At 37.5% G+C, this 288,358-nt stretch overlaps 1 protein-coding gene across 1 annotated transcript; it reads right to left on the reverse strand.

Annotated features, from left to right (window-relative positions):
- Positions 1-23,033: 23,033 nt before the first annotated feature.
- Positions 23,034-229,937, reverse strand: LOC122811874 (cobalamin binding intrinsic factor-like). The gene is made up of 9 exons (XM_044084009.1): positions 229,786-229,937; positions 218,329-218,517; positions 215,974-216,120; positions 182,370-182,522; positions 169,824-169,993; positions 163,330-163,516; positions 116,350-116,542; positions 91,136-91,254; positions 23,034-23,412 (listed from the first exon to the last, which is right to left on the reverse strand). Exons 1-9 carry the CDS (start codon positions 229,850-229,852, stop codon positions 23,351-23,353), a joined length of 1,287 nt encoding a protein of 428 aa, XP_043939944.1. The 5' UTR covers positions 229,853-229,937; the 3' UTR covers positions 23,034-23,350.
- Positions 229,938-288,358: the final 58,421 nt, after the last annotated feature.

A 288,358-nucleotide genomic window follows, 5' to 3' on the forward strand; every position in this document is an offset into this window, starting at 1 on the left:
TTTTATAGTTTCCCAAAAGAAACAGAATAGCTTTAATACATCATATCAGACCATGGAAAAAGAGAGGATTAAACTTTCCTGATATAGAAACATATATAAAAGCATCAATATCTAAAACAATCTCAGACTGGATAACTCCAAATTATTCTGCAAATTGGAAAGAATTACTAAATGTAATATCAATAAATGGATTTGATTTACAAAAAAAAAAAAATAATAATAAAATAACAGATAAAAACTATTTGCCATGGCACATATATATTAGTATGCAATATAACATAACTAAGCCCACTAAAACTCATATGATTAATTATTTCATTGACTCATTTAGGAAAATTATTAATGCAAATATAGATTTAAAAATCTGTTTTGATCTTTTGACACCATTCATAGTTAAAAAGAGCTATCAACATAAAATATACAAAGAAATAATTAATTCCTGGGAACAGAAAGGATTTGTTTGTTGGTTTCAATGTATCAAAGAACTAAAAGTTCAACAACATACAAAATCCCACAACAAGATTGGCAAACTCTGCAAAGCATTCTGACATATTTGCAAGATTTATGCAGAATAATTAGTAATTCTTCATTTAAAGTAATAGCTAAACTTATGAAATACCTATATGAAATCATATATAATGATTATGATATGGAAAATAGTATTTCAAAATTTTACAAGATATTGATAAATTATAAAACAACACCCAAATCCTCATATTGGAATTATACAACAAAAGGACACTCATTGCAGCTAACTGATGAAATTAAATAAAATATTTTATTATCAATAAAACATACATCCTTTACACAATACTGGAAAGTTTTTAATTGGAAATGCTTGCACAGAGCATTTTTAACTCCAGATAGAATTACTAAAGTTAATTCTTCCACAAAGGGAATATGTTGGAGGTGTGAGCAAATACACATTGCAGATTGGAATCACATTTTTTGACTGTGTTAAAATTAAGCCATTTTGGAATGGTATTAAAAACTTTTTACAAGCTTTATTGAATGAATTGTTTAACTTATCTAAAGCTCTAGTATTATTAAATGTGTACGAAGGTCCTCATTTGAATGAGTCAAATATGTATCTAGTTTGGACAATACTTGCAATCTCAAGGAAGTGTTTAACAAGAAGATGGAATACAAACACAATTCCGACTTTGGAAGACTTCTACAGCCTACTGAAGACCACAGCATTGTTGGAAATTAAAATTAAAGCATTAAGGATTCATCCTAAGCCATTTATTAACAATCAATTGAAAAAAGTCTCATCATTAATTGACACTTTACAATAACTGAACAGATACACTCTGATAACTGGATTGTTATACCTATAAAGTAATTGTATATATTGAGCTCTGTTATAGTGTCAGGCTGATGTAAATACTGTACATAGTTATTTAAGATGTTATATACAAATACTATGGAATTTATTCAACAGCATTTGAAAAATAAAACATATTTGAGAAAAAAAAAACTTTGAAGGTTTGATGCCCTAACTACTGACTTCATACCATTTTCCTCAAGCTGTACAGAGGTTAGGGTAGATGAATAGCGCCCTTAACTCACTAAAGACTATAACAACATTGTTATATATTTCTAAATCACACCCATACCCCCTTATAGCATCCAGACCTTTTGTGGGCCTGGCTTATTTAATCAAGAGACTTATCAGCTAATAACAGGCAGTATTAGAAAGTAGAAAGACGTATTACTAAAATGATAATAAGATTGTTAATCTAGGATATCCTATAGTACAGAAATGGATCAGTTTGTCATTTATTATTTATATTTTCATATTTGTGTTCATTTTTTCATAACCGAAGGCCCTACCTGTTATTGAGGGGAATAGTGTGAAATGTCTTGATGGGAGACAGGAAAATACAATTATACACACTATACCTGAGATATTGCTAGTGTGTTAGCAATTATGAAAATAAACAATATTTCTGTATGTACTTAATACTTCAGAAATGAAGTGACTTACAGACTGTTGCATGACATCAGGTGAAACCCTAGGTATTATTAAAGGGAATTGTCTTTGATATTTGCACTGCAAATTACACATCTTTATTTACATTCAGTGTTATTTATATATTGCTAATTTTACAATTAAGCATATGTTTTTATATTTTTATAAATATTTCAATAAAAACGCACTCATAGAGGAATTTCTGGTTGTCATGTGAAAGCTTATGTCTGGTTAACAAAACTGCTCTAATACTATATGTCTGGGAAGTCCAGTTTCTAAGATATGACAATTTGTGAAAGTTTAACAAATTATATGATTTGGGGTTTGTTTACATTATAATATAGTATTTATGGAAGGATTATGAATACACTGACTATTATCACTGCAAATAATGCTTCTTACTTGTAACATTGCTATTCGTACAGTTGCAATAGTGTTTATTGTTCACAAAATATTTATACGTGTTTATTTTTCAGAAAATGGTCTTGCATGCAAGATGTGTGAAGGCTGCTAAAGGTGTGACATTCTACACCACATAGGTGTTGCTGGCCAGTTGTAAAATCCTTGTCAGGATATAAAGCAGCTATTGTAAGCTGTTGTAACAGTGAATTTATTCAAACATTGACTGTTATGGTAGGATTACATACACAACTGTACTTTATTCTCATATGTAACTGTTTTTATACTGTGATGAACTTAATACAGAATACTTGTATCTGCTGTATGCCAGCATCATCTACCACCAAAAGCACACCCCCACAGCAGGCGTGCAATGTCTTGCAAACTAAAGTAAATGCAAAAAAATACATAAACAATGAAGAAAAGAATTTGGGATGGCTTATACTCTGGATTTACCAGATCCTGTTTGGAAAATTAAAGAAGAGAACGCAGAATTTTAAAGTTCACAGCACAGCCTGCCAGCAGTGGTCATACCTTTGTGATCAGTGATTCCATAATATGTAGATCAGATAATTATATCACCAGGGTTTGAGAGGAAAATGTTTCTGTGACCTGCTTACTGTGGACTAAAAAGTGGGATGACTTCCTTTCAAAAGTACAAGGGCCCATACCAAGAGTCGAAGCACATTGAAAATTCAGTTGTACTAATCAAAAAAAAAAACAATGTATTTCAAAACTCATAATTCAGAGGATATGAGTTACAGATCTTGGAATTTCAATATTTATCCTGATCAAATATAGTGCAGCAACTGGATTAAAAGATTGCAGGATCCCACTGAGAAGTATGAAGTAGTTATTGACAATAATCTTAAGACACTAACAACTACATAAGATGTAACCAAACATGTTGGATCTTTCACAAGAACCAACCACAAATGAAACCAGCTATGTATTAAGTAGGGTACTTTATTCACCTCAGATGGATGCTTAATTTTATCACAGAATTGTTCTGAGTATTTAATGACTGGCTCAGAAGATGATGCCATAGACAAGAAATTTCTTGTTTGATCACCTTGATGGTGATGTGAGTCTTCCTTTCCAAACCAGAGGTCATTTTCCATTGCTATTTAGTCTTTTATATACAGAATTCAAATTGCTGTAGACCTGAGACAATTGGTAATGAGGGCAATCAAACTTAGGTGAGGGTAGCAGCTCCAAAAGGTAGAAGTCAAAATAATAAACTAAGTAACTTTAAAGAATTCTTATTCTTGAAGAACAATGACCACTGACATTTGTATTTTTGATAAAAAACATGCTTAAGGGCATCTTTACTATTCCCCTGGCTGTGACATATAGTGCTTAATATTTCTGCAGACCTTGCCGTGGGAGTGTAAGTTGGTGAAGTCTGTCTCTTCACACAAGATAATCCCATATTCAGGCTATAATGTTAACAAGCAGGGAAATAATTTACTAATGTTATTGTTACTTTTAATGACTTAAAGGGTGTTACTGCACCTCCTCATTGACTCCTGATGAGTATACAGAATACTGTTGATAGGAACTTCAACAATCTAAATATTTTATGTATTCGTTTGTCACCACTGCCTGGAAACTACTAGTTCTATAGCCATATTGATCCATTTGTTTCCTTTAGAGAACAACCAATCAAGGAGTCTTTCATCCAAGATTCTATTGGAGGTTCTGCATATAGCCTATGTTCCTCTGGCAGCTGACATAGATTCATAAATTCATAGATTGTTACTAGACTAACGTCTCGGGGGGGGGGGGGGCTTTCAAAGCCTAACCAAGTTTTCCCAAACAAATAATGTCCTGTATCCAAATAGGGCATTGAGGGCCAGGTATTTATAATCTACCTCTGTTCTATTCCTCATCCACTGGTCTAGGTTGTGCTTAAACTGTACAATACACAAACTCAGCTTCACAGTGATGGGAGGCCACTTCCATAGGAGGAGCAGTCTCTTGGACACATTTCTGTCTCGCCAACATGTTCTGTTTAAGTCACAGACAAAATTCAGGTTCCTAGACCTTGTATTTCTTGTACTCTTTGACTTACAAATATGTAGTACAGTCATAAGTATGGGGGTTGCAGATACCTTTGTAAGCCAGCTGTAGATCACCCCCAACCATCTATAGGAGACTGAATAGAGGGAAAGGGCTTTAAGGCACTCTGCATAAGGCAGGTTTGTTATCCCCTGTATTTTTGTTTTGTAAGGAACCTCTGAGGTCACTCTAGTTGCTGCATATACCTGGTCAAGTACATACTGAAGGGAACATTGTTCAATTTGATTGGTCTGATAAGGATGAAGTATAGTGGAATAATGACCTCAATGAACCTAGATGCCAAGCCCTTGCCTATAAGGTGCTCAACAAAAAAGGATTTCCTCACCACTCTGGGCATGTGGTTATTGAAGGTAAGAATACTGGTCTACATGCATACCCAGATCCTTGACCACTGGGTCAACTCTTAGAAGTGTATTAGCCCCAAAGGGTACTAGTACTGAGTTTAACACCATGGCTTTGACACCATTTGTTGATCAGAAATAGACCTTCTTGAAGAATGGTTGTGTCTACAAGGGTGTGGGTGATAACTCCCAGCTTGCAACTTAGTCAGGCATAAATCTTCAGCATTTGCTTCCATTTCAGAGAAATAGATGGCAAAAAGGAGCGGGCCAAGTACCAAGCCCTGAGGGACTCTGCTAGTGACTGGCCTGTTGGTGGAGGTGGCCTCACTTATTTTTACCTCCTGGTTTCTGTCAGTGAGCCAGCTGGCTATCCAGTGGGTGATAAAAGGGTTTGTACCTACATTAGTGAGCTTGTATATAATACCTGAGTGAGGTATTTTATCAAAAAGCTTGGCTAGGTCAAGGTAAACTGTGCGCAGTCTTAACTTCATCCAGTGCTTTGGTGACCCTCATGTCACATATGTACTTGTATACATGAGGGCCTGCAGTACCATCTCCATCACATGCATGCATGCTTTTCTAATACTCTGAGAGAAGGTGACTGCATAATTGCAGCTTGGCAGAGCCAAGCACACTTTCCTAACGTGTGTTGCATGCTGTATTCCTGGGAGTTAGCACTGCAGTGGATCTGACTCCATCTCCCATGGATGAACGAGTCAGTGATGAACTCTTATTCCCATCTTTTCAGATTTGATCCTTCAGTTTACTGGGTGCTTTTTTAACCCAGATTGTCTGTGTGAGTCTATATCACAGTCATGGCTTCTTTTTCTTTGTGTTTTTTGCCCCATACCTTCTGAACATCAAGTCCTCCTAAACTGGATATGTCTTACTTGCTACCTTACACAGGAATTTCACCTGGAACCAGAGTGACAGTTGTCAGAGGGACGGTCACTATTCAGGCAGCCATGATGGTGTTTTATCACCTCACTTGCATCCCAGCATTGAGGATGTGGTGGGGGATGTGAGATCCACGTCACCATAGAAGCCTACAATGTCTTTTTCTTTTGAGCATATGCTTCTGCACACATTTATTATACTCTGCTACCAGTGGTGGCTTTATGAGCCTAATGCCCACCGGCAAGTTGCACATTTTCATTACAGTCCCTCTTCTGAAGGATTGTGGAAGTGTGTGGCCAGCTGTGCTCAGACATCAGCCTTGATGGGCACACTCATCTCCCATCAGGTGCCACTAATCAAATTTGTGTTATCTGGGTTACAATCAGAACTTTATCCTTCTGCACCACTGGAGTTGGCTGTTAGTGCTTTAAATCATTACAATCTAGGAATACTTTCTCCATTTACAACCTACTGATGGTTCTGGGCATCAAATATCGCTTGCTTGTATTTGTATTGATAATTCCAAAACCATGATACAGTACATGCAAGGTATTAACTGATTTAATCTTAAAGCTTACAGAGTGGGAAATATAAATAACTGTATTGGTATTTGATATCTATCTAGTGCAGCTGAAGAGATATTGATTTATATGCTATTTATTTATAGTGCAATAGTTTTCATATTTCACTAAATATCTCAACAATTAAGTAACACAGACAGAATTACTAATCCTCATATGAAAGCTTACAGCTATATGCAGAAAATGCTGCTGGTATTGCATGTGTTGCTTAAATGGTTACAGAGATGTTGTAAGCTATTTATGCAATATTACATCAATTAATATCTACTGTTTATTCTGGTTTATAAAATACAGTTGAAGACCTAGAACCAGGGCCAGATCCAACACTGTGTCCTAGGCAGCTGCCTAAGGCCTGGTGCTGTCTGGAACTGCAGTTCATGCTTAAAAACTACAAACTAAAATACTGATAAAGTCGGTTCAACTATCAGAGAAAAGCACTAAAGTAATTCTTTTTGCAAATTGTCTTGTGGACATCATTCTTGAATGCTGGTTTCACTGTCTTCTACTTACACTCCGTGTTCAGGCACCGAACCACAACACTTTTGTTGCTTCCTGACTGGCATGAACTGTGAACACAGAACAAGTGCTTAGCTTCAAAGAGCATCAGAAGATGAAGTATCACAGTAGCAGCAAAACAACAGAGATTTGTTGTTGTTTGGCTTCTTAGAAGAGTGTGAGATCTGATCTTGCAACAACCAAATAGGAAAGATTTATTGTGCAGAAATATTTTTTTTCAGGGATGACTGTTGTAACAGAACTTGAAAGAGGAACAGAACATACCGCTGTGCAGTTAGATTATATTGTTGCCTGTGGAAGAAGGAGAGAGGTGTGTGCCTGTGTGTGTGTGTGTCTCTCTCTCTGTGTGACGGGTACAGGAGGCAAGAGACCTAATCCATTACACCAACTGCCAGATATCTTTCCTTTGATAAATCACTGAAGATTAATGTCAGTCATTTGAGTGTCATAGTTTTTCTGGTTCACAGCGTGCATGTTTATGCAAAACCTGTTATTCTGAATTTTTTTTTAAGTGAATTAGAGTATTTTGCTTTAACATCTCTGATTTTTTTCTCATATTTATGTCCTTGCCTTCAGTAAGTCATTTAACCAAACAGTGCTTTGGGGAAACTGGAAATTTGGGCTAGACTTCTCAGTGATCCCCTGGACTGCAAGCCAGTTAACCAGTAATTACAAACCAGAGTAGTGATATAAAATAAGGAAATTGTAGTAAACAGGAGCATCATCACATGAACCATTTTCCTTGGATGTGATCCTACATTTTCTTAAAGTTGGCAGTGTGTTTATTATTTAACTGTGGCGAAACAGTATGGCATGAAGTCTATGAGATTAATGTTAATATACTTGCTATGAATGTATTTTAAATTTAGCTTGTTTTTTTTTGCAAGCACACAGGTGTGTAAAGTGCACTGTATTTGGGCTACAACAGTTTGATAAGTAAGGCTATGAGCTGTTAACCAGCTACTTTCTGTAGTGCATGCTTTGATTCTCTCAGCCTTCGTTTGTCTTTTGTGTGGCACTGCTAAGTTACTTCATCAGACTACTCGTGGGCTGCTCTTGAAAAGGGACACTTGTGATCAGTGGGCTATCCCAGATGTTTTACAGTGTTTGTGTTGTTGTATTATACATTTATCGTTTGAATTCCTGCAGTCTTAACATAGATGTTAATTAGTACTTCACTATATGCACTTTGAGTATGAATATCAGCATGTCTCGTGCAGTTTAATGGGTTGCCAGATGCATTTTCACTAAATGTGAGTTTCAAGGGAAGAAATGTTTACATCACTTGTAGTTTAATGGGTTACCAAATACATTTTCACTAAATATGAGTTTCAAGGGAACAGAAATTTACTGTTTCTCATGCAAAGTCTGCTTTCAGTGTGACAGTATTTTGTTTAGAAAATAGCTGTCAAATCTTTTTTTTTCTGTAATGAGAAAGTTTTAAATGAAATCCAAGTATCTGTGATGATTGTGAAAGTAAAGAAGAAAACAGTATAATACACTGATAGGGAGTTTATAATAATTAGAGAGAGCGAGAGAGACAGCCAAGTAATTTGTTATTCAAGGGCAGCAGGCGCTGCATTTGAGGATGAAGTACTGAAATGCAAAGTTGTTTGCAAGCCGCAACCTCTGCATTAGTATAGTTCTCTTTAATGTGGAATTATTTTGATGATAGTTACTTCTGCAGAGATTACGCATGTTGACTTAGCATATGTTATCAGGCAGTTAATATTTCTTATGCCCTCATGAATACTCAGCTATTTAAACTGTGCTGCATCTGGATGGATGGTATGATGGTAGTGATCTTTGTGCAATTTTATGTAGTTTGTCTATAGCTACCAATAAAGTGATTTATTTCTTGATACTAATAAGTGGTATACATTGTTAACAGAGTGACTATATCTTCTAGTGGGCTGGGGGGATCTCACTACCTTATGCTCTTATCTGGTAATTTTTAAACAGTTTTAATCTGGCTTTGCAGGACGTGTGTGTGTGTGTGTGTGTGTGTGTGTGTGTGTGTGTGTGTGTGTGTGTGTGTGTGTGTGTGTGTGTGAATTAAATAGAAATACGTTGGCTACTGTGGAAGCGTTCACAAATTTGAAATATGTGATTATGGTCATTATTATTGTTAGCTTTTTTGACACAGGCATCTGAGAAGGATGCAGGCAATGAAGTAGCAATAATTTCTGGGTTTAGAGGCTGTCTGTTGATAAGCATAACTGACCCTGCTGAGTTAACAAACTTAAAAAGTCATTAGTCTGTCTCTGCAGAACTAATATGCATTTGTGTAAAGCAAATTTCACTACTGTACAGTGGCCATTTATATAACAATCAGGCATAACTGTACATTATCTATTTAGTGGCTGTAATTGAGTACAGAAATTGGTGGATTTTAATGAGAGACATTTGAGTGACATTTTATAATTAAAATGTTCTGAAATTGACTTTTTTCATTATTGGTTCATACATTTTGTTTTGCTGCTTACAGGAAAATGTTAAAAACTGCAAATATAAAACACACTCTTAACAAATGTTCCAATATTACACAAGAAATATAGTTTAAAACAACTAAGAACATACGCATTTATGCATGGTCTTAAAGTGTGTGCAGGGAGCTCATGGTTTGAAAACAGCCTGGGCATCAAGAAAAGCTTACTGTTGCTCAGTCTAACTCTGCTTTTTTGTTTAGCAAATGGCTATCAGTGTTTTTGCTATACAATTTGAAATAATGTTTTAAATTAAATTCAAATCTCTGTAATCATTGTAAAAGTAAAAAAGAAAATAGTGTGTACACATTGATAAGATCGAACAGAGTTTATGGTTACTTGGGAAAGTTAGCCATGTAACGGGACAGTGGAATGGTGCAGGCAAGGGTGAGGAGGCCTGGTCTGTTGCCCTGCCAAGGGACCCATCTGGCCATGATCTGACTCTGCTTAGAACTGAATGTATGTAACCACTGTAAAGGTTACTTTGTACTGAACAGTTTTCTACTAACACTTACGGTTCATTGAGGTATGAGCATTTGTTTAAATTAGAGAGGATAACTTAAATTTTTAAAGGCTCAGTCCACACCCATTGGAAGTTAGAGTATAAATTCAAAAAAGTTTCATTTGGGGAAATGAGTTAACCCACTATGCTACTGAAAGACACAACTATCCAAACATTGATTAGTCATAGTATGATTGAATAATATGAATGCACAAATATTAATATATTTTATTAATAAAAATAACCTGGAACATAAGGAGCCCAAAATGGCATAATGATATTTCACTAATATGGGTTCTTCCTTTGCTTCCTCAAAAATTATTATTTCCTCTACAGAGAGTTCACCATGACAGTGTTACGTTTAGTCTTAGACTAAAAAAAAGGAATAACCAGTATTTTTGGATATTTCATTTTGTAATCATGATAAAGTTAACTAAAAACCAGGCTGTTATGACACAAATCTATTATTCAACATGGATGCAAAAACAACAGTTGAGATATGGGATGAATTCTAGAACATGATAAATGAGTGGACATTCAGGGACATGCACAGCTCATGATGACCTAGGTGGCTGCTAGTGCCAGGTGCTGGCTGGGAAACCAGTCTGGCCATAAAATAAATAAATAAATACATACATACATACATACATACATACATGCATAGATGTTCCACTAACTTTTAAAGACCAAGAGCAGGGGATTTCTTCCAAAGCACAGGTACAGGTATGTCAGCACGCATGCAATACATGCACTTTTCTGCCAAACACATGGGTTTAGCAGATAAGCAGAAGTATGCCTGGATTCTTCTCCACTACCAGTCAAGCAAAAGGAGGTTTCATTTTGTTTTAGCTCACGAAATGGTGGTGGTGGTGGTGGTGGTGATGTGTGTGTGTGTGTGTGTGTGTGTGTGTGTGTGTGTGTGTGTGTGTGTGTGTGTGTGTGTGTGTGTGTGAGTGAGTGACTGTATATATGTGGACCACTTCTAGGACAATTACTGCCTCGGCATCTACTTCCAATATAGATATGGATTTTGTACAGGATACTGCCCTCTAGGAGAATTACTGCCTTCCAGGATGATTAGCATGAATATCATCATCATCATCAACCCCTTTTTTTCCCATTTTCTAAATGGGGTCAGGGTACCGAGTCAACTGCCTCCATCTCCCTCTACCCACTGCCATTCTCCTACTTCTTTGACACTCATGAGTGAATGTCACAGGTCTTCTCTCACACAACTTTACTGGATGCCCTCATTTCCTTATATTTTCTTCCTGTTTGTCCCAAATCTTCTTCACCAGTTTGTGTTCTACTTTTCTGCACATGTACCCAAACTACCATAATCTGTTCTCTTTGTTCTTTTCTGCAATTGGAGCTACTTTGGCTTCTGCTCTTGTGTCCTTATTTCTTTATCTGTCCCAATGTCTGCATCCTACCACCCATCTCAGGCACTTAATCGTCATCACCTCTAGCTTCCTCAACTGCTCTGCCTTTACTGCTCAGGTTTCTGTATTGGTCAAACCACTGTTTTGTAGACATTACTTCTCAGCTTCTTTGGAGTTCACTACACCTGATACTCTGCTATTTGGTTGCAGCCCTCTGATTCTAGCTTTGACTTCCTCATTCAGATGTCCTTTCTCTTCAACAATCCCTCCCAGATACCTGAAGCTGTTAACGTGTTTCAGTTTTCCCTTTTACCTCAGTCTTCAGCTTCTTTTCATTTACCCCATTTCCTCCAATTAAAACTTTTATCTGTACTCAGTTTCATCCCATGTGCCTTCAATTTTGCATGCCATTCCCCTATCCTTTGCTCATGTTCTTGTTCAGTCTGCCTGTAATACCACATCTGCATGCAGCAACTTTGTTGATCTGTCCCCCTGACTTGTTTACTAATGTAGTCCATCAGTATGAACAGCAGCAAACTCAGAGCTGAACCCTGATGCATGCCCACTCTCAGTGGGCACCCCTCCATGAGACCAAACACTGGCTGTACTTGAATCATTGTGTTCTTGTACATAGCCTGCACTGATTCTACCAATGTTTCTGGGGCTTTCACCACCAACCACCACAGGACTACAAAAATCAACTTCTTGAGACCTTGTCATACTCTTTTTTTTTCCAAATCTAGGAATGCTCAGTTGGACTCTTTTCTCATTTCTAGCTTCTTCTCAAGTATCCGTACTACTGCAAACATTGGATCAGTTGGGCTGCATCCTGATCTGAATCTGAACTGCTCATCTCTGATCTTACTTTCTACTTCTCTGCATATTCATTTATCAATCACCCTTTCTAGAAATTTCATGCAATGTCACATGAGTTTGATACCTCTGTACTGCCCACAGTTATGAATGTCCCCTTTGTTCTTGAACACTGGCACTAATATGCTTATTCTCCAGTCATCTAGGATATGCCTTTCTCCATACTGCTATAAGTACTCTCAGGAGCCACCTGACTTTGATGTCTTGTGAACTGGTGAGTGAGTTGTTGCTGGTATCCCTTATGAAGGGCTTCTAACTAGCTTCTTTATCTTTCTGTCATTGCCTTGCAACCTGATGTAGTTTTTTGTGCCATCAACTGTGTCACTTTGCAGACTCTGGTAGGCTGCCTCTAATGCCTTGTTCTTTGCTATTGCAATTCCTGTCTTAGCATCTTTATTAGCCAACCAGTATTCTTTCCCAGCCTCTTCTGTCTTTTGTAACTCCCACTTTTCTCCTGCACTTCTTCTTTCTTTTAATGACTTTCTGGACTTCTACATTCCATCACTAGCTTTCCTTGTCTAACTTATGTCCATACTTGACTCAACCACATATCTGTAGTCCTTAAACATGCTGTTTTGAGGCACTTCCATTCTTATTTCATCTATTTTATCTTCTTCTTGAAGTGCTAGAGACTTGAGTAATTCCTTGAGTTTTCTCTCTAGTCCACTACCCAGTCCTCAGCCTAGTCTCTGTTGACCTTAGATCCTCTCTAGCCATTGCTTGCAGAAACTTGTGGCAACCAGTGGTTTATGCTGTGGGCTGACCGTTTCACTGGGAATGACATTGCAATCACTGTTTCTACTCCAGTGCACTTTCCTTAATAAGAGAAAGTCTACCTGAGTTGCATGTTGGCCACTCTTGTTTGTAGTCTTCTGACTATATCTTTTTCTGAATCATGTACTGGTCACCATCAAGCCATTTGCCAGACAGAAGTCTAGAATGGCGTCTCCTTTTTTCCTTTTGCCCCACCCTTGAGACCCAGGTAGACCTCATATTGTGCTCTGTATGTGCATTAAGGTCACCCATTATCAACAGCAATTCATGTTGTCTTGCTTTACCTAGTAGATCCTGCAACTGCTGTCTGAATGCACTCTTTTCCTCACTAACACAACCTTGCTTTCATGCATAAGCTGAGAATATGAATACTGCTCTATCATTACACTGGAGTCTGATTGCCATGAGTTTGTCACTAATTGGGATGACATCTCTCACTGTCTTCTGAAGCCTCTCCTTCACCACAATACCCACAAAACTTCTAATCTGGCCAAGTGGATTTGCTGCACTGCCCTTTAATCTTGTCTCCTGAATGCATAGGATGTCCAGTCTCCTGCTTGCCATCATATCATCCACTTCCAATCCCCATCTTGTCAGTGAACCTATACTGAGTGTAGTAGTTCTTAGCTCATGTTTGGCAGGTTGACATAGAGCTGTCCCAGGGAAACCCAAGCTGAGTTAAAGGACACCAGCTTGCCATTAGCTTATAGCTTATTGACCCAAGGCTGCTAGACTTTTTGTCTGGCGCACACATTGGCCATCAGGAACACATCCATCCCTCCCCACAGTTAGCATGAGTAGATGGTGTAGGTCAGAGTAGGCTAGGTCCTCAACCCACTTATCACTGGGAAATACCCATTTACCAACAGTAGCCAACATGACTGAATCACCTAAAGCCATATTTTTACACCATCAAGGGGCTATCCCTGCCATGGCACACAGTCTATGATCCATGTTCTCCTATACTGAGAACACTGAACACCAAAGTAGGTGCCCAAAGTGGTTGGTTTGTACAACTCTTCCTCCATAGGGCACCATATAGAATCTGTGCTACTGCCCACAGTTCTGTTCTTGGGTTAGTTTGAGATAGAAACACTCAGCATCATTTTCAGAGGTGGGAGGAGCCCCAGAGAGAGAGAGAGACAACATGCAAACTCCAAACAGTCATTTGCTGGAGATAAGGATCAAACTTTGTACCTTGTGAATGGGAGACAAAGACCTTAACCATTATGCCAACTGAGGAATACAATTTGTCCATAGTACCAATCATTAGATAGTTATTGCTCAGAAAATAAATTTTTTATTCAAGTCCCCAAAGCGCAATCTGGTTAAGGGACTTGCTCAAAGTCATCCAGTAGCTAGAAGAATCAATCCATGTACCCTTGACAACAAGAAGCAGTTCATTAAGAGCCTTTATCCACTGCACTGACAGACCCAGAGGGGCTGGAATGAACTAAAGAGTATTCTGGATTGTATGGACAATCACATCTCCTTTGGTATTGGCTTTTACTTCCAAAAGGTAGACACCACACAAGAGAGGTCCCAGCACAGAGCCCTGGGGGACTCCACTGGTGACTGGTCTCTTTGTGAAGGTAAAGTCCCCTGTTTTGATTACCTGATTCATATCTGTGAGCCAGCTGGCAATCCAGTGGTTAACATAGGGGTTTATTCCCAGTTTATTTAGTTTTTCTACTATGCTTCAGTGGGGAACTGTGTCAAATGCTTTGGCCATGTTGAGGTATGAGGTGTGTACCATTTTACCTTCATCCATTGCTTTGGTGACCTTTTCAAAAAAAAAAATCTACCAGGTTGAGTAAGCATAACCTGCCCTTGACAAATCCAAACTGAGATGGGTCCTCTGTTTGGAGGTTCCCTATGTCCTGATAGATAAATTCCATGATAAGCCTTTCCATGGCTTTGCATATTAGGCTTGTCAGACATATGGGTCTATAATTGCATGGGTCTAATGAAGGTCCGTCCTTATGCAGGGGAATAACTGTAGCTGTTCTCCATTCACTTGGTACAAAACCTGTATGGGGGCTGAGACTGAACAGTGTTGTTAGGGGTGTGACTAAGCCATGCTTCATGGTTTTTAAGATGCATCCAGAGATATTGTCAGGACCCGTCGATGCAGTATTTTTAGCACTTTCAGAACTTAGTCTTGTTTAATTGGTGGAGGTGGGCCAGTTTTGGGTATATATTGAGGGACAGACAGAAGGGCAAGGGGTAAAGTTAGAACTAAGTTTATCAGCCAATAGGTTCACTATATCTTTAGCCTGAATGTAGGTAACATTGTTCACAATCAGCTCAGCGCAATGCTGCATTGTACTTTTGAGATTACGAATATAACTAAAAAATGCCTTGTAATTGTCTTTGGCTGGGGTAGGTATTTTAGCCTCAAACATGGCTTTGTTGGATCTTTATTTCAGTGACAATGGTTCTAGCAATCAGAGTCACTGATATGAAGTCTAAGTAGTGTGTAACTTGGAGACCTAAATGACAACTAGACGATGACATGCAGTGCTCTTTCCTTGTCTCATATAGTCCATTTAACATTGTAGATATCACAGTTACAGACTTTAATTTTGATTTGCAGTCTGTGAAACCTTTGACTTATGTTTATTTAGATTCTTTGCTATTTCTCAGTTAAGAGACTGATATATTTCATTCAAGATTATCTCCTTGACGTTTTGGTTTAGTTGCATGACATCTGTCAAAGGTACTGTGAAGCAAGGGTATTGAGCCATTTGGATTTGCTACCAAATATATGCTTCAGTAAGCTCCATACACCATCTGACAATGAGTGTGCATGCACTCCACGTCTACTCGCATCTGTGTAAGCTGTAAGACTGCAGGGTATTAAAATGTAGCAAAACACTTCTTGGATTGTTTGCTAACATGCTACATGCAGAATTTGTCCAAAAACATCTCTATGTGATCACCATAGGATGGCTTAGAGAAACACCAAAACTAAATCAGTATACTGATGCTGATGTACTAACCTTTGTGATTGAAACGGATGCACCCTAGTGTTAGGCCTTCTTTATATTTGTGTGCCTCCTCCCCACATGTTGTTAAATTAGACTGAGCACAGTCACTTTCAAATGAAAAAAAGAACAACAGCAAAAACAAGAACAGCAACAAATAACAACAATTGATAAATAGTCGCTGTCTATCCTTTGTTTACTTTAAACCCTATTTGGCAATAATGAAGGTATTACATTAAAAAAAATGTTGAACAAATATTTTGCTTAACTACTTTAGTGATTCCCATTAAGATTAAATGTTTGATATAATTATATGTTGCTCTTCATCTTCATTGAAGTACACACCTACCACAGGTAGGCTTTTTGAAGTACTTGTGGAGAGATGGACAACCACTAGGGCTTCTAAAGACATCTGCTGTATGTTGAATTTAACATATTAAATCCACTTAAAAAGGCAAACTATATAGGCTAGTTGTCTTTTTATGTCATTTAGAAAATGTAGTGTAATATAATGTAATTTAATAGTTGTCATGTGCAGTTTAATGATGGATGGCATGCTTATATTGAATGCATTAATGATTAATATCATACTGTGCTATCAATAATGTGCATTTTTTGTGACTTGCAGTTAATTATTTAGATTGCAGAATTTGGAGACTTATTCCTATCCTGAAATACAGTAATCTAAGAGTTTATGTATACAAGAAGTATGGTTGTTAAGGGTCAGACCAACACACAGGAGTTGCAGATGGACTTACCCACTAGGAAATTATTTGTAGTGACCTTTTGTTTTTGTCAGTGTTGAATATATGTGCAAAGGCTACTCTTCTCTGATTTTGCTTGTGACTGTCAGTCACCAAAAGTAGCATTTTTGTTGTGTTGCCCTTAACTCATACCTAGTGATATTAATTCATAATGTGGTGACATCTCCAGGCATTTCTGCAGTTACATCTTCTAGGCATGAAATATTGCTTGTTCATATTTGAATTAATAATTTCAAAATCATACTACCTATACAGTATTAAATGATTTCATTTTAAAGCTTACGTGATGGCAAATTCTTCTCTGTTGGTATCTGACCTATGTCTAGTATAGCTAAAAAAAGATATTGAATATTATTTGTATACTATCAATTTGTACTGTAATAATATTCATATATCTCTCAATATCTCAACAATCAAGTGAAACAGACAAAACTATGTATCACAGTATGAAAATTCACAGCTGAATGAAGAAATTTCTGTTGGTAGTTTGTGTATTGCCTGAATCATTACTGAGATATTGTAAGCTGTCTGTACCTCATTACAGAAATTACTGTTTATTGTGGCTTTTAAAATCAAATTTAACACCTAGAAGTGAATATGTGCAAACACTGTAAAGATTACTTTGTGCTGAATAGTTTGCCATTTACAGTTTTCTAGTAACACATATGGTTCTAGAGTAAGGAACATTAGTTTGAACTGTGAGGCAAAACTTTCTTTTTTAAAGGCTCAGGGCACACCCACTGAAAGTTAAGAGTACAAACCCATAAGAACTCCATTGGAGGGAATGAGTTCATGATCAACACAACCCGTTACTAAAATATGAGCTCGATTCCATCCATCCATTACTTTTATGATGTTATCACACGACTGCCATATGTCCCTCATTACAACAGAATGCCTTTAGAAAAACAATATCTTGGCCCCATTTCATATTAGGCTCATTTGAGCTCTTAAGCTCTGATACTTTGGAGCAGTGCTTAGACTCTCACTATCAATACTTTCAGATGAACTCTTAGTAACTTAGACCAATTCCTGTGCAGTGGCCTTAGAGTGGTGATGGACCAAAAACAGAAGTGAGCAAAATTTGTGCTCAGGTAACTCAATCTAAGTCCTCACCCGCATAATTCAAATGCTCTGCTTTTGACTAAGAATTCCAATTTTCCCCTTTTTTACTGCTTGCTTTACTGCCCCAATTCATCCTTTGACAACTCCAATTTATATAGTAGAAGAGCTTGTCAAAGTCAAACCTTAATCAATGTAGTCATCTTGCTACACTGTGCTATTGTCTATGGACCTAAATTATAAATTATATAAATGCATTATATGATGTTTTGAATAATGTTAAAATGATAGAATGATATAAACATAGATACAAAACTTTTTATTCATACAGCATGTTTTACTGTGTAGATGTCTAAATTTGGATGGACAATCATAATTCCAGTGATAAAAGACATCCATGTCCAAGAAAATTGTATATCTGTCTGTCTATATTATATCTATATGTATATATGCACAGACATATGTATATATATATATATATATATATATATATATATATATATATATATATACATATATATGAATTCATATCAGATCGCCGAATGCTCATTTGACCGAAACTCATTTCACCAAGACCAAATGACTGAAAACTATTTTCGCCGAAAACTCATTTCACCGAAAATAGTACAGGCAGTGTATATGCCCTTTTCCCCACTGTAGTGCAACCCTGGAGTTAGAATATATAAGTAGGGAGGGTGTGGGGGGTGCAGCCCCCCACAATGGGAGGTGTGCGGGGCATAGCCCCCCCACCTAATGCTGTTAAAAACTACCAACTTACCTAGTTAATAGGAACTGGACAGTATAAAACTAAGCTAGGTGGGGGGCTATGCCACCCACACCCCCAATGTGGGGGGCTGCACCCCCCACTTATATATTCTAACTCCAGGGTCGTACTACAGTGGAGAAAAGGGCATATACACTGCCTGTACTATTTTGGGTGAAATGAGTTTTCAGCAAAATGAGTTTTGGCGAAATGAGTTTTCAGTCATTTGGCCTCGGTGAAATGAGTTTCGGTCAAATGAGCATTCGGCGATCTGATTGGAATCCATATATATATATATATATATATATATATATATATATATATATATATATATATATACAGAGAGAGAGATATTATGTAGCGACAACCCAGTGAAGATCTATTCTGGACCAGTGTTGCATAGTCTAGTCTGATTAGAAGTCATATAACCTCCAAAGGAAACTGTTTAGAATGCAAGATGTCATACTACAATACTGAAGGCCATTGAACTGCTGAATTTTACACCTATGTCTAAAGCCATGTGTCAGTTGCCTTTTCAGACTTCATTACAAACTTTCATTCAATAAAAATATGGATATTCCATTATAAAATGCACTTAAGACTACTGTTGCGCATTTGTAGATCTTAGTGCATCTCAGGGCCAATTTGTTTTTTATATCTTTTTCTGACCACCTTCCCTACCAGCCATCAAGTTGCCACCACTGGTCATTTGTTCCTAATTACTAGGTTAAGTAGAATCTGTCCACAACTGTCACACAGGAAGCCATGAAGGCATTTCTTTAATGGCTGTAACTTCCTCTTGTGGTTAATGTGGGCACCCCCCTCAGCAGAGGGATGTCTTATACATTGCCCTCATGTATGCATGCTTGAGGGGTCATTAAGCTCCTACCTCAGGTTGCATAGCCATTTGTGTCATGCTCACCTCTAATTGCATGGGAACAAACTGGATGACCACAGCCATCAACTTCCTCCTCAGAATGGGATAGAGGGCATGAGCCACTCATTGTCACCTTCCCCTGCCTAGCTGTTTCATCACCTGAACTGTTATCCAAGTTAGGTTGCTTAGGTGGTAGTCAGGGCTTTATCCTTATATGCTACAGAGGCAGACCAACTCAGCACTGAATTTAAGTAGACAAACCTGCTACTTCAAACCTGGGAATTTGAGACATGAGACATGTCTTTTTAATATTTAAAAATAATTTTTATAGGGAAACATAAGGAACTTTTACTTCTAATGCAAAGACTACTCAGCGAAAGTACATTCTGGACTAGTGATTCATAATTTAACATGTAAAGAAGTCATAAATCACCTCTTTGGAAACTGAGTATAATGAATTGGGGAATAAATATGTGTTTTTGTCACTCCTGATACAATGATAATTCAATAAATATATATTCTGGAGTGGTACTTAAAAAACAACTAGAGAAGAAGTCATAAATCCTTAATGTAAAGTGAACATAGTGCAGAGTTGGTCCTATGAATGATTGTGATGCACTTGAAATCCTACTGCTCAATCTCACCTAATTGTGGAATCAATTAAATTACATACAATGCATAAATAGTCAACAAAGCATTTCAATAAGAGGCTAGCCTGTCCTGTATTCCCCATAACGGTGAGGAAAGCAGAAACTCTATGGACAGTCAACAGCATTCCTATACAAACCATGATTTCAAAGTGCCTCTAAGTTAAACATAAACCTAATGAGAATAATATATTTAATCAGTTCTATGCATAGACTGTAAACTCAAATGTATATTGATTACACATGGTTAAGTCTAATGCAAACTATTAGACTGAGAGTGAAAAGCTTATGCCACCTGCATGTGGTAATGATGTATAAGAGACCATATGTAAATTCTGCTTTGAAGGATTTTCATAGACATTTTGGGAATTATAGTAGGATTTTCAGGTGCAAAAATATTTATTTTTTTATTTATTTTCTTTAAAGGATAGAACACTATTCACAATATACCATTTGCAGGCACTGTCTGGGTGAAGAAATACACAAAGATAAGAAATTCACACACAGAGTAATTACAAAAGATAGATAATCCCAAAGACTACTGATAACAATATGTAAATGTTTTAACAGAGTAGAAAAACAAATGTGAATTAATTTTAGTAGTAAATAGGAGATGGAAGCAGCTGCTGAGAACATAGTGTTAAAGTGATAGTGAAACATGTGAGGAGGAATTTAGGTTATGCATCCAGTGGGAAATCACTTACAGTCAGATTTAATACTGCAATTCTGCCATTGAGAATATAAATGAAGTTAAGGAATAAATTTGGACTCACCACTTTGGGAGCTTTAGACCATGGTGTTGATATTGTGGCTTATTACAAACTGCATGTTTTCTGGTTAAATATGTAATATGTTTACTTGTAGTGCAATAATAACTCAATAAATACATATTCTGGATTGATGCTGCATATTGCAGCCTGAATAATAGTCACATACTGCTATGCAAACCAAGCCTAATACAAAATGTCAGGCTATGACTTTGATGATCTATGAACCTGGCATTTAGTATCGTCTTATAAAATATCACACAATTGCCCTTTTAAACTTCTTTGCAAATCTTTCAGGAAATGACACTGTGATGCTCCGCTACAAAATGCCCCCTGCTGAATTTGACATCAGAAAATGTTTTTCTCCTGCAGATGGAGTTTTAGTGATACTACATTTACAATTGTAAAATGTTACTTAGTTTCATAAAACATATATAATTGTTAATGGCCACTACCAGAAGGTATATTATAGACCAATATTGCATAGTCTGTCCTGAGCAATGTCTTATTATCCCACAAATAGAAATTGTTTAGAATGTAGCATGCCAGACTGTGACAGGGAAATGACTGAGCATTGCTATGTCTCTAAGGGAATATTTCAAATACCTTACAAATTTATTTCTAAAATTTTCACAAAATTATCCCTGGGCAGTAGTATGCACACTCAGTGATATTTTTCCCTTGGGTGTTTTAAAGTAGTTCATGCCTGATTTTCTTTTTCTGCAGCACATATCCCTTATCAGGGCATGCAGTTCAGGCCATAACATATTTATTCTGACAGACATGTTGCCTTATCTAGTGAAATATCTATATGTTAAACCAGATAGGGCAACATATTTGTCACTACCAATATGTAGTGACATATATGTTGCCTTACCTGGTGAAACATGTATAATGTTAACTTCTGATGTAATGCCAGTTTTGAACCAATGTATTCTGTACATATTTTGCATTCTGCATCCTAGCAGAATTGATGTACTTATACCAAATGGAGATGAGATCAAATATAATACATAATATCAGATTGTCAAAATGAAATACCAATGAAACTTTTCATTTAGTGCCTGCATATAAAAGGTCATATACCAGCCTCCATTTCAGTGTTTTTGTAAAACATTCACAGACGTAAAGCAGGATACTTGGGCACAAGATGCAAGTAAGGCTGCCATGCTACCCTTAGGGATTTCAGCGAATTCCAGTCCTGAATATGACTGCAGATCATTGTCCCACTCAGTACATGGAGTTCTAGTTGTCTGCAGTCAAACAATTGTTCCTAGCATAAGAAGTCTATATGATTTTTGATTCTGATATAGTAAAACCTCAATAAAGTTGTATTGTGGAAATGGGCTGCCTTCTACTGCATTGGGCAGAAGTCTTGCACTTACATTAAACTGAAACCAATTGAATTGTAAACCGGCCTACTAAGGCATTCTAATGGCCATGTGGGTCTATTGGTAGAACTTTAAAATATAGGGTTACATATTTCAAACATTTTGACATTTTTAGCAAAAGCCTGTGGATAGCAAATCTGGCTATAGTTATATACTATAGCAGCTTGTGATTAAACAAAACTGCATGCTGAATTTCTGAGTGCAAAGTCACAATTCCCAATAATGCTTTCCATGTTCTACCTTTTTTTTCTTCATTAACATTTCAAGTGCCAGAAAACGTCACTGTTTGGAGTAATTAAGTAGTGAAGTTAGTTCTTGCATCGCAAAGACAAAATGTAATTAAGATTTTGTGTGCTATACATTTGCTCCATTATAAAAAAAGTAAAATTGTAGCTGTATGTTGTGAACTAAATCTAAAGTCACTTGCTTTACGGATATTGTGAAATAACAATAATATTAGTAATAACAACAACAGCAACAATAATAAATCAACAACTTGAAAACCAAAATATGTAATTGCGTCATCATTGTGTTTCTAAACTAAAGCAGACACTAGTTTCACTAGGGTCAATCTGGTAAACAAAACATAAGCAAACACACTGCATGCATAAATAAACAAACTGAGAAAAAATATTATGATGAATAGCAAGGTAACAGGAACTATGGGCAACTTATAAAACCCTCCAGTATTATGAAGTGCTGATTGGCTTCCCAATGTCAGTCTTCTCCCTGGTTGTAGAATCTTACTCTATTTTACAGATGTCAAGGACTCTGTTATTCCATGAAAGGTAAGAATTAACTGGTATCTGGTAGCAAAGAACTGGGGGACCTTTTCTCTGTTCATCTGCAAGACACTAACTTGGTTGGTAAGGTTGTAGAAGCAGAACTGAAGAAAATGGTCAGACTTAGGCTTTGTAGAAACCCAAAACTACTTTTTTGGCACCAATTGTTGAAGAATCAGTAGCCATTCTCCATAAAATAGACTTTATTATCCTTTATCAGAAATTAAAATAAAATGTACAGACACAGTTCTGTCTTAGGATTACATACAGCTATAAATCTCTGCATAATGAAATTAAAATAATAGAGAATTAAGTCCAGCAAATTTGACAGAGGAAACTAAATCATCATTTTCTTAAAAAAATCGTAGTTTCTGAGTTTATTTCCCTGTGATTGGCAACTGTAATGGAAGAAGGAAAGAGCTGTATTGAGAAGAACTCTCATCATTTGTGACAACAACATTGCATATTTAAAGCCAGTAGTTGCTGCCTTGTATTCCATAGGCTAGTAGGTTGTGAACTTGGCTATGATATGTTCTCCATCATGTACCACATAGTCACCAACACCTATCCAACAGAATGAAAAGCATAATGTTAGTATCCATTCTTTGTGACCTTTTCCATGAGTTATAACGTGACATACAGTCTGAGTTTAAAAGGACAGTCTTATATTTACTTGACTTCATTATGATAACAAATACTTTGAACGTCATAAGTAAATCGTTAACATGTGGTTGTCTTATTTGCAGAAATAAACTTCAGTTTCTATCATCACCAACATTATTTGGTACCTCTGACATCTAACCAGCCAAGGTCTTTTCAATCCCAATGACATTTTAACTTTTCTAGGGCTCACTTCTACTTCAGTGAAGCCATCCACAGGTGATCTTTCTCTGACTAGGCAGAGCTGTTGAGGCTGACTTGGCCTTCCACAGTACAATGCAAATATTGTTACCTCTGAAAATGCAGTCTATTACAAAACTAGCATAGTTTAAAGTATTTTTTCCATGCAGATTGCTCAATGTGGTGAATTCACACTGATACATTCTGGATAGTTAAAATGATAATGTATAGCATCTCTTCCTCAAAGTGAAAAGGAGACAGCAAAATCTGAAAAGCAATTTTTGCACTAAGTAAAATGAGTCACATTCTAAGCTATTAAGTCCACAACTGAGCTGTTGTACAGATTCCTAGACATTTTAGCACCAACAATCATATTTCACTAAATAGCTTTCAGAGTACTGAACATAGTATGAAATGCTTATTTATTTTTTTTAAAAATGGGAAATGTATATATCTCAACAACTATTTCTATAGAAAAAAAAATTAATATAGGTTCATAGGTTCATAGGTAGGTACTAGACTATTGGGCCTGGGGCCTATACAAGCCCAGCCAAAAAGGTACCCTGGCTTTTGCCACCCAAGAAAATTATTTTCCTGTGCCACTGTCGAGCAGAGCCACAGAGGTGATCCCCGGGGTGAATTTCCTATTTCCCATCCAATCATCAAGATTTTTCTTGAAGAGTGTTAATGAGGAGCTTTGTTTGATATAGATAGGTAGTTTATTCCAGAGTGTGGGAAGTCTCTGGGACAGGAATCTATCCCTCCGGCATGTTCTGTTTATTGTGGTGACAAGGTTTAGGTCCCTAGAGCGTGTAGCTTGGAGGGATTGGGATTTCTTTAAGTGGAGCATGTCCAACAGCTCTGGGTTTGACATCGCTTTGTATGTTAGGCAGAGATCACCTCTGAGTAGGCGATATGCGACAGAGTAAAGCTGGAGTTTTTTGAGACGGTCTGCATAGGGCATCTGTTTGAGGCCGGTAATCCTCTTTGTGAGGTATTTTTGCAGCCTTTCCAGTTGTTGTAGATGTCTTGTGAGGTACATACCAAAAGGGGCATTGTACTCTATAATGGGTCTAATGAGTGATGAGTAGAGGGGAACAATGACCTCTTTTTTCTGGATGAGAAACTTTTTGTGATGAGGTGTGCCACGTAGAAGGATTTCCTGACTACTGTGGCGATGTGATTATCAAAGGAGAGACTACTGTCCACCTGTGTCCCAAGGTCTCTTATCACACTTTCAGTGTTAAGTATACTACCACCTATGTTGTAGTTCATGGGTACAGAGTTTTTACCAAAGGGGATGACAATGCACTTTTTGGCATTGAGCTTGAGGCCATGGCTTTGACACCAGGCATCTGTCTCAGTGAGGCCCTTTTGTAGGATGTCCACATCATTAGGAGTTTTGATTATGGCTCCTATTTTGCATTCATCTGCAAACTTTTTTAGCCAAAGACCTTCTGTGTTAGCCTGTACTTCAGAGAAGTAGATACCAAACAGGAGAGGACCCAGGACTGAACCCTGTGGTACTCCACTTGTCACTGGTCTGAAGTCAGATTTGGAGTCTGCTACTTTCAAGTGTGGGTTCTGTCAGTGAGCCAGTTGGCAACCCATCTTGTGACATAGGGATTTATACCTAATTTAGTGACTTTATCTATAATTCCAGAGTGGGGGATAATGTCAAAAGCCTTGGCAAGATCTAGATAGGCTGTGTGAACCACCTTACCCTTGTCTACGGCTTTGGTGACTGCTTCAAAGAAGTCTATCAGGTTTAGGAGACATGATCTTCCTTTTACAAACCCGAACTGGGAGGGATCCAGAATTTGGAGATTACCAATGTCTTTGTTTATAAATTCCATGATGATACGTTCCATGGTCTTGCAGACCAGGCTCGTCAGGCTAATGGGGCGGTAGTTCCCAGGGTCCGTGGTGGCTCCCCCCTTGTGGAGTGGGATAACCATTGCTGTGCGCCATTCAGCAGGCACAAAGCCTGAGGTGAGGCTATGATTGAACATGGTACTTAGGTGGGGTACCAGTTCGTTCTGTTTTTCGTGTAGAACGCAGCCTGGGATGTTGTCTGGTCCCATGGATGCTGTGTTCTTGGCTTTGGAGAGTGTGGTTTTTACCTGTGCAGCCATGATTACAGGAACTTTGCATTCTTCCAGTATAGAGATGGGCTCTTTAGGGGTGAGAGGGGGGTAAAGTTAGCACTGAACCTATCTGCCAGGATGTTGGCAATATCAGTTGTGTCTGTATATTTAGTGCCACTGTGCTGTAACTCAGAGCAGATCTGAGTGTTGCCATTGAGATTCTTGACATAGCTATAGAATGCTTTGTGGTTGTCTTTAGAATCACTGGCGATTTTGTTTTCATAACTAGCTTGAGAGGATTTTATCAGGGATCGCAGTTTCTTACTGAGGCTGACCAGGGAGCTCCTCCACTCGTGGGATTTTACTCTCTTTTGCAAGAGTTTCTTCCTTCTGTTGTACAGTTTGTTTATGGCAGGGGACCACCAGATTGGCTTCCTTTTTTTGGAGTATAGCGTCTTGGTTCTGTTTGGGATAGCATGATCCATGCACTCATGTAAGTGCTTATAAAGTGCAATTGTGTAGGATTCAGTAGTCATAACTGTATTGTCCATCTGCATGGGTGTCATGAAGTTCACCACTTCTGTCTTAAGAAGCATGAGGTTGGCTTTGGAGAAATTTTTCACCATGGTTTCCTTAATGGGGGGGAGGGGGGTGGAGGCAGGATGTGGATATCTTGGGTAATTAGCTTATGGTCGGATCGGACCAATGAGGCATTGACTTCAGGTGTGGAACACCGGTCACTCGTATTGGTCATGACTAGATCTAGGATATTGTTGCCCCTGGTGGGGGTGTGGATAAGTTGATCCAGGGCATTGGAGTTTATGAATTCCAGAAACCGTTGAGCGAAGGAGTTGGTACATGAGTAGTTTTCCCAGTTAATGGTGGGGTAGTTGAAATCCTCCATTATTAGGGTGTTTGGTTGAACCCTAATATTTTCCAGTACATCAGGAAAAGAGGAGTGGAAATCCTAGGGCATGGTGGGTGATCTGTAGCAAGCTACAGTTTGGATTGCAGTTTTGCCCAGAGTTAGTTGCACTTGGATAACCTCGGCTGCATTATGTTGAGCAACTAGCCTGGAGGTGTGGATATCCTTAATGAATATGGACACACCTCTGCCTTTGGTGTTCCGGTCCAGGTTACATGGATGAAAAGTGTGGTATGAGTTATAGCCTGGTAGTGCAGGGGTGCTCTCTGGAGCCTTGAACAAGGTCTCAGTCACTGCACAGATATCGATGTTCTCCATTTTAAGGAGTGCCTCGAGTGAGTGCATTTGAGATTTAGACTTCTAGCATTGAGTAGCATCACCCTCAGTTTTTAGTCATTAAGACAACTATCTGAGATCTGTGTAACTTCATGCCTGAAAGACGAAGTTTAGCCATAAAATGACCACACCCATCAAAATTTCTGGTGATAGAAGTTTATTCATTTATTCATGTTTGTTAACCGGGTTGGTGAGCTGGTTCAAAGACCCTTTCCAGTCATGATCTGGACCAGTAGGTAAAGACGTTTATGTATAATATATACATACAGAATGATAAATGAAAGAAAAAAATATTTTTATAAACAATAATATATATATATAAAGTTATGAATGAAAGCAAAACAATTATTTAAACATTATCAAAAGTGACAGATATTATAAAAAACACATTCAGTTGGCATTAACATAGTAACTTAAAAGTCTGATGAATGAATATTAAAATAAACTTATGCACAGGGTTGCTTTGAGGCTATTTACAAACATATACAATTTATTGTCATTTTACCTTCAGTGATGGTGAACAACTATAAAGCATTATTCATGAAGAACAGTAGTTGCATGGGTATTTAAATTGGCGAATTTAAAATATGTTGGATCAATAGGAAATTGCCAACACTCACACCAAAGCCTCTACTAACTGAGTGATCACCCAGATCACCTAAAATAACAAAACAATAATAATGCTAATAACACAAAACACACTTAAATTAATGTTTTATAGGTGCAAACCTCCCTACGTCTCCCACAAAACCTGTAACATATCTATACTAGCTCTAAGATCACACAAACATAAAGAAAAGAAAACACTTGGTTGGTAGTATTTAACACAATCATCTTCTTTCTTTGTGCTGCATGATCTCCAGTAAACACTCTATGATGAAATACTCAGAGAATGGGACTTGTCACCAGTAATGTATGATATGCACAGAATTTGGTGAGTGAGGCCTGTTTAGTAAAGATTCACAAACTGGGTTGCTATTAAGCTGTCCTATTACCATTCTCCGACTCCGGAGGCTCAATTACAATGTGACATTTTGGCAGACTGAATATTTCTTTTTTATAACAAAAATGTTACTGAAACTGCAACAGAAGACAGAAACCATACTTGGTCAATAACATTTGGATTCTAAACCAGTCTCATATCCTGACTTTTGAACTCTGTGGGACTAAAACAACTTTGGGATAGCGCATTTTCAGATAGACATGAGTGCATCAAATTATTTAAATAGTAATATATCAGGAGCTGCATAATCAGAACTTAAGCCCTGTGTGTCAAAAATAAGAAAAATAAGGACAATAATCAAACTGAATAAAACAATCCACACATGTAAAGACTACATTTTGTCTGCAGCTATACTCCTTGCCCAGTGGTGGATTAAGTGTTCAGGGCTGTTTACAAACCACACCCCCATTCTTTTTAGGACCATGTATAAATGCATGTTTTTTTTTTGTTTTTTGTTTTTTTTTGCAGTTCACTATCTTGATTGTTTTATTTATTTTATAATAATATAGAATTTGTTTTGAAGGTATTTTAGATTAGTTGAACATTTTTCCAGCAAGGTAAACAAAATGTATTAACCAATGATAAAAACATTATTAATTTTATTATATTTCAGCCATAAATGACCATTCAAATTGCTGTCATTACCACTGATGACCATACTCCCTATTCACCATCTGATGATAAAAAGACCCCAGTAAAGTATTCCAACTTGTTTTATACAAATGCATACTAGTCTTGTAAAGACAAACCAATGACAGCTTTTATCTGCTCAGTAGAGTCAGTCATTTGCATCTATAGACAGACCCCATACCCTACAAGTATAGCCGCATTATAGATTGTGTCCACCCCAGATGACTGATTGTGGCACAAAATTAATAATAACAATAATAATGCCACAGTAACATGTTTATATCCCAAGTTGAATTCACTCAGACACCACACACACACACACACACACACACACACACACACACACACACACACACACACACACTATTACTTTATGCAAATGCATACTAGCTTTGTGACTCTTGGATAAAGACTGTTTAAAATGGGCAGATGACAAGAATGTAAGATGCTGTCACCGACAGAGAGACCCCAATTTCTACTCAGCAGTTGTTGCCAATTTGCTGGCTGTATTTAGCTCCATTATGAAAAATATATTACCTGTATCTTCTGGTAGCTTTGGATGAACTATAGGAAACTGTATAAAGATCAGTAGCATTACACCAGAAGACCCAGCCATAGGGTATCACAGTTTAAAGAGAACAGCACACATGATGAGAAATTAAGAAGATATGTTAACTGCCTTACAACATATGCCAAGTCAATATGGACAAGCTTTGCAGAAGTAAAGGTTATCTGAATAATTCAATATTAAAGATAATTGCTACTAATGAACATGTTGCTGTTTGCAAACAAGTTTGCATTTCAGTGCTTCATACACAACTGCAGTGCCTGCTGCCTTTGAAAAGTAAATAGTCTGTGATAACATTAAAAAATATGATGTGGCAATGATGCTGCCATAACATTTCTTGAAGTAGACCAGCTATGCTTCAGGGTATTATTGGCAAAGAAAAACAATAATGTTGTAGATGAGACTGCAACACCCTAATTTGCAATAGTGACTACATAATGGATGCTGAAAATCAGGCAGTTCTGATCATTACACCAAATAATGTAGGCTGTATTGAACTAACATATGTCAACTCCTTCACACCTGGTGAAAGCTGTAAAGAAAGTACTGCAAAAACATATCACTAAAATGCAACATATTTAGGCTATATTTCACAATTCAGGCATATCAATGAATTAGTTTATTTTTCAGTCCAACAAATAAAGACAGATAATTAGAACCATGTCAATGTTGCAGCAGCTTTTGGTGAACAACCTGCAAATCATATATAAATCAAAAATATTACTTCACAGAACAGAAATCTGATTGTGATTAAAATAATAGACACAGTAAATGTATTCAGCTGACTTGTTTTGCAAAAATCATTTTAGATCCTATTTATTCAGTCCATCTAGTCTGACGTGTGGGTCCTTTAGCTGCTTGTCAGTTCCATCTCGGCAGCATTACTGCTCCAGCCTCAAAACCTTCTAAGAATTTCCCTCCCATATTGTACCACTTCTTTTAGTTACCTCACTTTTTGTTTGCCATTATAGTGAAAAGACGTGAATCTCCACTGTCAGCGAAGTGCTTCTGTTTGATATTATTATTATTAGCTATCTTTTCATTTCCATAACACCAATATCTGTCTAATTTTTTTGTTGTACATATTTATACATATATTATAAATTAATTCTTTAGGATATAGTTGTTTACTTTCCCTGCTATCCCCTTCTACACAGCATGTTTTCCAGCCACTTTCTTCCTTGCTTCCTTTTCTTTATTGTGGTTTGCAGTTTGTTTCCATAGTTCAATAAATATTTACCAGCTAATTAAGAATAACTGTTTATATAAATAGTATGTTACTACATTATATATTATCATATTGATAGTTGCAATTTTTCCATGTCACTATAACATACTTCCAGATAAGGACAAGCAAAGCAGTTTCAAAAAGTGTCACAAAACAGGAACTCCCAAAGAACAAAGGACAGTCAAATAAGTTAGAATGAATATATGAAGCATCTTTTTTTCCTACAGCTACCAGACAGTCCCTTAATCGTCTTAACAAAATCTGAATCTTCATTTCTGTCTTTGGCAACAGATTGTTTTATACAGACGGGCACTGAATGTGATTCATCGAGGCTACAGATGGTAATAGGATGCTCTTCCTCCTTTACAGGGGATTCCTCCTCATCTGCCAGACCAAACTTTTCTCTTTCCTCCTGTTTTACATTGCACGCTGTTTCATGGAGCAATAGAAGCTGGTCATCCTCCTCTGCTAAGAGATTTCATTCAAGAATGTCTCTGGTGCCAAAGAAGAGTTTAGGAAATCAATCTTGTATCTTTCCTTCCTGAACCAGTTTGTGCTAGTGCCAAAGTTCAAAATGCTTTCACCTCACAGCCAGTTACACACATTATTCCACATCTGAGTTTTTTAGACATCCTAGATTTAAAAGAGGAATATCATCACATTTCTGTTAATCTATTTGTTATCATTTCTTAAGGTTTTGTGTGTCTGGATCACAATATCAATTCTTCGTCTAACTCTTTGGGCTGTCTACTGTCCAGGAATGTTCGCAAAGTACCTAGCTCATGTGATAACCCACTGCAGATAGCAGGGCATCCACATTTTTCCACCTTTAGCCAACTTACTCCTATTTGTAGATTATTTCTAAACTTGTCAGGATTTTTTTTTCTTGGGTAAGGGACCTACTACTCAGGCTAGGATTCCAAGAGAATATTCAGACGTCTTTTCTGACTCCTTTTTACATGATTGTTTTCATTGGTGCCAGCTGTACACTTCAGTACAAAGAGCTTCTGCTCTGCAGAAGAAAAAAAAAACAGATCTTTATGTAGGTTTATTTTTGGGATTTTCCCAGTCAGATTTCAGCCTCAGTAAGGGAATACTTCAGGAATCTGGGTCTCATGACATCCATGATTCTCATCATATCTCTTGCAAGACTCCACATGAGTAAGATACAATGGTATCTGAAATCTCTGTGGTCCCTGCATTTCTACTAATTAACTTTTCAAATTCTAGTCTTGGAATTTGTAAAAAGGGAGATTATGCAGTGGATTTTGTAAACATATCTATAATCTGTTGTGTCTGACAATAAATTTTAGAATCTGCACACAGTTTATCAATTTGTATGTCTTTACTCCTTCAACATCTTATGTGTCTATAAAAAGGTTTCCGATTATGCTCAATATCTTTATATAAATTTTCTTCAATTTTTTCTTGATCTTGTCTCACACTATGCTTAATTTGTTTGTCCAGATTATTTATTTCAGTTTTAAAGTTTGAATTTTTATTTTTTATGGAATAACTATCTGTGATTTAAAACCAATCTTGTTTAAGAGTTTTCACAAGTGGCCAGCAACTTTTCCTCAAGTCCAGTTGAGTAGTCATTATCAAATGTGATTAAATTCCATTTGTCTTTCAAAGAGACTTTCCTGCAACTGTTTTGAGTCCTAGTTCTTTATCAATATACAATAAAAATTTTCTAAATATAAATATCGGTGGAGCAGAAGGTGAAGTAGGAATAGGCTTACCTATGGCTCTGTGGGCTCTTTCAACACCATAGGAAAGACCCTGCTGTAGATTTAATATTTCTTGGATCCAAGTATTTAAGGACAAAATTAAATCCTCACCTTCATGTTTTTCTGGAAGACCAAAAATCTTTGTTTGTTTTGTTTATTTTCTAAGTCAGCTATTTTGTTTAGAAGCCATGTATGTTGTTTTAGTAAAAAGTCCATTTGATATTCTTCTTATTTTAGCCTCCCATCTATGTTATTCAAGGCATTCTTTTTTGATTTGTTATTGTTGTAATAGTTACTTAAAACATCAGTTCTCTCCCAGATTTTCTAAATTCATCTGGAACCCATCCGTTTTCAAGGATAATTCTTGAAGAGCAGAAGTCACTAGTTGTATATCTTTCTTAAGAGAAATCTCCATATGAGAATGCTTAGAATTGCTCATCTTCATTCAATAGTTTAGTCTCTGAGTAAAAGTGACAGGTAAAGTTTTATATAATGCCACAAAAATCGATATTTGAATGATTAAAACTATTTTCAGTAAGATTGTAATTTTTTTTAAATAAGTAGTTATTTTCTTGTATTTAAGTCTTATTTTGCAGAGCTTTAAAAAGCTGACTTGCATCTTCCAGCCCCCTGGTGAGGAACTTTTGAGGGCATTCCAACTGGTGAAACTGCCTGGTTAGGTACAAAGGGGGAACTGTACTCATTGATGGGTCTGATAAGGGCTAAGTAGAGTGATACTATTACTTTCTTCGACCTGGATGCCATAACCTTGCTTATGAATTGGGCAACATAGAATGATTTCTTACTATCTTGGCTATATGTTGGTTGAATGCCAGATTAATGTCTACGGATGTTCCCCCTAACTATCAGGTTAACTCTTAGAGTTATTTTATCTATGAAGTAATTAGCTTGAGAGGACACTTTCCCAAACGGCACTATAATGCATTTCTTTGCATTAAGTTTTAATGTATGACATTTGCACCAGCTATTTGTAGGATGTTGATGTTGTGAGGGGGTCTCTGTGATAGCTCCCAATTTACAGGCATCTGTGAACTTGCTGAGCCAGCGGCCTTTGATATTAGCTTAACTTCTGAGAAGATGCCAAACAGATCCTGGCTCAACACAGAGCCCTGGGGTACTCCACTGGTGACTGGTCTCTTGGTGGAGGTGGTCTCCCCTATCCTGACTTCTTGGGTCTTATTGGTGAGAAAGCTGGCAATCCAGTCAGTTATATAGGGACTTATGCCTAGTTCAGAGAGTTTGTCAACAATACCTGAATGGAATATTGTATCAAAAGATTTGGCCAAGTCAAGGTAGAAGGTATGCACCATTTCCCCTTATCCATAGCCATGATGACCATCTCAAAGAAGTCTACCAGTTTTAGTAGGCAAGACAGTCCTTTAACAAAGCCAAACTGGGATAGATCCAGTGTATGTAGTTTAACAATGCCCTTTTTGATCATTTCCATGATAATTCGTTCCATGGCTTTGCACACTAGACTTATCAGTTTGATAGGTCTGTAGTTCCCGGGGTCAGTTGATGATCCATCCTTATGAAGAGGGATGACCGTTGCGGCCCTCCATTTATCTGGCATGTAACTTGATTTGAAGCTGTAGTTGAAGAATGCCTCAAGCAGTCCTGCTAGGTCAAGTTTTAGGTTATATAGCATGCAACCAGGGATATTGTCGGGGTCCATCAAAGCAGTGTTTTTGGCCTTAGTGAGCACCTGCACGATCTGTTCCCTATTGATAGTTAGGAGGGATATGCTAGAAAGCATTTTACAAGGGGGAGGCAGTGGGGGTGAAGTTAGAGCTAAATTTATCACCCAGTAGATCTGCTATGTTACTATGGTCATTGAATATTGCGCCATTTATCACCAGTTCTGCATACTGATGAGTATTACCTTTAATATTCTTGACATAGCTAAAGAAGGCCTTGGGATTATCCTTGGCCTGCGAGGTTATCCTGAACTTTTAACTGGCATTGTTAGTTTCTTATTTAGTTGAATCCAAGAGCTCTTGTTTCGATGAGAGTTGCTGTTTCTGATTTTGGCCATGACTTTTTTATTTTCTTATACAGTGTGTTAAGCTAAGGATTCCATCAGTGTGGTTTATTTTTGGTGTTAGATCTGGGCTTACTTCTGGTAGGTATAGTAGCCTCAAGGCAGCCAATTATATGTTTGTGCAGGATTTCTGTAAATAATTCTGCATAGATAGCTGTGTTCTTGGGGTATGGGGGAGTTGTGAAGTTTGTCAAACTGTCACATAGCAGTATGCAGTTTGCTTTAGTATAGTTCTTAACTGTTATGGGTTTAGTTGGGTTTCTCGGTTGATTTTTATTTTGAGGGAGACAGCTTTGTTGTCTGACACCACCAATGAGAATGTGACATGTGGTAGGGGTGCAGTGCTCTCCCATGTTGGTAAGTACTAGTTCCAAAATGTTTGATCCCCTGGTTGGACAGTCCTCTTCCAGGGTGTTTGTGTAGATACAAATCCAGGAAAGATTGTGCTTTTCCTAGTCTATATTGGGGTAGTTAACTAATTCACTCCAATGGAGCTCAGGAAGTTTACACTGCAACTTTCAATGGGTAAAGCCTAAGCCTTTTGACAGAATCAAATGGTGTTCTCACATCTCAAACAAATGTTTATATCTCTGGAACCATAGCAATTATGAAAGAAGTCTAAATGGCAAACTCTTCAGCACAAAGTATTTTTTTGGCAGACTTTTCAGCACAAACTATTTTTATAATGGTAGTATTCTTTAGGTTCTATGTCTTAAACTGAATTTTACAAGTCACAGAAAACACAATAACTATTACATTTGTAATATTTTATAAACAACTTACAATATCTTTGCTACCATTCAAGTTGCACACATTATTTATTTATTTACTTATTTAACATTTGTTTACCAGAAAAGTCTGACTTGGAACAAAGCCAATTTTTCAGTGTAGGCCCAGGGAGAAATGCGCCAGAAGCATATATTTGTAATGTGGGAGGAAACCAGAGTACCCAGAGAAAACCCACACAAATGCAGAGAAGAGATGCAGACTCCGCACAGAAGGGACTCCAGCCAAAAATCAAACTGGAGAACCTCTCGCTATGAGGTGACAATGCTACCACTGCACCACTGCCCCATCCAAACTCGTCCATACTGTCAGCTGCATTTAATTCATCTAGCTGAGAGCTTTCATATCAGGCTAAGGAGTTCTGTCTGTGTTACTTGGTTGTTAAGATATTTAGACAAATATGAAAATTACATCTATTTAAATAATATTATGAAAACAGCAGTGAATATCTATTTACCTGCACTAGATGAGGTCAAATTTAATGCAGTTGGGTTTGCCATCATGTCAGATTTAAGATGAAATCTTTTAAAACCTTGCACATAGCAGGGTATCAATTTAGCTCAGCTGCAGATGGTTGATTCAGCTGTGACCATTTGTTGTACTTCAGACCACTCATCTTTTAAACCAGATCCCACTGGTGTAGCACCTACAGCCATTATGGACCATGGTTAGTCATGTCCTCTGCCACTCTTGTCAGTCCTAGGAGTGGGAACAGGGACGGTCTCCTTGTTGTGTCAGAATGTTGTATCCATCCCTGGGGAAGCAGCTGCTGCCATTAGTAACATTGTTGGTCCCATTTTTCCTGTCAGAAAGAAACAGAAAACCAGACATGTATCTAATCCTGAAATTTCTTTGGATAGGCGTAGTTTACTTGGTCTGGCTAGGGGCTTAAATCAGACTATTAATCCTTCTTGTAAAATAATTTCTGGTAAAGAAAGAGGGATTCCTCCTTTCTTGAAGTGATTCAGGATTTTGAATCTGAACAGAAAGATGCATGGACAGAAGCAGTTTTTTCCACAGATTTCTAATTCAGACTCAGAGGAAAGTTCAGTTTCTAATTCTCCCTGTGAGGAGGGGGGCTTCCCTTTCTCTGAGACTGTTGTTAGAATGTGACAGTGTTTTCAGTGGGAAAATACTGAGGTTTCTTAGTTCCTCAGAAAATACTATATGTTTTAACAGAAGGACTTTCCAGAATCTACAACCATTCCTCCCATGCTGTCTGCTTTAGAGGGTGTGTGTTTTACTGGCTGGCTTTTTTCCCCGATAGTCAGTCAGCTTCCCCTGAAAAGGCAGATAGGTTGTATTAAGTTCCTCAGTCTTATACATTTTAATACATCAGATGTATAAAGTTCCTCAGTCTTATAAATTTTAGCACACTATTCCGAAACCTGACCAGGCAGCTATAGTTTTAGATAATTCCACTGCTGCTAAGCAATTAATTATTTTAAATCTTACTCTTTCTGATAAGAATGGGAAAATTATTGATAGGTATGGGAACAAGTGGATACTTCTCTAACTTTTATGTGCAGAATTTTTAATTTTCAGGCTCATATATTAAAGTTTGTTCTGAAAAATTGTGAAAGTATGAGGAATATTTTATCAACAGTTTCTTATTGTGAGGAAAAATCTGCTTTAAATAACTTAGTTTCTTCTATTGCAAGGGTTAGGGCTATTGCCACTGGTACAGTTTTGAGGAGATTTGCATAGCTGCATTCTTAAAACCTCTCAGATGATGTTAAAATGAGATTTTAAATTCTCCATTCAACAGAGATTTAACATTTGGCCTGTCTGCTGCAGAGTTGATCAAAACGTGTGATGAAAGGAGCAAGCTGATCCAGCAAATTTCTTAAGTTTTTTGAGCTTTCCTTTTTCAAATTATCCAAGGGATTTTTATCTCCTCATCTAATTTTGGCAAAAAAAAAAAAACAGAATAAACAGTCTCAACAAAATTCAGATAAGCAGACATTTAAGAGGAAATGGCAAGGGGGTTTCATAAAGAAGTCTCAAGCCTCCCAAAACTAAGAACAGTCCAGCAAGTCTGAATGACTATTCAAGAGACCTTGTGATTTTCTCCAACCCTGACCTGTTTTTTCTTCCAAAAAGTCTGAACCTTCATTTTTTTTTCTCTTTGGCAACAAATTGTTTCAGACAAATGGGATCTGAAAATCATTCTTCAGAGTTTCAGTTGGCATTGGGTGGAAATTCCTCCTTTCCAGGGGATCATTCTCCATCCTTCAGATCAGACTTTTTTTTTTTCACCTTTTCTTCATCATGTGCTGTCCCAAGGAGTGATAAACCAGTTCCTTTTTCCGAGGTGAGGAAGGATTTTTATTCAAGGATGGTCCTAATGACACATAAAGAAAATGCTTGGAGACTAGTTCTGGATCTTTCTTTCATAAACCTGTTTGTAATAGTGCTCAAATTCAAAATTATGTCACTTCACAACCTGTTACCGCTTCTTCTTCCTTCAATGTTCCTGGTAAAACTAGAGTTAAACGATACTTATCTTCAAATCCCTATTAATTCAGACTTTAGACAGTTCTTAAGGCTTTTTGTGTCTGGATCACATTATCAGTTCTCTGCCTTACCATTTCGACTATCCACTGCACCAAGAGTTTTCACAAAGTCTCTAGCTCTAGTTATAGCTCATTGCAAACTACAGTGTATCCACATTTTCCATATGTAGATGACTTGCTTATCTTTGCAGAGTCTTTTTAAAGTATCAGGAATCTGTTTTCTTACTCAAACTGGGATTCCAAGACAACATTCAAAAGTCGTTTTTGACTTCTTCCCACAGGATTCTTTTCCTAGACACCTCATTTTAAAGAGCTTTTCTTCCACAGGAAAAAAAATAGATCATTGTTTAGATCTGTTTCTACACTTTTCCACTCAGATGTTGGTCAGTGTGAGGGAATATCTTAGGATTTTGGATCTCATGGTATCTATGGTTCTCATGATACCCCTGGCACGACTCAACATAAGAAAGATACAGTGGTATCTGAAATCTCTTTTGTACCATTCCAGGGTGTTCCTTTATCTTTTCAAATCACAGTGCTGGGGTCTGTCAGAAGAGAAACCTTTGTTGGAGAAAGTGGATGTTCTTAAATTCAGGTCTTCCCTTCTCCCACCCTGTTCCATAGCAATCAATCACACAGAAGCTTCAAACGTTGCTTGGTGAGCAGTTTCAGGAGGGCTAAAAGTGAAAGGGGTGTGGGATGCTAAGGACAGATGCAAGCACATAAATATCAGGGAAATGCTTGCACTGATATTGTCACTCAACTCTCTGAATCATCTTTGGTCCCTGAATCCCCTTCAAGTGTTTACTGGCAATACCACAGTTGTGTGATACATCCCACACAAGGGAGACCCAGGTCATATCCCCTGTGCAAACTAGCCATGTTAGCTTAGAATATAGCATCACAACACAGTCTCAATCCACAGACATCCAACATTTTGTCAGAACAACACTGCATGGCAGACATGCTGAGCAGGACCAGGCAGACCCTCAAGAATGGAAACTAGATAAGGGGGTCTCTCTTCTCTGAACAATCAACTGGCAAGATTCTGAGGACACCATGTAACAAGCCTGAGAAACAGATGGCATTTACTTTCCTATAACAGGAATGCTACTGTATGCTTTGACATCCTTTCCACTAATATCCAGGGCACTTCTGAAGATTCAGAAGGAATTCACCCAAGATCATTGTGATGACTCCCTTCTGTCCCAGGCAACCATGGTTCTCCTTATTCTGGAAATGGCCAGGGGCAATTAGCACAAGTTACCTCACAGACTTGATGTACTTTCACAAGAACAGGGGTGTTTGATACGCCCAAACATCAGTCATCTTCAAATGACTGCCTGGATCACAGGGTCAGATTCCTTTTAATGTACTGTTTACTGAGGATGTGCAGCAGGTAGTAATGGAGCAAGAAATCTATTAGAAAATCATTTATTAGCAAATGACAAAGATTTTCTAGGCATTGCCAGTAGCATAACCAGCACCCATTTAGAGCTAGTTGTTCTCTCGTTTTACAGCATTTCTGTGAGTTACTATCCTATGACCTTTCTTATTCCTCTATCAAGGTTAATTTATCAGCCATTTCAGCTTATCTGCCTATGGATCCTCCTCTTTCAATGTAGTCTCACATCAAAATCTTCTTGAAAGGGGTTTTGCATAACAGTTCTCCAAGAAAACTAGTGGCTCCTCCTTGAGATTTTAATTTTGTGTTAGATAAGATAGCCCTTACTCCATTTGAACCAGCTAATCTAGCCGACTTGAGGTCTTAACATGGAAATAAATTTTACTGATTGCTCTGACTTCTGCAAGAAGGGTATCTGAGCTTCATGGTCTTATAGTGAGTCAACCCTACCTCATTTTCCTTAGGATAAGGTTTCTTTGAGAACTAATCCTTCTTTTATTCCTAAAGTGGTATTCAATTTTACTTTAAGCCAAATTATCCATCTCTCCATTTTCTTTCCTGAACCTAAAAATGAAGGAGAAAGGAGACTCTATTCCTTGGATTTCCATAGACACCTCAGGTACTATCTTGACAGAACTAAATTTTTGAGATCATTGGATAAATTGTTTATTTCTTGTAAGGCTAAGAACAAAGGACAACCTGTGTTAAAATAGACTTTTCCAAATGGTTGCCTAAGGCTATTACTTTTTTTGTTGTACTCACCATAACAAAACTATTTAAGTCAGGGTCAAGGTCCATACTACCAAGGCCTTGGCTTCATCTATGGCTTTTTGGAAAATGTTGGATTCTAGAAGTATTCTAGAAACTCCTACTTAGTCCTCTGTACATACCTTTACAAATCATTCATCAATAGGTCCAGTTCAAGCTTTGCTATGATCATTCTTCAGGGGCTCCTGGATTCTTCTCCTTCCACCTCCCAAATGTAGTTAGCTATGGTAATCTACCAATATAGTTAAGTTGAACTTGCCATAACAGCAAATGATCACTGCTGCAGTAGCCATTCCATCCCTCCACCCCTTTGTTTTTGTGAGTTTTTTTATGTTGGGGTAAACATTTATTTTTGTTGTTCCTAGCATTGTTCTTTCAGGGTTTAGCCTCCTGCTCTGTCTGCTTGTAGGTCTGAATGGCTTTGTGCCAAAACTTGTCTTTTAGTCAGCTCAGCTGAAGGTGCTTGACAGTTTGAGCACGTGGAAGGTGCCCTGAAGGTTTCAAAGTTGACCGGCTGTTATACCCTTAGTAAGATATAACCTATACAGTTCTGGCACTGCAGCAGTGATCATTTTAACATCTACTGCTTTGCTAAGTTCAAGTTACACAGCTGTACTATCTGTATCCCCAGTATTCTGTGGAATACCTGTAAAATTCATATTGTCTTTATAGATTAGTTCTCTGTGACATTTACTTTTTTCATTAACTCTCACAGTTTAGTTTCTGATTCTGAAATCTGCTTCTGCTGAGTGATGACAGAGGATCATTTTTTGACTAAAATAGGCATTTGACCCATCTCAGATTCAAGAGATGATGGTATTTCTTGCTGATAGATTAGCTGTGATAGCAGTCCATTCCCTTTCTTTGCTACACTTGTTGCTTAGACTGTCAGTCCCCACTCCAGAGAATGTTCACATTCCCTTCAGCCATTCTGCATTAATTGGACACTTTCAGCACTTGGGACAAACTCTTACTAATTGGGAATGTTAGAGATAAGCAGGAGCTTGGGGAATATTTTTCTTCCATTCTAGGCCCCTACTCATACCTGGCATTTAGTTTATTTTTGTTTATACCCATTAAATGCATCCCACAAATGATGACGAAAACTGTAGCTTAAGAAATAACATACCTCTTTAGCTTGCAAGAAGTTAGTGAGGGAAAGGCTATGGCAAGATGCTGTAGGCAGTGGTAATCTACTTTTCTTAAGCTTGGTCAGGGTAAGAAATTATCAGATGAAGTGGCCCACCACTTCATAATTCCCAAGTCTCAAGTCACTGAATTATTGTCTTCTTCCTATCAATCACTGAAAAACAGAAGCAGTTGTTAGAGTGGCTTGCACTTGCCCTGACTTCCATTACCAATGTACAAATATCTGATTTGTCAATGGCTATTCAAAGCTGATTATGGAAAAGAAAAAGATTAAGTAGCCCAATAGTAAACAAATAAGGTCAAAGAAAATACAAACGACTGCCTCTGTCCTGCTTTTATGAAATTCATACCCTTCAGTTGCCCTAAAAATATTTGACCAGCTGAAATAGGCAGTTGGGCTTCTACAGGAAAGACATTTGTTGGCTGAAGCTTATTGCATGGAATGGAAAAATAATGCAACAAGCACTGATATCACTCATCCACCAACTTTTCTGGTCTCATTAGGTTCAGGGTCAAAGAATTCAAGTTACTGAAGCCCCCACATGAAGCACATTATCTATTTTTTTCTCATTCACAAGATCACCCAATGTGTCATTTGTTCCTAGACCCAGGTTTTCCTAGGTAAGACAAGAGCCCTCCCATTCATTAATTCCTTAGATGATGAGACCAGTCAACCCATTTTTTGTTTAGGAAAGAGTCAAATGTTATGTTGCAGTCCCATCTGTGGAAGATGCAGACTTGCCAGTGGTTAGCTGATGAGCTCCACTATATGCTACTTTAGCAGGCTGTTTCTATACATGACAGTGCTCTACTTGACCCAAAAATCCTCCCTTCTCCATGGATGGATGAGCCAGGAATGGCTTACCCTCACCCTCCACCACCCAGTCCCTTCAATGCCTATGTGATTATTTAAGCACATCTTCTATGGGCCATTGTCAGAAATTTATTCCTCTGCATCATAGGGTTGTATGCATCAGATCTAATCTTATCTAATGGTCAGATACTGTTTCCTCTAAAACTGAAGTCATCAATGATTTAAGATAACCATATTCCAGTCTGTGGATAGCACTGGCCTTGACTTGAACTGAAATAATTGTTCTTTTGCAATAAAATCTAACTCAGCAAACTGCTGCCGACAGAAGTCTCTCCCCCACTCATCAGCTTTCCATGATCATGGTGCTGTGATCTAAGAGAATAAGGTAGACTCTTCTTTTACCTTTTGTGTTGTTCCAGGTGTTTGGAGATGGAGTCTTGCTTGCAGTATTAATGCTAACTAGTGCATTTAGATCTTATGTTGGCTGTTTATGAGGATGATATCTGGGGACATCCCACAAGGGTTACTTAGGGAAACAGTGATCCAGATACAATATGGAGTTATCCACTGACCTCCTGTTATGTTCTCATTTTATGGGTTCTTTTTCCTGGTACCTCCACATAGCAGTCCCCTACCTCCCATGTTTGAGTGCTGTTATTATTGGTTCCATCACAAAATCACAGATACTGCTCTTTAGTTTAAAAATATTAACTACCACTTTCAGAGGTTAATTGAGTGAAGAGTGGCCTAATACTTCTTTTCTGCAGCTTATTCCCATATCACACAATTTTCTGAGGATAACAAAACTATTTCAGTCAGGGTCAAGGTCCATACTACCAAGGCCTTGGCTTCATCTATGGCTTTTTGGAAAAGGTTGGATTCTAGAAGTATTCTAGAAACTCCTACTTAGTCCTCTGTACATACCTTTACAAATCATTCATCAATAGGCCCAGATCAAGCTTTGCTATGATCATTCTTCAGGGGCTCCTGGATTCTTCTCCTTCCACCTCCCAAATGTAGTTAGCTATGGTAATCTACCAATATAGCTAAGTTGAACTTGCCATAACAGCAGATGTTCCAATGATCACTGCTGCAGTAGCCATTCCATCCCTCCACCCCTTTGTTTTTGTGAGTTTTTTTATGTTGGGGTAAACATTTATTTTTGTTGTTCCTAGCATTGTTGCTCTGTCTGCTTGTAGGTCTGAATGGCTTTGTGCCAAAACTTTTCTTTTAGTCAGCTCAGCTGAAGGTGCTTGACAGTTTGGGCACATGGAAGGTGCCCTGAAGGTTTCAAAGTTGACCGGCTGTTATACCTTAGTAAGATATAACCTGTACAGCTCTGGCACTGCAGCAGTGATCATTTTAACATCTACTGCTTTGCTAAGTTCAAGTTACACAGCTGTACTATCTGTATCCCCAGTATTCTGTGGAATACCTGTAAAATTCATATTATCTTTATAGATTAGTTCTCTGTGGCATTTACTTTTTTCATTAACTCTCACAGTTTAGTTTCTGATTCTGAAATCTATTTCTGCTGAGTGATGACAGAGGATCATTTTTTGACTAAAATAGGCATTTGACCCTTCTCACATTCAAGAGATGATGGTATTTCTTGCTGATAGATTAGCTGTGATAGCAGTCCACTCCCTTTCTTTGCTACACTTGTTGCTTAGACTGTCAGTCCCCACTCCAGAGAATGTTCATATTCCCTTCAGCCATTCTGCATTAATTGGACACTTTCTGCACTTGGGACAAACTCTTACTAATTGGGAATGTTAGAGATCAGCAGGAGCTTGGGGAATATTTTTCTTCCATTCTAGGCCCCTACTCATACCTGGCATTTAGTTTATTTTTGTTTATACCCATCAAATGCATCCCACAAATGATGACGAAAACTGTAGCTTAAGAAATAACATGCCTCTTTAGCTTGCAAGATGTTAGGGAGAGAAAGGCTATGGCAAGATGTTGAAGGCAGTGGTAATCTACTTTTCTTAAGCTTGGTCAGGGTAAGAAATTATCAGATGAAGTGGCCCACCACTTCATAATTCCCAAGTCTCAAGTCACTGAATTATTGTCTTCTTCCTATCAATCACTGAAAAACAGAAGCAGTTGTTAGAGTAGCTTGGACTTGCCCTGACTTCCATTACCAATGTACAAATATATGATTTGTCAATGGCTATTCAAAGCTGATTACGGAAAAGAAAAAGATTAAGTAGCCCAATAGTAAACAAATAAGGTCAAAGAAAATACAAATGACTGCCTCTGTCCTGCTTTTATGAAATTCATACCCTTCAGTTGCCCTAAAAATATTTGACCAGCTGAAATAGGCAGTTGGGCTTCTACAGGAAAGACATTTGTTGGCTGAAGCTTATTGCATGGAATGGAAAAATAATACAACAAGCACTGGTATCACTCATCCCCCAACTCTTCTGGTCTCATTAGGTTCACGGTCAAAGAATTCAAGTTACTGAAGCCCCCACATGAAGCACATTATCTATTTTTTTCTCATTCACAAGATCACCCAATGGGTCATTTGTTCCTAGACCCAGGTTTTCCTAGGCAAGACAAGAGCCCTCCCATTCACTAATTCATTAGATGATGAGACCAGTCAACCCATTTTTTTTAAGGTAAGAGTCAAATGTTATGTTGCAGTCCCATCTGTGGAAGATGCAGACTTGCCAGTGGTTAGCTGATGAGCTCCGTTATATGCTACTTTAGCAGGCTAATTCCATACATGACAGCACTCTACTTGACCCAAACATCCTCCCTTCCCCGTGGATGGATGAGCCAGGAATGGCTGCTTACCCTCACCCTCCACCACCCAGTCCCTTCAATGGCTATGTGACTAGTTAAGCACAGCTTCTATGGGCCATTGTCAGAAGTTTATTCCTCTGCATCATAGGGCTGTATGCATCACATCTAATCTTATCTAACGGTCAGATACTGTTTCCTCTAAAACTGAAGTCATCAATGATTTAAGATAACCATATTCCAGTTTGTGGATAGCACTGGCCTTGACTTGAACTGAAATAATTGTTCTTTTGCAATAAAATCTAACTCAGCAAACTGCTGCAGACAGAAATCTCTCCCCCACTCATCAGCTTTCCATGATCATGGTGCTGTGATCTAAGAGAATAAGGTAGACTCTTCTTTTACCTTTTGTGTTGTTCCAGGTGTTTGGAGATGGAGTCTTGCTTGCAGTATTAATGCTAACTAGTGCATTTAGATCTTATGTTGGCTGTTTATGAGGATGATATCTGGGGACATCCCACAAGGGTTACTTAGGGAAACAGTGATCCAGATACAATATGGAGTTATCCACTGACTTCCTGTTATGTTCTCATTTTATGGGTTTTTTCCTGGTACCTCCACATAGCAGTCCCCTACCTCGCATGTTTGAGTGCTGTTATTACTGGTTCCATCACAAAATCACAGATACTGCTCTTTAGTTTAAAAGCATTAACTACCACTTTCAGAGGTTAATTGAGTGAGGAGTGTCCTAATACTTCTTTTCTGCAGCTTATTCCCATATCACTCAATTTTCTGAGGAACTTTGCCTGCAGATCTTTCTTTGTCCCTTCTCTCATATATATATTTATGACAGTTATTTCCCATTTTCACAGCATTTATTTACTATTTTTTTACTGAGTGGAACCAGACTGTTGATATGATGGTAAGAGGAAAATTAAACTGGTTAACATCAAGGCATGTAGTCTGCTTTCTGAATGGCTGTCTTTTCAATTAAGAGTCCTTTGACCAAGCTGCTAGTTTTAACCCCTATAGTGATTCAACATATCCAGCAGATCTTGCCATTCAGATAACAAGGGTGGAACCTCTCTATTTAGATTCGTTGTGGTTTTGTTTAAGTTTGTTTTACAGTTCCTTAGAAACTGAATGTTACTTACCATAAAGTGAAGCCAATTGATTCCACGCTTCATCACAGTTAAGTGTATGGATTTTTTACGACCAAATCCTTGCTTGTAAGACACCTTGTTGTCAAAGTTCACTTTAAGCAAGGGTTAAAAAAACCCTGTTTAGTTTTTCCTATGAGAAATTTTGCAGACAGCCAGCATCAGCTTGTCTTATTTTATCTTGTGTGAACACAGTATTATGTTTAGATCATCAATTCCCAGGTTTGATTCTCACCTGGATATGACTAGTAGAGCTTATACTGTTTTTATTCTGGCCTCAGGATTCTTTCCTGATGATGAATCAGTCGATACTTTTTGACCGAGGTGTGTAAGAGTGTTGTCACTGGGCATATTTACCCAGACTAGTACTATGCTTATGTCTTTTTCCTTGGCTTTCAGAAATAATGGTGGCTCTAGTCTCTGTGCTGGCTATACCCAATAGACAAAACTATTTAAATATTAATGGACAATTTGTTTCTACTTAGCTCGTCTCACATTTTAGTTATATCATGAGGTTAGTCCCTTGCAGTACAACTACAGCCCTTTCCCATGTATAGAGATATCTATCATTTGGTTCATTAATATTCTATGAGCAGCAATGGCAGATTGTAATAGGAGTGATTTAGGTGGCCACTTGGGGCCTGCAGCTCCAGGGAGCCCATGGCCAGTGCAGGGGTATGGCTCTACAGCTGTTTTACTTTGAACAGGATGCCATGGGCAATTTTTCTAATTATTTTATTTTTATTTGTTTTAGGAAAAGAAACTGTATATCTTTACTTAATTAAATAAATTAAACAAATAGATAAATGTCAGATGGACATTTCTTTTGAAAGGGTAAGTTGGTGTACTTAATGAAATAGATATAGACTTTTTACCCCTTACTAGAGCGTCACCCTCCCCCATAGCCCTGACTCCTACTCAACACTCTTTCTGCAATAATAACATTATACAAGACACTAAAATGCACATCACATACAGCAGCACACATGCACAACATTTAATATGTCCCCATCCTTAATCTTAGTCTGACCCTTTGCTGCAAACTCATGCACGTACACTCCCACCCCACTGCTGAAGCAATCAGTATATCTGAAGGCTTCTGCATTAAAAACCCAAACCCACACTTACTTTACCCACATGGACTTGATCATCTTCCTTTTGACATGTCCAGTGCATGAGAAAGAGTGGCTTTGACCAATTTCCAGAAGACTTTAATCTACTGTTGAACTGCCAACTTGACAGAGTGAAGTGAACCCATATATATATATATATATATATATATATATATATATATATATATATATATATATATATATATATATATATATATATGTGTATATATATATATATATATATATATATGTATATGGTTTACTATCAAATGTGCGAATGACACAACATAATCCGCACAACATATCGACTCTGAATACCCATTTCCTGCATATTAATTAGGTCAGAATGTCAAAGTGCATTTAGTGACAAAATTGCATTTGCACTTTCAACATTTTGTTTGCAGTTCATTATTGCAAATCACATGACTTAATGTTTTTGCCCCCCTGAACTCCCCATGTGGGGAGTTGCTCCCTCCACACCCCCTGCAAATTATATATTCCAGCTATGAGATTGCACTACAGTGGAGAAAAGGGTAATTTCCTGATTTGCTCTGTACCGTGATCTCTAGTCTAAATTTCAACCACATATGTGCGAATGCACAGTGGCATTCGCTGCACAGAACACTTGCAGTATTAAAGGTTAGCAATATGGTAATCAGCCAAATCATTTTCAACATTCCTGTTACTGCTGAACCGCTGAACCTTCATTCTACATTTTCATGGTAAACCATATATATATATATATATATATATATATATATATATATATATATATATATATATATATATATATATATATATATATATATATATATATATATATATATCCACGGTGGGGGTGCTGCGGTAGCATTGTCGCCTCACAGTAAGACGCTGACCGGTTAGACTCTCAGCTAGAGCATCTTCTGCGTGGAGACATGCGTGAATGGGCGCACCTTTGTTGAAGGTTGTGCGTCAGGGCTGGCAACTCGGCATGTAAAAATCAACTGCCAATCATTAGTGGACCAGAGTTCCACTGTGGCGACCCCTAACCGGGAAAAGTCAAAAGACACAACAACATATATATATATATATATATATATATATATATATATATATATATATATATATATATATATATATATATATATATATATATGTATGCACACACATATAAAAATGCAGCAGCTTAAAAGTAAACAATTTAATAATCAGAACATCCAAATCTAAATCAGTGTAGGTAAAATAGAATTCCACTCCAGAACCATTTTAGTATTTAAACACTTCTCTAGCTTAAACTATGGCCCCTATCTAAATTGATCTAGCCTGTTCTCAAGTTGAGTCTTGGACTTTCACAAAAGACAGTCATCTTGTTTCTTATTTTTTCACTTTTGTATATTAAAAATACAGAATGCTTATCTCTCCTACTTCATAAACCCACATCCAGCTTGGTCCCTGTTGTCAAGACCCTCTTATCTACTGATCTAACACATTGTTCTGGTGGCAACTTATTAAGGCACTGCCCCAGAAACACACACACACACACACACACACACACACACACACACACACACACACACACACACACACACACACACACACACACACACACACACACACACATATTCAGACTCAGGAATGAAGCAGAGACAGAACATCTACTGGGATGGGTGTATTGTTATGCTGGATTGTGGTACAGTGAGGACTGAGCTATTTCTACTTTCCTCACTGTGTTGCAGTCTTGGAGATGGTATATATAATTAGCAGGGAGTGTGGGGGACACAAGGAGCCTTGCCCCACCCCAAAAAAAGCATTTGTTTTATTTGTTTTGCTTTGGATGTTAGGTTGTTCAAGCTGCTATGGCTCAATGTTGTGTTGTTCTCTCATTTGAGCATTCGACAATATAATAGGAACCCTACATAAGTCCTGTTTTACAATTATCTCCTCTACTCAAAGATATTTGATAATATTTTTTCTTGCAGTTTAACTAAAATTGGCAGCAAATCTCTCTCTTGAGTAAGCTTCTCCTTTTCCCAGGAAAGGACACAGTGTTGATAGCAGTTAAGCGGACTATTGCTTCTCTTTTTATTTCCTGACTAGTTCACCATACTTTTCTTCTTATCATTATCCAGCCAAGTCTTTACATATATCTAGCTTTAGCTTATCTGCTTTTTCAAATCTATAATCTCCCCATTCTCCGACATCCATAATTCATTTGCAATTAGTTTAATATTTTCTGCAAATAGCCCCCGACTTCTGTGCTTTATCTTATAGCACTAAGTTTCTTCCCACTTTAACATATATTGGCCTACCCACAGAGCCCTCCTTTCTATTTCTCTCCTCTCACCTCTTCTGATAGGATCTCAACTACTTGAGGACATTAGAGTTATGCTTCAAAACAGTCTGCACCTCTCAGATTACATATTCTCAAAGATATCATCATGATGTTGCTTCACACACTCTCCTTTTTAATTTTTCCCCAACTCATTCACCTGATCAACTTCTTTGAGGCAGTGACCAAAGCTGTAGATGAGGGTAAGATGGTTCACACAGCCTATCTTGACCTCTCCAAGGCTTTCGACACCATCCCCGATTCTGAAATTATAGCTAAACTCACTAAACTAGGTATAAATCCCCACGTCACAAGATGGGTTGCCAACTGGCTCACTGACAAAACCCACACTGTAAAAGCTGCAGACTCCAAATCTGACTTCAAACCAGTGACGAGTGGGGTACCACATGGTTCAGTCCTGGGTCCTCTCCTATTTGGTATCTACTTCTCTAAATTACAGGCTAACACAGAAGGCCTCTGGATTACAAAGTTCACAGATGACTGCAAACTAGGTGCCATAGTCGAGTCCCCAAATGATGTGGACATCCTACAGAAGGGCCTCACTGAGACAGATGCCTGGTGTCAGAGGGATGGCCTCAAGCTCAATGCCAAAAGGTGCATTGTTATCCCCCTTGGCAAAAACTCTGTACCCATGAACTACCACATAAACGGCAGTCTACTTAATGCCGAATGTGTGATAAGAGACTTTGAGACCCAGGTGGACAGTAGTCTCTCCTTTGATAATCACATCACCACAGTAGTCAGGAAATCCTTCTATGTGGCACACCTCATCACAAAAAGGGTTCTCATCCAGGAAAAAAGAGGTAATTGTTCCTCTCTATTTGGCACTCATTAGACCCATTATAGAGTACAATGCCCCTTTTGGAATGTTCCTCACAAGACATCTGCAGCAGCTGGAAAGGCCACAGAAGTACCTCACAAAGAGGATTACTGGCCTCAAACAGATGCCCTACACTGACCATCTCAAAAAACTCCAGCTTTACTCTGTGGAATATCGCTTACTCTGAGGAGATCTGTGCCTAACATATAAAGCTATCTTAAACCCAGAGCTGTTGGACATGCTACACATAAGAAATCCCAATCCCTCCAAGCTACATGCTCTAGGGACCTAAACCTTGTCACCACAATAAACAGGACATGCTGGAGGGATAGATTCCTGTCCCAGAGACTTCCTATACTCTGGAACAAGCTACCCATCTATGTCAAGCAACATCCCTCATTAGCACTCTTCAAGAAAAATCTTGATGAGTGGATGGGAAATAGGAAATACACCCCAGGGATCACTTCTGTGGCTCTGCTCCACAGGGGCACAGGAAATTAACTTTTTTGGGTGGTGTAAGCCAGGGAACCTTGTTGGCTAGGCTTATTTAGGCACTTGGGCTGATAGCCTAGTACCTATCTATGAACCTATAATGGCTCTGATGCTGTTCATTTTGTAGATGTGCAAAAGGTCCATCAGAGCTGGATCCAAGGATGCCTTGTATGCTAGGCATAGATCACCTCTCAGTAACTTGTAGGAGGCTGAGTATAGAGATATGGCTTTAAGATGATTGATATAAGACAATGTATTTATACAATGGATTTTCTTGTAAGGAACCTTTGTGGGCATTCCAACTGTTGCATATGTCTTGTCAGATACATACTAAAGGGAGCATTATAGTTAATGATGGGTCTGATAAGGGCCAAATAAAGTGGCACTATGACTACTCTGGACCTGGATGCCAGGCCTTTGGTAATGAGTTGTGTGGCATAGAATGATTTTCTTTCTACCTTGGCCACATGTTGGTCAAAAGCAATATTACTCTCTAAATATGTTCCCAGATCCCAAACTATCAGGTGAACTCTTAGGGGTATCTTATTTATGTAGTAATTAGCCTTGGTGGCAATTTTCCCAAAAGAGAAAATAATGCATTTTTTGGCATTGAGTTTTAATTTGCCACTTTGGCACCAGTCATTTTCCTGTTTCAGACCATCTCGTAATGTATTTGTCATGGTGGAGTCTATAATAGCTCATGAGTTGTAGCCATCTGTAAACCTGGTCAAACAAAGATCCTTAACATTAGCCTTTACCTCTGAGAAGTATTTATCAAATTGTAGCAGTCCCAGCATGGACCCCGGAGGTACCCCACTGGTCACCAGTCTCTTAGTGGAGGTGACCTCACTAATCCTGACTTCCTGGGTCCTGTCTGTGAGCCATTTGGCAATTCAAAGAGTTATGCAGGGGTTTATGCCCAGTTCAGTGAGTTTGTCAACTATACCCAAGTGAAGTATTGTATCAAACATCTTAGCCAGGTCCAGGTAGGTAGTATGTACTGTTTTCTCCTTATCCATTGCCTTGGTGACCTTCTCAAAGAAGTCCTCCAGGTTTAGTAGGTATAGCCTTCCTTTGACAAAGCCAGACTGAGTTGGGTCCAGAGTCTGAAGGATGCCTATGTCTTTGTTTATCAGTTCCATGATAATTCATTCCATGGCTTTGCATTTTGGACTAGTCAAACTAGTACATCTGTACTTTCCAAATTCAGTTGATAGTCCACCCTTGTGACGTGGGATACCCATTGCAGTCATCCATTCTCATGGTACAAAGCCTTTTTGAGGCTATAGTTGAAAAGTGACTCAAGTGGTCCTGACAGGTCATGTTGCAAGCTATTTAGGAGGCATCCTGGGATATTGTCAGGGCCCACTGAGGCTGAGTTTTTGGCCTTAGCAAATACAACAATGACCTGATCTCTGCTAATAGTTGGGAGATAGGGGTATGCTAGTAGGTATTTCATGGGGAGAGGCATGGGAGGAGTGGGGGTTGAAGTGTGAGATCAATTTGTCAGCCAGGAAATTTTCTAGGTCAATGCTCAGTAAAAGCGGCCCCATTGACCACCAGTTTGGTATGGTAAAGTGTGCTGCCTTTGAGGTCTTGAACATAGCTGTAGAAGTCTTTGTAGTTGCATTTAACCTATGAGGAGATCTTGACCTTGTAATTGGCCTTGCTGGAATTAATTAGTCTTCTTAGTTTCCTGTTTAGTTTAATTAGATTTCTCAAATCATTATGGGAGTTGATCTTCTTCATTTTAGCCATGACTTTCTGTTATATACACTATTAAAGTTAGGATTCCATCAGTGTGGTTTGTTTTTAGAGTTTGTTTTGTGCTTACTTCTAGTATGTATAACAGCCTCTATATAGCCATTTACATTGTACAGGGTCTGTGTGAACAATTCTGCATAGTATGCTGCGAACTCTGGGTTGGGAGGGGCATTGAATTTTTTACAAACTATCAATAAATAGGATGTAGTTTGGAATAGCTCATAACTGTTATAAGATTTGTTGGGGTTACCAGGTTCATTTTTATTTTGAAGGAGACAGCCTTGTGATCTGACCTCACCACTGAGAGCATGACACTTGGAGGGGGGGGGGGGGGGCAGCTCTCTCCCATATCGATGACTACCAGAACTGGTATGTCTTTTTTTTTTCAAAGAATCTTTTTATTGAGTTTTGAATACATTAAGCTACATTTACAATTTACAACAAAAGAAGATAGAAGAAACTTGATATGGTATGGATTCATATCTAAACAGTTATAATGTAACAACTGTTGTGTTGAAAGTGGTTATAGGCAAAAAAACAACTAGCTGAAACAAAAAGAGAAATAAGAAGATGGGAAGTATACTTCGTATAAACCATAAAGCTTTTTCATAATACAGGTATGAAGTGACAAAAACTACTGGTGAAATAAGTGGCCTTCACAAGTTTTAAGTGTAACAAAAATTTCATTTCCAGATATATGTTTCTTAGGTGTGGGCATCCATAATGTTGTCTATGGGAAGTAAGTTCGAACTAGAAATCTAACTGCTTAACTACAACAACTAGGTCTAAAAACAGAAAATCTATATAGAATTATGAACAAAAGAAGTCACTCTTTTAAAAGTCAGAACTTCTCAACTGATTTAAGTCCTTATGATGAAACAGAAAAACACAAATAAAACTTACGCCTAAGTACATGAAGAAAAATGTTAATTCAACAGGGAATGGGATGGGATAAGTAAAATACATTACAATTTACTTGAAGTCTCCATAGATAAGTACTGAAATTTAAGTTAGAATAGTCTGGGGTGATGGCTAGGAAGTTGAAATAAAGTGTTACTGTAGTAGTATCAGAGTAAGAGAATTTCTTTTAGTTTTTTAATATTGTATCAAGCAGATAACCCCAAAATTTTTGAAAGTAAGCAATTTTTTTGTGGATTTATTTGCTAATTTATGTGAGGATATTAATTTAGCATCTAGTTCTTGGAAGTCTTCCCATGAGCAAAACCAAGACTCACTCCCCTAAGAGAAGGAAACCAGTCTGGTGGACCCCTGCCATAAACAGACTATACAATAGAAGGAGGAAACTAGTTCAGAAAAAAAAGCAAATCCCAAGAAGGAAAGACATCCCTGATCAGTATCAGTAAGAAACTAAGGTCCCTCATAAAATCATCCAAGGCTAACTTCGAAAGAAAAATAGCCAAGGATTCGAAAGATAACCACAAAGCCTTCTTTAGCTATGTCAAGAATCTAAGTGGCAATTCGCAGATATGCTCTGAGCTAGTGCAAAATAGCACAAAATATACTGAACCTACTGATATTGCCAACATCCTGGCAGATAGATTCAGTACTAACTTCACCCCCCTCTCACCCCCAAAAGGGCCCACAACAATACCGGAAAAGTGTAGTGTCCCAGAAATCACAGACACACAGGTGAAAACAGCCCTTTCAAAAGCCAAAAGCACAGCGTCAATGGGGCCAGATGTGGTCCCGGGCTGCATCTTGCACAAACTACAGAACAACTAACCCCCCCCATCTAAACACACTGTTCAACCTCAGCCTCTCCACAGGCTACGTGCCCATAGAATGGTGCACAGCAACAGTTACTCCATTCCACAACGGAGGGGCCACAACTGACCCTTGTAACTATCGCCCCATAAGCCTGACTAGCCTGGTCCGCAAGGCTATGGAGCGCATCATCATGGAACTCGTTAACAAAGACATTGGGAACCGCCAAACACAGTTCGGCTTTGTTAAGGGCAGATCATGCCTACTAAACCTGGTTGACTTTTTCGAGACAGTCACCAAGGCCATAGATGAGGGGAAGGTGGTTCACACAGCCTACCTTGACCTCACCAAGGCATTTGACACCATTCCCCTCTCGGGAATTATAGAAAAACTCACCAGCCTGAACATAATCCCCTACGTCACAAGATGGGTTGCCAACTGGCTTACAGACAGAACTCACACGGTAAGAATAGCAGGCTCCAGGTCCAACTCTAAACCAGTCACAAGTGGTGTCCAACAAGGCTCAGTCCTGGGACCCCATCTGTTCGGCATATACTTCTCAGAAGTACAGGCAAACACAGGAAGACTATGGCTTATCAAGTTTGCTGATGACTGCAAACTGGGAGCCATAATTGACTCTCCGGCTGACATGGACATTCTCCAAAAGAGCCTTACTGAGTTGGACACCTGGTGTCAAAGTCATGATCTCAAGCTAAATGACAAAAAATGCATAGTCATCCCATTTGGGAAAAACAAAACACCCATGAATTACCACATAGATGGCAGCCCCCTTAATACAGAAGAAGTAAAAAGAGATCTGGGTCCCCAGGTAGATAGTAATCTCTCCTTTGACAATCATATTGCCAAAGTAGTTAGGAAATCCTTCTATGTAGCCCATCTAATTATTAAAGGGTTCACAACTAGAAATAAAGAGGTTATAGTGCCCCTCTACTCGTCACTCATCTGACCCATCATGGAGTACAATGCCCATTTGGGGTGTACCTCACAAGACACTTCCAACAGCTGGGAAGACCACAAAAGTACCTCACCAAGAGGATTACTGGCCTCAAACATATATCCTATGCAGCCCAACTGGAAAAACTCCAGCTGTACTCAGTGGCATATCACTTACTCAGAGGTGATCTCTGCCTGACTTACAAAGCCATGTCCAACTCAGAATTGATGGACATGCTCCACCTAAAGAAATCCAAGTCACTGCGAGCCACTCACTCTAATGAGCTAAACCTCACCACAACAATAAATAGAACATGCTGGAGGGTTAGAGTCCTGTCACAGAGAATCCCCATGCTTTGGAACAAAATTCCTAACTACATTAGTCAGAGTCCCTCACTAACACTCTTCAAGAGAAACATTGACAAGTGGATGGGTAACAGAAAATACACCCCTGGGATCACTTCATTGGCTTTTCTTGACAGAGGCTCAGTTAATTAATCAATGGGGTGGCAAAAGCTGACACACTCTAGCTAGGCTTATAAATGACCTCGAGCAGATAGCCTAGTACCTACCTATGAACCTATGAGATCTTAGATTTATCCATCCAATTTTTGGCTATGTAATACTCGACAAGGGCACACATTGTTATAAGGATGTGTTTGATTATATTTGGTATTTTGCCTAGAGTGATATGCAACATCGCTGTTTTCCATGAAAAAGTAGATATTTGGTACCCCATTTTTTCTGTTTGACCCTTATGGAGCACCATAATTTGTATACTTTCTTACAGCTCCAAAATATGTGTAATATGTCCACTTTTTCATTTGGGCAGAAAGGGCAGATTGATGAGTATTTATCATTAAATTTGCTTAAAACAGATGGTGTATAGTAAGCATTATTGTTTATCATAATCTGGATATAAATTAAACATTTGAAAGGGGTTAGCTTGAGCGTGTTTTTAATAGCTACTATTTTATCCTCAGTTGATGTAGTTTGATTTTGCTCTTGCCAATAGGCAGAAAAATAAGAGGTTGTTTGGGGATTTTATTGCTGTGATTAACTTGTACACCTTAGAAATCATTTTATTCTTACAGGATAGAATTTTTATTATCAAGTAGGCTACTTTTATGTCTTGCTCTTCAACCTTTGCAGTAGGAACTCTGGCTTTTATAAGCCTCATAAGTGGCCTAATAATAATATCATATTTATGAAGTACCCAGCTTTCCTCTTATTTCAGTTAAATTACAGTTGCCTAATTTATATAAGTCCCATACCAAGATGTCTTTTATTAAAGGATAATTCACTAAGTTTATTGGTTGATTAGTAAGTTTTAAATTGGGATTTAGGTGTAGGGGTTGCATAAGTTCAAGAGTGTTAGTCAGGTGAAGCATTTTAGCAAGTTCTGAAATATGCAAATTTTATGTTTAATTAAAGTATGGAGTTTCAATAAGTTGGAGTTTTTAAGGTTTATAAAAAGGAGGCATTTAGGATTAATATTAAGGGATTTTGTCAGATTGAACCAAACTTTGATCCATTGAGGAGACCAACTTCCTAGATTTGGATCATAATTGGCTATCTGGATCAATCTACTAGAACTTATGAAAGTATAGTTAAGTTTTAAATCTGGGAGTACCAGAACACTCTTGCCTTTTGATAGTGTAAGTTTGTCATACCTAATTCTTACCAATTTGGGGTACCAGATAAACTTTGAGAGAGCCTTTTTCACCATTATAAAGAATTTTTGGGAATGGTTAGTAAAATGGCATTTAGCTGAAAAAGAAATCTGGGTAGGATATTCAGTTTGATGATGCTAGCTTTTTATAAAACAGATAAACTGGTGTTCCTCCATCTCGTAATATCTTGATCTATATTTGACTATATATAATGCAGATTTGCTTTTAGCATTTCATTGTAGGTGTGAGTATAATTTATACCTAGGTATTTTAAGTGCCATTTATTTTTTATTTCACTGTCAGAAAAACAGAACTCTTTGTGGTCTAGAGGGTTTATAGGGAATATATAAGATTTGTTGGGATTAATATTATAGTTTGATGTGCTGGAATATTTATCTATTGAGTTTAATACTTTTTGGAGGTCAGTGTTTGGGAGCTCAAAGTATAAGTTGAGGTCATCAGCATAAACTGTGTACATAAAGTTTACATTTAAGACTTTAGGTATGTAGTGGTACATTTTTGGGATATAAATAAAAGTACTGCTGGAGGGATAGATTCCTGTCCCAGAGACTTCCCATACTCTGGAACAGGCTACCCATCTATATCAAGAAAAGTTCTTCATTAGCAATCTTCAAGAAAAATCTTGATGAGTTGGTGGGAAATAGGAAATACACCCCTGGGATCACTTCTGTGTCTCTGCTCGACAGTGGCACAGGAAAATAACTTTCTTGGGTGGTGTAAGCCAGGGAACCTTGTTGGCTAGGCTTATGTAGACCCTTGGGCCGATAGCCTAGTACCTACCTATGAACCTATGAACCTATAAAGGCTCCAAATAAAGATTATAAAGGTAGGCTGAAAGGGGACATCCTTGTCTTGTCCCATTAGATATTTTAATGGGGTTAGATTTATTATTGTTTATGTATAATGTAGTACAGGCTTTTTGATGTAGTACTTTTATAATATTTATAAATTTCTGTGGGATCCCAAAACATGGTAAGATATCAAATAAAAAATTTAAGTCCACCCTATCAAAAGTTTTACAAGCATCTACAGTTAATACGCATTTAGGGTGTTTGTTTTTAGCCAACAGCTTAATCATGGTATCTAAGAGAAGGGTGTTGCCATAAATCTGCCTGTTTTGCATAAATCCAAGTTGTTCCTGCAATACTATATGAGGAAGTATCTTTTTTTAGTCTATTTGCTATAACATGGGCTAGGATTTTAAAGTCAGAAATTAATAAGGGCAATTGGTCTATAGCTGTTTGGCTCTATGGGATCAGAGTTTGGTTTAAGAATTAAAATAATTTTTGAAGTGTTCAAATACTGATCAGTTATACGAAACAAGATAATATAGTTAAATATTCTTAGCAAGATTTTGGAAATTGGTTCGGAGAATTTTTTTATAAAATTCTGTGGTAAAACCATCAGGGCCCAGGGCCTTGCTGATTTTAAGATTGTTTATGGCTAATTTTATTTCTTCTGATTTAAAAGGGGATTTTAGGAAATCTTTTTGGGTGTCATTTAACTGTGGGAATTTTAAATTATCAATAAAATCATAAAACTGTCCTTTGTATTCGTGATTTGGGAGATTATATAAATTTTTGTATACTTCTTCAAAGAAATTGTTGTCATATTCACTATGTCTTATCTTCCCTTGATAATTTATTTCATTTATCTTTGTGGGCCATTTTTAATATTTACAAACCTGGCTAGTGTTTTAGAGGGAATTTGTGCCCATTCTGAATGTTTATGAAGCAGTTTGAGTTCTATATGTGAGAGATTTTTGAGGTATAAATTATATAGTTGTTTTTGTAAGCCTATCATTCTTTCTTCCAGATCTTTGGAGTAATTTTGATGAAGTTTTAGCTCAGTTTCCTTTATTTGCTTCTCCAGTTTGGTTTTAGAGTTATTGTAATTGGTCTTATACCATGAAAATTTGGGGGTAATGAAACCTCTGATAACAGCTGTTGTTGCTGCCCATTGTATATCATGAGGGATATGACTTAGTGTGAGCTGGGATAAAATATTTATTTCTAGCAGCAACTCTTCTTTTTTAATAATATTTGAGTTTAAAGTCCAGTTGTTGAAATATGTGGACCTTGAGTCCAGTCTAGAGGTATTGAAGGTAATATGTATTTTAGAATAATCAGAAATAGATCTAGGAAAAAACCTTGTAGTTAATTGTTTAATGGGTAAAAGTCTGTGATACAAAAACAGCATCAATTCTTGACCAGGATTTGTGTCTTGCTGAGAAAAAGGTGAATTTATTTATTGAGTTCTCATGTTGGCAAATTGTATAGGGGTCAGCCAGTTTGAAAGTGTTTAGTAGTTCCTCTAATGCTAGCATAGATTGCTGTGGTTGTCTGACTTTCGTATGGGATCTAGCTTCATCTGGATTAATTAGAGAGTTCCAATCTCCCCTACAATGTAATAGTGGTTTTTGTACTTTGACAAAATATGAAAAAATTCATAGATAAATAGGAGTTGGTTAGAGCAAGGACCATAAATGTTTGAAAATAATACGAGTTTCTCTAATTTGGGATACGAATAGACAAAAAAACATCATTTTCCATTAAGGTCACTTTACAAAAGAAGGATTTCCCCTTGAAATGAATTATTAATTATGATAGCTACCCCTTTTGAGGATGAATTATTGCCGGCAGCTATATGTTTCACCCATTTCCTATTTCTATCTGTATTCCAAAGCTCATTTAATATATGTGTCTCTTGTAGGTATGTTATATTACTTCTAATTTGGTATGTAAGGTGCATGATTAAATCCCTTTTCTTTTTATACTGAAGACCTTTTATGTTCCATGAACCAATTATAATCATTACAGTGGATTAGATTTCCCTTTTGAAAATTAACTGTGCTTGCAAAAAACATCATCTTATTGCAATTTGCGTAGAGAAGTAAAAAATAATTATTAAGTACAGTGACATGTATACCCCTAATCCCTATCCAGGTGCCTAACCACCCATCCCTCTGAGTTATTATATGAAGCTTGAATGCAATTTGTATGCAATGTAAGCTTTTCATTAAGTAGGTAGTAGAGTATAACAGGGGGATAAAAACAACAAAACAATGCTTGTTCCAAGTGTTGACGAACATCATCATTACACATGTACCTATCTACTGCATAATACAATAAGATAATTTTAACTAATCCATTAACAGCATAACTACATCTAATAGGGTATTGATACACTTACTAACAGTAGTGATAAAGTTTACTAAACTAAGCAACAGCAGAATTAGAATTATAATGTGTAATCAAAAGTTTGCTCCTGACACAGTTTGAGTGATGCAGCAGTAAGGATAGCCTTGAGCGACTTTAACATCTAAAAAGAAGTAACACCAGAAGTATTAGAACAGATAGCAAAAGTGCTATACATAAGTCGTCTAAAGTTTAAATGCAATAGTTAGTAAGCTGACCATGAATCACAAGGCATAAGGAGGAAAATGTTTTGGCTTTAAAGGTTGACCAAATATTTTTTTTTTAATGAAGTGCTCCTGTTTTAGCAACCTGTACTAAGGCATTAATCGGTTTCAACTGCCTAGTTCATGTAAAAGGACACCAGCTGGGCCATAACAATCTTTCCATTTTTGCACACAAAGTCAATACAGTCTTTGTACAGGATTACATACAACTCTCTTTCCATTTCTTTTTTTGTTAAATAAAACCAAAAGAAAAACATAAACAGTATATTTCCAACTCTTTCCCAGAGAAGGGAGAGTAACAACAAGTGGAGGAGCTTCGCCAAAACAAAGCCTCAGCCTGTATCATAAAGAGCAGAGATGACCACTGCAATATTGCCCAGAGGATTACAGTTTATACGCTATCCTGCAGAAAAAGGAAGCCAATCTGGTGGTCCTCTGCCATAAACAAACTGTACAACAGAAGGAAGAAACTGTTGCAGAAGAGAGTAAAATCCCATGAGTGGAGGAGCTCCCTGGTCAGCCTCAGTAAGAAGCTGCAATCCCTGATAAAATCCTCCAAAGCTAGTTATGAAAACAAAATTGCCACTGATTCTAAAGACAACCACAAAGCATTCTATAGCTATGTCAAGAATCTCAATGGCAACACTCAGATCTGCTCTGAGTTACAGCACAATGGCACTAAATATGCAGACCCAACTGATATTGCCAACATCCTGGCAGATAGGTTCAGTGCTAACTTTACCCCCTCACACCCCCTAAAGAGCCCAGAGCCCATCTCTATACTGGAAGAATGCAAAGTTCCTGTAATCACGGCTGCACAGGTACAAAACACACTCTCCAAAGCCAAGAACACAGCATCCATGGGACCAGACAACATCCCAGGCTGCACGCTACACTAACTACTGAACAAACTGGCACTCCACCTAAGTACCATGTTCAATCATAACCTCGCCTCAGGCTTTGTGCTTGCTGAATGGCGCACAGCGACGGTTATCCCACTCCACAAGGGGGGAGCCACCACGGACCCTGGGAACTACAGCCCCATTAGCCTGACAAGCCTGGTCTGCAAGGCCATGGAATGTATCATCATGGAACTTATAAACAAAGACATTGGTAATCTCCAAACTCTGGACCCTAGCCAGTTCGGGTTTGCAAATGGCAGATCATGTCTCCTAAACCTGATAGACTTCTTTGAAGCAGTCACCAATGCCATAGATGAGAGTAAGGTGGTTCACACAGCCTATCTAGATCTTGCTAAGGCTTTTGACACCATCCCCCACTCTGGAATTATAGATAAACTCAATAAACTAGGTATAAATCCCTATGTCACAAGATGGGTTGCCAACTGGCTCACTGACAGAACCCACACTGTGAAAGTAGCAGACTCCAAATCCAACTTCAGACCAGTGACAAGTGGAGTACCACAGGGTTCAGTCCTAGGTCCTCTCCTGTTTGGTATCTACTTCTCTGAAGTACAGGCTAAAAAAGAAGGTCTTTGGTTAATGAAGTTCACAGATGACTGCAAACTAGGAGCCATAATCGAAACTCCTAACGATGTGGACATCCTACAAAAGGGCCTCACTGAGACAGATGCCTGGTGTGAAAGCCATGGCCTCAAGCCCAATGCCAAAAAGTGCATTGTCATCCCCTTTGGTAAAAATTCTGTACCCATGAACTACAACATAGGTGGTAGTATACTTAACACCGAAAGTGTGATAAGAGACCTTGGGACACAGGTGGACAGTAGTCTCTCCTTTGATAATCATATCGCCACAGTAGACAGGAAATCCTTCTACGTGGCACACCTCATCACAAAAGGTTTCTCATCCAGTAAAAAAGAGGTCATTGTTCCCCTCTGCTCATCACTCATTAGACCCATTATAGAGTACATCGCCCCTTTTGGTATGAACCTCACAAGACATCTACAACAACTGGAAAGGCCGCAGAAATACATCACAAAGAGGATTACCGCCCTCAAACAGATGTCCTACGCAGACCGTCTCAAAAAACTCCAGCTTTACTCCGTCGAATATCACCTACTCAGAGGTGATCTGTGCCTAACATACAAAGCTATGTCAAACCCAGAGCTGTTATACATGCTCCACTTAAAGAAGTCCCAATCTCTTCGAGCTACACGCTCTAGGGACCTAAACCTTATCACCACAATAAGCAGAACATGCTGGAGGGATAGATTCCTGTCCCAGAGACTTCCCATACTCTGGAATAAACTACCTATCTATATCAAACAAAGCTCCTCATTAGTACTATTCAAGAAAAATCTTGATGACTGGATGGGAAATAGGAAATTCACCCCGGGGATCACTTCTGTGGCTCTGCTCGACAGTGGCACAGGAAAATTATTTTCTTTGGTGGCAAAAGCCAGGGTACCTTTTGACTGGGCTTGTATATGCCATAGGGCCGATATCCTAGTACCTACCTATGAACCTATACGCAAAAGCCATGGTCTGATTCTCGGGAACCTTGAAGATATCACAACAAAGCACAATCAGCTTATCCAGATCAATACAAAAAGCCGTATACTTTGTAAACTTAGAAAACCAAAAATGAATAGTGAAATAGGCTGTCTTTTATGTTTAAGGTTAATCAGTTTGCTTGTTTAGAGTTTTCTGTTCAAAAAAAGATCAGAGCTCTTTTTCTGTTAACTTAACCATCACAACATTTCCAAAGGGAAGTATTCCTTACCTCTATATATATCGGGAGGGATTTTAAGCATTACGGAGGATGCAGGTACCAGTTTACATTGTAAGGTGCTAATATTTTTAATGGACACTTCTCCCTTTGCTGGAAGACGCACAGATGAGTGAGAAAGCAGGAAGGGGAGAGAGATTTAGTTTAAATGTCACATCTGGTGTGTAAGAACATCCGGAGTATTGGAATGTTGCAATGGCAGGCATTTAGAGCCATTTTTGACTTTTTAAAGAACAATTCTTCAAAATAATATTGAATAATAGAGATATTGTGCTGATTCATCACTATTTATGCTCCTTCACACTAGTGACTTTAATATTTGGCATTATTTTGCAGGATTGTAATTGTAAATATGCAGGAAATTATATTTTGCCTCTTCATGGGTCTCAGTCTGGATCTTGGCTCCATTATGGTGGAAAATTAACACAGCTGGATATTTCATTTGAAAGCGGATTCTATTTTCATCAAAGTAAGCACAATATTTTGAAAGGTTTTGCCACTGCTGCTTGATTGCTAAGGGGAGATCTTGTGAGATAGTGATTTTGTGGACTCTCCTGGTAATGTTCTTTTTGGACTTGAAGGCTGTAAGAATGATTTGAACATATGCTGCATTTAAGAGTCTCACATAAATTTGCCTTGGAATTTCTGCTGTTTGAACTCTTCTAAGCGATCTGTGAGCTCTTTCTATAGATTTTAAAGGTCTCATCTCAGGAATTCATTGTATTATAATATTGTTCTTGCAGCTTCTTGCTTCTAGATCCAGTAACTTGGGTTGCATTTCTTTGATGGTAGTAGTGTTTGACTGTAGATTATGATTTAAGTCTTCGATTTTCTTTTCATTGTCCAAAGTTTTAGCTTCATTCTGTTCCAGCCATAACATTATTTGGTCTAAATTGCTGCCAAAAGAGGCAAGTTTTTGTGAGAAGCCTTGAATTTTAGATTGCAAATGTTGTAGGGCTACTTTGAGGTCTTTAATAGTAAAAGCTTGGTCTTGCTCCGACCTAAGGGCAGATTTTAAGGTGTCCTGTTGCAGGTTGTTAGTTTTCTGTCTTTTAGAGGAATTATCCTTTTTCTGGTGATGCCATTAGTGACAACTTGGTTTTAGAAGTTTGAGTTTCCATTAAATATGCTCGATTAGGCACTTCAGTTGTTTAAACTACTTAAATTTATCAAGATTTTAGGTTCCTTCTGTTCTGCTGTTTTCTTATTAGAAGTATCAGAGAAGTGCAAACACCATGCGGCTCAGGCTTCTGTGTTTCAGTAAGTATAGTTATGAGTATAAAAAAACTTTTTTCCAGGAAAATAGTGAAGATGAAGTGTTTCTCTTACTTTCTTTTCTTGATCACTACTATTTTAGATAATTTTTCTTGCATGATGGGTTGGCAAAAGGTCGGATATAGATTGCAATGTCCGGAGCAACACAGCTCATATGTCTAGAGACCGTCCACCATCTTGGAATCCTAGGACTGGTATGTTTGAACCTCCAGTGGATGTGTGCACAATCATTGTGACTGTGAGTATGAGGCAGTGTATGTTTATCAGTCTATAGAGGGGTAGTTAAAATCTCCCATGAATAGGGTATTTGGATTAATGGTGAGTGTGTCCAGTAGATCTACATACAAGCTATGGGATTCTAGGGACATAGAGGGTAACCTATAGCTTGCTAGGATATGGTATGGGACTTTGTCTATGGTGATTACACATGGATAAATTCCAGGGCATCACTGTGTTTAACCAATGTAGAGTTATGCTTGTTGTTAATATAGATTGAGGCTCCTCCACCTTTTGTCTATGTCTGTGATGATGTCAATTTATGTAAGGCACTGAAAACTTGCACTGCCAGAGTACTTTCTGTGAATTTAAACCATGTTTCGGTAATGACACAGATGTCTCTATTCTCCAGGGTGAGGAAAGCTTGTAGGTGTGGAGTTTCTTGCTTAGGTTCCTATCACTGAGCAGAAACACCTTTAGGTTTCTTTGGGTTTTATTTGTTATGTTGGTAGGCTTCTCAATTTGGCATTACCTAAAAAGGCTCTGAAGGGATGGATAAAGTTTTAGCCAATATTTGGAAGCATAAGAGAGAGAGGAGCAGAACATCCTTTACAAAGCAACTTTGTTTGTTAACCATTTCCTCCAATGTTGACAAATACTGAATCCCTCTTGAAAAACACCAAGAACTAAGCCAATTATTGAAGTCAGTTATCTTTTGTTCATACTGTGGCATCATCATTATTGAAGGTAGAATGCTGCTCAGTGCTTGTCTGAGACACACTTTGAGAGAGAATAACAATATCTCTCTGTCTTAATATCATTCAGGGAAGTACGTCTCAGGTCATTAATGCCCACATGGACTATGATACTATGACATACTGAGACCTGTGTGGTCTAGTGACTTGAGTGTATGCATAAGTTGATGGATCCTGGCTCCAGATATGCAACCACCTGGTATCTTCTCCTTGCTCATTCAGATGAGTGGGCATTTGTGTGTTATGCAATGGAGTTTCCTATGACAAGAGTCTGGGGTAATATGTTTGCTTGCCTTATGGGCTTTGCTCTTGGAGCTCCACTGGGTGTATCCATGTATGGGGCATTTGATGCTGCTTTTGATGAAATCTTTAGGGAGTGGTGAAGATAGGAATTTCTGTTTATATGCCAAGGAGGGCTTTGCGGTTTGAGAAGATTGCTTTTTAGTGCCTCAGCATGAGTTAGTGTATGTGTGTGTGGTGGATACATTTGTGGTGAATGTAGTGTGAAGTGTTCTTAATAGCTTTGTTTGTATGAGAGAGTGTTGCTTCCAATGAAATTGTTTATGTGCATCTCTCACATACTGTATTAATTTCTTTAAGGATTACATGGTTGTTTGTGAACCTGAGACAATTGTTACATTGTCTTGGCATGCCCATAACTATCAAGCTGCTATGGAGATATTTGGAAATTGCATATCTATGTTGTCTGGACTTGTATTTGAGTGGGCTATTATAGGTCATGGACTGGGTTATACAGAGGTCCTTGGGTGGTCTCTAGGGTTTAGCACTAGGCTAGGTTAGATTATGCTAAGATTTGATAGTAGTACTGTTTAATATGCAGACTAGCTGCTCTAAGCTTGTCTCTGTGCTATGGCTTTTGCTTTAGTCACACTAAGTTACAGGTGTTAGTTCTAAAGGATGTCCTATTGATTAAATTTACTTTCTGCATACGTATGTTTGTACAGTAAACTGCTAACCTCTTGACATAATAACACCAAAAAAGATTACTTGCGAGTGTAATGCTACAGCAAAACTAATTATTTAAAAGAAAAATCAAGAAACAAAACAAAAATAATAGCTCTCTTATCTGTCAAAGATGGAGCAGGATTAACTCAGGACCCCCATCAGTGTGTGGTGAAAGCACCAAGCAGATGGGAGATCTGGAAAAATTAATAATAAAAACAATTGTAGTAAGGGAGGTTTACTCAAGTGCAATACAGGTTTTCTGAGTGGGTATTTAGTATTATGGATATATGGAAAACAATAGGTTAGAAAGTTCTTAATCAGGTTACACAACAGATAATAGCAATAAAAGAGAGGGGGCTTTGAAAATCAGATTACCACAAGGGGTGGAATACAGTGATGCAGCCTTTTAAAATCACAATAAGAAAAGGATGGTAGGGTTGGGGAAAAATCAAACTGGAGCTCTAGTCCTATTTTTAGAATTTTAGAAACTTTTAGCTTAATGCATCAATGGGGGGTGGGGAAGACTCAAAGAACAGAGGCAAAAGAGTAGCAAGGTAAATGGAAAGGCACCAGAATTCAATTTTAAGCAAGTTTATGCAGCTATAAAAAGTTTTGTAGCAGAATTCACAATACTGCAACTATTGAAAACCCACTGCAAACTATGGTGCTAGATTATTGGAACACAACTTTAGGCAAGTATATACAGCTATAAAAAGTTCTGAAGCACAAATGAATCCTAGAGTAGAATTCACAATATGGTGACTACTGCAATCTCACCAAGACTATGGTACCAGATTATACAGAAATTTACCAATAACACTATAATAAATGACTAAAGAATTTTACATTTGACCTGTATATACAAAACTGGGTAAGAAAAACTCATGAAAACTAAGGATGGTTTATAGAGCCAAAACGTTCTCACTGACTCAACTAAAGCTACACTTGCCCTACTTATCTCCTCCCCCCACACTTCTTAATGGTGCTCCCATCCTTACTAGCCTTCAGGCATCAAAAAAATCCAAACTTGAACAATGCTATAGCAAAGTTGCTAAATTTGCACCAAATGCTCATTTCAGAATCCAGCACTGCATAGCACTAAAAAGCCTGAATTAGTTAGAACTCTCTCAACAGCTAACATATACACAGCTTCTTACCACCTACAAAATTATCCAGAATCTATCTGCTTGTCCAACACAAACATTCTACACAACCATGTTTCTAGTTGGTCATTATGATCTAATGACCAAAACCTCATGTCTGTCCACAAACCTATCAACTCTGCTGGGCATTGTCTGTACTTATGTTGCTAAGGTCTGAAGCTCCTCATCTCTAACCATCAGGTCAATATTGTCATGTTCAGCCTTCAAAACCATTCTATAAGACTTCTTAGGAAAAGTTGTCTCTGTTCTTCCTCAACACCAGGATAAACTATATTGCTATATGTGGACAAATAACTATTCATACCTTCTATCTTCTTACTATCCCTACTGCACTCACTGCCGTACTTCTATCATTTTTTCTCCTCTGGCTTTCCCTCTAAATATACCATAAGCCTGCTTTCCCTCTTACTTCATATTGTAATTCCTGTTTTATTACAATAACGTACCTTTAATTTCTCTATAAACTGGCTATTTTTTTAAACTATTAAATCATTGTCATATAACTTCTATCTATTCTTAATCAATGTTTTCATATTATGTCTAATTTGGTATAATTATTTAAACTGCATTTGTTTTTTGTATTATTTTTAAAAACTGTAAAATTTTTATTCTTAAAATGTTTTGTAGTATTTTGGAGATTTTCTCCCTGGACCTGCACTGAAAATTGGCTCCTACCCAGTTGGACTTTCCTGGTAATTAAATGTCAGTAAATAAATAAATACATACATACATACATACATACATACATAAGGCTCAAATCTGGCCTTATATCACAGTCCTGCCACAACTGTGAAAGAAGCTACAAGACTGATCAAGGCCCCAGACTGGGTTCAAAATACAAAAAAAAACCTACCTTTCACATGTAATTCTACTTCTGGAAATAGAAGTGCAGCATAAGATATAAACAATGCTAAAATCTTGCTGTAATATACAGTCTTCACACAACTGAAAATGAAGCTACTAGACTAAGGGTCCCAGAACAAATAAAAAATATGCAAATGGATAATTATTTTTTGGCAGCCATGGGCAGAAAGTAGAGAAGTACAAAAAAGTATTACTATATGGGTTACTATAAGTGCAACTTAAAATATTTAAGCAGAATTTAATATTTAAGCAGAATTTAAATAAAAGCTTTTTTCTTCCCTTTTGATGAAAAGTTTGTATCTTGCATCTCTCAAAACCTTGAACAAAAGACCCTAGGTGGATGTAGCTCTGGGCTAAACATAGCAGACTTGCTACAAAGGGACCAAATGAAATAAAGCCAATACTGGAGCGCGAGTCCTGTGGTTAGAATTTCATAAATGTTTAGCTTAATGCCTCACTGTGTGTGTGTGTGTGTGTGTGTGTGTGTGTGTGTGTGTGTGTGTGTGTGTGTGTGTGTGTGTGTGTGTGTGTGTGTGTGTGTGTGTGTGGGCAGACTCAAAGAATGGGAAAAACACAGTAGCAATGGAAACAAAAAGGCATTGGAATGCAACTTGAAACAGGTATATATAGCTATAAAAAAATACCCGAGCACAAATCCTGGAGCAGAATTCCCAATACTGCCACTACTTACAGAAACAGAAGTGTAGTACAGTGTGTAAACAATGGTAAAATCATGCTATAATACATAATATTCAAACAACTGCAAATGAAAGTACAAGACTAAGGTCCCAGAACAAAATAAAAAAATTACAGATAGGTAATTTTCGTGGCTAAAACATGGACAAAAAGCAGAGAAGTACAAAAAAGTATCACCACACAAGAGCAACATTAAATATTTAAGGAGAATTTAAAAAAATTGTTTTTCTTCCCATTTGATGAAAAGTTTTAACCTTACATCTCTCAGAGTCTTGAACTAGAACATTTTTCTTGTTAACTTCACTGTAAGCTTAATGGATGCACAAAATATGAACTTTTATGCGTTTATATGACTCTGGCATACTTTCAGTCAACAGTGAGCCTACAAGACCCAACTTCCATCCTATATTTTCCCCATATTTTCTGTTATAATAGCAATGCACCTTCCAAAATCCACTCCCTTCAAGAATTCTCACCTAACATAAGCAACTACTTTATAACTTTCAACTGTTTTTCATAAAGACCTAAACCTCCTGCAACAGTATACCCTACTGGTAGCAAGTCTTCTCTGTGTTGCAACTTATAAGTAAAGGCATGCCATCCAGATCTAAGGAAATCATAGTCCCACTATACACAGTCCTCATTAGACCAATAATCAAGTACAATGCACCCTTCAGTATGTACCTAACCAGTCATTTGCAACAGCTGGAGTGGCCATAGAGGTTCCTCACTAAAAGAATAGATGATGTAAATATGTCCTTTGTGGATCACCTCAAAGCCCTGCCCCTGAACTCGGTCTCCTACAGACTACTGAGGGGCAATCTATGTCTAACCTAAAAGACATTCTCCATTCCAGCCCTGATGGATCGGCTACACATTTGTAAAACAAACAGCATTAAAATTATCTGATCTAAGGATCTAAATCTCATCTGTGATATAACGAAACACGTTGGAAGGGCAGGCATGTGCCTCAGAGATTGCCCCTTCTCTGCAACAGACATCCCATTCATGTGAAACAAAGCTCTTCCAAAAGCTTTTTTCAAATGCAGTTTAGACCAATAGATGGAAATCAAAAATTCACCCCTGGCTTGCAGACCATGGCCCTTATGGACAGAGGCAGTTTGTAGATGACCTAAGGCACAGACATACACCAAAGCCAAGCTAGCCTATGGAAATTGACAGCTGGGAAAACTGGGGCATGAATGGCTATGCTTAAAAGGCACTAGGACCATTAGCCTAGTAACCTCCTATGATCCTATGACACTCTAAGGAAATGAGTTACAGATCACAGACAGGTCTTCTTTAAGTTATGACACCTGACTTAGCCTGTGCACTTCACTAACATCCTGTTAAACCTACAAAAAAGTTCTTACAACTACTCTTTAGATAAAAAAAAATGTGCAGTACAGAACCTTGCTTGTCCCTAGGTCAACGTAAGTTGCTTAAATATAGGGATCAAACCTGGGCAATGTGGGTAAAAATTTCAAAACATAGAATTTCAAACCCAGTGTATTGATCTCAGAAACCATGCCAGAAAAGCCATAATAAGACAAAATCTGGCTTCTGCAGAGCTGAACAATCATGTCAACCTATATGCTACAACCCCAAAGCCATAATAAGACAAAATCTGGCTTCTGCAGAGCTGAACAATCATGTCAACCTATATGCTACAACCCCCCCACCCAATTTTGGGGCAAAGTAAATAAAGTGATGTGTGAACCCCAAAACTCCCAATGTAATGTCAAGTTTAGTCCCAAAGCCTTAAAAACAGAATTTATTAGCAGCACTTCTATCACTAGTTCACCCCATACCCTCTCATCTCTCTAATCTTGGGATCCCTACTCCCTTCCCTTTTTATCTTAAAAGGATATTTCTGAAACAAACAGAAAACTGTTTGCTTTTTCCCCATGGTTTTATAAAACTTTACATAGACTTCATCTCTTACCCATTGTGTCACCGTTTTAATCTGTCTTTCTGTCAGCATTTCTTTTCCTCACCCATGGGAAAAAATACATCTTACCACTCCCAGACAATATCTCACTTTAGATTATAGGCCAAAAGCACTGCTGCCAGCCCTACTAAAGTTCCTACAAAAATGCTGTCTAGCAACAACTATCTAATTACTTAGACAATCAGGCTGTCCAGCTACAAGTATCTAATTACTTAAACAAATACAACAGCTTTACTAGATATCAGTTTGGGATCACTGCACTCCTCTCTCTGATTAAGCCCATTTAAGTCCATCCTAGCAGCACTGGATAACGGCCTGCTTACGGCAGCTTTATCTATAGACTTTACTAAAGCTTTTGACTTCACCAGTCAAGAACTCCTTATTGTTTCCCTAAATTCAATGAGGTCCTACAACCATCTAATCATTTAGAGGATGTCCAACAAAAATTACTTCAGAGTTAAACTGGGATCCAACTTTTTACCATGTTTTCATTTACTCCAGTGCCCCCCAAGTCTTTATTCTGAGTCAAAACCTTCTCACTCTTGTTATCAATTCCTTATCCTCCATTCTCATTTTTCTAATATCATTCTATATGCAGACAGTTCTGCCTTCTTCATATCTTCTTCCCTTTATTACACTATCAAACAGGAGTTCCCCCACAACAGCCAAAATCTGCTAAAGTGGCTGAATAGTAAAAAATGCATTACACTTTTACAAAAAGTAAAGGAATGATGTTTTGTATACATGTCAGGCATAAATCAACTCTACTTTCCAATCTATTTCTCTGTTTTAATGGCAACCATGTCAAAAATGTTTAATCTTTTAAATATTTAGGAAATGTCCTTTTTTTTTTAAACTGAGCATCTTGTATATTGTTGATCAGAATAAGCAGCAGCTGAGAAATAACTAAGCACCAGCCTTAAATCAAGGTTAACATGCATTGAAAATATTGAAAATATTGATAATATGCCATTTATTCAGCCAATGCTTGTGACAATCACACCTGCATTTTACATTCATCTTACATCGTTCTCTTTATTATATCTTATCTCCATTTTATTCATTTTATCAATGTCAACACTGTGTTATCACTTCCTGCCCTCACATATATTTTATCTTATTTCTTTTACCCATTACAATTAATCATATAACCCCCAAACCTTTTATGATCAGTTCACCTTAAAGCAATGGTCAAAATTATTCTACCCTAACTGTCCTCTCTTTGTTCTAGCCAGACTTAACATATTCCCTTTCACAAACAGCCCTCATTACAGACGGTGTTTAACTCCAAATTATTATGAAGTAATACAGTCTTAATATTTCCCTGCTAATTTTGGATCTTCCATTACCAGCATCAGGACTATTTTTTTTAAAAACCATTAACAGTTCATCCCATGACATTTGCAGTGCCAGCCCTTCATGTTGCAGTATTCTATATGTTACATACCTTCTCACCTGATACATGCAACCCCATAGCATTTTTCTTATGTCTCATAAATATTTATTGTTGTTATGTAATTTTCATATATTTGAATTGATATGGCCCATTTTGGCATCAGTGAACCTTACTCATTGAATATACTGAAATATAGAAATGGTGGCTCTTGCGCTGCTATTCTGAATTTGGTACTATTAAAATGTTTGTATTTTAGGTTTAAACCTATTTGATAGTGTGTGTGTGTGTGTGTGTGTGTGTGTGTGTGTGTGTGTGTGTGTGTGTGTGTGTGTGTGTGTGTGTGTGTGCACTTGTGCATTGTGCGAGTGTGTGCATGTATGTGTACATGGGTGTGTGCATGCATGTGTGCATGTGTGTATGTGTGTGTGTGTGTGTGCACACTTGTGCATGTGTGCGAGTGTTTGCATGCATGTGTGCATGCACATGTGTGCATGTGTGTGTGTGTGTGTGCACTTGTGCATGTGTGCAAGTGTGTGCATGTATGTGTGTGCATGTGTGTTTTGTGTGTGTGTGTGTGTGTGTGTGTGTGTGTGTGTGTGTGTGTGCACTTGTGCATGTGTGCGAGTGTGTGCATGCATGTGTGCGTGCATGTGTACATGTGTGTGTGTGTGTGCGTGTGTGTGCTCTTGTGCATGTGTGCGAGTGTGTGCGTGTGTGTGCGTGGGTGCGTGTGTGTGTGTGTGTGTGTGTGTGTGTGTGTGTGTGTGTGTGTGTGTGTGTGTGTGTGTGTGTGCTTCCTGTGACAATGTATTGTACACAATGTTAACACGTCTTGTAGTGACGCATGAGTTTTTAATACAGTATTTCTTGTAATCACATACTTTGCTGCACAGGATTCAGGTTGACTCACTAATTGCAGTTTTCTGAATCTATATGGCTAAAAGCCACTATCAGTGACAAACTTTGTTTGGAGGAGGAATGCCCCATGCACCCCTTCATGTGGGAGACACCCCCTCACATCCCCCAACATGTGTACACCAGCTCCACAGTAAAAAAAAAACAGTTGGGAAAAGGACAACCTCAATGATCACTAAATGTAGTTTTTGTGACATTCATTCAGAGTAAGACAACTTTGACATATGGTAGTCATAAAATGGACTGGTTCCCATCATACTAACTCTAGGCTGTGTTAAGTGACAATTTGCATAAGAAAACCTGATAGCAGGAACAACTGAGATATTGCTATTTTAGGTTATTTTTACTTAGCTTTTGAAGATCTTTCATTATGTGAAGAGCTCTTGAAGATCATTTGTGGGAAAGTATTTACTAACAAACTATAAAATAGAAAAACAAAATGAATCCTGAAGTTATACAAATCATTTGCTTGAAAATGGATTCAGGTTCTAGCAAATTATCTTAATTGGACTCTGTGTTATTCAAGAAGTTCATTGTCATCAAAGTTCTTTTATGTTGAAATCACTAAGCATTCTGAACATGGTAGCATGATCTGTGTGCTCTTCCCAAGCTGCAAAGTTTTTTTTTTTAAACTAGAACATGTCAGTATGAATATGGAAAATGCTAGTGAAAGGAAAATATAATAGTGGAATGGCAGAAAGAGACAATACAGTGCTAGGATGGAGTAGAAAACTAAACAAATTTTCACATGCTGAAGGGTGTGGTCTGTGACACTGATGGGCTACAACAGCTGACTGTTGGGCAGCAGTCCCATCCAAAATAAAGAGTATGGTGTAAGGAACTTCATGCAAAATAAATAATACAAAGTAATAGATCAGACTTCTGAAAGGACAAGAAGTAGAGAGATCAGGATTGTTGGCTGAGCATGCTGAAAATAGATCACACAGGGAAAATACAAAGTTGACTGAAATACTAGAATCAATACCAAAGCAACAACCTCACTGATGCTTTCAGGATAGATAAGCAGATGCATTCTGTCTATGCCTGACTACTCAAAAGATGTCCATCTGAAGAAAATCCCTAATGTCTCAGTCAATGATGAATTATTGTGCCAGAATGTGAATTAGTGCCTGATCATTCCTGCAGCATTGATGCTTTCTTGAAAAGGAACCATAACTTGATGGACCACTCACCATAGGAGGGGCAGTAGTTGGTGTACCAAGAACTTAGACAGGAATAAAAAAAAGAACTTGGATAAGTCAGGCCTAGAAATGTGGAAACAGGAGTTGAATGCCAGAGGAGCAGAAGGCGACCTTCCAAGTCACTGGAATTAAAGAGACATTATCCAGCTAATAAAAAAATATCACCTAGCAGAATGCCAAAAGGAAAGCAGACATAGGTAGATTGCAGCCAATGAGGAATGCAATTGAAATGAGAAATACAGTAACCATAAAAACTATAATATAGGGGAAACAAGTATATTACATTGAAGATATGAAGGCAATATGCCTAACAGTTCATTAAGTAGAGCAGTCCTCAAAATGGCAGAAGTGTCAGGGGAAACCAAACTTAAACAGGAGAAGGATATTGAAAAGGGCAACATAAGCATGTAATGCTGCTTTCAAGTCACACAAGTGATAGGACATTTCATTATGTTGACTCATATTCAGAAGAATAAAAGAGATGGGCTGATGAGCAGCTGATTTACTGGAGTGGATAGATATAAGAATGGAAAATGGAAGCATACAGAGGCCTAAATAGGTTGAAACATAATAGACTCAGGATCCATAACTGAGATAAATGGATGTGTGACAATGGCTCATGGAGAAATGACTGTAAAGTAAAATGTCATTGTTTTTTGTTCACCCATGTTCTCCGGCCTTAACATTTTTTTAAATTTAGACAGGAAGCTAGGTAGAAAGATAGGGCACAAAGATATTTATTCCAGCATAATCTGATGTTATTTTTACTTGGCTAGGTAGGTATGTAAACAGACTAACCAATAGAAAACCTTACTAACGTTACTAACATACAAACAGGACATGTATATAGGCAGGGCAGATAAAATAGATTTGTAAATAGAGAAATAAATAGATTATTGTTCATTCTGTTAGTAAGGGGTTACATTCCATTTACACCTTGCACCTATTTATAAAAATTGAGAGTGAAGGATTTAAGGTGACTCCAGGCCCCATTATAAACAACAATAACAAAAAGTCTCTCATTTATCTCTGGAGCTGTCATAATGATGTGGCACCTGTTGAACCACATTGACAATGTAATATTCTGACAGCAATGGAGATACACTAGCAGAGTCCAAGTATTCTCTGCTTTAACCTTTTTTTTTTTTGGCATAGTGTTGAATATGTGTATGAAATATTTATTTAATTATTTATTTATTGATCGATTAATATTTGATTACTGGCAAAATCCAACTGGGTAAGTGCCCATTTTCAGCAGATGCTTGGGGAGAAAAATCTCCAAAGTATTATAAAAACTTTTTAAAAACAGTAACTTTACAGTCTTCAAAAATAATACAAAAATATATACAGTTTAAATAATTATACCAAATTAGACAATTTTAAAACACTAGTTAAGAACAGATTCAACTTATATGACAATGATTTAATACTTAGTGAAATTTTAGCCAGGTTATAAATAAATTAAAGATAAGTTAGTATAATTAAGCAGTAACTGCAATATGAAGTGAGAGAAAAAAAACAGGATTATGGCATATTTAGAAAGAGAGTCAGGGGAGAGTAATTGAATAAGGAAGTGAGTGAAAAAAGGAGATTAAGGAGTTATAAGGTATGACTTGGTACTTGTTCATATTTAGAAATATAGTTTATCCTGGGGCTGAACAAGAACAGAATTATACTTTGGCTATTTTGGCTGAGAAGTCTCTCAGAATGGTTTAAAAGAACTGGAGAGAGGGTATAGACTTGAAGTATGTAAATAAGGCGTTCCATGCCTTAGCAACAAAATATGATTTCAGACCATGCCCAGAAGTTTTGCTGGATTTACAGTGGAAGGAGCCAGATTGAATGTATGGAATAATAACATTTATACTGTAGTTAATTTTACTTTTAATAACTGGTTTATGCAATGGTTGCACCTTTCTGGTCAGCCACACATTGTAGCCCCTGATATGAAAATTGCCTTAAAAGTGAAAATGAATAAGTTTGAGAAACTTCTGTCTAAGTATAGGAGGCTCCTGTTGGACAATTTATATTTTAGAGACAGTATTTCAGTTAAAAGAGTCCTGATGGGGCTACATTTATATAAATTTCCCAATGGAGTACATGAAGAAAAACCTTTATATGATGATTTACTTTATTTTTTTGATCAGACTGGTCTCAAGTATATGGAGATTTTATACATGAACAATGAAAGGACATTAAAGAAGCTGGAGGGTGAAAGTTAGAAAACTGTAGAAAGAAAATACTAAGGATTTACTGTTTGACAGCCTTAAGGACAAATATCTGGTATTTGGGGGGAATTGACAGAGAATGCAACAGCATTAAATGTAGGAAAGAGTAGAAGTTGGGAAGGAACCGGGTCCAGTACCAAACAAATCAGGCATACCCATTATGTGTTGGTAAGAGTGAGGGCAGGGATGAGCAGTCAACAATTTTGATGAGGGTGCCAACAACACATGGGTTAGCAATGACCTGAACAAGGCAAAGGTTTTTTTTTTGGATGAACTGAGGGGTTTATGACATTCACCGGGGATATACAACAGAAACCACAGGTCAAATTCTCAGGATGGCAACAACTTGCCAGTGAGGATTAACTTCCAGAGGGAGGAAGCCCATGCAACAAAGGGTTACTGAAGACAATGGCAGTGATGAAGTGGGATCATTTCCCTTCCGAGGATGGTATAGTGCACCAATTTAAAGATTTTAATATTTTTAACTACAGTCACTTAAAAATTACTCCTTTATTTGGTAATTTATTTTGTTAGGAGTTTATCTTTATTCCTATAAGGAAATTTGACATGGTGGATGGGATTCCTGAACTGAAACTGTTTGTACATAAGTTACATTTCACCCATTTTTTTCAATGATGATAGTCATAGGGGCAAATTCTTATACCACCGCTGAATCTGTTTTTGGTATCCTTTGAATCTGCTTGTGAGAAAGAGATAAGAGGTTTGAATGGAGAGTCAGGTCATTTTAATCGAAAGATGAAATTAATCTAGTCAAAGAACTTTCTTCTTACCGTTCAGTTAGGATTATGAAATCAGACAAAGCTGGTGGAGCAGTGGCAATGGACTGCATTCTATATTCACAAAAAAATTTACATTTCCTGAATGATGGCAGTATTTTTCCTTAATGTCAGTGTGGATGAGATCAACTTGACATATAGGAGGATTGATTATTGGTTGGAGGAGCTTGTTACTAATTCTGGTCTAGACTCCACCACTTTTGAGTATTTTAGAGTGGTGAATCCAATAATTCCAAACATATTTGGCATACCAAAAGTGCATACATCAAGTACTGACCCAACTCGCCATTCTATAGTAGCAACACAGCAGTCAAAAACTGAACCCCTAGTGAAATTTGTAGACAAAGTCTTGAGATCTTTTTTATTTATGATAAAAATACGTTTTGAAAGACACTTGGCATTTCTTGGATATATTGCACCAGGTCCCTTTCAATGATGAAGTAATATTTTTGACTGTGGATGTCAAAGACCTATTCTTCATCATCCCCTATGATGAAGGGTTGCAATGGCTACAGGAAGCTTTAATTAGTGGTTTGAAATTAACTACATGGATTATTGATATGGTTGTTGAAGCTGTGGACTTGGTATTAAGTAATAAATTTGTATATTTTGAAGCAGAATATTTCAAGCAGATAAGGGGTGTAGCCATGGGAGCATTGGCAGCCCCTGTATTTGCCAACATCATTTTGTGGTAATGGGAGAGGAATTTTGTGTTCTCTCCATATGCAGTACCAATATTAAGCGCTACCTATGTTTCTTGGATGATGTGTTTATTATTTGGTCTGGCAACACCACTAATTTTTAACATTTAAATGTGATTTTCTAGATACAGCAATTTCAAAGGACATTGAACAGGGATGTTTTATGTCCACTATTTCTAGAAAATCAACATACTCTGTTAGCTTTTTATAGTTTAACAACAATCAACTCATTTGGTAGAAGAAACATTGTTAAAACAATTTATAAGGTTATGCTAGTTGGTATCTGCAGACAACATATTTGAACAATAGGTTAAGACCTTAATTAGGATGTTTCATGAGAGGGATTACCCATTGAGTTTTATAGCAGTATTGGTTGCCGACATTGTCAAAGAAAGAAAAGGTCAATAGTTTAGGTTGGACATCATCAGGTCATGCACCCTGGAACAGTAGTCTTCCTAGTAGTGGCACACAACAGTTTGCTAGGTCCTATGAATGCAGTTACAACAGTGCAACTAAGGAGGTGAAGAATATCCTGTCATATAACTGGACCATGTATATTAGAACACAAGGGCTGGATGGGAAACTTGTGTAGAATCCAATGGTGGTTTACAAGAAGGGTGTTAACTTGAAGAACACCTTTGAAAAGTTGCCTCATAGAAAATGAGAGAAACACATGGCTGCAAAAGGCATGTTTAAATGTGGAGCATGCAGCCAGTGTAGATTTATACAGGATGGCTCCAGTTTCACTGTGGGTAATTACATCACAACGATTTATGCTAATGGGAAATTCAGTTGCAATGCCTCAGGGTTTATCTGGGTCAATGCTGTACCTACACAGCATTTTATACTAGGACAACAGTAAAAGCACTTAGACAAAGGATTTTATTAAATGTGACAAATCCTCCTGGTATCAGTGATAGAGTTTCCATCACCAGTTTATTAATGTACAAAAGGTTTAAGGTTTGAAATTGTATTTATTTTTATAGTGTCTTAAAAACCTGTTAGTTTCTTTGTTACAGTTTTTTTTTTTAATTCTAAGCTGTCTTTCACACTTTCATCCACTAGATGACAGCATTATTTTTAGTATATAAATGTTTTAAAAATGGACACCACATATACCTGAAAAAGTCCAGTATAATTTTAAGGACAAAAGTGCTTATACAATAAATTTCATGTTGCAAGTGTATGGGCATCTGCAATTTTTGGTATTTGAGTAAGATCTGATAGATTTGTGAACAGAGAGGATTTTTTGGTCACTGGATCATAATGACCAATTGGAAATATAGCTGTGTAGAACAATATTTAGTGCTGGACAAGCAAATGGATGCTGGATAATTTTGGAGGTGGTAAGAAGCTGTGTATGCTAGTTAATGGGGTTGTTCTAACCAATTTAAGCTTTTTAGTGCTATACAGTGGTGGGTTCTGAAATGGGTGTTTGCTGCAAATTTAGCCACTTTACTAGTGTTGTTCAAGTTTTGATTTTTGTGATGCCTGGAGGTTAGTAAGTATGGAAGCACCATAAAGTAATGAAGGGAAGAGGTAAGTAGTGGCAAATGTAGTTTTAGTTGCAATGGTGAGAAAGTTTTTGTTTCTGTAGAGCATTCCTAGTTTTTGGTGATTTTTTTTAATGCAATTTTGTATATGCAGGTCAAATTTAAGATTATCATCCACTGTCATCCCAAATAACCTGCTGTGATAGGTGTATTTGTTTTATTTTTAATAAAGAGGACTTTAGATTTTGTTTTTTCACAAGAGTGGTATTTGAGGGGGAAAAACGTTTCTTTTTTTTTGAGGGTGATGAGCATGTGTTGTGAGCTACAAAACTATGTTTCGATGGCTGTTAAATCATCCTGGGTCAATTTTTGGAGATGTGCCAGGTTGTCTGATGTGCATAAGACCATGGAATTATCAACATATTGTACTAGGGAAGCCTGTTGTGTGAATATGTGGAGGGTTATGTTGAAGATATTAAAAGAGGAGGGTACCAAAGATAGCCTTGTGGTATACTGCTGGTGACTGGGAGGTACTGAGGGGGGGGTGATATTTTACTGAATGATGCCTATTGAAAAGTTAATTTTAGACCATAGAAGGGTGGGCTGAGATAGACCTGTTGAAGATATTTGAAATAGAAATTTGCTGTGACAAAGTGTGTGGAAGGCTTTCAACAAGTGTAGAAATAAAGCAAAGACTAGTTTGCTGATATGTCTAGTTTTATTGACAATATCTGTAAAGGTTAGAAGTGCAGTGTTATTACTTTGGGAGGTACATAAGTAGTGATGTGTGGGGAATAGGAGTTCTTGCAGGAGATAGTTTAGCAATTGCTTTTGAATACATTTTTCAGGCATTTTGGAAAGTGAGAGGATAAGAATGCTATAGATCTAAAGTTAGTAAAGCCTACTGAATTCCTTCCTTTGTGTAAAGGGATAATGTATGATTTTTTTTTCCCAGAGAGAGGGAAGGTGGGATTCCTGGAATGACCTATTTATAAGGATTAAGACAGGACAGGGAATGCTATTGGCTGCTATTTTAAGGTACTCACTTAGAAGGTCAGCTGAAATAAAACATGTTTTGAGTATGTTTAAGAGTAGATTTATATAGGATGTGGGAACAAGTTTGAAGGTGAAAGTGGATGTGGTGATATGTTGCTGTTGGGCAGGGTTGGGATTAGATTTTGTGGAATCCTTGGTTAGGGATGCTATGCTGTTTATGAAATAAGAATTGAATTCTGTTGTAGCTTTTGAGTGGTGAATTACTGTGAGAGGGGTTAAGGTTGAATTGTTGTGGCTGGGATGTAAGATTTTTTTAAATGGCTGACCAGAATTTTTTTTAGGATTTTATTTATTATTGCTCTGAATATTGCTATAGTATAGTTTTTTGTCTTCATTTATTTGTGTTTAGTACACATACGGTGCATTCTGAAGTTCTGAAGATATTGTGGTCTTTTATGTATCTGCAATTTTGTCCATGCTTTTTCTGTATTCTGTATTAACATTCTACTCTTTTTGCATAGCCATATTGGATTATTTATTTTTAGCCTCTTTCTTCCAGGAGGTGCAAGGTTATTTACGATATGTAGGAAAGTTGTACAGAATTCATTTACAGCACCATCAAAGGGGAGGATTTTTAGGATATTCCTGTAAAACAGATAGTGTAGTGATGAATATTTCTAGGTAACACTTGGACAGGTTGCATGTTGTTTTATAAACATGCTGTTTAAGTGGGTGTGTGAGATGCCTGGTTCTATGGTTACTGAGAGAGTGTGACATTGTACCTCTGGTGGTGAATTTGCTATGGCTTGATACTAGGATCCTATGAAATAAGGAATTTGATGTCATACTATAATGTGTGGGACTACTAATTAGTTGTATTAAACCATATAATTAATTAGCTGTGTGAAACCATACAAGTTTATGCTAGATGTAGGGGAGTTAGAGAATATGTCTGCCAATTCATTGAGAACATCATTATTTAACCACTAGTGTTAGGATTTATCACACTTTAAGTGCATTGCTGTATCCCAGGAAAAGCCAAATAAGAGGGCCAGATTCAATAAAGCCTACACTAAGGGTAAACAATATGTATTCAGTAAAATTCTTATCACATTTTTTGTGCTTTCTAGTCACTCAGAAAGATTACATTGTGTACATGTGGTCTACACTTTGTGGTGACCTTTATGAATCCCTGTCAGTATGTAAAGTTGCAAGAATATCAGTAGGAAACTAAAATTAGGAGGAAGAAGGTATGAGCTGTGCCTGTGTTGTCTGTTCACTTAGAACAGTGAACACTTAACTGTAGGCATTATTGAATCCCAGGGAGAGTCCTAAACAATAAAAGTTCCTTTTTCTCACAAGTAATTGCTTCCAGTCTCATCAATGCCTTGGTGGTGTTATGAACATATATCAATGTGCAGCCACAAAGCAATGGAAATGTTCTTCCCTGATATTGTAATCAAGGAGTGATTATATGACTTCTTGGACCTACACTAGAAGTAGAAATATGACACTACACCATGGGATACACTAGTTCATTGTCTTGACTGATGCTTTCAAAAACGTGCTGTGTCTTTTGCCATATCTGTTCATAGTAACTCCCCTAATGTAATCGAAAGATCCATTATTCTGAGTCATGCAGCTTCAAAATGTAAGGTACATTTAAAAAAAAAAGGGGGCTGTTGAACTCACTGTACTTGCATTAAACAATATTTGTAGTGCAGTTTACTCTCTGACATGGGGACTATATCTCCCCACACACCCTTACTACTTATATATACTAACTTCAGCATCACTGTACCCCAGAGAATGACAAACATTCTGAGATTATATGTGTGTGTATATATATATATATGTATATATATATATATATATATGTATGTATTTTTTTCCTGACACAATTAGTCTAGTTGTTCCAAGGATTAGAATTGTACACAGTTTCAATAACATAATGATGGAGTCTTGTTCTAGTAGCAGGCAAATAGAGGAACTATATCAACTGAATTTTTTCTGTGATTTGTAAGCTAAACAATAACTAGACAGAATAGTCTTTCTTAAACTCATGTAAAGTCCTTGTCTCTCCAGAATAGTTCTGTATAACCTATTTGTCTATTTTTTTTCTAGCAAGGGCGTGAGAACCTGTGTTTTTTTGCCTGCAGCCTGAGTAATGTTTTGTTTTTGTTTTAATGAGGGCGTATAGCTTAGTATTGAGGATATTCCAACTTTATTAGCTTATGATCCCTCTTTTTTGGAGATGAAACATAAATGACCCAATCTATAAAACTCTGTCAGCAGAATGAGGGTTTCTGCAAAGGTAACATCTCCTGTGAGGGGAGTGGGGCTAGGTGATGATAATGACTCATGGTCTGTGTTAGATACCAGTAACCTGGGAAAATTTAATTGCAGAGTAGGAGAGAAAATGGCATCTTTTTTCTCTTAGAGAATAAACGTTTAAGTGTAGATTAGAACCTAGCTGATCAAGCTGCTGTTTCAGTGACTCACTAGATGACCTTTAAGGAAGATTGTCAGTTTTCAGTCATCTCAAGTTGGACACTGGCGATGTGATCAAACACATGACATCACAGCAGGTGTGGCCTATACTATGCAAGTATTAATGCCCAATAAGGTGTTTGTTACTGTGTAACTAATGCATGCCAGGGGTATTCTGATAGCCCAACTCCACAGGTGGAGGGCCTCTACACCCCTGGAAGGGCATTATTTACACAGTAACACATGCACATTATTAAGCTTAGAGAATGGGCTGTCTGCAAAGAGTTTTAATTACAGTATTTTCTTTTTTTTTTATTATAGGATCATAGGAAGTTAATAGGCTATTGGCCCTGAGGCCCTTACAAGCCTAGCCAAGAATTTAGCCCATGTTCCGACAAGTCAACACCCACGGCCCCTGTCCACTATATTATTTTTTTTATATATTTTGATGTAAAATAGTTCATCCACCTAATCTTTCAAACATCCTGCAGTTTATGTAAATCGAGTTGCAGGAAATATTTTACATCCAAAATTTAAGATTTTCAAAAACATCCAGATATAGCCATCTTTCGGTTCCTTACTCATAAAAGTTATGGCTTGTTGGCAATCATTGGGGATTGAAGTCACTAAATAATGACATACATTTGAGTTTCAGACCTTATTTCCATCAGAAAGTACATGCTAACACAAGTCCTGCTATTCTAGCAACTTTCAAATTTTATAAGAGCAATATTTAAAATCTGTTCCTATTTTTGAACCTCTGCCGCCCCCTTTATTTTGGTCTTTGTGCAGATTTGTGGCACTAAGAGGTTGAGAGGTATGCATACCTCTCCGTTGCTGCTGACATTACTTAGTCTTTCTGTCTCTCTCCCTTTCTTTCTCTCCCACACACACTGGGGCTTTCATGCATGCAAGCATGCATGCACTCACAAACAGAAACAGAAACACACACACATATATGCATCTTTCTTTATTTTTTTAATGTTTCTTTTAATTTTACACTTGCTAGACAGCAAAAGTGCTGCTTAATGAGTGTAAAATAATGGCTCAGTCGATCTCACTCACGTTCATGAATGCATGTGCTTGTGCGTGCGCACATGCACACACATGCACACACACACAGATATGCACACATACACTTTTTTTTAAAATTTTACACAATAAACAGCTAAATTGATGCTTGCTGCGCATAAAAAATGGTGTGCATTAGTTCTGTTATGGTCTGAGCCAACCTTAATATGCTGCTGTGGGGAGGCAGACTCATTTTTTAATGGGCATTACCTGTATATTAACACCTTGCTGGAGAATGTTAATTCTCCGATCAGAATGGTGATGTACAGGTCACTCATTCCCTAAACCACAATAACATACCCTATGAGAGAAACTTTTGGAGGGAGATCACACAAGTTTTTTTTTTCTAGAAAACCCCAATAAGATTTTGTTGGAGAAAATGATTGGATTAAGTAAGGGCTTGGGGTGGGGGATGTAGTAACACCTGTTTGATAAATGTTAGTGTTTTTTTTCTAGTCTTTTTGATCCACAAGAACCCAGTTCTAATGATACCCTACTCCTTCAACTCTTACTTATCCCTTCTTTCTCCTCTTACTTTTCTTTATTTCTCCCTCCTTCCTAATTATTCCTATCTCAATCCAGGCTTTTCTTCCAGTCCTTTATGATTTCTACTACATCCCTCACTGAAAATCAAACCTTTATATGCTATCCTACCATAGTACAAAATTACTGTAAATATGTGAATTGTATAAATTAGAACCCATGAAAATGGGTGTGGGAAGAGTTAGGGAAGATTAAAAGTAGGACCACTAGGGGCAGAAGGAAATTGGGGGCAGGAAGGGGAGCGGAGTGAGCGCTCAGGGCAAACAGAGTGGGCAGAAACCAGACAAATCCAGAGACGCAACCAGTGGACACCTATCAGTGAAGACCTCAGAGTTGGTGAGTAATAACACAAACTACCTGTAAAGTGAAGGAGAGATGAGAAAGCAAAGTTATAAATAAATGAATGTGCTCCATTCCTTATTACTGAACTTCCAATGGATGGTTCAATGTTATAGTCAAATTTTAGATTAATGTACCATTAATTTTAATTCGTAATATGGACGAGAACATAAATAATAAACAGCAAAGTGGACAGTGAGGTTACCCTAGACCATACCGCTTAGCTCTCCAAAGTTTTGCATAATGATCAGACTTTTGTCTCATATTTTTGGTCTGTTCCTTGCAAAATTGGTAGTAGTCACTACGTAATTATAGACATTTGATTTTCAGACATCATATCCTTCAGAAAGTGCATGCTAATGCAAAACCTGTTGTTTGACCAACTTTTTACGTCTGTAAGATCAGTATATAAAAATATGTTCCTGATTTTGGCTTTTTAACCACCCCCCCCCACACCTGCCCAAACACATACTTTATTTTTTCTTTTGTCCACAATTCTTTAACAAAGAAGTTGAAAGATAATCCCCAGGAGCAAAAATACCTTGCTACAGAAGTGATAGAAAATGACAAGACAGTATTAAGTCAGAGTCTCTTATTTTCTGTCCCTCAACCCATTTGCCACTCATTAATTCTAAGCCATTTCTCTCCTAACTCAGTCACATTTGTAAGGGGAAAAGGTGAACATTTAACTGCCAACTTTTCTCATCAGACTTAAGCACATGCAGATTATAATTCTTTCCATTTCCTTTGTGAGTTTGGCAAGCATGGGATGCATCTGTATTCTGACAGCTTTGGTTTGTGAAAGTTTAGATAAACAAGCTTATTAAGGGAAATACAAGGTATAACTTATTTGCAAGTCACTTATAACAACTGAAGTAATCTTATCTGTAGCCAACCTTTATAACATACTATGAATGTGATACTGGGGCAGTATACCTTTCACTGTGCAAAGGGGCATGTGCTGCAGTACAATAAAATAAAACAACATGCAGTTTTGTGATTATATTTACTGAATTATAACTAAAAACTTTATGCTAATGATATTGTTAGGTTTGAAATTGGCAAACAGGTTATTTTTTTTCCGTAGCCTGACTGTAAGCATAATATGAGTAGCGCAAACAGAAGGCCACATTTAAATCATTATTTTCACATTTACCCACACCTTGCCAACATGAAATCTTGTTTAAAATGTGACTCAGTCCCTCTGATTTATAATGGCAATATTATAATGGAATTAAAACCAGTGAACATGAAACAAATGCATTTAATACTGCGTGTTTTAGAGTAGTTCTGATCCAGGTCTTGGCAAAAAAATAAATGAATTAATTAAAGATCTTTCTTTTTTTTTTTTTTACGCATCGGAATAATTTACATAGATGGATAATTTGGTTCTGCTCCTGCATTATTACAGGCTAAGTTGTAGCTTCCATCCATTTTTTATGACAGAGTAGTCTCACAACTATCTACCTCTGTGTGCATAGCATACAATTTATAGAACGTATGCCCAGTCATTCACCCACAAGGTCACTCTCAGTCTTGCATAGCTCTCCCTAAACACTGCTCACTGCTCCCACCTAGTCCCATAACTCTACTGGTACCACCTCTCTTCTTATCTCTAGTCCCCACACCCTGGTCCTACTCACTCTCTTCCTACCTTTTCCCCTACTGTTACCCCTTTCACATCCATTCATTCTCATCCCTCTTTCTGCCTACACTCAAGACAGTAATATCCACTAAAAAAACACTAATAACCTCCAAGAAGGGCTAGTACAAGCAAATAACTGATGCCAGAGCCATGTTTTTTAACTCAATGCCAAGAAATGCATAATAGTATCCTTTGGGAAGTTGTTTACGCAGGAAACTACCTAACTGATAATATAGCCCTAAGAGTAGTCCCTGTAGTCAGGGATTTGGAGAAATATGTAGACAGTGATCTGGCTTTCCACCAACATGTGTCAAAGGTATTAAAGAAATAATTCTATGTTGCTCAGCTTATAAGCAAGGATATGACACCTAGGTCCAAATAAGTCATCATTCCATTGTATTTGGCCTTCATCAGGCCTGACATTGAGTACAACACCCCTACAGTATGTATCTGATCAGGCACATGCAACAACTGGAACATCAACAGATGTTCCTCACAAAAAGAATACAAGGTGTAAACAACATGTCCTTTGCAAATCCCCTCAAAGCCCTACCCCAATACTCTGCCTCCTACAGACTGTTGAGAAGCGATCTATGGCCGGTATACAAGGCATCCTTGCATCCTGCTCTGATGAGCCTTTTGCATATTTGCAAAACAAATAGTATCAAAACTATCAGATCCAAGGACTTAAACCCTGCTTGTGACATGAACAGGACATGTCGGAGGGACAGGCATGTGTCTCAGAGTATACCCCTACTCTGGAACAGGCCTCCCATCCATGTGAAGCAGAGTTCATCCCTAACCATATTCAAATGTAACCTGAACCAGTGGATGGGAAATCATAAATTCACCCATGGTCTGTCACCTGTATATCTAATCCCACATCCCCTAGTTAACATATACCCCTTGAAATATGCTCTTTAAAATAACCTCTAGAACACACAAACTTGCTTGATATATTTTTGGGAAGCATGGCTAGGCATAAAAAGGCCCTTGTGGTCATTAGCCTGGTATACACCTTTGAACCTAGGAACTCCTGTTGCTATCCATCCTAATATATATCACTTACTTGCTACCCTTCAACCCTCTAATATACTTGCTAAGTTTCTACAGTCATGATCTTGTCAACAACAAGGCACTCTGTAACTTTAATACATATAGTGCCCTTACTCCAGGCACTCTATACCTTTAATGCACAGAGTTCTCTTACTCCGGGCACTCTGTACCTTCAGTAGACAGAGTTCCCTTCCTCTGGGCACTCTATAACTTTAATATATAAAGTTCCCTTACTCCAGATACTCTATAAGTTTAATGCATGGAGTCCCCTTACTCTGAGCATTCTATACCTTTCATATATAGAGTTCCCTTACTCCAATCACTCTATACTTTTAATACATGGTGCCCCCTTACTCCGGGCACTCTATACCTTTAATGCACAGAGTTTTCTTACTCTGGGTACTCTATACCTATAATACACAAAGGTCCCTTACTCTGGGTACTCTGTACCTTTAATACATGGAGTCCCCTTATTTTGTGCACTCTATACCTTTAATACATGGAGTCCCCTTACTCTGGGCACTCTACACCTTTAATACATGGAGTCCCCTTATTTTGGGCACTCTATACCTTTAATACATGGAGTCCCCTTACTCTGGGCACTCTATACCTTTAATACATGGAGTCCCCTTATTCTAGGCACTCTATACCTTTCATACACAGAGTTCCCTTACTCCAGGCACTCTATGCCTTTAATATCTAGAATTCTGTTACTGTTCTATCTACTTCCTTTCCTCCACTTTCTATTCTATCTGTTTTTTTTTCACTGAACCTCTCCTAGCTACATTAAACAAAACCATAACACCTCCTATCTTGTTCTTCTTATTTTTCTAAAGACTGTGGATCTAAATACTAACCACCAAAACAAAGTTTTAAAGAAGATGGTCATCTCTTTCTTTAACAAAAATGCATGGTTTATACTCTGTATGTTATTTTTTCCCTCTCCCTGCACCACCAAATGGAAAACAATTTACAAAAAACAACTGATTTAGACTCATAAGTCACCTTGTAAGTAAAATACATGGCATTATACATGCATTGTAAATATGCAGACACTGCTTCAATATTCATGTACTTTGTAAATTTATACACACTGTTGTTTTAAATATAATGCACTATGTAAATTCCTATATACTATTTGTATGCTGTCATTCTGTAAGTAATCTAAGGAACTTTTCTCCACGGGCCTCAGATGAAAAGGGGTTTAGCTAAAGCCAGTTGGACTTTCCCAGTAAACACAGGCAAAATAAATAAAAATAAATTGAATAACTAACAGGATACTGCAAATGTCTTTTGTGGTGTTAATTAGTTGTAAATATTAGCCTAAGCTATTAGCTATGACAAAAAGTTAGATTTGTCAATGTGGCATAAATACTGCAAATAACTTTGTAAGGTGAATGCAAAATGAGACCTGTTTTTAATTAATATAAGTAAGTAAAATCTGATACTGTACAAACCCTAAATTAGCCCATATTATTACTGTGCATGTAGAGAAATAAATGTGATTCTGAACTCTCGGGCATAGATTGAGTACTTTTCTGCAGTTTGTGTGTCAGTGTTATCACTGTTTGTCTAGATATACATCACACCATTGCATTGCTATTTGTAAGCTCCCTTTCAACTTAATTTTTTTTTATTTTCTGATTATATTCTCACAGTGAAACACCAACAGGAAAATAAATATTTAAGAAGAGAAAAGAGGGATAAAATAGCTGGAGTTCCCTGTCAACATTCTGTGTGCTATAACTATCAAACTAACAGGGAAAAAAACTCTAATTTGGGACATTTTATGTCTTGTTGATGGTGAGACATTGGGCAGAAGATTAGCAGAAAAAAAAACTTTTAATATGGATCATCTCACATTCTGCTCATGAGCTGCTTTAAGATATAAAACAAACAGCCTAAAATCAGCACTGTCCTAGTCCTACACAGAATGAGACAGGTAGAAATCTCACATTCGGTGATCCAAGTAACACTGAAGTAAAATAAGTTCTAGATCCTGGGCTTGTGTGGCATACAGTACTATCACAAAATGCTCATTCAAAAAGCTACAGTAATCTAATTCCAGGCCGTATACCTGTATTACCATGTGTAGCAATTCATAGTCTCACACAGGAAATGGTCAGTTCTGTCGCCATTTATTTATTTAACATTTGTTTACCGGGAAAGTCTGACTGGGAGAGAGGCCATTTTCAGTGGAGGCCCAGGGAGAAATGTTCCAGACATATGCCTTTAGAATGTATGAGGAAACACACACAGATACAGAGAGAACATGCAGCCTCCACACAGAAGGCACCCCAACAGAGAATCAAACCAGAGAACCTCCTGCTGTGAGGAGACAATGCTAACTGCTGTACCACTGCACTGCCCATTGTCATGTTTTGAAGTATCACAAACATGTTTAACTTTCTGGAGAAAATTATATTGGTTCCAAGTAAGAAACAAACATAAATGCAACCATTTCTCTGATAGTTTTAATTAGAATGTGCATCATAACTCTCAACTTAATGGTGCAAGAAATATGAACAAAGTCTAATATAATGGGGGACACAGACCTGAAAAACACAAATTTTATGAGGAACAGACCAAACATTTGAGGCAAAAATCTGGTTATTCTCCAAAAATCTGGACAGTTGAGAGGTATTAGGTATTAGTTATTTTGTCTTCCTATTGATTCTACAGCTTATGTTTCTTTCCACCTTTCTGATAGCAGTTAACTATATAGAGGATAAAAAGACTTAAATGCATGCATGACAATAGCAATTGACTATGGACAGTGAAATAATATCTTATTATATGTAGACACAGATACTTAGTTATGGGTAATGCAGTGGGGTCAGATTTTGTGTGAAAATTGTTCGCTGACTGTAGCACAATGAATGGCTAAGAGTGCACTATCTGCATTTGGGTATGACATTAGTATTCGGTAGTGTTCAGGACAATGACATCTGACTGCCTACAGGACAGTAGCAACTGTTTCTGTCTAGGGCAGCAGTTAAGAGTATAAATGTAGCAGACCAGAATGTGTGCAGGTCATGTTACCAGTACCATGTAAAACAGTGGAAGGTAACTGAGAATCATACCTCTCAACTGTCCCTCATAAAATGTGTGGTTTTATGGCAAATCACTGAGGACTGAAGTTACTAAATAATGGCATACATTTCCATTTCAGACCTTTTATTTAAAAAGTGCATGTGAACACAAACCATATTATTCTAGAAACCTTCTAAGTTTATAAGAGCAATATTTAAAATCTTTCCCTTGTTTTGGGCTTTTGTCACCAATTGATTTAGGCTTTGTCCAGATTTGTACTAAGAAGTTTAGAGGAATTTGTGATAACTAGCACATTAGGTGATTATGTGCATAGCTTTGGCATCTGGCTGTGTGCCTGAACGTGATATTTTGTACAGAGCAAATGTGCCTGGTTGTATGCACAATGGGTTTAGAATATCCATTTGTCACAGTTTTGGTTGAATTTCTTATTCAGATAAAGAATCTTTTGGGGGAACCATATAATTCAGATTTGTTTTTCACTGAAACAATTCCTCATAGTACATATGCACGGTAGCATAACTCTCCACGTCTTTCATCATCTCCAAGATCAGTGCTTAACAGGGAAAGAAGAATTCTCCATTCAGCAACCAAAGTGCAAGTTTGATCAGGTGTGTGCATTGTCACACAACAGATTTTACACTAATGATCTACTTCAATGCAGAACAGAGTTGGTATTTCCCAGAGTTTTACTCACCTTGTTCCAGTGGTACTGTGCCAGATAAAAACTGCCAGTAAGTCTTATCATTGGTGCTCCCTGTCACACCTTGAATGGATGTCACAAATGGTCCCCAGGATGTGCTCTCAACTGTAAATCTGTAGGAGAGAAAAAGAAACATCTAGTGAGCCAGACAATAAAGAGAAAATCGTCTCTAAAGAGTTTTATTTGGCAGTGTAATGGACACTTTAAAAGCAGACATTTTACCAAATCATGGTATAATATATATTAGGTTCATAAGTGATTGCTAGGTTAACAATGCAAAAAAGGCCATTTTAAGCCTAGGCATGTTTCCCAAATATATTTGCCTCAAATATTGCATTGATAGACTTAAATTTTTGTTCCACAAACTACTGATGGGATTCCACCAAGATGGCATATTTTTAGCATTAGTCCTATGCTTATTTTTGGTAGGTATCACTGCCTGTGTGTAGATGTGTACATGATTCTAAAACGTTTTTGTGAATGACTTCACATAGGCATTAGGGTTTTGTGGGTTTAGGGTGCTTGAAGTTTTTCCAGGATGTCACTTAAAAGTAGAAAACATGCCTTGGATTAATGTTTAAAAGTTCTCATGTTACCTAATGTCCCAGGTTTTGTTTTTATTTTGAAAGAGACAGCTTTATGTTCTAATCTGATGAGTGAGGTTGTCACAGTCCAGAGAGTGCAGTGTTCCCCCATGTTGATAAGGACAAGGTTAAGGATTTTGATGGCCCTAGTGGGGATTCATGCTGACAATGTCCTGGAATCCTTGAACCTGTAAGTTTGAGGTCATGTATGATTCCAAATCTATAGCACAGTAGCTGCAGTCTTCCATTATTTTATTTTATTTATTGACATTTATTTACTTGGAAAGTCTGAGAAATAAAGAAATCCATTTTTAGCATAGGACCCAGGAGGAAAGCACCAACATATTGCATGAAAGAAAATGGTAGAATACTGCAAATATTAATATTTGGTATGGATTGTCATTTACACAAGTACAATATAAATAACAGAGCTGAAAAGGTTGCCATTTATGCAAGTAAAATAAAATAGTAAGATTGTCTAGTGAGAGTACTAGGCTTAAATTGTTTAAATTACAAGAGGTGAAGGAGTAGAGCTTGAATCAAAGATGAGATAATTAGGAAAGAAAAAAATAATTCAAAAGAGGTAAGAGACAACCAGTGGTGAGTTGAGGAAAGGATTATTAATTTGTTGACAGCAGGGCCTGATGCAGCACAAGGCAATCTAGGCAGCTGTTTGGGGCCTGGTGTTTGCTGGGAGCTTGGTCAGTCTTGTTATATGTTTTATTTGTTTATAGTGAGTGTGTGACTTCCTTCGTAGAGGAAGTAAATATATATTGAATAGGGATGTTCAAGTATTACAATGTTTTTATGGTGACCTTTGCCTAAACAGAATGTGAATGACTAACTTAGTAGCAAACATATCTTGCTCAATACATTTGTTCAAAATGTGCTGATTGGTAGATTCAGAAGGTTTCGTTTTTCTGAACGGGACATGATTTGTCCATTAATGTTATAATCTGTACACATTTAATTGGTGCATTCCCTTTACTTTAACTATTGAGCGATTGGCCAGCAGTAACTGAATATTCAGTAATAGATGAGTATTATGAACTATAATATGTTTACTCCTTATATAAATGCTCTTTTATTTTATTAGAGGGGATTTAGCAAGCAAGACGAAAACACCTGTCTCTTTATTGAGATGACTGTTTCTTGCTAGATTGACTCGAAGTTTAAATATTTCTTGTGATTTGTATTTATTTTTATTTTGTTTGAAGATCATGATGATTTCATTGTGGGCTTGATCAACCCAGTTGTGCGCTTTATTTGTTCATGGTGAGTGTGTGATTCATTCCACAAAAAAAGAGTGAATGTATCTTGTTTAGGGATGATTGTGTTTTGCGATGTATTCTTTGGTGACCTCGGCCTAAGCAGGTTATGAATATTTAGTAGTCAAGATGCCCTGCTCAATGTATTTGTGTTAAACTTGCTGATTGGCAGGTTAAGGAGGTTTAGTCCTTTTGAGAGATATGATTTGTTCACCCGTGTTTCAATTTGTACACATTTGATTGGTGTTTTGAACGTATTCTTTCTATTCTTACTGTTGGGCGATTGGCTAGCAGTAGTTGAATATTAATAACTGACAGATTGTTTTGCTTTTTGTTTTTTACATACACTCTTATCTATATTTTGTTTTTAAGATCTGACAATGTTTTTCATCTTATAATGAGATGACACTTTTTTTTACTTTAGTGAGACCGCGTTTGAACTTGCTATGTAAAGTTGATATCACGTAAAGCCAGGTTTATGCTCAATGTTTTTCTTAATTAAAGTTATGTGAAAAAATTCTTTATATTTTGAGAATACTATGGATAATGATGTTTAGCTTCCCCCCTTTGTAAGGGATTTGATTTGTCTTCTAACAAACTCTACTTTTTCGATTGGTATATTGTGTGTTTTTTATTATTTTAGCTGCTGGGCGATTGACCAGCAGCAGCTGATTAGTACGAACTGAAAGATTGTTTTGTTTTTTATACACATTTGCATTTACATTACATTCAGAAGATATGTTAATGTTTGCCTTGAACTGAGATGAATGACCTTTTGGTTTGAGTGAGATCGCAAACAAATTCACTACAAAAAAGTTTATGTCACTAAAGATTATTTTAACGTTTAATGCTTCCCTTGTTTTGCACATTATATGTAGTCAAGGGATGAGTTTTTAAACTAGGAGACCTAGCATTGTTGTTTATGCTCATTGTTGTTTATGTTCTGGTTTATTTGAAGTACGAGTGGAATTTATGTCAGATAAAAATTCTCAAGCATTCTGATTTCTAAGGCTTATTTGCAGTATCATGGCCATTGTCTTTTACGTTGAGCTGATTGGCAGGTTAAAGGAACCTGCTTCTCAGCAAAGGTTTTGATTAGTCAAATATTACCAAAGTTAAAAAGGGACCAGAGTGGTGCAATAGGCCTTTATGCTGTTTCACGATTGGCTAAAAATAGCTGCATATTATGCATTGAGAGTTTTTTGTCATGGAATTGCACCAAATCTTGAACGAACGTGATAGGTGCAAAATTAATGTTTGTACTATCTTAACAAGATCATTGGTTTATGCCTGTAGCTTTTTAATCCAATAGGAATTGTGATTTAATGAGTTATGTATAATGTTTATAATTGGGTAGATGCAAATTATCTTTTCTAAGTCTGAATTCTATTGGACATTTGTCTTTTAAAAGTGAAAATATCAGTCCTAGGTTTTACGATCTGAAGAAGGCAAATTGCCGAAAGCGCTTATTGGACTTGGAAGGACTTATTTTATTTTATTGTTTTTGTAATAAATATAGCATTTTATCCACATTTTACTGGAATTTTTGCCGTGGTGGTTTACCAAAGGTTTTTTCCTACTTTGTTTCATTTTTCCATCGGTACCTTCAACAGTGTAAGAACAGTTTTTTTCCTGTGGTGTTTGCTGGGGGGGTCAGAGAAGCAACAGGAATTTAGAAAAAAATCCATACTGCAACAATAATTAGAAAAAAGGGCAAACCAGATTTACGCCACAATCATTCCAAGCTCTAATCTCATTGGTAAGTGCTTTGAGACTGAAGCTAGGATGCATACCTGTTCAGGAATTGGTCTGGTTTGAAATCACACACAGAGTAGGGTATACAGTTGGTTCTGTTTGTTTTACTGTATGGGAGCGGGGTTTTTTGGAGCAGTATTGGAGTGTGTGAACAAACTGAATGCTTACTGCAGCATTACGTTCTTTTGTAATTGGAAGCACTTTTTTGTTACAAGGACTGGCAGCACTGCAACAATAATGGTATATTTGAATGAACAAACCAGAACACAGAGGTGGTGTGTGTGAACACAGTCAACATTGGGACCTGCAGTAACAGAATGCAGAAGTGTGTGTGCGGGGGGGATATTTGTGTTTGTGTGAGAAATACCCCAGTCAGAGCACTATCAAGCTAAATAGATTGCACAAAGTCAAATCCTGTACCTTGGCTACTGCCTGCAGCAGTCTTAATCTACCACAACAAATCCATACTTCCATTATCTTTTGTTAAATCACAGAAGATTACATCTTAATCCTCCACATCAAAAAGCAGGCTTCCATTAACTTTTGTTAAATTACTGAGCATTACATTCAGTCAGGATCAATTGTTAGAGTTTGGTGTAAAAGAAGGCATGTTTTTTTGGATATGATCCTTGGTATCCTTGTTATGTTGAATGTCTACAGAGTGTTTATTATTTAGCTGTGAGTAAAATGGACAGCATGAAGTCTACAAGTTTAATGTTAGTATTTTTACTATGACTACTTTTTAATTTAATATTTTTTGCACACACAGGTGTGAAATGCACTATATTTGGGCTACAAAAGTTTGTCTATCACTTGATACTTATGAGTAAGGCTATGAGCTGTTTGGGTCTGCCAAGTTACATAACCAGACAGTACTCCTGGGCTGATCCATAAAAGGATCACTTGTGTCCAGCGGGCTGTCACAGGCTGTTAGCAAATCCATTACACATTTATATTTTGAATTCCTGCACCCTTCACATATGCACAAATTAGTACTTCACTATATGCTACTTGAATATGAATTCTAGTGTGCATATTGTTGCCAGGTCCATTTTCACTAAATATGAGTTTTGAGGGAAGAGAAGCTTACTGTGTTTCATAAGTTGATTTTCATTGTGAGTATATTTCATTTAAAAATGGTTGTCAATGTTTTTTTATGTAAAATTTGAAATACATTTTTAAATTAAATCCAAATGTTTGTGATTGTAAAAGTAATGAAGAAAGTAGTATGCATGCTAATGGGTTTGAAAAGTGTTTATGGTAACTGGAATGAGACAGCCAACTAATGGGATATTTGTATAGCTGGTGGGAGGGGACCTGATTCAGTGTATGCTGCAAAAACACACCATTATTAGCCATTCAGTTAGGTCAGTCATGCGCACACTGATGTCAGACTGGATAGCTATTCTTAAGATCAAAAATGAGATGTAGGTATCATGCAAGCATGTAATCCACCCAAAAACAGTATGTTGTATGCATTAAAATTTCTAATTTTTATATGAATTGTAGGCAGTTGAACAAAAGCTGCTGCAGCATTTATATTGCATTTTATTGATTTGCTTTATTCATTTTACTGAAGAATAAATTAGTTCATTAATAGGCCTGGATTGTGTAAGTTAGCCCAAACATGTCTCATTTTATTAACATATTTTGCAATGTCTTCTTAAGAGCCTCCATTAACTGCAAATAGGTTGACATTTCTCAGGTAAGATAGTCTGCATTATTTGGAGTTATGATCAAAATAGTCTGATCTTGAGAATCCATTATGTAGCCATTGTTGCATATTACAGTGATGCAATCTTCTCTACAAGATCAGATCATAGAGAATTTATGCATATAGTTAAAACTGTTACTCTGGCAGTTGGCACAGAGGACAAAACCTCTTGACTACTTGTTAATGAGTTGTTTCTTGTGACAAGGTTGCAGGGTTTGGACCTTTTCCCCTTCATTTACCTACTCTCTGATATTCAGCAAGTCACTTAACCAGACAGTGGTAAAGAGCAATTAGGAATGGTTTCAAGGACTGCAAGCCTAGTAACTACGAATTTTGTTTGCTAGTCGTTCCCAACTGCAAGGTTGATCAGGTGCAGGAAATGTTATGGCAATATCACCAGCACACAACATTTTTATGTGACATACGCAACTTATTCTTCAAAGCAGACATGGCATTTGTAGATGAGACATTGAAATGTAAAGTTGGTTACCAGCACAAACTAGTGCATTAGCAATAGTTTCCTTTGTGTGGAATTCAGATGACATTTACTTCTGCAGACATTGTACATATTGGATTAGGATATATTATGAGGTGATTAATATTTGTTATTCCCTCATAAATGCTCTTCTGTTTATACTGTGCTGCACATGGTTGGATCTTAATGCATGATGCTAGCAATATTTATACAATTTCATGTAGTTCAACCAAACCTAGCAATAAATTACATGCAATTTTATTTCTTCATAATGACAAGGGGTGTGCACAATCAACAAAGTGGCTATAACTGCTGGTGGGGGGCACTCTGTGGATTAAAGTACCTCATGCTTTTATCTGGTCATTTGAAATAGTTTTTAATCTGATTTTGCATCACTAATCAGTCTGTGGGAATTAAGCTGGGATACTTTGGCTACTGTGTATTTGCATGAAACAAAATTGAAATATGGGACTATGGTCATTATTATATTTTTTGAGACAGACATCTGAGAAGGATACAGTCTGCAATGTAGCTATAATTGCTGGGTTTGGGGGATGTCTATGGATAAAATAATTAACTCTTCATAGCTGATAGGTTAGTCATTAGTCTGTCTTTGCAGAACTAGTGTACATTTGGATATACCCAATTGGAAGACTTTTACTATGAGCATTATTATTATAAACAGGCAAGTGATATGGTCCCAGTCTTTTAAAGCAGCTGTAATAATTGAGTACAGATATTAGTAGATTATAATTAAAGCAATTTAAGTGCCTTTTTATAAATGAAATATTCTGAAATTGACACAATTGTCTTTATTGGTTCATGTATTTTGTTTCATTGCTTACTGGAAAAAAATGTTCACAGCTATAAATATAAAACACACTCTAACAAATGATGCTGTATTAAGCAAGAAATTAATTTAAAACAATCAGAATGGTGAATCAATGAATGCATGTATTTATGCATGATATATCCGCGGTGGTGCAGCGGTAGCATTGTTGCTTCACAGCAAGAGGTTCTCCCACTCAAGTTCTCGGCTAGAGTGCGGGGAGTGCCTTCTGTGTGGAGTCTGCATGTCCTCCTCATGTTTGGGTGGGTGTTTGAAAGACATGCGTAAATGGGCATGCCTTCATTGAAGGTTGACATTGAGCTGGCACCTCGGTGTTTGTGAAAATCTACTGCCAATCATTAGTGGACCGGAGTTCTGCTGTGGCGACCCCTAACCGGGAAAAGCCAAAAGACAAACAACTAAAAATGTGTGCAAGGTGACATGGCTAAAAACAACCCAGGACCCAAGATACATTTAATCCACTAATGGCCAAATGCATTTTCAATTAATCTGATTTACAAGAGAAGAGACGTTTACTGTTATTCATGCTAAATATGTTTTCAGTGTGAGACTGTTTAGTTTAGCAAATGGCTGTTAGTGTTTGAACTCTAAAATTTGAAATAAAAGTTTGTTTAATAAAATCCAAATCTATGTAATCATTGTAAAATTAAAGAAGAAATTGAACTCTAAATTTTGAAATACAGTGGATAGAAAAAGTTTACACACCCCTGTTAAAATGCCAGGTTTCTGATATAAAAAAATGAGACCACAATAAATCATTTCAAAACTTTTCCCACCTTTAATGTGACCTATGACCTGTACAATTCAATTGAAAAACAAGCAAATCTGTTAGGAGAAAAAATATAAAAAATAAAAAATGTACAATACGCTGGTTGCATAAGTGTGCACACCCTTAAACTAATACTTTGTTGTTTGTGCACACCCTTAAACTAATACTTTGTTGAAGCACATTTTGATTTAATTACAGCATTTGGTCTTTTTGGGTACACAACTGCCATCAATTAAAGAGACTCTGATTAACCCCAAATAAAGTTCAGCTGTCCTAGTAGGATTTTCCTGACATTTACTCAGTTGCCTGCTACAGCAAAAGCCATTGTTCGCAGAGAGGTTACAAAGCATCAAAGGGATCTAATTTTTGAAAGGTATCAGTCAGGAGAAGGGTACAAAAAATTTTCCACAGCATGGGCTATACCATGGAACACAGTGAAGACAGTCATCAAAAAGTGGAGAAAATATGGGACAACAGTGACGTTGCAAAGAACTGGACATCCCTCCAAAATTGGTGAAAAGACAAGATGAAAACTGGTCAGGGAGACTGCGAGGAGACCTACAGCAACACTGAAGGAGCTGCATGATTTTCTGGCAAGTACTGGTTGTGTACTACATGTGACAACAATCTCCCATATTCTCCAAATGTCTGGACTATGGGTTATGGTTGCAAGATGGAAGCTTTTTCATACATAGAAAAAACATCCAGGCCCAGTTAAAATTTGCAAAACAATACATCAAGTCTCCTAAAACCATGTGAGACAATGTGTTATGGTCTGATGAGACCAAGGTTGAACTTTTTGACCACAATTCCAAAATGTACGTTTGGCGCAAAAACAACACTGCATCACCAAAAGAACACCATCCCCACGGTGAAGCATGGTGGTGGCAGTATCATGCTTTGGGCTTGCTTTTCTTCAGCTGGAACTGGGGCTTTTGTCAAGGTGGAGGGAATTATGAACAGTTCCAAATACCAGTCACTTTTGGCCCAAAACCTTCAGGTGTCTGCTAGAAAGCTGAGGATGAAGAGGAATTTCACCTTTCAACATGACAGAGGGCTGTGCACAAGAGATGCCTTCACAATCTGACAGATTTTTCAGCACTTTTGTAAGGAAGAGTGGGCAAATATTGCCAAGTCAAGATGTGCCATGCTGATAGACTCCTACCCAAGAAGACTGAATGTTGTAATTAAATCAAATTATTACAGAGATTTACAGAGAGCATAGATTAAACATTATACATCTGAATTCTTCAAATATTTGAAATTCTTAACTTTTTATTTTGGGCCAGTGCAGTACATAAAGTTCTCTGTTCAGTACCTTTGAATCACAATGCTTCAAATGCATTTTCAGACAAAATATTATATTCTGAACCTGTTTGTAGTTTAAATTCATTCGTTTTGTTAATTCTCATTATTTTTTAAGAATACTCTGACTTTCATTCTTCTGTCAGTGCTTCTGATGCAGTTTCAGCCTCCACTATGAGTGGATGAAATGGAATGTACCGATAATCAGAATTCCCTGAACTGCATTTGCTGAAAAAAAAACTGCTGAAAAACTCTTAAGCTTTTTTTCAGGAGGGGCTTGTCCCCTGCAACACTAATGTGGGGGACAGGTCCCCCAAACTTATACATACCAACTCCATGGTCACACCAGCTCGAAGAAGGGGAAAATTCCCCCCAGAAAGGGCATCCCTGCCAGCACAATTCACCAACAGTGATTTCCTGTGGAGGAACTCCGCTCATTGATGGGTTGAACCTTGACAATTAAAACATGAGCCTTTGGTCTTCATCCATTGATAGGTAACCCACATTTTCAAATGTCAGCTTTTTTCAGTTTCATAGCAGCTACAAACAGCTCATTCCCACACACCTGTTCAACAATACATACGTTCTTTTGAGCACATTTGTTTTTCCATTTATGCAGCAATGCGTGAAATGTTATTTTCTAGCACAAATTCTTCACAACTGATGGAACTCACAATATTGTTTACTTTCATAGTGAGACCTGCTATATAAGGCTTGAGCTTTCCATGAAGAAACATTTTATGTACACCATTACAATACATTCTCGCACCTCTTTCATATGAACTTCTTTTGCAACACATCCTAACTTTATTTCTAAATTTAGTTTTTTCATTTGACTCACGTGTTTTTATTCTTAAAATCCTTTTCCTGATTTTAGTCTGTAAGCTGTATACTTGTTCTGCACAGAACCTCAGCTTTGATAAGGCAAAGTCAGTTTCCCTTAAAAGCATGCCTGGTGTTTCATATTTTTATACCACAAAATATTTTATCTATTATTACAGAATCATGCAGCTTGCAAAATGTACAGTCCTGTACTATGTTCTTTTTATGAGCTGCATAAATATTTATAGTGTATTTAGGAGCTTCTGCCCTTTAAAACATAGAAACATAGGAATACTAAATAAGTGATCATGTGAACCATAAGATGCCTAGATGTATACACTTTTAAGTAGACAAACATGAAAGTTCTTGCCTTGTTGATCTAGGACTGAATACTGCTTACTTCTCACATCAAGCAGTGCTTTACATGGTATAAATGTGTGTCAACTCATCCAGTCATTAAGACATGCCTTAAAGGTAGGCATGGTAGTAGCAACATATTCCATAGACTAGGAATTCACTGCATTAATAACCTATCCCTCCAGCAAGTCTTGTTAAAGTTTTGCTGTAGCTTTATGTCTCCAGTGCAAGTGTTTGTAGAGGCACTGGTTTTGCAATGAAATATGAGGTCATATAGGACTGGATCTTTCATGGCTTGAAAAATTAGACCCAGGCCACCTCAGAGCAATTGGTAGGCTATTGAGGGTAAGTATAAGGAGAGTCATGCTAGTATATTGCAAGAGCTGAAAGATTCAAGACCTTAAGTTTTCTTGGTTGAAAAGCTCTTGGACCCTTCCAGTTAAATAACATGCTTGCATTTATAAATACCAGAGGGAGCACTGTATTCAGTAATGGGCCTGATAAGAAAAGAATACAGGGGTAGAATGACTTCTTTGGCACTTAAAGACTTTCTTTTGGTAATTAACTGGGCCAGGTAGTAGGATTTCCTGAGTATGGTTAAAAAGCATGATCAAATGAGACAGAAAGATGTTCACGTAAGTAAGTATGTCTCTTATGGGGAACACTACTAAATCTCGAACTTTTGAAATCTCGAATTTCAAAAGCTCGAGACCATGTAGCCAAAATCCCACATTACCGAAAGACCAGAAGCGCGAAATTCAAAATCCCGATGTTAAGGGATTTTGAGTTAGCGCTTCTGGTGTTGCGGTTTAGGTAAGTATGTGTGTGTAAGTGTGTTTGTGAGGGGCTTTAATGTGTGTAAGTGTGTGTTGTGACTGTGGTGTGTGTGTGTGTGTGTGTGTGTGTGTGTGTGTGTGTGTGTGTGTGTGTGTGTGTGTGTGAGGGGCTGTAATGTGTGAGTGTGAGTTTGCCTTATGTGTATGTTTGTGCGATCTTGGAGTTAGAATATTAAAGTGGGGGGGTGGGGGTGGAGGGGGGATGAAGCCCCCCTGCTTATCTTTAGTGTAGGGTGGTTTGTTTGGTTATGGGGGGAAGCTGTGTATATGTTTGTGTGTGTGCTGTATGTATGTAGTACTTTCGCGATTTTGAATTTCGTTCTTTTAACATTTCGGTAATGTGGGGTTTAGGGATTATTGTCTTGGTATTTTGGGCTTCGGGATTGTGTACTTTCGGGATTCAGTAGTGAATCCTCTTATGACCATGATTGTCTGAAGACCAGTACTATTTACTACATATGAGGTGTGAGCAGCTCTTTTTGCCTAATACTACTACTACTAATACTACTAGGCTTCATTTTTTGCATTTAACTTTAGACCATTTTTAATACACAAGGATTGTGTATATCCCAATGCTAGCTGAAGCTGTTTAATATCAATGGATGAGTAGATAACAGTACCCAGCGTGAATGTATCATCAGACTTGATCAACTAAACATCTGGGATATTGGTCTATATAAAAAAAATGCTAAGCAGGAAAGGGTCTAGTGCGAATCACAGTGGTTCTCAACTCATTACAGTTTTACATTCAGAAAGAGTGTCTGCAACGTTTACAACCTAGCATCTGTTGGGTAGCCTTTTTGCAATACGTTGGATAATGTACAGGTTTATATTAACTTTGTCTAATTTTTCAATGACTCCAGTATGGGGAATAGTATCAAAAGCTTTGAGTAGGTCACAGTAAGCAGTGTACAGAAAATGACTACTTCACAAAGCCTCTATAACTGAGTGGGGTCTAGTTCAGTCAGGTTTATTATGTCTGCAAGAATGGTTTTATGGCTTTGCATATAAAGCAGTTTAGACTGGTGGGCCTATAATTACCTGGGTCTGTAGTGGGATCACCCTTGTGTAGAAGAGTCATAATGGCTTTTCTACAGACATCAGACACAAACTCTTAAAGACAGGCAGAGGTTGAACAGTAGAGATTCAGGTAATACTTACTTGACACTGATGAAAATGCTGTGTTTTCTGGTCCCATGAAAGTATTGGTTTTAGCCTTTGAAAGGTATTCTAAGATGTATTCTAAGGTGATTTCAGAGGAAATCATCTTGGAATAGGTGTCTGGGTCAAAGACAGTTTCAGTGAGAGGGAAACTCTAACTTTATGATTAGGAGCCTAGTTAGAAGTGTTTTACTAATCTGCTTTCTTACTGAATTATTGTTGATTCCTTAAAGCTATATATCACTTTTCCTGGAGTTTAATGTGGCCATAAAGGCTTGATTAGTATGTGAGCAATTTCTAGCTTCTGATTATTTCCACAGCAGAAAGCTGTTTTGTGTTTGGTTAATCTCTGGCTTGTTGTAAGTAAATTATTTGACTTTTTTGCTAGTAAATATTTTATTTCTTTAGATTAATCTGCCTTGTTTAAAGTAACTAATAGACCTCTGGGTCAAAGACAGTTTCAGTGAGAGGGAAATTGTACTTTCATGATTGGGGGCTTTGAAAATTTTTTTATCTATCTGCTTACTGATTGGATTATTGTTAGTTCATTAATGCTAAATATCGCTGTGCCTGAAATTTAATGTGGACATTAAGGCTTGATTGGGATGGGACTACCTTCTGCTTACATATTTAAACAAAGAACTCTAGCTTCTGATTATTTTCACAACAGAAAATGAAGAACTGCTTCTTACAGCTTGAATTTTTCCCCAACTCTCCCACCCTTTTTCTTTTGTGGTTTTAAAAGGCTATGCTTCTCACTTCTTCTTCTTATGGTAATTTGACTTCCAAGTCCCTTCCTCCCTTTTGTCATTGCTATCATCTGTTGTATAAGGTATTTATATACTTTGTCCACCCACCACTCCAGGAGACCCCTGTTAAAACCCAATCCTTAAACCACATTAGCCCATCCTAATAAAAGACCGGACAACACAGATATGCAATTTCCAAATGCCCCTGTTGCCAGCTTGGTAGATTTGGGCATAATGAGACTATGTGACAATTGTCTCATGTTCTCAGACAAGAAATTAGTTAATCCTTAAAGAAACTGAGACAGTATGCATGAGATGTAAATTCACAACTTCCTTGGAGGCAAAAATCTCCCTTACAAATTAGGTTGTGAAGAAGACAAATGCATCCTCACACATGTCATTCATCATATACACATAGGTTTTCTTACACTGAGACACTTAAAAGAAACCTTCCCAAACCTCAAAGACCTCCTAAGCTATCTAACGGCAATATGTTTCCTCAGCAATCATTAAAGTACACACCAAAAGCAACATCAAGCACCACTCATAAGCGTCCACTCATTGGTCCCCAAAGGGCAAAGCCCATAAAGCAAGCAGGAACTTTATCTAATACTCTTGTCATCAGGAATTCCATTGTATGACACACAGATGCTCCACTCAACTGGTTAGATAAGGAGAAGACTGTTAGTTGCCTATCTGGAGTCAGGCTCCACAATACCATACATACTCAAGTCACTGCACCCCAGGTATCAATATAATTTTATCATTGTCCATTTGGGTTTAAATGAGCTAAGACATACCTCACCTGAATATATGAAAATAGACAGTATAGATCTCTCTGAATATGTGTCAAAGATATTTATGAGCCTTACATTGAGAGGCATTCTACCTTCACCAAGGATGATGCCACAATATGAATAAAAATGATTGATTTTAATAATTAGCTTAGGTCAGATGTCACTCTAGGGGGATTAAATATCTGTCAGTATGAAAGGCAGTTAGCAGATCACATTGTTTTACCAAGGATGGTCTGCATGTGTTCCCCTAGGCTTTTGCATTTTGGCTAAAACTTTATCCACTCCCTTATACATTTTTATGCAATGCCAAAAATGACAAAACTACCAAATTAGCAAACAAGACTCAGGTTACTGCTGAATGCTCAGGGCCTAAGCAAAAAACTCCACACACTACAAGCCCTCCTCACTGTGGAGAATGTAGACAGCTGTAACATTACTGAGACTTTGTTTAAAGTCTTACAAAGTACTCTGTCAGTGTAAGGTTACAGTACCTTTCACATATCTAGGCCAACAACAACACAAAAAGGGACTAAAGATGGTGGTGTCTTGATCTATGTTAGTAACAAATATACCTCCAGGGTAGTCAAAATGAATGATTCCATGGAGTTCATCTATGTGCAAATCACCTTAGATAAGGTCCCTTACCATATCCTATCTGGCTGTAGGACACCATCTATGCTCCAAGAGTCTTGCAACTCTTACTTAGACCTATTATATGCATTCACCATCCAACCAAATACCCTATTCATGGGTGATTTTTAACTACCCTTCTATGACTGAGAAACATACACTGCCTCAAACTTACAGATACAACACTTCCTGGACTTTATTAACTCAAACACCCTGGACCAGATAGTGCGCACTCCAACTAGATGAACAAATATACTGGAAATAGTACTAACCAACATGGGGGGAGCATTTCACCCCAGACATGTCACATTCTCCTTAGTGGATCACAAAACTGTCTCTTTCAAAATAAAAATCAGCTTGGAAAACCCAACTAAACCTGTAACAGTTAGGAACTATTCAAAGCAAACTACATCCTATTAAGTGACAGTTTGTCAAAATCAAGTCTCCCACTAACCCTGAGACCCCAGCTACTTTATGTAGAATTATTTAGAGAAACCCTGTACAAACATGTACGTGGCAGCACAGAGGATGTCATACCTACCAGAAGTAATCCAAAAACAACTAGGCACACTTAGTGGAATTCTCATCGCAACAGGCATATAAAAAAAAAAAAAAAAAAAAAAAAAGTTACTGCCGATACCAGAAAGAGCAACTCCAATAACAAAAAAAAATATATATCTCTCTGATTCAACTGAACAGAAAAACTAGGAGGTCTAATTAAGTCTGACAAGACCAACTTTAAGGTCAGGATAGCTTCTCAGGCTGAGGACAACCACAAGCCCTTCTTTAGCTATGTCAAAACTTTAAAGGTAACACACAGCAGTGTGCTGAACTGGTGGTTAACAGCACTATTCACTGATCAGGGAGACACAGAGAATCTACTGGCTGATCAGTTCAGCTCTAACTTCACCCTTACCCCCCCCCCCCAGCTACCCCCTGTGAACTACCTTCTGGCATACTCCCCACAGCTATTAGCAGGGATTAAATTCTGGCAGCACTTGCTAAGGCCAAAAATGCTGCCTCAATGGGCCCTGACAATATCGCTGGTTACCGCCTGAATAGTGTAAGGCAAAACCTATCAGGACTAATTGAGGCAGTCTTCAACCACAGCCTTAAAACAGGTTATGTACCAAATAAGTGGAAGACTGCAACGGTCATCTCTCTTCATAAGGGTGGACCATCAACTGACCCCGAGAACTACAGACCCATCAGACAAGTCTAATATGCAAAGCCATGGAATGAATTATCACGGAATGATGAACAAGGACATTGGCAACCTACAGACACTGGACCAATCCAAGTGTGGTTTTGTTAAGAGGAAGTTTATGCCTACTTAACCTAGATGATTTATTTGAGAAGGTCACCTAGGCAACTGATGAGAGTAAAACAGTGAATACCGCATACTGTGACCTGGCCAAGGCATTCGATACAATACCGCACTCAGACATTATTGACAAACACTCTGAAATAGGCATAAATATCTACACAACTCACTGGATTGGTGTCTGGCTCAAAGATAGGACCCAAGAAGTCAGTACTGGTGAGACCACCTCCACCAAGAGATTGGTCAATAGCAGAGTACCTCAGGGCTCTATGCTGGGCTCACTCCTGTTTGGTATCTACTTCTCAGAAGTCAAGGTTAATGCTAAAGGCATTTGGCTCACTAAGATTGCAAATGGATGTAAACTGGGAGCTATCATATATTTCCCCTGTGATACCAACATCTTGCATGAGGGTCTAACACAGACAAATGACTGGTGCCAAAACCACAATCTAAAACTCAATCCCAAGAATTGCATTATAATTCCCTTTGGGAAATTGTCCACTCAATTTACTGACTTCATTGATAAACCACCCCTATGTGTTAACTTGGTAGTTAGGGATCTGGGAAAATATGTAGACAGTAATCTGGCCTTCAACCATCACATAGCAAAGATTGTAAGAAAATCTTTGTATGCTGCCTAACTTATAGGTAAGGGTATGGCATCCAAGTCCAAGGAAGTTACAGTAACACTCTACTCAGCTCTCATCAGACCCATAATTGAGTAGAATTCCCCCTTTGGCATATACCTAAGCAGACACTTGCAAAGGTTGGAAGGCCCACAAAGGTTCCTCACATGAATACCATGCCCTACACTGATTGCCTACAGGCCCTGTCTCTGTACTCACTATCCTATAGCTGTTGAGATGCAATCTATGCTTATCTTATAAGACATCCTCAGATCCAGTCCTGAAGGATCTTTTGCACATCTACAAAACAAACAATACTAGAAACATAGAGCCAAGGATTTGAACTTTATTTGTGACATAAATATAACATGCTGGAGATACAAGTATGTGAGTCAAATGGGCCACTATGTCATGGAGTAGGCTTCCCATCCACGTGAAGTAGAGTTCATTCCTGACCCTATTCAAATGAAACCTTGACCATTGGCTAGGAAATCACAAATTCACCCCTCGCCTGGCTTCCATGTCTGTGATAGACAGAGGCTGTCAGTAAGGAAAATATTCTCTAATTAACATTCCCCCCACAAATCCCTTAGTTACCTCCTTACTAACATAACCCATCCTAATAGACACCAAGGTACTTGGGGGGGATTGGGTTGCTATGCATGGCATGGCTAAGTTTATAAAGTGGTCATTAGCCTAGTAAAAACCTATGAATTTATAAAAAAGGAAATTTTCAGGGATAGTGGAGGCAGCAATGTGACTAGGTGGAGTAAAGTTTACACTAAATTTGTCTACTGATGTATTGGTTATAATCTTAGGATAAGAGTCTGTGATATTATTATGGATGAGCTCAGTGCATTGCTGGACGTTATTCCTTAATTTTCTGACATAGTCAATATTTGCAGTTTCCATTGATATCTATGGCAACCTTAAGTTCGTATTCTGCTTTACATTTTCTAAGTGTTCTTAACATACTTGCTGGCATGTTTCACTGTGGTCTTGAGGTTGGAGGATGAGAAGTTCTTGTAACTTTTCATTATTTGCTCCTTTATTTATATAGGAGTTCCATCAGAGTGGTTTATTCCTAAATTTACCAGTGTACATAAGGTAGACTTTTCTATTTAGCTGTTATAGAATCTCCAGATTAATAATGAGGTTGATTGGTGCAAAGATGAACTAGGAAAATTAAAGGTTATGTTTTGTTAGAGGTGTTACTCTGAGGATTTAGTAGATGATGATATTGACAAAGTACCCCAACTGAGAAAAGGAAGATATGGACCTACATGGGCCTGAAACATATAATGAATAAGCATACATTTATAGGTCCTGATGAACTGTCAGATGCACCAAACAGACTTTTCAAACACATGGTTTTGCACTATTCTTTAGACACTAAAGACATCAAAAAATAGTATGTAAAAATTGGAACATTTTAGAAGGTATTGGTGTTTCATCTGTTAAGTTTTTAGAATCTCCCAAGTTTGCTTATAAAAATAGGAGAAATATTAAAAGAATTTTGGAAAGGCCCATAAAACATAGTAAACAAATGTCAAACAGTACATTTAGTTGTGGTAACTTTAAACAGTGTTTAATTATTGACACCGATGAAGATGGTGGAGTGTTGAATATGATAAATAAATGGAAGAAGCCTGGTAGATACAATTGTAAATCGGATAAGATATGTATTTATCTAGATGCTATTCTTGCATGGCTTTTACAGAGGAAAAACTGGCAAAGCTTTGAACAGAAGATTTTATCAACACAATTATAGTATCTGTAGAAAAGATGAAAGAAGTGCACTGGCTAGGCATTCTTTAGTATGTGATAATTTTACTAAATTTCAGTTTTCAGATCTGGAGAAAATTAATTTTATGATTTATGGTGTGATCAGAAGGGCAAACTATTACATAATGAAATGATTTGACAGCTTTGAATGGACGCATCAACTTCCACCAGGACTTATTTCTATATAATTAGTGAATTAAAAAAACATGCACTGCATATGTAAGTATTAATTTCATATTTAGCTCTTTGGGTATACGGTGTTTTTGTATTTATTTACACATATTGGTAGGTCTGTGACTTTAAAATGTCAATGGTATCTGTTTTAGGGCATGGATAGAATGCTTCTTAATGAAAGAATGTAACAATCAAGCATGATTCTGACAAAGTCCTGGATGTGCAGGGGACAAAAGATCTTAAATGGCTTGATACATTTGTCTTTATCAGCAATTTTGTATTAAAGTTGGATTTTGCTATTATCATGAGATGCAAATTGGTCATCTTTGAGTGTTTAAGTGGAATTTTTACGACTGGCAGTGACCATTTTTTTTGCCTGACTTGTCTGAAGTTGAGATGATTCTGTATGTGTTTGTGCATATGTGTAGAGGGAGGAGGCGCAATCATGCATGAAACATTTCACAAAATTCCCGAGTCAAAAAGGAGAAATTTGCTCGTTTGATTTTTAGTTTTGTTTACTGGAAAATTCTAGCTGGACATAACCCTTTTTTATCAGATATGCAGTGAGAAGACGTTCAGTACTTGTCTCAGATAGTCTTATCCTGAGACAAGGGCTGGTATTCATGGTCCAAAGGTACAACTTTTCATAGCAGTTATTCATGAAGAATGCAGCTTACTCCTATATGCAAATACACTAATCACAGGTTATTCTCACAGACTAAGTAAATACAAAAGCTTCTGGTAAAAAACACCCACTTTGTTGAAATGCGTAAATTTGCTGAAGTTAATCCTTAAATATGTGTAAAGTACTACATAAAAACTGAAGTGTTCATATAATTTCAGAAGTGTTTGTGAGATATGGATGAACACGGCTATGAGCACATACATATTTAAGGAAAGAGGTGTGCAGTGCAGCTAATTATATTAACTTTTAAATACACATAAAGAGGTTTTCGATATTTTCTATAGGGATATCCTTATGTGGACACCCTGATTATGCCTTTACAAAAGTGGAAAGGGGAAGATAGGAAAGACTGAAAAAAGGAAGATGCAACAAAGAGAGAAACACATAAAGAACATATCAAGAGGATTGTGCTACAGGGGGTGGGAAAGGAGGGGTACTATGTTTTTGACAGGAAATAGACCCCCTAATTTTCAACTGTTTTTATGTAAGAGGGTAGTCTGGTAGCAAGTGGGTTACAGATTGTAGGATAGAGGTTTAAGGAAAGAGGGTGGGAGGTGAAGAAGAAGTTGTAACAGAAGGACAACCAGTCCACAGTGCCCCAAGTGTTTCCGCTGCTTGATGGTGTTGCAGTAGAGGACCCTGACATTGAGGGGGTAGAGGCCATTCGTGGTCACCCTGACTAGGGCAGTGAGTCTTAAAGCTGCTGAAGAGCATCCTAGACTGGCCAAAGATGTCTCTCAACTACCTGCTCCACCATATCCTCTACCAAGTCCCTAAGCCCATGGTCTGTGAGATGTACAACCCCAACTCTTTGAGAATGACCCTGGATGAACAGAGGGTGAATGCTCCCTGACCTGGAAGGAACATGACTGGGCTACTTATAGGGATTCAGCACCTACAGAAAAATGAACATAAAGGGAGAAAAAGAAAAAAAAAGCCAAAACAGTGCATAATTAAAATAAGAAAAAGAGATATGGAGGGTAGAGAGACATACAAGAAGTAGAGACAATAAATTCACTGGTAATGTAATACATCAGGATAGAATTTTTTAACAGTGATTTATTATTTTTATTAAATCTTTATTCAGACAAACATATTCTGGGAAATGATACCGGATACCTGTGAACAATCAATATAATGATATCAAGTGGTGGTGATTTTTTACATTTGCAGTCTACTGATCCTAAGGAGATAAGAAGGTGTAACATAAGAAATGGGAACACACTGGACATTTCTGGTTGATATTGATTGTGTTGCAGTTGCTTACTGAAAGCACATTACTTCATTTATTACTTATGTATGAATTTCTTTAGGAATTATGCTTACAAAATTCCTATTCATATTTGCATACTCACAAGCAACCTTGGTCAGATTTTTAAGGCATTTTTCTCCTGATCCTTGTTGTATAAGATCTCTTCTTCTACTACATATAGAAGACAATGAGGATGGTTGCTTATCTATCACATATATGCGGTCAAACCTTTCTTACATGATTACATTTATTAATCAGTAAAGCACAGACGATGTTCATCATTTCCACTGCTTGAGTGGCATTTTGGGTTTTCTACCAAGGTAACACAGTAATGGCTATTTTTCAAAAGTTTAGACTCCTCTCTCTCTGACAGCTGATTGGCTGAGCACATCCTAACAGATAAGCCTTTAACTGTTACAGGAAGTAAGTGTTCAGTCTTTTTCTGCCATCCAAAGAAGAAAGTCCTCTGAATTTTCAAAGGATCCATTGCTGATATTTCCAGCTAACTGCTCAGATAAGCCCCATTATAGACCCATTTCCTTTCATTTTATTATTATATCTATTATTCTCTTTCTATTTTTATGTTTATTTTAAAATATTTATATTAATATTTTGTTTCAGTCAGTGTTTACAGTAATATTTGATTTTACAGTTTCTGAGGAAAATTTCAGTATTTCTGTCAGAAGTACTACAGGCCTATCTTTACTGTCGTGACTCTGCTTATTTTCATCTTTAGACAGGAAAATTTGCAGAACTTATTTATTTTCAGCATTTATACACTATTTACTGTATGCCTGATTCGCCATGGTGGTACAGCGGTAGTGTTGTTGCCTCACAGCAAGAGGTTCTCATGTTCGATTCTCAGCTGGAGTGCCTTCTGTGTGGAGTCTGCATGTCCTTACCATGGTCGAGTGGCCTCCAAAAGACATGCGTGAATGGAAGTGCCTTCCCTGAAGGTTGGGCGTTGGGCTGGCAACTCGGCACCATAAAAAAATCTACTGCCAATCATTAGCGGACCGGAGTTCCGCTGTGGTGACCCCTAACCGGGAAAAAGCTGAAAAGACAAACAAACTGTATGTCTGATTCTGCATTGTGTGTTTTTAACTTTGGTTCATGGTTGTACTGTGCATGAAGTTATTTGAATGGAATGTAGACATTTTACTCTCTCTGACAAAAAAATATACTTTAAATTATAGTTTAAGTTGTTATTAAATGTTATTTTATGGAAGTTTAATGTTGTTAAAGTCTGTGAAGTAAATGTTTAACACTGGTTTAGCTCCTTGATTGCTTTGGTGTTTGGAGTTTGTGTACTGGACATTCTTTAAAATTTGTCATTTGTAAAGCAATTCTGAATACATTTCAATTTGTTTTCTTGTGATAATAACACAGTTTAGCAGAATTGAGTTGTGTGGGGACATACTTATTATTAGAAACTTTAAGTGCTTATTGTGAAACATTATCCAGGGTCTACTTCTATTAATTGAAAGACCACTTACCCAAAACTGAATTTACTGAGACAATAATACCGAACTTTGAATACACCACATGATCACGCTACTGAATTTTTTATCAGGGAACATATGCACTTGGTCAACATTCAGCATAGAAATGCACTGCAGTATGTCAAACTCATCCCCCAACTAAATATACCAACTCTGGGATTGCACAATAGTGGGGAAAAGGGCAAATTATGTAAAAGAGGAAAATGGTTAGAACTTTGTGTCAAAGAATGTCTATTTCTAGCAATCTAGCCTTTAGCATGTTAAATAATCAAGGCTATATGTGGAAATTTATTTTACAGTGTGCATACAGTTTGTATGATTGTGCTGCATCCTTTCTGGCAGAGCAAGTCTTATATGAGTAAAACTGTTTCTCATTGGACTCAGGTTCTGAAACATGCTTTGGGAGATGTATTTAAATGTAGAGATATCGCCTTGGGAAATGATGCTTCTTTTGTTGTTTTAGAACAGTATGCTTGGTTATATGATCATAACTTCTCTGATGATTTAAAAGCTGAAATTTTGAATGCATCTTTAAGTTCTCAGTTGGTATTTGAGGCTTCTGTTATACAGATTCTCAAATAGTGTGATGATAGAGGCAAATTAATGTTTGCGTTATCAAGGATGTTTCATGCACACAAGTTCTCCCCAAACAAGGTGTAGTCTTCCAAAGGGCAGAACAAACCAAAAATCCCAGCTAAACAAAGTTAAGGACCCAAAAGGAAAAGCCAGGAGGGTATTTTTTAGAAAATAAACAAGACGGTTATTCCAAAAAAGGATCAACAACTTCATGCAAACAAATGACTATTCTGAGTTACAGAGCTCCACTAACCACCCTTCTGCTGTTTCTTTTCTTCCTCCTTACCTAGACGCCCTCTAAACCCTGCAGCCTGGATATGAAATAATCTCAGACAAACCCAGACTCCCTCTAAACCCTGCAGCCTGGATATGAAATAATCTCAGACAAATGGGTTTTGAGAATAATTCAGAGACACCACAAACTGATAGTGTGATTATGCAACTCTATAAAAAAAATCAGAAAATGCAAGAGAATCTCAAGTAGTATAGTTGGAACAAATGAGCACATTGCCTTTAAACCAATTTGAATGTTTAGTTCACATCTACAGTACCTTCTATGAAAAGCTACTATAGTATAAAAAACAGGCTGCTGAGTGTTGGAAGAGCAAGGCTGGAGTTGCAGCAATGGCTTTACTTTATTTGAAATAAAATAAAAAAATATTGGTTTAGTGCTTTCATCCCAATAAACAGTAATGGGATTTCTTTAGAACCAATATTAGTTAAAAATGCTCACTTTAAGTATCTAAAAAGACTGCCATGTGACATTGAAAACTACCAGTAAGATAAAATAAATTTACATAAATGATGAACCCAAGACTTACTAAAGGTTCACAAACCAGAAACCAAAACTGGCAGCAACTTATGTAGTTACCACCCCTCTACTGCATAGAACAAACTCCCTCTAGAAATAAGAAATCTGACAAACCTCAAACAATTTAAAATAGCCACAAAAGATTACTTTAAAAAACACTGGACCTGCCTCTGCTCACACGCTCCCTGACCAAAATCCTCCCTTCTAAGTTTCAAAGTAACCAATGTAGATCCTTACTCAACCTACTTCCTTCACTATCAGTCTAACCCCTTTACTAAGCTGTATGCTGCCTAATTAAAAACAGCAACTTCTAATTAGCATATTCCTGTTCAAACCACTAATTCTTACATCACATGCTTAAATTGTTGGTTATCCTTGCTTGCTTACATATTATATAACTTGATAATTATTGTAAAGATGATTACATACCTAAATAATTATTGGCTTATTCTTTTTCTCTAATACTGAATGTCTAATTACTATTGTTAAATTGTCCTATATTATTTGTCTGGAGCTTTTCTCCCCGGGCCTCCACTGAAAAAGGGCTTTTGCTCAATCAGACACTCCCAGTCAACAAATGTAAAATAAATAAATACACTGAAACTTCTAACTGAAACTTCCTGTGAGGTCTGATACAGTCTGAACCAAACTGGTGAAGTAAACCAATAGAATCTTGTGCAAGTGCAATATAAAAAGTCAAATATCTGGGAATGCAATGAATTATATGGTGAATTCAAATAGTAAGTATAAAAAACCCATAATGAAAGTAGTACATGTTGAAAGATACATCTTATTACATATAATAACAAACAGTGCAGTAAAAAAGAATCTAAAAGGAGTTGCTGGACTTAGCACTGTCATCCCTTGGATTTCCAGGTACCTGTATAGAGATTTGTGAAACAGAAAATGCAGTGGTGGAAGGACCAACTGCCTCTGAATAAAGGACAGCCTTTCTCTCTTCAGGCCGTGGTCCAGTCTTTCCAAATGTATTCTTCACATTTTGTCTGAGGAGCAGTGTCTGTAAAAGTTCAAGTACAAGGCTTGTGGGCTGCTCAGGACATATGCCAATAAATATAAAAGAGATGTTGTCAGTAATTCATGCTTTAAAAGTTTTTCACTATGTATGGACTCCAGGTCCTCTTGTAGTGGTCACAGTAGTGAGATGTAAGACAAAAATGTTAAAATACTTAGTGTTGCACTTTGGCCTTCTCACCAGCACCTGGTCTACTCACTCTGCTAGCTGGTCATGACTTCACCTTTGCAAGTCATCATAACTGAGGTTGCCCTAGGGCACAGAGCAGGTGATCCCAGTCAAGGTGTTCACCCAACTCTTACCAAATATGAACCTTTTTTCCCACTCTGTGCTGTGTACAGGTCTTTTAATCTTGTCCAGTTGTGAGTTCTACAAGAGGCAGACCATGATCTTGGCCTCCTTATCAGGCCAACTTGGAGAATGACCTCGTGCCATCTCAGGTGCTGCTATCTTTTAAAGTGCCAGTACCAAAGTGAAGAATGTAAATACAGGGCTGTGGTTCACAGGGTTTAAAACACACCCTTTGGGGTGTGACATCACCATAACAAAACCCGGCTTTGCATATAGAACTGCTATTATTGGCAATTTGGTCTTCCCAAACATATATTTTTAAATAAATAGTTTTACTTTGTTTTTGCTATGGCAAATGAAAGTTAATTAAACATTAATGTTTCATGTACTTATATGTCTTTTGCTTCTGTGCAGTGATGTTATAACCATTATTTGTACATTTGGCTTTAAGATCATACATTATTAAATTTTTGTAATTTTACTTCATTTTGAACAAAAAAAGAACGGGCATGATCTGATACATAAAACTGTTCACAAAAAAGGTACTTTGCAAGGACTGGGAAAATAAGCAGATCGAGCTCAGAAATGTACGCATGTCTTAAGCATGCAGTGCAGATGCTAAGTAACTGTCAAAGGATAATTGTAAAATGTTTCTTTATTGTGCGTATTGCCAATCATATCCCCAAATCATGGTTATTAATGGATCCCATGGTACAGAGCTATTACTTGACTAGATGATATAAATATTGATTGATTTGCCATAGACAAAAGGGTTGAATAACCTAGAAACTATGCCAGTGGGGATGCAGTGTCTGTGGTGCGTTAAAAGTAAAATATCTTCGACTAAAGGAAGCAAATCATGCAGTGAAAATGTGCAGGGAATAGGACTGATACTGGCAGTAAGACAGACTATCACGAGAGGAGAAAAGTAAATCAAGATAATCTTTCTTAATGGTAAATGTATGAAGGGTTTGTGTATCAGCAACACATTTTCTGTTAAGTAGTATAGTCCTGTCAATACTAGTGCTTATTTCCCAGGAAACACCTCTTAATTTTTTGGGAAATTTTTTTCCTTACCTGAACTTTTCTGGATCTTGTCTTTGTGCCTCCTCCATGACCCTGAGCAGGACAGATCCCTTTCGTACTGATATAGTGATGGAATCAGTAAAGTTGTTTGCCACGGCATTTGTCACAGTGTACTTCACACTGATGTTGACAGGCTTTTCAGTGGTAGCTGGCACACTTGTAGGCTCTGTCATATCCAGGTTATCTGGAGAAAAAAAGAGAAAAAATAAAATTACAGTATGCATAAGTACAGGAAGATGACTTTTTTATTCAAAAAACACTTTTCCTGACAGTCCCATTTCCTGTAATACATCTGCCCAGCCCTATGCCATCAATTTCATAGGTTTGTAGGTTCATAGGGGGTTACTAGGCTCATGGCCCAACAGCCTTTACAAGCCTAGCCAGATTTATATATAGTTTCTCAATTATCAATAGCTAGGTGAGTGAAGTTCACAGAAGTATGAGCCTATAGTATGGTAATTAATACTGACTGCCTCTGTCCATGAGGGGCATGAGCACCACCCCAAGAGTGGATTTACGATTACCCATCCATTGATCTAGGTTGTGCTTGAAGAGGGTTAGGGAGTGGTTCTGCCTCATGTGAGTGGGAAGCTTGTTCCAGAAAATGGGTAGTCTCTGAGAGATGTATCTATCTCTCCAGCACGATTTGTTCATGTCAGAGGCTAGGTTAAGATCCTAGAATGTGTGACCTTTGTGCAGTTTGATTTATGAATGTATAACATTTCTATCAGGTCAAAGACTGCTCTGTAAGCCAGACACAGAACACTCCTTAGTAGCCTGTAGGAGACAGAATATAGTGATAGGGCTTTCAAACTTTCCAAGTAGGATTTGTTTTATATACGCTGTATTTTCTTGGTGAGAAACCTCTGGGCCTCTCCAACTGTTGCAAGTGTTTGTTGAGGTACATGCAAAATGGTGTATTGTACTCAATTATTGGTCTGATGAAGGCCAAGAAAAATGGAAATATAATGGAATTTGATCTGGATACCATGCCTTTAATTATGAGATGTGCCACACAGAAAGACTTAATCACCACTGTGGACATGTAGTGGTCGAAGTTCAGATTGCTAACAACTTGAATGCCCAGATCATGTACCACTGGGTCTGCTCTTAGGACAGGGTGTTGGCTACTAAACTACTAAATTTCAGTTTTCAGATCTGGAGAAAATTAATTTTATGATTTATGGTGGTGATTGGAAGTGCAAACTACTATATAAAGGAATAATTTGACAGCTTTGAATGGATGCATCGACCAGGACTTAACAAATTCTATACAACTAGTGAATTAAAAAAAAATGAATTGAATATATAAGTATTAATTTCATATTCAGTTCTTTGGGTGGAAGGTGTTTTTGTATTTATTTACACATATTAGTAGGTCTGTGACTTTAAAAGGTTAACAATATAAGAGGTGTGTGTTAAGGAAGTCTTTGCAGGGTGATATAAACTAAGGGAGTATGTTGTCTACACCAGGGGGTACATCAGTATGTTTTCTAGTAGGAGGTAAAGGTCTTTGTAATTTTCTTAAAACAGAAAAGGGGGATAAAAGGATGGGGTCTGGGTGAGCTGGGGAGGAGAGGTAGAGGTTGCAGTACTAATAGGTGGCTGAATTCCTTGAGAAAGTCAGAGGCTGAGAGTAGGCCTTGAGAGGTCTGGATGGTGATAGCAGTGGAGGTGGGAACTGTGGATATTTGGCATGTGAGAAAATATATTTTCTGCCAGAAATGTTTGGGTTGGCCTAGCAGAGAAAGTGACTTGTTTTTGAAATAAGTTGATTTTGTGCCTGCATATAGTGTGTTTGGCTAGGTTACGTAGAGAGATAAAGGCAGTGCAATTTTATGTTGTGGAGGTTTTGACTCCATGAAGACAATACAATGCCCCTAATCTTGAACAGAGCTTTCAGTTCAGTCATTAGCCAGGGAGGTTTGTTGTATTTGAAAAGGTACTGTATGAGAGGGAAGAATATGCTTTGAGGTTGAAAGAGGGTATGTATAAGATCTGTAGCAGCTGAGTTAGAGTTCTGTAAGTTGGTAATGGGAGAACAGTTGAAAGGTGATAGGTGTTTTAGAGGCTGTTTGCATTTATGGTTGATCTGGGTCTGAAGGTAACTAATTTGGGAGTGGTTTTATTGACTGGTAGATAATTAGTAAGTTATTGAGGAGTGGTCACTGAATGAGGGTGGAACAATATATATACTGAAAGATGGGAGGGATGTTAGTGATAAGCAGATTTAGGAGGGAGTGATTGTTGGTTCAGAGATTTGGCTGAGTAGAATCATAGACTAACTGAATAAGGTTGATATTGACTAGGAATTCAGGAATGTCATTTCTCAAGGGACTTCGGTAGCTTAGGTTATAAATCACCTAGAGTATAATATTTTAAAGTTGTGAGGAGCTGAGGAATAAGGAATTTAAATAATAATTTCAGACACCCAAACAACTACCACCTCAGAACACAACACCTGCACACAGACCACCACTGATCATAGTGTCAGCAGTCACAGCCAGGCCAAGGCCACAATGCCAGACACACTAGTCATTCATGTGACTCATAGTCAGACACACTGGGCGTCCACGCTCCCAGACTGAGTAAGGAAAAAAAGGCAACCTGTGCTGCGGGCCGAGGTAGCTAGAATCCGCCACTTGCACATCAACTCAGTCTCTCAACAGGCAGGTCAAATCTGCAATCATTGCACACCCACACTGGTAATAAACCCCCTGGGGAGGCCTCCCTTGGACTACATGAAAAGAGACATAGAGGGGTCTGATTATGCTTAGCCCAAGCAGGTATGACTGACCTTGAGCAAAGTCTACTCCCTACCTTCAAGATGAGATATGCAATATATAAGATAAGATGATCAGCTTTAACAATTGGCTTAAACTTTCAATGTTCAGATTCCTGGATGCAATGCATGTGATGACATGCTGGACAAGCCGCGCTGCTGCTCAGCGGCTGCTTGCACCCTGTCCTCCCACCGGATTTGGATTTTTTGTTGGGCTCCCACCCCCATAGTGCCTTGCTCAAAAATTAGCTCAAATTCTAAACCTACCACAAAAGAAAAACAAAAAAGAAAAAAAACTAAGGTGCACGCCAATGCAATGTCTAAACCTGCACTCTCTGCACTTCTCAGTATTGAAAGTCATCGTACAGAAGCGACAGTGATGTCTGTGCTGTGAGCCTGACCACAGCACCCATCCTGCACCCCATCACTATCAGGTTCAACCAAACCGTATAATCATCTGCCCAAAACCAAACAGGTATAATATCAATAAGGTACAAGTAAAGGCATCCATCAAGCATTTGGCCCAACCAACGCAGCCAAGGCAAACGACCCATAAAAACTCACCATCCACAATTAACCTCTGAGCATTGTAGCATGTTACAGGAACCATCACATGTTCAACAGGAACCTCACAACTGGAAAAAACTCTTCAACACCATCAAAAACCTGGGACACTCCTGGGATACTCCGTATACTCCAACATACTCAGTGACTTCAACTATCCTAATATAAACTCTATAACCCATGGAACACTACCAAAAATAACCTACACCCCAAAAGTTGCCTTGGGCATCATCATGAACATGAACACACACAACTAGTCACCACTATATACCCTCACTGAATAGATCTCATCACAGTATCAATGAACATGTTTGAGCACCCCTCACCCCCGAGATATACCCTCACTGGGATCATCCTGGAGGTCAAAATCCCACCCCCACATAAAATAAAAAGACACAGTAAAAAAACTTCAAGAGACTAACTACTCAGCCTTAGAGCTGTGTTCACTCCTAAGAAGGACCCCGGCCAGCACCTGCAGCACGAAAAAGGATGACCATCTCTCAAAAAAACAAGCAACTGCCAAATGCCAACACCAGGCACTGGCCTTCTCCAAAAGGCAGCAAAAAAAACAAAACACCAAAGGCAAAAACAAAGGCTAAGTTAGAGTTGGACTGAACTAAAACATAAAACAAACAACAAAAACTAAAAGCTAGCACAATAGAAGCAAAATCCTTAAAGGTAGAAGACACACATGAAGTAAAAAATAGCTAAAAAAGAAGTCCAATCATCCAAAAAGAGAAAGCTAGGAAAATTGCTAAAAAATAGAAAAGGAATCATATGCTCATTTGAAACATGCCAGATGTCTGGGAGTAGGAAACCAGATATGCTCAGAATTAGTCCAAATGATCTGCTAAAATTGCTGATCCAACAACATGGCCCACATTACTGACTGACGGGTCTAGTGCAAACTTCCCCCCCAAGAGAAATATCTAGAACTGCCCAGCACCCCCCCCAAACTAGCTGTGCCACCTAACCCTCTCTCAAGGGCTCTCCACAGCAAGTGATGGGACCTGATGGTCCCATGACCTATACTTAGATCCCGTGGTTAATGTGAATTCCACCTAGGACAACAAAGCCCACACCCAGGAGTTGTACCCCGATGTGTCTCCACTCCGGGGGTGCCCAGAGGAATTTGAGGACAGCACGGATGGTTCCACCTGACCACCCGCAGTACCCCTCCATGGAATAAAGGCTTGACAAGCCTTTGGCAGCAAAGACATAGGGAATGGTCATCATGGATCTCATAAATAAGAGACATTGTGGAATGCAGATCGAATATCCCAACTTGACTTGGATTTGAGCCAAACAGTCACCAAACTTTTTGGACGGGATCATGGAACAGAAACATACAAGAAGGCAGTCACCAGGGCCAGCAGCCTACAGCCTAGGCCAAGCAGTTGCTTCCCACCTGTCAGAATCATTGACATTATCAAACTCCCCAAAACCTCATTGAAAACTCATCAACTTAAAGTGGGAAATGAACTAGTGATGACAGAAGACACAGGGCGAGTCAAAAGACTCCATGTCCACTCACAAGAGCCCACACGTGGCAGGTATCTGAATGTCACAAGTGCAGTTTCTCATCTGCTTTTTCTGGTTGCAAGAAGTGCAAGCAAAAACAAATAGGTAAAGGTTGACAATACACAGAGATGGCAATGGCTGACAAACCTTGCAGTCAACATCTGACACAGAAATCAGAAGAGAAAATCTAAAGGGTGGCAATTCACTGATGCCAAGAATTGCTACCACTCAAAAATCTAAAGTATGAGGATACCTTTCTAAAAAAAACCAGGGAACACTAAGTTATATATATGCCTTCCACTGAACCCAGAACAGTACTCATCACCATGGGGAATGGGGACCCAGAGGGACCCTACAGTCGACTGCTCATAGAGCAGCTACTTTGCTAAGTATTCTTCGAAGTATTGAAACATATATTATCTTGGTTTGGCATCCTAGATGAGAACTCCAGCAGTGTCCTACCTGGGACTCCAATCTCAATGACCTTGACGCCACAGCGCCTGATCAGTCAATTAGATTTGAATGATTGAGTACAGTGGAGAAATCGAATGTATCTGACACCGTTGAAAACACTGAAAGGATCATCTATGGCCAGTTTCTTACTTAAAGGTGAAAAAAACTTGCTTACTCTTATTCACTGGCCGAACTGAAGGACGGTGAGAGCCATTCAGCCTTGCCAGAGGTGGTGAACGACTCAGTCCAAAAATGCGATACACCCCCAAGCGCAACCCAAGATTTGAGATCAAGGGAACAGAAACCTCAGTAGACCTTATAGATGGGAGGATAATGGAAGAAAACTTCAAGGCCCAACATGGAACACTAGAGGCCTCACCCAAAGACTTCTTCTCCAAGGGGGCATGAAATATGCCCCCCTGTTTCTATAACATAATTAATTAAAATTACATTTAATTTAATTTCACATTCCTCTCTTTCTTCACTTTTTTTGAGGTCAAACAATCCCCAAAAGGTACCAATCACTTCAAGCCACCAAGAAAATGGATTCCTTCCTCTTGGGACCCGAATTATGTTTTAGAAAAGCTAACTATTTCTAATTTTGAACTGACCTCTTCCACTCTCTAAAATTGTGTATGTGGAATAATGTTTTGCTAATGGCCGTTACTTTAGCAGAAAGAGTTTCTGGGCTACAAGCCCTTATATTCTTTCCTGCTTTTCTTATCTTTCACACAAACAAGGTATCATTTGGGGATTCAGTAACTGCTCCTAGCTTACAGTCATTTGGAAACTAAGTCAGCCAGAGCTCTTTGGTGCTGAATTTTACTTCAGAGAAGTAGATGCCAAATAGGAGAGGTCCTAGCACCGAACACTGGGAGACTCCAGTGGTGACTGGTCTCTTTATGGAAATAGCTTCCCCTATTATGACTTCCTGTGCCTATATTTAAGTCAGTTAGAAATCCACCAGATAATACAGAGGTTTATTTCCAGATTATTTAGATTTTCTACTACACCTGAGGGGGAATTACGTCAAAGGCTTTGGCTAGGCCAAGTGTATACAGTTTTACCTTCATCCGTTGCTTTGGTGAAATTTTAAGAAAAGTTCACTAGGCCAAGTAAGCATGACCTGTCCTTGACAAATGAAAAGAAAAGTGATTTCTGCAATGGTGAGCATGAAGTGAATTCTAGATGACACACTGTGTATACATCCAGTCTTTGTATACACCAAGTATACTGAATAGTGAGCTGCTAAAAACCCAAGGACGATATAAAATATACAAGAAATTTAATGAACAAGTTAAGTGCTTTCATCCAAAAAAACTTTTACAGGCATTCATCAGAACAAAATTTTCATATACAAAACATCACAATTTATATCAAATTTCAAAAAGGACAATTGGCTGACTATAATTAATTTAATAACTCATTACCTCTCAACCACTTAAAACTTTTAAAGAGACACACACACACATTACAATTTGCCGACAAATGTTACATCCCTAACAAATTCATTAAAAACTTTCAGAATTCTACAATTAAATCTAAAAAGTATATGAAAATACATATGAATGCAATGTAATATAAAATCATTTTTTAAAAACATCAGAAATATCTCAATAAATACAAAAATAAAATACTTTATTGGAGTCTAACTAGAGACTAAATTAAAGTTTAGCTGCCCTTAACTTAAGATCAGGTGCTATAGAAATCTGGTCATTCGGTCTGGGTGAAATATTGGCTCCTAATAACAGCAGCCAGTATAGTTCTCTGTACTCTAATTTATTCTCCCATTGACTTCCATTGGATCTTTAGAAAGCTGTTCAAGCACAAAAAATGTAAATCACCCATTACTACAAACTCTGATGTCTTTGGCTGAAGCATTATATCCAACTTTCCCAATATCATAGATATGTTCATGTATGCATTTCTGAAGAGACACTTCAGTTTTGCCAACATAAAATGAACTACATAGCTCGCATACACCTAGACAGACCACCCCACTACTCAAGCAATTATAATATTTGTAAGCAGGTAATTGTGTATTCTGAAGGGTTAGGAAAATATGGTCCATGTTAGCTATATAGGGACATATTCTACAAGCACCACATTTATATGTGCCTACCCATTGTTTATTAACCTATGGTTCCATATTATCAGATCTCTCATAAATCTCTCATAAATGATAATAATTTGCCTCATTAATTTTCATGCCATTAAGTTAGACCCATTCATAAAGAGGATCTAAATAATGTTGGAGTACAAGCTGGCTGTTTACAGAAGTAACTACCCCTGCCACTTTTAGATCATCTACAAACTTTCTAAACCAACATTTATTAACTGTCAATATATAAGATATGAAAATATGGAAAAAAAGAAATAACCCAATACCAAACCCTGTGCAACACTCCTAGATATAGCTAGATTACTTGATCTAAACCCTTGAATGGTCACATTGACCGAGCTGTTATGTAACAATTCCTAACTCATCTAATGACAAATGGGTTAAATCTTTAATCTCCTATGGCCTTTATAATAGAAGGAAGGGGTACTGAGTCAAAGGCCTTATATAGATCCAGAAAGATCACATCAACTGCTATATCCAAATCCAAAGCATCTACCAAATTCATATAAAAGCTGATTAAATTAGTTGCTACTGCTCTTCCTGATGTAAAGGCATGTTGATGAACATCAAAATATGTGTGTTTTACATTATTGCTAATAAGCCCTCTCAAAACATTTACCAGTGAGGCTAGTTAAATCTATTGGTGTATAATTCTCAATATCCATCTTATCTCCCTCTTTTTTTCTTGGACAATAAGAGTCGTCTCCAATAAGTAGGAACAAAGCCGCACTTTAGAGATATTCGAAAAAGATGTAGTAAAGTCTCCTTCAATAATGTTAGAAGTCTAGAAACAATGCTGAGCACTGTGTAGAACTAATGGTAAATTATTTCATGTACTCAGACCCAGAGGCACAGACAGTCTACTAGAAGACAAATTTAAGCTCAAACTTCATCCCACTTTCCTCTTGAAAACCCACATAATTGCACAAATGGGTCTATATCACTTTTTCAAAGGTTCGTTTCTGCTAACCTTTGTTCATCGACCATAATACAGTGAATGTTCCCATCATTGAACATTCACTTCAACAAACGACTAACCCAGAGAAAGGAATGAGTTGGCCCTCATAAGTAATTTTCACTTTTCCCCACTGTAGTGTGATCTTGGAGTTGGCATGTATAGTGGGGGGGGTTGAAATACTGTGCTTTGTGTGATGGTTAGAATGCTGGGCAACTCATTACTTTCCCTGGGTAAATCATTCATTGAAGTGAATGTTCGCTCTATTAGGGTCGATGAATGAAGGTTTGCAGAAATGAACCTTTGATGAACTGATATACATCCTACACACATACGTACACACATTCATATATGCATACACCCATTCATATATGCATACACACATTCATACATGCATACGTACATACATGCATACATACATGCAAATGTTTCAAGCATGGGCATTAATGCCCTTTTAGCCTGCCAATATACTAAATAAGTTGTTCCCATAAGTGTCCAGGCTGTTTTTAAAATGTATCTAAACTAATGCTTGCTTTAATGTAATTTGCTAGTCTATTCCATACATGAGCTGCTTTCTCAGAGAACCAATTAGTATGCTTCTCATTCCTATAGAATATTCTGCATAGGTTGTCTGATGATTCTTTACTACTATTTGATAACCCCAAACATTCAGAGAAACAGTTTTCTCTAAATACCCTATATACATGAATAAGTTCACCTCTTAAATATCTATATGAGACACTACACAAGTTCAGATACATAATTAGTCTTTCATAATAACTTAAATTTTCACATCCATTGATGCTATTGGTATGTTTCTACTGTACTCTTTCCCATTTTCTCATGCTTGTTTTCTTATAAAGTTTGTATATTGTCATTCCATACTCAAGTTTGGGTCTAATGTGACTAAGAAACAATGACTTCATCATTTCTAACTTCCTAGAATTTATAAATCTTGTTATATAACCTATAGTTTTATAACTATCATTAGCCACTTGGTTGATATGATTTGAAAAACTCAAAGCTGGATTTACCTATATAATCAAGTCCTTAGTTAAATCTACGGTTTCAATTTCTGTGTACTGTATTTAATATTCACCTTTCAATTTATGTTTCCAAAATCTCTTAAGCTTAGTTTTTGATGTATTTATCAGCATATTATTCTCCTGTACCCAAATGGTCAATTTAGTCAAGTTCTTTTGCAGACATGCCTTGTCTGTAACACGAATAATCAGTTTACCCAATTTCAAGTCTTCTGCATGCAGACCATAGAACACCTCAAATGAAAAAAGATGGCTTTGAAAGTAACAATCTAAACAAATATTTGCCTAGGACAGAACCCTGTGGGATACCATGACTGTAACCAAGAATTTCACCTGCCTAATTGCTGTATGATATTAGCCATCTCCTATTTGTAAGCCATGCAGCTATCCATCTTATCAAGTGTACAGCAATACCTACTTGTTCTAATTTATTGATCAGTGTTTTGTGTATGACCCTATCAAATGTTGAAGTTAAATCTATATAAATTACATCACGGCACAATTTTTCATTCATAGCTGTTATTATATTGTTATAGAACATGATGTTATGGGTGACAATATATGCATACTGATATGTGGTTTCAAGTCCCAACCTTTCTATTATTGTCAATAACTTATCCAATATTACTATCTCCATTATTTTCCACAACAAGAAAATAAGATCTCTAAAAGTCTGGGTTTGTCCTATTCCCTTTTACCTTAAAGACACGTTTGATAAGTGCATGTGTCCAATCTTGATGAAGCTCCCCATATTTATACGACCTAGTAAATGATAGACATAATGGTAATGTAAATTCTTGCTGAAGTGTTCTCAGATCATTATTACTAAAGCGTCTCCTCCCTGTACTCTGTATGGATCCAATTTGCCTAGTTTCTTTTTCAATATAATCTAATTTGATTTTTCTGAGCATATCTGGATGTCACTAGGACAACTTATTACCCCATTTGTGGTGACAAACTGTTTTGCATAAGATTTTGTAAATATATCTATAATCTGTTGTGTCAGAGAATAAATTTTAGAATCCACACAGTTTATCAGTTTGTATGTCTTTACTCCTTCCACATCTTATGTATCTATAAAATGGCTTCCTATTATGCTCAATATTGTTACATAAATTTTCTTCAATTTTTTTTCTTAATCTTTTCTCACACTATGCTTAATTTGTTTGTCCAGCTTGTTTATTTCAGTTTTCAAAGTTGTTGTTCAACCTCTTTTCCATTTCTTATATGTTTTTCTCTCTCACCTTAATCAAGTATCTTGTTCTTATGGAAATATATCCTCCTGACATTGTGTGTCTAGATACTGATGTTAAACTTTTTTTTTGCTTTCAAACAATTTCTCTTTCAAAACTTTTCACATTCCTTCTGCAGTTTTTCCACTGAAAGCATCACAACAATTAGTTTGACCTAGTGACTATTTGCTTCCGTGTAATCTTATATTAATCTTATGTGCATTGGTTTATACTTCATGTTTGACAGAATTATCTAATAACAAATTCATCTTTATAACTCTGTGATCACTGCACATCAACGGTGGTAAAACTTGACATGAAGTAGCAGTAATTTCTTTAGGAACATAAACAATGGTGAGCACGTTCCATTCCCTGGTAGATTTTTTTTTTTACAATCTAAAGCAATTGTTGTACCTGAAAATAAATTTTGAATAATTTCCTTACTAATGCTGTTGAATCAATATTATTCCAGTCTGTTTCTGGTAAATTTAAGTCCTCAGCCACTAGTATTCTTCCCTCTTGTGTTTCATGCAAAAATATATATAAATTCCTCTAGGTCATCAGTACTTGACTTTGGTGGTCTGTGCTCTCCAACAATTGTTATACATTCTAGGGTTGTCTTTATTGTCAGTTACACAATCCATATTATTGGTGTTATCACTGAACATGTATAATCACAGGTCTCATAACTATCTTTAATACCTAACATAACACCTCCACCTGACTTTTTGTTAGAAAGTCTGTTACAGTAAAAACATTTATATCATAAAAGAACTGGTTTTCCATATTATTTCTTTAACCATGTTTCACAAACAATAATAACATCAGTATTGTGGGAACGTAGCAAATTTTCCAGTAAAAAATCTTTTGTTATTAATGGCCCTAGCATTAACAGTAACCAGAGATGCATCAAATGTTGCTAGCTGTGAACTGTTACTTTTTTGAGCAGACAAAAATACTGCCTTGATCTTGATGATCTTGACAAGTGCACGCCATCCTGTCTGAACATATGTGCTCAAGTAGACTTGGATGCTCTACACATTTCCATTTTTCCAAACAGGACATTTTTCCCATGTAGGTATTTATCCAAAAAATCTTATCATTCACAATGACATGACTCTCCTTTCTATATGTGACTTGTGAAAAAATATGTTATAACACCTGTATATGCTAGACTATCTAAGAGGGATGTAAGTTCCCTACTAACAGCCAGAGAATCCTTAAGGATAAGACAATTTGTACTGATATGAATAAAAACAGATCCATACTTCCTTATGTAAAGGCATTCTAAGGCCTGCCTCACATCCTCTATTTGTGATCTCGGCAAGCATAGCACTATTCAATGTTCATTATCTTCTCTGCAAATGTAAGTATCAGTTCCTCTAATAATTGAATCTCCATTTACAGGAATATCTTTGTTGACCAAATCTGAAGAGTCTTCAGCTTCTAATTCAATAATATCTGCTCTATCAATTGTTACAAAGGAATGATCTTCATCACCATTAGTTGCAATAATCCCACTGTTTTCATTGCTTATTATATTTGCAGTCCTTCAATTCTCATCCTGCAAGCTTTGTACATCTACAGTTGGAGCATACTGTCAACATTTGTCTTTCTCCACTTTTTATCTTACAGCGATGTTCTTCCATCTTCCTTTTCACCTGACTCTTGCCTCTTTTTTCTACCTTCTCTTTTGGAAAAATGATGCATTTTTCTGCAGACTGAAGGTTTTCTGACAGAAAAAAAAATTAATTCCCTGTAATTTGTCTGTAACATAACAAAGCAGTGTCCTTTTTAATATGTATTCTCTTTGCTTTACAGAAATGTATCTGTTTCTTTTTCTTATTTGTTATTGTTGTGAAATTTATTTCTTTCCTTTTTTATTTCCTTCTATATGCTCTGAATCCTCAGATTGCTAAATACATGTATTCAGAAATCCAAAGTTGTTAGTCTTATTATCTTATGTTAGGGCTTGAGTGACCTTTACAGACGCTGGGCACATCCTTTCCTAAATGTGTTCTGTTTGCTCGTTGCCTAACATTATTTACCTCGTCAGTCCAGTCATTAATATATGGAACAACAGCTCTCCAAGCTGTGCCATTTGCAGAAGTGCAATTGTCATCAGTAAGTCTAGAATTATCACTACTAATAATGGTAAGCGAATCATCCAACTTATGATATGAGGAACACAGATCACCAGTGTTATAGCATTTACTAAACTGAGTAAGATATTTGTGCTTTAGTAAATCATTAATAGCATACTCATTTAAGGAATCCATATCCAGCTGCAAATGATTAAAGATGTCTAAAAGAAAAGAATAATCAAAGTCAGTTTCCACAGAATCCACCTAAACTTAAATAAACTTCTAAGAAAAAAGTCACACAATCAATATACCACTAAAAATACTAAATGAAGTTCAGTAAAGTTTTTGCTCTGACCATACAAGTTTTGAAAGTCAGACAAAAGCTGGAATTTCTCTACATCACAAGCAAATGTGGGCAGTAGCTTCTGCTCACTATTGCTCACTGTCGCAACACTTTTTAACAGTAAAGACCAATAAATCACAAATCAAAACAGGATTGTTTAGATAAGCTCTGGAATGTCCTCTCTTCAGTCTGTGGGAATGTATAGCTGACTAGGACCCTCGTGATGGCTAGAGATTGCCTGTCAAAAAACGAACCCGTTCTAACAACTAACATTGAAAATTAAAGGTAAAACAATAAAATATAAATAAAAGTACATCTTTCTTGTCTACTAGCCATCCCTTCCTTCCTACAAACAATGAAAACAGTGTGTAAAAAATAAAATATAAATTCAAATAAAAACTTCTCTTACCAAGCTACTGCACAGTCATTTATAAACCGATGCAGGAGTGTTTAGATAAGCTGTGGATTGTCTTATCTGCAGTCTGTGTGAATTTGTAGCTGACTAGGCCCCATGAGATGGTTAGAGCATGTCAGTCTAAAACCTATCCCTTTCTAACAGTGAAAATTAAAGGTAAAAATGAAATATCAATCACAGTGAATCTTCTTGTCTACAAATTATCCCTTTCTTCCTACAAAAAGTGAAAAGCAGTACTAAAAAATAAAATGACGATTCAAATAAAAACTTCTCATACCACATACCTACAGCTGCACCTCACCTCATATCCCCTAAAAACAAGTTCACATGGTGCTGTCTAAGGCCAAGAACACTACATCTTTGGAGTGAGATAACATACCAAGCAGCTTACTGGTTAGCCTGAAACATGACTTGTTTAATCCTCTACAGAAGCTAGTCAATGTCAGCCTCAAAACAGGCTTGTGTCAGATGAAAGGAGGACAGCAGTGGTCATTCCTTTGCACAAAGGTGGGGCTTCAATTGACCTGGGCAATTATCAATCCATAAGCCTGACCAATATAATCTGTAAGGCTATGAAAGGGATCATTATTGAAATAAATAAGGATATAGATAACTTACAGACTCCCAACCTAACCCAGTTCAGATTCGTCAAGCAAATCTCCTTTCTACTTGGCCTAGTCAATGTCTTTGATTAAGTAACTGTAGCAATAGACAAGGGCAAAACAGTGCGCACTATATAGCTAGCCCATGCAAGGATGTTCAACACAATTCCACTCCCAGGTATCATAAATAACTCTCCCAGCCAAATGTCAACCGTTATACAGCTCATTGGATAGCAGATTTGCTCACAGACAGCCCTCAAGAAGTTAGGATGGCCAGCTCTATCGCCTCAAAAAAAAAAACCCAAAAAAAACACCACCATCATGAGCTGAATATCCCACGATTTAGTCATTGGGTCCCTCCTCTTTGGTATTTACTTCTCAGAGGTAAAAGTTAATGCTAAGGGTTTGTGGCTGACAAAGTTTTTAAATGACTGCAAACTTGGTGCCTTCATAAAGACTCCAGAGGACAACAAGACCCCTGGGAGACTTTGTCCCAGTCAAATGGCTGATGTCAAAACCATGGACTAAAACTAAATGGCAAGAGGTGTCTAATTGTAGCCTTCAAAAAGCATGACTCCTCTTGTAACTATCAAAGTGACAACACACCCTTGAAAACTGATCCTCTAATTAGGGATCTGGGAATCTATGTTAAAAAGGAACTGTCCTTTGAACACTATGTATCCATTGTGTTAAGTAAGTCCTTTTTCATCACAAAACTTATAGCTAAAAGTAGTGTTCCCAGGTCCAGAGATGAAATCATTCCACTACACTTGGCAGTCATTAGGCTAATCACAGAGTATAATGCTCCTTTTGGTGTGTACCTATCTAAATACTTGTCACAAATGGACTGACCACAGTGTTTAATGACTATCAAGGACCACTGTGTAGACTGTCTCAAAGCCTTGTCCCTCTTCTCAGTTTCATAAAGGCCTTACGTACAGAGGTTCAGTAGACCCTATTTTGTCTGATCTATTACATATTCACGAGCCAAGTGGTAAAATACATACCCACTCGGGGGATTTTAATCTCTTTTGCAAATTAGATACAACATGTTGGAGGGATAGGTATGTATAATTGAGAATACTGCTTCAATGTAGTCATCTTACACTCCACAAAAAACAAATTACTTCTCTTTGGACAGATAGGTGGGTAACCAGAATTTCACTCCTGGTTTTATACTTCTGTCCCTCAAGGATAAGAGAAATATGTAAATGTCCCAACATTATCCTTGTTTGGCCCATCCCTAGGTTATTCATATGCAAAATATAAATGTTAAAAACTACCATGGTATGTAAGGCTGAGCTTCTTAAGATCCTCACAGATAGATAGCCTACTAAGTACCCATAAACTTAAGAAGTTCCAGCTGAAGCCACAGTGTGCTCTCTGCTTAGATATTTTATCATCTCTACTTACTAAAGACAACCTCTATAGCTAAGAGCATCTTTATTCCAATGGTACAACTAAGTATAAGACTGGCACAAAGAATAAAGTACAAAATGTGACTATGAACAACCCATAAGGAGATATTATCATCTTCAACTTGGACCTCTTGCAATTAGTTGCGGTGATAACCAAGTTTGCTCCCCTCCATAGAGTGTTGCTGATAAATTTGAACAGAAAGTTTCATTGTGAAGTGAATGCAACAGAGATGCACATCACTGATCCAAGTTAAGTATAAAGAAAGGAGACTGAGGTCAGTTTGTGCCTGAGTGAGCTCCTAAGATGACTTTAACTTTGCATCTGGGAAATGTTGCCTAGAGGATGGTAGCTATGTAATGTTGCAGTCTTTTAGTTACTGACAGTGCATCCATTCTGGTCTGGGATAATCAGTTGTTTTATTTATTTATATGTTTATTTTTTAAGTATACCAGATGGCTCTGTTAGGGTTTTGATCTGTGAAAATCTGTGGTTGTTTAGCAGTGCTACATTCAACCAGGGCACATACATTTTTTACAATAACCAGGGCAAAGAACAAAATTTCAGTAATCTGGCTTGATCATTGAATCTTCAATCAATGAAGCTCGCACACACATTAGATATGCAAAAGAGTACCGCACAGTTTATTTCTTCAGAATGTTGTGCCTGTTGTATGGTATTTGTCACTCGTCCTCTAATCCATGGAAGACAATCAGGCGGGGTAGTTCCTTTAAGATGCTTTACTGTACAGAAACCCATCAGGATGGAGAGCAGCATCAGTAAATATAAACAAACTGATTAACAGATAGAGCTTACACACATGCATGCTTACATCTCAACAGCCTACTACAAAATGGCACTCTGTCCTTGCATGTGCTCAGTAATCAATACACTTAGTACATGCCCACAGCAGGTTTCTTAAAGAGATATGCACACTGATCTACATCCTCCATCTTAAAGAAAAGATTGCCCTTTATCAAAATAAATTGCAGTTAGGCACACATTAATAAAGACAATCATAAAATAAACACAGTGCTCAGTCTGTTCATATTGTTTATGTCCAAGTCAAAGAATATCTGGAACATGACCTAGAGATTCGACCGGATCTTGTGACATAACCATCAGGACTGGACTTAGCAACAGGGGCAGGTTTTGGTGAACAGGTTATCTCAGGATTCATCACAGGAATAGAAATAGCTTCTGGAACTTCCTTAGGAAGTGGAACACCGGACAACTCAGTCTGAGATAGAGTCTTTCTCACAGTCTATATGCTGTGGTACAGGCTTGGACATCTGTATCAAATGCTTCTAATTCTGTCTGAATTCTGCTTCTTGTGATTCCACAATGTAAAATCTGGGCTCTGGACAGGTGTTCTTCATTACTCCAATCCAGTCATAACCTTTGATGTTTGCATCCTTACCACTTCTCCCAAATGTAATATATTGAGAAGTTTGCTGGTCTTATCGTAATAGGACTTCTGGATCAGATGCTTCTTCAACGGACTGGCTTTCACAGACCTGCTGTCCTTGACACACAGAACCAGTAATTGACTACTGATTGGTAATGTGATTCTGGTTTGTCTTGACAGAAGTTTCTGAGCAGGTGAACCAAGATGCTTCTCATGAGGAATGTTTCTGAGATTCAAGAGATTTAAAAAAACATCACTACTGCCTTGCTTTGACATCTCTAGTAAGTGCTTTGCACTTTGCACTGCTCATTCTGCCAAACCATTTGACTGAAGATACCCTGGGCTACTTGTGACATGACTAAAGTCCCACTCTTCGGCAAATCTTTTGAACTGTTGGCTTGTAAACTCCATGCCATTGTCAGAAATAAATTTGTGCAGGGTTGTACATGGAAATCCACGCATCTGGTTCAGCTGAAGTGGTTCTTTCTGTTGATATGTCTTTTTACTGTTACACACAGAACAAGATGAAAGTACTCTCTCAATATCTTGTGACATAGAAGGCCAAAATTTTAGTCCTCTCACCATTCTTTTGGTAGAGTCTGCTCCTGGGTGACCTCAAAGTAAGATAGTAATGTACTCTTGTGGCACGGACTTTGGAACAATAACTTTAGGACCTTTCATGATGATACAATTGTCGGACAAAATCTCATCTCTATATGGAAAATAAGGTCGTACTTCTGGAGGTAAACTAAATTGCTGTGATGGCCATCCTTCTCTGAGGATGTGGTTGAGCTTCTGTAAAACTGGATCTGTGGCTGTGTGATCTCTGAGCTCATCAATATGTATGGAAGAAAACTTTCTCACCTCCATGACTTCAAAATCAAATATTTCATTCTCATACTGTTCAGTGGTATTTCTGGGTGATCAGGATAAAGTATCAGCAAGATAAAGAAGTTTTCCTTTCTTGTAGACAAGATTGAAATGATACTTTTGCAATCTCAACCATTGCATGAAAGAGTAACTGGTTTGTCGATGTCATAGTATCTGTGAGTAGGTGGACTAGAAATGCTCTGTTTTAGGACATTAAATGTTCTCTGGAGTTGTTCTAACCAAGACCAAGATGCATCTTTATCTGTTAGCTCTCTAAGTGGTGCGGATATTTGACTCAAGTTTGGAATGAACTTGCCTAGGTAGGTAACCATGCCAAGAAAACGTTGCAGGGCTTGAACATTGTCTAGAGCTGGCATCTTGAGAATGGCTGTTTGCTTAGAAGGGTCTAGTCATAGGCCTGAACTGGTAAATAAATGATCAATGTAATTGACTTCTCGTAGCCTGAATTTGCATTTCTGTGGATTGAGCTTAAGATTCACTTGATGTGCCCTTTCCAGAACTTTTCTGAGGTTTCTGTCATGTTCTGCTTCACCATTACCTCCTACCTACTAATATGTCATCTGCTATAATAGCAGAAGGATACCCAGAAAAAAATTCTCCATTGCACATTGAAAGACTTCACTTGCAGAATTTATCCCAAATGGCATTCTCAGAAATCTGTACCTTCCAAATGGAGCACTGAAAGTAGTGAGCAACAAAGATTTCTTATCAAGCAAAATTTGAAAAATAAACTCTTTTCATCCAAGTCAGAAAAAATAGTGGCATTTGGCATGAGAACTGCAACTTCTTCAACTGTGCACATTGGATGATGAGGTCTCTTTAGAGCCTTGTTCAAATCTCGTGGGTCAATACATATTTTGATGTCATCTGAGCTTTTCTTATGAGCTACCATCATGGAGGAAACCCATTTAGTTGGTTCACTAACTGGACAAATCATACCTTGTTACACCATTTTGTCTAGTTCAGCTTTGACTCTAGTCTGCATCGCTATTGGAACTTATTTGGCTGGCCTGACAACTGGACTGATATCGTGGTCTAACTTCATGAAGTATACAACTAGAAGCTTGCCTAGTTTGTCTTTGAAAAGATCAGCATAGGTAGAAAAAATATGCTGGGTGAAATTAGAGTAGTGGTCTTTTAAGCTGACATGGTGAACTTCCTTGTTAAATGAAAGCAGTCCCATATTGTCCCATATTTAGAGTCTCTGAGGCCTAATAATGACTGGACATGCCTCCTGACCACATAAAATAATAAGTTGTAGCTTTTCCCAGCAGAGTAACATGAAAGCATTACTGAGCCTTCGGTTTGAATCTGTTCACCACCACATGCAACAAACTTCGCACACTTTGTCAAATCAAGCCTTTCACCAGCACATACTCTAGCAAATGTGTCTGCAAACATAACATTGCACTTTGAGCCAGTATCAACTATGAGTTCTATGAGTTTGCCATGTGTCCGAACAGTACAAAATACTTCATTCTCGGCCCATAAATTAACTGCATTGACTGTTTCAATAACCACTAACACACCATCAACATAAAAAGAATGAGACTCTGAGTCATAGCTTTCTAATTGATCAACTCATTTCTTAAAATGTGCCTTTTTAGTAAAAGAGTGCACACATTCTTTTGATTTACAAAATCTTTTGAAATTATTCCATTTATTACATTTGTGGCATTGTTGACCAAAACCTAAGCAGTTCTCTCTTTTAGATTCATGACTTCTCCGGTACCATGATTATGACAGTTAACAATGAAACTAGGTTGGGGCCCATGCTTTGAGTTTGCTGGCTCACTCTTATGCTTCACTGAGACTGCATTTCTGGAACTTGCTAGAATGTTTTGGGGTATATCTGTGAGTGTGACAGGGCTGCAGCTGCCATGTGCTTGGGCCTGTTTTTTTAATCATGTGCTGCATACTAACAACACGAGGCTTAGAAGTTACTGGAAACAAGCCTTTCTCATTTGTAAGCATATTGATGTGCTTTTCTGCGAGCTCATATATCTGATAAATCTCAATGGCCTTATTCAAAGTTAAATCACTGACAAATCAAAATCTTTCTCACAGTATCATCTTTAATACAACACAAGTCTGTCCTTTATCAACTCATCCTTTAAAGGGACAATCCCAGTGTTTCTTTGTTTACATTCTGCACTGTTTACCTTGAGCAGTGTGTAATTCTGAGCATGCTCAAGACTTATCTGTTTAGAGTAGGGGAGGGTTATTTACAGGAAGGTTCTGCCTTTTAACTCATTAACCCTGAGTGCTGTCTCACAGTGCCTCTGTGCTTACATCCGAGCATGCTGTCAAATGGTAGTAATTGTATGCAGTTACATCTGAGTCCCTTCCACAAGTGCATCTAACTTTACAGCCGTATTGTAGCTCCACTGTTAAAAAATAAGTTGAAAAAGTACCTGAACTTTTTCAGGTACTTTCTCAACTTGATTTTTAGTGTGGAGTTACCTGATGTTTATATCTGACTTTTCAGAGAAAATTGGCTGTAAAGTCAAGTAACTGCAGTAAGATAATCCTTCACTTTCAATGCAAAAAGCAAGTGGTGGCAGGCAGCCAATCAGATTATTCCATTTCAAGCCACCACTTGCATAACACCTCCACCCCCCCAATCAAAGTTTTCTTTGATCTGTCCAAATAAATACAAGCTTTAGCAGTAGCAATTCCCTTTTATTTTTTGCTGTTCTTTTACTTTACATAGATGCTACTGGATCCTGCAATTTATTTGGACCGAACGTCTATTTCTGAGTGCTGGTTTGTCAAATCATGCCTGCCATTACAGTTGCGGACTCCATATCCTTTGTATAGTTAGCGTACTGCAAACACTGTTATTTTATCCAGTTTCTAAGTCTGTACTTGTAGGAATGTGTTTGTCCTTTGTGCAGATTTGTTGTCAGTTATGTCGGACCCTAATACTTGAGATAGTGACAGAACTGGAAACTGCATCATAGGCTTTGACATAGACGATGTTCATTGGTTGAACTTTACATGTGCTACTTTTTTTTCACCTGACTTATTTTTATTTTATTTTTTTAATAAGTTTATTATGTTGATGCATTGCTATGGCCATAGAGTCCTTCTGCTGCTGGATATCTTGTGATTTGATAGTTACGGGTTTGTTATAGATTTGCTTTTGTGTTGCTAGATGTAAGATTTGGTGATTATATTCCATTTCCCTAGTGTGAAGTTGAGTGTAAACTTATTACTGTGAGGCGTATGTGAATATTTACTTGCAGCTATTATAATAGCTGGTGTTGGCCTGATAAATGTCAGTCAAGCACTTTAGAAACTCGTTTCTTGCCCAGAATTGCCCCTTTTCCACTTTTATTCATTGCTCGTACTGCTAACACTTTAATTCTGTCCAGTTTCTAAGTCTGTACTTGCAGAAATATTTTTGTCCTTTGTGCAGATTTGTTGTCAGTTATGTCGGACCCTAATACTTGAGATAGTGACTGAACTGGAGACTGTATCATAGGCTTTGACATAGGCGATGTTCATTGGTTGAACTTTACACATGCTTCCCTTTTTTCACCTGACTTTGTTTTTTTTAAATAATTTTATTATGTTGATGCATTGTTACGGCCATAGAGTCCTTCTACTGCTGGATATCTTGTGATTTGATAGTTACGGGTTTGTTATACATTTTCTTTTGTATTGCTAGACTTAAGAATTTGTGATTACATTGCATTTCCCTAGTGTGCACTTGCGTGTAAACTTCGTAGTGTGAGGCGTATGTGAATATCTACTTGCAGCTCTTATAATATTTGGTGTTGGACTGATAAATGTCAGTAAAGCACTTTAGAAAATCTTGTTTCTTCCCTGGAACAGCCCCTTTTCCACATTTATTCATTGCTTTTGGTTTAATTTCTGGCCTGATTTGCTGTGCACCTCTTCAGGGTTATACCTTTGCCACAGCCCCGTCTGTGTAACTGCACTTTCTTAAAGTCTATCGGGAGAAGTGGGCTTTTACTATCGCTCCAATCTAGTATTTTTTCCTCCACTGAAAAATAGATGTACTGTACACGACTTACAATATACATTATTATAATAACATGCTCATGCATTTTAAATGCACATACCATGAAGTACAGAGTTTCAAGTTGTCTGCGACCTTCATTATTTTCACTTTGCATTCCATTATGTCACTATGGCAACCCTTTCAATCTACTTTATATTTTATTTGGTTATTTCATTTAGTGACTTTATTTGCTGATGTTGCTTTTCAAACTGCAATTTTTATTTTACAGTTTTTACTTCTTTTCTGCCTTTTGCTGTTTCAAAAAGTAGTTGTGTAATCTGATTCTTGGTGTGCTGCACTAATCTAATTTACAATCTTTTTTTTTTTTAGAAAAGACAATGACAAAGAAAACAATGTATTTCGTAGTTTTTAACGCCATGCAACTTCAAAACATTCAAGCTGTTGTGCAAATGTTCTTTTACATGAGAAGTAACTGGTAGAGCTCTGTTATTTAGGGCCTAGATTTAAGACTGGTGTATCATACTGAGGCAGTCCCATTTTAATTGTGTAACATCATCAGCAAAGTAAGAAAATATGTGCATATTGTTTATATTATAAATAACTGACCCTTTAGATATGGAATTCTTTTAGATGCATACTTTTTATTATGATGACTTTGTTACAAGTTTTCTGTCTCTCTCTCTCTCTCTCTCTCTCTCTCTCTCTCTAATGGTTCTTTGAAGTTATTGGCCTGGCTTGCTGTGATTGCATGCATTGAATTTGAAACACTGCTGCTTAGCATTGAAATACATCTATACTCCTTATGTTCTGTGTAATGAATCATGCTTCAGTTATAGATCTATGTGTCTGCACTCTTTACATAGTGGTTAATGGCCTCTCTTGCTGTACAAATGTCATTATTGAACTGTTATTTGTATATTAGATTTTTTTGGTATATTAGATTTCATCACATTACAATTCTTTGACAGCAGAAGGATGCAATTAACCCACATCATCTGTAGTCTAAGTGCATTTGTCATTCCATCAATTCCTTCATCTCAATTTCTTTCTGCATTTGTGTCACTGTCTCAGTGGCTTCTTTCAATGTCCTCTCCAGTCATCCTGGTACTGCTTTCTCCAAGATACACAACCCTTTTTTCAAAATTTTCATAGATACAAACAGTAGTTATATGTCCTGTGTCATCTCCTTTCCATGTCTATCCTATTTAGAGGAACATCTTTACTGGTCCTTGTTACAATTTTGTGCACTATTATATCTATCCTATCTCTTGTGAACTGTAGTGAGCACTCCATTTCACCCACACTCTGGTCATATCTTTTCCCACTACCCAACATATCCTTCTGATGGTCCTCTCTGGATTTTTCCTGAAGTCTGATGCCCCTGTCTTCACATGTCCTCAAGAATGACATATTGCACTTAAGATATGTACCGGTTAGGGTTCAGGTAGATTGGAAACATTCTCTCTCTGTTGCTGATGTCTATCCCATTGAGGATAACAATGACATGGACAAAGGCAAAAGAGTGCATACTGCCTACCTTTACCTGGCCAGGGCATTTCCTATAATACCAGACTTGGGCATTGTAGGCAAACTCATGGAATTAGGTATAAACCCTTATGTCATCCACTGGATAGTCAGGTGGCTGTCAGGACCCAAAAAGTTAAGATTGGGGAGTCGACCTTCATAAAAGAGGCCAGTAACTAGCTGTCTGTGGATAACTGCTCCACCATGGTTAACATACAAATACAGAAATAAATATATTAGGGTGAAATGTCCCACTTAGTGTATATTATGATTTAATAATTCAGTATGGTTTAAAGATTATTGTTATTTATGTTAATTATTTCATTTCTCATTTGTTACAGATTATTGTCATGTCAATGACAGCCTTTGAGGTATAAACATGAGCAGTAACTGTTGAAATATTATGATAATTACAGCTGTGGGCTTTTGTGCTTCACTCAACCATTTTTGTTTGTATGCCAAAATGTCATCACTGCTGAATTTTACCAAGAAATTCATTTTATTTGTATTGTAGCCAATGAACATATAATATTTTTAGGGCAAGATAGTGGCTGAGCCATTCCCTGCAAAGTAACTTATGAGAAATACAAGAATGGTATCTGACAGGAAATTGCATTAGAGTTGGGATGAGATTGCTTGGGTGAATGTTTTGTTTTGGTGCATGTACATACCAGTACATGTTACTGAAGGGTCATTTGATGAAAGATTTCATTCTGGCACTTGTGCATGCATCATTTTATTGAACAGGTCACTTGGAGAATGCTTCATTTTGGTGTTTGCACATAAATGTTACTGAAGGGTCATTTGGGGGAATGTTTCATTTTGGTGATTGTGCATACCTCAATATTTTACTGAAGGGGTTGCTTGGGTGAATGTCTCATGCTGATGCATGTGTATATCTGGGCATACTAACAAAGAGGTTGCTTGGGGAAATGCTTCATTGTGCATCAGGGAAGTGATTGTGCATATATGGTCAGACTGCTGAAGTGACCACCGGGCAACATAGTTTACTGTGTCATTTGGTGCTTCTGCATACACAGCACAAACAACCAAAGGGGTTACTGGGGAAAATAATCTATTAGTATGTCAGGAAAAAGCCTTTTAATAATTGGACAGTAAACAATGAGATATACTCCAGTTTTACAATTGCTCTGTTCTTTTGTTTTGTCCATTACAGTGCAGGCTATACTTATCACAGGAAAACAGTTCTCGTTTTCTAGTAAATGGAATTGTCCAGCTGGAAAATTTTTCATTGCAGGCAAAGGCAGAAAATCTGTAAAATAATACTCGTCCACATATATTATGGGAGGTTGGCATACCTTACAGACACAAGATACTGGACAGACAGACCATTTCTATGATTATTTATTTATGTGTTGTAGTTAACCAGTTTTTTGTAGTTAACCAGAATGTGTTTGCATAAATAATTGGCATGGTTGTGTAAGTGTCAAACACAATACTGTTTGTAGCTGGCTTTTCCTGACAGATGGTAATGACTCAGTCTTACAGAATACTTGCATCATGAATGTAATGAATGTTTGCTCAAAAGGTTATGTGAAGCAATTAACACCTTTTGTTAGGGCATGCAGAATTTTGCATCAAGACATGCAGGTGGTTATCACATTATTTGTGCAGTTACTGTATAAAACTGAGTCATTAGCACTTGTCAGGTAAAATCATTGGCAGCTGTCACTGTTATTCACATTACTAAAAGTCATTATCACATTACAAGGACAGATGTGGGAGACTCCATGTATTTATGAGTGCTGCAGATATTTTTCATATTTAGTTCTAAAAGTCTGGAACTTGTCATCTTGAAGATAGTTTTAGTACTTACGAGATGGAAAAGGAAATTTGTCTCTCTGGTGTACTGATATCACATTTTGTTTAGGACTTTGGTTATGAGAATTATGATATTGTTTCTTATTTGGTGAATAACTGTCAGGGAATATGTCAGAATGTTAAGCAGTAGCTCATTTTGAAGACAGTATTAGTACTTGCAAGATATAAAAAGAATTTTATCTGTATGCCGTATACATGTCCAGATATCACACTTTATTTGGGACCATGGTTATGAGAATTATGATATTTTTTCCTGTTTTGCTAAATAACTTTGTCAGGGAACATATCAACAGGTTAAGTAATACCTCATTTTGAAGACAGTATTAGTAGTTACAGGATGGAAAAAGAACTGTGTCTGTATGCTGGACAAATGTACAGATATCACATTTTGTTTAGGACTTCGGTTATGAGAATTATGATATTGTTTCATATTTGGTGAATACCTTTGTCAAGGAACATGCCAGCATGCTAAATAGTAGCTCATTTCAAAGACAGTTTTGGTACTTGCAAGATGCAAAAAGAACTGTATCTGTATGTCATACACATGTCCAGATATCACAGTTTGTTTGGGACCATGGTTATGAGAAGTATGATCTTTTTTTCATATTTTGCTAAATAACTTTATCAGGGAATGTCATTAGGGTAAGTAATACCTCATTTTGAAGGTAGTATTAGTAGTTACAGGATGGAAAAAGAACTGTGCCTGTGTGCTGGATAAATGTACAGATGACATATTTTGTTTAGGACTTTGGTTATAGAAATTATGATGCTTTTCATATTTTGGTAAATAGCTTTGGTAGGGAGCATGTAATTGTGCAAAGAGATACCTCATTTTGAAGACAGTGTTATGCCTTCAACATGATAAAAGAACTGTGTCTGTATGCTGTAAGGTAGCATGTCAATGTGCTAAGTAATACCTCATTTTAAAGACAGTATTAATAGTTTTAACATGGTAAAACAACTGTATGTATGCTGTACACACGTACAGATATCAAAGTTTGTTCAGGACGTAGGTTATGGAAATTATGATTTTTTTTACATATTTTGGTAAATAACTTTGCAAGGGAGCATGTCAGTGTCCCAAATAATACCTCATTTTGAAGACAGTATTACTGCTTACAACATGATAAAAAAAAACTGTCTGTATGCTGTACACATGCACAGATATCACAGTTTGTTTAGTTTTGTAAGATTATGAAAATTATAGATTTGTAATATTTATCATTATTATGCACATATCTTTGCAAGGGAGCATGGTAATGACACAAATGATGCATAATTTTGAAGCTGACATTAAGCCACACAACATGTACACTGATATGTAGTATCTGTCTGTTACAGATGATGAGATATGCTTTGTTTATTTATGAATTATGAGATTTATAATATTAATCATATTTCTGTGAATATCTCCGTAATGGAGCATCACACAGTAATGGCTAAGGTATAATTTAAAGCTAACATTCATACAAATTAATTGTTAATTGTATAGGTCTACATGGTGCATTCACCAAGATATTGTGATCTGTTGTACCAAAAAGGTAACATTTACACTGTTGGAAAGGTCAGTGTCTGCTGAACAACTTTCCCATTTACATTTTTAGTCTTGCTCTTATGATTATGAGCATGTGTTTTCTGTATGGTATTACAAATGGATTATTTGAAAATGAGTTCAGGCTGCACTGCTGTTCCTTTGGTGGAAGTAAGCAGACAGCATTTTCTGAGCTGCTCTGGAGGGAATGAGTTAATCACAGTCCTATGTTTCCTGATCTATTCACAACACCTTTCAAGTTGAGCCATTCATTATTTTAACTAAAATAACCAAACTATAACAAACCAAAAAACCAAAACAATAAAATAACCGAAATCTGTAGAAGTGAACCAGGACACGTTATAAGAAGATTCAGTGAACCAAAACACATTTATTGTAACATTTTAGCGCTTTCATCTCAGAATATGACTTCATAACTTTCTGATGAAGTCTCATTCTGAGATGAAACCACTAAAATGTTACAATAAATGTATTTCCATTCATTATTTTAGCTTGTGGCTTGTTATTTTCAATGAAAGGTATCTTCTAATTTTTTTTAATGACCTGCCTTCTTCTGACTTTTAGTTTATGTGAAAAGGATTAGTAAAAAGTTATTCAGGCTTTTGTTGAGCTGTTAATTAGCTTTGCCAGTGACTTTTGTCTTTGCCAAACAATAGCACTTCATGGAGTTTATTACCTGATGCTACTTCTGTAGAAAGCATGTGTGATTCAACTCACAAATATTAGTACATGGAGTTCTCTATTCCTTAAATTTCATGTCATTTACTCCCTACTTTGGACAATAAAATCGAATGCATTTTGTAGTACAGGCATTGCATATTGCTAAATTATTGGATTTGTTCATTGTCAGTTTCTTTTGCTCTGTATATTTTAAAAATCTGTGCAGTTTTTCTCATTCAAAATAAGAATGAAAGCATTTTATAATGTGTCAAGTAGTACTATTCTCCAAAGAAGTATTATATTTTTTTCTGTTACTTTCACTTGACCTATTATTTTTTTTTGTACCAAGTTCTGCATTTCCAAGCATAACTGCAGCCTGTTGTTTCATTAGTTTAGTTATTAGTCCTACAGGCTGTGATCCAAATGTCTGTACTGGCAGAAATTATACAGCAAAATAACAGAAATGCCGCCTTATTTGAACTGTATCATGTACCTCCCTTTCATATCACAGCTGTAAAACAATGAAAGCTAAATGTAATAGTTTCTTCAGTACATGCTCTTGAGTGACTCCTCTACTTGCTTTTCAATTGTTTTGACCAGTGAGATTCCCATGGGTGATGCTTTCATGCCTTGCATTGCATTTCTGCAGTTAATTTCTGATGCTACTGTCTGCAGTGTTATCACCATTCTGTTATACATCACTGCCTTTCATTTTGTCCTGAGCAAACTTCAGTGCTTCGTGCCTACCTTACCAATTATATCCTCAAATTTCTGAGTCCCTTATTTTCTTTGCCAGTGGTTTTAAATATAATGCAAATAGCAAAGGGGAGAGAGGACACCTCTGCCTGTTTCCTCTGCAAAAGCAGATTGGACCCCCGCCCACTTTAGTTTTCATCTCCAATCCCTTATGTATCCTCCTAATCAACCTTATAATTTTATCAGGGAATGAAAACACTTCCATTGCTCTGCTCCTAAAGTCACAGTCTACTTTGTCAAAAGCTTTCTCTATATCAAGACCAACAGCAGTGATATTTCTTACATTCAGCTTCCCTCTGGTTCATCAGTGTTCTGTTAAAGTTGTCAAAAGTTTGCCCCCCCCCACAAAACCATATTGATCCATTTCTATCAATATACAGCATCCCTTTTGCCATTCTTTTAGCCATTATAGACATAAACACTTTATAATACCCAGACATACTTTACCTTCCAACCTGTTCCTACTCAACATATTCATGCCCTACTTAAGAAAATAAGACCCACCACCCTTGCTGCTGACCTCCTCCCAGCAGACTATCTGCAAAAGGCTGCTGACACCATAGCATACCCCATCTTAATCATGATCAACAGAGCTATATCTGAAGCTACTGTACCCAGTATATGGAAAGTCTCCCATGTCATACCTCTCCATAAAGAAGGTAGTTCCACTGAACTGTCAAACTTTAGACCCATAGCTATTCTGTCACCTCGAGCTAAAATTATGGAGAAGTGGGTACACATACAGCTCATGCACTACCTCACACAGAAAAAGCTGTTGTCCAACTTTCAGCATGGCTTTAAGCCACACCACAGTACTACTTCTGCCCTCTCTTTCTCTAACATCATTAACCACAACCTCAATAATAACAAACTATCCTCAGAACTCTTTCTAGATCTATCCAAGGCTTTTGACATGGTTGACCACAAAATGCTTATAAATACCTTGAAGGCCTTCTCCTTAAACAACTATGCACTCCAGTGGTTTCAATCCTATCTGCAGGGCAGGTAACAGGCAGTCCTATGACAGGGCAAGCTATCATCTCACTTATCCATCATATTAGGAGTCCCCTAGGGCTCAATACTAGGACCCTTTCTTTTCTCCATCTTTATCAACAACCTCCATTCAGTCATCCCAGATGCTACCTGCATTCAATATGTGGATGACTCCATCTTGATTTGTTCTGACACCTCCCCAGCTACTTTATTCACATTAACCCAAATACCTTCAATACAGTGGAAGAATGGCTCTCCAATCAACATCTAATGCTAAACCCCAAGAAAACTAAGCTGCTCCTCTTCTCCCCCACATGCAGGCCACCCTGCCATCCTTCAACATAACTGTTAACAATGGCACTATCATCTTCCCAGAAGCCCAAACTAAACTACTGGGTGTCATAGTTGCTAACAACCTGAAGTCTGATGTGCATATCAATCAAACTATCAAAACCATTAATAAAAACTTGGCTCTCTTTACAGAATCAAACCTTTCCTTACCCCACTTGCTAGAACTGTAATTGCCCCTTCCCATCTACTATCAACTCTTCTCTACACCTCACCTCTATTCTCCAACTTAAAACAGATCTTAATAAACTATCATCCTGCTATAACCACATTGCCAGATTTGCTACTGACACAGCCTACCAGACACACCACTGTTACAACCTAAATTGCGTAGGATGGCTTGAACTGCCAAGGCTACTGAAGTTCCACCAGCTAATAGTGGCACATAAAGTCCTTTACTAACCAGAAAATATACCTGCACTAAAAAAATATGATCAGCCCCTATGCCATCACCCGGCCAACAAGCCTGAAAGATCATCCACTAGATTGAGAGGAATGAAGGAGAGTTTTGATGACCTAGTGGCCATCAAACATACAAATCCAACTACTCAGCTGGGGGCTCTCTGTTTGCCAACTCTGTTGGAAAAACATTGAAGAGACTCTTAGCTGACTTGACCCTAGAACCCTCACTAACTCAATTCAAAAACAAACTCAAGAAATACTTCAAAACTCATTGGTTATGTCCTTGCACTAATCCCGACTAGTGAAATCTCTATTTCTTAGGTGCCTTGACAACAAGCCTGAAAAGACCTTCAACTACTTCTAACTTTTTTCTACCACTCCATTTCAGGAAGTGTCAATTGTATAACTGCTGCTCAATGTGTCTTAAACCTGAATGTAATGTTATGTATATATAACTTTGAAAATAATGTTATGTTTTGTAAAATGTTTTATAATAAGTTAGTACTATATGTGCTAAATGCTGATATTGCTTATGACTTTAATCTGCTGGAAAGTAGCATTTACTAAATGTTTTCTCCCTGGGCCTCTGCTAAAAATGGACATATATCCAGTTGGACTATCCCGGTCAACAAATGTAAAATAAATAAATAAGTAATCATGATTTAGTATTGAAACGAGTCTGAATGAAGCTGGATCTGATGGATCTTTACCCTCTTTAGGTATTATAGCTGTCACCGATTTCTTTCAGAATGTTGGTACTTCTCCTCCTCTTAAACTGCTTTTAAACAAAACCTTCAAGATCTTTACCAGTTTTTTCACCTTCTAACTTCCAAACATCGACAGAAATACCATCTATTCCTGGGGACTTTCCTGTAGCTTGGTTATACATTACCACTGTTATCTCATATCCTCCTATCTTAACTGCTCAACTGGTACTTACCTATGAACTGAAGAAGATGCCTGGATAATGAATCCAGTATGAGACCAGGATAAAAATGTCCCCCAGTACTTTAACCATGACCTACAGTTTATCTAAAGCTATTTAGCTATTTATTTCATTTGGGAAAGTTTTCTTTTTCATAAGGCTCTCCCAAATCCTGTTGCATGTGAATACTAAAAGTATAGTGTAAGCCAACAATGATGCTTCATATACTGAGAAGGTGGTCAGGCATGCCACACTGCCAAAAATCATTCATTATTTACTCAATCACCCACTTAGCCTCATTCAGGACCAGCCTTAGCTGAAATGGCACCATAGGCGAAGTATTGCTCTGGCACTCCTTAAGCTTCACCCACACCATACTCAAGGAACACCCCTAGACCCACACCCACACATGGGTCACTCCCACAAAAGCCACACCAGTTCTTTCAATTTTTAACTGTAGGAAAAATCAGTCATACTGTAACAGATAATTTTCTTAGGTGGCAAAAGCCTGGTTACCTTTTTGGCTAGGCTTGTATAGGCCCTATGGCCGAAAGCCTAGTACCTACCTATTTACCTATGAACCTATATGAATCATATTAATATTCACAAAATTCCAGATAGCCGGGCTGGCAGTGTCACTGTTGCCACCCTCAATTTTAGCTGTTGAGACTGTGTCTGAAACTTAATTATCAAATCTTTATATGAGGAAGGGGATAAGATTGACTGCAAAACTCCATCTATACACATGTAAATACTTTCATTTTGCCTACTGAAAATTTAGTTTTATCTGTTTAACTGCAAAGTTAAGAAGAGTATCAAAAACAAAGATGTCAATACAAACAGCTAGTCATGCAAATATTGACTAACTGTTAGTCACTGATGCATGAGCAGAGCTGACAACTTCCACAACCACAAAGGTCCTTCTTCAACTTCACTTTGAATTCAGTGTGTCACAATCATTGATTATCCACAGTAACTGCAATATAAATAAACTGTTTCATTTGCAAGCTCTCACACACACACACACACACACACACACACACACACACACACACACACACACACACACACACACACACACACAGACACACACAATAATTCCAGTAAGATGCTAGTAATAACTTTTAGTTCTACAACCCTATTCTAATTTATGTTAGAACTGTTACCAGCCAGATCAAGCCTGCCAAATTTCTGTTACTCTTTCACTCTTAAGAAAAAGTAAACCAAATAAAATATGGAAATTGATGGTAATGTAAAGCTAAGCAGAGTGGCTCAGTCAGTGACAGATGTCAAAAACTAGTTGTCTCACAGCAGTGAGTACCCTTACATCAATCAATAAATAGCCATGAGCTTTTAGGATTAATAAACATCTTTTAAATAAAAGAAGCTGGGTTATACAGTTAGAGAAAATAAGTGTACAGACAATGTACAGTTTTGTTCAGAGGAAATATAAACTAAAATGTTTAAAAAAACAGATGGTTTCTGGAAAAGTATTATCTGACCTGCTAAATACTCCTTAACTAAAATCTGTCTGAAAGAGTTATTAGATCCTGCTTACAACTATCTAAAAAGTATAGAATAATGGGTTAAGTACAACAGAAGAAACTCATGCTTGCAGCTTGTTGTGTCTGACAGAAATGAGAACCATTATCTGCTGCCTCACAGCATACTCTCTAGCTTGAACATTCCTGTTATACCACACCTTTTTCTGTTTTTGGAATTCTGCCAGGTTCTCCTGGGCCAAGCCCATGAGTTCCCTGAGCCTTGTCCTGAGGTTTAGGACATATGCTACAACAGATTCCTTGTGAGACTCGCACTCACCTTCCCACTCATCTCAAATTAAATTTAGAAGTCCCCTCATCCCCTGTCCATGCAGCAACTCAAAGGGTAAAAAACCTGTGGATATATTTTTACCCTGTGGAACTTGGGGTACTCAGAGGACCCACAATAACCATAGCTACCCTCTGAAATGTCTCCTCAATCACTGGCGAAGGCATCAAAGGAGCTCTCACCTTGTATCCTGTGTTGCCAACCTTTTGGCACTGCTCACAGGTCCTGTAGTACCCTGTTACATCTCGGGAAATTCCAGGCCAATAGAAGTTCTGCATAATATGCCTCTTTGTATGTTTTATGCCCATATGACCTGCAAAAGAAAAATCATGGACTATGGCTAGAAGTGCCAGATGGTAGGCTCTAGGCACTATTAACTGCTGTACTTTCTCACCTTTTAGCCCTCCCTCAGGGGTCCACTCTCTGTACAGTAACCCTTTGTCCCAGTATAAAGATTCCCCTTCCCTTGAGAATCAGGTGCCTCCCTAGCTAGCTGCTTCAGGCCTTGCAATGTAGAATCTGAGAGCTGAGGCTGTCTCAACTCTCTACTTGTAACCCTTCCCAGCTCCCCTTCCACAGGAAGTCTGGCATCCTCTGACAGTGGTGCCTCACTGTCAGCCTGGGTACTACTACTCACCTCTACCTTTGCAGTCACTCTGTCCAAGGGAACATCAGCACCCAAAGCAGCTGTGGCTCACGTTCAGTCTCACTGCTACAGTGTAGCCCCCTCCCTGAAGTAACCACCTAATCAGTCCTAGCTACAAGTATGCAGGCTGTCTGTGTCTTCCCCAGGCTACCAGACCCACATGCTTGTCTCTTAGCCTGACTGTGTAACTGCATAAGCACATGGTACTGCCTCATCCAAATTGTTCCCTTTCAGGACATCTGCAGAATGGTAGTTTGGTACCTTTGTTGTTTCAAGACAACCTACTATTGGCATTTTGTCTTTCTCACTTACTGGCTCCCTCACCTTTTGTTCCCTATCTTGCCTCTGTGGACACCTGTATACCACATGACCCCACTGGTTGCATTCAAAACATTTAACCCTAGCTCCTGGACATGTACCTAGACTAGTGGCTTCCCCTGCTACTGGCAGATTCTGTTGGGGCAGTCTGTGCTGCCCACCATGGGTTCCTTTATACCCATGAGCAGTACTGGGGTCCCCTTCCTGTGCAAGGCTGCCCTTTTTGCCAGGTATAGGTCTCCCTTCTCCCCCAACTCATCTGAAGTAGCACATCGTCTATCAGCTAACCAAATCCTCCTGTCCTCAGGCAAAGTGCTAAGGGATTGTTCCTTCACCAAAAGGTCTGCCAGCCCTTCAAAAATGGAAATAAGTGCTCAATTTAGCAGCATATTCACACACACTTTCATCTGCCTTGCGTTTATGCTCACAAAACTCTTTCCTATATGTTTCAGGTGTTAGTTTAAAAAACTCTAATAAACAATTTTTTGCAGCAGTATAATCAAAACATGCAACATCAAACATTTTAGATAATACAGTTACAGCTTTACCATGGAGTAAGGGGGTCAGGAACAGTACCCAGAGCCCTTGGTCGACTTCATGCTGTTTACATACCCTCTCAAACATATGAATGAAACTATCAAAATTATCCCCCTCTTTAAACTTCGGAAGAAATTTACTGACCTTTTGTGCTTCTGGGGTCCAGTTACTCCCTTCCTCATTACCTCCATGACTCTGGCAAAGAGTCAGCATCTCCTTCTCATGCTGCCTCTGCCTCTCTTTTTCCTCAGCTTCTATGTGTAGCAGTTTCTCATTCTCCTCACTTTCTAGATGTCTCAGTCTCTCAGCTGCTTCTAATTCTACATCCCTGGCCTCCAACTCAAGTCTCTTTAGCTCCAGCTGTATTTTTAAGTCTGCTGCAGAAAGGTTGAGCTGTCCATTCTCCAATGGTTTTATATCTCCACTGCCAGTCTGATTGTCCTCCTGGTTGCTGTTTTCTGATGCAGCTGTAAACAAGGCTGCAATCAAGTCTGCCTTTGTCAGGTTTCCATGCACCAGTCCCCTAGCCTGGCACATCTCCACCAGCTGGCTCCTTGTCAGCTTTCCATACTCCTCTGTTGACATGCTGCCTGCTCACTCTAACTAAGCTAACAAAAGAAATAAAACAATTGTGATCTGACCTCTGAGTATTCACTGCGTGGCTGATTTAGAATACAAAACACCTTCAAAGCTCAATGTACACAAGCTACAGGATTCACTCTACCCATACCACTACAAGCCAATTAGTATTTGCCAACTAATTAATATGTGATGTGGATATCCCACCACTGCCAAACACAAATGTGATGCCCGTGCCCTGGCCCAGCAATCAAGGAACCTCAATCATCACCACTAACACCAGAGATGGGTGTCTCATATAGGAGGAAAGGATAACAAATACAGAGTAAAGTGCAATTTCCCTTAAGAGCACACAGAGATCACAGTCAGTCTAGGGCTGGTTGCTCCCTTGCTCTCCAGGTCCCCAATAAGACTCCACACTGGCACAGCTATAGGGTCCAGATCTCAGCCAGCTGGGCAAGCTAAAATCTCCAGCACCCTCTCTGTCCAACCAGTGCTTCATGTCCCTGCCCGAGTAGCTGACACACACATACTTTGAGATAAGAGTTTATACAACCACACAGACACTTCTGGGGAAGGCTGGCACAGGTTCTCCAGCTGTGCCTCCTTTTCCCAGACTATACGGTAGTACCCTGCCACTGCCCAGCTAATATTTATTAGCTACTCAAAAGCCCTTAAAAGGGTGTCCAATTATTACTGTGCAATATTATTATCCAATTGGTAGTATGACTAACCAGTCAAGGCTTATTATAGTGACTTGGTACAGGATCCTTATATACATGCAATGTACTCTTGGAGCTTAACTTATCTCTACACAAAACAGCCACAGTTGAAAGGTTTTAAAATGTTTAATAATCAATAATAAAAACACAAGATAATACTTCTTACTACAGAGTGCTAGTCAAGAGTTCAGAGGTCACACTGAAATACTTAAAATAATTCAGTCATACAGTTCTGACATTACAGAAAAGCAGTCTAATATTTCTAGTTTCTAGCTATTTTTAAAAGAAAACAAGTCTAAGATAACTTACATATGAGCAAGACAGTGCTGTGAGTTGAATGGTCAAGACAAAAAATGCTTAATGCCTTCTGATTCTCTCTGTTTAAATTGCTATTGCAGTCCTTGTTCCCATTACATCATTTCACACTTTCCTGGTGTTCCCAGGATGACAGATACTACATTCTTGTTATCTTGCACCTGCAGGAAACTACATCAATAAAAGACATTCCATATGTAAACTCTAGTAATTATTCCTTAAGTTAAAACAATAGACAGGATGCTTCACTTAAACTCATTGACTCCAAATTCTAACTTCAAAGGGACACACATGAAATAATTTTAACTTATTTTATAAGTTTTAATTTTATAAGGACAGACAAGAAATGCTTGACGTATCTTTCTTTACAGCAGAGGGCAATGCTGCTACATTGTTTTAAGTTCAACATTTCACAGTATTTTCTTTCAGTTAAGAAAACAGGTCTGTAATTCAACATTCATATTTATGAATGACAGAATTATCTATAAAATTCTATCTGGCTAGGCTAGCAGCCTTCACAGTAATAATGATAAAAGTGGATGATGATGACTAAGTTTGCAGATGACTGCATGCTAGGAACAGTCACTGAATCCTCAAACGACTTGGCCATCCTGCAGGGAGGTTTGTCTCAAATAAATAACTGGTGTCAAAATCATGGTCTGAAACTAAATACTAAACACTGTGTCACTGTATCTTTTAGGAAGTCATCTACCCCGGGAACTACCACAATGACAATGGGCCCCTAAGACTTGACCCAGTTGTTCAGGATATGGGAACTTATATGGACAGTGACTTAATTTTTGACCAACATGTGTCTGTTGTTGTAAGAAAGTCCTTCTGTATTGCACAGATTATAAACAAAGGGATTGTGTCTTGATGTAGGGATGTCATTGACCCCATTTACTCATGCTTCACTGGGCCAGTCATTGCACATAATGTCCCCTTTGGCATGTATCTGTTCAGACACATACAACAACTGGAGCTCCCATAAAAATACCTTACTAAAAGGATACAAGGCCTAAACAACAGATCCTACATGGACCGACTGAGCCCTGTCACTATACTCAGTATCCTATAGACTCCTAAGATGCAACCTGTGTCTAGCATAGAAGGCATCTTCTGACCTATTACTAATGGATTTACTGCACATCAGTAAGTCATATGGCATCAGAAATACTTTGCCTAGGCATCCAAACCTCTTCTGCAACATTAATAGAACAGTTTGAAGGGACAGGTATATTTCGCAGAGGATACTGCTGCTGTGGAACATACTTCCCAGTCATATAAAACAAAGTTCATCATGTCCATTTTCAAGTGCAACTTAGATATATGGATGTGAAACAGAAAATTTACCCCAGAACTGCCCCATGCACTACAAATAGGCAGATGCAGCTCCTAAATGCTTTATCCTAGGCATGGGTCCACTCAAATTATCTATGGTATGATCCCAGTTATTCTCATTAAGGGTAATATGTAATTATCAACCATGGGACAGATAAGGTCAGTCTATAACCAAATGAGATAGGTTATTTAAAACACAAAAATGGAAATTAGATAGATAAAATGGCCTGCCAGAGCAGCCAGCCTAGTAGTTACCTATGAACCTATAATCTTACATTTGACACGCATGTACACAAATGCATAAAAAACTCACCAAAAATTTGGAATGTTTTAGAGATCCAAAAACATTCTCACCAAGACAAGTAAAGCTACACTCACCACTACTTAGCCCCCCCCCATTAGTTTATGGAGCATCCATTCTTACTAACTGTCAGGTGGGACAAAATGCAGAATTTGAGTAATGGTATGGTAAAGTGGCTAAATTTGCAGCAAATGCCCCTTTCAGAATCCACTACTGTATAGTACTGAAAGCCTAAATTGGTTAGAACTAGCCCATCAACTAACATATACAGAGCTTCTTCCTACTTACATTAGCCAGCTATCATCTGCTTGTCTAGCACTAAATACCATTCTATACAACTATGTTCATACTCCATCCCACCTGCAACATTAGCCAACAATCATCTGCTTGTCTAGCACTAAATACCATTCTATATAACTATGTTCGTACTCCATCATTATGATTCAGTGAGGACAAACATTTCTGTCCACATCCCTATCAGATCTGCAGGGCATGACCTATATTTATACCATTTTGCTAAGGCATGGGACTCCTTACCTATATCCATCAATAGATCAATACCCTCCCTCCAGTCTTTCAAAACCATTCTGAAATACTTGTTAGCCAAAATTTGTCTCTGTTTTTGCTCAACCTCAGGATAACGATATTCCTAAGTATGAACAAGTTCATATTCATAGCTTACACATCCTTACTCCCACTTCTCACTCACATCCTAACTGTGTGTAATAACTTATTTTTTCCCTAACTTCATATTGCAATTCCTGTATGTGTTATACTAGTTTACCTTTAACTTCTAAAATCTGTCTAAACTTTCTCTAATGACTAAATTATTCTTATATAAGTTTAATTTGTTTTAACTAATTTTGTTTTGTTTTATTTTTGAGGCTTTCAAAATTGTTTTCAAAATATTTTTGAAATACTGTGGAACTTTTCTCCCTGGGCCTCCAGTATAAATGGACGCCTACCCAATTAGACTTTCCCAGTAGTCAGATGTCAGTCAACAAATTTCATGCTTGACCTTGCCCTTACACATGTTGCCTCTGCCTACACCCCACTAATGTAATGTAATATAATATAATATAATATAATAATATATGATATATGATATATGATATAATATATTATACAATGATCCCCCCATTAATATTCTAAAATGTGCACGCTGATTGGTCAGCATGCACATTGTAAATCAGACTTATACTAATGGAAAAAGGTCCGGTCGCCCAGACTTTTTCCATTAGTACAAGTCTTTTTTTAAAGCAACGGAGAGGGCAAGATCTCCGTTGCTTTTTAGACACTGTCTTGCTATGTTAAAGGAGTTTAACATAGCGAGACAGCTTTAAAAAAAGTAACGGAGATCTTCCTTTCTCCGTTGCTTTTTAGACACTGTCTCGCTATGTTAAATGGGTTTAACATAGCGAGACAGCTTTAAAAAAAGCAACAGAGATTCTCCGTTGTTTTTTTTAAAGCTGTCTCGCTTTGTTAAACTCCTTTAACATACCAAGACACTTTGTAAAAAGCAACAGAGATCTTACTTTCTCCATTGCTTCCACCCACAGCTCTGATGTACTGCGTAAGCATACGCATGTGCAGTACATCAGAACTGCCGCAAAATACCAGACAGCTGCAGAAGGGCAGCAAGGAGGCATTATACAATGCCATTATTTAAGAAAAGTAGGCATTTGTTTCTTAAATAATGTCATTTTATAATAGCAATAACCCACTTCTGGGTGTGGGTAATGCTGGATTTACTCACGGTTGTCTTTGTTTGGCCACTCGGGCTTCACCCTCGTGACCAAACCCCACCAATCCAGCATTACCCACACCCAGGCATGGGTTATTGCTATAATATAATATAATATAATATAATATAATATAATATAATATAATATATTACAATTTGTGATTGCAACAACCCATATGAAAATCAAGAAAAAATTACACCCAGATAAGGAAATCTGTGGAAATAACTAGCCACCCACACCACAAAACAATCATCAGACTGAAAAATATGAAAGCAATATTACTGGTAATTAACTGCTTCATATTGCTCAACTATCCCTGATTTTGCCTCATATTATTACCCTTCTCCTTATAAAATACTTTGCTTTTCTGGTAAATCACTGAAGATTACAGTCAGTTCGTAATGTCAGACATTAGAATTTTATACTTGTTAGTCTTTAGGTAATCTGTGTTGTTGAAAATACGGTTATTCTCCTTCTAACGTGAATCAGGGTAATATTTAAAAGTTATACCTGATTTTGGACTTGTAAAGACTCTAGTGGTCATTAGTCTAGTATAAACCTATGAACCTACTACTTATGCACAAAACATGGCACAACAATCCTAAAAACTCAGACAGTAGACAAACTAGGAACAAACAAAGACACCAGGTACAAGAAAAAGCATCAAACACTCCAACTACATTCACGAAAGGCTAGCGACTCACTTTAATAGTATAAGCATTTTTGTTTTAAAAAACATAAAACTTCATCAGATATATATCTTTTTCCCTCCCATTCTTTAAATAGCACATACAAAATCATGTGACTCTCCAAAAACAGTATCATGTGATCATTCAAACTCCATATACATTGCCAGTATAAAGATAAAAACGTCCTGAAATAAACATAATATACTAAAATATATACTACTCAAAATTATACAATTTACACTCACTTATGCAACATAAGCTAAAATATACAACATCACCAAAATGTTATAAATTTAGAAATGTGTTAGACCACCATTTTGCCTCTATCTAGTTAAAGCCTTTAACTTCAATATTGGGGCAATACTAATCCTCTCATTCAACCCAGGATGCCTATAGGATTCCAACCTTAATTGCCAGATTAATTTGTTTTTCTAAAATACTAGATCAAGGACCCCTTCTGGGTTCCTTTCCACTTTTTCTAACACACAAAACTTAAAAAAGTTACTATGTTGTTCCAGATGTCTATACAGGGCATTTGTTGTTTTTCTTTTTTTTTTTTTTTTTATGTATCATATAAGTGTTCATAAATGTGGTTACAGAGCTTGCATTCCATTTTGCTTAGATAAAAAGCATCATATAACTAACAACAAACTCCGTAAACCACTCCAGCAGTATTACAATTATATTTACCATGCAAGGTGAAATCCCTATTCCTAATAATAATCCTGTCACCTTCCAATATATGTCTACACATATTACATCTGCCACACTTAGACATCCTCAGATTAACAGCTAAACCTGTATGCTTCATCTCTATTATGTTTTTTTTTTTATGTTTTGTCCCCTTCTGTAAATTATGGTGGGCCCATCTCCCAGTATATGCAAAATACTGCTATTCTCCCTCAAAATGTTCCAAGTCTTATTTAGGATCCATCTAATTTTTGAACTCTCCATGTTAAATGATGTAACTAAAGCTCTGGAATATTTTTTATATTTATTATTATTGTCTTCCTTATTTATATTTACCATAATGTCAATCATTCCCTCATCTATTTGTAATACAGGGCTAAAATGACCTGACTGTCTTTTTGTTATAACCTCACCTATGAGTTCCTGAACCATGGCCAGGGGATAACCTCTTTTAGAAAATATACCCATCAAAGTATCACATTCCTTCATAAAATCCCTATGTAATGAGCTCATACACGCCACCCTAACCAGCTGTCCCTTTACTACAGCTTTCTTTCTGCTTATAGGGATGAGAGCTGGAGAACTGCAATAACATATATGAGTATGTGGGTTTTCTGAACACAGTTGAAATATATTTATATATACTTAGAATAAAACAGGTCTTGTGTTAGCATGCATCTAAAACTCAACTGCATGCCATTAATTAGCTATTGCAATATACAAAGAATTGCCAGAAAAAACACATATTTTGTGAGGAACATGCTAAAAATAGGACTCAAATAGACATTCTGCTAAAATCTGGACAGTTGAGAGGCATGTGCAAAAAAGAGTTTAAAAACTGGAAGAATGTAACCACTATATGTGAATGGAACAGAAACTGACAAATATTTAAAACTAACATATTATCTATACAAGATTTATTTCAATCTTTGGATCTGGGTCAGTATATGATGTTTTTCAACCCTTTCATAGGAATCCTAATTTAAAATTGAACAATCAATTAATTGATCTTAAAATGTTTCCACTGATAGTTAATTTAACTTTGATTGATATATACAAATATCTGGACCGCTCGGCCAATCAAATAAGACAAGAATTTAATTTACCCAAAAATTATCTTGTTATTTTGAGACAAATTAGAGAACTTGCTATGAGCTACTTTATAAATTTTAAATCTGAAGATGAAAATGTTGATAAATGCTTTGAGTTGTGGCAAGCCCTCCAACAGGATATTAAATATATAACAACAACAAATAAATTAATTAAAGACTTTAAATTTCATGATAAAATTCTGTTATCCAACTATTGGGAAGAGAAAATTTTAGTGACAGACAAAAGTAAGATGTTAAAAGCAATTAACCTGACTATCAAATCTACTTCTCTTCAAAAATTGATGTATACTCAGTTAATGATATGGAATAATGCATATTATACACGCCTTACCCTGCATAAATTTAATTCTAAAAACTCTCCAACTTGTCCATACTGTAAAAATCAACCAGCTGATATTCTTCATATGTTCTGGAGCTGTAAATGCATATATAAGCTTTGGAATTCCATTAAGATTCAGCTTCAGAAGATGGGTACCAAAGTACAACGTTGTCATGGAAATTTACGATTTTACATATTCCTCCGAAAGAACTCCCTAGATCACAAAGTAGTATATATATTAATATTTTTCTGTTAATGAAGCTTTATATAGCCACTAATTGGTTAGACCCATCTAAAACACCTTGGGAAAGCTTTAGAGTTTTGGCAACAAGGCATATATTAGCTCATAAACTACTCTTAAGGCCGAATAATAAAAACATTAATAACCCAGAAATTTGGGAGCAGATATTTAATATTATATTAGCATAACACTTTTAACTTGAAGGTATTCACATTTATATACTTGCTTGGAGAGAATTTTGTATTTAAACTGTATATTACTGGAAATATTATTAACTACTTTTTGTTTTTTCTCTATTCTTAATGTTTACATGGAAGCATTCTTGTAAATATTGTATATTTGTTTGGTGTGATAGTTAGTGATATTAGTTAGTAGTCTTTTGTTTTGTATTTTTTCTTTTAAAATTTTGTGTTTGTTTTTACTTGTGTATGAAAATAATATAACAATAAAGATTTATTATGGAAAAAAAAAAGAAACTGACAAATATTCACAAAGATCAAAAGGAGTGAGTTGCTCAGCTGTAACTCTGCCGAAATGAATGAAGTCAGACAGCCAAATGTATGCAACTACTTACTGTCTGTGATAGAATTACACTTTATGAAAGCCCTATAGTAACTAATGCAATCTATTTGCAAGTTCCGTAAGATTGGCAATGCTTATCCTTTTGTTGTTGCCCTTTCATCACCCATATTGCTTATAAAAAGAATGCACTTGCTGACTGCTGTACAGTAATTAATCTAATCTGTTTAAGATCGGTAACTGTTATACTTTTGCTGCTGCCCTTCAGTCACCCACATTATGTAAGAAAATGTCAGTTATCACCTGATAGTCAAATTATCATGCCCAAGTAGTTGGAATTAATTCAACAAATTATATTGCAGAAATCAAGATATCAGCAGAATGACATTGACTGGGGTGCAAATTACAGTTACATTCTAAACTTGCAGCACCGGCAGTCACTACAGTCAAGCATGCAGCAAAAATGACAGAAAAAAATAAACTGTAGCATTTTATTTTTCTGTGCAACAGTTACATGTACTGTATTGCTGAATGTGGCTATTTAGGAAAGCATAGCTCTTAAGGAAAGTACTAAATTAGAAAGAGTCTTTTTTTTTAAGATAATATCCTATGTCATGTAAATAGAATGTTGTTAAACGTGTATTGCTCTGCAGCACGTTTTGCACTTAGGTGCAAAGGCAAGTATCTGAGATGCAGTTTGAGATGCTTTCTATAACAACATGTAAATGGAAAGGAATGGCTCGGAGTGACTAGCGTTTCTTTTAACTGCTACGCTTTTTCATCATGCTGGCTTCAAAATGGGCATATGTGCACACTGGTCAGCTTCAGTCCAAGGCAAGATACCGAGTTTAGGAACAGGATAATGCCCCTTTAAGCAGCATCAGCTGTTTTCTTCAGTCCAGTCAAAAGATAAATTTCTCTGTGCACAACACACAGAAAACATTTCTTGCTCCCAAATGGCAACCCCTATCCTGTTTCCTGCAATGAATAATTATTAAAAAATGACTGCCTCACTGCAGTTTGTACTGCTAAGACTGCTCAACTCTTTTTTTATCTGATAGATACAGATTATTTATGGGGGGAAAAAACATCCATAAACATGTGTCTGGGTAAAGATCACAGCTTTAGCTTTAGCTGTAAAAGAGATGCGTGTAGGAAGATGGTGAGGAACAAAAGTTCAGCAACAGGGCATTTCACGAGGGGATTAAATATTTCCAGGAATAAACCTCTCAGGGGGAAGATGGCTGGGACTAGTGCTGACATTCCAGAATGAACGGGGCTAAAACCATTATGCCTTCTCCTTGCAAAGAAGAGCTTGGTCCGAATTTTAGATGGTGGGACTGTCCCTTTAAGTCACCAAATCTGCATATTTTAGCTTTATTTCTCAAGTCGGTTATATATGCAGCAAAAGTTTCACCTGGCTTTTGATCCCTTGTGTAAAATAAGTGCCTCTCCACTGTAATGTTTTTCTGGGGGTTACACATTTCTCTAAATTTACATTTTAAGCACTCAGGGTCCCACCTTGACTCAGCCTGTACAACAATATGACAGTTTTCCCCTCTCCAGTAAAGATATTAGGTATGTACACAAATGAACGTTTCCTTTCTATGGCTTCTGTCCCAACTAAATTAAGTAGAATAAATGCCTTTCTACAGTCATCTTCATCAGAAAATGCAGCCTGTATGAAAATGTCATACTCTTGCTCAAACACTCTCCAGTTCTCTGCTATATTATTATCAAACACTAGTGGACCTCTTTTTCGAAATCCTTCAGCCATGCCAACAAATATGCACAAATGCACTGAAAATATGGCCCTTGTAATTATGTATGAACAAACTGCCTCTCTGCAGCCTGCAGTAACACACAATTGCACAATAAACTCTTCGAAACACTGTACTTTGCAAAATATGCTCTGAAATGGCTGTTTTTATGAAATAACTTTAATGTAACACTGCACAAATATGCAAGCATTTCATACACAAACTCAGGCAGCATCAGTTAATACGAAAAATACGACTTTGCAAAGAGCGTATTGAAAAAATGTGGTCATTTCTATTTATTTTATTCATTTTATGCGTCTGACTTTATTTCAAACATTTTCAGTAGTAATTCAAATATTTTTAGCAATATTGGACATTTCAACTTATCTTAATATCATTTAAAGTAGTGTGTATGCTTTGTTTCATATTTTGTGAATAAGAAATAGTTTGAGCAAGTTTTAACATTAGAAATTAGTTTCTGACCTGTTTTGTAAATTATACTTGCAGCAAAGGATGGTCCACTCCTGCACATACCACCAACTGTAACTGAATGCCTCTCAAAGTCAAACTAGAGAAACTAGAGTTTTTTCTAGCCATTAGATATGCTGCTTCTGACACCATATCCTTTAGACATGCCACTTCTGACACCATGTTGCTTGCCACCTAATCCATGGAAGACAAGCAGGTGGGGTAGTTCATTTAAGATTCTTTATTGTATAGAAACCCACCAGGATGGAAAGCAGCATCAGTAAATATAAACAAACTGATTAACATATAGAGCTTACACACATGCATGCTTGCATCTCAACAGCCTACTGCTAAATGGCACTCTGTCCCTGCATGTGCTCAGTAATCAATACACTTAGCACATGCCCACAGCAGGTTTCTTAAAGAGATATGCACACTGATCTACAGCACTAAGGATTAACCTGATCTCTCTCTCTCTTTCTCTCATTGAGCCATTTGTCCTGTCATAATGCAACATTTAGTTTACAGAGCAAGCTGTATTCAATATTTACCTTATGTATATTACCTGTATTACAACAAATGTTTACGATGACTATATTGCCCAAAAAGGGAAACAAAATGAATGTGTCATGCAGTATACTTTATGAAGAATACACGCATGCCCTAAAAAGAAAAAAAAAATTACTGCAAATCTACCACTGTTACATTCCTCAATAATGTCAGAAATGGTTGAGAAAAGGGGAGCAAAAACAGAAGGAAATACTTAAAATAAAATGTCAGTTCTGCTTAGGTGACACTCCATATACTGGATTCCTACAAGGTTTCCTCCGCCTGGAATGGGAGAAAGTGCTAGTAATTAATACTTTGTTTATGAGATTTTTAATTTGCATAATGAAAACAAGAAATCATAAAACTAAAGCATTATCTGCAAAAGCATTAAGGCCACATCAGTTAAGGTGCAACTTTAGTGCCTTCCTTACCAGATGCAGTCCTCCATGATTACACTGGAAAACTACTTCATTGACTAACCTCCCTATTTGTGGTGCATAATCCTCATCTTTTACCATAAGGGCTATACATAGTCCTGTGTTACCACTCTCTCGACTAGAGGTTTGGAGCTACCCCTGATAGTCTTTCCAGTCCCCAGATCCACTGCCCCTCAGGGATCTCTCTAATTCCATGTTACCCCTGTCTTGTGCTGTAAAACAATAAGTGACATTCTTCCTTTGGATTCTGTCTAATTCTGCACTACTCTCCACCAGTGTGTTGGTTCACACTGAGAATGCCTTTGAAGAATTTGTTTGGTCGTCCCTTATCCATCTGTCATGTTGTACACCATTCACTACCACTGTCTGTAAGAGAACTGTCTAGATCTGTGTCTTCCTCAAAGCTGTGGAGTTCTCTGTGACTTTCTTTTAAAACACTCATGCCATTGTCTCTCGGGATCATGTTGCAGAAATGTAGCTATGTGGCTTACATGCTGCTATTTTCTTTCCCGGTTATGACCTCTGGGCTCATACAGGGCTAGTATATTCTTTCCCAATTATTATCTCTGGGCTTATACAAGGTAAGATAATAATGACTGGAATATTTTTTTTCTGAAAGATTTTGCAATGAATTCCCATGTCTGCCATTTAAACCAAGTTAGCCAGCATAGCTAATAGAAGGTTGTGAAAACTATTTTTCTGACATTTAATAAATCTTTGAGGAGATTTGGTTCACAACTCTTTCTGAATGTAATATTTTACTATAAGATAGAAAGTATTGTTTGCTTAACACAGGCTTTTTCCTCTTTATATCTTCATCAGCTCTGACCTCATATCTTCCCTCACATTCATTTTATTCTTGGCCTCTTCTTTTAAATGCTACCCCAGTCTGTCTGTCTTTTTTTTCGTGGCCTCCATCCTTTTGGTTTTTCTCTGTATTCCCATATTCTTCTGGCATTGTTTTTCTTTTTTACCATTTACCTCTTTAAGGGAGAGATGCTCTGCCCCTACTATTAACAGAAAACTTACCGGTGTCCAGTGAACACTGCAGCTTGTTAACATCTAAGTAAGTCCTGTCCACTAGTGAAGGGATGACCTGTGAGGCTGCCATTGGGTTATTGAAGGCTCCATTTGGAATTTCCTTGAGAAGTTTCTGAATGGTTTGAGTGTAGTCCCAGTCACTGGTTTTATAGAATGTTTTGGCCCCTGTTAAAGCCTGTAAAGATGAAAAGAGAATGGTTCTATTTTACTGTGAAGCTGCAAAGAATATGTATGCAAATGAAATTGTTCAGGCTTTCTAGATGTTGCTACAGCAAAATGTACAGAATCAGGAGATCTTTAGCAATTAACCTATTTAATCATAAAGTAATATATGGTAAGAGCAATACAGTTGTTAAAAACAGCACAATAAATTAGGTTAGACTCCAGTCAAGAAAGCTTGAAATCTTAAATAAGTTCAGCATCAACTACTTTCTAGACAATGTTAAACAAATAACTTCATTTCTTGATGTTTTAGATTGATCCCAATTTATTAATTGCTGCTATCATTGGGTACACTTGGCAAGATGAAATATATATATATATATATATATATATATATATATATATATACACACACACACACACACACACACACACATATATATATATATATATATATATATATATATATATATATATATATATATATATATATATGTATATGTTATTAACTGACCCACTGAAGATAAAAAGGCAGGTATTTGTCTATGCTTCTGGTGGTAATGTGGGTTCAGACAGCAGCCCAAGTGTACTGCGGTCTAGCTGCAGTGAGGAAAACAAGGAACAGAAGATGGTTCAGCTGCCTCAATGGAGATTATGAGATTTTAGAACAACCACTTGTGGAGTTCTGGCATGTCATATGCCCAGTTCCAGGGACAGATGTCTAATATGCCATTGCCAATAAAAAAAAAAATCTAAGAAAAACTATAAACTATACAATGTACAGGATAAAAAATGTGAGCTGTACACTAGCCATATCATTAAAAAAGTATCTATACTTTGACCACATTATCTTCATCATGTTGGCTTGCATTTTAATTTTTACATTGTATGTTGTCTTGTATTTTATATTTCATCAAGAACCACCACAATTTGAGGAAAAGTATACTGTAGCTTGCCACACCACATTAAAAGTCCAATGGATTTTAGGAAGATTCCACTCTTAAACACTATGAGCTAAATAACAACTGCAGCAGTAGAATATATTAAATGTAATTACCTTCATCTCACTAGATACAAATAATTTCAATAAAGGCAATAATAAACATACAACTCATAATCACTACTAAAACCATGTCCCCTTACAACACTGCAAGGAGCAGAAGACAAATTATTAACTTTGTCCCATGGACCAAGGTTTGACTAGTAGCCCCAGCATTGGAGAGCCATTGAGGGAGGGGGAGGAGTGAGTGGGCATGTCCTGCTCACCTCTTCTAGGGACAGGGGTTTCAGAAACTCTGGGGTACACTGGATGGTGTTAACTCCCTGGAGAAGACTAGGAAGCTCACCCCCCATGCCTTGTGGTTGAGATGGGCATACCAGTAGGGAATGTCCATTGTGGAAGTAAGAGGATATCCCCCACTATCATCTCATTGCATGTTCATCCCCATACACTTCACCATGTCCATGGAATAGGAATTAGAAACTAAAATGAAAAAAACTTATATCCATTCTTAATGGCTGTCTGAATGGTGTCCTCTTCCAGCCATTCCTCACTTTGATGATGAGGAACAAATAGGCTGACTCGTTATAAGAAGGAGTTGAATATCAACAAACACCAGGGACGAGGAGTGCAATTTCTTTTTTAAATTAACGGCTAATGATAAACAGAGTCAATATATGAACATTCTATGTAAATTATGTCTTCCTCATACTTTTAATCAGACACAAATTATACTGTTGTAAACTACAATATCTTACAAGTTTAAGTAGACCTGTCCTAGAAAGAATGTAAAATAAAAACATTGTTATCCAACTCATTAATTTCTACCTGTAAGGCATTTAGGATAACCTTTTGTGTTACCTCTCTAGTACTAAATGGCAAACAACTTGGTCTGGAGTATGCCAGTAGCTTGGTTATTTTATATATAGGTCTAACAATGTCTGGTCTCAATTCTGCTGGCACATTAAGCCTTTCAAATGACGAATTAGACAGAAATGACAAAGAACCAGTCAACATGTGCCCAAGCTTGTTTAGATCTCTATAGCTGAGCAAGTCTACCTCTGTGGCTTTGTTACCATTAGAAGAAACAAAAGGACCCTCTATTCATTGCTTTTGTTACCTTGTTCAGTACTGTGAATTAAAACCTCAGAGTTAACTCTATCCTTATAGTACTCATTACCAAACAAATTAAGGAAATCAAGTTGATTGATCACTTTAATTTTGTCATAAAAAATGTTGCTGGATTTCTTTTTTCTTTCTGCCAGATCTTGCACACTGGAAAACTCTTGTTAACTGTAAATACTAATGCAAGCTTAAAAACCCTGACATCAGAAAAAAATAACTTTATTATATATTCTTATATCTGATTTTGGGGGCCTTTTTTACCACCAGGAGAATCAGCTCTTAAACACTAGGTATACAGTATGCACCTGTTATTTATTGCACTATTTGTTTCAAAAGAAGACCTATGAACCATTACAATTTGTTTTTACCTTCATGTAGAATCACAGTTCAGATAGTTCTCATTTTTATTTTTTCCTGTAAGTGCCAGTAGACTTCCTAATCAGTTTAATTTTCAAGTCCAAAAGTTATTATTCATTTGCTTCTATAGCATATTTTAATAGTTTAATGTGTCTGTTGTGTTTTCTGGGGTAATAGTCAAAGCTAGTTGTTTCTAAGGGAGATAGATATTCATAGATTGTTACTAGGCTAATGATCCAGGGGGGGGTGGGGGCTTTCTAAGTCTAGCTAAATATTCCCAAAAGAGTAATGATGTCCTGTATCCAAATAGGACATTGAGGCCCAGACATTTATAATTCACCTCTGTCCATAAGAGAAATTAATGCCACTGAGTACAGGGAAATGGCTTTAAGACACTACTCATAAGGCAGGTCTGTTATTATACAGACTAATAATAATAATAATAATAATAATAATAATCATAATGTACTCTGCTATCTAAAGTGGCAAGGTTCAAGTTCTAATGGTGTGTTGTAATATCATTGCAAAAGTTATCCTTAATATTATTTACTCTGGTGGGGTAGTCACAATTTACATTAGGCCCTTCTTTGTATAACTAGTAAGTTTTTTTTTAGAGTAGTAAATGTGTCAACCTCACTGCAGTTTGTGTTGGTTAAGTTTATTTACTTTAACTTTATTCTGAAAATCCACTAAATGAAGAAATTCAAATAACTTTGTTAAATCTCAGTGTTTTGGAGTTGCCTCTCGTTACTAATATTTACTAACTCTGACACAATCCATTCTGATATGTGAATCTGAAGAAATGCTAATGTCTTTAACCTGATGAGTGTCCGTAACAAAAATGGGAAAACCTCAGCCTCTTCTTATGCATACTGTCCAAGTACTGTAATAAAAAACAAATGCTAGAGAGTTGTTACACTATTTCCCATCTGAATACCAGGTTTCAGTTACCACATTTATAGAACAACAGCAATACTATTTAAGTATCTGCTGTCATATCTCAAAAGATAACTTCTGTAAGTTATTTTAGCAATAACCGGTGACGTGGTTGTGGTATATTGAAGATTTACCCACAGTTGGTGTGGTTTAATCATGAGGGCGAAGCCTGAGAAATTAAATAAAGCCAACCGTGGGTAAATCTTTTATATACCACAACCACGGAGTTGGTTATTGCTATTATACAATGGCATTATTTAAGAAAAAAAATACTTGCTTTTCTTAAATAATGTCTTTGTATAACGGTGCATTACTGTTCTTCTGCTGGTGGTGGTATACTGCTTCCTTGTATTGATGTACTGCGCATGTGTATGGGACTTGCGTTCCCATGCATACCCAGTACATCGATGCTTTGAAACAGAAGCAACGGAAAAAAGAAAGTCTATGATGCTCCATTGGGTCTACTTTATTTAAACAAAAATGCATTGCATCGAACACTACTCCATCGACACATATACACTGAACTGTGAAATAATCAAACATAAGAAACTGCGAAAATCAAAATACCGAATTGTCATACTTGGCCAACCCCACCGCCCGAAACATACTACCCACCCAAACAAAATAAATAAACCACAAACATACACCAACTAAAATCCTACTTCTAACCCTACACTAAACCCCACATACACCACTATCTATGCACTATCCTTAACCCCTCCCTAACCCTAAGATCCGTAACTACCGCACACTTACCCTACGGAGCTATACCCAATCAAAATAAATAAACCACACACATACACTAACCAAACCCCTACCTCAAACCCTACACTAAATGTTAAATACATTACCCATCTTACATTACCTATCTATGCACTTACCTTAACCCTTACCTTAATCCTAACCCTAATGTCCGTAACTATCGCACACTTACCTTACGGATCTGTAGCGCAGACGGGCCAACCAAAACACTTTGACATTTCGAATTTCGTGGTTTTGTGCGTTTGGGGATTCACGGTTCACTGATTACGTGTCGATGAACTCGCATTCTACATAATGCGGTTTCGATAGAATAAAGTAGACCCGCTCCATTTTTTTTTTATTAAAAAAAAAGTTTTGGACACTTTATACCAACGAAAAAAGTTCAGGCGACCGGACCTTTTTCTGTTGATTTATTGTGGGATTTACGACGAGCACGCTGGCCAATCAGCATGCATGTTTTGGAATATTAATGGGGGGGGGTCATTGTATAGTTATTTATTAACAATTGCTTACTGGGATAGTCTGACTGAGCCGTAGTCTTTTTCAGAAGAGGTCCAGAGAGAAAAGCTGCAGTATATATTTATCATGGACATAAGTTACATGGTTTTATTAATAACAGTCAGTTTCATTTATATAGAACTATTACTATTGAAGAGTATATTATACAGTGAAGAAAACCTTTTATTTACGTTTCTGGAATAAGCAGAAGCTTATAGAGTTTACAGTGGTTAATCTATTTGCATTAGATTTTGGTTGTAATGAATCACACTCATCCCAAATTCAAACAAATGCAGCCCATTCTTTGATCTTAAGTATCTATATTCTAAACCCAACCATATACTGGCAAAAAAGTCAACATGAAGAATTGAAAAAATCTTTTGTGTGCTTGTCAGTCATGATAATTTTAGAAACCCAATAATGATTGCTGTTTATATCAGGCAAATCACATGAATTAATGCCTCTAATAACCTTAGATTTTTCAGGTGGATAAAAGATGAGATGCCTTTTTTCCAACTTCTTGGTAATTACTTTGTCTGATTTCATTTAGGGGAGACATAAAATTCCTATATTACTGTCTGGGTGGTAATTCCCTCTCCTGTTGTGTCTTGCCCTGGTCTCAGGTCATCCACAGAGGAAAGTATCATTAGGCAGACTGTCGTCAAAATTATGGGATCTGCCAACAAATACTGATGGGGTAGCAGTCCAGGGTGAACTTGCAACAAATGGGTAGCAGAGTGACAAAATAAGTTAATAGTCAGTAGTCACTAGAGTAAAAAAAGTATATGAAACTAGGATACGTGATATCTAGAGTATCACTGCAACACGTTGGACTTGTAATGTAATTCTGGGTTATCATTTCTGCATGCAGGTTGAACAGGGAAGCATATGCTTCAACTCTAAAGGTACCTTAACCCTCAGGCCTTACCAGCCATAGCAAAGCAGTTGGTTAGCTACTGCAGTATCGATTAAGATATTCTTTTCAGAGATATAACAGTCCTTATTACACTTTTTCTTCTAGCTTGGGGCTTTACATATTGCTGTGCAGCAGTGCTTGTATATCAAATTAGTCGTTGGTTCTGCTACTGTTGATGTACTTTCTGGCTACACCAGAGTTTGTGGCATCATGGGCAGTGTCATTTCATTATGTGAAAAGGATTGAAGAGATTTATTTATGAAAATGTTCCTTTTGAAGCAGAGCATCTGTTTTTGCACCTTAAAATCATTCCCTAGATGTAGAAAAGAATCGACATTTCAGAGTTGCAAGTATTTCCAAACTAGTTTTTGAATCTTTCTAATTCCTTTATGCACATTGTGTTAATTTTGTGTGTTCTTCCAGATATGTAACTGACATACCTCTCAGCAATCCAAATTTTCATGAAGTCACTTAATAATGATAGACATTGGGTTTCAGAGTTCATATCCTCCATAAAATGTATGTCAATGCAAAATCTATTATTCTTATTCTTGTAACTCTCTAAGCTTATAAGAGCAATATTTAAAATATGTCCCTATTTTTCTTCCACCATTATTTTGCCTTTATCCAGATTTCTTGTGCTCTGAGGATGAGAGGTATGAAATGTAATAATGCTTTTGTAACTCCAAATTACTACATACATCTTTTCTCTTTCTAGACCCTTACCTGCACAGCAAGACCAGTGCTGTATATATTTCCGATGATCCCATCTGATTTAGTTTGATTCACAAGCTGTTTAATCATAGTATTCAGTGTACTGTCAATTCTCCGCTTCTGGTCCCAGGTGAACTGCTCTCTTATGCAGGTGAAAGCCATGGCTAGTACCGCAACAGTGTCTGCAATGAGGACAAAACAGTGAAAAATATATAATTCAAATGTTAGTTTCAAGAAAGTAAAATGGCTGCTACTTAGTGGCATGCTGGTACCATAGCTGATGCTACATGTACATAAAGCTGTCTTATATAGTAGAAGTGCAGGGTATTCAGAAGAGAAAGAAGTGCAGTTTTATGTACTGCATTTTGTGTAAGTATATGCAGCAGGTGGACAGGACTCTCTAAATTGGCCACAGGTGTGAGTGTGTATATGTGTGTGTGTCTGAAAATGAGTGTGTGGTGTGCAAGATGCAAAGCATCAGGGCTAGCCACCTGGTGGTGTAACTTTAGGATATTGATGATTGTCACTGTTGGAGGGCCACCTCAACCCCATGTGCAAAAATGGGAGAAAAGGGGTTATGGATGGATGGATATAGATAGGTAGATAGATATAGGTAGACATATACATATTTATAGACATGGATACATATATCTGTTTATCTGTATGTATATATATATATATATATATATATATATATATATATATATATATATATATATATATATATATGGGTCTACTTCATAACATTGAAATTTCATAATGCTGAATTATACAACACTGAGACCAAAACATCTAAATCCCAAAACATTGAAAACTCAGAACATTGAAAGTGTGCTTTGTAACATTGAAAACTACAATACATATGCAAATAACATCCTCTCCACCTATAACAACACCTAACTAACAAGCATACTTTCTACTATGTTTTTGCAGGGGGCAAGCCCCCTACACCCCCCATGTGGGGGCTCTGCACCCCCCCCGTAAATTAAATATACCAACTCCAAGATTGCACTAGCACTATAGTGGAAAAAAGTTAATTTCCTAACCTCACTGTATCACAATCACCATACACTAAGGTAAAGAAATTAACTTTTTTCCACTGTAGTGTGATCTTGGAGTTGGTATATTTAATTTATGGGGGATGTGGGGTGCAGGGGGGTTGCCCCCTTGCAGAAACATAGCAGAAAGTGTGTGTGTTAGTTAGGTGGGGTTGTAGGTGGAGGTGATATTATTTACTTGTGCAATGTCATTTTCAATGTTCTGAATTTTCAGTGTTTTAGGTTTTCAGTGTTTTGAATTTTTGATGTTATGGTCTTAATGTTATGAAATTCAATTATATGAAATTTCAGTTTTATGAAGTAGACCCATATAACTAGATATATATATATATATATATATATATAGATATATATATATATGTATTATATATATATATATATATATATACACACACACACACACACACACACACACACACACACACACACACACACACACACACACACACACACACACACACACAAAGAAGCATAATTTCTTCATTCAGCCTAATTCCAACTGTTTTGACTCCAGCCAGTTTACAGTAGCCATAACAATTCCATTACTATCATACCATGTATTATTCCTTAGAATTTGCAGGATTATAATATATTTTCATTGTTTTTTTTATGCCAGATTCTCATTAAGGCTATTTACTTATCCTCACATATACCACAGAAAATCAAGAACACATTTTGCTTCACATAACCTTTTCTGTATTAAAATGTTTCCCTGTTTATTACATATGTGGAATGGCATCTACCCATACGTCTATAGACTGGGGTTTCTCTATCAGCCCCCATTCTGCAGTAGCGCTTTTGCAGAGTAATATGCAGACAGTTTTCCTTTCTTGGAGAAGAACTGGCAATGCTATTGTTTTGTTGCTGCCTTTTGTTAGATTCTACATTTCAAATACTTAATACTCACTCTCTGTGCATCACGTTCATGTAGGTACACACATCCATGCCTGGCTGGACTCACAATATCTCCTTCTTATGTGAATCAGTTAAATGTTGTTCCCTCATCTGCAATATGATGAAATCCAGATCCTGCCATCAATTTCAATAATAAACGACTATCAGGAACCCGAAAAATAGGATAGTTAACAGTGGGTCAAGGACTAACAACTAAAAGGAAAAATAAACCATTATTTGCCAGCCTTTTGCTACATTGGCTTATGTTTTTCTTCAGTAATTAGTATATAATTGTGTGGTTTGTTGTTTTTGCTGATGTAGTGCTCTCGTTGGTGGTGCTGCGGTAGCGTTGTCGCCTCACAGTAAGATGCTGTCCAGTTCGATTCTCAGCTAGAGCGTCTTCTGCGTGGAGACATGCGTGAATGGGCGTACCTTCGTTGAAGGTTGTGCGTCAGGCCTGGCAAGCTGGTACGTAAAAATCGACTGCCAATCATTAGTGGACCGGAGTTCTGCTGTGGCGACCCCTAACCGGGAAAAGCTGAAAGATACAAGTGCTCTTAGTTGAGACCAGTACTGAACATTTTTTTTTAATTGTGTTATTATTTCTTACTGATGCCACTTCAGCATTAAAAAATGAGAGTTATGAAACTCATTTTGGGCTTTTTTTAGCAAGCCTGAAAATTATCTTTGGACCATTTAGATCTACAGCATATGTGAATGCCAAGAAAAATCTCACTCAAATTGAAGGAAATCATGTGGCTGTAAAAATACTTTCCCTAATGGTGACCCTTGCCAGTTGTGGTTAAGGTATCAGTGTTCCTCTCAGCATTTGTGTGTGTAGAATATATGGAGTGAATTTTCCAAAATCAAGGAAAATAATTCAAAAGCTGAAGCAGCTGGCATCATCATGTTTCATCATGGCAGGAATTCTGGGAAATATTTTCCTTCCCTGAAAGCCCATTTCAAGAAATCCATTGCTTCTGTCCACTTTCTATACTACCTGACTTGATGAGGACCATGGTGATATTAAGCTGTACAGGGTAGACCAAACTTCCTGTCCCCAACAACACTCCTATCTCATCATGTGTAATATCTAGGTGTTTCTAGACAAAGTGATAGCTAAAAATCTCTCCAGCATGACCTGAATCTGTTCTTGGATTTCTAGACCTTTAGCCTCTGGACTGTGCCTATCACACCCCCTACACAAGACAACCAAGAGACATCTTCTCTTCATGCCCAAACAACCCAACTGAGTATTTTTAACATGGAAGAACAGCAGTTCTGATATGAGATCTTCCCTGTTACATGAGTTCCATACTCCATCAGGGAAAGTGAGCACAACAGATCAATGTGTGAACCTCATTTCCATTGCTTGCATTTGTAACCTTATCCATTGGGTCACTACACAAAGTCTGTGTCTGTTAAGTGAAGATGGTGACAAAGATTGAAATGAATTGATATGTTCATTGTAGAACTCAGTTCCCATTTTATCACAATTTTATCACCACAGCCTGGAAGATTGCCTGTGGTTCTACTGCAGCTGTTGCAGCCCCTACTCTGATTAATCCCCCAATCTTTTCTATGTTTACTAGAGAAAACAACCTCAAAATACTTAAATTCCTCACTTTAAGTTATTTGCACAAATCACATCTGCAGTCATCAATCCACTTGTACATGAGACAGTCAATGAGCTGTTTAACATTCAAAAGGGAAGTGCCACAGCGCATGACAGAGATCATAGCCACTTGAAACTAAGAGGTCAGTATAATTTGAAAACAAAAGTACAGCATTCATGTATCTCTCTATATATATATACATATCTAACTCTATATATTATACTGTCTTATAAATAAAATTGTAGTCATGAAATTAGCATTCATTTTCACATCAAATTTGTTATAATCTTATAAATCTATACCATTAATAAAATGAGTGGCTATTTTCAATGTGGCTGTGGAGATAATTTGATCCTATAATGATATCTCATAGGTTCCTAGATACTTACTAGGCTAATCTGTGAGGATTTTTAGAAGCTTTGCCATACATTTCCATGAAGACTTAGTCCTTATATTTTAAGTATGAATAACTGAGAAATGAGTAAAGCATTTACATGTTGCCTCTGTCCGTGAGGACAAGGGTGAATTTGAAGTTACCCATCTATCCGTCCCACATTTTGCTTTGAGTAGTTGTACTGTGCTTATTTATTTATTTGTACTGTTTATTAATTGGGGTAAAGGACTAATCCATTGGTCAAATGTTCTTCAAATTCAATACAAGAGCACTGTCTGACTAACTCACTCAAGCCTAAAAATGCTTTTTTGTATGCTTCCAGTTTATACCCATACCTCCTTATGGTTTGGTTCTGGCTTCTTTAACTAAGAGATTTACTACCTAATAATAGGCTGTATTAGAAAGGGCAGGGTTATTAACAAAATTGCACTATATTTGTTTGTCTAGGATGTCCTGCAGTGGAGAAATTAATTTTTGTTTGCCACTTTACTATTCGTATTTTCATATTTTGATAACTGGAGATGTACATGTTATTGACATATATGATGTGAAACATGAATGTGGGAGACAGGACAAGTCACTGAAAATGCTCGTTTATATCACAATAAACTGGCAATATTGCTAGTTGTTTTGTTAGTAATTATGGAAATATGAGAAGTGATAAAGGAGGGAACATAGTAATAATGACACAAGATTCTTATAAAAGGAAAATGTTGGATTTATTAAATAATAAACAGGAATATGAAGTTATTTCATTATTTGATATAAATAATAGATTTAGATTAATTCATTCCTTTTTATATGATGCCCTGATGTCTGGGGAGATCAATTTAGAAGTATATGAATTTTGTGTGGTTGACAAGCCCAGAATTGGTATTCTTTTTGGAATACCTAAAGTTCACAAAAGCTTAGTGGACCCTCCTTTTAGGCCGATAGTGTCTTCCCCACATTCGGTCACAGAAGGAATATCACTAGTCATAGATGCCACCTTGGGGCCAAAAGTTTCCCAACAGGAATCCTTTATAAAAGATTCCTGGCACTTCTTAACTAAATTAAAAGAATTTGCAGATAAGAAAGTTTTTGATCCAAGTAAGCATGTCATTTTTACCTTAGATGTTACCTCCCTATATACATGTATACCCCATGACGAGGGAGTTGATGCTATACGTAATTTATTAACAAATAAATCTGATTACAATACAGGTCAAGTTTCCACAATATGTAGATTTTTGGAGATCTTACTACACCACAATTATTTTTTATTTGATGGTACCTACTATCGACAGATTAGAGGGGTAGCTATGGGTTCCCCAGCTGCACCCTCCTACGCTAATTTAGTTATGTCTTGGTGGGAACTTGACTGTCTTAGTTCATTGAAAAATAAATATCAAATTTTATTATATCATCGATTTGTTGATGATTTGATTTTCATCATAAGAGGGGATAGAAACACAGTCGAACATTTTTTATTGGATGTAAACCAAACAAGGAATTTTTTGAAATTTACTTTAGGCACTATAGGGTTAAACATCAATTTTTTGGATGTACTTTTCTGGTGGGATAATATTAAATCAAGATTCCACAGCAGGATTTTTAGGAAAAGCACCTTTACTAACAGTTATCTACATTTTCGAAGTGGGCACCCTACCCATGTTATTAGAAACATACCCAAGGGTCAATTCATCAGAGCCTGTCGAATGACATCAAATGATAAGGATTTACATGATGAGATAATTTTTATTTATAATATGTTTATTGATAGGGGGTATGATAAACTTCTTTTGGAAGACATCATTAGAGAAGTTTTAGATAAGAGACAGACATTATGCCCGGCATTGTTAAATATTGATAATTGCCCTGGTAATCTTCCTACAAATTCAGTTTCAAACAAAGTAAAAATGGGTAACACACCAGTTTGTTCCCTAGATATGACCAGTGATAGTTTAAGAATACGACATCTACTTGAAAGGAACTGGAAAATTATCCAGGGGAATTTTGAAGTAAGTAAGGTAATAGGAGAAAAACCTTTTTTTGCCTTTAGAAATAGTTTTAACATTAAAAAATCTCTAGAATGTAATAATAGTGATTCAGTTGCAAGAAAAACTAATAAAAAAGGCATGTTTCCATGTTTTCAATGTAACATGTGTAGGTACATTTCAACTGGGCCATTCATAACAGTAGAAACTTCTGATCGAATTTTTGAAGTTCCAGAATATGTAAATTGTAACACCACAGGTGTCATTTATATCAGCACCTGTAGTACATGTTCTGCTTTTTATGTAGGAATGACGACCAGAAGTTTAAAAACACGAATCCGTGAACATATTTACAGCATTAAAGTTCATGATGAGAAAAATGCTTTATTTAAACATTCATTGGTCTGTCATAATTTCAAGAAATTTATTTTCTCAGTTATTGAAGTTTGTAAAACTGATTTGAGGGGTGGTGATTTCAAGAACTACGTTGAACAAAGGGAAACTTTATGGCAGATTAGATTAAAATCTGACAAACATCCAGGGCTAAATGACACTATTAATGTTAAATGTTTTTTAAAGGATGGTAAACTGAGTATAGATAAGACTGTTCAGAAAGAACTTTTTAATTAATAGCATTGATTGTTTTTAATTAGCTTTATTGAATTATTGTAAGTAATTATCAGTGAAGTATTTAAGTGATGGATTGATTTTAAATGTATTCTGAAGAAGTCTCCTGACGAAAGTGGTGATTAAACTGTGTTACGCTATTTGGTTTGGTGTCACTGGTTCCTTCTCCTTGGATTATTGATGTTTCAGTATCTTTAATACTATCAGAAAGATGTAATGCAACCAACCCAGTCATGTACTTCAGCTAATTTGTTACAAATTCTTCTGAGAGTAATATTCAGAAGTCTTGTTGAATGTGTTTGGATTGAGAGTCGGGATGGGATCTGTTTTTGAATGATGTGGACCAGGATTAGAATGAACATTTCCAGAAAGAGTTAAGTTCTGCTGGTTCTTTACATTCCTGCAGAGTCAATTTATTTGTATCTTTGCCAGAACGTCATTTTTGTGGTGATAAGTGTTATTTGCAAGGTGGGGATGTTTGGTTTTATAGAGGTGAATGTAGGTAACAGTGAGAAGGATTAGAGGGATACAGAAATTTGTAAAGTTATTGTGAGGGGGATCATGTGTCTTTAAGGAAGGGGTGTTTATTGTATGACAAATTGTGGGACATTGTTAAATGACCTAAAACTGCTATGATTGAAAGTAACAACAGCTGAGGAAAAAGCATTTTAACTTAATGTAGAAAATGAGGATTTAAAGGACAAGAGGTTATTAGATTGGTTGATAGTGGATCAGGAAAAGGAAGGAGAAAGTAACAGAATAACTTGGGAAAGCTTAGTTGGAGAAAATGAAGAGGGTTAGAATGGGAAATTTTGTAGGAGAGAAAATAAGAAGATGGCCCATGTATGTAGTTATTGGTGTTTATGAGGGAAGTGTGAGGTGATAATGAGATATCCTGATTGGATAGAAGAGCTGACTGTTGATTAATTGGTATAGGGAGTGGAAGGGGAAAGGGGATTATAAATCTAGAATAAAGCAGGGTGAGAGCAATTGGGGGTAGAGGGCAGTGTGAGCCTGAGCATAGTGAAGGTGAATGGAACAGCCTTTCCCATTTCAGCAACTGGTAAATATTAAAATTATCTGTGAACAGTGATTTAATGTTGCCAATGTAGTCAATATGCAAACCATGTTAAATTATAATGGTGCTCTTCAACTGTTAGAAAAATAACTGAGGGAACATAGGTTCATAGGTTCATAGGATGATACTAGGCTATTGGCCCAGACTGGGCCCTTATAAGCCTAGCCAAGAATTTCACCCATGTTCCCTCAAAGTTAGCACCTGTTTCCCCTGTCCAGCAGGGACACAGGTGGGATCCCAGGGGTGTATTTTCTGTTTCCCATCCAGTCATCCAGGTTCCTCTTAAAGAGGGCTAGAGAGGTACTGGAGATGGAATCTATTCCACAGATGGAGGAGTCTTTGGGACACAAATCTATCCTGCCAACAAGTTCTATTAATGTCACAGACCAGGTTAGGGCCTTGTGTGCGGGTTGCGCTAGTGGAGTTTGTCTTATGGATATGCAGCAACTCCATCAAGGCTGGCTCTGAAATGGTTGTGGTGTCAGTCCCATGTGTGAATGAGCACATGGAACACCTTACCAGTAAACAGCATGAAGCAGCACAGTGTACTAGAATTCAAGTGGAATGTAAAGCAACTAGGTCTATGCAGAGAATTGTAGGAGTGGTGAGGTAGGGAAACTGGTGCATGTGTGCAGTGAATTTTATGTATAGGAAAGGTGAGGTAGGAAAACTAGTACATGTGTGCAGTGAATTTTATGTGTAGAAGGGGTGAGGTAGGGAAACTGGTGCGTGTGTGCATTTTATTTTATGTATAGGAGGGGTGAGGTAGGGAAACCAATGCATGCGTGCAATTAATTTTATGTATAGGAGGGATGAGGTAGGGAAACTGGTGTGTGTGTGTGTGTGTGTGTGTGTGTGTGTGTGTGTGTGTGTGTAGTGAATTTTAGGTGTAGGAGGGTGAGGCAGGGAAACTGGTACATGTGTGCAATGCATTTTATGTATAAGAGGGGCAAGATAGGGAAACTGGTGAGTATGTGCAGTGAGTTTTATGTATAGGAGGGGTGAAGTATTGAAACTGGTACATGTGTGCAGTGAATTTTATATGTAGGAGAGTGAGGCAGGGAAACTGGTGCATGTGTGCAGTGAATTTTACTTAGACGAGGGGTGAAGTAGGAAAACTGGCACGTGTGCAGTGAATTAGGAGGTGTGAGGTAGGGAAACGTGTGTGTGTGTGTGTGTGTGTGTGTGTGTGTGTGTGTGTGTGTGTGTGTGTGTGTGTGTGTGTGTGCAGTGAATTTTAGGTGTAGGAGGATAAGGCAGGAAAACTGGTACATGTATGCAGTGAATTTTATGTATAAGAGGGGTGAGGTAGGGAAACTGGTGCAGGTGTGCAGTGAATTTATTTTGGTTTCTATCAATGATGACATAGAAGTCTTTCATGAACTTAGCCTATATGTTATTGATATATTAGACTTTGCCTGCATTGCTGAACAGTATTATGGATATCTGTTTTTCGTCTTGTTTTATTTCCCATGATAAATACTATTATGAACTTTTTATTCATTTATGTTGGGTTTATCTTTCTGACCATCCTTGATTTACACGGGCATATTTGCCACAGTTAACGTAATGTATCACCATTTCAGAAGCTGGCTCATCACATATAGGATCATAGGAGGTTACTAGGCTATTGGCTTTGAGGCCCTTATATGCCTAGCCAAGAGTCTAGCCCATGATTAGACAAATCAGCACCCAATATCCCTGTCTAGCATGGACATGGGTGGGATCCCAGGAGTATATTTTCTGTTTCCTATCCAGTTATCCAGGTTGCACTTAAAAAGGGGTAAAGAGCGACTCTGCTTGATGTGGTGATGGAGTCTATTCCATAGATGGAGAGGCTCTGGGACACAAATCTGTCCCGCCAACAAGTCTTGTTGATGTCACAGACAAGGTTGAGACCGAGCATGCGGGTTATTCCAGTGTAAGCTTGACTTGCAGATATGCAGCAGTCCCATCAAGGTGGGGTCTGTGATCGCATTGTATGTCAGACAGAGGTTACCTCTGAGGAGTCTGTATGAAACTGAGTAGATGGATATGGCTTTTAACCTGTCTGTGTATGGTAGATGTTTGAGGCTTGGATTGGGTTCTCCCGGTGAGGAACCTCTTTGGTCTCTCCAGCTGCTGCATGTGCTTTGCAAGGTACATGCCGAAAGGGGCATTGTACTCAATAATTGGTCTTATAAGGGAAGAATACAGGGATGTTATGACCTCCTTGTCCCTGGATGAGATATCCTTACTTATGAGGTGGGCCATGTAGAAGGCTTTCCATACAACGGAAGCAACATGGTGGTCAAAAGAGAGGCTGCTATCAACCTAGGTGTCCAAATACCTCACAACTGATTGCATGCTTAGGACATTGTTATTAATGTGATAATTTGTGGGGACATCACTCTCCCCAAGGAGGATGATGATGCATTTTTTGGTATTAAGCTTGAAGCCATGTTTCTGGCACCAGTCATTTGCCTGAGTGACACCGTCTTGGAGGATGTCCACATCACTAGGTGAACTGATGACAGCACCCAGCTTGCATGTATCTGCAAACATAGTCAGCCATAGCCCACTAGTTGGGGCCTGCAACTCAGAAAAGTATATCCCAAATAACAGAGGCCCCAAGACCAAACCCTGTGGTATGTCGCTTGTTACGGGTCTACTGCTTGAGATGGCTGCCTCTATTTTGACTACATGGGTTCTATCAGTGAGCCAGTTTGCTACCCATCTGGTAATGTACGGATTGATGCCTGATTGATAGAGTTTAGCTATTATGCCCAAGTGAAGAATAGTGTCAAAGGCTTTGGCCAGGTCAAGTTAGGTGGTGTGCACCATCTTCTCCTTGACCATGGCTTTGGTGACTGTCTCAAAGAAGTTCGACCAAGTTTAGAACACATGACCTCCTGTTGTGTGGGGTCCAGTGTTTGGAGGCTGCCAATGTCCTTGTTAATGAGGTCCATGATAATCCGTTCCATGGCCTTGCAGATCAGGCTAGTTAGGCTGATGGGTCTATAATTTCCTGGATTGGTGGATGCTCCACCTTTGTATAAAGAGATGACAGTGGCTGTCTTCCACTCAGCTTGGACAAAGCCAGTACTCAGGCTTTGGTTGAATAGGGTGCATAATGGTGCTGTAAGTTCTTGCCTGAGTTCATGTAGGATGCAGCCTGGGATGTTATCAGGTCCCATGGTGGCTGTATTTTTTGCCTTTGAGAGAGCAGTGATGACCTGTTCCCTAGATATAAGGGGAAGGGGGCAGGTACTGGGGATGTCCTGATTTACTGATGGGTGGGACAGAGGAGTAAAGTTTTCACTGAATCTGTCAGCCAACAAGTTTGCTATATCTAAAGCATTTGTATATGTGGTGTCCTTGACCACCAGTTCTGAACAGGATGGGGTGCTTCATCTGCAGAAGTTTTTCCTGTTTTGCTGTACCTTTGAAGCTGCACAAGATATCATGAGAATTAATCTTTAGTGGGGAGATGACTTGTCTATTCTGTAGGCTGCATATATTTCCATTACTGAGATATCTCCCTTGATGCAAATGAATGTGTGTGTGTGTTTACTATTGATCATTATACAATGACCCCCCCCATTAATATTTCAAAATGTGCACGCTGATTGGTCAGCATGCATGTTGTAAATCAGAGTTATAGTAATGGAAAAAGGTCCGGTCGCCAGGACTTTTTCTATTAGTATAACTCTTTTTTTACAGCAACGGAGAACGCAAGATCTCCGTTGCATTTTACGCACTGTCTCACTATGTTAAATGAGTTTCTCTGTTGCTTTTTTAAAGTTGTCTCCTTTAACATAGCAAGACACTTTGTAAAAAGCAATGGAGATCTTGCTTTCTCCGTTGCTTTTTTCAAAACTCTCTCGCTATGTTAAATGGGTTTAACATAGCGAGACAGCTTAAAAAAAAGCAACGGAGATTCTCCATTGCTTTTTTAAAGCTGTCTCGCTATGTTAAACTCCTTTAACATAGTAAGACAGTTTGTAAAAAGCAACGGAGATCTTGCTTTCTGTTGCTTCTGCCCACAGCTCTGATGTACTGTGTAAGCATACGCACGTGCAGTACATCAGAACTGCTGCAGAATACCAGACAGCTGTGGAAGGGCAGCAAGGAGGCATTATACAATGCCATTATTTAAGAAAGATAATGTTGTTTTTCTTAAATAATGTCATTGTATAATAGCAATAACCCACTTCTGGGTGTGGGTAATGCTGGATTTACCCACGGTTGTCTTTGTTTGGCTTCGCCCTCGTGACCAAACCACACCAACTGTGGGTAAATCCAGCATTACCCACACCCAGACATGGGTTATTGCTATAATACATTACGTTTGTTATGTTTCCATTCATAGCATTGCTCAATTATAGGCACACAGTTCTTAAGTAGACCCCACCTTCTTCCTTTTAAAGAAGATGAAATTATTTTTGATGCTCATGTACCATTTTCCTTTCCACCCCCACTTCTTTCAGCAAGTTGAGATGATGAATGTGGATGCTTCCTACCATAGACCATTGTAGAACTACTGCTGCAAAAGTTCATTGTAATGCTGTTGCTTGTTACAAAGCAGCATATTATTGCAGGAGTGACAATTTTATAAAATACATTTAATGTTATCTACAGAATACTAAATATTAAATTATCAAGACATAAGCTCCCACTGTTCACTAACACTGAGAAAAGCAAAGTGCATACTGGCTATAAGCTGCAGTAGTTTGTCTTTAGTTATTCCTCAAACAAAAACGTTATGGTTTACAGTGGCCACTGATTTAACTTGTATGGCTCAGCTCAATACGTTAGTTTCTGCACTATGTTTTTGTCATCTGTAAATGTACTGCAGGACTACAGTTGTATGCAATGCTAACAGGGTGACTGCATACAGACTAAATGAGAGGAAAGTAAAAATGTTGTTACATACCTTCAAAGCCATGAGAATCTGCTATTGCTTCATAGAATGCAGGATTGTTCAGAAGTTTATGTACAATAGGATATGGAATCATCACATGTTGGCAGAGTGCTAGACCTCCTAGGCCAACCTGGTACAAATTACTCAGAGGGTAACCAGTAGTCTCTAGAAAAAAGTTTAATAAGAAAATAAATTCAACAAAGGAAAATAAATAACTAAATAAATGCACAATTCATTAGATGCACGCTTACTGCACTTGTGAAATTGTAGGGATATAATTCATATTGTCTCCTTAATCTATTACAATTTTACTATAATAAACTCTCAGTGAAAAAAAAATATTATGTATACTTGTGTACTTGCTAAAATACTTCAGAAATCCTCTTGGATTTAACTATCATAGATTAGTCTTATGTAATATTAGGCCAATATATTCTAAGTTGTATGTATTCTCAATATTGTCATTTAGCATTGTAATGAATCAAATGGTTGTTGAGAAAGCAGAATTTGTGTTTCTCTTCATACCTTACAGACAATATTCTGAATGATCATTCAAGTCAACATCAGTGGGTACTGCACAAATGGAATGAATATGCTTTAAAAGCAAATGCTACTAAACCTATGTAATAACATGTTTATGATCACTTTGAAATGAGGAAGGCTTTATGATGGATTGCATTTGAAATTCCAAGGATATGGTGATTCTTCAAATACTAAAACTGAAAGTGTGAATGTAGGTAAAGATATATTTTGTTGTAGCTATGTGAGTCACAAGGGTTGAAGGTGCATACAAACTATTCACACACTTTGAGGAGTGCAGATTGGGGATTGAAGCATCCCCCTTCAAAATAAATAAATAAATAAATAAATGTATAACAGCAAGTTTTGGAATTCTCTGCTACTTGCTGAAATCACAGTTCATTTTCTGATATGTTAAGACTCGCCAGAGCAGGTGCTGGACCAGATAGATATGACCTTTAACAAAGAAGGCTATAGAAAGAGAAACTAATGTAAGAGATGAACTGGTGATGAGACCGAGAGCAAATAGTGCAGAGTAACATTACTTTACCATAATTTAACTTAATAAAGTGCAATAAAAATATGCAAAGACACATACAAAGAATGACAGTAAACAGTAGATTTAGAGTAGAAGTTAAGAGTCAAAAGTTGCGAACATGAGAGAATCCAGAATCAAGGTCGACAAAAAATAGTGAATGTGAAACCAATGTTCTGTAATAGTGTATGGAGTTCACTGCAATGAAAGGATGGTTATTAGTAGCTAAAAGGAGGGTTTTCAAAACAGAGCCAATCATTTTGTTCCTAAGTGGCATTGCAAAATTATTCAGTAGGAATAATGTCTCTTTTTAATTTTGTTGCTGAGATAAACATGTGCAAAACATTAGATACAAAGTACAAGAGACAGAAGGAAAATGGCAAAGTCTGAAAAAAAGAATCAGAAGTACTGTAGCATATATTCACTGGAAAATGTACAGAAAATAGAAAACATGGGAAGCAGCAAACTACTACAGAAGGCATTGCATTGACAAATGACTAGCAGTAGACTATGTAGAATGCTGACTTGCAGGGTCTATGTTATATGTTCAAAGTCGGAAAACGTCAAATCTCATATGATCGACTCCATATGAGCGAAGTTTTCAAACATCGAACATAAAATATAAACAAACTAAAAATTAAAAGAAACTACCTGAACGCTCTATGCAGGGGGGCAAGCCCCCCTACACCCCCCACACCCCCTCCTACTCCGAGATCGCACTACATAGAAGTGAAGGGAAATACTCCCTACGGCGATCTCCATTGAAACGTTCAATGTTTGAAAACTTTGCTCATATGATGTCGATCATATGAGATTTGAAGTTTTCAAACTTCGAACTTACAATATAGACACAACTTGCATGGGTAAATACATACCTTTCAGCTATCTCTGAATTTGCAGAATGTCCCTGATTTTGCCTCATATATTTGCCTTGTCCTTTGTAAATTTTTGATTTTCTCGTAAGTGAGTTAATAATATCAGACATTAGAAGTTCATATTTCTTCTTGTTCAACCAATGAATAGTGATGGTAAGCCTGTTTTTCTGCTAACTTTTTTTTTAGTGAATTGAAATCAGAGTTAAATTTAAACATTGTTCCTGGTTTAGAGCTTTTGTCCCGATATTATTTTTGGTCTTGTCCAGAATACTTGAGCAAAAAAGTTGAGAGGTATGAGTGACAGTCGTCAACAGAAAGAAAGCAGGCGAGATGGAGAGAGAGGGAGAAAGACAGACAGAGATATATATGAGAGAATGGAGAGTGTAAGTGAAGGAGTGGGATACAAGACGCCATATACTAATTCAAAGTACCTGTTAAACATGTGACAATGTAAAAATCATAGAGAATACCAAGGTGCAGATAAAAGGCAACACCATCAGGAAAAAAAATGAAATAATTTTTCTTTTATACAGATTATTAGTGAGATCAAGTCTAGGGTATTGCATCTGGTTAGGGACTCCTCATCCTCATGGATACCCATAGGAACAAGTACAGGGCAAACCTCATAAACAAACCCATATGGTGGAGCCATAATATCAGCAAGCTTTAAAATAAAAGGAAGAGAATTTTGGCAAACTAAGAAGAGTAATTCCCAGAATTTTCAAGTCCTTGTCAGTGAAATAAAGAATTCGCTCAGGTGTTTAATAAAATCCATAAAAAGCAAGTCTGAGGCTACCCAAGTCAAAAACAGTCACAAGGTATTTTTTAGTTATGTTCTTAATCTCAAAAGGACAATGCAGCAATGCGCTGATCTGATTGTGAATGATGTTACGTACAATGAGGCTGAAGATACAGTAAACCTACTGACCGACAAATTTAGGTCTACCTCACTCCTATCCATCTGTCCCTCAAGATATAACTGAAACAGGCTCAGCTCCAGCTATCAAATAAGACCACTCTTAAAAGTGCTATCAAAATCTAAAAATATTGCATCAATAGGTCCTGACAGCATCCCTGAATACATCTTAAATAGCATGAAGCATGATTTAGCCACACCCCCAACATTATTCAATCTTAGCTTCCATAAAGGTTTTGTACCAAGTGAATAGTGAACAGCTAAAGTCAATCTCCTGCATAAGTGAAGACTTTACACAGATCTATGCAATTGCAGACCCATTAGTCTGACCAGCCTCATATGAAAAACCATAAACAGACTTATAGTAGAACTAATCAGTCAGACACTGGACTTGTATCAGTTTGGATCCATCAAGAACAGGTCATGCGTACTCAATCTGTGGATTTTTCTGAAAAGGTCACCAAAGCAATGGATGAAGGCAAAATGGTACACACTGCATACCGCAAACTGTCCAAATGTTTTAACACAATTCCCCCATCAGGTATAGTAGAAAAGCTAAATAAACTAGAAATAAACTCCTTATCTCCCACTGGAATGCCAGTTTGCTCACAGTTAGAACATAGATAAATCAAAACAGGGACAGTTACCACTACAAAGAGACCATAACCAGTACAGTTCCCCCAAGTTTCTGTGCTGGGACCTCCCCTGTTTGGCATCAACTTTTCTAAACTAAAAGCCAATACCAAAGGGCTTTGGCTGGTTAAGTTTCAGATGACTGCAAGCTAGGAGCATTCTTTGAATCCCCAAATAACTTAGCCACCCTATAGGAAGGTTTGTCCCAAATAAATAACTGGTGCCAAAATCATGGAATGAAACTAAATGTCAAAAAGATGTTTTTGTATCCTATCAGAATTACCACATTGAGGCAATGCCCCTAAGAGGTGACCCATTTGTTCAGAATTTGGGAATTTATGTGGATAGTGACCTACTTTTTGACTACCATGTATCTATTATTGTAAGAAAGTCCTTGTATATTGCACAACATAAAAACAAAGGGATTGCATCTAGATCTAGGAATGTCATTGTTTCTCTTTACTCAGCCCTTATTAGGCCACTCATTGAATATAATGCTCCTTTTGGCACATATCTTTACAAATGCATGCAACAACTGGAATGCCCACAGAGATACTTTACTAAATGGATACTAGGCCTAAACAGCATGTCCTACATGGACCGACTGAAGGCCCTGTCACTATACTTGGTATTCTACAGACTGCTAATGGATGACCTGTGTCTGGCATATGACGCATCCTTTGACCCACTACTGATGGATTTACTGTACATCAGCAGGTGAAATAGCATTACAAATAATCTAGGGATTTAACCCTCTTCTGCAACATCAATAGGATGATTTGGAGGGACAGGAATATCTTGCAGAGGATACTACTGCTTTGGAACAGACTTCCCATCCACATAAAACAAAGTTCATCCCTGTCTGTATTCATTTACAACTAAGATTTATGGATAGAAAGCAGAAAATGTACCCATTTATTGCCCCCTGTATGACTAATAGGTTCATAGGTTCATAGATTAGTACTAAGCAAACTGCCCTTGTGAGCCATTTTAAGCCTAGCCAATTGTCCCTTGTGAATCTCAAACCCTGGACCTTGTGTTTGTAAGGCAAACACCTTAACCATTAGTCCACCTTCCCAACCCGTGAGAGAGGCCACTCCTAAATGCTTTCTCCCATGCATGGGTTTCATAAAATTATTTATGGTATGAACCTAGTTATTCTTATTAGTGCTAATATATAATTATCTATCATGAGATGGGTAAGTGGTTACTTCAAGCACAAAAAGGCAAATTGTCTAGGCTTAAAAGAGCCCACAAGGGCAGCTAGCCTAGTTCTTTCCTATGAGCCTAAGAATCTATGGAGAGAATGTGGGAAAGCACAACTACAAATCAGTTAATAGGTCAGTATGATATATAAGACAGAGTTTAGTTCAGCAGGAAACCAGTCTGTGGGTCTGTTTCACTGCCTTGATTATTTTACCCAAATAAGAGTAATGTGTGTGTTTGTGTATATATAGTGCATGTGTGTGTGTGTGTGTGTGTGTGTGTGTGTGTGTGTGTGTGTGTGTGTGTGTGTGTGTGTGTGCGCATGCATGTGTGTGCAGTTCAGATTGACAATGAAGCCACAAGGATTTTCAACATGTTCCATTAAAATAAATGTGAAATCACTTGAGTACACAACATGACAGAAAGCAGTGTAAGATAAATTTCATATTACTTCCAGAAATGTTATGCTGCACAAGGCCAAACTGCAAATGCTTTGTGAGTCCTCTGTAGTGTGGTAGTGTGTGTGCTGTGCACACTTCTGACTGTCACATTACACTTTTAGAATACACAGCTGTTTTCTGTGTATTTTAAAATGCATATTGAGTAGTTTAAGTAAAACTGTTTTATATATATATATATATATATATATATATATATATATATATATATATATATATATATATATATTGTTTTATTAGTCAAAATGGCCCTTCTATGAAATATTAACATACTTTTGACATTAATATTCTGTCAAGAATGCAGATATGACTACTTTTGTCTTTGTGGCACTATTCTCTGAAATTATGAGCATTATAGGATTGTGCTATGAAACCAAAACCAGACTGAATAACTTTCTGTTAACTGCCATTATATATTTTTGGAACAGTACCTGATCATCTTCCACACTGTCACTGTGAAGCTGCAAAATATAGGGGGCTTCCATACTTGCAGAGCACTTTACATCTTTATTGTTTGAAATACCCTTTTAAAAAGGAAATGTGCAAGAACAATGCAACAGTTCATGAGCCAAAGTCCCATGGGCTGCATATTGTGCATTTGATTTAAAATAAAGTGCTGTAAAGAAATATCTCTCATATTAAACACTAACTCAGACCTTTAGGAGTAACTAATGCTTAAGGTCAAGTATCTCAGAATGCAGAATGTATGAATCTATTGCATGGAGGCCAAGTCTCCCAGAATGTACATTGTATGAATCTATTGCATGAAGTCCAAGGCAGTATTCTAAATTACATTTCAAAAGACAGATTCATAGATGGATTGCAATAATATGTTTTCAGATTAAATTGCTTAATAACAGTAGGAGTGTTCATGATGTGAGGACCCCTTAAATATATACTACAATTGTTATGAAATAAAGTGAATGTCACTTGTTTGTTGAGTTATTTCCTTTGATAACTATAGTCTGACGTGTCATGTCCCATTTTCTGCAAACACCAGGGGAGAAAGGATCCAAGAAAAGGTCCAGTAAACAAGAATAATAGAATTTATAACAATGTACACTGGTGCAGTGGTATTATGGCATTTAATATCTATAAAACAACTACAGAGGGCATGTAGCATATAGTTAGAGTTATGCATTGATTCTAAGAGACTTATGCCTTCTTCCAAGGACAGTTTGTTACATTTATAAATGTGGCCCCTTGTATGCAACTGTAGAAGTTTTCCTTAGATATATAGTTAGTGTTTTAGTCTGTCCAAAGCTCCCTTGAAAATAAGAGAAAAAGTCAATTTCATATTCCAAATTATTTAATTGTCAGTCCCCCTTTTAAGGATATAGCTAAGGTAAAACTCCTTTTATCGTAACTAGTTTAAAACTACAGTTTTTTCACAGATATGCTAAGGCAGTGGATCCTGCTTTGGCTTGCACTGTCTTTTCTGACTGTTAGGAAGAAGTGGTGAGGAAGGCAGAGGAAGTAATTGACTGTCTCTAGGGTTGGTCTCTTTTTAATGAAGTATATGGGATCATTTACCTGATCATGTACTTCAGTTTTCTTGAGATTATGTGACTGTTCGTGAGTGTGGTAAGCTTCTAAAAGGTACATACAAGAGCTTGAAGGGCATCCCAAAATGTGCAAAAATGACATCAACGTCCTGGACGTCCATGACAGATGACGTAGAAACTTTGGAGTTTGTAAGATTGTACGGTTGTCTATATTCAAGGACAGAATAGACATCAGTGTACTGGATGTCAATTCTAGAGGCTTTAGAAACTTTGGACTTTGGATATAGACATGCAAGACTCTACAGCCCTCTGCACATTCTCTGTATTCTATTTGTATTCCTTGTTTGGTCCAACTGGAACCAATTTTTGTGAGGGTGATTACTAGCAAAAACTAAGAACAAGGTTAGAAACATGATTCTTATCTTAAACTTCCATCCCCAAAATGTAGAACATAGCCTCTTACAATAGGGAACAAATGGGCAAAATGTAGAACACACACTGACAGTGTATTAACAACTTCAACTACAAAACATAGAAGGTGGTTAAAATGTGTTACTTTATACTTATAAAATGATAGTTTGATGAATTAATTCAGGATTATTTACTATGGATATTAGAAAATTATCACTAAATGTGTTATATACCCTTTTAATGTAGAATGATAAGAACACTGACTTTTTCAGACTCAGAATGAAGAACATTCCTCATAATGATGTACACTTAAGAGGTATAGTTGGAGATATTGAAAACCACTCCACAAACCAACACAAACCAAACTTGTACAGTCAATGAAAGCCACCCCTCGATCATAAAAAAATGGCTCTTAATAAATCCAAAAAGAATAGACTAAGTGCTTTTGCCTCCAAAAACAAAAGGCATCATCAGAGTCAAATAAATAGGAAGTATTATAGCTGTAAGATTAAGTGTTATAGCTGTAAGATTATTTGACTCTAATGATGCCTTAGTCTATTGTTTTTGGATTTATTAAAAGAGCCTTTTTTTATGATCGAGAAGTGGTTTTCATTGACTTTACAGTTGGGGATATTGCCTGATCCCAGTTAAGCTGCTGAATGAGTGTATTTTTTTACTATTGCATTAAATGAAGGTAACTAATACAAACTTCTCACTACCGCTACAGCACTCATGCTGCCTGCTAAGGAGTGAGAGTGTACGGTCCATTCCAGGCACAGTGGCAGCTGGTTGAATGGCACACAAAACTTGCTGACTGAGGAATATGGAGTTGAGGCAAATGCCTACTCCTTAGAATTGTGTTTTTGAAGCAGAGGAGGAGAGATGTGATGTGGGGAAGCATAAAGGAGATCAAACTGAAGATGTGGAAGATGTTTTCCAAAAATATTTTTTTGGAAATTCAATGAGTGAGGAGCAAAAGAAAGAAGTTATTATTACAACCTTCCATTCAGCAGGGTTGCAGAATGATATATTGAAAGAACATATAGAACAGTGTGAGCTGGGGACAGATAAGGATATATCATATTGCGATATGATGGAAAGAATTAATATGTAAGATGGACCCGAACTGAAGAAAATGTTGTTTGCAGAAGTGGTCGGTGAACAGATGGAAGATAGCAGGTAGAAAAAGAAAACAGAATTTATGGAAAGAGAGAAATATCTACTAATAATTCAAAGTAAAGTATAATTAGAAATGGACAGGTATGAAATATGGGACAATATGTTGTACCTTTAGGAATCAAGACACAATAGGTAAGAACTTTTATTTTGATTAAAAAATGAGACTTATTGTGACATTTTCTTTGAGACTGCCAAAATATTAGAAGTCCTTTTGGGAGAATATGAAAAAAAATAAATATCCATAGAATAAGTATATTGTAAATACTTTTTTCCATGAAACACACAAAAAGTTAATATACAATTTCGGACAAAAACTGAAAGAGAAACTTTAAAAAAATTAATAAAGAACTTTTGAAAAAAGGGAAGGACATTTCTAAAGTACTTGACAACAGAGGACTTTGGACAGGAGCTTGGGACCATAATGTTTATTTGAAAATGGAAAATGGAAAAATTGCACGTACTCCTAGCATGATTAATGTTGATGGTCCTAGAGTTGTTAAGGATTGGGAACAACCAAAAACATGTTTTTCTGTGGGAAGAAGGGACATTTTGTAAGTAACTGTCATTAAAAGAAATGTTCTTCTCATGGGGATATTGGTCATGATGCTAGAAAATGTGAAAATAAATGTCATAGATGCAAACAAACAAGACACTTATAGATGGATTATAAGACAGAAAAAAGTTTAGAATATGATGTAAAAGGACAGAATAGAAGATGGACATAATAAAGAGCAATTGGAACAAGAAGAACAACAAAAAGATAAAAGGGAGAGTAATGATAAAAATTAAGATGAAATATATACACAAAAAGGGAAGGAGAGAGGGAAAGTGGAACAGAAGTTAGTTATGGAAAAGGTATAAGTTGGAAAATTCTTAAAAAGTAAAGTTCGTTGGAAAAAAAGGGTTAAAGATAGGAAAAGAAAATTTCAGGATGCAGGATTGAAAGTAAAAAGAAAGGAAATGGATAAATAATTTATTGCAAATTAATGAGAAGGAAAGTAAATAATGTTAATAGTATGAACTATGTAGTAACAAGGATTGGAGTGATAGAATGGTATAATACATGTGAATTAGATTTTAATAATATTAGAGGATGTTATAAGTTTATAGTTGGGAGGTATAATTTGAGTAGAGAAACGTTCACAGATTGCTATATTATATAGGATGGGAATAATAATTCTGGATTATACTTTAGTTAAGATTTTAGGTGAGAAGGGAAAGCAATATATGCTTTTGTGACATAAAGAAAGATATACATTATTTCAAGAAATACTGAAGTATTTTATAGTATATATGGACATAATAATAAGTGATTTTAATTGTGACTTGAGACATATAAAGCAAAAAAAAGACAGATCAGATAAAAATAATGGAAGAAATAATAAAATGTGGGAATTTAGAGTTATGGAATTTGACTAAAAGTACATATAGCAGATAAATATTGAAAACAGAAGTAGATTATTTTTTGATATCTGAAACTATAAGAGCAGTGATAGAAGATGCAGTGGAAACAGGTATTTTTGGATCACTTGGATGTGTGGATAAAAATAGAAGAAAATAAAGAACATATGATAAAGCATCTGACTATGAGAGATTTCTATAATAATTAGTCAGAATGGTGGATAATTAAAGAAAAATATAAAAGAATGTGTTTAATTTAGGGGAACAGAAAAAATAAAACAGAAAAATACAAAAATGTCTCCTATAATCTGCATAGAAATGAAATGGAATATTTTAGAAAAGAAGAGATTTATCAAAAGAATCAAGAAAAACATTAAAGATCTATTATATAAATAAAAATATTTTTATAAGGAAAAAGGAAGAAGTGTTGCCATATTTGAGTAAAATAGTAAAGGAAGATAGTGGCATAATGAGAGAAATGATAAATAAAGATGGAGAAGTTGAAACAGAGCAAACAACTCTTATGAATATTGTGTGTTAAAGAGGTGGTAAAAAAGAGAAAAATAAGTGGACAGTAAAGCAATTTACAGAAGAAATGAATAGTAAATTGGAAAAACAACTTGCAATAATGGATTTAGAGATGACAATGAAGGAAATAAATATAATTTCTGCATCCAGACCAGATATATGCTATATAATATCTAATGTATTAGAATTTGATGTGATGGCAGGAAGAAATTTTGGTAGAAATATTTAATGAATGGTTAAATGATTGTATTTGTTTTTCAAAAATATGTAGGGGATTATGAGATTTATATGAAAAAGGGAGAAGAATGAAATTAAAAAATGGAGGCCAGTTATGTTGAACAATAGTGATTACAAAATATTTATGAAGATATCACAAAAAAGATTAGAATATATTTTAAATTATTTAATGGAAGAAGATCTTTATAGAGTCAAAGGAAAGGGAAGCCAAGAATTATTAATGATAATTTGCGAAATGGTGGATGATATTAAGAAAGAACAAAATTAAGTGAAATTAATGGCGGCTGATATAAATAAAGCATTTGATTTGATAGATCATGAAACATTATGTGAATAAATGGAAGAATATAATTCTAGTACACAAAAAGTATGCGAGTCAGTATATAAAAATATGAAAATCACAATCCTAGTAAATGGTTGATTAAGTAAAGAAACTGAGATGAATGGAGGTTTAAAATAAGGATGCCCAGTGAGTAGTATTTGTTTGCAATGGTCATGAACTAAGTAGTAAAATACATTAATGAAGAAATGGAAAAAAGTAAATATGTACAGAAAATGTGTATTTCATATCCTATTATTATATCTTATGCTGGTATATAATATTAATGGCTAAAAATAAAGAGAAAATGGAAGAGGCAATTATATACATGCATAAAAATGCAAGAAGTTGGATTAAAATTGAATAAGGAAAAATGTATGGGTTTTGGAGATGATAAACAGCTGGAAGGAATACAGTTTGGAAGGAAAAGGACATCAATATTAGGAATTGATTCTAATGGATATACAATATTAAATGCACAATGGGGGAACATTGAATCTTGTTTTTTACCTATGTGGAGCTTTTCTCCCCGGGCCTCCGCTGAAAATGGACATGTATCCAGTTGGACTATACTGGTCAACAAATGTAAAATAAATAATAAATAAATAAATAGTGTAATATGGAACAGGTACAGGTCATCTTTTAAGAAAACGTCCATCTAATAAATACACTATGAATGGGAAAAGTATCATACATGGCTAGTGTATAGATGATACCAAGAGAATTGGAGTAAAAATTTCTTGAAATCTTATTTAGATTTATATGGGGATCTAGATTAAATCCAGTTAAAAGAAGAGTATTATATATGGGTAAGGATGATGGGGGTTTGGGATTCCTAAACCTGATAATATATGATATATGGGGGTTCATTGAACCTATATAAGGTATTAAAATGGATACATGGAAAGGGGTATAAGTCGATAATAATAATAATAATAATAATAATATTTAAGAAAAATATGAAAGGAAATGAAAATTTATAAAATTGAATAAAAGGGAGAGGGAATGGAGAAATTAAGAAATAAGGCTATATCAGGAAAAAATAAAAAATGTGAACATTAAGAAATGAAGGGATGGCAGAAAATGGAAATATGGTATAAAATATAATGATGAAAAATTACTGTGTGGACCCATAGGCACATATAACAGAAGAAAAAGTAAAAGCTATAAAAATAGAAACAAATGGTATATAAAAATGTTGCATGTCAAGATTTTTTATGGAGGTTACAAATTAATAAGTTGCAGTGAAACAGGTATTTTTGGATCACTTGGATGTGTGGATAAAAATAGAAGAAAATAAAGAACATATGATAGAGCATCTGACTATGAGAGATTTCTATAATAATTAGTCAGAATGGTGGATAATTAAAGAAAAATATAAAAGAATGTGTTTAATTTAGGGGAACAGAAAAAATAAAACAGAAAAATACAAAAATGTCTCCTATAATTTGCATAGGAATGAAATGGAATATTTTAGAAAAGAAGAGATTTATCAAAAGAATCAAGAAAAACATTAAAGATCTATTATATAAATAAAAATATTTTTATAAGGAAAAAGGAAGAAGTGTTGCCATATTTGAGTAAAATAGTAAAGGAAGATAGTGGCATAATGAGAGAAATGATAAATAAAGATGGAGAAGTTGAAACAGAGCAAACAACTCTTATGAATATTGTGTGTTAAAGAGGTGGTAAAAAAGAGAAAAATAAGTGGACAGTAAAACAATTTACAGAAGAAATGAATAGTAAATTGGAAAAACAACTTGCAATAATGGATTTAGAGATGACAATGAAGGAAATAAATATAATTTCTGCATCCAGACCAGATATATGCTATATAATATCTAATGTATTAGAATTTGATGTGATGGCAGGAAGAAATTTTGGTAGAAATATTTAATGAATGGTTAAATGATTGTATTTGTTGTTCAAAAATATGTAGGGGGTTATGAGATTTATATGAAAAAAGGGAGAAGAATGAAATTAAAAAATGGAGGCCAGTTATGTTGAACAATAGTGATTACAAAATATTTATGAAGATATTACAAAAAGATTAGAATATATTTTAAATTATTTAATGGAAGAAGATCTTTATAGAGTCAAAGGAAAGGGAAGCCAAGAATTATTAATGATAATTTGCGAAATGGTGGATGATATTAAGAAAGAACAAAATTAAGTGAAATTAATGGCGGCTGATATAAATAAAGCATTTGATTTGATAGATCATGAAACATTATGTGAATAAATGGAAGAATATAATTCTAGTACACAAAAAAGTATGCGAGTCAGTATATAAAAATATGAAAATCAGAATCCTAGTAAATGGTTGATTAAGTAAAGAAATTGAGATGAATGGAGGTTTAAAATAAGGATGCCCAGTGAGTAGTATTTGTTTGTAATGGTCATGAACTATGTAGTAAAATACATTAATGAAGAAATGGAAAAAAGTAAATATGTACAGAAAATGTGTATTTCATATCCTATTATTATATCTTATGCTGGTATATAATATTAATGGCTAAAAATAAAGAGAAAATGGAAGAGGCAATTATATACATGCATAAAAATGCAAGAAGTTGGATTAAAATTGAATAAGGAAAAATGTATGGGTTTTGGAGATGATAAACAGCTGGAAGGAATACAGTTTGGAAGGAAAAGGACATCAATATTAGGAATTGATTCTAATGGATATACAATATTAAATGCACAATGGGGGAACATTGAATCTTGTTTTGTACCCATGTGGAGCTTTTCTCCCCGGGCCTCCGCTGAAAATGGACATGTATCCAGTCGGACTAATACTGGTCAACAAATGTAAAATAAATAATAAATAAATAAATAGTGTAATATGGAACAGGTACAGGTCATCTTTTAAGAAAAAGTCTATCTAATAAATACACTATGAATGGGAAAAGTATCATACATAGCTAGTGTATAGATGATACCAAGAGAATTGGAGTAAACATTTCTTGAAATCTTATTTAGATTTATATGGGGATCTAGATTAAATCCAGTTAAAAGAAGAGTATTATATATGGGTAAGGATGATGGGGGTTTAGGATTCCTAAACCTGATAATATACAATATATGGGGGTTCATTGAACCTATATAAGGTATTAAAATGGATACATGGAAAGGGGTATAAGTTGATAATAATAATAATAATAATAATAATAATAATAATATTTAAGAAAAATATGAAAGGAAATGAAAATTAATAAAATTGAATAAAAGGGAGAGAGAATTGAGAAATGAAGAAATAAGGCTATATCAGGAAAAAAATAAAAAAATGTGAACATTAAGAAATGAAGGGATGGCAGAAAATGGAAATATGGTATAAAATATAATGATGAAAAATTACTGTGTGGACCCATAGGCACATATAACAGAAGAAAAAGTAAAAGCTATAAAAAAGAAACAAATGGTACATAAAAATGTTGCGTGTCAAGATTTTTTATGGAGGTTACAAATTAATAAGTTATAGTAAAAGGAAACATGCCTTATAAAAAAGCTAATGAAAGCACATGTCATTTTATGGTGAATTAGGAAAAGCAGACCATTTTTAACATGTAAAAAGATTACAAATTTATGGGAGAGAGTGATATAATTCTTGCACAATTGTATTTTCTGAGATTATAAACATATAAATACTGATATGATCGAATATGGATATTATTGGAACTATAGTCAGGAATATGTTAGTAATTTGGATAGAAAAGTGTTTTGTATAGTATGAATACATTTAGAATGAAAGACTGAATGAAATTATGTTCAATGGAAAATGAATATTACCAAACATAATATGGAAAATCAAGTGGTGGTTTTGGAAAAGGACTGAGGTCTATACAAATGTAAAATTGTGTTAGTAATGGAGAAATGTAAAGTTAATGTAATTTTTGTAAATATGTAAATTGTATATATTTGCATAATAATGAACCTCTACTCATTTTTGGATAAATTCCATGGGTCATTTACATTCACTTGAGCTAACATCAGTGCTAGCAGATTGGCTTTGATTTAATGTCTCAGCTGAAGGGCAGCACTGTGCTATACCCCACAGTAGCCATCAGTAAGAAAATAAATGTAACAGTAATATATCCAGTGATTAGTTCATGTGGGGACTTTGTCCCCCATCCCTTAGTTTTGTATATTACTTGTATTCTTGCTCAATAACAGAGAAAAAGAGAACACTAAGTTCAGGGGAAACATGGCCCACACAACTCCAGTCTCACAGTAGAGCCACTCTATATTTAAAAAGATTCCAGGAGCTGAGGATTCAACAAATCTGATTTGTCCAGTATCTCTGTATAGTCTGTATTTAAGTATTCATAGCTCTCCTAATGTAAATTACAAGATCACAGCAGTGAACAGATGAACTAATTCAACATTGGGACATACTCTTTAGTAAGGATTCTTATAAAATAATACCAGCTGACACCATGTAAAGATTTTTGGTATGACTGAACCAATATAACTGGTCAGATAGGTACGACTATATAAGAACAAGTCAAGTGTTAGTAGTAAGTAATTCCATCAGTAATGAAACATGGGAGGACCAGTGCTGCTGAGTATTGGTTAAGTATCCCCAATTGTTGTTCCTTACATTTTTTAATGAAAAAGACAGATGATAAAAGCTAACAAGGCACAGTGTTTGGTAAAATCTGGAAGAAAAAAAATTACTTAGTATTGTTAGGGAAGCTCAGAATATATGATGGAAGTCTGGACTCAATGCTGTGTGGCCATTTCAATTTTTAACTCTGGTCATGAGAATAACTCTTTGAATCTGACAAATACGCCAGATGCATATCCCAAACTACATCTTAAAATCCTTTGATAATTTCCAGATATAATTTTATCACTGGAAAACAACAAAATTATTAATATGCAAGATGGTAAATTTGACCAGCTGTTACTATTTATGCATTCTAGATTGTGTGCCATTTTCAAAACTGCTGTTCAATGGATAAGTTCTGATGCCTTGGAAACACATAGCCATCCGCATCTTGGTTTATCAGGCTCAGTACTAATGTAATAGGGACATCAGGTTCATTTTAATTTAGATCTTTGCCAATCCAAGTTGAAAAAAAAATACCCACTGATCATTTTCTGAATTCAAATTTCTTGATACAACATTAAAAAAATCTTTACGAGTGGTATTTTAATTGGGTTCCTATTACGTTATCGAAGTTTTACAACTTCGAATGCCATATGGTCAAACCCATATGTTCGAAGTTGTAAAACTTTGAAAACATAAAAAGAAAAGAAAAAACTTACCTGACGGTTGTAAGCGGGGGGGCAAGTCCCACTGCACCTCCCAACCCCCTGCTCTTTAAATATACCAACTTCCTAGACTGCACTACAATGCAGTACAGTGCGGAAAGGGAAGATTTCCCTTTACTACACTCTAGTGCAATTTCGGAGTTGGCATATTTAAAGAGTGTGGGGTGCGGGGGGAACAGCCCCCTACGTCAGACGTGCAGGGGGGCTTGCCCCCTTGCTTACAACCATCAGGTAAGTTTTTTCTTTTTTTGTTTTTTTTTTTTAAGTATTTGAGGTTTTACAACTTCAAACACATGGGTTCGACCATATGGTGTTCAAAGTTGCAAAACTTCGATAATGTAATAGGAACCGTGTTAATTATGCAGTTTATGCACATTGGCCTTTAATGTCACAGTGTTTTCAGTTAATCATTTTATCTTCTACCTTAATGTCTGGACAGTGTCATACCAATGTCTATGGTCCGAGGGTGATGGCATTTCCTAAGTTATCTTTCCTTAACTGAAACCAGACAAGATGGGCAGTTTCCATTCAGTAGCAGTATGGGGCTGCTTTAAGCATTGCCCCTTCTTGCATAAGAAATAGAAAGGAGGAACATATCCCTACCATATGCTTTCCCATATCAAATCATTCAGGGAGATGTGAAGACATTTGCTGTGGCAGAACAACTCTGAAAATCCTTGTATAATAGAACTCGTTCTTCTTTGTAATTTATTGATCATAGCTTAGTATACAGGATGTGCTGTGATTTTTCTGGTCAAATGAAATTAGTAATCAGATTATGGCATTCAGTATATCATTAACTAAAACTGGAATATGGTGGAAAAGGAAAAAATAAACTTCCTTTGAAGTGAAACACATATGAATCAAGGTTATTTTACCTGAAAGTGATAGTTCAATGGAGCTATGCTAAAGATATGTTAGCCTTACATTTATCATTATTCTTTAGTGGTATTCAGGAGGATAGCAAGCTTATTTTGAGGCAAAGACAAAGTACATTTTAGTAAGGAGAGGTCCCCTACATTTTAGAATTTCCACTTGATAATTCAATTGGAGGATTTCTGACTTGTTGAAATGTGATTTTAGCTTTGTCAAGGTTTGATGAGAGGTAAACATCTACATTATGTTGAACAAACTCACCAGGTGTTTTGGCAAAAACATGTTGCAGCCATTTTCAAACAGTTTTACCTTAACATCTTATTTAGTTAAGAATGTATATTTTGTGAAGCCCTCCTTCAGGCAAGAGTTCTGTGGACAGAGCAAACATGGAAAATGACAGAGTCAATCTATGTCTAATCTTCCTGCTAATGTGAAAGAGGGCAGACAAAATGTTATTTAGGCCACATATGGACTGCCACAGCAAACAAAATGTTATTTAGGCCACATCTGGACTGCCACAGCAGACTGACTTGTAGTTTCTAGGAAAATTCATAGACCTTATAACTTTCTATATGAAGTCCAGTTTAATTTTGTCTTAGACTTTTCAGAGGGAATAAAAGTCACCAGATGTGTACTATTAGTCTCCAATGAATCAAAGTTAATCTGCTCAAGCAGGTGAATTCCAAGTTAGTTTAAATCAGCAAGATTCCAATAAAATGTTCACAGGCTCAAAAAACCCATAAAAAAACATAGCTTTATTAAAATGAAAAAGAGTTTACAATATACCACAGCATTTCATACTCAAAAGTGCTTCTTCGGATGAATAAAACCAGGTGACAGAATTGCAATCATATAAATAATAATTCAGTATTAACTAATCACATGATTAGAAAATTATAAAAAAAAAATCGTATTTAGAGATAACCTACTGTGCAAAAATAAGTAAATTAATTTAAAAACAGCTGCATGCCGTGCCACATATGGTGCATGCTTGATTATGCCTGAGTCTAATTTTTGGAACAGCTTTATACTGAGTTGATGGGGTTGTGATTTATATATAGTGTTTAAGTGTTGCTTGGTTGAAATTGGAAGCCATTTTTTGGCTTACTTGATGTAATACTTGTGCCAGGAGAGATGAGAATGAGAAATAAAATCTTCATAACAGCTAATTGCAGTGTGTGTGTGGTTAGCAAGAAGGACTGCTGCAAGTCTGGGATAGGTATACTTGTTCCTACTGCCCCCCCCCCCCGGCTTCTGTCATTAGTATATACTGGTACAGTTATACACAAATGTTAGCTGCTGGAGAACCCATTTAACAATTTGCACAGTATATACAATAAGTTTTGATCATTTAAGCTGATGCATTCCCACATCATTGCCATTATATAGTTAAACACCATCTAGAGAGGATATATGTTTAATATCAAAGATTGTCAAGAGGTCAAATATCAACACCTTTCTCATTCCGCTCTACCTCTGATGATTTTGTTTTCCAGCAACAAAGGCTTGATGTACCTTTAGCATAGGAATCACAGCCCCCTTTCCTCACCTTGCCAGCGTTTAATAGCAGCTTAATTCTCAAATATTATTGTGTTCTCCTTCCAGGAAAATAGGCTTATTCTGTGCTGGTTTATTAAAGGTAAACAAATGAGCAAGTGTTTTAGGTTTCAAGACAAGATATTCTAGATGTCTACCATCCTACCATCCTAGAATGTGGTCTTCAAAGACTGGTGTGAGTTAAGGGAAGGTAAGTGGTAGCATGTTTTGGACCTGTCAGTATCACAATGCAGGAAATGCTTTAGCAGTTGTTTACAGTTAATAGATTATTAGGTTTATAAGTACTTAGTAGGGTATTGATCTGTGAGGATCTTAAGAAGCCTAGTTTTACATTCCCAGGATAATTTTTAGCCCTTATGTTTTGCATATGAATAACCCAACGATGAGCCTAAAAAGTATATGTTGGCACATTTACTTGTTGCCCCACCCACAAGAGACATGGGTACTAAACCAGGAGTGAATTTGCAGTTTCCCATCTATTCATCTAAATTGCATATCACTAGTGTAAAATAAGTACTTTGCTTTATGTGGAGTGGAAGATGCAAACATAGAAAATGTACTCTTTGTGATACATACCTATCTCTCCAACATTTGGTATTTATGTTTCAAAAGAGACTGAGATCCCTTGAATGAGTGTTCACACTACCATTGGACTTGGGAATGTGTAATAGGTCTGACAGGATAGGGCCTTGTGAGGCTATATATTTGAGACATAGGTCACCTCTTAGTAGTCAGTATGAAACTAAATAGAGGACAAGGCTGTGAGATGGCCTGCATAGTTTTTGAGATTTAGGCCCTTGATTTTTTTAGTGAGAAAGTGCTGTGGTTCTTCCAGCTGAAGCAAGTGTTTGAACAGATACATACCAAATGAATTATAATATTCAAAGATCAGTCAGATGCAAGCCATGTACAGTGAACTGATTACATCCCTGGACCTAGACTTCCTTCCAGTTGTGGAAACACGGTGATCAAATGACAGCTCTTTGCTGACAGAGGTTACCTGATCGCTGACTACTGGATCAGCTTTCAAGAGTCTGTCGTCAATGTGAAAACTACAATAGAAGATATGTATGCCAAAGGATATGATTATACATTTCTTGGTATTTTGTTTTAGTCCATAGTTTTGACACCGGCTATTTGTTTGGGAAGGGCCCTTTTGGAGGATTTTGTTGTCCACTGAGGAGTTTATGACGATAATAAGGCTACAGTCATCTGCAAACTTGGTAATCTATAAACCCTTAACATTTGTTTTAACCTCGGAGAAATAAATACCAAAGTGGAGTGGCCGAAGGACTGAACCCTGTGGTGCATCAGTAACCTCTGTGAAGAAGTTAGCCAGGTTAAGTAAGCAGGATCTGCCCTTGACAATTCTGAACTGCCTTGGGTCAAGAGTTTGTCAGTTACCTATATCCGTATTTATTAATTCTATAGTGATCTTTTCCATAGTCTTAAAGATGAGTTTGGACAGGTTTATGGCTATGTAATTACCCTGGTCCAATGATGCCCCATTTATGTGCAAGAAGATGCATGTTGCTATCCTACATTCATCTGGCATGAAACCTGTTTGTAGTCTGATACTGATAACCTCTGTACAGGGATGGACAAATCCTGTTTCAGGTTAACCAGTAGGCAGCCTGGTATGTTGTCTGGCCTCATAAGAAGTATTGTTCTTGGCCTTGGATAGTGCCTTGAGGGCTTGCTCTGGGTGATGTAGGCACAGGCATGTGATCTGGGAATACAGGAGAGGAGAGGGGGTGAAGTTTCAACTAAATTTGTCTGTAAGTAGATCGGGTATGTCCTCTGAGTCTAAGTATGTGATATCCATTACTATTAGCTCTATGCAGTTCTGGGTATTATTTTTGAGATTTTCAACATTGTTAAAGAAGGCTTTGTGGTTATCCTTAATTTGGGAGGCTATTTTTACCTCAGATCTGGCATTAGTTAATTTGATGTGATCTGGGTCCAGAGCTGGCAGTATAGAATTCCACATACATATGGACGGAGCTTTTGAATTTAGCCAGGGTATCATTCAGTTGTAGTATATTAGCCTTGGCACAATTTCTGAATAACAGATTTTGTTCTTGAAATGCCACCACAGCAATGTTTTGTCAAGCTAGCACTGCTGCTATACTTTCTTTAAATCAGGCACAGTATATTCCTGTGACATTATACTTAGTAACAGAAACTTGCTATGCATTTGGATATCCCTATCCTTCTCCCCAAGATCTACTTTCTTGGCCATTTTCACCATCTTTCCCTTTGCCTATTAGGTAAAGAGGCTCCAAGAATTTAATGGCTGCATCAGATACTTCAAATGGCAAGTTCCTCTCCAGGTACCTGACCATTAAGACATTTGGGAAATGAAGAATTCGGCTCAGTCTTACCTTAAAGAAGGCAGCGTTAACTTCCGGGAAGGTGCACAAGGCGAACATCTTCCTCATCACTCCGGCAGAATAATCTAGCAATAGTTTAACGAAGGGACCAACAAGACAGCTCTTAGTTGCCTGGACCTCCATACACATGACTTTTTGAGTTTTAACTCCATGAAGCAAAGAACAATGTATTGGAAACTGCCTAATTTGGGGTCTTGCTTTAAGGTTCTATAGGGTGTGTCAGTGCTTAGAACTAGAGATGATGGAGGAGGGCTAACACATTTACCAGCTCCATTTCAATGTGGCAAAATCCTCGTCTTTGCTCAGTCTGCCAAACTGTCCAGCTGTACAGTACAATGCCATGATCTATTATTTTAATTATTTACTTTTATAAGTAACTGTTGAATGTTAATACAATGATTTCTAATAATACTGTTGTTTTCTTATTAAAGAATATGAAGTTATAGTTTTCACTGTTTACTAGAAATGCTTCCTTTTCACCAGAGCAGGGATATCCATACCACTTCACTTCACTGTCACATAGTTTGAGCTTCAGATTATCTTTTACAAGGTTTGTTAAGAGGGACATATTTAATTTACTGTAAAAGAAGTGGACAATTCTCCCCATTGACCAATGGTCTGAATAATGAAGCGATTGCTTTGATTGCATAAAAATCATCTAATTAGCACCACTGTAATTGAAGACTAAAACCAGACACATTTCCTGGGATTCAGAAAGTCTTACTGTGATGTAGAGGTCTTATTTCAAAATGTATTCACATCATGGTAAGCCTTTTTGATTCTTTGACCAATCTCTCACTATGGTTTTCCCTTCAATGGGGCTCTTGGATGGAGAATGGCCTCATGGGTGAAACTGCATGCTAATGTGGCAGCCCAGGGGAGTGGTTACTGTTAAATAACCATGCACTGTCCTCCAAATATGTTGAAATAGCCCACTTTACTTGGCTTTAGGTGAACACTGTATTTTGATGGTGGTTACTCATTCACTGTAAATGGAGTACTCATAACACATGCAACTTAAAACTGTGAAGCCATGGAAATGGGGGGGGTGTCATTTTGTGTGTGTGTGTGTGTGTGTGTGTGTGTGTGTGTGTGTGTGTGTGTGTGTGTGTGTGTGTGTGTGTATGTGTGAGAGAGTCTTGTGTGAGTATGTGCCTGCCTGGGTGATCACATAAGTGGGTTAGGTAGGCGACTGAGGGTCTGGATGGTTAGACTACTTGCTGATAATTCTGCCAAACTAACATTTAAACCAATGCACAGAAGATTAATAACAGACTTATGGAAGCAAAACAGACACTGGGCAAAATTATTTGGGAAATGAATTCCACACAAAGATGAAAGAAGGAATGTGACAAGTACTGAATGGGAAGGTGAATGAAAAAAAAAATAAATGTTTAACACCAAGACCCAGGCATGCAAATTCAGGAAGATAAATTTTAAAAGAACAAAGATGAGAGATAGCAAATATCAGAAATGGAAATGAGGTGGAATTATCTGAAAACTAAAATAAATAAATTGGACAGTCAAATTAAACATAATGTGAGACAAGATCAGGAAAATGTCGAAAAAAAATGATATAATGATATTGAACATAATAAGAAACAGTGGTTTGTATGTGTTTGTGTGTATGTGTGTGTGTGTGTGTGTGTGTGTGTGTGTGTGTGTGTGTGTGTGTGTGTGTGTGTGTGTGTGTGCTTCTGTGTGTGTGTGTGTGTGTGTGTGTGTGTATATATATATATATATATATATATATATATATATATATATATATATATGAGATGTAGTAGGATTAAATACTTACAAATCAATACAGTGTGTGTAGATTATAAAACTTATTCTCAAACACAATGGATTCTATATACATTAAAACAATTACACAACAATTTGGCTACACAAAAGGGGAAGTGATTTGTGCTAGTACCATCCAGGTACCTTTAGATGCTACAATTAAATGAGATTGTGATGAAAAAATACAGTACAAATCGGATCAAAGCAAAGCAGAGGAGGATGAAGGAATTAGTAATAATGGCTTGAGAACAATTTATTTTGAAGTTATAGTACCATTACATCTGTTATTCATTAGGTCATTTGAATATGGACAGATTCCTCAAGACTAAATGTATACTTATTAAACCTAACTTTAAAGAAAAGGAGAATAAGAAAAAACACAACTCATATAGTCTTGCATGAATGATTTCTTACTGTGTAAAAAATAATGAAGACAATTATTTTTGATAAATTGAACAGAACTGTTAAGATTGGGACTTGAAGTCATATATCAGCATGCATATGTTAATAACAGGTCTATAACTAACCATTGCATGATTTTCTGTAATAATATAATAACAGGTTTAGGACAAACCAATTTTTCCAGGACTCTCTTTATTGTATGAGTGGGGGGGGGGGTGCAGTTTAGGAGGAATGAGGGTTAAGTCAATTAACAGGGGCTAGGTCTTTGACTAATAAGGGGTTAAGTGGTTGGAGAGGCTAGAGGAAGTGAGGTAGGTTAGGGAGGGATTCATTTAGCAAATATAATTTGGAACAGAGGAAGTGGTGTCACATTTAGGCATGAGTTGATGACTTGGCTGAAGCTAACCGACGTCCAGATGACCTTGTAGGTACTTCAGTGGCAGGTACGCCTTGGAATGGGTGTGTTGCAAAGGACATTTACAGGATGGATCAGGTGTGTGTGCATTTTTTTCCCTCACACTCAGTGCTGTTAATAGTTGTTTGTTTAAAATGGGGCTGTTTAGAGTTCTGGGAGCAAGGAGGTATGTTGTATAGCTGTGTGACCAGAGCGGACCGCATGGTGTTTGAGTGAAGCTAGAGTGGTTGTGGGTGTTAGGAGTGAAGGGTTCATACTGATAAATGTTGGTGGTACACGGCTTACCTCCAGGTGTGGAGGTGGTGGCAGTTTCTTCCATTCCCTGGTTGCCTAGTGGCTCGTTGTAGGTCTGGGAGGGATTGGTTCATTAGGGTAGTTGCATTGCTTTGATTTGGTCATTGGTGGTAACAGTGGTGTTCTGGTTATTTCCCTGTTGTTCCCTAATAGCCTTGTGGCTTCTGTTGGTTGGTGGATGTAAACCAGCCCTGTAGGTCATGGGGCCACATTTATGTCCAGGTAGAGTTGGGTGGGTCCATGGAGGTTGGTGTCCAGGTGCTTCAGTTTCCGGTCTAAGTGTGGCCAATCACATGGATGAGGCCTTCACACATGCGCAGCGAAGCCAACAGCTGTTAACGAGGTTGGGAGAGCTTGTTGGATAGCTAGTGAGCTCTGGGGGGCAGCCAAGATGGAGCTGCATAGTATTAATGGATAGGTCCTCGGCTAAGGAAGTGGTGCAAGCTTTTGGGTATCTGTTTCCTTTACAGGATTGTCACAGAATGTCCAGATGTTGCCTCATATTCAGTCGGTTCCTCCTAAAGTGGTGGTTTTCTGGCTAATCACTAGGATGATTTGAAGGACCAAGGTCACCCAATAATGCATACACCTGATTTGCTGGCTTGAAACCCTTAAGAAAGATATGTTAACATAAAGTCTGGTATGCTAGGAACTTTCTAAGTCTTTAGGAACAACATTTAAAATCTGTCCCCCCATTTCGTATGGCTGTCTCTATGTTTCTTACACTAAGAGGTCGACAGAAGAAGATTGATAGAAGAGGTGATGGTTAGAGCTCCTATTCTTAAAAAAAAAAAAAAAAAAAATATATATATATATATATATATATTTATATATATATATATATATGGGATCCGTACAGATGCTCGACTGCATCTTTCACCGAATCCCAATATGGTGAGCATACTTGCGCGAAAGTGCTGTTCACCAAAGCAGCACTTTCACGTAAGTATGCTTGTTGTTCCGGTCATACTATGGTACGGTAAGGGATAATTCCCTTTTGCCCACTGTAGTGTGACCTCGGAGTGAGAATATTAAAGTAGGGGTGTGTGTGTGTGTGTGTGTTTTTTTTTTAACATACTTTAACGAAAGCGCTTTTTTGATGAAAGTGCTTTCGTTAAAGTGTGTTTGGTGGTAATGGATTTGGGATTTTGATCTTTCAATCAAAAGTCCTAGATCCATGTATATATATATATATATATATATATATATATACTTATAAAGGAATTATGCGCTGACAATGGGGAGTGGGGTCATTCCATGACAGGGGATCTTACAGCAGATGGCTTAGGGGATAGTGATGTGACCGCATGGTTCCGGGCCTTGGGTGCAAGGCCTGCTAGAGTCATCATCATATTATTTATATAAAAACCAAAAAGGTTGTTATTAATTAATGAGGATGTTACATTGGTTGGCCTGCTTGTTGTTGGTGGTGGATGACTCTGACAGTAGTGCACGAGGTGGGATATTCAAGGGGCTTGTGTTCACGGTTCCAGCCATATGGTAGGGTAAACCTTAGTTCTGGTGCTGCTGAAGGGTTAGGAAGAAGAGGATGGTGGTCGTTACCATCACTTATTAATATATGTTTTTCTGGGTTTTTTGTCTCTCTCTCTCTCTCTCTCTCTCTCTCTCTCTTGGAATTTAATTGGCATGGGAGTGCTGATGGGCAGTGGAGGTGGCACAGGCTGAAGAGTTTTCCAAGAGGTGTCCATGACCGAGGCTGTTGCACAGTAGGAGCAGGAACCCTGTCAGAAAAGGTGGCATTCCATGTCAAGTGCCACAGACTGCGGGAAGAGGCAGAGGACGGCGAAGGAGGTGGATACAGCTGGCCCATCAGTTCCAGGCAGGACTCCAGACAGAGGTTCAGGTAATGATTTTGCATCAACAAGTTTGCCAAGCGAGGTAGGCTATGAGGAGGTGAGGTTAAACAAGGAGGAGAGGGAGCCTGGGGGTAGAGAATTTGGTGCAGAATGGAATACAGTACGGTGTGCGGCGGTAGAGGTCACTGTGATTTTGGGGATCAGTGAGGGAGAAGCAATTGGGGGGTGTAGTGCAGAGTCAGAAGATAGCATGGGATTGGGTTCTGAGCTAGGCTCTGAATTTGGCCTTTGCTCGGGTGATTGGTTGACCACACAGGCCTTGGGTCAAGTGTCCGGGGCTGTCTTTCTGACACCGCACATTCCATCTTCAGTAAAGAAGAAAATTTGGAAATGGGAATATGTAGATGTATTTGAGTTAACTGACACAGAAGGAGTGCAGTGACTGGTAGAGGCTGAGTCGGCCAATAGTAAGGATTTGTTGGTGGCTTTGGGTAGGGAAAGAGTAGGTAGGATTTGCCTTAGGATTTGGGATAATTGAGTAGTTGGGTTTGTTTACTACATGGCAGTGCAACTAGGAAAAGATGGGTCTTTGGCTTTGCCACTTTTGGGTTACTTTCTCATGATTTGGGAGGCACAATGGTTATGGCCTGGGAATGCTTGGTTAAGGCATGACCAGAGGTTCCAGAAACGGAAAGCAGTGGATTGTTGTCTTTGATGGGAGGTGCGTCATCCTGACATCTGGTTATCTAACATGATGGATAGTTATGGGGGGATTAATTGGGGTGTGGAGAATGAGTTGCTGTGTACTGGTCCTTTAATAGTGGGAGTTATTCGAGGGTAGGGTGCAAATTATTGCACTCTTGTTCTTGGCATGGGGGGAATCACCTGGCCATTCAATGTGGGAGCCATAATATCAATGCTATGAATGCAAACTTTACATCAGGGGAGGGCGGCTTTCCCTCTGTCCAGGGGTTTCAGGCAGTTAGGGGCAGAGGTCATTTTCATGGATCACGGGGAATTGGAATTTTTAGGGGAAATAGGGGAAGGGTTGTCTTTCCCCATTAACATGGAGGTTTTATGATGCATGATCCAAGGCTTTCCCGACCTGGCACTTAAAGATGAGATATTAGATGTGTTACAGTGAGGCTTTCTGATAAAATCTAAGGTGGTTGGAAATGGGATGGTTTGTAAGAATCCACACTCAGTGCGGGGCAAGGAGAATATATTGGGGGGATTGGTGGAGAAGGAGTGTCAGGCTGGTCCATTATTGTGTCTGTTTGATATTCTGCCTTTTGTTAATTTTAAGGTTTCACCACTGGGTTTAGTACCAAAGAAATGGGCCGGTGAGTTTAGGTTGATTCACCATTTGTTGTATCTCAAAGGGGGCTCAGTTAACTACTTCATTGCGGGTGAGGATTTCAGGGTTAGTTATGCATCTTTAGATGATGCCATCAAAGTGATTAGAAAGTTTAAGGAACCATGGCTAATAAAGGTGGACATTGAGTCTGCCTTTCATTTACTGCCAATCAGGCAGGAAGATTGGGTGTTACTGGGTATGGTGGTGGGCAACAAATATTATTTTGACAAAGCTACGCCAATGGGCTGTTCAGTTACTTGTGCAACATTTGAGGAATTTAGTTCGGTAGTACAGTGGGTATGGCAGCAGATGGTGGGTACACAGAAGACAGTACATTATTTGGACAATTTCTTGGTGAAGGACGAGTAAGTGCACAGGAGGGATTGCAGCAATTCAAGAGCTGGTGTGAGGAACTAGGGGTTCCCTTGGCACAACATAAACTGGGAGGTCAATCATGGGTGTTAGAATTCTTGGGCTTAATGGTGAATGCTGAACAGGGTTTGTTTTGCTTGCCTATGGATAAGATAGACAGGTTGAAGGCTACAATAAGGTCAGTTGTGGCTAAGAATAATTTAGGGATTCAGACAGTTAGGGTTTTTGAATTTTGCATGTTGAGCAGTACACCCTGGGTGTACCTTTTGTAGGTCAGTGTCCTTTTTGTTAAAAGGGGGCAAGAGTAAACACCATTGGGTTAGGGTGAACAAGTTGGTTCGGGAGGATTTGTTGTTGTGGTTGTGTTTTTTGGAGCAGTTCAATGGGATATCCTTTTGGCAGACAGACTGGGTAGGACAGGAGGAACTTCAGTTATTCACGGATGCAGCAGGGAGCTTTGGCATGAGGACTTAGTTTGGGGGATAGTGGTTTGTAGCAAAACAGCCTCGGCAGTGGAAGGAGGAATTGAAAAGAGATGTTTCGTTTCTAGAGTTGATGCCTATTTGGGCAGCTTTGGTAGTTTGGAAGGATCACCTACATGGGAAGCGGGTTATTTTCCATTCTGATAGCATGGCAGTGTTGCGAGTTCTACAGAAGAAGATGGCTAAGTCAGAATTGTTATTATTGATTTTACGTAAGTTGGTTTTACAGAGTCTGTTAATAAATTTTTCATTTACAGGGGTGCATGTGCCTGGGATGAGGAATGACATTGCTGATAGTTTGTCCCAATTTCAGTTTTCCACGTTTTGGTTGTTGGCTCCAGGGGTGGAGGAAGTGCTGGTACTCTTGCCAGAGGAGGTGTGGAACCTTGGGTCGAGGTAGCCAGGAGGTCGGTGCGTCATTCTTGGGCTTTGTCCACAAGGAAGGCTTACAGTAAGACCCTTTGTGAATTTGATCAGTTTGTTTTACAATTGACAGAAGATGAAGGGCTATGGTCTAAAGAATTACTGCTCTGTTATTTAGCTTGAGCTTGGGGTTTAAGTAAAGCCTTACAAATGGTTAAGGTGGAATTGGTGGCAATTAGTATATTTGCACAGGTATCTGGGTTACATGATTTTATGAAGTCATGGACAGTAGGGCATATGTTGAAAGGATGGGGGAAAGTGGCTGGGAAATGTAGTGACATGAGATGACCCCTGACAAAGGTGTTGTTGAAAGTTTTGTGGAAAGGTCTAGCGTTATTGGAAGCTAACTCCTTGGATTATGTTATGTGGTTTACACTGTGTGCATGGTTATATTTTGGTGCTTTCCAAGTGTCTGAGTTGTTAGGATCATTACATTGGAGGGATGTAATGATAGGCTCTGGGTCGGTTATTATTGGGTTGCAAAAGACTGAGACAGATAAACTGGGTAAAGGTTCAGTGGTCATGCTCAATGCAGATACGAATGTTGGGCTTTGCCCAGTGAGGTGTCCAAGGAATTAAGATGGATCCAGGTGGGGGACCCATATGACTTAGTTTTCTGTTCAGCTGATGGGAGGGGAGTGACAAGTGCTTGGTTTGTACAGCTCATCAGGATGGTTTTTCGTTGTATGAGTTTTCCAGCAGAGAGGTTTGCATCTCATTTATTTTGCATTGGTAGGACTTCAGACTTGGCTAGGGATGATAGATCTATTGACGTTATTAAAAGGGTGGGGAGATGATCTTCAAATGCATTTCTATCATATATTAGATAAAGTTTTGCTTGGAGTATGTTGTTAATTTTCTTTTCTTTTAGGAAAGCAGATTGTCATCATAGGTCATTTTTATATCCACTGGGTAGAGAAATTGGCCGTGGTTAGGGCGGATGGAAAAAATTTAGGTTTGTCTCACTTAGGTTGGACAGTGACTTGGCATGGGGTTAGAAGGGTATGGATTGATGCATGAGTTTGAGCAGGTAAGGTTGAGGGTAGGATGTTCTTAGATATTAGCGGTGGTAATGGGAGGTAATGACTTAGGAATTCTTTCAAAGAAGCGGTTAGTAGATATCATTTTACTGGACTTGTTGAAGTTGCAGATGTTGTACCTGGGTATGTGTATAGCGTGGTCCAGAGTTAGTTCCATGTTTGACTTGGAGGAATGTGTTTAGTTATCAGGCTATTGAGTGGGTTAGGAGGTTTGTTAATCAGAGGTTTGCTAAGCAACTAAGGGTTTTAGGTATGTATACCTTTGAACATAGGGACTTTTCAGATGGTGACATAGTTTGGTTCCAATCAGGCAGGGTGCATTTGAATGATGTGGGTTTGGATTTGTTTAAAGTTCACTTGAAGTTGTTTCTAGAAGGTATTGTGAATGAGATGGCATAAGGGGGGAACAGCCTGGGTGCAGGCTGGTGGGCGGAGAAGAGGGAAATTATTGCCCTCTTCTGTTCCCCCTCTATGTGAAGGTGGTCATAGCTTCGAGTTGGGGATCAAGTGAGTTGCTGGACACTGCTTGACAATAAGTGAACTTAATTGGATAATAGTTGGTTGGAAAGGGTGAGCAAGTACACTGCCCATTTAAAGGTTTGGCTGGGTGACTAGGTACACTGCCCTGATGGATGATGGAACAGGCTGAGTGGGTACGCTGCCCTGATGTATGACTCGGTCAGGGTGAGTAGGCACGTTGCCCTGAGATCATTCGAGAATTGTGAAGTTGCTGTTTTTTCCTGTTATTTGTTTCTATGTGAATAAAGTTTATGTTTCTGTAATATTAATAAAGGTTGTCAATTGTCTTTAAGTGTTGGTGTGAGTTATTTAAAAGGGGGCCGGTCAAATTAAGATTACACCTGGAAAACATACAGAGGGGTGGAAAGGCCATTATCTGTGCAGAAAACAGCAATGAAGATCAAAGCTTTTTTAGAATTAGATCTGGAGGTAAACAGAACCTCTAGCTAAGCTAATGGCACATATCTGTGTGGTTTCTTACAATATTGTGGATTTATGCAAACAGTACCCTATGCCACAAGAGCAGGTTACAAAAGGACAGTGGGTGATAATAAACATTACACAAGTCTATCTAGCTGGGTGGTAAATTTAGCTACATACGATTCAAGTGAAACATTCTGTTATGTTATAACTGAGAAAAAGCTAAATCAGAGAATCTATGAAGATAAGTAAGCATAAAGACAAAGAAAAAAAGGCAGTGTCCTGTACAGAAATAGTATATTGTGTTAAAATTTTAGAAAGTTCATTTTGAGATAGATGAAGTTACCATAACTACAAGAGATGGAGACTGTAGAGCATTGCTGGAAAAAAGTGAGTTAGACTTACAGCTGGGGGTTCAGTTTGGAGTTTTTTTACAGTTGGAATCTCAACAGAGAAAACTGCATTGCTTTTAGTGAATGCTTACAGATCAGGTGCTTTAAGTCATGTTTTGCACGTTGCATCATGTGATTTTAGAGCATTATATAACTGATTGATGTTTCGTATGAATTTGTTCAGACAAAGTCTATTTACTAGACAGAAGTGCTAAACCATATTAAAGATGAAGTTTCTTTCCTCTTTTGGACATGTTTTGTATTATTTTTGATGTTTTATTTGAATCATATTGTTTTGGTGTGTTTCTGTAAGTACATGCATGCAGACTGTTTTCTAAAAGGGAATATTAAAAGTAGACCATGAAGCAAGTTACATTCACGTAGTGCACAGGTGAAAAACCTTGCTAATAACCAAAAATGCTCTGAGTGAGATGAAAAAACATTTTCACTGGGTTCCTCAGTTTTGGAATATTTGTTTGTTTTTTGGCAGTGCAGAGTTTTAAACAGAAGGCCATTGAGAGAGCAGTGCCAATGCTGCACTCTGGGTGGAATGGACATTCTATAAAACACTATTTGCTGATAAAGAGAGTACAAATATTTGGTAGATCATAAATGTTGTTACAGCCTTGAGATTGTTGAGACAATGGAATTGAGATAAATAAGGCCTGAAAGGAAGGCTACTACATGCCTGCTTGATGAAGGAATACTACAGTTTCTTTCTAGAGATATAAACATATGAACAGAATTTACAGTGATATCTGTTTCAAAATATTTTTTTCATTAAATTCAATGGAAAAGTAAGGAATTTGAAAAGGGAAAGGAAATTTAATGGAAGGCTGGTAGAGGAGAGATAATAATGCAATAACACTATATAAACTGTTATTTTCCAATATACATTCAAATTAATTTATTACAGTGCATTGATCATATCTCCTATTACATAAAAAGGCCTTTGAACTGATGATAAATATTCATAGTTACAGATAAATGATTTACATTAAGCAGGACCCTAGACAAAGTTACTTATATGGTAGCTATTTGAAGAGAGGTTTGAATCCAGTTCCATAGCTGAATGTCTTGAATTTCTCTTTTTCTTTTCATGACATGTAACAGTCTAATTCCAGTAATCAGTATGCTATACATTAAAATGCATATTCCACTGCCCTGTGCTGATAAATGTCAAAAAGGCAGAAAATCCATTTGTTTAGAAAGTACTTTAGTAGTCATCAACAAGCCAAAAGAGGGAAGTATGTGGTTGGATGGTAGGAAACGGTGATAAACTGATGCTCAGAAATTTGACTTTCAGAATGTAAACTTATAGATTACATTTATACTCAGAAAGGGATATATGCAAATTAATAGGAGTGAATCATTAAACATGAAAAATACGTACCCCATAAAAGGAATAACAGTAATAAGAAATGAGAATAATAACTGCAATAAGGTATTTTGTACAGGGACTGCATTTTTCATACTCTGCAGTGTGGTGATTGGTGCTATTTCCCCAACCTCTACAAACACAAAATTGAGAGTTCCCTTTACTCCAGTGTAGTGCATCCTGATAAATATTGTCCAGTGTAGTGCATCCTGATAAATATTGCACTATATTAGTGGTGTGTGGTGGTGTGGGGGTATTGGAGGAATGCTGTTCCCCACAGAAACATGACTTTTTTCAATACATTTATTAAAATACAATTCACATACTTGCATTTTTAGAATATGCAGTGAGTGACACACTTTTCTAACACCCTTCTGTTTACAGCTATTTCATGTTACTGCTGCAAACTACTTTATCTCTCCAGCAACTGAATGTACATATTGTGGTTAACAAAACTTATAATGTAATGTAGTTTGTTATCCCATTTACATATGATTTAAGTAACCTCTTAACTCTGAGTCTATATCTGTAGGTGACAAAGGTATGACTCCAAGAAATGTTAACATGGATCATGAGTGAGTGTTATGGGTATCGATTTGCTGGTGTTCATTCATTTACTTGCATACTAGAAGCTGAGCAATTGGTATTAGTGATAAAATTTCACATGTAGTTGACAGTGCTATGAGTTGAGTAAAGGTTTCTTTTCAACTCAGACTTCTTGTAAAGGAGTTAAACATCATTGCGTTACTTCTGATATAGAAGGAGTGGAACAAGCTATTAAATGTTTTATGATTTACTGTTTACATTTATGGTTTCAGATTTACATTTTATAACATTTACTGACATTCACATTTGATTTTTTAGGCTCAGCTATGTAAGGGCAACAAACATTAACATCATTTTATCATCAGGTATCCATGAAACAATATGCAACATTAGTGTTGTAAGTCAAAATGAACTGCAGGGATTCAAACATAGACTCTGACAAAAGATGGCAAGCATATAAGAAAAGGAATTTACCTATTACCTCAAAATGCTAAAGCAGAAATAGAAAACACATTTTGTGATGGAAACATTGTAAACTGTTAAGCTGTACAGATTACCATCAAAATGTCGTTGGTCATCTGTGAGATGCAAAATGTGCAAAAAGCAGTTTACAAGGTTCTTGTTTTAGCAAAAAAAAAAAAAGTGTTGAATTCACAACAGCAAATGCACAGTATCAGTTGCTGTTGTAAAATCGTTGTTCTGAGTGGAGATTGCACTATGGAGGGGATTTGGAAATGTACCCTTTCCCTCACTATAGTGTGATCTTGGAGGAGGTTTGTAGCACAAAACTGGAAGTATAGGTATTTTCTGCATAGTTGACATTCCTGAATTGTCAACCGTCCTTAAATACCTCTTTTGGTTATATGCATGATCGGTTATTGGATGCTCGTACATTTTGGGTCATACATATGAACGCTTGCACTTTCACTGAGATTTTGATAGTAAACCAGTTGTTACATATGGACAGAAGTTCAAATACCAGTAGAAAACATTAAAAACACCCAGCTGTTACTTTAATAGAAATACAGTTGCTATCACCATTAGAACGGTAGTTGAATGAAAGACACTTACTGTAACTGCTTTTTCCCTACTGCTTACACAAATTAGATCTTAAGAAATATTAATTGCATTCCCTTCTCCACTCACCCATTTCTTCCATCTCATCTTCCATCTTCTGAGACAAAATCTTTACCAGGTCTATATTTTTCACCTTTAAAACTTTGGCTGGGTTTTCACAGCAAGCTGATATTGCCATGACATAAAGGGCAACCTGTCCTGATGTAAACTCAAGTCCTGTGAAAAATCCAAATAAAGAATAACTTGAAAACAAATCCACAGAAGATATGAGCAGGTTCTAAGCATCTACCAGTGATTTCATAAGTGTTCTGCTGATGTGGAAAAATCACATCTCAGAATTAAAAAAAAATTACCACAATCTGTCACAACACAATCTTAAAATGTCAGTATTAGCTTGCTGGAATAAAAAAATAAATAAAATAAAAATAGACACTATTGTGCATAGAGGTGGAAGTCATATCTAGGCTGTTGACATTTCAGCAGCGTTTTCAAAAACACCTTATGCCTTACCTGAAATCTGATTTCTTCTTCAAAATGTAAAATTACTTTTGTTTTAGTATAACATTTTGTGATTTTGTGTGAGATATGGAAAAAAAATTTTTTTTTTTGAGGCAGAAGGTGGACTGGACTACTTTGGTCATTGTCCAGAAACATCCTAGTGAGTAAAATACAAATACTTTTTTACTGGTTTTCTGGTAGTCACTGTACATGAAATGACATCAACATACAATGACATGGAGAAAATAAGAAAGTGCTTAAGAGTAGCATAAAATGTTCATTTTTCCTGTATACCAGAATGAATGGATCAGATACTCCTATTCCTGCATACACATTCCTGCAGAAAGTAACAGAGATCTAATAGATTTTAAGAATGCTTAGAAATAAGGACAGCAAAAGAAGGCATAGAATTTCTGGATAAATGCTGTTAATGATTGTAGGGCCAAGGCAAGAGAATTCTTTACAACCGGCCATTAGTGAGTGAGAGGGTCATGATGCATATTCTTTCAGTCCAAAAATATCAGACTTGCTTTGAAAGTGAAACACTAAGTGTATCTTTTGATGTTGTTTTATCCTTCACTCTCAATTTCATATGGCATCAGAGTTATAATGTGTATTTCTGAGGGACTATGACACTGTCATGCAGTAGCAGACTGGTGTATGTGAGCTTGCCTCCTGGAAATATGTCCTTGAAAGCTGCAATCAAATTTCAGGTTTTTAGGCTGGTATGAGACTTGTAGATTCAGCCTTGTACTGTAGAAATATGAGTAAAATGAAAATTATTGAAAGATAAGTGTAAAGAACTTTGTGCAAGGATGAAGGGATTTTTTTTTTAGCATAACGATAGTGTATTTTTCTTAAATTAGATGTTTAGATGGAGTATAACAAATATAAAATGACTGAAAGTAGATAAGAAATCAGCAAACAGCAGTTTCTAGTATCCCAAAATGTTCTTAATTGGTATTATACAATGACTGGCCATTAACATTCCAAAATGAGCACGTTGATTAGTCAGCCCAACCAGCCCAACCAGCGTGCCCATTGTAAATCGAATATATCCCAATGGAAAAATGTCCAGTCACCCGGACTCTCTTCAATTAATATATGCTATTAAAATTTTCCTTTTCTTTCATATTTTTTTTAAGAGTCTTACAAAATATGGAGACTTGAACAAGAGAGATGAGACAGACACAAATAACAAGGATACTCAGATACGTTATACAAAACTAGAAGAACATACCTGATTATCCTTATATTTTTCTCTCTCCTGTCTCTTCCATTCATTTGAAATCTCCAGATTTCAATGTTTTAATTAAAAACAAAGAAACAAAGAAGCAATAGAGATCTTCCTTTCTCCGTTGCTTCCTTTACACAGCACTGATGTACTGCATAAGCGTGGGAACATGCAGTCGATAAAGAAACTGTACACAGCCCTGTTAAAATGGCAGGTTTTTGTGATATAAATAAAATGAGACCACAATAAATCATTTCAAAACTTTTCCCACCTTTAATGTGACCTATAACCTTTACAATTCAATTGAAAAACAAATTTGTTAGGGGAAAACTATAAAAAATAGTAAACGTACAGTAAGCTGGTTGCATAAGTGTGCACACCCTTAAACTAATACTTTGTTGAAGCACCTTTTGATTTAATTACAGCATTACAAATGCTTCATGTGACCTAAACACATTAATTGCATATCACAACAGGTTAAAGTGCTCCTGAATCTTGGTATGAAATACACATTGTTTAAATTATTTTGTCACAAATCAGTTATATAAAAAATCAAAAATACAGACAGGCATGACATTTTATTTGGAAAAAATAGATATATATGGAAGTTAATAAACATGCATCTAGTTTTACATGTGTAACACCCTCTGTTTTAGAGTTGTTTGAAACTAATCATTCAAAAGTGACATTACCATTTTCCACTCGTTTGACTGCATCATCCTTCAGTGCCTGTAGGAGTTGCTTTTCCTTAGCAAGACTGTGATTCTGTGCCAGACGAAGGCCAATCAGGATACTTGGATTTGGTGAAAACTGCTTGTCTATTGAATTGACCATTAATCTCAGAAGATCGTCAACTAGTGGCTGCTGGTCAGCAGGAATAGCTGGAAAACACAAAAGAAAAAGCAGACATACATTAAACAGTGCATGTCCTGATTAGAACAGGACTCATGTTAGGCTGTTTTACAAATGATCTGAAATCAAATCTATTGCTAACATCAGTACATCACTAGGCTTTTGGTGTGAAATATGCTTATAGAAAGAATGTACTAAGGTTGATGATATAGGTTGGTCATTTCATTAGTGTAGTAGTATATCTGCCCAGAATGTTATACTTCATTACAGTAGACACCTGTTTTATTTGTTTATCTTTTGTTAATTTGGTTGGTCTACTTTACAAAGTCCATTTGCAAAGGAGACCCGAGGGGAAAAAAGTCCCCACAGAATGAACAGAAAATAATAAACTACAAGATAATTGCCCAAATAAAGAACACTAACACACACACAAATATATATTATACATGGTAACCATTTGAAACATCAGGACCCCCTAGAGTGAGTCCTGAAAAACGGAGACTGAATGGTCAAAAAAAGCAGACCTACATATATTAAGTACGAGATAGACATTTCTTGCAGTATTCCATTTTCTCAGACATATAGTGAGCTCAGAGTAAGTATATATAAGTTCAGCAGTATGCAGGGTATGGGAGGAAGTTTAAAGATGAAGAGTGATGTTCGAGATTCATCCTAATCCAGAATTTTTTTGTCTTTTTTCAGTGTGCTGGCAATCAGGGTTTCAAGTGACGACATTCCAATAAGGTGTCATTATGCATATATAGATATATATATATATATATATATATATATATATATATATATATATATATATATATATATATATATATTCTGCGGTGGTGCAGCAGTAGCATTGTTGCCTCACAGCAAGAAGTTCTCCCGTTCGATTATCAGCTAGTGTGCGGGGAGTGCCTTCTGTGTGGAGTCTGCATGTCCTCCCTGCAGGTTGAGTGGCGTTCTGAAAGACATGCGTGAATGGGCGTGCCTTCGTTGAAGGTTGGGCATCGAGCTGGCAACTCGGCACTGTGAAAATCTACTGCCAATCATTAGCGGACCAGAGTTCCACTGTGGCGACCCCTAACCGGGAAAAGCCGAAAGACAACAACATATATAATATATATATTAAGTCCAATCAATACAACACCGGAATACGACAGGAGTGTGCTGTATAAAATCCAAATTATTAAAACGCCAACAAACAGCACAATAAACATGGCCAGGATCAATCAACGAATCCAATGTGCTGTTCAAAATACGTTCAAATCACAAGCAGCTACACAGTTCTTGGTATATACGCTCAAACTGCAAGCAGCTGACGATAAGCGATGAACAGCAAAGGCGTACTATCACACTTTTAACTTTCTAGAGCACAGCTTAGTAGCTCCGTATCTCCATATCACTCAGACATGCTATACGCAATATATTTTTTGTATTGAAGTATATACTTGAGCCAAGCACTAAATGGTACTAAATAATCCATAAATTTATTAAAATAGCAATAAAACAATAAAAAGGAAGAACATAGGATAAGCGCTTTCAGGTCACCACCACGACCCTTCCTCAGATCCTTATAACTGATATTACATCATTTCCTTCTTTTAAAATGGCAGGTTTATACCAATAAGGCAGTCTATTGCATATTAATGATATTACATCATTTCCTTCTTTTAAAATAGCAGGTTGGCTTGAGTATATGCTTCAACAGAAAAAATTTAGACTGAAGCTTTGGCATGTCAGTTTGAATTTGTCTTCCAAGCATAAACTCATCTGATGCATAAACCCAAATCTCAGATTTGTGCCCCTTCCACTTGGACGTGGCTAGAAATCTCCCAACATACTTGAGTTTCTGTGCAGGACTATAAAATTAACTACATCAATGCCATCCAGATCATGGAGTAAATTAGTCATCTTGTGCTGAAAGGCTTCGGATGTTGAGGTTATGCCAAATAAAACAACAAACAGATGAAAAAACGCTCAATTTATTCACATAAAATGGAATAAAGCTTTCGGGTAACACCCTTCATCAGTTATGCCAAATGCCAGTCATTTAAAACAGAACCTTCCAATAGGGGCAATGAAGGCTGTTAGCTTTTGTCTTTGTTTCTCTAAAGGTATTTGCCAGACCCCAGTGGATGCATCTACTATAGAAAACACTGTAACATTAGCAATCTTGGGTGCTATGTGTTCTACAGTAGATGGAATTAACTTGTCTTACACAACTGCATCACTGAGTTTTTTTTTTTAATTAGCACATATTTAAACTTATCCATTCCTTTTAATTACTGTGATTATAGAAACACACTACTCAGTCAGTTCACTTAAACTTATGATAATGTTAAGTCATTGCATTCAGTTAAGCTCTGCCTTGGGTATAGCCTAGGCATAAGGAACAACATTCATTTTACCTTAATCTTTACTGCTTCAAAATTAACCAGGCCAGCTTTATTAAATATATTTATATTCACTTCATCAATTTTAGCAATTAAGCCCAAACTGTATGCCACAGTTCTGCTGAACAGATTATTTATGAACAAACCTTTTGGCACATAAACCCATATCTCAGATGTGTGCTCCTTCTACTCAGACAAGGCTAGAAATCCTCCAAAGTATTTGAATTTGCCTGCTGGACTATAAATTTTACTCTCTGCTTCATGCAGCTGTAGGTACTTTGAGAAGCTTCAGTATACAACACAAGATATCACATTAAAATTGGCCCCTGTATCAGTATTAAAGCTCACTTGTATTCCATGAATAATAATTTTAATTTGCCAGACTGCTTCTAAATCATATGCTATAATGACTGAACTCAGGAAAACTGCTTGTATCACATTATTTTTAGTTTCATGTTCACTAACTGTGCCAAAAAAACATCAAATTGGCATAGTTTTTTACATCCGCTACACCTTCTGGCATGTGTGGGACACTGACCTGACTCATTGTGGTAATGGTCACACCTCATGCATACTTATAATTACTGTGTTTCATGTGCATTCATTTAATTTGACCACACTTGTGCCTGTCATGAAACTTGCCATTTACTTTTTGTTTTACCTCACAAAAATCATCAGCCATATTCAAACTAGAATTTTGTCTTTTTACTAATTCATCCTTTCCAGTGATTTGTATTGTTTTCTGTAAAGTTAGAGTAATGCTAAAGTGTAACCTTTGAGACACTGCTATGTCAAACAGCCCAATCACAACTTAGCCTCTTATTTGCTCATCTTTTGTGCCATTAAACCCACAATTTTTTCTCAGTTTGTATAGTCACGTCAAAAAAACTTCTGTATATTCACCCTTTGCTTGTACACATCTCTGAAAGCATTCCTTTTTGTATATTATTTTTCTTTTTAGCCCAAAATATTAATTGAGTTTACTAACTCATATGTAACACTCTGTTCCTCAGTGAATGTATCTGGCTTCCACTTCATGCCCCATAGAATAAAGAAGCATATTTACCTGAATTTCATCAGTTTCCTTACCTAATTTGTTTGCCACATGAAATCACATAAACCTGTGTCTCTAAGCAAGCCAACCAATGGGTTTTGAAAAGTCGAAAGGCTCTGGGTGTGTGTAAAGATCATCATTGCTAAAGAAATAATTTTTTTCCTGGTCTGAATAGACTAAGTCTGGCAAAACAAAAACATTTTGAGGGAACATGGCTTTTTTCGCTTTTTAGTGATTATTTAATCTTGAGTTTGTGGATTTCCATGGAGTGGTGCAAGGTTTCATAAATGTGAAGGCAGTTCTTTCTGTTTTCATTCAATGAGAAAATTATGATTCAGGCACCGTGTCAGAGCATGCACCATTGTTTGCTAGGGTTACCAGTAATATCTGCTGATAGTTCCACAAGGGTCAAATATACTGCCAGTTTCATCAAACAGGTAGCTTTTATTCATAACAGCATGGCATACTAAACAGAAGCTATGACATCTCTTCAGCATTTCACAATCTGCTGACAATAGCTTAAAAATCTCTTGAATGAATATAATTTGTAATCAACCTCTGCCTGTTCCATAAAGATAGCTGCACATTTTCTTGTTTATCTCTGTATTTTCTCTGTTTTTCTACATATTTCCTGTTTATGTACTACTCTAAGTCCAAAATGGAAATTTGTTATTCTTCTGTGGCTGCTTTACCTCTTTTAAGAACCATAAAAATATGCCCTACTCCAATGTGTCTTCTTTTTTCTCTTCATTCTATCTGCCATTGTCCAAAGCATATCATGCTTTTAAATAGAATATCACAATATCTGTGACATTTTCCATTTTTCCAAGCTTTTACTTATCTCTGTTTTGTTTTCTGTTGATTGCAAAAGTTTGCGTCTTTATTAGTCAAGCCATATTTATTAATGTTAGTTAAACCAAACTTCAGTAGACATATTAAGATGTCCTAGCCAAATTTCTTCTAGTCAGTATAAATACCACTTGAGTTACTACTGAAAATATTATTTTCTTATTTACTTTTATAATTATCAGTTATAATAGAGATTTGAATTTCATTTAAAACTTTTATTTCAAATTTTACAGCAAAAACACTGACAGCCATTTTTTAAACAAACCACTCACATTGGAAACAGACTTAGCATGAGAAACCATATACTTGTCTTTCTTTAAAGCTCACATTTAGTGAGAATGCATTTGGCAACCTATTAAACTACAAGAGATATGCTAGGATTTATAATCAAATAGTATATAGTGAAGCACTAACTATTGGCGAAGGGTATAGGAATTTAAAAGACACATGTGTAATAAATGTAATAACAGCTTGGGGCAGCCCACTGGACACAAGTGTCACTTTTCAGGCGTAGCCCAGTAGTACTGGCTGATGAAGTAACTTGGTCAGGGTCATACAGAAGATAAATGGAGGCTAAGGGAATCAAACCCTGTGCTACAGAAAGTAGCTCTTGAACAGTTCATAAGTGCTAGACAAACGTTTGTAGCACAAAATGCATTTCACACCTGTGTACCTCAAAAAAACAAGCTAAAGTAAAATGAATTCATAGTTAATAAATGCATAGACTTCATGCTGTCAGATTTGTTCAAAGCTATATAATAACCTCACTAACAACAATACAAGGAATCCAAGGATCATACCCAAAGAACATGTTTAATGTGATAATGCTCCTCCTTACTACAATCTGTTTCCTTCATTTACAATATAATACTCTGTTTCATAGGTTTGCAGTCCAGAGGACCATTAAGGAGCCCAGCCCAAATTTCCAGTTGTCTCAATGCATTGTCTAGTTAAATGACTTACCAAGGTTACACTAGGCAAAGGAGGGCTAAGGAAATCAAAGCCTGTTTCCCAGGTACTCCAACTCACAGCCTTGGCGTTCTGTACCAACTGCCACCCTAAACTAGAAAGGGAGGATAATGATTCAAATTCCACACCCTTGACACAGGAAAAAGCAGGGTTAACCCAGTCCATTAATTCATAAGTTACAACTAGAATTGTAAGATGCAGGAATCAGTTATTTACACAGATACACATAGATGTGACCATCTTTTATATCTTGCTGAATTCACACAGTAAATGGAGGTGAAAAAATTAAAACCCTGTCCTTTTAACTACAGGAATCAGTGCATTAATACTGCACATAACTCTAATGACTGGCATTATTGACTGATTGTAAATCTCAATGACTTTTAATCTTCAGTGATTTATTAGAATATAAAGAAGTGCAAAAATACCTGGCAGTGCAGGGGATTAAGGCTGTAAGCTAAAAATGAGCTGCTTCCTGTCATCCAGTTTAATTACTCCACTGATAAGACAACCCTAAGTGTTGAACCAGTAACATATGTCAACAGTAATCTGGTCTTTGACAAACATGTGGTCAAGGTAGTAAGAAAATCATTATATGTTGTCCAACTTATAAGTAAAAGCATGGCATCCCGGTTCATGGAAGTCATAGTGCTACTTTATTTGACCCTTATCTGACCATAATTGAGTATAATGACCCCTTCAGCATGTACCTGACAAACATATGGAACAGCTGAAACACCCACAAAGGCTCCTTACCAGGAGAATCTAGGGTTTAAGTACATTGTCCTATGTGGATTGTCTTAAAACCCTGTTTCAATACTCTGTCTCCAACATGTTACTCGGAGGTGATCTATGCCTGACATTCAAGCCAGCCTTGGATCCAGCTCTGAAGGAACATTTGCACATCCACAAAATGAACAGCATCAGAACCACTAGATCCAAGGATTTAAATTTGGTATGTGACATAAATAAGACATGTTGGTGAGGCAGATATGTGTCTTAGAGGATCTTCATACTCTGGAACAGGTTCCCCATCCACATGAAGCAGCGTCTATCCATAACCCTATTTAAGTGTAACCTTGACCAATGGATGGGCAATTGGAAATTCACTTCGGGTCTGGCCCCGTGTCTCTGGTAGACAGAGGCAGATAGTAATGCCTAAACCAACATATGCCCACATGACTTCTAGAAGCTTTCTAATTAGCATATCCCCTCCTAATAAACATCCATGATACACAGGGTCACAGCTGGGTTGAACTGCTTGTGTAGCCTAGCCATGGGCCCCCAGAAGCTGTAGGCTCTGGGCAGCCACCAGTTTCACTCCTATTATAATTTGCCACAGATGTTAGTACAGCTATGATCTAAAAGTTAATTGCAGACAGTTATTGTAAATAATACCCTTTGGAGTGGGATTAGGGAATAACAGCAGTGCTGTTCATGAGATGGGACATAAGCATATGGAGACAGATATATGTAAAACTAACAAAGTAATGAACCTGTGCATCATTTGGAGAATGTCCATTTTATAACTTTCATAGTGTTCAGTATTTTGATCTCAGCTTTTTAACAATTTCACTAGTCTGTGTCAGAAAGGTACTAGTTGTAATTTTTCAGTGAAGGCAAAAAGGAGGTTTTGTTACTATAGAAATGAAAATAACTAAAATTTTGCAGTGTAGGTAAAATTATCTTAATATAGAAATGACAATTTTAATCTCAGCAAGTATGTCTTCTGAGTAGAATGTAAATCTTTTTAATATTTTATTTACAAAATAGGTCCACAGGAAGAACATTCAGAAAATAAGTAACTAAGATACTAAATTATAGAAAATCACAAAAGGTATGTGTAGTTTATGAATGTGGCAGTTATTTCCTTTTCTGATTTCTAATACTGAATATACTCTTACATGAAATATCATTTAGGGCTCAGTCAACTGGAACATGATAGATGTTTGTGTCTATTAGCACTGACTCAAAAGCAAACAGAAGGCAGAAAAAGTATTGCATTGTCTGGGAGGGAGATGACACGCCTGAAGTGCCTGTTTGTTGGGGGAAGAGAAGGTTGTGGCTGGCCAGTGCACTGCTGACTGGAAGCCTGATGATGGCTCACACTGCAGACTATCAGCCTAGTGATTGTTACTTTATCTTAGTGTATGTTTTTTTTTAACATTATTTTTCTTTTGTGGTTTTCAGTCCTGAGGTGCAAATCCTCAAAAAAACGGTGGCACTGGGACTGAGCATTAGCAATGCTGAGAGCAGGGGAGTATGCATGCTCTCTAATATGATCTTAGGTTATCCTTACTTGGCTGCACAATACATGCAGGGTTAAGTAGGACAGAGATCACTGTCTGTTACTTTATGACAACACTCCATTTCATCATTTCATGCGAGAAGTAAACATTACGCTTCCTGATGTTTATGATGCTTTATTTCTAGTTAGCTTTCTGCTGTGTGATCACTAGTAGATTCTAGACCACTGTCTGCATGCAGTCACAGCTCCAATTACATATGGAGTTATGTGCCTAAATCAGGGGGGTGTCCAGGAATGTATTACTATTGTTAGATTAGTGCAATAAAGCATTCAACATTCACAAATGCATGTTATTATGGTTTTACTTTTAAAATCTTTAAATATTCTGTATATTTTGGCTTGTCTTCATCCTCAAATATTAAGCCCTTGCATATGGTCCTTGTACATAGAAATTTATACTATTTCTTATTTTCTTTTTTGAAAGACTTTGGTATTAATCCCCAGTCCACCTATATTGGTTGTTCTTGTTATTGGTCATTACTCCTAAGAGTCCTAGAAAATGACTGTGAAATTGACCAAAAGCATATTTTAGTTATCTAATAAATCCATAATTTCTTCGTTTGTTTAATGAAAGTATTGTCTTTCATTTTTAAAACCTTTGGAATTCTTTTTAACATATATGTTTACCTTCCCACTAACCGTTGTTCTCCTCCACAGCATCCAAACACAGAGATAGTGAAGCTGGTAACACCCATAACACATGCTAGTTAGCTGCTCTTTGGCATAGAGGGATAAATCCCTAATTGCAGCCCAGTTGATCTTGGCTCAGTTGAAAGTCTGAGTAGTGGAAGAATCATGTCAGGGATGGGTGGGTCTGAGCACCTAACATTTATCTGGGTAGTGAGGAGTTGGTATGTATCCATCTGTTGAAGTTAATGCCATGCAAGAAGGTAGGAGAAGGAGCCCTGTCGCTGTCTAGTTAGGCATAACAAGTCTACAGAAACATGAACTCACATAAGAACCTAGTATAGCAGACATTGCACTAAATCAGCAGGCCAAAACTGGAGAGGGCAGATGGAAAACAAAACAAAAACAAAAAAAATCTGATTCTGCAGTCAGGATTCATGACTGTTACCACATGTGTGAAGTTTCTTTGAAATGCTGAGAACTTGGGGGGATGAATCAGTAGAGAACAGGTGCTTGATGGTTATGACAATACTAGGAATGAAGAAAGACTACACAGAATTTCCCATAATTTGGCTTTTCACTGTCATGTTCCACTTATGTTGTAATATTCAAGGTAGTTTCCAAGTCGTATGATAGACAGACTGGGAGAGATATAATGCTGTTGCTATCATGCCATTCACTGTATGGATATACATATATAGACTAGAGCAAGCTCCATGGTGTGAGTAGTAGGCTGGTCAGTAGGGAATGAGATGAACTTTAATTTAGAATGGAATAGGATATCCTGGTGTTTATTCCATAATTAGTATAATGCTTTCCTCTGTCATTGGCATTTGCTAGTATAAGACTTGTTCCAAAGTTTGCAACCCTCTCTTCATGTATTTTTTTTTATTTCTGTAAGGTTAACCTGGCTTACGGCAGACAGGAGGAAGCAAGGCAGATCTTCAGTGCAAACTAACACTGATATGCAAGTAGCTTTCTTATATACTTCTTCTGATGTCATGCTATCTTGGATAATTCCCATTGGTTTGAGTTACAGCAATCTCAGTGTTAGTACATATAAGTATTAAGAGTATGGGGTTCAACCCCCCCCCCCACACACACACATTGTTTTTATAGGAGTCTTTAATAGTGTTGCAACAAGGTTTGTTTTTTATTGCCTTGTTTCAAACGTGTATGTTGTGTTGACAATGGAGTTTTTAGCATGTATGTGTCAGGTAATTCATACAGCTGGGATCTGAATAAAAATATAAAATTTCTAGCTCATATGAAGCAGATTTTACGTTAAGATAATGATCTTATATAACCGTCAATCTGGCATCATGAGGCCCCAGTCATACCATTTAATGATGGATGTTTTACTTCTTGTGATGCAAACAACACTAGTCTAAACTGAATAATGAAGGCCGATCCTGTTGTACCCTTAGCTGAGCTGACTACTGTGCAGTAGCCCCCTGTGTAATCAAAGGCCTTGTTTTATCTCTATGTTACTGGGTAGAAGGCTGTTCTGCTGCCAATAAGTGCTTCATAATTTTTTTTCTGAGCAGAAGGTGCTTGGCATCACCATATCTTAAGTCCACCAAATCTACAAGTTTGCATTATGTGTACAAATGCAACCTTATGGTACATACAAAGAGGAAAACAATGGTGGAAAGAGAAGGGAGGAGCCCATCTTGTATTATCCATAAACACAATTGGTTTCCTCTCCCCTGGTATATGTGCATACCTGTCAGCCTCACAGCATTAAAATCATAACATTGGCCTTCAAAAATCATAGTAGAGGGTCAGAAAGAGGAACACATTTTTATTTTTTAGAACAGAATGTATTCATGTGGTAGATCCTATATAATTAGTGACAGGGAATCATTGGGCTTAGTTTACTTATTATTTTTAGTTATTTATTAAGAAGGGTATTTTCCCATAAGCACAACTAACTTTTATAAGAAACATCAGTAAATCTAGGAGGAGCAAGCCTATATCAATGGACCAAAATCATAGCACTATGCTAAAAAGCAGCAGATGAGATGTATGTTCATGTGAGAGTGCTGTTGGGAAATGAAGGTTGTTTGCTCTTGGGTTGCATCACAGATTTCCTAACATCTGTAAGTCAAAGGAACAATAGCAAACAAAGAAAAACAGACTGTATGAATAATCAGGAGTTGAAATCCATATGCCTATAGTAAGGGTGATAGATCCATATTTTGTACTGCCTTTGGGTCTAGAAGAACTAATGAATTGGGCAGATTTTTCTTCACATCAAGAATTTCTGAGGAAAACCTCCACTTTCAATATCACAAGCCCAGGAATGAAACGCATGCTGAATGTGAAATAAATATTGAAAATCTGGGACTGCTTCAGAACAGATACTTTTGATGAGTTAAACAGTTCTGATTATTTTTTTTGTAACTTATGGTACTGTTTGAGGTTTACAGTTTAAGGCATAATCTTTATGTACAGTCATGTTTATGGAAAATAATATATCAATAATATGTAATATGCAAAAATAATATACAGTCTGTAGCATCAAGAAAATCATAACATTAAAGTAAAAAAGAAAAAAAGAAGAAAAACAAAACACCAGCCCTGTCCATGAAATAGGAGTATCCACCCCTCAGGCTTTGGAATATGGTCACTTTCAAGACAGAACAGTTCAGAAAAAGTTTTTCAGTAATAAGGCAACAAATAATTTGTAACTATGTTAAACAATGAAAATGATGAACAGTTGATATTTACATAATAAAGGACAGAAATTGTCTGTTGTAGATGTTCTTCATATTGATCACTGCTGCAGTACCTAAACATTATGGGTTATATCCCGTATAGTATATAATCCATATAGCTTAGGCTACAGCAGCAATGATCATTTGAACATCTACTCTTATGGTAAGTGCTCTTACACAACTGTACTTTCCTAGCTTGTAGTAATCTCTTTAACTACGCCCCTTATAATCATTAAAACGGAGCATCATTACTGGTTTAGAGAGCTGCCCCTCTATACAGTAATCAACAGTGAAGTGCGAAGCAATGCAGTAATAAAAGCAATGTTGAAATCCCAGCCTTAAGTGTACAAAAAGAAGTAGTGAAAAAACTTAATACTTACGACAGAGCTCTACAACCTGCCAAGAAACCATCAGGATGCAGAAGGCTGTAAGTGAAAAGCTATGCATTGTGGCTTCCCTGTGTTCCCTCACAGAATGAGATGCTTTCTCTGTAATTGATCAAGCTAAGTACCTTAGTACAGCCTGATACGTAAAAGCAGTGACCGCCTTCTGTACAGGAGACTAAAGTAATTAGTGCAAATAAATTGCATAATATTTCATGAGTCACAGTAATACATTGCTCAACTGTATATTGTGTCACAGTCTTGGATGAAAATAATGCCAGTAAGAAAGATTGATTTCTTCAAAATGTTGTGTAAAATTTGATTCAGGAAGACTAAAGCATTAGAAGTTTATATCCTAGACTTCTTGGAATGCACAGCTGCTTGCATGAGACCAAACCACCAGAAGAAAAAAAAACTCACAAAACTAAAACAAAAGAAAATAACTGAAAAATAAATATTAATGAAATAAAATAAACAGTCCCACTGTAAACCTCACATCTAAATATAATGCAGCATATGGAATGCATTTATTTCTTTACTTTTGGAATTATATTTTCTTACTGATGAGATAAACAAATTTAAAATGGCATTAACATTTTGTTTTTCTGTGAGAAAAATAAGTTATTTTTTTACTTTTGAATGAAGAACACAGAAAAGCATATTGTTCCATGTTTTGTCTTTATAGTCATCTATGTCTGCAGTTTATTTTTTGTGAATTTATGTACTGTGTACAACTGCCTGTTTACAAGAGCAAAGAAGGAGCAATACCTGCTTAAGTGACTTTCTCAAAGTCACATTGATTGCAGGTAGTGACTGAAAGATTCATATCTAAGACTACTGAATGAAGCTTGCACATAACTTGTTAACTTGTCTCCTTGTGCAATATTACGCAAAAGTTAATATACAGGTTTCAAACCAAAATCACTTTACAGCAATTATTCTTATAACCAAAGTATATAATGAACTGAGACACACCTTACTCCAGGCAAACATTTTAATAACTAAGGACAGTGTGAGATAAACAGCAAAGCTAATCCTATATTTATGTGGCCAGACCACTGTGCACAATGAGCAGCTCCTCGTCATGGCCGCAACATAGTCCCATGACTACATTGTGTTAGTTTACCTTGCAGTAAGAGATAATTAAAAGCAGTAGAGGTAAACACTGACTGAGAATAACACTTCCCTGACTCAGGCTTATATTGCCCAGCATGAAGACCAAGGATTCAGCTTGAAATGTAAAACATATCATGCCATACAAAAAAGGTATGGCAAATAAAGAATCAATGCCAGACTCAGATTAGGCCTGCAAAGAAAAAAAAACAATAAAAAAGCTACAAAACAATCACCCAACAACCTTTTTAAATCTTGGAAAGCATTTAGAATTTCAAGACAACTGTCTTTAGTTATTAAAATAAATACCCAGAGTAAGATGGGCCAGAACACGATATATTTTTTATTATAAACCTAATTGCTGTAAAGTGATTTTGGTTTGCAACGTATTTACTAACTATTGGGCAATATAGCACACAGACGTAAGTTTCTCAATGATTAGCAAACTTCAAGTCGGTTATCCTGAGTTTACATCTTTCAGTCACTATTTGCAGTCAATGTGACAAAATCCAGTAAGTCATAAAGCCCTTCTCAACAAACAGTAACCTAGACACTGACGGTCTTTTCTGCAACTACTTTTCAATAGCCAGTGAGAAACTGTCTTCAGCCAACTACCTCAAGCTCTTATGCTTCTGTCAGCAATCAAAAATTCCAGGTGCAATATATTGTTATAGATACAGACATTTATCATTCCCAGTGCCTCAGTAGCATTTTGAGTTATCTGTTATGGTAATCCAGTACCGGATAGCTATCAAAATTTATTTATTTTTTTGTTTGCTTTTGTTGACTGGGAAAGTCCATATGTATATAATCCCTTTTCAATGGGGAAAAAAGCTCATTTAAAGTTTGCGAGAATTATTACAATTAATTTGACATATGATTCAAAGCTTTATTCTATAGAGGGAACCTAGTTTTATGTGTGTTTTTTGATAAACTGAGATAGATGTTGATCAAACTTATATTTTTCATCAATTAGTACACCTAGCAGTTTTGGATACTGTTTCTGTTTTGGTGTTATTCGATGAGTAGATATGAAAGGAAGATGCTAGTTCTATATATTTTCTAGGTGTGAAAAGGATACATTTTTTTTTTTAGAATTTAACCAAGAATCGATTGCAGTGAAAGAGAGTTGTGTTATTTATTGTAGTTTTGGGAGGGTTTGTGCAGAGCAAATAAGTGCAGAATCATCCGCATGCTGCACAATTAAGTCAAGGTTGGTTTCTGTGTGTTTGTTTGCAAAGATGTTAAACAGATGTGGATCCAGGATAGAGCCCTCTGGGACCTCTACATTGACTGGCAAGACAGGGGGAAATTCCTGCTGCCATTTAACTGCCTTTTGGTGGCCAGTTAAATAGCTACAGAACCATGGTAGTGATGAGTGACTTAGTCCAAGGGAGGCTAGGTCAGTGAGGAGTTTTCAGTGAGAGACAGTAGCAAATATTTCAGACAGATCAATAAAGAGGGAATAGCTTGCATTCATTTCTATATTGGTTGACAGCATTAGTAAAAGTAAGGAGGGTGATTGTGGTACCATGGTTGGGATGGACACTGTGTTGCATATTTGTTAAAAAGGTAAGTAATAAGTTGGGTATGGATGCACTTTTCTAGTATTTAGATGGGGGGATATATTAGCTATTTGTCAGTAGTTTAAGATTTTGGTAGTTTTCACATTTGCATAGGGGAGAAATATAGGACATTTCCATATTGCTGGGTCCTGTTTTTTCTGTAATTGAGTGGTTAATAAGTATGGAGATAGGGTAGGAAGGATTATTTACTGTTAGCTTTTGGCATTTGTCAGTTAATTTGTCAGCTGCTAAGGTATTTGGTTTACATTTGCTTAGCAGTTGTCTTACTGTGACTTCTGGAGAGTTTAAAAAGAAAAACAAAATATCAGTATAATTTCCTGGAGGATCAGGGGTAGCGATGGGAGTTTTTTGCCTTCTCTTTAGTTAGTGATATAATAGGATTAGTGAAATAAAAGAACTGATGTTATCCCTTTTGTCTGTTCCTCAACAGATAAGTCTTTGGATCTGACTTTGGATTCAACTTTGGCCACTCTAGACTTTGGATCCAAACCTGAAGCCCCCTTACCCACAATCCCCTCCTGCCTCTGATGTTACCCCAGATCTTGTTTGCTGCACATGCTGAAAGATGTGGTCTCCACTGCACAGGCTTGCCTTAGCTAAGTAGTGATCATTTGCCATTTTCTGATATAACTAGAGGTTTTTGACTTTATAGTCTCACTAGGAGTTAGTATCTCTTTTTTTCCCCTTATCTTATAGTTACATAGCTGTTAACTACCAAGTTAGACCTTATTATTTCTCATGCCTTTGATACTCTTTCTTCAGTTGACAGTTTTTATCTAGTAGTGTAGTGTCTGCACTGCATTTGGTCCTAGGACAATCACTGAGTGAAGGAATAAACTAGTTTTAAAGGGGCTTCTCCCTGCCACTGTGAGAGATTTCTCCCTTGGTCATTCTTCTGTATCTGGAGCTTCCCCTTCTGTCAAGAAGAAAGTCTTCTGACTCTTCAAAGTATCCAGTGCTGATTTTTTCCATCTTACTGCTCAAATAAGCCACATTTGGGGATCCCTTTCCTTTCATTTTTATTAGATGTGTTATTCTATTTCTATGTTTATTTAAAACAATATTTATTTTAATATTTTATTTCTGCCAGTGTTTACAGTAATCCCTGTGGGAATTTCTGATTGTAGCAATGTTTATTTGACTTCTATCTTTGACAATTTTAACTGTTTCTGAGGAAACTTTCAGTATTTCTGTTAGAATTAGTGTGTATGTATGCTGTTAGATGCTAGAAGTTTGCCTTTATTGTTGGTATTCTGCATTATTCTCATCTTTTGACAGAAAAACAATGTAGAACTTAGATCTTTTAGCATTTACACATTAACTACTCTATTCTGTGTGTTTTTAACATTGGATTGTAACTGTGCTGCAAACAAATTATTTGAATGTACTGTGGAGATTTTACTCTTTTTGACAGAAAAATATAGGTTAAATTGCTATCAAACATTATTCTATGGCAGTTTGGTGTGGCATTTTTTCATTATTTAGTTGACTTGTTGATTTGTGCATATTCTGTATCCAGGTGCTTGGAGTCCTTAGATAAGGCGACATCCCTCATTTCCTTCCTGGGGTTCAAGCTGAACATTCAAAAGTCCTTCCTCACACCTTTTTAATGAATTGTTTTCCTAGGGTGTTGGATAGACACAGTAAAATACCCTTCCTGCCAGAAGACAAAGGTCTGACTTATCAGGGCATTTTATTGCATTTCTCTAGTCTAGAAGTAGCCTCGAGGAGTATGATCCTCAAAATTCTAGGTCTCATGACACTGATGATCTTCATGAAAAAACTAGCCAGACTATACATGAGAAAAATTCAGTGGTACTTGAAGAATTGATGAACTCAGCACCATCATCCCTTGGATTTGCAGGAAATGGGATTTGTGAACTGTGGTGGTGGAGGAATCAACTGTCTCTGAATTCAGGACATCCTTTCTCTCTTCAGACCGCACCCAGTCCAATCTATTTAAACCGACTCTTCAGATATTGTGTGGGGATCAATATCTTTGGGAGTTTTAAGTACAAGGCTTGTGGGGTCCTCAGGACATGATGATGCACATAAATGTAAAAGAGATGTTAGCAAATGATTCATGTCTTACAAGTTCTTCACCACTTTTGGACTCCTGCTCCTCCTCTATTGGTCACAACCAACACCATTGTAATGTGTTACCTGAACAAGCAAGAGGGTAAAGGTCATACCCGTTTTGCTGTTTGGTAGTGATGACCTGGGAGCTGGCTCTACAACATTCACTGACTGTTCATGCCTGGCACATTCCAAGCAGATCCTAGACAGATCCTCACTAATGGAAGCACCAAATAGAGGTCTTCTAGGAAATTATGCAAATGTGAGAACACCTCAAGTAGATTTCTTCACCTCCTTTCAAAACAGACCACTGAAAAACTTCTGTTCAAGACATCTTTGAAGTCATGCTTGGAAGGCAGATGCTCTATCATTCCCATGAGTGGAAATCTTCTTGTATGCATTACACTCTTTCCAATGATTCCCAAGGTACTTCTAAAGATTTAGAAAGAATTTCCAAAGACCACTGTGCTGATCCCGTTTTGACCAAGGCAAAGTTGGTTCTCCCTTTTAATAGAATTGGTCAGGAGCAATTACCACAAGCTTCCTCACAGACTGGATCTATTCACACACTATAAGGGGTAAATGGTACTCCTCAATTTAGAGCAATTGTAACTGACAGCCTGGATGATTCAATTTTTTATCTTTTAGGCACTTGTTCCATGAGGATGCGCAGAAGGTATTTAAGGAGGCAAAAAAAACTGCAACTAGAAAAGCTTACAAGTGGAATGTGATTATGCCAATAACTGAGGTCCTGAAATGGTTTTTACTCATCTGCTTTTGAAATATTTGTGTGGGTTAATTAAGGGTGTTTTGTCATATACTTCTATCAGAGTACATTTGTTGGCCATCTCAGCTTGCTTGCCCATGGATCTCCCTCATCTTTTTTTTTTGGTGGTTAAACAGTTTATGAATGGAGTGTTGCACATGAGACTCCCTCAAATGCAAATTCCTCCTCTTTGGGATATCAACGTTGTTCATAAAAAATTGGCCTTATCTCCTTTTGAACCTGGCTCTCAGGCAAATTTACGGTTCATTACTTGGAAGACTGTTTTGCTCATTGCTATGACATCTGCAAGGCAAGTCTCTGAGCAGCAGTGCTGTCATGGTGGGCCATCCTTATCTTTTTTTCTCACAAGGACAGGTTTGTGTTACAAAGGAATTCTTCATTCATGTGTTTAGCTGTTTCTGGATTTACCTTGAATCAAGCCACCAACTTCCCAGTGCTCTTTGCTGATCCAAAAAAGCAAGAGAGAAAAGATTCCACATGCACTGGATGCACACAGGCAGCTCAAGTACTACACTGACAAAACAAAGCTCTTTAGGAATGCTGAACTGCTGTTTTTTTTCTGCTATACAGGGGTTAAGAAAAGTCAACCTGTCTCTAATCAAAATATTGCTTGATGGTTGTCCTCTGCTATTGTTTTCGGTTACTCCTACCATGGTAAATCTTGTCCAGCCTAGGTTAAGGCTCACTCAACTAGGGCTTTCAGTGGCATATTGGAAAAGGGGTGGACTCTAGAAGCTTTCTACAGGCAGCAACCTTGTCCTCTGTTCATATCTTTACAAAATACTACAAACTGCATTCCATTTCAAGGTCCAGGGGAGGCTTTGCTAGAACCATTCTCTAGGAGATCCTGAATGCTTATCCTTCCATCTCCATGTAGAGCTTTGGGACTCTACCCAAAATGCCACTGAGGTAGTGGAAATGATGTCAATCATATCCATAATTCTTTCTATTGCTTTGCATATGAGACTAGTCAGACTTACGATTTTGTAGCTACCAGAGTCCGTTATGGACCACCCTTGTGCAGGGGGATGACCATTGCAGTTCTCCATTCATCTGGTACAAAGCCTGTCTGGAGACATTGGTTAAATAGTGACTCCAGAGGTCTAGATCAGTCATGCTTCAGACTATTTAGGAGGCATTCTGGGATATTTTCAGGGCACATCGATGCAGAGTTCTTAGAATTAGGGACCACATTTAGAACCTGCTCCGGTAGTGATAGTTGAGTGGTTAGATTTGGTGGTATTACTTGGAGGATGACTGGGGGGACAAGAAGGTAAAATTGGTGTGGAATTTGTTAGCTGGCAGATTTACTATATCTTCCATATCAGTGTAAGTGACTCCATTATCAGTCAGTTCTAAGTAGTGGTGTGTACTGCCTTTGAGGTTTCAGACATAGCTAAATAATGTCTTGTGGTTGTCTTTGGCCTGAGAGGCTATCTTTACCGCAGAACTAAATTTGCTAAACTTCATTTGCCCTCTTAGTCATTTGCTTAGCTTGATGAAAGAGTTTTTATCCAGCTGGGTACTGCACTTCCTAATTTTAGCTATGTTTTTTTCTTTTGTTGCATAACATGTTTGTTTGGATTCCACCAGGCTGGTTTGTACTGGGCTTGTTTCTGGTTGGCACTGCTGTCTCTATGCATCTATTTACATGATTGTTCAGGGTTTCTGTGTACAGTTCTGCATAGGCAGCTGTGTTCTACAGGTTTGAAGGGGCTTGAAATTGTCTCATGTAATCACTTAATAATAAGTAGTTTTCCTCAGAGTAGTTTCTAAATGTTTCAGGGTTTGCTGGGGTCAATGCATTGATTTTTATTTTGAAGGAGACAGATTTATGGTTTGACCTTACCACAGAGGGCACTACACTGTGGCAGGGGAGGGAGTAGCATTATCCTGTCCTTGTGAGTACCCTGTATTTGTGAATACCACATGCAGTATGTTTGCACGCATAGTAGGCATATGGAGTATGCACATGGTCCAAGGTGTTTGTGTTTGCAAAGTGAAGGTATCTCTGGACCTGCAAGTTTGGAGACGTAGGATTCCCAGTTTATAGAGGGGTAGTTAAAGTACCCCATGAATATGGTATTCTGTAGAATACTAATTGTATTCAGTAGGTGAGTATGAGCTATGGGTTTTGTGGGTCATAGAGGGTGATTTGCAGCTTGTAAGTATATGATATGGGACTCTACCTATGGTAATTTAAACATGGAGAAGTGAAGTGCATCATCCTGTTTGACAAACTTTGAGGTTTGTTTGCTTCTGATGAAGATCAAGACACCTCCACCTTTAGTCCTTGTCTCTGCAGTAGTTGGTCTGAATGTGTGCAAGGTATTGTTTTTGTGCACTGCCAGGAAGCCCTGTGTGGCTTTAAACCATGTCGCTGTAACTGCACAGATGCCTGCATCCTCCAAAGTGAGGAGAGCTTGGAGGAAGTGGAGTTTCTTCTTTAGGCTCCTAGAATTGAGCAGTAACACCTTTAGATACCAATGGGTTGATCAATCTTTTGTGATATCCTATATCCATTGAAGAATTATGAGCCCTTCCAACTACACCAAACTTGATAATCTCTGACAGTTAAGCATGCATAGCATCTAATGGGTCTATATTAGATCATTGAAACAGCATGTTTACTGCATTTCCTGTGTTGCACTTAATTTAAAATCATTTTTTTCTCTAAAAACTGCATTTTAACTGATTTTGGCCTAGCACTCAAGTGTGGGGTCATTTATTGCACTGTTGTGATTATTTTGCTGCTTGTGTATCTCTGCTACCTTTAAACTTCAACAAAAAGAAAACAAAAAAACTTGCTTTTTCCCCACTTTCTGAAAGTTAAGAAAGTTCAGTTACAGATTTGCTGTTCTGAACTGTTTGGAAGTTTCTAGAAGGCCAGTGCTTGCTTGGGCTAAAGGGAAGTCTCTGTGTTCACCAGTGGGAGTGGTAAACACTGAACAGCCTGCCTGTCCCTGGAGGAGTGGTTACTACCTAGAAGCTATAGCTTTATTGGCCATTTTGTGTCATTTCTAAACTCCTTGATCTCTCTCTCTTAAAACCCGACTGCCACGCGGTTTTGGCATCTTTTCAGGCTTGCTAGCTGTTGCTTAATCACCTACCAAGGGGAGAAAACACTGAGAAGAAAAGGAGCCACTTTTGTGATTTTAAGTATTTTCTTCTGATTTTTTGCTAAGTTTTACTGTTTGCCACCTACTTTTTGGCATTTTTCGGCTTGCTAAAGTTTATATCTGTAACAGTAACAGTACTTGGAACACATCTAGAGCCTGTTTACTGCATTTCCTGTGTTGCACTTAATTTAAAATCGTTTTTTTCTCTAAAAACTGCATTTTAACTGATTTTGGCCTAGCACTCAAGTGTGGGGTCATTTATTGCACTGTTGTGATTATTTTGCTGCTTGTGTATCTCTGCTACCTTTAAACTACAACAAAAAGAAAAAAAAAAAAATCTTGCTTTTTCCCACTTTCTGAAAGTTAAGAAAGTTCAGTTACAGATTTGCTGTTCTGAACTGTTTGGAAGTTTCTAGAAGGCCAGTGCTTGCTTGGGCTAAAGGGAAGTCTCTGTGTTCACCAGTGGGAGTGGCAAACACTGAACAGCCTGCCTGTCCCTGGAGGAGTGGTTACTACCTAGAAGCTATAGTTTTATTGGCCATTTTGGGTCATTTCTAAACTCCTTGATCTCTCTCTTAAAACCCTACAACTCTCTTTTTGTGCGGTTTTGCGCACTGAGCAGCGTCAGGCAGCGCCACCTAAACAGGTTTAAACTATTCCAGGCTCCACAAAGTCTGCTTTTCCCTTTTTCCGTTAGAACTGTTCAAACTCTCAAAGTAGTCACTCTATTCTTTTTCTAAAGCCCTGCACTTGCTCAGCTCTTATAAGGAAACACTAACTAACTAAAGCACTACACCCTCCTTGACTTCTCATAAGATTTAGGCTCCCATTTGGTCCTTCCTGATCAAGTGAAAAATCAGTTCCCTTTCCCTAATCTGATCAGTAAAAAACCAGTTCCCTATACTAATCAGGTATGTCCAAGGGTCAGTTTCAAGGTTACTCTCCAGTCCAGCTGGCGAATCTGGGAATCTTGAGGCAATGTTAGAAATTGCCTTATGTACACAGACAACCCTCTCCTCCTTCCAACAAACTCTAATACATGTGAGAGATGCAGTTACACAGCCAAACTGGAGGCAGAGCTCTCTCAACCCAAGACTGGCACAGTCAGTCAGGAGGAAAAGGTAACCACCCGCACCACTAATCCAGTCTCACACGGACCTATTGCATCTGCATACCCAACACATAAACACACAAAAACATACTCGGAGGCTCTAAATAAAAATCTGCTTAAACAGCAAAGACCTCCTAAGCAGATATCCAAGCAACAGCCACCCCTCAACAATACCCACGAATCACATATCTCACAAAATCAGTGTGCCTCACAGTCACAGCCCTTGAGGCCAAACTACACACCAAATACACTTGTTATAGGGGACACTGACGTCCCGCTCACCAGACTGAACAAGGAGAAGGTCACTGTAAGCTGCCTGTTGGGTGCCAGGATCCGCCACATAATGCAAGCACTCAGGTCACTCCAAAGCAAGTACAAGTATGACTCCGTCATTGTCCATGCTGGTGTGAATGACCTGAGACGTACCTCCCTGGACTACATGAAAAGAGACATAGAGGAGCTCTCTGACCATGTAGCCCAGGCTGGTATGACCCTGACCTTGAGTAGCATATTGCCCTCACCAAGAATGATGCCATAGTATAAAGACAGAGTGATCAGTTTCAACAATTGGCTAAAGTATTGGTGTCATTCAAAGGGGATCCAGTGTCTGTCAGCCTGGGTTGACATGCTCGACAAGCCATGTTGCTTCACTAGGGATGGCTTGCACCTGTCACCCTTAGGCTTTCGTATACTGGCCAAGGCTCTTGCCACCCCCATAGTGCCTTTTTTAGGCAAGGCTCAAAGGACAAACCCACCTCCATAGACAACCCAAGGATAAAAAAACTAAAGGTAATGCTACTCAATGCCAGAAGTCTAAACCTCAAGATGCACGCACTCGAGGCTCTCCTCAGCATGGAGAAAATCAATGTCTGTGCAGCAACAGAAACCTGGTTCAAGGCTCCTGAGAGCACCCCAGCACTGCCAGGTTATAACTCATACCATGCGTTTCAGCCCCAAAACTCGGACCGAAGCACAAAAGGAGGGGGAGTATCTATATTCATCAAAGATACCTACACCTCCAGGTTGGTGGCACTGCACGAAGCATCGGAAACCATCCATGTGCAACTAACAAAACTGCCTTTCAGTTTGTAGCCTGCTACAGAACACCCTCCCTATTACATTAACCCCACTTGGCATTCCTGAGAACACTGGAGAATATGAATGTCTCTCCAAACACTATGTTATTGGGTGACTTCAACTACCCAAACATTGACTGGGAAAACTACTCAAGCCCAAACACCCTCACTCAACGGTTCCTTGAATTTATAAACTCTAATGCAATGGAACAACTGGTCACCACTCCCACAAGAGGGAACAACATATTGGACCTGGTCATCACCAACATAGGGACTCTATGTTCCACACCAGAGGTAAACCCCTCATTGGTAAGATCAGACCATAAACAAATTTCCCTGGACATCCACATCTCGTCACCCCAGCCAAGGAAATCACTGTAAAGAATTTCTCAAAAGCCAACTTTGCACTTCTCAAGACTGAGATGGAATCCTTCAAAGCCCCTGGGCCAGAGGATAATACAGCCCAATCCGCAGAATCCTTTACAAATGCATTCTATGAGCACCTGCAGGAATGCATGGATTCATGCTATCCCAAATAAAACCAAGACTCACTCCTCCAAAAACAGGAGACCGGTCTGGTGGACCAATAAGCTATACAACAGAAGGAGGAAGCTACTACATGACAGACCAAAATCCCAAAAAGGGAAGGCATCTCTGATCAGTATTAGCAAGAAACTTTGTTCGCTCATAAAATCATCAGAGGCCAGTTTCGAAAGAAATATTGCCCTAGACACTAAAGATAATCACAAGGCCTTCTTTAGTTATGTCATGGACATGGGCGGAAACTCCCAGATATGCTCTGAATTGTTGCATAATGGTACAAAATATACTGAACCTACAGACATAGCCAACATCCTGGCAGACAGATTCCAAATGCCTATCCCAACTGAATGTAACCTCCCTGACATCACAGATGCACAGGTGAAAGCTGCCCTCTCCAAAGCAAAAAACACAGCATCTATGGGACCAGACGGTGTCCCAGGCTGTGTCTTACACGAGCTCCAAGAAGAACTGAACCCTCACATTAAGTCACTGTTCAAGCTTAGCCTTACTACAGGATATGTACCCAAAGAATGGCGTACAGGTACAGTGGTCCCACTCCACAAATGTGGTGCCACAACGGACCCTGGAAACTATCACCCCATAAGCCTGACTAGTCTGGTCTGTAAAGCTATGGTATCATGGAACTCATAAACAAAGACATTGGGAACCTCCAGACACTGGACCCTACCCAATTCGGCTTTGTTAAGGGCAGATCTTGCCTCTTAAACCTAGTTGATTTCTTTGAAACAGTTACCAAAGCCATAGATGAGGGCAAGGTAGTCCACACAGCCTACCTGGACCTACAATACCCCACTGGCATCATAAATAAGCTTACCAGCTTAAATATCAACCCCTATATCACAAGATGGGTTGCAAACTGGCTCAGAGATAGAACCCACATGGTCAGAATCGCAGGTGCCATGTCCGAATCCAAACCAGTTACAAGTGGCGTCCCACAGGGCTCAGTTCTGGGACCTCTCTTGTTCGATATATACTTCTCTGAGGTTCAGGCTGGGATTATGGCTGACAAAGTTCGCAGATGACTGCAAACTGGGGGCCATAATCGAATCTCCAGCTGACACAAGCATTCTCCAAAAGGGTCTCACAGAGATGGATGCTTCTCAAGCTAAATGCTAAAAAGTGCATAGTCATCCCCTTTGGGAAAAACAAGGTGCCCACAAATTACCACATAGGTGGTAATCCATTAAGTACGGAAGAAGTAATTTGAGATTTGGGGACAAACGTAGATAGTAATCTCTCCTTTGATAATAACGTTGCCAAAGTGGTTAGAAAGTCCTTCTATATAGCCCACCTTATCATGAAAGGGTTTGCATGTAGATCAAGAGAGGTCATTGTGCACCTCTACTCGTCACTCATCAAGCCCATAATTGAGTACAATGCCTCTTTTGGGATGTACCTTACCCGACACCTGCAGCAACTGGAAAGACCCCAAAAGTACCTCACCAAGAGGATCATGGGCTACAAACAGATGTCTTATGCAGCTCGACTAAAGAAACTCCAGCTCTACTCTCAGAGGCTTATTCTGCCTGATGTACAAAGCCATGTCAAACCCAGAATTAATGGACATGCTCCACCTCAAAAAAATCCAAGTCCCTTAGAGCTACACGATCCAGGGACCTAAACCTCAGCACAAAAATAAATAGGACATGCTGGAGGGACAGATTCATTTCCCAGAGGCTCCCCTCACTCTGGAAAAGAATCCCAATTCATATTAGACATAGCCCCTCGCTGACCCTCTTCAAGCGAAATCTGGACGCATGGATGGGAGCTCGCAAATTCACCCCTGGGATCTCTTCTGTGTCCCTGCTAGACAGAGGCACAGTAAACTAATCTTAAAAGGGTACCTTCTGTGACCTACCTTAAAGAGGCACAGTAGGATAATCTAATAGGGAGGAGGAAGCCAAATACAATCTGGCTAGGCTTATAAATGCCCTAGGGCAGATAGCCTAATATCTACCTATGAACCTATATAGACCCCATCTAACACATCCCTATTGACAAATTGTTTTAGCATGAACCTTAAATGATATTTCTTCATAACTATAGTTAACTATAACATAACAATGCTTTTGTCATGCATTACGTACATTATTTGTATTATTCTTTCTGAAAACAATATTCATATAGCATTAACTGCTAAATGCATCCAAATTACAAATTATTTTAACATGACCCTTCACATGGTATTTCTTTATGATGAAACTTGAATGACACCCTAAGCACCCTTGTCCTGCATTTGTCCTTTAAAACATCCTGTTGAATGGCATTAATTGAAGATCATTGGAGATATCTAGTATAATGAACAAACATCTAAAAACAGCAAACCACAGGTTCATAGGATCATAGGTAAGTATTCAGGTGGCTGCCCTTGTGGGCCATTGTAAGCCTAGCTAATTTCCCCTTTTTTGCTTTAAATAACCTATCCCATTTAGGTATACACTGGCCTTAAACATCTCATGGTTGATAATTATATATTACCCCTAATGGGAATAACTGGGATCATATAATACATAATTTGAGGGGACCCATGCATGGGTGAAAGCATTTAGGAGTTGTATCTGTCCATTAGTAGTACAGGAAACACTCCTGAGGTAAATCTTCTGTTTCCCATCCATAGATTTAAGTTGCACATGAAATGGACAGGGATGAACTTTGTTTTATGTGGATGGGAAGTCTGTTTCACAGCAGCAGTATCCTCTGTGAAATATACCTGCCCCACCAGACCATTCTGTTGATGTTAAAGAAGAGGTTTAGATGCCTGGACTGATTGTTTATGTTACCATTTGTCTTGATGATGTGAAGTATAGCCAGTAGTAATATGTCTGAGAATACCTTGTATGATAGACACAGGTCATCTCATAGCAGTCTGTAGGATATTGAGTATGGTGACAGGGCTTTGAGTTCGTCCATGTAGGACATGTTGTTTACGCCTTGTATCCTTTTAGTAAGGTATCTCAGTGGCATTCCAACTGCTGCATATGTCTTGACAGATGCATGCCAAAGAAGGCATTATATTCAATGACTGATCTAATGAGGGCTGAGTAAATGGGGGCAATGACATCCCTAGATCTTGACACATTTCTTTTGTTTATAAGCTTTGTAATATAGACAGTCTTTCTTACAACAGACGTGTTGGTCAAAAGTTAGGTCACTGTCCACATAAGTTCCCAAATCCCAAACAACTGGGTCAGCTCTTAGGGGTGTGTTTTCAATGTGGTAATTCACTTGGGTAGATGACTTCCAGAAGTATACAATAATGCATTTTTTTGCATTTAGTTTCAGACAATAATTTTGACACCAGTTATTTATTTGAAAGAAACCGTTTTGCAGGACAAAGTCATTTGGGGATTCAGTGACTGCTCCTAGCTTGCGGTCATCTGCAAAGTTAGTCAGCCAGGCCCCTTTGGTATTGGCTTTTCATAGGTTCATAGGTTCATAGATTAGTACTAGGCTAACTGCCCTTGTGAGCCATTTTAAGCCTAGCCAATTATCCCTTGTGAGACTCAAACCCTGCACCTTGTGTTTGTAAGGTGAACACCTTAACTATTAGGCCAAACGTAGATGCCAAACAGGAGAGGTCCCAACACAGAATTCTGGGGAACTCCACTGGTGACTGGTCACTTTGTGGAATTAAATTTCCCTATTTTGATTATCTGCATCCTATCTGTGAGCCAGTTGGAAATTCAGCAGGTGACATAAGGATTTATTCTCAGTTTATTTAGCTTTTCTGCAATGCCTGAGTGGGGAAATGTGTCAAACATTTTGGCCAGGTGAAAGTATGTAGTGTATACCATTTTGCCTTCATCCATTACTTTGTTGACCTTTTCAAAAAATTCCACCAGTTTGAGTAAGCATGACCTGCCCTTGATGAATCCAAACTGAGATGAAGCTTGTGTTTGGAGGTTCCCTAGATTCTGATTTATTAATTCCATGATAAGTAATTATATGGCAGTGCATATGAGCCTGGTCAGACTTATGGGTCTGTAATTGCCTGGGTCTGTGGAAGGTCCATCCTTATGCAGAAGAATGACTATAGCTATTTTCCATTTGCTTTATACAAAACCTATATGGAGGCTGTGAGTGAACAGTAGTGTTAGCAGTATGGCTAGAGCATGCTTCATGCTATTTTAGATACATCCAGGGATATTCTCAGGATGCATAGATGCATTATTTTAGCTTTTGCTAACACTTTCAGGACATAATAATGTTTGTTTGTGTCTTTCAGCTTTTCCCAGTTAGGGGTCGCCACAGCGGAACTCCGGTCCGCTAATGATTGGCAGTAGAGTTTCACGTGCTGGCTTGCCAGGCCCAACGCACAACCTTCAATGAAGGAATGCCCGCTCACGTATGTCGCCACATAGAAGACGCTCTAACTGAGAATCGAACGGGCAACGTCTAACTGTGAGGCGACAACGCTACCGCAGCACCACCACCGCAGTCCTTTTAGGACATAATAATAAACAAATAATAATAAGAAAAACTCTTTATGTACATATTAGCTATTAGACCTTTATGCAGTCTTACAGCAATACAACAATGATATCTGGAAAGTTCTTTCACCATAAAATTCAACATATTTAGTTTCATTTGTACTACTTAATAATAAAAAATATTAAAAGACCATATGGCAAACTGGATTTATTAAACAAAAAAGTTTTTCCTGGTATTTTAATAACATGCCTGACATGGATAAAAGAGCAGAGTGTACATAAAAGAAAATTAAATAAGAAAGCAGCAATAAAATCATTAAGCAAGAGCAATTAGAAATGCAGTTTATTTAATCAAACAAATCAATTATACAATTATTTTTACTGTATGTCATTACTCATTCTTTTTTGTTTTAAAGTGACAAACTTCAAAACCAATATGCTTTACTTCCCTTATAATGTTACCTTAAAATGAAAACTTTCCCTAATACTCATTTTTGGTTGTCACAAAATCACGGCACATAAAGCATGTCCATCCTGGTGTCCAGAAAATGCTTTCCAGTGTACTTTCAGGTTTTTAATTTAATTTTTTTATGTCCATGGCATACTCCAGAACTCTTAGCTTAAACCTACTAGAAGTTTTTTCTATGTAAAACATTCTATAATAACATGCCATAAAATAAACTTCCTCTTCAGAACTACAGATAAAACACTCATTTATACAAAAATGATGTCCATTTATTTTATCAAAACATTCCTAAATGCATTTTAAAATTGTACAGCTACCACAGGGGTAAGTACTTCTGTGAGATTCATACATTTCACAAGGACACTCCTTAAGTTTTCTAAAGCAGCTATGTACAAGTGCATCACTTCTACTTTAAAGAGACCAATGGAAGTCTCTCCAACTGAATGGCTAGAAACTCATTCACAAACAAATTGTCTCAGCATTTCTATACCATGCTTATAACTTTTTCAGATATTTACATTATACTTATAGTAGCATGATGTATACTAGATTTCTTTTTACCACATTTTAACTTTTAGTACAACACCTTTTATTGTGAACCCCCTTCTACAAGCCTTCTTGGAGCAAAAAATATATCTATATTTGTTAGTGAACTTCCAATAAGTTTTTATTACATAATCTAAATGATAGCCTTTTCTCACAACTATTGCTATACTTTTAGTTTCACTTAAACAGTCATAAATTTCCCATATGGCAAAGATTTAATAAGTTTAAGGGGTTGATTACGTTGACCATGTAAATAGTTTAGCATTTCACTGGGTTTCCTAAACAACTTCATTATAATAGTTTTACCCTCTTTATATACTAAACTAACATTTAAATAATTAATCACATTTGATCTATCTGACAAAGAAATTTTAAACCATATCTGACATAATAAAAATTATATCATGAAGCAAACCAAGTTTCGTAAAAAGAATTATTAAATTGTTTAGATCAGGTACATTTACCAATGTTAGAATTTCCATAATGTAATTTAACAAAAGATCAGATTTGAAAAGTGGTTGCAGAAGTCACAATTAAAAAGGCCAATGGTTCAGATGGTCTTCCTTTTGAGTTTTATAAGAATGTTCAAGATTTATTAATTCCTTATTTATTTTATTAATATGTAGATTTAGCTTTTAATTCTCCCTCAACTAAGAATTCTTTAAATTAGCTATAATAATTATTTAAAAATGGAAAAATGATCCCAGTAGGCCTGAAAATTATTGATCAATTATTCATTTTAATTCATATTACAAGATTTAAACAAAACTTGTTAGTTATTATTTGATACAGACTCTTTCTAATTTAATTCACCCTTTTCAATTTGGGCTACTTCCAACCAAAAGTGTGATATTGGCAATGCAAACTCTTTAACAGGATATTCAGTAAAATGTTATTAAGGCTAAGAGAGGAAATATATGTTAAAATTATTGCATTTTGTGCACTTGATTCATAAAAAGCATTTGAAACTGTAAACAGAAAGTATTTATTTTATTAATTGCAGTATCACAAGTTCCCTGTACCAATTACTAAAATCATACACACTTTATTTGACAAAACTTCACATCAAATAGTTATTACACTACACATATGATTCTAATTTTAAATTTATAACTTGATCTGATATTATTCTTATAATTTCAGATGTAAATAATTGTTTACCATGTTGTTTAGTCTTGTTTAACTATATTCAGTCATCAACAGGATACTCAGTCAGTCCCTCTACCTAAAGTAATGCTTCCAAGAAACAAGGCCAGTCTTGAATTAAATGCATCAGTAATGAATAATTTAAAAATCCAAGGCTGAAGGCTGGCAGTTTTCTGGGATAGATGAACAAACTGTGTATATACTGCTATGGCTGCTGTGTCAAATTTGACACTTGCAAGGAGAATTAACTTTTGGAAACTAAAATGCATTTCCTATAGGATTTTTATATTAAAGTTATGCTTGTACTACTGAATATCACATGGTATAATAAAGTTTAGAGAGTCTGGAGGAAATTTATTAGGTAAGGAGGGTCACCCCAGATATCTTGGGATGTTTTCTCAGTTTCTATACTTCAAGGGGTTACGGACTTAATGATCCACTGATAGCAATGATAATCCAACTCTATATTTATCTTTTTATATGGCAAAATTTAAGTAATCAATCACTTTGTAATTTTTTTCTGGACTGTGGCAAATACATTCAGTTACCATTTTAGATAACTTACATGAAGGTTTATTAACAAATACATATAGCTGATAATTTCACATGTCCATTAAGAAGTTAATTTGTGTTCTCCCTCAAATAGACTTAGCATGGATTTAATCTCCTATACAAGCTTCAACTCCATTATGCATTGCTTCCAGTTTGCTCAACAAAACACCATCTGTGAAATTTTTGATATTTCCTCTGCAGGAATAAATTTAAAAGCTTTACAACAGCTCTTTTCAGATCCTTCACCTCTACATTCTCAGTTGTACAAAGGAGAATGAGGAAATTAAAGATAACATTTGTAATTTTACAAGGGTTACTATGTATGCATATTTTTTAATGGAACATGGGAGTCAGATTTATTACCAGAATAGCAATATTTCAATCCCTCTGGAAACATAATAAAAGATAATCTGATGTTGTCAATCTTCATTCATTCATGATGGATGGGTTTTGGTTCCATCCTCAGAACTGACTCAGCTGATATAACAAGCTCGCACCAGCCAGAAACTCTGGAGCTAAGGTTACCCATAGTGCCCCTCTCCTCAGATCTAGTTTGCCATGTAGAGTTTCAAGATGTGTCAGGCCAGCTCTCAAGGGTTCTATTTTTCAGAATATTTTGAAAATTTAGACTTCTATTCTTTTATAATCCTTCCTATATCTTAATCGTATATATATATATATATATATATATATATATATATATATATATATATATATTTATTTAGATATAGTTCCCTTTCTGTGTGAGTGATTTTTTTCTCTCCTTTTACCTTGTTGGTATTTCTTCATACCATTGTTGGTACAGGCCCCTCCCTTCACCTTTTGGTATTCTTAATACCTTCTTCTTCTTCTTTTGGCTTTTTCCGGTTAGGGGTCGCCAGAGCGGATCACCGGTCTGCTCATGATTGGCAGTGGAGTTTTACAGTGTTGAGTTGCCAGCCCGGCGACCAACCTTCCACAGAAGGAACACACATGCACACACTCACACCTAGGGCCAATTTAGAGTGTCCAATCCACTTACAGCATGTCTTTGGGATGTGGGAGGAAGCCCATGCGACCACAGGGAGGACACATGCAGACTTCGCACAGAAGCACCCCAGCCAAGGATCAAACCAGAGAACCTCTTGCTGTGAGGCAGCAATGCTAACCGCTGCACCACTGTGGCCACCCTTTTGGTATTCTTAATACCATTAATGGTATTTTGCCTTCCCTTTCTTTTACCTTTTAGGTATATTTCTTTTTACCATTGTTGACAAATTACAAAAAATATATATATTTATTTCTTACTGTGTATGCATGCATGTATCCCTGGTCATGTGGCAGGATATTTCATTCTTGTTTAATTGTTAATTGTATTCTTCACAATGGCTGGCAAGAAAGGCACTACTGGGTTTAAACAGTATGACAAATATGGCAGGAAGATGGGCATCTCTCCTGCGTTTATTGCTTAGGAGTATCACATTTGAAGGTTCAACCTCCGTGCAAGCTCTATAAGGGCTTTAGTGCCCACACCTTAGCTGTGCACAAAAACAAGCTAATTTTAAAGAGTCTCTTGAAAACCACTTTCTCAGAGGCTTTATTTGAGGTGGAAGTCTCAACCCCTCCTAATAAAGAGACAAAGAAGTGGAGCCATTAAGTTCCATCATCTCCTCAGCCACAGGAACCAAAAATTACTAAGGCCCAGGTTCATATGGAACCAAAAACTAAACATGCCAAAATTACTCCGACAACTACATCTGCACTAGAGTCTAAAACTCCAACTGCAGTGCCGTCCTTGATTATGGAACTGACTACCACTATTCCTATGGTACTGACCCCTTCCACGATACCACAAACCCTCTTGGCACCAACAATAGCTTCTCCGTTAAAACCTATCATTCTCCCCATCATCACAACCTTCTGGTCTTCCGACTATGGTGCCAAAGGTTGAGACACTAGCCAGGACTTGGTATTCCCCATCCATTGACCCTTTTGTTGGACAGCAGCTTAGTCCATTCCTTGACCGGCCTGAATCTCCATTGGGGATGTCAACTCGTTCCACCAGCAGCCTTTTGGAGCTCGATGTAGTAAGACCTGTGGATCAGCTCTCAGCAGTCAAAGGCATCCCAAGTCCATCTAGGACCTCCCTCCCACCCAGACCTGAGACTTTTTCTCCACAGACTCCAACCTATATTCCTCCTTTATCCACACAGATCTTGGAGCCCTCAGTGCTGACACCTCTTCCGGTGCCAGTTTCTTTGGTTCCATTGGTAGATCTTACTGTGGTTCCAAAACCTACCATGTAGACCATGGCTCAGTGGGAACCAACCCACCCTCAAGACCATGGCTGGTCTGTTGTTATCATGACCCTTAGTATGATGACGATTGTTTTCTATGGCGCTATCTACGGTTCCAGTTGCTTTGACAGCTCTGAGTCCTCTCACTGCTCCTTCCCTGGAGGCAGGCTCATTAGAGCAGGGTGTGACCCCAGTTCCAAACTTGTTTTTCTCAGTTCCAGGCTCCTATCCCTGTTTGGGCGGGCCTGCCTTCCAGGTTATGGAGAGGGCACTCACCTTAGCAGACTCCCAGTTGGGTCCATTGGCACTGGAATGTCATATATACATGTCCTCTGGTTCACAGCTGCCACAGTCCACTACACTGGGACTTTGGGCATGGAACAGCAAGATACCCTACCACAAGGCACCCTTTTCAGAGTCCTCTTCAGACTTTCCCCTGATGAGCCACCCCATAAGAAATCATGCAAGAGGAAGCATGTTGATTCACCTGAGGAATCTCTCACTGAAAATACAGATTACAATGAGGGGGAAGGGTCCTCATGGTCACCCCCCCTGAGGATGTCTCCTTCAGAGACATACTAGAGATCTTGAAACAGAGGGTTGACTGGAAGCCCACCAACTCTTCCTCAGAGCAATCTGTATTCTTGCAGGCTTTTCGTGCCCGACTCTCTACTTTCTGTGCAACCCCGCCCACAGATGAGTTGGTCAAACTCATTGTGCAATGTGCCTGGAAGGCCCCTGACACCACTGAGCCAATCCACCAGAGACTGGACAAAATACTCTTCCCTTCAGAGGATCAGCCCCATTGGTCCAAAGGCTTGGCAGTAGATGTTATGGTAGTTGTGACAGCCACAAGGAAAGAACTCAATGAGGAGAGTCCTGCTGTCCATCCTCCAAATGGAGTCTTGGACAATGGATAGACTAGGGAAGCAGGTTTATGCTTCAATGACCTTTGCCATATGGTCGTTGAATTACTTGGCGCATTTTACCTGTCTCCAAAGGGACATGATCACAGACCTCTAAGGAACCTTAGCAGGAGCAGTGTCTGATGAGATACGTGACAAAGTTGCCTCACAGCTTTCCACCCTGGAATCAATATCTAATTTGTCCATGTGGTTGATTGCATATACAACTGAAGGAGCAGCCAGAACAGTGAGTGCAGACATTGTCACGAGACATCATGCCTGGATGCGCTAGTGCGACTTTCTGGACCCTTTCAAGTTTTCTGTTAGAAAAATATGTATTAATGTGTGTATTAGCAATATGCTTAGTGCATATAGAGCTAGAAAAGGGTTAACACATTTATTCTATTTCATACTGCATAAATCTGTACAAACTGCAGTTGCTTTCTGACCTTGTATTGTTAGATAAAATCTTGCTTGTGCCTTGGAAATTTACTGAGAAGCAGGTGATTTCTGCTTGCGTTAGGAAAATAATGAATAGAACAATACTACTTGTATGAAACTTAGACAAGAAGTTCCGCTGTGCCATGAGAAAATACACAGCTGTAAAAGTTATAGATAATTAGTACAAAGCCTGCTTGAAAATATGAACTGCAATTAGCATTTGCTTGTATCTGAATTAGAAGAGTACCTTGAAATGTAACACTGTACAATAGACGCTTGTAAACGGATTAATAGTCACCAAGGCCAGGTTGTTTTTCTGAAAAGTTTCTCATAAATCTAGTCATGTCAGCAGAAAATCTGAGTAACATCTGCTGTAGAACAATACTGAAAGTTGTGTTTGATTACGTCAGCTTAGAAGGCCATGTCTTGTAAAACAGTATAAGAATGAACATACTTCCTGTTAGTAGTTAGAAAAATTCTTGTATTTCCATGTTTTTGTCTCCTTGCTGCAAGTAAATTAAAATGCCTTAACTGAACCTTATGTGCATTGGTCTTTGAAGTTTTTTCCTTTGACAGATTGGTCCTTTGGACCGGAAACCTTCACTTTGCCTCGGATCAGACAGGCCAGGTGGCTTGAAACCATACGAGGAAGAAACCACATCGGTTCTTCTTATTTGAAAAGCCCTCCGACTGAATTGTCGTACAAAAGATTCCAGCAACTTTCTGATCTGCGACTGAAGGACAGGTTTACTCGAACCAGGTGATCAATCACGAGTCTCAGGTCAGGTGAATCCACCTTCTTTTTTCTGTTTTAGATCAGGGACTAGATTTGTATTTGTTCTGTTAGAAACTTTGTTTATAAGTCAGGGACAGAAAGATTACTGTCTTGTCATAGATCAGGGAAACAGAGCAGGTAGGCAGTCATTCTGAAGAGACTATAAAAACATCTGTGGTACCACGTTAAAAAATAAGGAGTTATGTAACGATTAAAAGGGTAGAACAAAATGGGTAATAATTGTACAAAAAGGTCCCAAAATCCGCCGTTAACCGAAGACGCAAAATGTCACAGCGTGCTGATAATATTAAATACTACTCAAAATGGGTTAATAAGTATGAATTTTATGGTAAACTAGAAAAATCCTTGCTTTTCAAACTTGTCAGACAGCTTAAAACCAATTCTAAAGGTCGGGTAAAAAAGCAACGCCAATTAGGAATTCCTCAGGCACACAGGTGGATTGAGGAAGTAAACTGAAGGGAACAAAAGAATAATAATTCAAAAGCAATGTTTTTAGATAAGGAGGACAATAACTTATAATAGCATCAACCCCTCCGCCTCCCTTACCAGAATATGAGGCAAGTGAACAAGTTAGCCCACCCCTGCGATATCCTGCTATCACTGTAAGTAGAGACACTACAAAAGCAACACCGTTTAATAGAGATCCCGTCGAGACCAGGTCTTGAACACGGGCAGGAAACTCAAAAGGAGACATTGAGTTATATCAAATGGGTAGAAATTCATGATTTATTAGTGAAGAAGAAATATGCCCACTTATAGAAGTGCCTAATCCTCAGGCAGGGCAAGAAGGTCAGGACCCAACTATTCTAGTGTATAGACCGTGGACTCCGGAAGACATCCGAAATGCCACTGAGGGAATTCCCCATCCAAAAGTTAATTTTAGAATGTTCTTAGAAGATTTGCAAGGAATGAGGCTAAGTTATAATTTAAATGGAGAAGAGGTAGAAAAAGTAGTTAGACAAATTGTGGGACCAGATTGACACATGATCAGTGGCGACTGGAATCCCCATGATATTGCGCTCAGGCCCCTCCCACATAGCAGCACAGAGTTAGACAACAGAGTGAAAGGTCTTACAGACCGAATCTCTGAGAAATGGAAGCCTAGGGCAGACTGGACTTGCATTAATCAATGCATCCAACAGGAAGGTGAAGCTATTGACAGATATTATCCCAGACTATTAGAATGTTTTAATAACCATTGTGGAATGCAGGTTCCTGAAGATCAGACACATGATTCCCCATATGAGCAGCAGTTAAAGAATGCATTTTTGAAAGGCAGTATTGCATCTATAAGCAGCTTTATTACAAAACACATGGTAGATCATCGTACAAGCAGGTTACAGTCATTGCTTGAATATGCTAGGCATGCCGAAAGGCATTTTAATAGCAAAAAGAAAAAGAAAGACCAAGTATTTTCTGTAGAAGATGGAGCAGAAGTATATGTAGTACAGTCCAGGAAAAAGGGCAAGAGAAATGCCCAGGGAAACAAACAATCTGATCAACGATCAGAGGACTTTGAAGGGTGAAAGAAAAGGGGTGAATGTTTTAAATGCGGTAAGAAAGGACACTTGGTAAGGGATTGCAAGAAAAACAAGAAGGCAACCACGGAAGATAAGGAGGGTGAGGACTGACTATATGATAGTCAGGAATCACTAGAAGGGGATAGTAGAGAAAGGACAAATGAGAATGTGATAGAGGAAGTAGAGAATGTGACAGAGGAAATAGAGGAAGTGCAGGAAGTCACGGCTAGTGAAGAAAATGAAATATTGGATTTGGCTTTATTGAGCTTAGAGCTCTATTTAGCAGACACGAAACCAGAAGTTACAATCCTGGTAGAAGGGAGGGAAGTCAGATTCTTGTGTGACTCATGGGCATCATGGACCCTGGTACATCCCTCCAAACTGCCAGAGAATTCAGAGTCACCTGATTATATATTAGTGAAAGCAGCTAATGGACAGCTGTATCGGGAGCCCCTCTCCCATAATATTGTGATAACTGATCCTGTTTCAGGATTGACCCAGAAAAGTAAAATTGTTGTATCTGCAAAATGCCCAGTAAACCTCTTGGGCAGAGACCTTATGCAGCTATTTCGTATAGCAGTAGTTCCGACTATGCAGGGTATGGAAGCACAGTGACAAATTGATACCTTTGCAGTGCAAGCGGAGGGTAAAACGTATTATTGGTACAGCCAGGACTTGGTTATGACTGGTCCAGGGGCAGTGACCGAAGAGTTGATGAACGTAGCCGTCAGCAAGTTCCCCTCCCTTGACATTGATAAACAGCATTTGTTGCACTGTACTCTGTATTATTATAATACACCAGGACCTGATAAAGAACATGAGCAATAATTGTTTGGAAATTGTGCAAACAGATTGATATTACGTAATCTGTACTGAGACACAGAAGGGAACAGTATAGACAGCTGTTCATTGCCCAGGAGTTCTTTGCACTCTATAAATCTAATTGATTACCACATGTTAGCTTAACTAAGGACAAGAATGTAAAATGGGTAGACTTAGGAGAAAAGGTCACGAGATGGGAGAAACAGACAGAGTTAGAACTGTCAGAACAGGGAATACAAATGCAGAAGATGAATTGGATAATTCAGACCCACCCAGCTGTACACTTGCAGTCTAGTGAGGACAGCTGATTAGCACTCCTATTGAAGGAGGAAGAGAATGCCTTACAGAGTATACCAGAAAATCTCTGGTCAACAGGAAAATCAGATGTAGGACTTATTCGTACAGTGGGACCGGTTACTATTACGCCAAAGTCAGCATTTAGACCACAAAAGAGACAGTATCCCTTAAGAAAAGATGCAGAGGTAGAAATCAAACCTATTATAGCAGCTTTACTTAAGGAAGGGGTGTTGGTGGAATCTTCTGATTCACCATGTTACACACCCTTATTTCCTGTTAAGAAAGCAAATGGAGAGTGGCGTATGGTCCAAGATTTACAAGCTGTAAATGATGCAGTAATACCAAGGGCATCTACGGTGCCAGACCCATACACCCTGTTGAATGATTTAAAACCTCAACAGAAATATTTTTCTGTGGTAGATATCAGCAATGCGTTCTTTTCGATACCGATACACCCTGACAGTCAGCATTGGTTTGCATTCACATTTCAGGGGAAAAGGTATACATATACACGACTACTACAGGGGTATTGTGAAAGTCCAACAATATTCTCACAAGAAATGGCAAGCAACTTGGCGGAATTTACCCCACCAAGAGGTAGTCAGATTTTGCTTTATGTTGATGATATCCTGCTGGCGTCCCCCACCCAGCAAGATTGTAAAGAAGACACTATAGCGCTATTACAATTTTTAGCCACTGAAGGACATAAAGTAAACAAAAATAAACTGCAGCTTTGGAAAAAACAAGTTAAATACCTAGGATATGTGATATCCAAGGAAGGTAGGACATTAGATGAGGACAGAAAAATAGCGATTTTGCAAGCACCAAAACCCACTACCAAGAAGGAAATGATGTCCTTCCTGGGTACGACTAATTTTTGTCGGAGTTGGATTCCAAACTATGCTTTGGAATCTGCACCATTGACTAACCTGATTTATAAAAAGCCTATGGCAGCACAGGATTTGTTACAATGGACACCAGAAGCAGAATCTGCTTTCTGCAAACTGAAACAGTTAATAGTGTCCTCATTAGTTTTGGAATTACCAAACTATCATAAACGTTTTTTCCAAACTGTAGATTGTAAGCAAGGTTATATGACATCAGTGTTAACACAGCAGCATGGGGACAAGCAAAGCCCTATTGCTTATTATTCATCACAACTGGACCCAGTGGCACGGTCTTTACCTCACTGTGTACAAGCAGTAGTTGCAGCTGCAATGGCAGTACAGGCTTCGGCCTCAGTAGTGTTGTTCCACCCTCTCACATTGAGAGTGCCTCATGCAGTCATGATTATTTTACTGCAAGAGAAGGTAGCATATCTTTCCCCTGCTAGGCATCTTTCCTGTATGACTATACTGTTGAGCCAACCTCATATGACAATTGAACAATGTATGACTTTGAACCCTTCTACCTTGCTCCCAACCCCTGCAGATGGCACGCCACACAGCTGCCTGCAGGTGATTGAGCAAAAGACACTGCCAAGAAAAGATCTTACGGATGTTCCCTTGGATGATGCCAAGATGACATACTACGTGGATGGCTCGTGCAAAAGGGGTCCTGCAGGAGAGAACCTAGTAGGATATGCAGTAGCTTCTGATACTGACATTATAGAAGCGAAATCTTTACCACATTGTTTATCTGCACAGGCAGCAGAATTGATTGCCTTGACACGGGCATGTACCTTAGCAAAGGATAAATGTGTGAACATTTTTACTAACAGCCAGTATGCTTTTTCTACTGTACATGTTTTTGCGCAACAGTGGAAAAATCGAGGAATGATGGCATCTACTGGCAAACTAATCAATCATGCACAGTTTATTTTAGATCTTTTAGAATCTATTCAGTTACCTCAGAATGTAGCTATTTGTAAATTCATAGCTCATACCAAGCAACAAGATAGGATTTCAAAAGGTAATGCGAGAGCTGATACAGCTGCAAAGCAGGCAGCTTCAGAAGTATTTCTTTTGAATGAGGAATTACAACCCTCTGAGATTGTAGACCTAGAAATGTTAAAGACAATGCAGACACTTACTACGTAAGCTGAAAAACAAAGATGGGTAAAACGAGGAGCAATTCTCGAAAAGGGGCTGTACATCTCTAAAGAAAGAAAACCGATATTGCCATCTAATTTGTTTAGATATGCAGCTTTGTTGAGCCATGGGCAGTGCCATGTCTCAACAGGGGGGATGGTACAGCTGGTGAACCAAGTGTTCATGATATATGGATTTACAAATTACTCTAAAAAATTTTGTTTGTTATGCCACATCTGTAATAAACATCATGCACAAGGAGCGTTAAAGCCCAAGCAAGGGAGTTTCCCTAAACCACCATATCTGTTTCATACTATTTGTATGGATTTCATAGAGTTGAATAAATGTGAAAATAAGAAGTATTGTCTTGTCATTGTAGATATGTTTTCCAGATGGGTGGAAGCCTTTCCAACTAAAAATCCAGACGCTACAACGCTGGCCAACGTGCTTGTTAAAGAAATCATCCCTAGATTCGGCATACCAGAAAGGATCTACAGTGACAATGGCATGCACTTCATAAATCAGACCATACAGCAGTTAAGTAAACATTTTTGCATTTCCCTAAAGAATCATTGTGCATATCACCCTCAATCAGCAGGCTAGTAGAGAGGCATAATGGGATTTTAAAGAAGCTAAGAAAATTAGTAGCAGAAATGCAGAGAAACTGGGTGTACTGTCTGCCCCTGGCACTGTTGAGCATGAGAACTGTTCCGAAAGCAAAAGGATTGACTCCTTTTGAAAAGCTCTTTGGAAGGGCTTACTATATACCTCAGTGGAAATCTCTCATGCCCACAGACCAGGAAGCTGACAGTACATTAGCAGAGTATATGCATAATTTGTTAAATTCTAACCATTTGTTGCAGTTAAATTCTGTTTCAAATAAAGAACGAACCAGACTGTCAGAAGTGGCAGTGCCCCCTGGAGTGTGGATCTGGCTGAAGGTAGTTAAGAGAAAAAAATGGACGTCTCTGAAGTGGGAAGGTCCATATCAAGTGCTTTTGCCAACACCCACTACAGTCAAAATAGTGGAGCGTGCCTCCTGGATCCACTTGACACACTGTAAATTAGTTAAAAACTTTGAACTGGACAAAAATCTTGTTACATGCCAAAAACAAAAATGATAAGAGTCCAGAAGAAACAGGAATGCAGAACAACCCTTTCCTCAGAAGTATTACATAATCATCCTGTTAACTGTACTAATGACAATAATCTTTCTGTTGTGGCCTTTTATTTTCCCAGAAACACAGACTGAACTGAATAAACGTGAAGCATTACTCATAAACTGGCATCCAAACTTTAACACTTACCAGGCAATTAAATATGTGTATGCTGAGACTTTTAATGTTTTGAATTGCTGGATTTGTACAGCTTTGCCGACAGCGTACAGGGGGTTATTAATGACTACAGTCCCCCTAGGGTTCAATGAGACCTGGGAGAACTTGATTTATGATACCTCAATTATTACAGTACAAGATAAAATAGCACTGCACTTGTCTGTTCCACAAAAGGGAACTGTGGGTTTTTATAAAAATTATACTGTTCAAGTGGGTTGGAGCAATTGCAATGTGACTGTTCCTTATAGATGTTACACTAAAGGTAACAAAGTAGATCTTTATTGTAATACAAACTATGATTCATTTCTTGGATTGATGCACAAAACACTTGATGAAGTAAAACATAATTCTGTTCTTTATAAACAGCTGTCTACAATTGAGAGAAAAATGTTTCATGCAGGGCGAGTGTATATTCATAGCAAGGTTACTACTAAAGTAGAGGACTGTTATTTTGTGTGTGGTAGAAAGGCAAATGGTTACCTGAGAATTGGTCCCGCAGTTGTTTTTTGGGTTACCTGGTTCCGGCCATACAACACACTGCAGTTTTGCCTCATGGGCAAATTCGAAATGTCCGAGAAGTCGTCAAGAAACCTGTAAATCCAGTGGGACAAATCGATACGCGTTGGAAAGACCATCACTCTCTAGGCAAAGGACTGACACACATGGACTTGAGTGATAGCGTTATATCGTGGGCAGGCATATTAACAGCATATTTTCTTTTGTCAGTACTCTCATTGATGCTTCCTCTCTATTCAGTACAAAAGTTAAAGACACATTAACCTATTTTGTGAAGGATGGCAAGACCCTATCTGCTGTGGGCATGTTTTTCCACTCCCCAATGACCCTGTGTTAGGAATCAGGGAAGTGTAATGAAGTGGTTCAGGAAATCCCAAGGGCCTTTCTGTGAAACACGTGGTGAATTTTCTCCCCAGAGCAGAGGTGGGAAATCATCAGGAAGGCACCCCCCCCAAGGTAGAGGGGTCAACATAATCAGGGCTCCAGAGATTCCTTCTCTGGGCAGCCCTACCAGTGCTCCTGAAGAGCAGCCCAATTGCTTGCCTCTGGAAGCAGTTGGGGGATGATTCTCTCTGCACCACTTAGCCTGGCATTCAATAACAACAGATTCCTGGGTGCAGACGATAATTACCAGAGGTTATCACATTCCCTTCAGTCTTTACCCAAGGCCACAAAGGTGAATCCCTGACATTCCACCCACTCAAGAGGGATGTAGCAGCACAAGAAATTCAAACTCTGCTTGAAAAAAGAATCATCCAAACAGTCCCATGAGACCAGATAGAATCCAGATTTTACTCAAGGTTCTTCTTATTGCCAAAAAAGACAGGGGACTCAGCATTCTAAAAAAGTTCATCAGACAGACCAAATTCTGGATGGTCACAGTTCAGTCTATACTCCCGTTTCTGGAAAAAGGTGACTGGATGTGCTTGATAGATCTCCAGGATGCATATTACCATATAAAAATGGACAAATGCTCCAGAAGATATTTCTGCTTCTAGCTTGGAGGAATTACTGCCAATTTCAAGCGCTGCCCTTTGGCCTCTCCACAGCCCCCCAGAGTGTTCCCCAAATGTATTGCAGTAGTAACAGCTCACTTGAGACTGCAAGGATTCTGGGCATTTCCATATCTAGACAATTGGCTCCTTACCTCCCTCACCAAGCATCTACTACTTCTTGCCTTGCACTACACCCTACAGCTAGCATGGATCTTGGGGATCTCAATAAAGAAAGAGAAGTCGAAACTTGTACCTACTCAAAGTCTAGAATTCATAAGAGCAACATTCGACATGAGGTCTTGCCTTTTCGCTCTTCCTCTTCACAGGCTCCAGAGACTAAGATCTCAACTCCAAGTGACACTCTCTCATGACAAAGTCCCAGCTCATTCAGTCCTTCAACTGCTAGGGTCAATGGCAGCAACGATTACTATAGTTCTCCTACCAAGACTCCATATGAGGTTACTACAATGGCTTCTGGCATCACAGTGGTCCCTATTAACACGTCCTATGTCCCAACCAATCCGCATAATGAACCACTGCAAGCAGGACCTGGGTTGATGGATGAAGCCAGAAATGGAATTATGGAGTTGTCCCTTCTCACTCTCTCAGCCAAAAGCCATAGTGACCAGGGACAGATCCCTGATGGGGTGGGGGGAGAATTTTCAGGGAAAGACAGTCCAAGGCACTTGGTCCCCCTTAGAGGCCAATTTGCATATCAATGTCCTAGAACTGAGGGCAGTGCTTCTGGCATTGCAAGCATTCCAATTTGCCTTCCCATCGGGGACAATTGCTTTCCATTTGGACAACATGTCAGTCATCTGGTATATCAACAAACAGGTGTAAACCAGATCCTACCCACTGTGCCGGGAAACCATGAGAATATGGCAATGGGCAATAGCCTCCAACTGCTTTTTGGAACCAACCACATTCCTGGGAATTCCAATGTGATTGCAGACAAACTCAGCAGATGTATTCTGCCTCACAAGTGGTCTCTCAATCCCAAAGTAGTGATGGAGATTTTCCGCCGCTGGGGTCAGCCTTGCTGCAATCTATTTGCATCTCTCACCAACCACAAATGCATCAGCTACTTTGCCCTAATCCTGCCTCAGGGGGAGTCCCCAAGGGATGCTCTTGTACACAAATGGCCCCCTGAACTGCTTTATGCCTTCCCTCCCTTTCCTCTGATTCCACAATTTTTAAAGAAAGCACTTCGGTTTTGAAGCAAAGTAATCCTCATTGCACCCTGTTGGCCCCATCAAGTCTGGTTTCCCTTCCTTTGGCCTCACCTCGTTCACTGCATGTGGACTCTGGATACAACTCCAGGATTACTGTCACAGCTGCAGTGGTTGATCCATTCAAACCTATCAAGCCTCAAGCTGACAGCTTGGTACCTCCACTTCCGGTAATTGCCAGCAAAATAACCTATCTTCCCATATATGGAAAATACTTCTGGCTTCCAATAAACAATCCACCAGGAAAATTTATTATAGTAAATGGAAATGATTTGTATTTTGCTGTCAAGAAAAAGCACTGCACCCCTTTTTAGCTCCGATTAATTCAGCCTTTGAGTATTTATCAACCTTACTCCATTCAGGAGCTTCAGCTTCTATGATCCGGGTCCATTTAGCAGCTATCTCAAACTTCCATAATGGTTTCCAAGATTCCCCTTTAATGTCTCACCATCTCTGCAAAACTTTCTTGAAAGGAGTCATGCATCTAAAACCACTCTTCAAAGAGCCCACTGAACCTTGTAATTTGATGCTAGCCCTACAAACTTTGACTAGTCATCCCTTTGAGCCAGCTGCCACTTGCAATATAAAATTTTTGCCTTGGAAGACTTTATTCTTGATATCCATTACCTCGGTGAAAAGAATATAAGAATTACAGGCCTTGTGCATAAAGCGTCCTTACATAGTTTTCCACAAACAGAGAGTTTCTCTTCAGACTAACCCCTCCTTTCTATCCAAGGTTGTCTCAGAGTTAAATATTAATCAATCCTTCACCTTGCCAGTTTTCTTCCCAAACTTTTCTAACAAAGGAGAATACTGTTTGCATTTATTGGATGTGCATAGACAGTTACATTTCTATTTAGACAGGACTAAATTTTTTCCAGAAATCTGACCACTTGTTCCTGTCTTTTTCAGTACCCAAGTTGGAAAAAATCAGTTTGCAAAGTCACTTTGGTGAAATGGCTGAGAGACTGCATCTCTTTTTCTTTATCAACAAAATCAAATGCGTTTAACAACTAAAATCAAGGCGCATTCAACCATATCAGTTGCTCCTTTGGTAGCTTTTCATTCCAGAGATTCTATGGATGACATTTGTGTAGCAGCTACTTGGGTTCCCCTCATACCTTTATCACTCATTACAAACTGGACTTGGTCTCCAGGAGGAGAGCATCTTTTGGCTCAATGCTGCTCAGGAATATCTTTCCATAGGGCATTCCAAAACATAAAGTAGCTAGGGAGTCTGTAACATCCATCATGAATGAATGAAGATTGACAACATCAGATAAAGAAGTTATGTTCTTACCATAACATTCCATCTTTGTTGTTGATCTTCATTCATTCATGACATCCCACCCTCCTATCTCCTCCAAAAGACTCCTGGAGGTACAGCTTTGGTCCTGATTACATGATAGGGCATTTGCTCAGACAAAACCTCCACTTTCTTATTCTTACAGGCAAACTTGATCTGAGGAGATGAGGAGAGGGGCACTATGGGTAACATTAGCTTGAGAGTTTCTGGCTGGTGCGAGCTTGTTATGTCGGCCTAGTCGGTTCTGAGAATGGAACCAAAACCCATCTGTCATGAATGAATGACAATCAACAACACAGATGGAACATTATGGTAAGAACATAACTTCTATTTTTAGATTGCTTCATACCAGTTGTACAAATAAGAATATGAAAATCAAAGGACATATGTGGATATTTACCAGACTATAAAAACTCTGTATTTCCAAAAGCAAAAATATTAGTGAAAATTATTAATTTAATAAGATTATAACTATATATGCAGTTTTTTTAATAGAACGTGGAAGTCAAATTTATTATCAGCATAACATAATTTTAATTCATTTGGAAACATAAAGTATGTTTTAGATCATATCATACCAGTTGCACAAAGAGAATGAGGAAATTAAAGAATATAGTTAGATATTTGCCAGGCTATAAAAAACTCTGTATTTCCCAAAGCAACAGCTTTAGTAAAATTATTAATTTAAAAAGTGTTATAGATTATAACTATATATGCAGATTTTTTTAATGGAACACAGAAATCAAATTTATTATCAGAATAACAAATTTCAATCCCTTTGGAAGCATAATACAAGATATTTAGATCATGTATGGATGTAGTCATTCAGAAAAAAATATATTAGCATTGTTTGTGGAAATATGGGATGGACAAGGCAAAATAAGCAGTGTTGGCATTGATGTGGTTATCAGGGTGATTGGTATCATATGTGATAGTCCTGCCCAAGAATTTTCCCTTGGCAGGTAAAAAAAAATTCACATAGTGAAAAAATATAAAATGATATAGAGTTCTCTTATAATAGATGGATCATTTGTAAGTGTACTGAAATACCAACAAAAATGCCAAAATTATTGTATTACTAAATCTGGTTAAAAAATAATCATTTTAAAGTATTGTAATTAAGAAATCCAAACTGTTTTCAAATTTCCAATCAAATAGTGTTGATTTATGTATTACCAATATATACTTTTGGAAGGAATTAATTTGGAGATAGAACAGAAGACATTTGCCAGGTGATGGAGAGAGAGGTGGTTGGGTTGGGGTGGATTTATCCATGATATCACCAATTAGTTTATTAAAGTATCTCCATTCATGAATTATTTGTGAGGGAAATATTTAAAAATAAAAAAGATTATAAATCAAAACAAATGTGTTGTTTTCAAACTTTCCAGAATTTTTTCACATTCACACACACACACACACACACACACACACACACACACACACACACACACACACACACACACACACACACACACAGAGCAGTAAATCATCTATATAATAAAAATAATAAAACAGAATAATACAAAAATATTTCTCAGAAATGTCTTGTCCATAAATACACTTATTTTCAAAAACAGACTTTTAAAAATATGAATAAGTAGTGCACAATAGGCACCACTAGCCATAGGCATAATCTGAATGCACTATTCTTAATTAAAAATAAAAATATTAGTGTAGAGATGAAAATACATATTTCAATCAAAAAACATTTATGAGTGTCAGATAAAATATTTTAAAGTGTGTATTCCATGTCCTGTTTTAATATTTTTATATAGACTGCTCACATCAATCAAAATGCAATTGCACTTCTGTTTGCCATCTTATATTAAACATTTTTGTAGAAAATGACCAGTGTCCCTAATATCCTTGGGAATCCTTGGGAACTATCACGTTAAAAATGTGGATGCAGTTGTCTGGTATTTGGGAAATTATGCAGACAGTGACCATACTTTTGACCAACATTTTCCATTGTTTAAGAAAGTCCTTCTATACTGCACAGCTTATAAACAAAGGGATTGTGTCCAGATATAGAGATATCATTGCTCCCCCATTACTTAGACCTCATTTGACCAGTCATTGACTATAATGCCCCCTTTGGCTTGTAAATGTCAAGACACATGCAGCAAATGGAATGCCCAAGAGATACCTTACTAAAAGGATGCAAGGCACAAACAACATGTCCTACATGGACTGACTCAAAGCCCTGTCACTATACTCTGTATCCTATAGATTACTAAGAGGTGACCTATGTCAGTGATACAAGGCATTCTCTGACCAAATACTGATGGATTTACTGCAATCAGCAAGTCAAAATGCATCAGAAATACTCTGTTTAGGGATCTAAACTTCTGCAACATCAACAGAATGATTTGGAGGGATAGGTGTAGCTTGCAGAGGATACCGCTGCAAAGAAACAGACTCTCCATCCACATAAAACAAAGTTCATCCCTGTCTTTATTCAAGTGCAATTTGGATCTATGGATGGAGACAAAAAAATTACCCCAGAACTGCCCCATGTACTACTAATGGACAGAGGCAGCTCCCAAGTGCTTTATCCAGTTCATGTGTCCCCTCAAATTATCTATGGTATGATCCCAGTTATTAAAGGTAATATATAGTTATTGGCTATCAGGTGGGTAAGACTAATCTCTAATCAAATGGGATAGGTTAATTAAAGCACAAAAAAGGGAAACTGGCTAAGCTTAAAATGACCCACAGGGGCAGCTAGCTTAGTACTTACCTATGAAACTATATAGGATTTAATACTCAACACAACACTGGTCTAATAAGATACTGGTTAATACGTTTCTCACTTCTACCCCCATGGAGTTTCTGTAACCAGCTACATAGGGCCTGCCTAAGGAGGTTTATTATCACCTAAAGAACTTATTTTTAGGATGGGCATTGTTGTTACTATACTTGCCTATTAAATTCAAAGAGTACCTATTTCTCTTTGAATACAATACATAGCCAGTAGAACTTTACAATTAAAGAGTAGCAAATTAACCACATGACTAAGTAGCTTTAGTACACCCTTGTGTTTAGTAATAATGCAAACATAAAACGTTTGTCTTTCAGCATTCATTGCCTTACAGGCTTTTTAAAAAGTAATAATTCAGGGACATAACATTTTATCATTTTGGTTTCAAACCTGAACAAGAGTATTTTTTTATTTTGTTTTCCATCACTCATTTTCACATAAACTTTGAAAAACATTGGTTCAGGTGTGTAATATATATATGTTTTCTAATTCTGAAGTCAGCAATGTACAAATATTTTCTAAGTAACATGCATAACCTAGGATCCTAGCCTGTGTAGGTTGAGTACAGTCGCAATTGATGAGAATGAAAAAGTACCCATTTATTATTAAGGGGACACTTTTAAAACAATGAAGCCAATTTAAAGACAATTAACAGGAACACAGGAATAATATTGAGCAAATGAGCAATAGGACCATAAGAAGCCTAGCCATACCCTCCTTTAAGCATACACACTAAAACATTTTTGTCCCCTTTTCCAGCAAATAAAAGTGCTCACATCCCAAGTAAAGCATATTGCATAGGGTAGTCCTGGTGCAAAAATGCATCTACTGACCCAGTCATCAAAACTAGTCATAGAAATAGTCAAAGTAGTACTTTAATTGACCCACAGTGGTAACTTATTCCATAGGCTGGGAATACATTGAGACAGAAGCCTACCTCTACAGTGAGTCTTGTTTATTTGTTGATGTATTTAGGTCTGTAGTGCAGGTGTTTGTAGATGAACTGGTTGTGCAAAGAAATAGGAGGTCAAATAGGATTGGGTCTTTCATGACTTGATAAGTGAGACAGAGATCACTTTAGAGTAACTCATAGGCTACTGAGTACAAGTTGAGTCATACTAATATATTAGAATAGTTGAAGGATTCAAGATCTTTAATTTTCTTGGTTAGGTATCTTTGGGACCTTTCCAGATGAATGATATGTTTGTACATATACATATTAAAGAAGGCATTATATTCAGTGGCTTCTCAACTTCTTGACTAAAGAAATTGATAGCCTAAAATAGTGTGTGTGTGTGTGTGTGTGTGTGTGTGTGTGTGTGTGTGTGTGTGTGTGTGTGTGTGTGTGTGTGTGTGTGTGTGTGTGTTTGTGGGGGAGTAAAGGTTCAAAACTAGAGACAGATTTTAAAAGATGCTCATCAATTTAGGAAGTTGGTAGAATAACTGGATTTGTAGCATATTTTTTGAAGGATATGAAGTCTGAAACTCAAATGTATCTAATTATTTAGTGACTTCAATCATCAGTGATTTGCCAGAAAACCACATTTTTTTATGAGGAAAAAACACATTTTTTTATGAGGAACAGACCAAAAATATGAGGCAGAAATTTGTACATTTTGCAAAAATCTGGACAGTTGAATGGAATGTCAGTGATGGGTATGATAAAGGAAGAGTACAACAGTAGTATATCTTCTTTAGAACATGAAGATATTCCTTTGAAAATCAACTGGGCCAGATAGAAGGATTTTCTTACTATGGTGAAAACATGATGATCATAGGAGATACATAAGTACTCAGGCCTTTTGAGACAGTATCTGTCTGAAACCAAATACCTTTTGTAGCATATGAATAGGGAACAATTTTTTTTTTTTTTGCTGAATGCTATAATGCTGCACATTTTTGTCTTTAGCTTGATACTATTTTGGCTTACCAGGTGTGTGCATAGTTTAGGTTTTGCTGGAGCAGTTTGTTGTTAGTGGATGAGTGCTTAGCTTGCAGTCATCAGCAAACTTAATCAATCACACTTCTGGGAGATTGGATTGGGTATTTACAAATTAAATGCCTTACAGGATAGGGCCCAGCACTAATCCCTATTACACTTCAGTAGTTGTAATTTTATGTTCAGAGAGGGTACTAGAAACTTTCACGATGAAGGATCTGTTGGATAACCAATTTGCAGCCCAATGGATAACATAGAGACTTACATTAGTTCTGTTGTACTTTATAATTCTACTAGTATGAGGGATATTACCCAAGGTCAGCCAGGTCAAGATAAAACAGCATGGAATGAGTGATCACTGTCAACAGCATTTGTGGTACTAGCACAATTGAAAAATACTCAACTGTACAGTTATTAAATGTCATGAAGTATAGAATTCTTTACTTACAGTGTCCCCTAACTTGACTTGCAGGGAGCTACATCTCATACTATGATGACCTGGAAAAACAGAAAACATGTGACACCCTTGCATTTGCATTGCAGTTCTTCTTTGAAGCATTTCAAAGCAGCACATTGTTCTTAATGAAATTAAAATAGCAGTGCTTATCAACTCCATGTCCATTCATGTAGCCAAACAGCAACTATCTTCTAAGTGCATACCTAAGAATGCATGTTACAGCTGTCACAACTTCCTCTTGCTCTGGCTTACGTTGCCACTATTTTTCCAGTTCCATGTCCAACATAATCCAGTGGTTGTAACAACACATGATAAAGGTAATCAATGTTTGTACATCATGGAACTGGAAAAAACAGTGGCTAGTAAAAAACTAAAGATAATATCCATGCAAACTGTGTTTATACCATGAGTCAACAGTAGGGATACAGTTAGACCTGAAAAGGATAGGATCTGTATTGTATTAAAGTCTGTAACAGACTTCTAAGATCCAGTAACCAGAATTTGCTTGAACTGCACAAGCTTGCTCGTCCTCCAGGCAAACACTACTATCCTTTACCCTAGCTCCCCTCTGGAACTCCCTGCCACCTCTTGTTCATACTAACAACCACTCTATCTTTAAGACCCTGCTTCATTCTCATCTCAAAACCCTCTGGGAATGTTCCTGCTCTCATCCCATATGACTCACCTCGTTTTTTCCCCACTTCTCACACTCCTTTACTTCTCTCTTCTGTTCATCACACTGAGCTTCTCTGACTACTACCATCTTCATGTTTCTCATTTATTCCTACTCTTGCTCTATTTTTTTTCTTTTTCTTATTGCCCCACCCTTCTTATATTCAACAATTAACACCTCTTATCCCCCTATCCTACTTTAACTCTGCTAAAATTTAATGTAAAACTGTAATGCCAACCCTGTGTTATTTCACGTTCTAACAAATTTAACAGGAATATGAACCAATGGCTTTTTCTTATTTTAATTGCTCTATTTGTGTGTGTGTATGTGTGTGTGTGTGTGTGTGTGTGTGTGTGTGTGTGTGTGTGTGTGTGTGTGTGTGTGTGTAATTTTAACTTTTGCCTTTTTGACTGTATTTTCACTACAATCATGGATTTGTTGTCATGTTGTGTGATACCTTCGTTCTTCAATAGTATTACATAAATGTAAATGCATTGTCTTCATATTATATTGTTGTTCATGGAGCTTTTCTCCCCGGGACTCCATTGAAAACGGAGTCTTCTTGGCCCAGTGGACTATCCCAGTAAATAAACTGTAAAATAAATAAATAAATAAAAAGTATTGATCTACAAAATCTGATTGAAGCCATACTGAGGGGTAACTAACATCTGAAAGGGGTTGAAGAAATGATATTGATAATGCTAATGGCAACATTTTATAACAAGGCTTTTGGTAGACAAATTGAATCTGTGTAGGTTTAAACTGTATACCTCACATAGAAGATATAGCTTCCTCAATTAGCCTTTTGTGATTTTATTTGATGAGGAGTATTTCAGTGGGCAGTTGCCCAAATCCATTCATTGATATTCATAATTATTATTTGTGCTCTTGCAGGAAAATCAGCTAGTACCACACAGGTCAATGGCAACGAATAATATACAGACATCATATCCTGACAGAAAAAATAATAATGGGTTGCTGGCTATCGTGTATGCTTGTGAGAAGTTTGATGACCACATTTTTTTCAAACCAATTAATAAAGCTCTTCTGAGACTGCAGAGAATGCCACAGTCAAAGCACAGGTTTAATTTAACTGTAGTGTACAACCAGGCATGGACATGACATTTTATGGATGTGTTGTGCATGCCTGTAAGAACAAAAAAAAAATCTCTTACAACAGGATCTGGAATTCACATCCATGGTCCCTTATTTAGTAATTTTCCAAGAGAAATTATCCTAATTTTATCATCATGCTGAAAATGAGTTAAAGTTAAAAGTTGTTGAGATGTATTATACTGACAGGATTGCTAGATGTTTGTTACAGCACAACACAAGTCTGCATTTCCTGTCGTGATAAAATGAATGAATCACAACAAATGGTGGGAGGTTGTTTGCCATGATGGTTAAGGTGTTTACCTTACAGACACAAGGTACAGTGTTTGATTCTCACATGGGATAATTGATTAGGCTCAAAATGGCCCGCAAGAGCAGTTAACCTAGTACTAATCTATGAATGCTTAAATTTAGCCAATTAATTATACCAACCCAGACACACAAACTCATATTAGAAAGAATAAGAGTACATGAGCAAATCAGGGAGTAGTCAAGTGGAAAAAATAAGCAGGTGATATTTTATTTTGGCTATAATTATCCAAAATATTGAACTGATGGTTAAAAACTGTTGAAACTGCAACAAAGATGCAGTGAGTCCTCATGAGATTTCAGACTGCTAATGGAATAATAGTGTTTTATTTCTGTTCCACTTCCAAGGAAACCATCAACTTATTTGTTCTGACTGCTATTTTATCTCATTAGAGAATGGGCAAACTGAGCATTAAACCCTGACTGGAGAAGTAATGTTCTCCAGCAAGGTGTTGGTGTACAGGTAATGCCTGCTGAAAAATGACTCCAGCCCTTCATGGCACCATATTAAGCTACAATGGAGCTCAGAATGCAATGAAGCTAGTGGTCACCTTTATTTTACACTCGGTAAGCAGTGCTTTGCTGTTTAGCAAGTGTAAAATTAAAAGAAACAGAAAATTAAAAAAAAGAAAAAAGTGTGTGTTTACATCTGTGTGTGTGTCATCCATGCCTGAAAATAACTGTGACAGGGATTGGGCCATTATTTTACTCTGGCTAAGCAGAGCTTTTGCAGTTTAGTAAGTGTAAAATTGAAAAGTGTGTGTGTGTGTGTGTGTGTGTGTGTGTGTGTGTGTGTGTGTGTGTGTGTCTGAGAGAGAGAGAGAGAGAGAGAGAGAGAGAGAGATAATGGCCTTAGCAGTAAACGCAGCAATTAAAACTAAGAGGTATGCATACTCCTCAACCTCTTAGCTCAAGAAATGTGGATAAAGCCTTTTATAAAGGGGGGAAAAAGCTAAAAAATAGAACATATTTTATTATTGCTGGTATAACATTAGAAAGCTGCTAGAATAAAAGGAATTTTTTAGCATGCATTTTCTGAAGGAAATAAAATCTGAAACTCAAATGTATGCCATTATCTAATGATTTTAATCCCCAGTGATTTGCCATGAAACAGTTTGTAAGTAATTTTTCTTGAAATATTCACTACATATGGAAATATTTCTTATTTTCATAATTACTTACAAATAACTAGCAATATTTACAAAGTAATGAAAGCAAAACGCACCACCCAATGGACAAACGACCACTGTACAAAGCAAATGTGAGTATTCCAGCAAGAAATAAAATAACAGTGGAACGAAGCACAGTATCCTCACTCATAAACAAACTACTCTTTAATAAGGTTAGCGCTTTCACCACTACCCAAGTGGCTTCTTCAGACCATACAAACAGAACACTGAAAAGCATGTTATATATACTCACTACTTATAAACATATCCACATGTGCTAATAATCATCCCTTCACTCGCATCTACAAGGACAAACCCTTTCATAAAACGTAGTGACGTAGCAACGTGACTACGACAAATTTTAAAGTAACACAGGACTCTTCAAAATTCAGAATAATATATATCGACTGTCCATCAATTTTATATGTAATATGACACATTTCTAAAAATAAAACCTAAAACATTCCATTACCTTAGAGCAACAGATCAAACAACCATTATGTCACCCTATTAATTAATAGACATATACAGCCTTCAAAATCAAAGCATCGCATACTGCAGCAGTTCAACAGTTGTATATAAATCAACTGTCCATCAGTTTTATATGTAATAGGACACATTTCTAAAAACAATGCATTCCATCACCTTAGAGCAATAGGTCTAACAATCATTGTGTTGCCCTATTAGTTAATACACATGTTCAGCATTAAAGACTAGAGCATTGCATAATGCACTTACTACAAATATATTAAACTGATCATTCTGATGAAATAACATAACTGGTATTAGGCAAAACTGTTAGCTCCTGGATGATATATAACAGTACAATGCTCCAAAGTTATCATATATGATACACTTCAATTAATAATGAGTGCCTCACTGCTCTCATAATCCCCCCCACCAACTGACATGCCCACCATCACTCAAGTTATGAACTACTTACTTACCATTAACAGGGACTGGACAATGTAAAACAATACTACAGAATATGAAACTGTACTGGGTGGGGGGCTACACCCCCCATACCTCCCTACTTTAATATTCTCACTCCAAGATCGCACTACAGTGGGGGAAAAGGGCATATACACTGTCAGTACTATTTTTGGTGAAATGGATTTTTGGTGATTTGGACCCTATGTCAGGAATTTTCAGAGAAATGACACTGATCCATATGTATATATATATATATATATATATATATATATATATATATACATCTAGGACTTTTCAACCAGAGTCCTGCTAACTGAAACCAAAATGGCCGAACACACTCTAACGAAAGTGCTTTTCACCGAAAAAGCACTTTCGCTAAAGTGTGCAAAAAAAAAGTAAAACACAACAAAATTAAAAAAAAAAAAAAAAAAAAGTACTCACGTTTACGCAGGGGTCATGCCCCCCTGCACCACCCATGTGGGGGGCTGTGTCCCCCATACCCCCCTACTTTTATATTCTCACTCCGAGATTGCACTACAGTGGTGAAAAGGGAATATTCCTTTATCCCCACTGTGCTACAATCTCACCAACATCCATTTCCCCACATTTGTCTCTCTCTTTTTTTTTTTTTAAGCACACTTTCACAAAAGTGCTTTTTTGGTGAAAAGCACTTTCACAAAAGTGTGTTCAGCCATTTCACGTTCAGCAAAATGGTAATTCGATAAATAGTACGGATCCCATAGATATATATATATATATATATATATATATATATATATATATATATATATATATATATGTGTGTGTGTGTGTGTGTGTGTGTGTGTGTGTGTGTGTGTGTGTGTGTGTGTGTGTCTGTGTCTGTGTGTGTGCATTATTTATATTTTTCATTATTAATACGACTACTAAGTTTCAGGGAAAGCAATAGTGCATGCATCTATCATATCCCATAACCAATGAATCTGTATAGTAAGACACACAAGCTGAAAACACTGTTTTTACATTAATCTGCTTGCAAATACAATATTACTTAACTTTTTACTCTTGCATCTATAACATTACCTTTATCCCTACATGGAACAATAAAGAACTGCAGTCTTCTTCAAGACGTCATTCAGATCTCTTGCTGTCTTTGAAATAAAAGAATGAAACCATCTATAAACATTTGTGTATTAATACTGCATTTCATAACTCTCATTTTTTTTAAACATGAAATATTTATATTAAATTATCACATATGACATAGGCAATCATACATTTATATAAATGAAAAACACTGACATAACTGTAGTTGCAAATATAACACATCTTATTATCTATTGAGTCATTGCCAGTCAAATGTTGCATAACTCATCAAAATCTTGCCTTCTTTTAAACATTATAGGTTCATAGGCAGGTACTAGGCTATCTGCCCGAGGGCATTTATAAGCCTAGCCAGAGTGTGTCAGCTTTCGCCGCCCCATTGATTAATTAACCAAGCCTCGGTCAAGCAGAGCCAATGAAGTGATCCCAGGGGTGTATTTTGTTACCCATCCACTCATCAAGGTTTCTCTTGAATAGCATTAGTGAGGGGCTCTGCCTAATCATCATCTTCTTTTGGCTGCTCCCGCTAGGGGTCACCACAGTGGATCATCTGTTTCCATTTCTTCTTGTCCTCTGCATCTTGCTCTGTCACACCAACCACCTGCATGTCCTCTCTCACCATATCCATAAACCTTATCATAGGCCTTCCTCTTTTCCTGTTACCTGGCAGCTTCATCCTTAGCATCTTTTTCCCAGTATACTCTGCATCCCTCCTCAGCACATGTCCAAACCAATGTAATCTTGCCTCTCTGGCTTTGTCTCCAAACCTTCCAACCTGGGCTGACCCTCTAATGTACTTATTCCTAATCCTGTTCCACCCTCGTCACACCCAGTGCAAATCTTAACATCTTTAACTCTGCCACATCCAGCTCTGACTCCTGCCTTTTTGTCAATGTCAACACCATGGTCTCCAACTCATAAAACATAGCTGGTCTCACTACCCTCTTGTATACCTTCCCTTTCACTCTTACTGGTACTCGTCTGTCACAAATCACTCCTGAGCCTCTTCTCCACCCACTCCATCCTGCTTGTGCTCTCTTCTTCACCTATCTTCCACACTCACCATTACTCTCAACTGTTGATCCCAAGTATTTAAACTCATCCACCTTCACCACCTCTACTCCTGCATCTTCACCATTCCTCTATCCTCCCCCTTATTTACCCACATATATTCTGTCTTAGTCCTGCTGACCTTCATTCCTCTTCTCTCTAGAGCATATCTTCACCTATCCAGGGTCTCCTCCACCTGTTTCCTACTCACTACAGATCACAAAGTCATCTGCAATCATCATAGTCCACGGGGACTCCTGTCTGATCTCGTCTGTCAACCTGTCTATCACCATTGCAAATAAAGTGCTCAGAGCTGATCCTTGATGTAATCCCACCTCCACCTTAAACGCATCCATCACTCCCACCCAAGACCTCACCACTGTCACACTACACTCGTACATATCCTGTACCATTCTTACATACTTCTCTGACACTTCCAATCTCCTCATACAATACCACAACTCCTCTCTAGGAACCCTGTCATATGCTTTCTCTAAGTCCACAAAGACACAATGCAACTCTTTCTGTCCTTCTCTGTACTTCTCCATTAACACACTCAGAGCAAACATCGCATCTGTAGTGCTCCTTCCTGGCATGAAACCATACTGCTGAACACTAATCATCACCTCCCTTCTTAACCTAGCTTCACTACTCTTTCCCATAACTTCATGCTGTGACTGATCAATCTAATCCCTCTGTAGTTACTACAGCTCTGCACATCACCCTTATTCTTAAAAATCGGTACCAAAACACTTTTTCTCCATTCCTCAGGCATCCTCTCACTTTCCAAGATTTCATTAAGCAATCTAGTTAAAAACTCCACTGTAATTTCACCTAAACACCTCCATGCTTTCACAGGTATGTCATCTGAACCAACAGCCTTTCCGTTCTTCATCCTCTTCATAGCTATCCTTACTTCCTCCTTGCTAATACACTGAACTTCATGATTCACTATCTGCACATCATCCAACCTTCTCTCCCTCTCATTCTCTTCATTCATCAGCCCCTCAAAGTACTTTCCATCTGCTCAACACACTCTCCTTGCTTGTGAGTACTTAGGAATTTTGTTCCAAAGCATGGGGAGTCTCTGTGACAGGAATCTATCCCTCCAGCATGTTCTATTTATTGTTGTGGCAAGGTTTAGCTCACTAGATCGTGGCTCGCAGTGCCTTGGATTTCTTCATTCTGGGTCTTAAAAAAAGGACAGTTGTGTACACTTACCATAAATATAGATGTTAGAGTGTATTCACTGTTGCAGTCATCCCATCTGGGTTAACCCTGCCAGGGCAGCCCCCAGTCTGCCGGAACACCAGAGGCCCAGCACCTCTGCATCAGCAGCCACAGCTCCAAGACCAATGTCAGGCCATCAGTGTTACAAATCAAGGCAGCCAATGCCACTACATCAGTCTTTCTTGCCCTGTCAGGAGCCCCCAAGAGGGACCTAGGTTATGGTGGAAGAACACCACCAGTAGAAAGTAAATACCAAAACATCCTTGTAAGGATAGCGATGCCCTGCAAGACTGCTATGGCAAAGCCTGTCTTGGATTTGGAGAAGATAGGCAGGTGGTAATGCTTGAAGGTATGAACAGATGTCCATGTTTCAGCCTCTAGGATGTCCCTGATGGGGACCCCTCTCAGGAAAGCTGCAGAGTGGAGGTTGCTCTGGTAGAATGTGTCCTGACCCCCCTTGGGGGGAAGTTTCCCATGCTGCTTGTAGCAGAAATGGAAGCAGTGTGCTATCCATTTGGAAATGGTTTGTTTGGATATGGCCTTGCCCTCCACTCCTGTAGCAAAGTTGACTAACAATTGATCAGTCTTCCTAAATGCTTTAGTCCTATCTAGGTAGAATCCGAGCTGTCTGTGCACATCTAGAGAGTGCAGAATCCTTTCCCCCTTGTTTTGTGGGTTAGGGAAAAAGGTGGGTAAATGAATGAATTGGTTGAGAGCCACACTGGACACCACTTTTGGCAGGAAGGATGGGTTAGTCCTGAGAGAGACCCTGGCAGCATGGAAATGATGAAGGGCTCTACAGCCATGAGTGCTTGTAGCTCGGACACTCTTCTAGCTGAAGTGATAGCCAGAAGCAAGGCTGTCTTCCAAGAGAGAAACTTTAACTCTGCTGATGCTGCTGGTTCAAAATTGGGCAGGATGAGTTTTTCCAAAACAAAGTTAAGGTCCCAAGCTGGGGTAGGTGGTCTTCTGGGTGGCCTCAAGTTGTTAGCCCCTCTTAGGAACTGTTTGATGAGAGGGTGTAAGAAAAGAGGTGGGTCTGTGCTGAAATGAGTACAGATGGCAGAAGCATGAATTTTAATGGAAGAGAAGGATAGACCCCTGTGTAGTAGGCCAGCCAGGTAATCCAGGATGAGAGGTAGGGAGGGGTGTGCAGTTCCAGCTCCCTTAGCCTGGATCCAGGTGCAAAACCTTTTCCACTTGTCAGCATAAGACTTTGCAGGGCTAGGGCATCTGGCATCACGTATAACATCTATAACTTGTTTGCTTAGATTGGCAGCTTGTGGAGTAGTCAGAGAATAAGCCAGGCTTGCCAGACTGAATGTCTGCAATTGGGGATGCATGAATTCTCCATTCCTCTGGGTCAGGAGTGTTGGGATCTGAGGGAGATGCCATGGCGGCTGTGGTGATAGGCTTCACAGCAAAGGGTACCAGTGCTGGCGTGGCCAGTCTTGGAGCAATTAGGGTTGTCCTCTGTTTTTCCTCCCTTATTTTGAGCAGTACCCTTGTAATGAGTGGTAGAGGGGGGAATGCACAGACAGAGGCTGACTCACTGGAAGGATAGAGCATCCATTTTCCAGGCCTTGCTGTGAGGTTCCCTGGGGCAGAATTTGCTGAGCCGATGGTTGCAGTGGGAAGCAAAGAGGTCGACCTTCGGGGTAGCCCATTTCTGGGTTACAAGGGTGTCGGTTCTTTGGTCTAGCTGCCACTCGTGTGGGTACAGAATTTTTCTGCTTAAGTTGTCTGCCAGAGAGTCAAGCAAGAATTGTGCTAGCAGGTGTAGTTGCATGGCTGAGGCTGTGTGCCAAAGGGTCATGGTGAGCCTGCACAGAGGGTATATGAGTGAGTCCCTCTCTACCTGTTGATATACATCATCACAGTGGTGATGTCTGTTTTAATCAGTAGAGGCCCCAGGGAGAGTAGGTGTCTGAAGGCTGTAAGAGCTTGCTGAATACCTAACATCTCTTTTTGGTTGATGTGCAGATGTATTTGGTTTGGGCTCCATTGGCCCTGAATGCACCTGCTGTCCAGATGTGCACCCCAGGCATAGTCTGATGTGTCTGTGGTGAGGGTCTGGGCAGCATGGGGATGTGAGAAAGGTAGTCCCTTGTTGTGGCTGAATACTGTTGGCCACCAAAGGAAATCTTTCCTTAGACAAGGTATCACTGGTACAAGAGTTTCCAGGTCTTGAGAGTGCTGACACAAAGGCTTTTTAGGTACCATTGTAGTTTCCTCATATGCACTCTGGCATATGGAATGAGTAGAATGCAAGAGGCCATGAACCCCACAGCTTGCAGGATTTATTCTTCCTTTGTATGTATTGTTCCCACAATTACCATTTTTGCCTTTGTAATTTGCTCCTTCCCTTTAATAAACATCCCAGTTGAGTTGTTTTATCTCTGTTTCTATATTTGCTACTTCTAGTAAAGTTGGTTAAGACTTTGATTTCCATTTTCTAGTAATTGCTTTTTTGGCAGTCACCATAATTAGACTCAGCAAGGCCGTAGTATGTTTAGGCAATTCCGAGGCTGTATCTTACCTCAAAAAAATAATTTCCTTAGTTACGCCAATTTGCTCACCCAGTATCTCTGACAGAGCAGTCTGCAGGGAATCTTTAAAGTCTGATAAACCATGAAATGTACGTATTGTAAGAAAAAACACTGGCCAGTGAAGAATACACTGCACACAACAATAAAATAAAATGATCCAAAAAATAAAAATCACTTCCAACAAAAAAATTATCCTGAATAGGATGTAAAAAGCAAATATCATATGAAAATAATGAATTCCATTCAGGATCAAACCAAGCAGACAATCTATCCTATCCTATTCAGGATGTATGCAAAGTCAAAGTCTATTCAGACCTGATATCAAAATTCAAAAAATGGAAACACACTGCAAAGCAAAGCACATAAGTCTATTCAGACCATAAAAGCTCTTTATATATATATCCGAAATGTTCCACCATCAAAGACCAAAAAGTTAATGATAAAAACTTTTTATTCAGAATAAATGGTAAGCGCTTTCGCTGAGTAGCTTTTTCAAACCATCACAAATTCATCTTTCAAGCCACTGAATATATAGCTCAAAAGCTAAATCAATTAATACAATAAATTGTCAATTAAGTAATTAAACAATTAATTAAAGCAAAACAAATAAAATGCATGAATATACAAGTATAAAATATATACATAACAAATATACAGAAAAAACATATATAAACATGACTATACATATACAAGTACTAAAGATATTGTGCATCTATATAAACAATATTCTAAAACCTACATATATGTCTAATAATATATATATATATATATATATATATATATATATATATATATATATATATATATATATATATATATGTATAAAATATATCCCTTGTAAAATATTTATTAGAGTTATAATACTGATATAGACTCATTTGTATCTCATTTTTCTGCCTTTAAGTGTTGCTTTCAACGGAATTTTTTCATTTAAGCCAGGGAATGTATAAGCCTGTAACCTAATGATCCAACTAGTTTCTATGCATTCTGTCTGGTTTCTTACGTCTCCTCCACTATCATTAGGTGTATTAATGTGTATTGCCATAAACTTAAAACTATGCTTTGAACCATTCTGCAGAACATGCTTAGAAAGTGCATTAATGTCAGATTTAATTCTGATTTGATAAATGTGCTCTCTAATTCTATTTTTTAATTTTCTATTGTTTTTTCCAACATAGAACGCAGTGCATTCCATGCAAATAGCAAGATATACTAAATGTTCTGTGTCACAAGTTGCATTTATCTTAAAAGTGAAAATGTGTGTGGTATTAGGGTGCACAAACATGTTTGTATCAGAGATATGAGAACAAAAATTGCATTTCTTACATGGTTCAGTTCCATAGTTAGTACTAGGCACATTTGTCCGTATTGAATTAGGGAAACATAACAACCTGTGCAAATTCTTTTTGTTCTTAAAGATATATCGTGGCTGTTCCCCCACTAAATTCTTGATTTCAGGGTTCACAGTTAAAATATCCCAATGTTTAAAAATAACATTTTTAATTGGTTGTATATCTTGGGTATAATATAAAGTTACTTTTTGCTGTCTATTAGTGATATCAAATTTATTAATTTTAACTTCCTTATAAATATTCCCACCCTTTTCAGAAAAAATAGGGCAAGCCCTGTCCGTTCGAATATGATGTGTATATAAAAAACCTTGTTCTATTTCTGTTGTTTTATAATCTTTTACTAATAATTTCTCTTTTAAATCACCCAATTCTGCTTCATAATCACTTTGTAAGGGATTCAACATCGAGGCTCTAATGGCTTATCCTTTAACAATATTTGAAAAAATATGACCAGGGTGTATACTATTTCTATGCAATAGACTATTTTTATAACAAGGTTTCCTATGGACTCCTGTATTAAGTTTTCCATTATCTAGACGTTGGATAGATATGTCTAAAAAAGCTATATTATCAATAGATTCACTCATAGTAAATTTCAAAACAGATGTTAACAAATTAACTTCTGTCATAAACTTGTCTAGATCTTCTGTGGTGCCTGTCCAAAGAAAAAATAAATCGTCAACAAAACGTCTGTAAAAACAGACAAACTTCTGATATAAATCTAGACAAAATACTTTTTCTTCTTCCCACAGGGCCATCACTAGGTTGGCGTAGCTATTGGCACATGAAGTGCCCATAGCTACGCCTTCCTTTTGTAAATATAGCTTTTCATTGAACAAAAAAATATTATTTTCCAGTATCATCTCCAGCAAAAGACATATAAATTCAACCTTACTAGTTAACATGTTAGAATGTTTAATCAAATATGTTTGGATGCTTTCTATCCCTATCTTATTAGGAATATTAGTGAATAATGATTGGACATCCATAGTAACCATTATATATGGAAGGTTATCAGATAGTAGTTTGGTCCCTTCATATAAATCTAACAAAAATTGTTTGGAATCTCTTAAAATGAAAATATTTGAATCCACTATGGGTCTCAAAGTTTTTTCAACAAGCATGGATAAAGGTTCTGTAACCCACCCTCAACCCGAGACAATAGGTCTTATGGGTAGGTTTTTAGAATCTTTATGTACCTTGGGTAAACCCTGAATAATTGGAATTGTGGGATTCTCAACAAACAAAAAATTATACATATCCAAGTTAATTACATTTGTCTTATACAAATCATCTAAAGTGTTATAAACACTAAATACATGTTTTTGACTATTAGATTTTAACATGGGGTTTAACATGAACATGGGTTCATAAAAACAAGTATCATTTAGCATCTCAATCATACTACTACCATAAGACATTTTATCTAAGATTACAATAGGGCCCCCTTTATCCGCAGGCCTAATTGAAATGTTCTTATCATTCCTTAAATCTTGTAAAGCTTTTGATTGTTTAGATGTTAAATTATTTTTCTTATTAATTACATGTCAATCTTTATCCAATGCATAAATGTCCCTTTCTACTATTTTACTAAAGGCATCTAGTAGAGGATGAAGGTTCGGAACATAAGTACTCAGTCTTTTGAGTTTTCTATTAGTTATTTCATCTTTATCCCCTGTATATAGCATTTTCAATTGTAAATTCCTCACAAAAAGTTTAATATCCATTATAGTATCTGTTACATTACTTTGTTTGGATGGAATAAAGGATAGACCTTTGTTAAGAACTTCTAACTCAAACTCATTCAAGGGCCTATGTGAGAGATTCCAAACTAAGTCATTCTCTCCCACATTTTCTTTAAAGTTGGCTCTAAAGAAAATGTGGGAGACAATAGTTTGGAATCTCTCACATAGGCTCACAATCAAAATACCCCACAAATTTTCACTTTTAAGATAAATGCAACTTGTGACACAGAACATTTAGTATATCTTGCTATTTGCATGGAATGCACTGCGTTCTATGTCGTAAAAAACGATAGAAAATTAAAAAATAGACTTAGGAAGCACATTTATCAAATCAGAAATAAATCTGACATTAATGCACTTTCTAAGCATGTTCTGCAGAATGGTTCAAAGCATAGTTTTAAGTTTATGGCAATACACATTAATGATAGAGGAGGAGACATAAGAAACCAGACAGAATGCATAGAAACTAGTTGGATCATTAGGTTACAGGCTGATACATTACCTGGCTTAAATGAAAAAATTCCGTTGAAAGCAACACTTAAAGGCAGAAGAATGAGATACAAATGAGTCTATATTAGTATTATAGCTCTAATAAATATTTTACAAGGGATATATTTTATACATATATATATTATTAGACATATATGTAGGTTTTAGAATATTGTTGATATAGATGCACAATATCTTTAGTACTTGTATATGTATAGTCATGTTTATATCTGTTTTTATCTGTATATTTGTTATGTATATATTTTATACTTGTATATTCATGCATTTTGTTTTGCTTTAATTAATTATTTAATTACTTAATTGACAATTTATTGTATTAATTGATTTAGCTTTTGAGCTATATATTCAGTCGCTTGAAAGATGAATTTGTGATGGTTTGAAAAAGCTACTCAGTGAAAGCGCTTACCATTTATTCTGAATAAAAAGCTTTTATCATTAACTTTTTGGTCTTTGATGGTGGATCATTTTGGATATATATGAAGAGCTTTTATGGTCTGAATAGACTTATGTGCTGTGCTTTGCACTGTGTTTCCGTTTTTTGAATTTTGATATCAGGTCTGAATAGACTTTGACTTTGAGTACATCGTGAATAGGATAGAGTGTCTGCTTGGTTTGATCCTGAATGGAATTCATTATTTTCATATAATAAAATAAAATGTTTAATTCAATAGCACCTCGGCAAACACAGACTTCTAGGAGTTAACACATAATAAAAGAAGAGCACTGCTATATAGATATATATATATATATATATATATATATATATATATATATATATATATATATATATATATATATTACACTCATTATAAATTTAAAATTTGCTAGGATAACAATTACTCAAACTCCCCTCCTATCCACACTGTTTTATGTCTCACCAGCTTACCCAAAACCAAAACTGTCAAACCCAACACCTGTTACAATCAAATTGCAAAATTTGCTACCGGTGCCCCCTACCGAACATACCACTGCAGTTCCCTAAAACAACTTGGCTGGCTTGAATTCCCTAATCTACTAAATTATCATTAACTTTCTTTTGCCCATAATCTCCTACTACTCCCAGACAGTACTGCAGCTCTGGCCAATCTACTAGAACTGCAAGCTAAAACTAGACAACTTTGCTCTAGCAACAAAAAATTAATCAAGGTCATCAAAACCAACAACATAGCAGGGGACTCCCTCTTCCCTAACTACATAGGCAACAATTTGAACACCCTACCTACTGCTATTACCTCAGCAGGCTCAAAGATTACATTTAAAAGACTCCTGAAAGAACACCTAAACCACACATGGATAAGCACATGTTCCCCACCTGGCTGACCCCCCCCCCCACTCTTACCCTCTGACTTCAGCTTCATCACCAAAAGAAAGCAACTTCTCTAGCTTCCTTCCAGTTCTACCTCTAATTCTAACCCCCTAGTCAATACCCATATGTCACTGCTAGGGCACTCTGTTATCTATCCACTACACTTTTCTCTTTACACCTCTACTCTTACTCTATACTTAAGCTACTTACTCCTCCTACTTTTCTTACTTAACCTGTTATCCAATTTCCCATCTCTGTCTCTTCTCCTACTACTATACTCCCTACTATGTCTAATCCTTGCTGTCTTTGTTGCTATATTCTCTACTGTGGCTAACTTGCTCACAAGTCAACTGTATATATCAAAAAATGCAACCTCTACTAACAATGTTCACCATCATTTAATGCCTCAACCTAAAACTGTAAAAGATGCGTTCAGTCTATGTAAATATGTTAAATCTTAAGCTTCAATGCTATGTTACTAGTCAGTGTTAAGTCTGATACTATGTAAATTTGAATGCTTCTGCATACACCTTATATTTTCCTTAAAATTTAACTGTGGAGCTTTTCTCCCCGGGCCTCCGCTGAAAATGGACATGCATCCAGTCAGACTTTCCGAGTCAGCAAATGTAAAATAAATAAAATCCAAGTGCAGGCAAAAGTATACAATGTGAATCCAATAAAACCACAAAAGGTGCACTGAAAGCGACCCAATAAAGCCATGGACGAAGGCAACCAGTATATGTAACGTTTTAGTAAAGAAAAATTGTCTTTCATGCTAACCCACATCTGATGAAGTGCGATGAAACAAAAATGGATTTTCAAACAGCGTTAATGGAGATGGAGTGCTTTTAGTGTGAATTTTTCTTTAATAAAACATTACATATACTGGATGCCTTCGTCCATGGCTTTATTGGGTCACTTTCAGTGCTCCTTTTGTGGTTTTAAATGTAAAATAAATAATAATAAATAAATAAAATAGTTAATTAATTAAGCAATTATCTCATCAATTACAAAATAGCTTTCCAGTTACATTCCTTATTCAAGCCATTGAGAGATAATGTATTAAACATAAGAATAAAAATTGTTTCTTTATAAAGCAATTTATTCTTTAACAATACAACATCCCTAGCAAATCTTTAAAGTCTGCCAGCTCATTGCACTCTCAGAAAATACATTTCTAGTTATCTTTTTCATCCCCATCACACCTCCAACATTTGCTGTCTACCTGAGGAAAAATTCTTTGGAGTCTACTTGGGGTATAAAATTACCTATGTAAACACTTTCCAGCAAAGACACTAAATCTTCTATACTTTGTTGCATATTTGGGAGACATACATATATCCCTCCATTGTTTCTTTGTGAGTTGCTTATCCTACCTCTATTCCCAATTCTTTCTAACCTCCAACTGCATAACTCTCATTGATAAATTTTATCCTACCATTACCAAAACTGAAAAACTTATCTTCATTACATAGTTAGCAGAATCCTTATGATAAACTATAAAATGCTAGATCATTCCCCCTTGCATGAGTAAGTTTTAAATCAACATTGTTGAATACACAGAAAATTTCAAATACTGAGACCACAACAGGATATTTCTATATGTTGTGCTTGTACATATTAACTGCGGTGGTGGTGCTGCGGCAGCATTGTCGCCTCACAGTTAGACGTTGCCCGTTCGATTCTCAGTTAGAGCGTCTTCTGTGTGGGGACATGCGTGAATGGGCGTTCCTTCGTTGAAGGTTGTGCGTTAGGCCCAGCAAGCCAGCATGTCAAAATCTACTGCCAATCATTAGCGGACCGGAGTTCCACTGTGGCGACCCCTAACCGAGAAAAGCCGAAAGAAACAAACAAACAAGTTAACAGCACTTTTACAATGCATAGGGTATAAAAGAGTACATAGGTTTAATGGTAGTTTTACTTAAATTACTTCTGAATGAAACTGTCTTGCTTATATTTGTGTGTGTGTGTGTGTGTGTGTGTGTGTGTGTGTGTGTGTGTGTGTGTATACACACACACACACACACACACACACACACACACACACACACACCACTTACAAATGTTTGCAATATAATAGCACTTTTTACTTCAGATGAAAACTATTCTAAATCTGTAAATGAAGGCACATAAGTGTGTTAAATTTATTTATGACCATCAGTCTGTTGTGAATTTGCTTTGCTTTTATTTCAGCATTTATAGTGGACTTGATTTACAACTGCAGTTTTTATGATCGTAATTTCTGATGCCAAAGATACTAGACCATGCACTATGTTAGTTTGCCTTCTTCATATTGTTTTTGTGAATACCAGCTGTGTGTATATTCTGCTCATCTGTGTGCTGTGTGCAAAGTGCATATCTTGTGATAGTACATAGTTTTATCTCCAACATCATATTGTCTAGTGTGTCAAGACAAGCTGGGTATGCCATCCTCCCATGTGCTGATGCTGTTCTTCTCAAACCTCTTCCTCAATCCTATCATCATCCTCATGCTAGTGTTCCGGTTCTAGTACTTGGAGTTGTGGTGCTAAAGGTCCATCTGCCCAGACTGAGGCTTCCGTGCTTAGATGTTATCATATTATATAGCATCATACACAAACACACACGCGCACGCACGCATGTGTGCACACACGCACACACACACACACACACACACACACACACACACACACACACACACACACACACACACACACACACACACACACACACACACACACACACAATTGTTGATGTTTTCTTGGATGTGCAGTAGAAAACACCTTCAGATGTTTCCAAACACCCAGATCAGGACTTCTCCACATTAAACATGTTCTAAATAACCATCTGTTTCAGTTTGCATGCCTTTGCACCATTCCATACATGGTGGATGGGTGTTATGAGCCATGACCTGTGTGGAAAACAAGTATCACATTATGGAAGAGAAACAAATATTGACTTTCACTTACTGTATCTGTGTATAACAGAGGATTATAATCATGTCTCTGACCACAAAACCAGCTTAGTATGTGCTCAAGATATGGATGTCAAGAAGTTCACCTCAAGAGCAAAGCTCCAGAAGTGAATCTTGGCATTCATGTGGAGAACACATAATAAAGGGTTATAATCAGAGAACAGATCATAATTGTTTGTAGTGCGTGGAGCTTTATCTGGTCTATGTGCTACCAGTTACAGGGAAAAAATTCTAGGAGTTTTAAGTGTTTTACTGCCTTTCAAAGCCTCTGAAATCTCATAAAGCACTCACTGCTGTCAGACACTGCACAGAAACAAAGTGTCCCTCTGTAGATCTACCCCTGGATTCAGCTAGCTCTGCACTGTGTGCAGGACTAGTGCAAAAGCTCCAGCAGGCAATATGTCTGCTGTGCGATCCAGGAATAAGCTGCAGGGACATGCATGAGCACTCCTGCACTAGTCATGCATGGACTCAACTCCTGTATGCAAATTATCCCATTTGTAGGTGAAATCCATGCAAATGAGGTGAATTTGTGATCCAGAAAGCTGGCAGCCGGCCATGCAGGACTTGTGTAATCTGCAGAAATGTACTCGGTTAGTATCCGAGTACATTTCTGCAAACTACAAAACGGAGCCATGACAACTCCAAATAAAGGGTGGATATTATGTTGAAAGCATGCCAATGGCCAACTATATGGCCATTGGCATGGAAAACAGTTGCAAAAGGAAAAAAAGGTTTTTATTTTTATTAGCCGATTTCGGCTGTTTAAGCATAGGGCAGCGGCGGGCAAACAGGATCGGGTGAAAAAAAAAAACTAAAATAAGCATTCTAACCAAAATCACTATTTTGCCATTATACTCAATGGCAGGCAGAAGACAACATGGCCAGTGCATAGTGGTTGCTAATGGGGTAGGCTCAGTGTGGAACCTGTAACTATGCATCAGCAGGCAATCCTATGCAAATGAGGGGAATGATACTAAATCCCAGATTTCCCCTCAATGCTAGTCAGCACCCAACAGTGTAAGAGCAGGAATAGCTTTGTGCAAGCCTAGGAGTTAGCTGACATCATAGGGGTGTGTGTCAGGCATACTGTAAATGGATTGGAGCCCTGTGGCCTGAGTTTACCCTTAGCTTATCAGAGCTAAGCAAGGGTGTGTGTCTGAAGCTGCCTAGCACTCTACATTACCGCTCACTGTGTTTTAAAGGGAAAAAAGTAAACCAGGAAATAGCAGCTCTGTGCACATTTGAGTACTGTGTTTGTGCAGCGCACCCCCAGGCTTAAACAGGAAGGCAATGGGAAGGGAAAACTGCCGTAGGAAGGTAATCAGGAAGAACTAGCATAGCTGGCAGGTGAAATGTATCAGAATCAGCCAATTACAGAGGCAGCAGACCAGCCCAGAACACTACTATAAACTATGCAAACACCTTTTCCTTTGTTTTTTCCCACATACTCTACACCACCAGTGTATACAAGTGAGGGGATTTTAACAAACAAAAACAACAAAACGATAGGGGCTGCAATAGCTATCATACATCAACATGTGGAAGAGGCTGAGGGTGATGAGGATGAGAATGCTGTTGACCAACCCACAGTGAGGAGATGGAGAAGAGTGTACATACCCAGGATAACCTACCAGGGGCTACATGAGCTGGAGATATTAGAGTGCTATAGTGTGGACAGTGACCTCCTACAGCAAATTGTTGAGCTGTGGCAGCCATGCCTGACACAAAGAGCTAACAGAGGGGAACCCATCCCACTGGATACCAAGGTATGTGTAGGCCTAAGAATACAAGCTACAGGTACCTTCCAAAGGCCAACTGGTGATATCATGGGGATCTCACAGGCATCAGCATCCAGCGTACTCCACCAGTTCATGGATGCCATGTCAGCACATGCCGGTGAGCACGTATATTTCCCCAACACCCGTGAGGCATTGGCCAGCAATATGCATCTCTTCCACCAAATAGCAGAATACCCTGAGGTAGTGGGTGCTATAGACTGCATGCACATATACATCAAAGCACCACCTGGTCAGCGGGGTACAGTCTACATCAACCACAAAGGCCTCCATCAATTGCCAGGTCATGCGCAATGCCCAGGGCATAATAATGAATGTGTGTGCTGGCTGCCCTGGAAGCTATCATGATTCCCACATCTGGCATCTGATGCAGCTGTACCAGAGATTTGCTAGTGGGGACATCCCTAACGGTCACCTAGTGGGGGATGCTGGTTATGCACTGGAGCCGTGGCTGATTACACCCATCAGAAATGCACACAGACCTGAACAAGAACTCCATTTTGAAGCAAACGCACAGACCAGAATTATAATAGAGTGTGTGTTTGGGATGCTCAAGTCATGGTTCCGGTACCTGGACACATCCGGTGGAGCCTT

Source organism: Protopterus annectens, chromosome 9.part0 (genome assembly GCF_019279795.1).
Source record: "Protopterus annectens isolate FY-2018-M chromosome 9.part0, PAN1.0, whole genome shotgun sequence".
NCBI classification, from domain to species: Eukaryota; Metazoa; Chordata; order Ceratodontiformes; family Protopteridae; genus Protopterus; species Protopterus annectens.

What these genes read in the sequence shown, in the direction of transcription:
- LOC122811874 (XM_044084009.1), bottom strand. Translation starts at nt 229,852, where the DNA reads ATGCATAGCTTTTCACTTACAGCCTTCTGCATCCTGATGGTTTCTTGG. An exon ending in AGATGAGATGGAAGAAATGG is followed by an intron (nt 182,523 to 215,973) that starts GTGAGTGGAGAA and finishes ACTTTTTTCTAG; the next exon opens with AGACTACTGGTTACCCTCTG. An exon ending in CACAGTACCACTGGAACAAG is followed by an intron (nt 23,413 to 91,135) that starts GTGAGTAAAACT and finishes TCTGTTGGATAG; the next exon opens with GTGTTGGTGACTATGTGGTA.